The following is a 214,219-nucleotide window of genomic DNA, read 5'->3' as shown; positions in this document are numbered from 1 at the left end:
GGAGACCTAGTAACTCCTGTAGCCAACCATAGGCCAGGAACCTGCTACCACAAAAACCATACATTTCCTAGCATTTGCCTCTTATTTGCTCACTATGGAATCAGCACTAAAACCCTTTCAACAGGGATTGTTTACACCATGACATCAGACTTATGAATCTGACATTGATTTAGTGTTAGAGTAGGTATCATATTCAGTGTTATCCTGTGTAGTTTTTGGCATGCAGTAGGCTCCAAGCTGTTCCCTTACTTTATGCACAGGAGTCACAGAGGTTAGGGGGCCATTACGATTCACCCTACAATATTAACAGTAAAGGGCCTTTTGCATTAGTAACACATTTCCAATGCGTTCTTTGCATTTTTCTTGTCTTTGCAAGGTTTGCATGCACAAACGTGACACGGTTCCACCATATTGGTTTGATTGTAATGCCGGAGGACTTTATGAAATGAGATGCTTTTTGTGAGAAACCAAACTGAAATAACATGGGAGGACCTTGATAGTGGGGCCCCCTCCTAGCCAGCCCCAGTCAGGAACGGTGTGACACACGAGGGCATGCGCTCCCCTTTGGAAGTTTCCTTTAATAAAGGAGTACGCTGTTATTATTGCCTTGTGACCTTTAGTGAGCTCCAGTCTGAGAAGATTTGATTGAATTGCTGTCTGTTTTACTATAAATAGGGATGAAGAGGGTGGGCGGAGTCCTTGAGAGCCTTACTGAATTCTTGAAAGTTTCAAAAGGATTTTCATTGAAATATGATTTGAACTTGAATTTAATATTATAAAAGAGAAGTGTAATGTGAACGTGTGTTTGTTCATACAACATGCATGCTGAATTAACTACGGTGCACGATGGGGTTCTAGGAAAGGGGGTAAAGGGTTCCTGAGAAGCCCCAGAGAGAGAGAGAGAGTTGGAGGCAGGGGCCATCCTGTCTAGAGCAAGGAGCCTGATTCATCGGCCATGCTGAGCCAATTAACACGCAAGGGTACATCCCGAATGAATTAAAAACACCCTAATCGGATCAGAGTGAAAAACCAGGCCGCTTCCTCCCCAGCCCTGGACCAGATGGCACCCACACTCACATGTAGCATTGTAACAGCCCAGGCCCAAGTCGCAAGAGTGTGAAATTGGGTTAGCGCCTGAGTCTAACACTGGCCATGGGCAAGGGGAGCTCCCAATCTCATACTCCCTTGGCCTGGAGGAACAGGCCCCACATTACAAAATGTAGGGGCCCAATATTTAATTATCATCCCAACTGCCCCTCACATAGCCTGTCAGAAGGTCACAGTGAGTAGAGAGGGTCTGTATGTAGGCCTAGATCTGAGTGACAGCTCCACAGGATCCTGTCTGCCGCTCCTCTCTCTCTCTCTACCCCTGTCTGCCCTGTACATATCCCAGAAATGTCCCCTGATGTATCAGAGCTCACTCCCTCTCAGGCCCTACAGGCAGATTAGAGCTCTGCTGGATAGAATATCTGTCGCTCTGTATGACTGGATGGCTCTAGCTGGGTGGTAATGCCATGTAGAGGGTTGAGGCCTGGTCTCAGTAATGTCTCTGTGGGGTTTCTTAAGCTCTTTAGGATCTGCTTTCAACATTTGCAGGGAATCAAGGGTACGAAGATTGGACAACTGAAGTCAAAGTGACTACAAAAGGCATGGTTGTACATAGCATGACTATGTAATCGCGGGCATTGTTTTAAATGAGAAACATGGCTCTTAAATGGTTGTTTGGCTTGAAGTTGGCACCGGCCCTGGAGACCACAAAGGAAGAAAATGAGGAGCAGAAGCTGGAAGGGAAACCACGCTACCAAACATCCCAGCATGGCTTTCAATCCTACGCTGGGCTGTTCAGGGCAACCTGCTGCCAACCAACCCATCCGACCGTGGTGTTTCACCTCTGTCACATTAACACAAAGTCCTAAAGACTCCAAACCCATAACGAGATGCCATGAAACCACCCTACAAACACACAAACACACACACACACACACACACACACACACACACACACACACACACACACACACACACACACACACACACACACACACACACACACACACACACACACACACACACACACACACAAACAGACACAAACACACAAACACACACACACACACACACACACACATACACACACACACACACACACAGTATTTAAAGTAAGGCAGTGTAATAATTTGTTGAGAATTGGAACAAAGTTCCGGATCCTTTGCCAGGACTGTCGCCGCTATCAAACCTTTTGAGGTTTTGGGAACATGTTACATGTGGAATTGCAGGTTCACATGTAACATGTTCCCAAAACCTCAAAAAGTTTGATAGCAGCGACAGTCTGAACTGTATCGAAGGAACAAATTATAGTATGTCACCAGCAAAGACTGTGGGCATACTGTATGCATTTGTGGCTCCACCAGTGAAAGCCCTGGATAAGCAGGGCTGCTTTACACATGAACAGGTTTCTCTGCTGTTGAGGGCTAACCTCTGACAGCCAGTCTGGGACAATAACAGGGAACACCATGAGGCTAAGGATTCTTCTCATTGCCAGGCCTAACAGCCACAGGACTACCAGATCCTACATCCACATCCTAGCCCAGTGAGCTCTCCCCCTTTTCTCCCCACCTCCCCTGGATCTCCATCCATGCAGTGCCACAATGTCTTCCTCCCCTATCAATGTCAAAGCCAAATTACGCCAGAGCCGCGAGGACAGGTCAAACTAATTCAATCTCATCTGTCAGGAGAAATGATGGGCGAGGGGGATCCTAGGGAAGGCGAATGTGATAAAACATTTAAAACGCAAAGACGGGTTCCTTTTTTAAATTGAAGACAGCTGGGTGAGGCCTGGTTCCCACCTCCAGGGAATCTGATGGGATAGACGAGAATGTCAGAGGAAGGAAGACCTCATCAGGAGGCTCAGACTCTGCACATCACTGATAGCAGACCCATGTCATGTGACCTACAGACACATAGGTCTGTGGGAGGGGCTTTGAGGGTCAGTGCTGGCAGTCCTGACCTCTAACTGGACACTATTAATGGATCGAGTTATGCAGGATTTGTAAATGTATCAGACTAATACATGCCATTATTAAACACTGTTTTAGTGCAGTCAAAATTCTGTTCATCCTGTGTTTTATATCATATTGTACAACAGCTGACATAACTAACACTACAAAAGTGTAAAGAAAAATGTAATCAGTGTTATTTTCTGATAGTTTCTCGTTGAAGAAATACAATCTACACAGGACCTTCTAATCTGTAGATTTGCATGGGTGGGAGTTTCCATGGTGACATCACCATGCGGTAAATTGGTTAATAGACCAATAACAAAGAGAGTTCCAAACCTCTCTGGCATTAAAAAGCTAGTTTTCAGTTTCCCATCCCCACTCAGACCACTCCCAGACAGTCCTAGCAAAATTGTTGCTTGAGAAATGTTTTTTTGCATAGACATTTACAAATATCAGTCTATTACCCCCCATCCTGTGCAGGACAAACTACTGGCCCTTAGCCCCCCACCAGCCTGGGAGCCATGGGGAAGGTGTGGAGTGTGCCTTGGCAGGCCCTGGGTCTTGCTGGAGTATTTCCCATCTCCTGGACACAGGATCAGGTGTCGCCTTTTTCACAGCACCTTCTGGTTTTGCTTAACAGGAAATGAGGTCCATCAGAAGAACTCTGACCAAAACTGAGCCTGAATCAGGCCTGACAGGCAGAAATATTAGCCTGTGACTGCAGCCAATAATTGAGTGATAGGCTCACCCCTCAATCGTAATGAGGAGAATATGTGCTGGGAATGTGTTTGTCCTTCTCTTCTCCTTCTCCTTCTCCTGCCCTCTCCTCCCCTCTCTTCGCCCTCTTTTCTCCTTTATCCAATAAATCATTTCAAAGTTCTTCCCTAGGTGTCATTTCTGTAACCTCAAAGTAATGTTATGCACCGAGAGCTTTTCAAGACCTCTGCTTGAGAGTGTTTTAACCCCTGAAAATCATAGCTCTGCGTTGATGTCAAAGTCATGAGAAAGTAAGTCAGAGTACATGAGAGATAAATTATCACACCTCATTTTATTATTGTATGTAAAAATGATAATGGCTTGACCATACAAGAGCTCCACTGTCTTTTGGTCTATGCTTTTCCTCCATAAATGTGTTTCACAGGTTGTCCTGGTCTGATGGGGTCTGCTACTTCACTTTAACAGTTAAAAAGTCAAGGAGAGAATCCTGCCTTTACGTAGATCTACATGTCTCTAGTCATTGTACTGCTGAGAGGTTTTAAGAAGGATAGACCTACAGAATAAATCTAACACCCAGCATTCCTACATCAAATATCTGTGACATATGTAGGTTTCTGTTTGCTTTACAATAATCTACGCTCCCTGTGTGTGTGTGTGTGTGTGTGTGTGTGTGTGTGTGTGTGTGTGTGTGTGTGTGTGTGTGTGTGTGTGTGTGTGTGTGTGTGTGTGTGTGTGTGTGTGTGTGTGTGTGTGTGTGTGTGAAACAATTTACAGTACTCTGTGTGTATCTATGTGAGGTGGAGGGTGTGTGTGTGAGCAGGACCTGGTTTAGTTGTGGGCAAAGGGAGGGAGGGATCTCTCTCTCCCAGAGCCTTTGAGGTGCGGCTTCAAGTTACACATAGGTTACGGAAAAGGGCTCCAAAAGAAATTCTTGATGCAATAATTGTTCTGAGACTTGTTCTTATTAATATTTCTCTGACTCCAGCTTTTTTCAAGGTTTTTTTCATCCTCCTTTTTTCCTTAACCAAAATCAGTTGTTGTCTGTTGCTGCTGGAATGCCTGTCAGACTGGGCCCTGACCCTGGGCAGGCAGCAGTAATGATGGGAAGATGAAAGAGCCAGGCCCATTCCCAGGCTGCCCTGTTAGGGGGTGCAGGCCTGTGAAATGGGGAAATAATGGAGACCAGGTGTGCAGTGGGGGCCAGAGTCGCTCCTCAGTCCTCTGTCTGAGAGGGAGGCCACACTGCCTCTGCTTCATGAACACTGACGGGGAGCTCCCTCACAGACTCACACATACACTTGAAGTCGGAAGTTTACATACACTTAGGTTGGAGTCATTAAAACATGTTTTTCAAACACTCCACAAATTTTTTGTTAACAAACTATAGTTTTGGCATGTCGGTAAGAACATCTACTTTGTGCATGACACAATACTTTTTCCAACAATTGTTTACAGACAGATTATTTCACTCTATCACAATTCCAGTGGGTCAGAAGTTTACATACACTAAGTTGACTGTGCCTTTAAACAACTTGGAAAATTCCAGAAAATGATGTCATGACTTTAGAAGCTTCAGATAGGCTAATTGACATCATTTGAGTCAATTGGAGGTGTACCTGTGGATGTATTTCAAGGCCTACTTTCAAACTCAGTGCCTCTTTGCTTGACGTCATGGGAAAATCAAAAGAAAGCCAAGACCTCAGCGAAGACCTCAGAAATATAATTGTAGACCTCCAGAAGCCTTGTTCATCCTTGGGAGCAATTTCCAAACGCCTGAAAGTACCACGTTCATCTGTACAAACAATAGTACGCAAGTATAAACACCAACAAGCCGTCATACCTCTCAGGAAGGAGACGCGTTCTGTCTCCTAGAGATAAACATACTTTGGTGCGAAAAGTGCAAATCAATCCCAGAACAACAGCAAAGGACCTTGTGAAGATGCTGGAGGAAACAGGTAAAAAAGTATCTATATCCACAGTAAAATGAGTCCTATATCGACATAACCTGGAAGGCCACTCAACAACGAAGAAGCCACTGCTCCAAAACCGCCATAAAAAAGCCAGACTACGGTTTGCAACTGCACATGGGGACAAAGATAGTACTTTTTGGAGAAATGTCCTCTGATCTGATGAAACAAAAATTCAACTGTTTGGCCATAATGACCATCGTTATGTTTGGAGGAAAAAGGGGGAGACTTGCAAGCCAAAGAACACCATCCCAAACGCGAAGCACGGGGGTGGCAGCATCATGTTGTGTTGGTGCTTTGCTGCAGGATGGACTGGTGCACTTCACAAAATAGATGGCATCATGAAGCAGGAACATTATGTAGTTGTATTGAAGCAACATCTCTAGACATCAGTCAGGAAGTTAATGCTTGGTTGCAAATGGGTCTTCCAAATGTACAATGACACCAAGCATACTTCCAAAGATGTGACAAAATGGCTTAAGAACAACAAAGTCAAGGAATTGGAGTGGCCATCACAAAGCCCTGACCTCAATTCTATAGAAAATTTGTGGACAGAACTGAAAAGCGTGTGCGAGCAAGGAGGCCTACAAACCTGACTCAGTTACACCAGCTCTGTCAGAAGGAATGGGCCAAAATTCACCCATCTTTTTGTGGGAAGTTTGTGGAAGGCTACCCGAAACGTTTGACCCAAGTTAAACAATTTAAAGGCAATGCTACCAAATACGAATTGAGTGTATGTAAACTTCTGACCCAATGGGAATGTGATGAAAGAAATAAAAGCTGAAATAAATAATTCTCTCTACTATTATTCTGATATTTCACATTCTTAAAATAAAGTGGTGATCCTAACTGACCTAAAACAGGTTCAATTTGTACTTGGATTAAATGTCAGGAATTATGAAAAACAGAGTTTAAATGTATTTGGCACTGGCACACTGGCACACGCACACGCACGCGCACACGCGCACGCACACGCACACGCACACGCACACGCACACACACACACACACACACAGTATTTAAAGTAATGCAGTGTAGTAATTTGTTGTGTGTGTGTCCACCTGACCAGTGGACTACACGTTTTCGAATGTACAGTATAATCTATACATCATTGCTTAAGAAACATTAATACACTATTACATTCACATTGAAGGAATACGGTATCTGTAGATTTTGCCCCTGTCTGAGCATCTCTATCCGCTCCTTCCTCATGGTTGTAGGACCAGCCAGTCAAAGGGAATTATGACAAACCTTACAACAGATGATTCTCACCTCCTCAGTCCCCAGTGGTGTAATGCTGGTAGATATGCCTTTGTTTCTTCATTTGGAAGTAGGAAGCCTTGTCTAACTTAATAAGTGTTAAATCCAGCATGGAAATTATAAAAACTAGGAATTATGTCTTGTTAGGCGGGGGCTAATGCAATGAATTCAATCCACATCTGGTTTTGCAGTTATAATACTGGTGGGAAGCAATCTCCGATCTTTAGATTGCCTGGGAACACAGTGATTTTTGGTCAGAGTGCATGGATGTGCATGTGTGCGGGTGTGTGGGGTGTCGGTACCATAAAGAAGAGCATTTGCATTATCTTTCAATCAGAACAAGTTTACTTGTTGAGCGTTTACCCCTTGTAGCCATTGTTAATCTGAAGTAGTGAAGTTTTAAAGGGAAGGTCATGCGGATCGGCCGCAAAAGTGTTTCTAATCAGAGCAGACAGGCTTGCAAAGCTCCGCTGTAATTACAATCTAATTAGCAGGCAGCAGACAGAATCCGGCATGCCATTTAACATCAATAATTTAACCCTTCACAGGCGCTCTACAAAGAACATATACTCCACAGCCCAAAGAGAAGCAGATGCTAGAGTGAACACATTGGATATCCCCTACCTCCTTTTTTTCCATATAAGGTCAGTAAATGTCAATTGGTGAGAGTTAAAATTCCTAAAGAGGGACTCGTCTGAAAATGAGTCCTCATTAGGACCTCCTCCATAAGAGCCCAATCCATCTCAGATAAATATTACATTCTGATTATGTATAAATATCAGACTGATTAAGACCCTTATCACCATCAGTGGCTATAGTTTCCACCAGATTATCTCATAATTCATTCAAATAGGAGGGCAAATAGGCCCTTAAATTTAAGAGGGAGACAGTTTGATTATTCCAGGAGGAAAAGCACCAGTCAGTTTCTCAGTCATATGGACAAGGAGCTGACCGATACAGAAGTAATCAGTTCAGAAGAATATGGGAATATTGCAGAAGCAGATTTCTATTTGATTAATTTGGTCTGGTTATTGAAAGGCCTGTCGCTCAGGGTTGCTTATCTGGTGCGGTAAAATGGAATTCCACTTTTGCCTTGTCAGTTTTTATACCTTATAAATCAAATATTGGCATTGTGTTTACTGTAGAATTATAAAGAGGAGAGAAACATGGTTCTCCTCCAAATGAGAAAACATTTGAAATGATACAGAACAGTAGAAAATGAAAGGGGCTATTTGTTGGCAAGAGATGGGGGGGAAGAGAGTAGAAGGTAGAGAGAGAAAGAAGGTTAGGAGACAGAGGGAGAATGGAGAGAAGGGAGGTGGTGAGGTCTTGTCAGTAGGTGTCTCTCTGTTTTAATGAAAGATTACTGTCACCCTGCGAACAGACCCACTCTGAATAAGTCCACTGCACAGTATCATCTTGACATGAAATTGTTTACAGACATTTGGAGATATTCTTGCAAAAAGCACTTTGACAGGGGCAGCCATGCTGAGAGTTTGAACCCAGGCAAATAGGATTTCAGAGACAGATCCCTATTACTTTGTGAATAAGGTTGTTTGCAGTAGAAAAGTGAGCTATTCTGTTAGCCAATTGAGTGGCTGATATTACATTTTTTTCTTTGTTCCTCCCTTGCTCTTGGTGCACCTGACTGGCACTGATAGAATAAATATCGACTGGTGCAGGCAGATTAGGAGGTTGAGGTCTGTGGGTCTGGCTCTGTGCTGCCAGGAGTCAGGGCCTCCTCCCAGGCCCCTGTCTGTCCCAACGTCCCTGTCTGTCTGTCTGTCTGTCTCTCTGTCTCCTTGCTGGAGGAACACACCTTGGCCTTGTCTGCCCTTCCCATTACAGTCTCCATTCTGACTAATACTGTTGAGAGATATTTAAACACAACTCAAATAAGAAGCACATTGGTCCTCTCTCCTCCTCCCCATATGGGCTCAAACAATGAAAAGGCAAACACTCCTACACAAACGTATTCTCTTCTGACATGATGAGCGCGTGGTAAGTCAATCTTGCTCACACTCATCTGGAGATAATATTATAATGAGTAAATATATGTTTATTTCATGTAAAAAATAATGTAACCCTCTAAATGTGTCTCTGATCATAGTCCTTTTTTGTACAGAGAGTGAAAATCTCCTCAGAGCCAAAATGTTGTTTCACCGACATGAAGCACGTCCACCTATGTGATGAATTTATTGTTCTAGAATGTTAGTTGCAACACGGCTGTTATGTTTTTTAGCATGCTTCCTAGCAAGGCCTGTTATTGCTACTGCTTTGGCTTGCTTCATACCCAATGTATTATGGCCCTGCTGAGCAGCCAATCACCTTATTTGTAAGTGCACCTCTGAGTCACATGCACACCTCTCAGTCACATGCACACCACAGGAGGTTAGTGGCACCTTAATCGGGGAGGACAGGCTCATGGTAATGGCTGGAGCAGAATCAGTGAAATGGTATCAAATACATCAAACTTTGATGCCATTCCTTTCCCTCAGTTCCAGCCATTATTATGAGCCGTCCTCCCTTCAGCACCCTCCACTGATGCACACACATACTGTACATGCGTACACACACACATACTGTACATGCGTACACACACACATGCACAGTCACACACACATACTGTACATGCGTACACACACACATACTGTACATGCGTACACACACATACTGTACATGCGTACACACACACATAAGTACATGCGTACACACACACATGCACAGTCACACATACTGTACATGCGTACACACACACATACTGTACATGCGTACACACACATGCACAGTCACACACACATACTGTACATGCGTACACACACACATGCACAGTCACACACACATACATGCAGGAAAATCAAACCAAGGTTATTGCACATTAATTTAACTTTGGTACATGGCCACTGTTTGAAATTAATAAGGCCACCTTTTTAAATGCCGGGTTATCAGCTTCATAAAACAAATGCAGGGCAATTCCTCCCCCCTCCCTCCCTCCCCTCCTCCCTCCCTCCCCTCCTCCCTTGATATATGAATTTTTGACCAAATGTCCCCTCTTGACTACTGTAACGAGGTATGATGTATTGAGCTTTGGCTGTTGCCATGGAGACCCCATTCCCCTGTTACTTGTCATTAGAGCACAAACAAGCACTGGCATCTAATGTCATTCCAGTCAACATGAGGGAGAGCGATGAGAAAGGGAGAGAGTGTGTGTGTGCTGGGATCTCTCTCCCGCTCCTCAGTGAGAAAATGGCTGGCTGCGTATAATGTTTTGGTTCCATTCCCTTTCTGGTATGCTCAGAAGAATATATAGCAAGAGTGGAGTGTGTACCTCCTACCCTGTCTCCTTCTAACCTTTCAATGATTCAAGGTAGGACTGCAGATGAGTCAGGATGTCTTGAAATAATTGCCTGTTCCTGTGATTCTCTAGTCCTTTTCTTCCCTTTCTACACCGTCTCTTCCGTCTCTGCTTCTGAGGAACAATGGGGTCATTTTCTCTAGATGGTCGAGGAAATCAAGACGCACCTCTGGTATACAAACAAGAGGACATAGCCACAATTTAACATATGGTAGCAGACAATTCTGTATAAAACATTTTGAATCCTGAAGTGAAATGCAATAGAAGGATATTATCAACATTGAGAAAACCTACTGGTGTTTTTTCAGCACTGAGATTATTTTTGGCCGTGGACAGGTAATAATACTGTAGTTATAGTGCAGGTGGTGCAGTAGCTTTCAGATGCTCTCTTCTTTGCTTCAGGTTTAATCAGACACTGTTGTTCAGTCTGGTTGTCTTGGGGATGAAAGTATGTGCCGCGTTTTCAGATGTTCCCTTTCCCCTCATTTCCGTTTTAATCAGGCACTGCTTTCTAGTCCTGTTGTCTCGGGGTGAAAGTGTAGCAGCATTCCCCCCTGTCTTCTCTCTGAACATAATCTCTTCCTCACACAAAACATTCATCTACCTTATTTTCTCTCTGTGTTGCTACTTTATTTCTTCCAGGTGTTAAGGCCATGTCTCGCTCACAGGCAGATGTGTTAGGAAAAAATGGCCTTTGTTTGGAGTTGTGCTGTTTTTCAAAAGGAAATATTCTCTTGGCTCTGTTCTCTGAAGACTTGAATAGACAGAGAAAACTAGAAAGAAAATTAGGTGAGAGAAATTGAGTGAGAGAAACAGATATATAAATAGAGAGATACATTAACAGACAAGGTCAAATAATTTTGCCCTACAGCCAGGGCCATTGAAGCATCTATGTTAGTTTTGGACAGGAGATCTATGAAGTGGTTGTCTTGGAAACGTATGTACGGCAACGTCTATATGGTTTGAGTTTTGGCATTTGCTATAAGAACTTCCGCAATTGAAGACCATTATTACATGAATACAACACATGTCTATCTCAGGTTTCTGTTCACAGTGCTTCCACTGGCAGAAACAAACTATGTGACTTGTGTAGTACTGGTACAAACCACAAGCAACACAATCATAGATAATTATAATACTTTGCTTGGATTATAGAGACAATGTTACTGATGTATCAATTTGATCAACTGCATACCCAATAAATCACACTTCATCTGAATAATGTAAGGATTAATGACAGATTAAAAAACACATTAGGTCTGTGGGTATGGCAGAATTATCCTGTTTTGTGTGTGTGTCAAAATGAAAAGGACTCTCTTAAACCTTTCCCACATCTCCCCTCTGGACATTCTCCCTTTTCCTGTAAGGAACTAAACTGAGATCCCATGTACTTGCAATGAAAAGTGACAGGAAATTGACTAAAACATTGGAAATCAATGGAAAGTAAATGCGCTCCTTAAGTACAAGTGAACAGCGGAGAGCGGCCTTATGTCTACCCCTCTCTCTCCCTCTCTATCTCTTCCTTCCTCTCTCCTTTCTTACCTTTCTCTCCCTCTCTCACACACACACTACCTATCTCACTCCCTCCATCTCTGTCTCAGGCTGAGTCAATACCTGTACACAGTCGAGAAAAGATAGCTGATACGGCTTGTTAGTGGCTGGAGTGTGTATGTGTGTGTGTGTGTGTGTGCGTGTGTGTGTGTGTATGTGTGTGTGTGTGTGTGTGTGTGTGTGTGTGTGTGTGTGTGTGTGTGTGTGTGTGTGTGTGTGTGTGTGTGTGTGTGTGTGTGTGTGTGTGTGTGTGTGTGTGTGTGCGTGTGTGTGTGCGTCCAAATGGAGCAGTAAAGACAATCTATTCCCCAGTGCGGAGGCCAGGTCATTGTAAAGGATGCAGAGGAAGTGCCAAGGGAGTACTTCAGGCTGTGCTTGGCCATACGTTGCTCTGATTGGCTACTGTGATGATGGATAGGTCATGTAGGCCTACCAGCCATCTCCTTTAAAGATGCACTCCGGGATCAGCATAATACATTTCTAACATATTGCACTAATTGGATTCGTAACATATCACACGAATTGCAAAATTCATATGATATCATACAAATTACAAAATTTGTAACATATCACACAAAACGTAGTACACAACTGGATGATGTAGTACACAAAAATGGGGACACGTTTTGGCTCATGAGCACCACATTCAAAACTATTGGCTGAAATTATACAAAAGTTTGAGAGTGCATCTTTAAGGTTTACCTTAGAGGAGATGCTCAGTACAGGTAGCCAAAGAATCTGTCTGACAGAGAACGGGGCGTTACGGCCATGATGTGTTGGGTTAGTTCAGTTCAACCTTGGTCTCTGAACACTGGATCCCAGATGGTTAAGAGAATAGCAGTCCCTAATGCCATTTAACCCTTTCATCTGGGGACCTCCTAGCCTGAGGCACAGGGAGTATGCACTTGACATCTGCTCTGATGGGCTATTATTGTCGAGGCTCCTGGCAAATTTTGGGCTGGATAATTTATACAACCACTCAGATGAACCATCAAAACCGCAGATTTAATTGGATATAAAATAATGGTTCAGAATAGAATGTAACAAAACAGAAGGGAGTAGAATCTTATAGAATAATAAGGATCAAGGAAACCAGGGTGTTTTCAGCAGTGTACAATTGCAGTATACTTAAAATGACAATTTACAGCACAAAACATAATATAGCCTACAATTAAAAGTATACATCCAATGGTTTTGTTCAATCTGGGAGAGGAGCCCTAGAGCCTGATTGTGTTACTTTCCTCTCCCCTTCAGAAGGAAAGGGCCACATACAGATATCAATTATTTTCAAACGTATCATTTAGAGTTAGCAGCAAGGCACCTTTTGCAACAGAGAAGAAATATAACAAATAAGAGAGTGTGGGCAGGAAACAGGCATGTGGGCGTAGTTGTGAATGTGCCAAAGCGAAGGAAGCATACGTTGGAGGCAGAATCAAAACAATAAAGCTGATTTATACTTCTCTAAATGATGTTCCTGCAATCGAGTCAATTCTCTCCAAATCCATTTACCATGTTTGGAGAATGAGGCCCCGGGAGCGCTTTGATGATGTAATGCTCCATACAGGTTTAGAAGATTTTATTCTTAATCCAGACCTCCGTTGTCCCACAGGAGATCAATGGGGGTGGTGCCAGATCAATAGCATTACATACAAATCTGTGTCACTTTCCCACCAAACTGTGCTGGCACATGATCTATCTCCCTGCCAGCTGCCAAGCCGACTTCCACAGCAGGGCAAAGCAGGCTAGCTGACTCCAATAGACACTCACAAGGGTAAACACATACATACTTCTGTCTTAGTTAATGAGAGGGACAACCAGAAAACATTGAAGGAAAATAAAAGGTTTGCATACAAAATACAACATTAAATCATATTGCACATGAAATATGGAATACTTTGCTATACTTTTTTTTTTACAAATGTGTCTTGGGTATTACTTTCATGTTTTTTTTAAAGAGGAGTACATATGTTAATACTAGCTTTTTCACATGAAAGCTGTTATATATTATATATGAAGAAAGGTTAACAGTCTAAATATGTGGATTGTATAAAGAGAGAATGGGGATTGTGGGTAAAGAGCCCTGAGGAGTTGTGTTTTATGGTTCCTGGCTGTGGGACTATGTGTTTCCATGTTCACTGTGTAATGCCTGTGCTTTCATTACAGATAGAAGCATCATCTGGGGAAACCGTGGTTTAGGTGAAACAAAAATTAGAGAGAAGACCTTACTGTCAAAACAAGCGGAAGAGATACATATAAACAAGGATCTTTTTTTAAATAGGTCCCCTCTGTCATCTCCCTCATCTACCCCCCCCCCCCCCCCCACCCCCCCCATTCTGCACAGACTGGTATGAGTGTAACCATGCAGGGGTTAAATCCATTGCACCATAAAACAGGAGCTGTTCATAAAATGGAGGAATAAGAAGCAGAAATAATATTTCAAGTATGATTAGTTCATCCGCAGGGCACCTTGTGCGATTGAGAAAGGGGGTGAGAGGGGAGGGGGCATTGTGCACGGCGAGCAGTAAATTATATCTAGCCTTTGAATGATTCCTGCAGATCCTATTACGACAGTGAGGAGGGGGTGGAGGGGGTTGGAAGGGGTTGGGGGGGAGAAGGGGCAGTTGGGAGAGAGAGAAGCAGCAGAACGAATCGGATGAATTCTGTTTCCAGCTGTCTGAATGGGGGTGGGGGGAGGGGTTGGGGGGTGATGTGTGTTGGGGTCCAGCAGCAGCAGGGAGGTTGGCTAAGGGATGGGCAGGGAAGGGGTGAGACAATAAAATATGTATTTGTTCCCGATCCAAAAACACTGTCATGTTAACATACACTTACCAAAACACACACAAAATATATTTAGTCTTTTTTATTCACTCCATCTCTCCTCTTCCCACCAGCTCCCTTCAAAATGAGGAAAACAAAGTGCATGTATCCATCTTCTATCTCATTTGAACAGTCCTCCGCCCTCAGCTGCTGTGTACCCTGAATATTTGAGAGGCTCTTGTCTCCCATTCGTCATCTTGACTAGTGATATAGTAGCTGACACTAGCCGTTGCGTTAGTGTGCTGCTGCTGGAGATTGCCTTTGCAGGAGACATTCTGCATTTATTCACCCCACTCCTCTTTTTGGAGAGCAGTCACCCAAATATTGTGCATCATCAGTCCTTTTCCTCTCCAGGCGATTAAAACACACATAAGGAAAATCATCTCTGCAGCACTTTCCAATCGTATGGTGCTCTGTGAAAAGAATCTGTATACAGATAACAGAAGAGGCAATATAGTGCATTTATCTGGATGAACAATAATCATAGTTGAGATAACTCTAACAACATCTTTGGTTGAATCTAACTGCTGCAAAAGTGTGTATCGGTTACTAGTCCACCATTAGTTCTTACCAGTGGAGGGGAGGAAGGCATGTGATGACACAAAGTAAGACTAGCTATATTGTTATTTGATAAGCTGATCAGTTCAATTTAAGACTTATCACTCCAAACCTCAGCAACTCTATGTCAATAATAGCTTACATGTCTGTTTTTAACATGCTCATTACATGCTTGAAATGATGCAATTCAGGATGAAACAACTTTAGAATGCTATTCATTAACCATCAATCATGTCTAAAAATAATCCTACTCTCAGAGTGTGTTGAGCGGAGATCGTTTTATAGAAGAATTTACTGACACAACTGTTGACATCAGTCACTTGTTCCAGGAGCTCAACATTCTCTGGGTATGAGATATGTAAACAGGTGAGCTCTGATGAGATATGATCCTGTCAACCAGCATCACATTACAATACAGATGTAGGATCTTAATTTGAGTCACCTTGCTATAGCAGAAAAATAATCCTGCAGTAACAGGAAATGTGAATTATTATAGACATTTTTGTAGGGGAAAATCAAGCATTTCAGGAAAGTTCCCCCCGTCAACAAGATGATCAAATTAAGATCCTACATCTGTACATGTCATATGCCAGCTCCTAACCACACAAATCTGCCCAATGACAGCAATTCCCTAACCACTCGCCAATGTACAGAGGGCCTGAGAAGATTCCACTCAGGTTGGAGATCAAATATCACACAGTATCAATCCCCCACACTACTGTATATAACATGGGAAATAAAGGCTTTTCATATCAACATAAAACTTACAGTGTGACCCAGAATGAGAGTAGGGAATGGTAGCCATGTGTTTTTACTCATGTAAAATGTGTTAAATTACCTCATGCCTGTCCCTCTTGTCCAATGTCCCTGTTCTGTAAAAGCTGTTGTACTTATGCATTAGAATATTAATTAAGTCCCATTTGAACGCAACGTGTTGGGAGGGATACAAAATGGATGAGAGGGGCCGGACATTTAATGCAGAACATTAATAATAACAGGGGAGGAGCAGGGGGAAATTAAAATGAAGGAGTTCTGCACCCCACCTCCCACTTTAATTGCAAATTTGAATTTCCTATAATGGATTCTGACATCTCAAGTCACCAAAATCCATCATTCTGAAGGGTATTATTCCTCAATTAACCTGTCACCCCACCATGTCCCACGTCTTTCTGCGGGGCCTGTTGAAAAGAAATTAAGAATTTGAATTACCTTCAAATGTAAAGCAGATTGATAATTCACTCTCCCACACACACAGCCTTGTCTCTGCTCTCTGCTTCCTATTCTGACTGCAGCACAGTGCCCTGCTCAGGGAGAGGGCCCCTGGCTGGTGAGACCACAACTTTTCCATTCATTTGTAGTTCTAACATTTCAATTCATTCCTTGACCTTGACGATTGCATCTCCTTTTCTGCAGCGAGTAGTGCAGTACACCAACATTCTAATTTTAGCTGTGTTTTCTGCAACCTGAGCAGGTTATTCATGCTTTACTAACATAGTAGAGATGAAACACACATAATGTCATGAATAGGTCAGGATACAGAGTAATAAAAAAATTATTAATGATGGTAAGAATATAAAATTGTTGCCCTGATACAATATGCATGCTTTTCTTATATTCGGTGTGTTTCATATGCTAGGTATCACTATATTGCTGTTTTGTCTGAGGTGAACCCCTGCTATCTTTGCTCCAGATGTAGATTTAATGAATAAATCACAGGTTCCTGTTCATCAGTGTAATGAATAGTGTTTCTGCTATCCTGGGTGTCACTGGGATGGTTTTATAGTGTGGGCTAGGCCTAGGAAAGGTCTGCCCCCCAGTGAGCTCATAAGCTTGGCTTTCACCCTGGCTATGCGGTCGAGATCACTCCTACAATAAGCATATAGATTTTGAAATGGGGTTTCTTAGTATAAAAATATGTGTTAGGCCTATAGGATTCCTTTATAACCGCTGGAATATACACACACATTCTGTAAAATGTCTGCTTAGTATAAAAATATGTGTTAGGCCTATAGGATTCCTTTATAACCGCTGGAATATACACACACATTCTGTAAAATGTCTGCTTAGTATAAAAATATGTGTTAGGCCTATAGGATTCCTTTATAACCGCTGGAATATACACACACATTCTGTAAAATGTCTGCTTAGTATAAAAATATGTGTTAGGCCTATAGGATTCCTTTATAACCGCTGGAATATAAACACACATTCTGTAAAATGTCTGCTTAGTATAAAAATATGTGTTAGGCCTATAGGATTCCTTTATAACCGCTGGAATATACACACACATTCTGTAAAATGTCTGCTTAGTATAAAAATATGTGTTAGGCCTATAGGATTCCTTTATAACCGCTGGAATATACACACACATTCTGTAAAATGTCTGCTTAGTATAAAAATATGTGTTAGGCCTATAGGATTCCTTTATAACCGCTGGAATATAAACACACATTCTGTAAAATGTCTGCTTAGCTTTTGACCAGTAATTCTCTCGAATGTTCTATCCTGACATTATTGTAGCCTACATTACTACGATTGAACAAACTGCTGTATATAAATCATATTCATTCACTATTAAAATGTCTGATTAGTCAACATATCTATGCTACTAGATATTGTGTAGAGATGGCAACTTGTCATGTGTGGAGCTCCCCATCTCTTACCATGACTCTCTAAAACTTATTTCACTAAAACTCAAGTTGAAATGAAATGACAGGGGGAATAAAACAGAAGGGTATTATATGGTTGTCTATTTCTATTGGAGTAAATTGAAATCTTTAATTGTCCATCCTTTTTCCTTTTTCTAGGACATTGTGCTATTGGTTATTGTGTACCACAGTGGAAAGCATGTGCACCCAACATCCTTGAGAGAGCGAGAGAGCGAGAGAGAGAGAGAGATAGATAGATAGATAGAAAGAGAGAGAGAGAGATGGAGGACTGTGTACTTTCCCTCCTTCAATCTCCAGCTTTCATAACGAGCTTGACACACAAAAGGAGAAATTAATCAACAACCATTCAAATGCAACCTTGACATTACATGGTTTTCAACATTTTCAACCATTGCAGCAATTACTGTCTTTTATTAGAGTAAAGTGCCATTCACAAAGGGTTCGTGGTGGAACAAAGCCTGACAGCCAGTGTTTCCACACTGCGGATGCTTAGGAAGGTAAAGAGAGAGACGTCTTATTGACAACATCTTCTTTTGCTTTGGAGCATTCAAACCTTTGTCTGGCTGCTTTTCTTATCAGTGTGATGACAAGTTGTAACAATTATTTATTTCTCAATTAAATACAATGTCAATTTTTTCATCCTAATCAGTCAAATGCATTGTTTTCTTTCCACAATGTGGAATGAGATGTTTTACAAGACAAGAATATATTACATTCAAAGCACCACTATAATCAACTATCTTGAGTAATGTTCTGTATACAATAGTGCAAAAGTGTCACCAGTTAGGAGTGTAGGCTTGGTTCTTTTGTAAGGATGCCTCTTCAAAAGGACTTATTTGTCCTGTTTCTCGTTTGACAGTCTGAAATCGAGAGACTGCGTGATTAGAGACATATGAGTGATGTATTGAGAGGTTTGTGTGAGCTCCTACTAGATTCCACCAACCCCACATCCAAAGAAACAAGCAAAGGGCAGGTTTATGGGCTTCGGACAAGAGGAAAGTGTGTAGAGACATGGCAAATGATACCGAGCATAAAAATGAGCTGCAAAGATGGTCAGAAAAAAACTGACAAATTAAAAAGATAAGGCACCTGCCTTCTGGCGCAATACAAGACTAGCTGGCAGCCATGTAGCTGTTGATTCTTCTTTATTTTTGTAATCATTCAAATTTAATTAAAGGCTGGGGGAGAAAATGGCCTGAGCTGATGGTATAATGAGTTGCCAAGGGACATCTTTGTAATAATCTCAGTTTGTAACAAAGATGTTGCCAAGTCGTGGTTTGCTTGTGAGTCACTGGGCCTGCATGACCACATCCATTGCCCATAAAAATCCCACCGACCCTTAGGACTGCATTCCTTTTTACATAATTTTCAGATTTAACTGATTACTGTACTTCATTTTAGCTCTCAGCCCTAATCGACAACAGGAAATTCAGAAGAAAGTGAAATTACAACATTCGTCATTTGACGTCTCATTTATCTTTATAATAAATATCTTCATTTATTTATCATTTATCATTTATAGTTTTTAAATTGTGCAGGAGCTACCTGGAGCCAGGCTCCTACACCTTGGGTCAAAGAGAGAGCACTTACAGGTCCAAGGAGAAAAGTATGATAAAAAGTATGATAAACTAAGGTTAGGGTTTGGGTTGACATAAAGCTAGGGTTAGGGTTGAAATGTTTGCAAATTTCTTGAAAATGAAATACAGAAATATCTCATTTACTTAAGTATTCACATCTCTGTGTCAATACATGTTAGAATCACCTTCGGTAGTGATTACAGCTGTGAGTCTTTCTGGGTAAGTCTCTAAGAGCTTTGCACACCTGAATTGTACAATATTTGCACATTATTCTTTTTTTAAAATTCTGTCAAGTTGGTTGTCAATCATCGCTAGACAGACATATTTAAGCCCCGCTGAAGATTTTCAAGACAATTTAAGTCCAAACTGTAACTCGGCCACTCAGGAACATTCAATGTCGTCTTGGAAAGCAACTCCGGTGTACATTTGGCCTTGTGTTTTAGGTTATTGTCCTGCTGAAAGGGGAATTCATCTCCCAGTGTCTGGTGGAAAGCAGTGTCCTTCTTTGGACACTGTGCTGCTAACAAACCTCTGAATGAGTTTCAACGCCATACAACACTCCTTCCGTGGCCTCCAACTGCTCTTAAATGCAAGTAAAACTAAGTGCATGGTCTTCACCCGATTGCTGGCCGCACCCTCCCACACGACTAGCATCACTACCCTGGACGGTTCTGACTTAGAATACAAATACCTAGGTGTCTGGTTAGACTGTAAACTCTCCTTCCAGACTCACATTAAGCATCTACCATCCAAAATTAAATCTAGAATTGGCTTCCTATTTTGCAACAAAGCCTCATTCACTCATTCCGCCAAATATACCCTCGTAAAACTGACTATCCTACCGATCCTTGACATCGGCGATGTCATTTACAAAATAGCCCCCAACACTATACTCAGCAAACTGGATGTAGTCTATCACAGTGCCATCCGTTTTATCACCAAAGCCCCATAAACTACCCACCACTGCGACCTCTATGCTCTCGTTGGCTGGCCCTCCGCCGCCAAACCCACTGGCTCCAGGTCATCTATAAGTCTTTGCTAGGTGAAGCCCCACCTTATCTTAGCTCACTGGTCACCATAGCAACACCCACCCGTAGCACGGGTTCCAGCAGGTTTACTGCACTGGTCATCCCCAAAGCCAACACTTCCTTTGGCCGCCTCTCCTTCCAGTTCTCTGCTGCAAATGACTGGAACGAATTGCAAAAATCTCTGAAGCTGGAGTCTTATATCTCCCTCTCTAACTTTAAGCATCAACTGTCAGAGCAGCTTACCGATCACTGTACCTGTACACAGCCAATCTGTAAATAACACACCCAACTACCTCATCCCCATTATTACTTACCCTCTTGCTCTTTTGCACCCCAGTATCTCTACTTGCATATCATCATCTGCACATACAGTGCATTGCGAAAGTATTCGGCCCCCTTGAACTTTGCAACCTTTTGCCACATTTCAGGCTTCAAACATAAAGATGTAAAACTGTATTTTTTTGTGAAGAATCAACAACAAGTGGGACACAATCATGAAGTGGAACGACATTTATTGGATATTTCAAACTTTTTTAACAAATCAAAAACTGAAAAATTGGGCGTGCAAAATTATTCAGCCCCCTTAAGTTAATACTTTGTAGCGCCACCTTTTGCTGCGATTACAGCTGTAAGTCGCTTGGGGTATGTCTCTATCAGTTTTGCACATCGAGAGACTGACATTTTTTCCCATTCCTCCTTGCAAAACAGCTTGAGCTCAGTGAGGTTGGATGGAGAGCATTTGTGAACAGCAGTTTTCAGTTCTTTCCACAGATTCTCGATTGGATTCAGGTCTGGACTTTGACTTGGCCATTCTAACACCTGGATATGTTTATTTTTGAACCATTCCATTGTAGATTTTGCTTTATGTTTTGGATCATTGTCTTGTTGGAAGACAAATCTCCGTCCCAGTCTCAGGTCTTTTGCAGACTCCATCAGGTTTTCTTCCAGAATGGTCCTGTATTTGGCTCCATCCATCTTCCCATCAATTTTAACCATCTTCCCTGTCCCTGCTGAAGAAAAGCAGGCCCAAACCATGATGCTGCCACCACCATGTTTGACAGTGGGGATGGTGTGTTCAGGGTGATGAGCTGTGTTGCTTTTACGCCAAACATAACGTTTTGCATTGTTGCCAAAAAGTTCAATTTTGGTTTCATCTGACCAGAGCACCTTCTTCCACATGTTTGGTGTGTCTCCCAGGTGGCTTGTGACAAACTTTAAACGACACTTTTTATGGATATCTTTAAGAAATGGCTTTCTTCTTGCCACTCTTCCATAAAGGCCAGATTTGTGCAATATACGACTGATTGTTGTCCTATGGACAGAGTCTCCCACCTCAGCTGTAGATCTCTGCAGTTCATCCAGAGTGATCATGGGCCTCTTGGCTGCATCTCTGATCAGTCTTCTCCTTGTATGAGCTGAAAGTTTAGAGGGACGGCCAGGTCTTGGTAGATTTGCAGTGGTCTGATACTCCTTCCATTTCAATATTATCGCTTGCACAGTGCTCCTTGGGATGTTTAAAGCTTGGGAAATCTTTTTGTATCCAAATCCGGCTTTAAACTTCTTCACAACAGTATCTCGGACCTGCCTGGTGTGTTCCTTGTTCTTCATGATGCTCTGTGCGCTTTTAACGGACCTCTGAGACTATCACAGTGCAGGTGCATTTATACGGAGACTTGATTACACACAGGTGGATTGTATTTATCATCATTAGTAATTTAGGTCAACATTGGATCATTCAGAGATCCTCACTGAACTTCTGGAGAGAGTTTGCTGCACTGAAAGTAAAGGGGCTGAATAATTTTGCACGCCCAATTTTTCAGTTTTTGATTTGTTAAAAAAGTTTGAAATATCCAATAAATGTCGTTCCATTTCATGATTGTGTCCCACTTGTTGTTGATTCTTCACAAAAAAATACAGTTTTATATCTTTATGTTTGAAGCCTGAAATGTGGCAAAAGGTCGCAAAGTTCAAGGGGGCCGAATACTTTCGCAAGGCACTGTATATCACTCCAGTGTTAATGCTAAATTGTAATTATTTTGCCTCTATGACCTATGTATTGCCTACCTCCCTACTACTACATTTTCACACACTGTACATAGATCTGTCTATTTTTCTTTTCTATTGTGTTATTGACTGTACGTTTGTTTATGTGTAACTCTGTGTTGTTGTTTTTGTCGCACTGCTTTGCTTTATCTTGGCCAGGTCGCAGTTTTAAATGAGAACTTGTTCTCAACTGGCCCACCTGGTTAAATAAGGGTGAAATAAATAAAAAATATTGATACACTATCCAAAGTCTTCACCATGCTCAAAGGGATAACCTGTGTCTGTCGAATACTTATTGACTCAAGACATTTCAGCTTTTCATTTTTTATTAATTGGTAAAAAAAAATATCTAAAAACATAATTCCACTGACATTATGGGGTATTGTGTGTAGGCCAGTGACACAAAATCTGAATCTATGTCACACAACAGAATGTAGAAAAAGTCAAGGGGTGTGAATACTTTCTGAAGGCACTGTCTATAAAAAAAACATTTAAAAACTACAACTAAAGACGCACAAATGAGGCAATACAACTAAAGAATAATAATATGAGGGTGTGTGTAGAGTAGAGGTCGACCGATTATGATTTTCAACGCCGATACCGATACCGATTATTGGAGGACCAAAAAAAGGCGATACCGATTAATCAGATGATTTTTTTAAATTGTATATATTTGTACACAGCCAATATATATATATATATATATATATATATATATATATATATATATATATATATATATTTGTAATAATGACAATTACAACAATACTAAATGAACAACTAACACTTTTATTTAACTTAAAATATAATACATAAATAAATCTATTCAGTCTATCTATTTAGTCTCAAATAAATAATGAAACATGCTCAATTTGGTTTAAATAATGCAAAAACACAGTGTTGGAGAGGAAAGTAAAAGTGCAATATGTGCCATGTAAAAAAGCTAACGTTTAAGTTCCTTGCTCAGAACATGAGAACATAAGAAAGCTGGTGGTTCAATATTCCCAGTTCTTCTATTCCCAGTTAAGAAGTTAAAGGTTGTAGTTATAGGAATTATGACGCGTCGACTATTTATCTCTTTGCCATTTGTATTTCATATATCTTTGACTATTGGATGTTCTAATAGGCACTTTCGTATTGCCAGCCTAATCTCAGGAGTTGATAGGCTTGAAGTCATAAACATCCCTGTGAAGCAAGCATTGCTAAGAGCAACTGGCAAACGTAGTAAAGTTTGAATGAATGATTACGAGCCTGCTGCCGCCTACCACTGCTCAGTCAGACTGCTCAATCAAATCATAGACTTAATTATAATATAATAAAGACAGAAATACGAGCCATTGTCCATTAATATGGTCAAAACCGGAAACAATAATTTCAAAAACAAAACGTTTATTTTTTCAGTGAAATACGGAACCGTTCCGTATTTTATCGAATGGGCGGCAACCCTAAGTCTAAATATTACTGTTACATTGCACAGCCTTCAATGTTATGTCATAATTATGTTAATTTTTGGCAAATGAATTCGCAACGAGCCAGGAGGCCCAAAATGTTGCATATACCCTGTCTCTGCGTGCAATGAACGCAAGAGAAGTGACACAATTTCCCTAGTTAATATTGCCTGCTAACATTAATTTATTTGAACTAAATATGCAGGTAAAAAAATATATACATCTGTATATTGATTTTAAGAAAGGCATTGATGTTTATGGTTAGGTACATTCGTGCAACGCCCCAGTGGCATTAAATTGGTAATACCAAAAGCTTACATTGATTTGGAAGAGTTCCAGTGTTGTGTTGGAAAGTCATAGCCAGCTAGCTAACATAGCATCCCTCTGAGCAGGGTGTTTCAGTAGGCTAAACTAGCTAGCTGCATTTGCTAGCTAAGTAAGTGAAACTGAAAGTGAAAAAAATGAGGAAATCTCTCTCTCTCTCTATTTCCCTTTTGCTTCTCCTTCATTTTGGAAGAAATTAATTTGTTCAAAACAGTTCAACTACTCACCACATTTTATACACTGCAGTCCTAGCTAGCTGTAGCTTATGCTTTTAGTACTAGATTAATTCTCTGATCCTCTTTGGGCTGAGATCCAGCTAACGGGATCGATATGACAACAGCCAGTGAAAGTGCAGGGCGCCAAATTGAAAACAACAGAAATCCTATAAAATTCCTAATTAAAATTCCTCAAACATACAAGTATTTTACACCATTTTAAAGATACACTTCTTGTTAATCCCACCACAGTGTCTGATTTCAAAAAGGCTTTCACAATAGTTCCACAATAAATGTTTGTTTTGTTCGATAATGTATATCATTTATGTCCAAATACCTCCTTTTTGTTTGCGCGTTTAGCCCAGTAATCCAAATTCATGACGCGCGATCACTAGGTGCAGACGAAAAGTCAAAAAGTTCCGTTACAGTCCGTAGAAACATGTCAAACGATGTATAGAACCAATCTTTAGGATGTTTTTAACATACATTTGGAATAATGTTCCAACCGGAGAATTCCTTTGTCTTCAGAAATGCAATGGAACTCAAGCTAACTCTCACGTGAAAGCGCGTGGCAAGCTCGTGGCTCTCTGGCAGGCCTCTGACTCATTCCCCTCTCATTCGCCCCCACTTCACAGTAGAAGCATCAAACAAGGTTTTAAAGACTGTTGATATCTAGTGGAAGCCTTAGGAAGTGCATTTGACCCCATAGACACTGTACATTCGATAGGGAATGAGTTGAAAAACTACAAACCTCAGATTTCACACTTTCTGGTTGGATTTTTTTCTCAGGTTTTTGCCTGCCATATGAGTTCTGTTATACTCACAGACATCATTCAAACAGATTTAGAACGTTCAGAGTATTTTCTATCCAAATAATATGCTATATTAGCAACTGGGCCTGAGTAGTAGACAGTTTACTCTGGGCACCTTATTCATCCAAGCTACTCAATAATGCCCCCAGCCATAACAAGTTAATTGGGTGGACAACATATCAATTCATGCTGCAAGAGCTCTGATAGGCTGGAGGACGTCCTCCGAAAGTTGTCATAATTAATGTGTAAGTCTATGGAAGGGGGTGAGAACCATGAGCCTCCTAGGTTTTGTATTGAAGTCAATGTACACAGAGGAGTATGGAAGCTAGCTGTCCTCAGACTACACCATGGTGCTACTCTGCTGTTGAGGCTACTGTTGACATTCTTTGCAAAATAGTGTGTTATTTATTTTTACCCCTTTTTTCCCCCAATTAGTAGTTACAGTCTTGTCCCATCACTGCAACTCCCCTACGGACTCGGGAGAGGTGAAGGTCGAGAGCCATGCATCCTCCAAAACACGACCCTGCCAAGCCGCACTGCTTGTTGACACGCTGCTAGCTTAACCCGGAAGCCAGCTGCACCATTGTGTCGGAGGAAACACTGTCCAACTGTTGACCGAAGTCACCTTGCAGGTGCCCGGCCAGCCACAAGGAGTCGCAACAGCACGATGGGACAAGGTAATCCCAGCCGGCCAAACTCTGCCCTAATCCAGACAGCACTGGGAAGTTGTGAACCACCTCATGGGTCTCCCGGTCACGACACAGCCTGGGATTGAACCCGGGTCTGTAGTGATGCCTCAGGCACTGTGATGCAGTGCCTTAGACAAAAATAGAGTGTTTTAATAAATGATTTGGTTCCGTGATTATATTTAATAAACAGTGGGGCAAAAAAATATTTAGTCAGACACCAATTGTGCAAGTTCTCCCACTTAAAAAGATGAGAGAGGCCTGTAATTTTCATCATAGGTACACTTCAACTATGACAGACAAAATGAGAAAAAAATCCAGAAAATCACGTTGTAGGATTTTTTATGAATTTATTTGCAAATTATGGTGGAAAACAAATATTTGGTCAATAACAAAAGTTTATCTCAATACTTTGTTATATACCCTTTGTTGGCAATGACAGAGGTCAAACGTTTTCTGTAAGTCTTCACAAGGTTTTCACACACTGTTGCTGGTATTTTGGCCCATTCCTCCATGCAGATCTCTTCTAGAGCAATGATGTTTTGGGGCTGTTGCTGGGCAACACAGACTTTCAACTCCCTCCAAAGATTTTCTATGGGGTTGAGATCTGGAGACTGGCTAGGCCACTCCAGGACCTTGAAATTCTTACGAAGCCACTTCTTCGTTGCCCGGGCGGTGTGTTTGGGATCATTGTCATGTTGAAAGACCCAGCCACGTTTCATCTTCAATGCCCTTGCTGATGGAAGGGGGTTTTCACTCAAAATCTCACGATACATGGCCCCATTCATCCTTTCCTTTACACGGATCAGTCGTCCTGGTCCCTTTACAGAAAAACAGCCCCAAAGCATGATGTTTCCACCCCCATGCTTCACAGTAGGTATGGTGTTCTTTGGATGCAACTCAGCATTCTTTGTCCTCCAAACACGACGAGTTGAGTTTTTACCAAAAAGTTATATTTTGGTTTCATCTGACCATATGACATTCTCCCAATCTTCTTCTGGATCATCCAAATGCTCTCTAGCAAACTTCAGACGGGCCTGGACATGTACTGGCTTAAGCAGGGGGACACGTCTGGCACTGCAGAATTTGAGTCCCTGGCGGCGTAGTGTGTTACTGATGGTAGGTTTTGTTACTTTGGTCCCAGCTCTCTGCAGGTCATTCACTAGGTCCCCCCATGTGGTTCTGGGATTTTTGCTCACCGTTCTTGTGATCATTTTGACCCCACGGGGTGAGATCTTGCGTGGAGCCCCAGATCGAGGGAGATTATCAGTGGTCTTGTATGTCTTCCATTTCCTAATAATTGCTCCCACAGTTGATTTCTTCAAACCAAGCTGCTTACCTATTGCAGATTCAGTCTTCCCAGCCTGGTGCAGGTCTACAATTTTGTTTCTGGTGTCCTTCGACAGCTCTTTGGTCTTGGCCATAGTGGAGTTTGGAGTGTGACTGTTTGAGGTTGTGGACAGGTGTCTTTTATACTGATAACAAGGTGCCATTAATACAGGTAACGAGTGGAGGACAGAGGAGCCTCTTAAAGAAGAAGTTACAGGTCTGTGAGAGCCAGAAATCTTGCTTGTTTGTAGGTGACCAAATACTTATTTTCCACCATAATTTGCAAATAAATTCATTAAAAATCCTACAATGTGATTTCTGGATTTCTTTTTCTCATTTTGTCTGTCATAGTTGAAGTGTACTTATGATGAAAATTACAGGCCTCTCTCATCTTTTTAAGTGGGAGAACTTGTACACTTGGTGGCTGACTAAATACTTTTTTTGCCCCACTATAGTTTAATCTAAGAAGGATAACTTTTTTAATGTTTTAAAATTTACATTTTTATGAAATTCACTGAGGAGGATGGTCCTCCCTTCCTCCTCCGAGGAGCCTCCACTGACTGGGATGTGAACATTAAGCTACTGTTAGGATTAGGGTTGAACATAAGGCTAGGGTCAGGCCTACACTCTTAGAAAAAAAGAGTTCCAAAAGGGCTCTTCGGCTGTCCTCATAGGAGAACCATTTTTTGATTCCAGGTAGAACAATTTTGGGTTCCATGCAGAACCCTTTGTGGAAAGGGTTCTACATGGAACCCAAAATGGTTCTACTTAGAAACAAAGGGGTTCTACCTGGAACCATCAAGGGTTCTTCAAAGGGTTCTCCTATGGGGGCCACCAAATAACACTTTTAGGTTCTAGATAGCACCTTTTTTCCTAAGTGTGTAGCATAACACTAACCCTAATCTTGGCATAAACCAAATATGGCTCCTCCACATTTGAATTCCCATTGATGATATCCAAAATGAGAGACATGACGCTATTATCACCAAGAGCAGAGATGGCACAAGGCAACGTCACAAGGTAAACAACAGTACGTCAACCTAAAAACAGAGGACACTTTTAACTAAAGCTGTCAACACATAGACCTATTTGCATGCAGTGCTTCCACTAAAGTCCTGCTCAAGAATATTGACAAGACATTGCAATGTCAAAGGTGATTATTTCAAAACGTGAAAAATAAGGAAAGGCTTTTATTGAATCTCACAAATTTGCACAAATTCCAGCCTCTGAGGCATCAGCCTAATCCGAACTTGTTGTTACACAATCCACTAAACTCTGCAGGTGATTATGTTGCACAGCATTCAATAGTCTACTGTGAAATGATTAAAGCCTGTCTCTCCTGGACTGGTGATAATCAATCTAACCTTCATACATTGACTATTTATCCAACCAGAACATTTACTGCATATGCAGAAAATGAATAAGAACTGGAAATTGATAACTACAATCGTTAGTGGCATGATATGCACAGAATAGGGAGAACAACAAGGTGTGTGTAAAATATCCTTTGAGATTATCAGGAAAGGATGAATGTGATTTGCAAGCAGCTTTTTATTGGTTTGTGTTGCACTGCATTAGCAAAACAGAGATCTCACAGGCATGCAATATTGTCTTTGTGAATTAAACAGTTTCCTCTGGGCAAGCAGATTTTTAACAATTTGTCTAGTTCCCGTTGTGACGCAGGGTCTTATAAATGTTTATGAGGCTCAGAAGCTCTGCAGTTCACAGCACATTATAACAAATAATATTGTTAGCAATCAGTTTCAGTATCTCTTATTCATCATGCACCCTGATAGCCGTTTAAGGCCAGGGAGTTTAAGGCAGGAAACAAATATGCTCATAATAAACAGGAATAGAGAGAAGGCAATTTTCAAGTCAATAATCTAGTAATATAGCAATCATGCGGCTTTCAGCACGTTTTGCCTTATGATTCTCAACATGAACACATTCCAAGCTTACTGGGCATAGAGGAGCTGCATATAACTATCAATATATTCTGCCCATTACTTTCTATTCTTCATGAAACAAAGGACCTTTGGAAATTCAATTTCAATAAAGTGTCCTATATTTGCAAGGGAAAGAGGTTCCAAGGAGATGAAACCACTGTGCAGGCAGAATGTTATGAGAACATCAGACCACATGGGCTATTTTCAGTTGTAAGGGCCAGACATAAAAGGCAAAGTGTGATATCACTGACCATACTTGGAATAAGGTGCAAGTAAAACAATTATAATAACACACAATCTGGACATTCCATTTTCTGATCTGTACAGGTACAGTGGTAGCCTATAGAGAAATCTGGAATAGATAATAACTTAGTTTTTTGTTGATTTTAATATTGCATTTAGCATTATACATGTGTGACTGTCACTAAAACAAATAGTTCTACTTTAATTCATCACTGCCTAAAAAGGTTGTCACACTCAAACAATATTTGCATCTGCCAGTCCCAAACGACAAAGGACAACAAAGGGGCCAGTCCAACGGACAGTTATGCACGCTCGTCATAACCCAACCGCTAGTTAGCTGTGCAAGTTTCCATGGAAATCTGGGACTTTCACTCTCAAAACAAAATTGGTTCACGCCTCCTCGTGGCAATGTTTACACTGTGATTGGTTCTAAAGACAACGCGCTTCACAAAATCATTGCCCGATTGGCTAGTATCTCTTTTGGAAGTGGAACTGACAGGATGTGCAGGTGCAGAAGCGGGAGATGGGGGCTTCCAGGCGGGTAACGTTTTAATGTGGTGACAGCGGTTAAAAACGGAACATAATAAGTTTACCACTGCATTTATAATGCAAAGTAGAATGGAGACTTTCACTTGCTGAAAGTTGATTAAATCTGTGCAAGGCGCCTCATAAAGCCACTTGGCATATCCGAAACCGAATGAAATGATAAGCAGCCGGAGTGCAACAGGTAATGAAGACAACACAACCATGTTAGCTAGCCAGCTAACGGAATTAGCCACATAATGATATAGCTATAAGCTAACGTTACCTATTTGGCTGCCAACGTTAGGCGACTTCGTGGTCTTTCAAGAAGTTGATACTGCCTGTGGGTTTATAGCCATATCCTGGAAAACACTTTTGTCACTGTTTGTCAAAGTAGCTAGCTGGGTTGCTGCTACTATCTATCCATTTCACTCAGGAGATCTTGCTGAGGCTCGTGATGCAAAACACTGCCACAAAGATTTGTAATGAAGGTTGTGCCTCAGATAGGTGCGTGCTGTTTGCAGTTTGTGAAGTTAGCTAGTTCTAAATGTAATTTAAATGCTTTATCATTTGTTAACGAACTAAACATGTTATACAAACTTGTGGCTAAACCTCCCGTTAAAGATATATTTTATCTCTTTCTCACTCTCTTGCTCTCCTCTTGCTTTCTCTCTCCATCTCGATCTGGAGTTGGTTCAATCTAATCCAGAATATGACTTGGTCAGAAGTGAGATAAGAAAGATTGGGGGTGGTGTTGTGTAAACATCAATATGAATTAAATGGACAGCACCACCACTATCAAGATCATTCTCCAGGTCAAGGCTACTCTGCAGCAAGACATGATTTATTCTCATTTCCTTTTTTCATGACTTATTTTCATTTCCATGATTTCAGAAGATTTTGATGCAGCTCACTCACACATACCCACAAATAGAGTTGTTTTAAACCTCTGAGTTGTGGGCATTTTCATTTGTTCTTTCCCCAAATCTCACCTGCTCCTTTGGTGCACAGTTTCTCTTTATCTGCCATTGTTATAACTTATTAGTTGTCGGAGTGAAATGTGTTTTATAGGCCGCTCTTCAAAGAGAGGCTATGCTCCCTAGATTAATTACTGCTGTTAGAGAGAATGTAACAAGGCATTGTGGTCTGAAGCAAGGGACTCTGGGTAAGTTTTGCAGCACATAATTAAAAATGATGAAGTGAAAAACAAGGGCTTTACGCACCTGAGGATTCAGGTATGTTATTAAAGCCATTTATTGTGTGGGCTGCTGCACTTCTCGACAGTCACAGTCCCTATGAGAGGAGCTGACGAGCATCAGTGGCCAGCTCAGACACTGATGCCCGCACTGAAATCCCATCCCTGTTTTTTTTTACGGCGTCTCTCTCAACATGGTACTGTAGGCAATGTCACAATTTTCTGTTTTAGTTAAAGGTTTGTCATTGTGTCCATGCATCAATTGTGTTGATGGTAATATGTGTTTATTTGTGTTGATAGATTACCAGTCAGAAACTCCTGGTGGAATTCTGGAACCTTTACCACAAGCGCCTTCGACGCATTGACCAATCAGATCACAGCCGGGAGGAGGCTCTGCAGGTAAACTGGTAATGGCGGTGATGCTCCTTGGATGTTTGGATGTGCTGGGGCAAGTGTGTTATTTCCACTAATGAACCGATCTTGCAATGTGATGCATATGTGTGAGAATAAGCTAGAAAATGGTTAGGCCTACGTTATGATACAGACACTTAGTGACAGGCCTTTTATGGCAACTGTAACTGCTGGCCCTGCATGTGAAGTCTGAGGAGGGACAACAGACTGGGCCTGACAAGGGCAGGGAGGAAACTTGGTGTTTTAGAGACTTATAATGCTATTAGCCTAGTGCATGGCTGCTAAAAGGTATAGTGCCATAATGAAAGCATGACAGGTTGATCAATGTTGTTAAGAGAATTACCGTCTTTACATCAAAAAGCTTTTTGGGTTATTTTTTAACTATCCCATTAAGTGGCCTTTATTGAATATCTTTACATCTCGGGAAAATGTACCTTTTAGTCAATGCTCATCAGTAAAAGTGGAATAAAATATTTGTTATGACGTAAAAAGTAATTTCCCTACCTGTGCATGCTCTTAGTCCTTGTAAGTCTATTACTAATTCATTTTCCTTCTCCTCAACATTTAAAGATTTTCATATTCATCTCCACTAAAGAATGAGGAAAGTGATGAGGATGAGCCAATTCCGCTGCTCTCTCTCTCCCTCTTTGCATGTCATGTCAGTGGCTATGGGATGGGGTTGACTGTGTGGGTGGGGGGGTGGCTGCACACCTTGAGGACTGGGCTTGATGACGGCTGATGAAAGTTTTAGTGAGCCAAGCCTGTCTCTTTGACTCTAATCACCAGAGGAAAGCTCCTTCTCTCAGAAGTATCCTCTCCACGGTCGAAGCAATGGCGGAGTTTGGAAACAACACAGCCTCTCATTTCAACTGCATTTATCTTTGGTTTGGGGAAATCCTGTTTGATTCACCGCCTCTGACAGCCTCGGCTCTGGAAACACAAAACAAGCCTTTTAGAACTCTTGTCAAGGATTCAAAGAAGGACTAGTACAGTATATTAACATCTCTATTGCCTGTCCTGTAAAGCAGTGAGCTAAGAGTTTAATTAGATTACATAGCATACACTATCTAATTTACTTGATAATTACCATCAGAGGGGTATGTCATACTCATTTAGGTATTTTCAAAATGATCTCTATCCAGTTCTGTAAGTTCAAAAATGTTTAACTTATTCTGTAGTACGTACAGTGCATTCGGGAAAAGTATTCAGACCCCTTGACCTTTTCCACATTTTGTTACGTTACAGCCTTATTCTAAAATTGATTTAATTATGTTTTTCCCTCATCAATCTACACACAATACCCTATAATGAAAGTGAAAACAGGTTTATAGACATGAATGCACATTTATTAAAAATAAAAAACACAAAAACCTTATTTAACTAAGTATTCAGAGCCTTTGCTATGAGTCTTGAAATTGAGCTCAGATGCATTCTGTTTCCATTGATCATCCTTGAGATGTTTATACAACTTGATTGAGTCCACTTGTGGTAAATTCAATTGATTGGACATGATTTGGAAAGGCACACACCTGTCTATGTAAGGTCCCACAGTTGACAGTGCATGTCAGAGCAAAATCCAAGCCATTAGGTCGAAGGAACTGTCTGTAGAGCTCAGAGACAGTGTCGAGGCACAGACCTGGGGAAGGCTACCAAAAAATGTCTGTAGCATTGAAGGTCCCCAAGGACACTGGTCTCCATCATTCTTAAATGGAAGACGTTTGGAACCACCAAGACTCTTCCTAGAGCTGGCTGCCCGGCCAAACCTTCCAGAAGGACAACCATCTCTGCAGCACTCCACCAATCAGGCCTTTATGCTAGAGTGGCCAGACAGAAGCCACTCCTCAGTAAAACGCACATGACAGCATGCTTGGTGTTTGCCAAAAGGCACCTAAAGGACTCGCAGACCATGAGAAACAAGATTCTCTGGTCTGATGAAACCAATATTGAACTCTTTGGCCTGAATGCCAAGCGTCATGTCTGGAGGAAACCTGGCACCATCCCTACGGTGAAGCATGGTGGTGGCAGCATCATGCTGTGGGGATGTTTTTCAGTGGCAGGGACTGGTAGACTAGTCAGGATTGAGTGAAAGATGAATGGAGCAAAGTACAGAGAGAACCTTGAAAACCTGCTCAGGTCCTCAGACTGGGGCGAAGATTCACCTTCCAACAGGACAACGACCCTAAGCACACAGCCAAGACAAAGCAGGAGTGGCTTCGGGAGAAGTCTCTGCATGTCCTTGTGTGGCCCAACCAGAGCCTGGACTTGAACCCAATAGAACATCTCTGGAGAAACCTGAAAATAGCTGTGCAGCGGCACTCTCCATCCAACCTGACCGAGCTTGAGAGGATCCCCAAATACAAGTGTACCAAACTTGTATCGTCATACCCAAGAAGACTCAAGGGTGTAATCGCTGCCAAAGGTGCTTCAACAAATAACTGAGTAAAGGCTCTGAGTACTTATGTAAATGTGATATTTCCATAAAACTTTTTGTTAAATTAAAAAACCTGTTTTTGCTTTGTCGTTATGTGGTATTGTGTGTAGATTATTTAATCAATTTTAGAATGGATTTTAGAATAAGGCTGTAATATTTCCAAAATGTGGAAAAAGTCAAGGGGTCTGAATACTTTCTGAATGCTCTGTAAGCGTAGAGTAGACCCATGGCCTGTAAGGACCTTTATTGATGGCTTGTAGACTGTCCCCTGCTCTCTGCTCTCTGCCTCAGTACCAGTATGTGTGTAGAGGTGTCTCTTGGACCCCATATCTCCTTTCAGTCCCTGGTCTCAGTGGGCCATTTATCTGGCCATATTGAGAAGCCCCAACAGCCGTTGTTTCCAAGTGTCTGTTGTTTCCAAGTGACCATATTAGCCATCATTTAGGGAGTGTAAACAGTGGTCCACATTGTAAAAAATATTCCCTCCTCCCCCTTTCCTACCACAAAGATTTCAGCTACCATGCTTTTATAGAGTAACATCTCTTAACCTGACAGAGACTGAAGAGTCAAGCTGCTCCCCAGTGCATTGTGGGTACACAAGCATGTTGGCGATATGAGGTTTCTCTTTGACCAGTGGAAGGACAAGCCCAGGCTTGATCAATGTATTCTAACACTCCAAACCTCACAGCTAGTCCTAATCAGTATCTGCAGTGAATAACAGAGAGAAGCTATGTGAGGTCTTTGGCTTTACTGGACATTGTGTGATGTGACTTCTACCACATTTAAGAAAATAAATGATTGATTACTATCTCTCACAAGTGCAGTTATGATCCAGTGGTGTTGAGGGATGCCATCCCTTCAATATCTTCTCAAGGAAGATAGGGGCTTGGAGGGGGAGTGTGTAAGTGAAAGCGGTCATCCCCCTCTTCATAGGGGGATACACTCTAGACCAAAACTGTTACAGACCTATATCTATCCCATGCAAATTAATCCCCCAAAAACATTTCCCCTGCATTTCAGCCTTGCCACAAAAGGACCAGCTGACATCATGTCAGTGATTCTCTCGTTAACCCAGGTGTGAGTGTTGACGATGACAAGGCTGGAGATCACTTTGTCATGCTGATTGAGTTTGAATAACAGACTGGAAGCTTCAAAAGGAGGGTGGTGCTTGGAATCATTGTTCTTCCGCTGTCAACCATGGTTACCTGCAAGGAAACGTGCCATCATCATTGCTCTGCACAAAAAGGGCTTCACAGGCAAGGATATTGCTGCCAGTAAGATTGCATCAACCATTTATCGGATCATCAAGAACTTCAAGGAGAGTGGTTCAAATGTTGTGAAGAAGGCTTCAGGGCACCCAAGAAAGTCCAGCAAGTGCCAGGACCGTCTCCTAAAGTTGATTCAGCTGCGGGATCGTGGCACCACCAGTACAGAGCTTGCTCAGGAATGGCAGCAGGCAGGTGTGAGTGCACCTGCACGCACAGAGAGGCGAAGACTTTTGGAGTATGGCCTGGTGTCAAGAAGGGCAGCAAAGAAGCCGTTTCTTATCAGGAAAAACATCAGGGACAGACTGATATTCTGCAAGGGTACAGGGATTGGACTGCTGAGGACTGGGGTAAAGTCATTTTCTCAGATGAATTCCCTTTCCGATTGTTTGGGGCATCTGGAAAAAAGCTTGTCCGGAGAAGACAAGGTGAGCGCTACCATCAGTCCTGTGTCATGCCAACATAAAGCATCCTGAGACCATTCATGTGTGGGGTTGCTTCTCAGCCAAGGGAGTGGGCTCACACACAATTTTGCCTAAGAACACAGCCATGAATAAAGAATGGCACCAACACATCCTCCAAGAGCAACTTCTCCCAACCATCCAGGAACAGTTTGGTGGCGAACAATGCCTTTTCCGGCATGATGGAGCACCGTGCCATAAGTGGCTCGGGGAACAAAACATCGATATTTTTGGTCCATGGCCAGGAAACTCATCAGACCTTAATCCCATTGAGAACATTAAAAATATGATTTTGTTCTTAACTGACTTGCCTAGTTAAATAAAGGTAATAAATACAATTCCTGCATAATCAATGCTTGGAGTTTGTCAGAATTTGTGGGGTTTTGTTTGTCCACCCGCCTCTTGAGGATTGACCTGCTCCAGAGCCTTTCCGTTCACCTTCACACTCCTGGGCCAGACTACACTCAATCATATGACCCACTGAAGAGATGAGTCTTCAGTAAAGACTTAAAGGTTGAGACAGAGTCTGTGTCTCTCACATGGGTAGGCAGACCATTCCATAAAAATGGAACTCTATAGGAGAAAGCCCTACCTCCAGCTGTTTGCTTAGAAATTCTAGGGACAATTAGGACGCCTGTGTCTTGTAAAGCCCATGTAATGCTTTGTAGGTTAGCAGTAAAAGCTTAATCAGCCCTTGCCTTAACAGGAAGCCAGTGTAGGGAGGCTAGCACTGGAGTAATATGATCAAATATTTTTGTTCTAGTCAGGATTCTAGCAGGCGTATTTAGCACTAACTGAAGTTTATTTAGTGCTTTATCCGGGTAGCCGGAAAGTAGAGCCTTGCAGTAGTCTAACCTAGAAGTAACAAAAGCATGGATTCATTTTGCTGCATCATTTTTGGACAGAAAGTTTCTGATTTTTGCAATGTTACGTAGATGGAAAAAAGCTGTCCTTGAAACAGTCTTGATATGTTTGTCAAAAGAGAGATCAGGGTCCAGAGTAACGCAGAGGTCCTTCACAGTTTTATTTGAGACGACTGTACAACCAATCAAGATTAATTGTCAGATTAATTTGGGACTTCACCGTGTTTCATTGAAATGTACAGCTGTGTGTCATCCGCATAGCAGTGAAAGTTAACATTATTATGTTTTCGAATGACATCCCCAAGAGGTAAAATATATAGTGAAAACAATAAAAGCCTTGAAAAAAATCTATATGTCTTTGCTAGGTAAAGCCCTGCCTTATCTCAGCTCACTGGTCACCATAGCAACACCCACTCCAGCAGGTATATTTCACTGGTCACCCCCAAAGCCAACTCCACCTTTGGCTGCCTTTCCTTCCAGTTCTCTGCTGCCAATGACTGGAACGAATCGCAAAAATCACTGAAGCTGGAGACTCATATCTCCCTCACTAACTTTAAGCATCAGCTGACAGAGCAGCTTACACATCATTTTACCTGTACATAGCCCATCTGTAAATAACACACCCAACTACCACATCCCCATATTGTTATTTATTTTTCCTGCTCCTTTGCACCCCAGTATCTATTCTTGCACATTCATCTTCTGCACATCTATCACTCAAGTGTTTAATTGCTAAACTGTAATTATTTCGCCACTATAGCCTATTTTATTGCCATACCTCCCTAATCTTACTTCATTTACACACACTGTATGTAGACTTTTGTGTTATTGACTATACGTTTGTGTCGCATTGCTTTGCTTTATCTTGGCCAGGTCACAGTTGTCAATGAGAACTTGTTCTCAACTGGCCTACCTGGTTAAATAAAGGTTTTATATATATGTCTTATATATATGTATGTGTGTATATATATATATATATATATATATATATGACTGCTTTAGCAAAGGCCGCACTCTGTCAACCCACAGGGATCCTAATGCTTGATGCTTCTAACTATGAACTGTGTGTGTATGTGTGTGTGCTCCTTAGGAGACAGGAGATGTTGAGAGAAGGGTGCGATGAAGAACTGTCTGTTTGTGGTTGGCTGATGTGGCAGACGGCGTGCGTTGGGTGATACTTGATCTGATGTTAATGTGCTGCCATGTGTGAGGGAGGGAGGGAGGGAGGGAGTGAGTGTTTGACTGAGTGGAGAGAGGGAGAGAGGGGAGATGGGCAGATAATCCCGTCTGCCTGATGAGATTGAAGGCTGCGATTGATTGATCGCCTAATCATAGCAGGAAATGGGCCTGAAAATGAATGGGACACTGCCCTTGGCTTGCTGTGGACCTGGGCGGCTGGGTTGCAGGGGATGTTAGCTGCAGCAAGACATGGCCTTAATGTGCAAGGGAGCTGATTTCATTTGTGTCTGATATACAGTTATACGATCCTGGCTAAATGATCAAATAAAAAAAGGAAGAGGGGGAACATGGAAGGGGTGTAAATCAAGCTTTATTGCTGGAATATTACTTTTTCATGCCGTCTGAAATGGATGCTTTGAGAAAGGTGAAAGAATAAAAATCCAATATGAATTTGAATGTGGTGAGGCTGTGTGGTGGCCGAGATAGCCAGCCGCTGTCCTGGATGCAGCTGGGTGGCTGGCTATTGGTGTTATTGGATTATTATTTGTCATTATGAAGTTTGCATTATCTTCCTCATGGTCAGGATATTTGTTTTATAAAATTGCTCACAGCTGGGAGGCAGGATTATACACCTAAAATATAGCATTCGGTGTTCTCTCTATTTCCCTCTCTCTCTCTCTCTCTCTCTCTCTCTCTCTCTCTCTCTCTCTCTCTTATTTTCTCCCCCTCTTTCTCATCCCTCCTGCCCTACCTTTCCTCACACTCTCTCCCTTCTCCCCCTTGCCAGACGTTTCCTAACTCGCTCCCCCTCTCCATCCTCTTTTCCCTCTCACCTGCTCATTCTTTCAAACTGAGGGCAGAATTATTTAACAGAAAGGGGAACCTTTGATGTTGGCAGGACCCATGTTGGTACTCTCAAGGAACCTAATGCTGCTCCTCTCATCTATTAGTCACAGTAAGGACTCCCACATGCGTCTTTGGGGCTAGAGAATTAGCCCTCGAAGGGGGAGGGCCTTTCAATGTACGGTCCCAAGTTCACCGGGTGTGTGCTGCCAGTGCCCATCACCACGGGCTGATAGAGCTGGTGGGCTGGGCTTTGCATCAGGGCAGCATCAAACCCACCTGTTTGTGTTCTGTTTAAGTGAGGCGGGGCACTTGTCACTTCCACTTCACCTCCATCTCCACTCCTATAAAAGAGGCTTTGAAAAGCAAATACCCTTCAGTCTGATGGAGCATTTATCTCCATTTCTACCTGACGGCCGACAGAGCCATAATAATTCCTATGTGTCCATCCCGCACTAAATTATAATCTGGGTCCAAACTGTCTGGGTTGTTCTGCAGATAGTCGGCATGTTCCTGCATAGGAATTAGTGTCAGAGCATCCATGTGTCTGGGCTGTGAAGATGCCGTGCTAGATCAGAGGTGGCATATGACTAATAGTACCCCTGGTGTTAGCAGAGCTCTAATATGGGAGGGGGGTTGGATGTCATGTGACAGGTTTTTTCCCGAACACCCCCTACATGTCCTGCTTGATGATCAGAGGGGCTGGCTGTCAGAGAGGAGATGGGGGCGGGACAGGAAAGGACACAACAGCAAGCTAGAAGAGTTGGTTCTGTCTCCCTCAAATACCTACCTGACTTACCTACCTGATGCCTACCACTTTCAAACTTTCTCTGACCATCACTGCTTGTTTTTGCTGTGTTCATACAAAGTGGTGTTTGAGAATGTGCTGTGTTTTTCTGAATGGATTTTTAAAAATCCTAACTGGTCATTCCGTCCTCCCTCCATAACAGTGGTGGGTAGCAGCAATCCATTTCAGTGTTGATATTCCAATAAACACCTAACAAAGGTCATGTCTGCTGTGCCCCTCTTCTCTGTCTCCCTCTAGAGCAAGGTGGGTGTGCTGCAGTCGTTTGTGTGGGACCTGAGTGAGCAGAATGAGGTTCTGCTCCAGGCGCTGGAGGCTGAGGAGGCGGAGGACCGGGCGGTGGAGGGGAGAACAGTCAGCCTTCACAAAGAGCTGGAGGTGAGTGATCAATGGCATTGATCAGCTAGTCAATCCAGCAGTCTATATCCCTCTCTGTTTACACCCTCAGTGCGCTGCTGTGTTAAACTGAGCGTGCTCTAAGCAGCCACCCCAGGGACCCTCTAAAAGCCCGCCTCACGCCCGCCATTGATTGACATGTCGATTAGCCTGGAAGCTGTTGACAGTGGGCTTGTTAGCCATCTTAAGCATTAATGATGATGGGGAGTGTTGGCCGCTAAGTTCAGGGTTATACTCTGACTATGGGGAAAGTCACATTCACATTCATAACTGTATAGACTGCTGACTGTGTGTGTGTTATGGATTGTCAAGGCTCATAGAATAAGCCTGGAGCTAGGCCGTCAGTGGGCTTGCAGGTGAGTTCAGAACAAGATAGGGGAAACAACCTCATCTGAGTCTTTCACTGGGAACAGCTAATCAATTTAAGATTGATTTACTCTCAGGCCCATGTATTGTTGAACTTGTTCCTGCACTGAACGATTGTTAAGATTTCCCCCAAATGTTATTAACTGGGCTTTTCATGCAAAATCAGCCGTATTCACTGTAGCTGGGCCTCAGGGTCGACACTGGAGCTGCTAACCACATGGTCTTCATTACAGATGAAATTGTCATGGAGACATCTGTATCACAGCTTATTAATCAGGTTTCATGCCTCAAAAACCTTTGGTTTGAGCACCTTGGCATTTCTCCCGTGAACAGTATAATGAGAACGGCAATTTTGGTGAACAGAAAGTTGCTTTTGTAGAAATTGGTATCCCCCTCCATTTCCCTGTAGACTCTATCCTGCGCTGTAAAGGAAGCTGACAGTAATTGAGTAACGGTGAATTATGAACTAAGACAATAAGAAAAAGGATAAATGTGTTTGTATTGGATTGTTAAAATAAGCCCAGGCTGAGTTTGGGAAAGGGTGTGCCTGTTGGCCAAGTCAACGTTCTCTTTGTCTCTCTGTGTAGCTGACTGCCCCAGACCTTTCAGTCATTTCATATTCACAGGAATGGAATGTGGTTGACCTTCAACAGGCAGCATTAATTATGAAACCCAAAACTAATCTGCTCATTCATTATAGCAGCCCACTGAAGATAAGCGCGTAGAGCCTACATACACTGTTGTATATTATTTGAACATGCTGGAAAGAAACTCAATGCCATTACACAATACTGAATGTAGCACATACTGTGTTTGCCTGTTGGGTTTGAATTGGCAGTGCTTTCTAAAGCTAGAGCTTAATTGGTGCCAGGTTGTTCTTGGCATTGGAATGTTTTTTGTTTTTGCTCAGTTAGTCAACATTTCTCATGAATGTGTCTGTCATTTTGACTGGTTTTGAAGTGTGAATGCATGTATTGTGTTCCTCCTTTGTGAATCACTCACAGATCGGGTGTGTGTGTGTGTTGAAGCTAATCGTATGAAGTGTGTGCAGACACCACCACCACAAGCCCCAGCTCCAACCTCAAACCTGTTTCCCCTTTTATGCGTCATTTACGGCCTGTAAACAGTTTGTTTAAAGCAGTTTATAGATGATTTCTAAGAGTTCCCCCAGCTCCCCCAAATGTGTGTGGAGTTAAACAAACTCTTACCTTAATAGACAGCCAGTAATGGGGCTGCTAGGAGTCTAGGACCAGGCTGTGGGCTTGGGGGAGAGCTGGCTGATGGAAGTGGTTTGAGGTACGGTTAGAGCTTGTGCCACAACAAAACCACTAGCACTCCCCAAGCACAGAATAATTTTAACTGATGAGTTCCTCATCTGTTTTCACTGTGTTGTTTTGTCTCTTCCTTCATTCAGTCTTCTTTCTCTGCTTCCAGATAAAACCTAGCCCGTCTTGGTCAGCGCATTAAAAGTTGTGGCGCCTCTTTACAAGATTGGCTTTAATCTTTTGCCTCTTCCTTGTCACCTCGAAACGTGTGGAGCCTGATATGATAATGATGTGGACCTGTCCATGGTATTAGAGTTAAGCTGGCTGATTAGGCTGCCCATCGATCAGTCTATCACTCAGTACTCCGCTCCATGCTGGCCAGACCAGGGCAGCTGGCAGGGAAGAAACACACTGCTGCTCTGAAGGACAGGGGCCACACACACACACACACACACACACACACACACACACACACACACACACGTACACAACAAAAAAAAAACTTATTTTTTTCATGAAGATGGACAGCCTTGAAGTTGCAAACTCTTTTGCTTTCATGCTAGAAGAATAATATGCTTGTGGCAATCTTTCAAATCTATTGAAAGCTCAAACATAGATAAAAAATGTGTAATACAATGTAGGTACGGAGTACAGTGTCCAGTAGCCATTGTGCATCTTATGCTTTTTCACACATAAAGGTATGCTGGTACAGTAGACATCCATTAAAAAGGGTTTGTTATTGTCTTTAAGAGTAGTGTAAGTTTTTACACTGGAGACATTGACCCTTCTTGCATTTATCCCTCATAATGGGTTTTCAGTTGCACATAGCTTTGAGTTTCTTCCATCTCACACTCTTCAAGGCAAGAGGCTAGAGTTGCCCGAATACCGAAACTTTAGTACTTTTTCAATACTAACTCATGAAAAATGGTGTTGTTACTTTCAGTACTTCTGTCAAAATGTGTCTCACAGATCAACTATCAGCGGCAGCCAATATCCCGTTATAGCGGGAGGCGTGCACCCCGCCGTGCCTGTTCCACTTAGCCTGCACTGGCAGTCTGAGCTGGATCATGTTAGGTCCCCACTCATGCTGCACAGAAGTTAACACTTGAATAATGTGATAAAGCATGTAGAAATGTAGAAATTGTTCATTATTGTTCTCAAAACAATGTCCAAACAGGCTAGAACACTTTACAATGCAAGAAGGTGCCGGTAGCTTCAAGCTTTGTAGACTAGCTTTCCTTACTAGATAACAACTAAAGATAACATCAATTCACTACCCTAGCACTTTGTTTGTGATAATATGCGAATGACAACGCAAAATATGCTGATTTCAAAGCTGATTGCCACTAAAAACTTTATTCATTCACTTATTCGGTCTCTCATGTCTCTTGCAAAGATTATCTATTGCCTTTTGGCTCATGAATGAATGAGCCAAATGGTTAAAGAAACAGAGCACATTTTTATAAAATAATCAACTTCTATGCAAATGTTGTTAAGTACAAAACAATACGATTGTCTGTAGCCCCATGAAATTAGCCAAAACAAGTGCAATAACTCAATGCATGCACACATTCCTGTCGAATATCAATTCACCTATATTGTGGATAAGCCTAGGCTACATCTTGAATTACCCAGTTTATTCATAGAGATAAAATTATTACCATTATGTTATGTAGTTAGATTGCTAAAAACTCATTGATAGTATGTATAATTGATTCATTAATGCATACATGGCTGTAATGTAATGATATTGAACTCAAAAGTTAATGTGTCTGGATCAAGTTCTGTGATTCCTGGCTAATATGCCTTCTTTGTGCCGTGTTATAGTCTTGGTCTCGTTTTGGTATGGAGTATTGTTATACTAAACCTGGTAACGGTATCTAAGTCAATTCTAGTATCGTGACAACACTACAATGGGCTTTACAACAATGTTGTGAGTAGACAATGCAGAGAGCTGATGGAGAATGGACAAACTGTGCTGTTTTGCTTTGTTCTGCCAGCACAAATGCATGAATGGAATTAACCTAATTTAAATTTAGCCTTGACTCCCAATGTGTGAGTCAATTATACAACACATTAGGTAATGTAGACAATATATTTTCTCCACACCTTGTTGTTCTGTAGGATCTGTAAAGCCAAGGCCTGCTGTGTATCCTGTAGTGATGGGGGAAAAATCTATACAGTTGCAAATCGGGATATAATTTTTGACGATATATTGTATAGTTTTGACAGTATTGCAGCATTATATTTGTTTTCAGAATTTTTTTCTCATGTCTCTCTCCTTTCCCTCTGCAGCTGCAGGTGAGCAATATGTTTGGAACATCGAATTGCAATACATATCGAATTGTGAGAATCGCAGTACATATTGTATCGTGATAATGTCGTATCATGAGGTCCCTGGAAATTCCCAGCCCTAGTATCCTGAGAAGTTTGGTTCACTGGTTCACCTCCATGAGTGTTTCTTCTGTTTCTCACCTCTCTGTCAGAAATGAATGGATTGTGGCTGATGTTGCAAAGGTAGCGACAATGGAGAGAAAGCACCATGGCGACAAAAGGAGAGAAAAACTAGAGAAATTATTCAGGAGTGATACATACCTTGTCCTCCCTAACCTTTTGGAGAGAAAAACACTTAGACTTTAACCTCAAAGAAAAGGTTTTATGTGTGGAAACAATGGTGTGTGCATAGCTGCCAGGAGTGGCTGAGGGTGAGGCAATGAAAGGTAGTGTGAGGGAGAGAGGTGCATGAGGATGAGGAGGAAGGGAAGGATAGAGAAGGGCGAGGAAGGGTGAGAGAGAGAGACTTCAATTCAGGAACAGAGTCATTAAGGTTCACAGCTGAAGAAAAGGCCAATTAAAGTTGAGTGTAGACCTACGTCTGGAGAAAAGCAGCGTTTGCAGGCCTTTTATCGGACCAGTGGGATCTCTCCCCAGTACACCTTGGGAATCATATCAACTTCCTGCCTGCCAACAATCCCAGTATCAGTCAGTATGGACAAGATGTTTTAATTCATTTTTACCCTAGCTCATGGCAATGGTGCTTCAATACAGCCCCATTAAACTAGCATAGTGTAGCTTATTTTAAACATTTAAAATAAACGTGTATTTATCTTGTATGGTGACATTAGGCTGTCAATTGTTGTTTACCTTTCTTTGTTTTATCATTCTCGTTTTTATGGAGTAACACAGAGGTGTTGTTCCAATGTACTGGACATTAGGGCTGGAGATGGGAGTTGTAATGCTACTGGAATGTTATTGGTTAGATGTTACTCATTTGTTCATCTATCTTACCGTACAGTAATGGCTGCTGTGGCCTACTGCCTGTGGATGTTAGAGAAGCTGCAGGCCCAACCTAGTCCTCCTAATCAGCCCTGATAACAGGGAGAGAGTGAATAACCCAGGGCTCAGGAGAGCCACAGTGACAAAAAGCCATTGTAAAACAAAGTGAACAGAGGAAACGCTGCCAGAGTACCATCAGGCTATGTTTACTGAAACCCCTGAGCATCTATTCATCTGTTCATCCCAAACTCCCTCCTCTTCTCCCAGGCTTCAGCACAACTGGACCCAGCTGCTCCCTAGCTGTGTGTAGACTAGCCTAGACCAGCCCTGCCCAGTACCTGCTGACTGACTGACTGATCACAGGGCTGGGTAGGGCGGGTGAAGCAGGTTTGAGGGAGATCACTTTCGTTTTTCAGATGAGTTCATCTGATTCATCATACAGTACTTAGAATCCCCCAGAACTAGAGCATATTCATTCTGTTGAGGTAAACAGGATGTTGAGTTGTCCCTCACACGCTCTCTGTATTAATTAAACACACAGATGGATGTTGCAGCTAATTAGAGTAAAATGGGGCTCTGTGAGGGATGAAGTAGGATTTCCATAGGCTGTGATAGGTCTTGTCTGTGAAGAGCAGTTCAACTATGCGAGGTGGAGAGAGGTCAAGTAGTATGGTTGTTGATATCTTATGTTTGTGTTCTAAGACAAGGTGTTTGGGTATTTTATAAGTTATTGTAAGCAGCATGGAACATGAAGAGGCATTGGGACTGTCTACTACTCTCCATTGTGTGTGTGTGTGTGTTATGGATTGGTTGTGTGTGGGTTTTTGTGTGTGTGTGTGTGTGCAGATTATAGCAAATCAAATCAAATTTTATTTGTCACATACACATTGCTAGCAGATGTTAATGCGAGTGTAGCGAAATGCTTGTGCTTCTAGTTCCGACAATGCAGTAATAACCAACAAGTAATCTAACTAACAATTCCAAAACTACTGTCTTGTACACAGTGTAAGGGGATAAAGAATATGTACATAAGGATATATGAATGAGTGATGGTACAGAGCAGCATAGGCAAGATACAGTAGATGGTATCGAGTACAGTATGTACATATGAGATGAGTATGTAAACAAAGTGGCATAGTTAAAGTGGCTAGTGATACATGTATTACATAAGGATACAGTCGATGATATAGAGTACAGTATATACGTATGCATATGAGATGAATAATGTAGGGTAAGTAACATTATATAAGGTAGCATTGTTTAAAGTGGCTAGTGATATATTTACATAATTTCCCATCAATTCCCATTATTAAAGTGGCTGGAGTTGAGTCAGTGTCAGTGTGTTGGCCGCAGCCACTCAATGTTAGTGGTGGCTGTTTAACAGTCTGATGGCCTTGAGATAGAAGCTGTTTTTCAGTCTCTCGGTCCCAGCTTTGATGCACCTGTACTGACCTCGCCTTCTGGATGATAGCGGGGTGAACAGGCAGTGGCTCGGGTGGTTGATGTCCTTGATGATCTTTATGGCCTTTCTGTAACATCGGGTGGTGTAGGTGTCCTGGAGGGCAGGTAGTTTGCCCCCGGTGATGCGTTGTGCAGACCTCACTACCCTCTGGAGAGCCTTACGGTTGAGGGCGGAGCAGTTGCCGTACCAGGCGGTGATACAGCCCGCCAGGATGCTCTCGATTGTGCATCTGTAGAAGTTTGTGAGTGCTTTTGGTGACAAGCCGAATTTCTTCAGCCTCCTGAGGTTGAAGAGGCGCTGCTGCGCCTTCTTCACAATGCTGTCTGTGTGAGTGGACCAATTCAGTTTGTCTGTGATGTGTATGCCGAGGAACTTAAAACTTGCTACCCTCTCCACTACTGTTCCATCGATGTGGATAGGGGGGTGTTCCCTCTGCTGTTTCCTGAAGTCCACAATCATCTCCTTAGTTTTGTTGACGTTGAGTGTGAGGTTATTTTCCTGACACCACACTCCGAGGGCCCTCACCTCCATCCCTGTAGGCCGTCTCGTCGTTGTTGGTAATCAAGCCTACCACTGTTGTGTCGTCCGCAAACTTGATGATTGAGTTGGAGGCGTGCGTGGCCACGCAGTCGTGGGTGAACAGGTACAAGAGTACAAGAGAGGGCTCAGAACGCACCCTTGTGGGGCCCCAGTGTTGAGGATCAGCGGGGAGGAGATGTTGTTGCCTACCCTCACCACCTGGGGGCGGCCCGTCAGGAAGTCCAGTACCCAGTTGCACAGGGCGGGGTCGAGACCCAGGGTCTCGAGCTTGATGACGAGCTTGGAGGGTACTATGGTGTTGAATGCCGAGCTGTAGTCAATGAACAGCATTCTCACATAGGTATTCCTCTTGTCCAGATGGGTTAGGGCAGTGTGCAGTGTGGTTGAGATTGCATTGTCTGTGGACCTATTTGGGCGGTAAGCAAATTGGAGTGGGTCTAGGGTGTCAGGTAGGGTGGAGGTGATATGGTCCTTGACTAGTCTCTCAAAGCACTTCATGATGACGGAAGTGAGTGCTACGGGGCGGTAGTCGTTTAGCTCAGTTACCTTAGCTTTCTTGGGAACAGGAACAATGGTGGCCCTCTTGAAGCATGTGGGAACAGCAGACTGGTATAGGGATTGATTGAATATGTCCGTAAACACACCGGCCAGCTGGTCTGCGCATGCTCTGAGGGCGCGGCTGGGGATGCCGTCTGGGCCTGCAGCCTTGCGAGGGTTAACACGTTTAAATGTCTTACTCACCTCGGCTGCAGTGAAGGAGAGACCGCATGTTTTCGTTGCAGGCCGTGTCAGTGGCACTGTATTGTCCTCAAAGCGGGCAAAAAAGTTATTTAGTCTGCCTGGGAGCAAGACATCTTGGTCCGTGACTGGGCTGGATTTCTTCCTGTAGTCCGTGATTGACTGTAGACCCTGCCACATGCCTCTTGTGTCTGAGCCGTTGAATTGAGATTCTACTTTGTCTCTGTACTGACGCTTAGCTTGTTTGATAGCCTTGCGGAGGGAATAGCTGCACTGTTTGTATTCGGTCATGTTACCAGACACCTTGCCCTGATTAAAAGCAGTGGTTCGCGCTTTCAGTTTCACGCGAATGCTGCCATCAATCCACGGTTTCTGGTTAGGGAATGTTTTAATCGTTGCTATGGGAACGACATCTTCAACGCACGTTCTAATGAACTCGCACACCGAATCAGCGTATTCGTCAATATTGTTATCTGACGCAATACGAAACATGTCCCAGTCCACGTGATGGAAGCAGTCTTGGAGTATGGAATCAGATTGGTCGGACCAGCGTTGGACAGACCTCAGCGTGGGAGCCTCTTGTTTTAGTTTCTGTCTGTAGGCAGGGATCAACAAAATGGAGTCGTGGTCAGCTTTTCCGAAAGGGGGGCGGGGCAGGGCCTTATATGCGTCGCGGAAGTTAGAGTAACAATGATACAAGGTCTTTCCACCCCTGGTTGCGCAATCGATATGCTGATAAAATTTAGGGAGTCTTGTTTTCAGATTAGCCTTGTTAAAATCCCCAGCTACAATGAATGCAGCCTCCGGATAAATGGTTTCCAGTTTGCAAAGAGTTAAATAAAGTTTGTTCAGAGCCATCGATGTGTCTGCTTGGGGGGGGGGATATATACGGCTGTGATTATAATCGAAGAGAATTCTCTTGGTAGATAATGCGGTCTACATTTGATTGTGAGGAATTCTAAATCAGGTGAACAGAAGGATTTGAGTTCCTGTATGTTTCTTTCATCACACCATGTCACGTTAGCCATAAGGCATACGCCCCCGCCCCTCTTCTTACCAGAAAGATGTTTGTTTCTGTCTGCGCGATGCGTGGAGAAACCCGTTGGCTGCACCGCCTCGGATAGCGTCTCTCCAGTGAGCCACGTTTCCGTGAAGCAAAGAACGTTACAGTCTCTGATGTCCCTCTGGAATGCTACCCTTGCTCGGATTTCATCAATCTTGTTGTCAAGAGACTGGACATTGGCAAGAAGAATGCTAGGGAGTGGTACACGGTGTGCCCGTCTCCGGAGTCTGACCAGAAGACCGCCTCATTTCCCTCTTTTTCGGAGTCGTTTTTTTGGGTCGCTGCATGGGATCCACTCCGTTGTCCTGTTTGTAAGGCAGAACACAGGATCCGCGTCGCGAAAAACATATTCTTGGTCGTACTGATGGTGAGTTGACGCTGATCTTATGTTCAGTAGTTCTTCTCGACTGTATGTAATGAAACCTAAGATGACCTGGGGTACTAATGTAAGAAATAACACGTAAAAAAACAAAAAACTGCATAGTTTCCTAGGAACGCGAAGCGAGGCGGCCATCTCTGTCGGCGCCGGAAGTAGAAAAGCAGCAGTTGGCCCTACAGTGTCTCCTCTCGGGCCCAGCAGTTGTACCTGTGGTGACAGGAAAAGCAGTCAGGTCGGTCCTCTTCAGACCACCTGTGTTCAACACCCACGTACAAACGCATACACACACAAGGAATAACCAAAGGTCATCATGATAGAGAAGCCATACCTTGGCTTGGGCCTATTTTCCCATTTATTTTAGACATATTAGTCTTCATTTAGTTTCACTCTCATTCCATATGGAGAATATTCTGCTCTTGTTCACAGGAGCGCTGAGTTTTTGTAGACTACCCTGGGTATAAACGCATGGATTATCTTTTGAAAGGTAATTAGACTTTCTCACTAAGTAGACTTGGAGACGTTTTCAGACCTCTGCTCCGCCTATCAAAGAACACAGGAATCTACATTACACAGCATTTTGCACGTCCACGGAGATTTGTAAGACATTTTACTACCTACTGTAGTGAAAGAGAGAGCCACTCAGCAAGGAAGAAGCCACTGCTCCAATACCGACATAAATAAGCCAGACTACGGTTTGCAACTGCACATGGTGATGAAGATCGTACTTTTTGGAGAAATGTCCTCTGGTCTGATAAAACAAAAATAGAACTGTTTGGCCATAATGACCATTGTTATGTTTGGAGGAAAAGGGGAGAGGCTTGCAAGCCGAAGAACACCATCCCAACCATGAAGTACGGGGGTGGCAGCATCATGAGGTGAGGGTGCTTTGCTGCAGGAGGGACAGGTGCACTACACAAAATAGATAGCATCATGAGGGAGGAACATTATGTGGTTATATTGAAGCAACATTTCAAGACATCAGTCAGGCAGTTAAAGACTGGTCGCAAATGGGTCTTCCAAATGGACAATGACCCCAAGCATACTTCCAAAGTTGTGGCAAAATGGCTTAAGGACAACAAAGTCAAGGTATTCGAGTGGCCATCACAAAGCCCTGACCTCAATCCCATAGAAAATTTGTGGGCAGAACTGAAAAAGCATGTGTGAGCAAACCTGACTCAGTTACACCAGCTCTGTCAGGAGGAATGGGCCAAAATTGACCCAACTTATTGTGGGAAGCTTGTGGAAGGCTACCCAAAATGTTTGACCCAAGTTAAACAATTTAAAGGCAATGCTACCAAATACGAATTGAGTGCATGTAAACTTCTGACCCACTGGGAATGTGATGAAAGAAATAAAATCACTCTGTACTATTATTCTGACATTTCACATTCTTAAAATAAAGTGGTGATCCTAAATGACCTAAAAAAAATGAATTTTTACTAGGATTAAACGTCAGGAATTGTGAAAAATGTAGTTTAAATGTATTTGGCTAAGGTGTATGTAAACTTCCGACTTATACTGTAACAAGTGGCTACTTGATAAAGAAAAGCGCTAATAAATATTAAATTGGGAAACTGTTGAAATTATGTGTCATGAATAATCTGTGGTGGAGGTATGGAAAACTCTTGAGCGTATGCATGTCCACCATTTCCTCCTATATGCAAGTGTGGGTGTATCAGTGTCTGTAGAAAGCCTAGGGCAACTTAAGAGTTAGGACATTTCCACAGAGATCACATGGAAAAGATCCATCAGACAAAGATACTAATTGGTGTGTGTGTGTGTGTGTGTGTGTGTGTACGGACAGGCACAGGGATGTACACCTAGCCAGGCGTGAGAGCAGTGTTGTGCGGCAGAGTGCTGTAATTTCTTTGATCATTTTTAATGGCCGCTCTTTCATGTGGGGCTGCGGCTCACACACATCTCCCTGCAGGTGTCATCTCATTCCTTCAGTTGTGGGATTAGTATGCGGCAGGCAATAAAAAGCCGGGCCATTACATTGTGCACATACATAATCTCAACACACCAGGATCATTACCTTTTCAAAGGAGGATATCAGCTCAGGATTCAGAGAGAAAGAAAGAGAGAACAAGAGAAATGGAGAGGAACAAAAAAAGAGAGAGAGAGAGAGAGAGAGAGAGAGCTATCAATCAGCATTGGTGATAGGTAGTGTCAGTGTGCACAGTATGAGACAGGGTGAGTTCCTTCCAAAGCCATGTTGATATTACAGATGGGTAAACTGCTCGGTGTCTGAGAGGAACCTCTGTGGAATAATAACACACTCCTCAATCCACTGTGTGGAGATTCATACATAAATTATTCAGCCATTTCACCTTTCCCTCCATCTTGAATGTGTGTGGGTGACAACTGGAGCATGAGCTAATCTGATAAGATTCTGACAGGGAGACAGAGGCCTACCGCAACCCACCACCACAAAACTGAAACAGAATTAGTCAAACCAACAAAACCATCCATCGCCCCCGACTTCTGAAACTTACCGCAGCACATATGCTTTAGCAATACACAGTAAAACACATTCATACACTGAAATGTAATTCTTACAGTAGGCTCAAAGATGGCCGCTGTATGTCTTAGCTTGCTGTGGGTGTCCTAACAGGCCTTAGCCCTCCATCTCCTCCCATACAAGACCCAGTTTCCTTCGGTTACTGGAAAGCTGTCTATGAGGCATGAGGGAACGTTCCCTGTGAGCCCCTCACAAACACCCAAACCTGTGTAAGCCTAGCAGACAGGTAAGAGGTCTAACAGCAACTAAAAAGCCATTTTTATGACATGTGAAATCTGTACAGAGCAGTCAACTGTTTCATTATTCATAGTGCTCAGGAGGCCTTCCTTCTCTCTGCTTGTAGAGAAACACAGCCAGCTCCTTTTACCTCAGCAGGCTCGTTCAGCTCTATCCTCCGAGGCAGCCCACTGAAACCAGGTGTAATTTACACTCCATCTTTATCTATTTATTTGGATCTCTATAAACCCTGGTCTGTTATGACCATTGGGCAGAGGCAGAGCTTCTCTCCAGGCCTCAGAGTGTCTAGGAGGATAAGCAGGGTTGAACCTGTGAGGCCACAAGGGTTACAGTGAATAGAAAGGAAATGTCTTATCACTTTTTGCTACCTCTAAACATGATGCAATACAACAAAGATCCCAATGTAATGGTCTTCCTCAGATACACTACATCAGATATACCCTAGGGGTACGTCCAATGCCGTCAGGGGTAGGCCAAAAAATAAAATATATTCACATTTTCAAACAGTCCATTTATATTTTCCAACGGGGCTATACAGTTGGGTTTATTTCTCGACTGAATAGGCTCGTTTCACTGCCAAAAATAAAATCTAGTGTTCAGTGAAATAACAACACAATGTCAAATATAGGTGGCCTAGTCAAATAATTAACATCCAATCACATGAACCGTTGCTCTCTCGCGGGAATTCCACAAACGTAGCTGCTGCTCATGTTGGTCTCTGTACTTGTACTGATGGAGAAAAAAAACATGACAGGGAGACATAGTGGAGTGGTAACGCACGTGCAAGCAGTTGGGTACACTGCAGCATCCTCCGAGAGGCTCTTGCTGCCAAGGGAATGCCTGACAGCTTGAAAGACGTTTTGGACACTACACTGAAAATGGTTAACTTTATTAAAGCAACTAGCCTACCTGGTTAAATAAAGGTGAAATAAAATTTAAAAAATTTAACTTGTGTATATTTTCTGCACTATGCAATGATTAGGGCAGTGACCATGTAACCCTTTTACAACATGCAGAAGTGCGCTGGTTATCAAGGGGCAAAGTATTGACATGTTTTTTTTAATTGAGAAACGAGCTGAGTGTTCTTCATTGACCATCATTTTCCTTTCTCTGACCGCTTGCTTGATGACGAGTTTCTCAGACGACTGACCTATCAGGGTGATGTTTTTTCTCGCCTGATTGATCTGAATCTAGGATTACAGGGACTCTCCGCAACTATATTCAATGTGCAGGACAAAATTGAAGCTATGATTAAGAAGTTGGAGCTCTTCTCTGTCTGCATTAACAAGGACAACACAAAGGTCTTTCCATCATTCTATGATTTTTTTCTGTGCAAATGAACTCAAGCTTACGGACAATGTCAAATGTGATATAGCGAAGCACCTGAATGAGTTGGGTGCGCATATACGCAGGTACTTTCCCAAAACAGATGACACAAACAACTGGATTCATTATCCCATCCATGCCCTGCCTCCAGTCCACTTACCGATATCTGAACAAGAGAGCCTCATCGAAATTTCTGTGAAGGATGATTGGTCAGCACCGTGAGCAGGTGGGCTGAGGTTCTGGGAGGTGGAGGATGTGGGCAGGGAGGGCAGTGGGGCAGTCTCTAGCTAGCACCAGGGACGCTGTGCCCTTGTGTGCAAAGTTCTGTGAAAATTCTATTTAATCAGAAGCCACTGCCAGATTTCTCTGGCATGAATTTATTTGCAAATTATGGTGGAAAATAAGTAAGTATTTGGTCAATAACAAAAGTTTATCTCAATACTTTGTTATATACCCTTTGTTGGCAATGACAGAGGTCAAACGTTTTCTGTAAGTCTTCACAAGGTTTTCACACACTGTTGCTGGTATTTTGGCCCATTCCTCCATGCAGATCTCCTCTAGAGCAGTGATGTTTTGGGGCTGTTGCTGGGCAACACGGACTTTCAACTCCCTCCAAAGATTTTCTATGGGGTTGAGATCTGGAGACTGGCTAGGCCACTCCAAGAACTTGAAATGCTTCATACGAAGCCACTCCTTCGTTGCCCGGGCGGTGTGTTTGGGATCATTGTCATGCTGAAAGACCCAGCCACGTTTCATCTTCAATGCCCTTGCTGATGGAAGGAGGTTTTCATTCAAAATCTCACGATACATGGCCCCATTCATTCTTTCCTTTACACGGATCCGTCGTCCTGGTCCCTTTGCAGAAAAACAGCCCCAAAGCATGATGCTTCCACCCCCATGCTTCACAGTAGGTATGGTGTTCTTTGGATGCAACTCAGCATTCTTGGTCCTCCAAACACGACGAGTTGAGTTTTTACCAAAAAGTTATATTTTGGTTTCATCTGACCATATGACATTCTCCCAATCTTCTTCTGGATCATCCAAATGCTCTCTGGCAAACTTCAGACGGGCCTGGACATGTACTGGCTTAAGCAGGGGGACACGTCTGGCACTGCAGGATTTGAGTCTTTGGCGGCGTAGTGTGTGACTGATGGTAGGCTTTGTTACTTTGGTCCCAGCTCTCTGCAGGTCATTCACTAGGTCTCCCCGTGTGGTTCTGGGATTTTTGCTCACCGTTCTTGTGATCATTTTGACCCCACGGGGTGAGATCTTGCGTGGAGCCCCAGATCGAGGGAGATTATCAGTGGTCTTGTATGTCTTCTATTTCCTAATAATTGCTCCCACAGTTGATTTCTTCAAACCAAGCTGCTTACCTATTGCAGATTCAGTCGGCCCAGCCTGGTGCAGGTCTACAATTTTGTTTCTGGTGTCATTTGACAGCTCTTTTGGTCTTGGCCATAGTGGAGTTTGGAGTGTGACTGTTTGAGGTTGTGGACAGGTGTCTTTTATACTGATAACAAGTTCAAACAGGTGCCATTAATACAGGTAACGAGTGGAGGACAGAGGAGCCTCTTAAAGAAGAAGTTACAGGTCTGTGAGAGCCAGAAATCTTGCTTGTTTGTAGGTGACCAAATACTTATTTTCCACCATAATTTGCAAATAATTGTACCTAAGATGAAAATTACAGGCCTCTCTCATCTTTTTAAGTGGGAGAACTTGCACAATTGGTGGCTGACTAAATACTTTTTTGCCCCACTGTACCATTGTACCTGTTTCCTCAAGCATCTTCACATGGTCCTTTGCTGTTGTTCTGGGATTGATTTTATACTTTTTACACCAAAGTGCGTTTATCTCTAGGAGACAGAACGCGTGTCCTTCCTGAGCGTTACGACGGCTGCGTGGTCCCATGGTGTTTATACTTGCGGATTATTGTTTGAAACAGATGAACATGGTACCTTCAGGCGTTTTGGAAATTGCTCCCAAGGATGAACCAGACTTGTGGAGGTCTACAATTTTTTTTCTGATGTCTTGGCTGATTTTTCTTTTGATTTTCCCATAATGTCAAGCAAAGAAGCACTGAGTTTGAAGGTAGGCCTTGATATACATCCGCAGGTACACCTCCAATTGACTCAAATTATGTCAATTAGCCTATCAGAAGATTCTAAAGCCATGACATAATTTTCTGGAATTTTCCAAGTTGTTTAAAGGCACAGTCAACTTAGTGTCTGTAAACTTCTAACCCACTGGAATTGTGATAGAGTGAATTATAAGTGTAATAATCTGTCTTTAAACAGTTTTTGGAAAAATTGCTTGTTTCATGCACAAAGTAGATGTCCTAACTGACTTGCCAAAACTATATTTTGTTATCAAGAAATTTGTGGATTGGTTGAAAAACAAGTTTTAATGACTCCAACCTAAGTGTATGTACATTTCTGACTTCAACTGTATTTCAACATATGGTTTGAATCTTTATTCATCTGAATAGGTGTTTGTTTCTGTCATGATAATTGAATTGTGTTAAGATGTTATTGGAGCTGAATGAGTGAGGTAAGCCTATCCTTTTACAAAATACTAATGCTGGCTTATCTACTGCTGATATGAACTTCAGTGAATCTTCTTGTATAGAGTTGCTAGTCAGAGCCTGATATCATGTGTAGACTGTCAATGACACTCATGGGGCCTATAGGTCATAGCTGAGCTGTGTAGAGTCTATTCCTTCTCTTCATGTCTGGTTTCAGTCCATCTATCTTTCTTGTTCTCTCTCTCATTATCACTTTTTCATTGTACTACAGCAGTGTCTTTCTCTGTCACTGTATTTATCTGTCTCCTCCATTACCCCCCCTCCTCTCTTCCCCTCTCTCTCTCTGTCTATCTCCCTCTCCTCCTCTCTCCTCCTCTTTCTCTCTGTCTATCTCCCTCTCCTCCTCTCTCCTCCTCTCTCAACTGCTCCCTCCTCTCTCTGTCTTTCTCCCTCCTCTCCTCTCTCCTCCTCTTTCTCTCTGTCTATCTCCCTCTCCTCCTCTCTCACCTGCTCCCTCCTCTCTGTCTTTCTCCCTCTCCCCCTCTCTCTCTCTGTCTATCTACCTCTCCTCCTCTCTCACCTGCTCCCTCCTCTCTCTGTCTTTCTCCCTCTCCTCCTCTCTCCCCCTCCTCTCTGTCTTTCTCCCTCTCCTCCTCTCTCCCCCTCCTCTCTCTGTCTTTCTCCCTCTCCTCCTCTCTCCCCCTCTCTCTCTGTCTTTCTCCCTCTCCCCCTCTCTCTCTGTCTTTCTCCCTCTCCTCCTCTCTCCCCCTCTCTCTCTGTCTTTCTCCCTCTCCTTCTCTCTCCCTTTGTCTTTCTCCCTCTCCTCCTCTCTCCCCCTCCTCTCTCTGTCTATCTCCCTCTCCTCCTCTCTCCTCCTCTTTCTCTCTGTCTATCTCCCTCTCCTCCTCTCTCCTCCTCTCTCAACTGCTCCCTCCTCTCTCTGTCTTTCTCCCTCCTCTCCTCTCTCCTCCTCTTTCTCTCTGTCTATCTCCCTCTCCTCCTCTCTCACCTGCTCCCTCCTCTCTGTCTTTCTCCCTCTCCCCCTCTCTCTCTCTGTCTATCTACCTCTCCTCCTCTCTCACCTGCTCCCTCCTCTCTCTGTCTTTCTCCCTCTCCTCCTCTCTCCCCCTCCTCTCTGTCTTTCTCCCTCTCCTCCTCTCTCCCCCTCCTCTCTCTGTCTTTCTCCCTCTCCTCCTCTCTCCCCCTCTCTCTCTGTCTTTCTCCCTCTCCCCCTCTCTCTCTGTCTTTCTCCCTCTCCTCCTCTCTCCCCCTCTCTCTCTGTCTTTCTCCCTCTCCTTCTCTCTCCCTTTGTCTTTCTCCCTCTCCTCCTCTCTCCCCCTCCTCTCTCTGTCTTTCTCCCTCTCCTCCTCTCTCCCCCTCCTCTCTGTCTTTCTCCCTCTCCTCCTCTCTCCCCCTCTCTCTCTCTGTCTATCTCCCTCTCCTCCGCTCTCACTTGCTCCCTCCTCTCTGTCTTTCTCCCTCTCCCCCTCTCTCTCTCTGTCTATCTACCTCTCCTCCTCTCTCACCTGCTCCCTCCTCTCTCTGTCTTTCTCCCTCTCCTCCTCTCTCCCCCTCCTCTCTGTCTTTCTCCCTCTCCTCCTCTCTCCCCCTCCTCTCTCTGTCTTTCTCCCTCTCCTCCTCTCTCCCCCTCTCTCTCTGTCTTTCTCCCTCTCCCCCTCTCTCTCTGTCTTTCTCCCTCTCCTCCTCTCTCCCCCTCTCTCTCTGTCTTTCTCCCTCTCCTTCTCTCTCCCGTTGTCTTTCTCCCTCTCCTCCTCTCTCCCCCTCCTCTCTCTGTCTTTCTCCCTCTCCTCCTCTCTCCCCCTCCTCTCTGTCTTTCTCCCTCTCCTCCTCTCTCCCCCTCTCTCTCTCTGTCTATCTCCCTCTCCTCCGCTCTCACCTGCTCCCTCCTCTCTCTGTCTTTCTCCCTCTCCTCCTCTCTCCCCCTCTCTCTCTCTGTCTATCTCCCTCTCCTCCGCTCTCACCTGCTCCCTCCTCTCTCTGTCTATCTCCCTCTCCTCCTCTCTCCTCCTCTTTCTCTCTGTCTGTCCCTCTCTCCCAGGCAGATCTCTCTCCTCTGCAGCGTGTCCATTTTGTGTGGCTACACAGTGTGAACCAGGCAGCTGCTCTTATCAGTGGGCCCAGTGTGGAGAGAGAGATGACATTTTACTGCAGCCAGTCAACCGCTCCGCTCCTCATAACACGTTCACTCTCCCTCTCAGAGTAGAGACACGCTGATAAATGCAATTTAATTTCCTTTAGAGGCCCAGAATAATACCCCTTTGCTTTGTTAAATGGCCGCTCTGAAATGGCAACTGCTCCTTAATGTGGCGGCAGAGTCAACACATGCAGAAATGATGAGGACGGAACATTGATGACAAAGGAGAGTGGAGGAATGGAGAAATGGCTTTGGCCCGAGATGCAAAGCAGTTCTGAATTCTTCTCATTGTAAATGATTTTTGTAGCAAGCATATATTATTTGATTTATTTTCCGTCACGAACATAGAGCGCTCCGAAGCTTAGAAAGATGGTTATCATGGGGAGCCATTTTATTAAAGGATTCCTCACCACTCTTCTGCCCCCTCCCTCCCTCCCTCAGCGGTCCATTTTAGAGCCACGCGGCATGGTTTGGTGGGTAATTTCACTGCCTTTTCATGTGTCGGAGGGTGAGGAGGAGTCCTCCATTAGGTAGTGTCTTCTTGTGATGTATGCGCAGAAAAGCAATCTGATGTTTATTCATGACTTTCAAGGCAATGCCTCAGCTAAGCCTTCTGATTTCCTTTTAAGGAACAAAACTACATGAGATTGAGACTTCCGCTTAAAGGCACAGAGACCCATCTTAGACCCATCTTAGAGCCATCTTAGAGCCATCTTAGAGCCATCTTAGAGCCATCTTAGAGACATCTTGCAGCACTTCTCCCTTCCTCTCTGTCTCTCTCATCCATCCCTCATTTTTCCCCCCATCTTCTTTTAAATTCTCCCCCGATGTTATTTCTGTCAGCTTTAATTTACTTGACCCTCAGAAAAAAAAGATCACTTGGTTATTTCCCTGTTATTCCACCGGCTGGCTCCCCATCCGCCTCTGTACTTTGTTAAGGACTTGAAGAGATGAATTTGGAGAGTTTTCTTAGAAGGGCAGCATGTTAATGAAGCAGCACCACCATGAGACTAAATGGCCTTTTCTGGCCTTGCACACAAGGGCACAGCGTCCCTGGTGCTAGCTAGAGACTGCCCCACTGCCCTCCCTGCCCACTTCCTCCACCTCCCAGAACCTCAGCCCACCTGCTCACGGTGCTGACCAATCATCCTGTACAGCTCTGTAGTAAATCGCCAAGGCAAGCTAACGGCCGGTTGTTCACAATACATTTAGTCTCCAAACCCAAATGAGCAATAAAGTAACCATAATTTGAAAAGCTAGTCCCTATTTGTCTTGTAAATTACTTTTTAATGATAATCAAGCCGCATCCATCCATCATGCCAGCACACACCCATGCAGTTCTGTGATGGGACTCCTCCAATGACCAAATGGTGTCTATTTGTAATCCCAATGACCAAATTGCAACAAAGCATGGTGCCTTTACAACAGTACATGCATCATCGTTTATGGGGACATGTATACATATGTTTACAACATTGAAGCTTATGGAAAGCAGGGCGCTGGACTGACGTGTGTGTGTGTGTGTGCGCGTGCCTGCGCGTGCGTTAGATCCATGGCCTCAGCGCCAGGAGGGAGTAGCCACCTGTCACTACTAGCAGGGCTGCTGCATAGCTCCTAAATGGTGGCTCTTAGAAATGGGGGGTTGGATGGGGGGCCCTGGGATCCATTGTGCAGCTCAGACCCCACACAGGAACATATACAATAGAGGATATACAATAGAGAACTGGCTGCACTTGTTAAACACTAATGTTGAGCACTGTTTGTTTTGTGCAGGCCACACAGCATGTAGCCCAATGCTCACATGAACCATTGAAAGCCCCAAAGCACCCCAACGCCCCCCTTCTTCACCCCCCCTCCCATGTTTGTTGGGAGCAGCTTATGCTTATTAACATGAGCCCAGTTGTATTTTCGGGCTGACCATAGAGGTGCACTGGAGCATGAGTGACTCCCTTTTGGACTTAACATATGTAATGTTGCACTAATCAACACGCGGCCCGGCGTTGAGCCGTGCATATTCTAAACTGATATTATACATAATGGAAATGTGGCGACCGCTGCAAATGCCAAAGAGAGCAAGGGAGCAGGGAGAGAGGGAGAGAGCGAGGGAGCAGGGAGAGAGGAGGGAGCAGAGAGAGAGCGAGGGAGCAGAGAGAGAGCGAGGGAGCAGAGAGAGAGAGAGCGAGGGAGAAGAGAGAGAGAGCGAGGGAGCAGAGAGAGAGAGCGATAGAGCAGAGAGAAAGCGAGGGACCAGGGAGAGAGCGAGGGAGCAGGGAGAGAGGAGGGAGAGAGCGAAGGAGCAGGGAGAGAGCGAGGGACCAGGGAGAGAGGAGGGAGATCGAGGGAGCAGGGAGAGAGCGAATGAGCAGGGAGAGAGGAGGGAGAGAGCGAGGGAGCAGGGAGAGAGGAGGGAGCAGGGAGAGAGCGAGGGAGCAGGGAGAGAGAAGGGAGAGAGCGAAGGAGCAGGGAGAGAGCGAGGGACCAGGGAGAGAGGAGGGAGATCGAAGGAGCAGGGAGAGAGCGAGTGAGCAGGGAGAGAGGAGGGAGAGAGAGCGAGGGAGCAGGGAGAGAGCGAGGGAGCAGAGAGAGAGCGAGGGAGCAGAGAGAGAGCGAGGGAGCAGGGAGAGAGCGAGGGAGCAGGGATAGAGGAGGGATAGAGCGGGGGAGCAGGGAGAGAGCGAGGGAGCAGGGAGAGAGGAGAGGGAGCAGGGAGAGAGCAAGGGAGCATGGAGAGAGCGAGGGAGCAGGGAGAGGAGCGAGTGAGCAGAGAGAGAGGAGGATGAGAGCGAGGGAGCAGGGAGAGAGTGAGTGAGCAGGGAGAGAGGAGGGAGGGAGCAGGGAGAGAGGAGTGAGGGAGAGAGGAGGGAGAGCGAGAGCTGGCGTAACCGACTGATTGTGGGGCTGTCAAGTTGATTTGCATGAAAAAGGGTGGGCTAATTGCAACATTTAGCTGCAGCGTGGTGATAATACAGAACAGGATTACTGAAGGACACAGAGGGGCTTTTATTAACGCCAAGGATTTCCTGGGGTTTGGGAGAGACGCACCACCACCTTCTGTTTCTGTATGAGCCATTCACAGCTACCACTCACCTACTGTCTGGCAGCCGTGGCATATCCATCACAACACACACACACACACACACTGTCTGGCAGCCGTGGCATATCCATCACAACACACACACACACACTGCCTGAATCACCGTTTCAGCACCCGCTGCTCACCAGTCAAACAGCCACACCATATTTACGTGTCATTACATTGACCAGCTCTGCAGAGATGGAGAAAGTAAAGTTAACTGCAGTGAAGGGCTAAGGCTGCTGAAAAGTGTTGCATGGGGGGAGGAGGTGTTGGGGTTGCTAGAGCTGCCGAAGGCAAGCCTTCTCTTTCTTCTCTTTCTTTAATAATAAATGATGGATGTGTCAAATTAGAAAACAGTGCTGAGAAAATCCAATTCAGTGGCGAGCTTTGGAAGGAGGGCATAAAGAATAAGCAGTGGACTTCTGTATTAAAGGTCTTTGTTTTGCTTCAATGCTCACAAAGGGGCCGCTGGTGTATGATTTAACATGCCTGGTGAAAATGGGCTTTATTATGTACCATTAACAAATCAACTAGGCCCCACCCAGAGTGGATGTGGTGGGGCTCTCAACAAGTTGTCGGTGGCCTTTCCTCACTACGTATTGATTTATAGACCATACTCATCATCACATTGGGGTGGAGGAACATGATTTAGTGTGTGTGTGTGTGTGTCTGTGCTTGTGAGGGGACGGGCGTTAGGACGTGGATCAATGCTTGGTAAAGCCTGTGGATCTGGTCATTAACCATTTGTTATCTCTCTTCTTAACTCTTATCTTTCCACAGACTTCATTCCTGTTTATTTCTCTCATTCATCTCTCCACCCCCCTCAAGTTCAATTAGTTACCTCTCATTCTCCATCACCCACTTTGGTACCCACGATTACTCTCTCGTAAACCTCCACCCTTCATCCCTCTTTCTCCCCTCACTCCCCCATCTTTCGATCCTGTCTCCCACTCAGTCTCCCCTGCCTCCCCGATCCTCCTGGTCTGCTGGTCTTTGTGATATGCATGGTCTCTTTGTGATGGCAGGAATCTGGCTCTAATGAAGCCAGCATGACAAGAGAGCAGCAGCAGTCAACCAGGAGGATGTCTGGCCTTTCACTTGCTGAACAGAGGGATTGGCTAATATCCCTGTCCACCACATTTAAAAAAAGAATAGGAAAAATAGACATTCCTTTTTAATGAACCGTTTCCTCTAGGCAGGGACGCAAAGGAGGCAAATCCATAAAGTATGGAGAAATCCAAATGGAATAATAGCGGTGTTAGTTGTAAAAGACACATTTCCTCTGTTTGTTCTCGCTGTGATCGGCGTAATGCTCCAGATTGGCACTGAAAAAAAGGGTTCATGCTTTTGGCCTTTGGGACGAGGAATGAGGAGGTCTTCAAGGTCCTCTATGGCGTCTTTTGTGCCAATCATTTAAAAGACTGGACATGAGAGAGGAACAACTGCTGGAGTTACAGTCCAACTCCCCTAGCAAGGGGAGGGTTAGTAGCTAAGTTACTGCAGCTTCACCCAGCTATGCTACTCTCTTTATGAGTGCATATGAACATGATTCCCTGCAGTAGGAAGGACATTACTTGCACACACACACATGCACTCGCACCCACTCAGGTGTCAGGTAGGCTACACTGCCGTAAAAAGCAGTGTTTCCCAGTAAAGATGGCCATATATTTCACTGCGGCGTGAAAGTGTTATTCTAGGTCGGATTCACAAGTTCAACACGGCTGGTCTGTAGACTGCCACAGCTGTAGGGATTATGTGTGGTTTTTATCTTTGGTGTTTGGCTTTATATTGAGGAATTTTATATGCTTGTGATTTTTTTTTTCATTACAATGGCGAGTTTAAAAAGGTTTGGGTTGGATGGAGGACAGCTCAGAGTAGTACATGTTAGTTTTATTTGCGCTGTGGCCTTGTATGAATGATTCGAGCAGTGTTCAACTGGGCCTCGTGCGTATAGTGTTTAAACAGCTACAGATGCAGGTCTGTGTGCCTCAGAGAGCCTTTGTTTAAGTTGGCTACCTCTTTTGGGCAGTTTCTCTAACCTCAGCCGCGGGATTTGCCAAAAAAACGGAAGAAATGTCTCTTTCGATCCAATTAAGTCTGTCATTGCCCTTTAGCAGTAAACTGTGGAGGCAGCACATTTTTTTCTCAGCCAGCAGAGGTCATATTGCTATGCGTCTCCCAGCCTAAGTATTCTTATGAGCGGCCCTCTTGCCTTTTTCTCATCTCATGGGGAGTTCTCTGCCGACAGGGTTCTCCTGACAGGAACTGTACATTCTGTGCAACACATAACTTGGAGTGCTTCCCCGTGTCGGTTTGAGCGGCTGAGTAGGCAGGACTCCATTATTATTAGGTCTTATTAGATCAGGGCTGCAGTAGATCCATTAGGCCAGGGTTAGGCTCACCTCTGGGATGGACTCTGGCTGGCCAGCATGCAGCTCTGCACTGGGCCTCTGGCAGCTGTTGGGTGTCAATGACAGAGAGAATATGGTAGAATCAGCATTTCCATTGACTGAAACAGCCATGATGGGAGGATGTAGCCTAGGTGTGCCTATGAGCCAGGGCACACTAGTCAGGGGGGTGAGGTAGATTCTATTTGGCAGCTTTATACCAGAGAGAGCTCATAGACACCATAGAAAGAATCCATGGTAGAATCCATGGCAGGGGGTTGTGGTGGTTGTGGTGGTTGTAAAAGCTGTGGTGGAGGTGAGTTGGGGAGTCCGTAGTAGACAGTGGGATTAGTAGTGGTGGCTGAAGCTGTGATGATGAGTATGTATAGGAGGGAGACAGTAGTAGTGGTAGATGAGATTGTACAGTAGCAGCAGCAGCATGGGGACTACAGGCAGCCTGCTGCTGTAATGAGAGAGTGAGCTGTCAGAGACACGCGTGTAATGGCTCCCCTGCCAGCCGCCCGGTTCAGGCCCTATGGGATTCAGCACAGACACTCAGTTTCTCTCTCTCTCTCTCCCTTGCTCTCTCTCTTAGGCCTGATCAGAGACCATGTCAGGCCTCTCATATCCTCCCAGCTGCTGTCTTCTTAGCTCTCTCTCACACACACACACACACACACACACACACACACACACACACACACACACACACACACACACACACACACACACACACACACTATCTCTCTGTCACCTTCTCACTGGGCACACAGACAGAGGATGGACATTCAGGTAGTACATCTACCAGGCTCTCCTTTCTTCCTCCCCTTCAGTCAGCCTGTGTGTACTGTACACCTCCTCTCAGGGGAGTCTATTCCCAGTGAAGAGGGCAGGCAGCAGCTTCACATGGGGCCAGCCAGTATAGTCATGCTGTGATGTCACGGTGTCTATATTTATATCTCTCTCTGACAACCACTCTGCTGTAAGCACTGCTCTGCTGCTGTAGCACATCCATGGTCAGCTGACTACTACTGTACACCACCTCCTGCTAGTCCAAGATCATTTTCACTAGGCCTCCCTCCCAGTCACTCATTAAGACCAGATGGGGAGTTGAGATGTTGCTAAGGTATAGATAGTCTACTGTACGAGTTACAACTTCCAGTATGAATACTAGCTTGTACTGTATGATGGCCCAGTTCAGGGATATCTATTGCTCTCTGTTGATGTTGAGGATGCAACATGCATTTCAGGATAATTTTCCTACTGTTCTAGCAGAGGAATGGAGTCTGAATCAGACCCTCCCCAGCCTCATCTATAAATGCCCCCCTACGCAGCTCCACGGTTATGACAGTCATTTGGTCATTCTGCTAATAACATCCTCTACCCAACTTTAAAGGCGTATTATCATATTGTGCAGGATGATTGACAGTTGACCTTCACGCTAGTTTATATTAAGCCAGTGAGACAGTGCGGGTCACCTCGATCGCCTCAGTGACCCCGTATTAATACTAATCTGATAGAATTACCAGGAACCAATTAATGTGCAGGCCTGGACTGGGCAGCGGTTCAAGAGATAGTGTTAGCTCTCAGCTGGGCCTGAGCTGCAGCACACACACAGGGTTGCAGATTTAACAGTAGGCAGCGTTCCCCGTAGCCGCACGGCGTAGTGTGACAGGCCACAAGGTGAAGCGGTGCTGCTGAGGAAATGTTTAGGTGAGGTTCCAGTGCCCCTGTTTGGCCTAACGAACACTCATTAGTCAGAGAGAAAATGAGGGAGAAGAGAAGAGTGGTTAGTAAACCAGGAGTTCCGTTTAGCTGTGTGTATTAACACTACAGGCATGGTGGAGGAGGGTTGTCGAGGGCTCTTTGGGTTGTGCTGGAGAGCATCTGAGTGTATCAGTCTATTTGAGGTGCAGACACTCTCACTCAATAACATCAAGCATGCTTACCTGCTGTCTAATGCTCATGCTAATTTGCTTATTTTAATATCCACCGATTTCTCTTTCAGCCCCTGTGAATTACAGATGGCAGTGAATTACAGATGGCGACACAGTGACTCTGTCCCAATGATTCCCACAACGTATTCTGGGAAATCCAGGTCTAGGAGGCTAGAGGCTGTGGGTTGTTGTGGGGGGACTCCCCTGGATGTAAGGTAGACTGACCATGTACCATTTTACCCTGCTAAGGCCCACTGATCCCAACAACCTCTACAGCCATTATTAACAGTGTTGAACAAGGTTAGCCTGAAGAAGAGTGAGAGTCCTGAAGTAACAGTGTTGGGACAGAGCCTGATACCTGAGAAGGCCTGTCTGGTTGTGAATGGTCATCAGTCACTGGGAGGATATAGTCACATTGTCACTTCTTTAATGGTAGCACAGATACATGCAGCTGTATGTTTACTGTAGAGGCCTTGAGGCTGTAAACCTCTGTGGCTGGTGTCTGGGCTACACATGGTGACGAGCCCCACGGTGCAGGTCATCTGAAATGTGCTTTAGGTGTCAGTGTGTCAACCCTATTCACAATGGAACAATAGTGCACTGGATGGATTTAAACACATGATAGCTAGGCTATTTAGGGACTATGCCTGCCTACCCATGTCTCATATATAATAGTTATTTAATTAATTAATAAATTATTTATTAGGCTTTATTAAATCTGGTAGAGGAGGAGGAAACTACTCTTCATTATAGGTTAGGTCATCTGATAGTCGTATTTGAAGTGACCAGGCAGCAGTATGTCTCTCTGGTCACTTTGGCCACATCCCAGGTGAACACAGGCCATCTGCTAACTAAGTTATTTACCAATGATAGAATCTTCTCGACTTTTCATCTAAAGTTTGGTACAGTATATACAGTGGGGCAAACAAGTATTTAGTCAGCCACCAATTGTGCAAGTTCTCCCACGTAAAAAGATGAGAGAGGCCTGTCCTCCACTCATTACCTGTATTAATGGCACCTATTTGAACTTGTTATCAGTATAAAAGATACCTGTCCACAACCTCAAACAGTCACACTCCAAACTCCACTATGGCCAAGACCAAAGAGCTGTCAAAGGACACCAGAAACAAAATTGTAGACCTGCACCAGGCTGGGAAGACTGAATCTGCAATAGGTAAGCAGCTTGGTTTGAAGAAATCAACTGTGGGAGCAATTATTAGGAAATGGAAGACATACAAGACCACTGATAATCTCCCTCGATCTGGGGCTCCACGCAGGATCTAACCCCGTGGGGTCAAAATGATCACAAGAACGGTGAGCAAAAATCCCAGAACCACACGGGGGGACCTAGTGAATGACCTGCAGAGAGCTGGGACCAAAGTAACAAAGCCTACCATCAGTAACACACTACGCCGCCAGGGACTCAAATCCTGCAGTGCCAGACGTGTCCCCCTGCTTAAGCCAGTACTTGTCCAGGCCCGTCTGAAGTTTGCTAGAGAGCATTTGGATGATCCAGAAGAAGATTGGGAGAATGTCATATGGTCAGATGAAACCAAAATATAACTTTTTGGTAAAAACTCAACTCGTCGTGTTTGGAGGACAAAGAATGCTGAGTTGTATCCAAAGAATACCATACCTACTGTAAAGCATGGGGGTGGAAACATCATGCTTTGGGGCTTTTTCTGCAAAGGGACCAGGACGACTGATCCGTGTAAAGGAAAGAATGAATGGGGCCATGTATCGTGAGATTTTGAGTGAAAACCTCCTTCCATCAGCAAGGGCATTGAAGATGAAACGTGGCTGGGTCTTTCAGCATGACAATGATCCCAAACACACCGCCCGGGCAACGAAGGAGTGGCTTCGTAAGAAGCATTTCAAGTTCTTGGAGTGGCCTAGCCAGTCTCCAGATCTCAACCCCATAGAAAATCTTTGGAGGGAGTTGAAAGTCTGTGTTGCCCAGCAACAGCCCCAAAACATCACTGCTCTAGAGGAGATCTGCATGGAGGAATGGGCCAAAATAGCAGCAATAGTGTGTGAAAACCTTGTGAAGACTTACAGAAAACGTCATTGCCTCTGTCATTGCCAACAAAGGGTATATAACAAAGTATTGAGATACACTTTTGTTATTGACCAAATACTTATTTTCCACCATCATTTGCAAATAAATTCATTAAAAATCCTACAATGTGATTTTCTGGATTTTTTTTCTAATTTTGTCTGTCATAGTTGAAGTGTACCTATGATGAAAATTACAGGCCTCTCTCATCTTTTTAAGTGGGAGAACTTGCACAATTGGTGGCTGACTAAATACTTTTTTGCCCCACTGTACGTACCACTGAAACCAGGCTGTAGTGTCTCTGTCCCCGTCCCCATGCACTGTGCCATGCCTGGCCTCTCTGTGCTGCAGCAGGTGACTAATGACCAAGGGGCTCTGGGATAGGGGGACTGGCTGCTCTGCTCTGGAGGTACTTTTACAGCAAGATGACCTCCTCTCTCAAGGTCAAGTGGTGTTGGAGGGTAGAATGACTAAAAGCTCCTTAAACCCTGCCTGCCAGCCACTGGCACTACCCCATCATTCTGCACCCACCATGGTGACCACACTGGCTTGTTGTGCCAGGCTGTATGTGCCGTCCCCCTGTGTAAGAAGGCTTTTCTGTGTGACTGTCAGTCTTTCTCATGGGTTATTGTTACATATTTCATGGGGTCCCATGAGGCTGCTTGGTTTGTTTTGTTTGATGTTGTTTGCCAGGGAAACCAGTCTCATGAAATCTGGACCCTACCACCTCACTTTTTAAAAAAAACCTTTACTAGGCAAGTCAGTTAAGAACAAATTCTTATTTTACAATGATGACCTACCCCCACCAAACCCTCCCCTAACCCGGACGACACTGGGCCAATTGTGCGCCGTCCTATGGGACTCTCGATCACGGCCAGTTGTGATACAGCCCGGGATTAAACCAGGGTCTGTAATGACACCTCTAGCACTGAGATGCACTGGGTTTCCAGTGTGCCTCCCAAATTATGAAATGGAAGGACTAGTAAGGGGGGGGGGGGGGTTTGTAGGAGGAGGGTATGGGTGGGCGGGGGCAGGTCAATGCCAGTCAATCGGACACTGCGGTAGAAATCACCACCACTTGAGTTTTCTTTTCTTTTCAGATGGAACGCCATGGATATGCGTGATAATTACACATTTGGAAGTGAGGGCTATGTTTGTTCAGAGAAAGATAACATTCCCAGACTGTAACCAGAGAATGGCTGCTCTACACAGCCTACCACTATTACCCCCTTGCCGCACCGCGCCCTGCTGCATAATAAAGAGGCCCCTTATGCATATTAATATGAGCACTCTGCATAATGCCTACACCATGTGACACGCTCAGTAGCACACAGTCATCCTGTCGGTTCGGTTTTTACCTTGCCCACGTTTCATCACTATTTATATCCACATTCCTCCATACAGGGATCCCCTACCTCTTACCCATCAGCCCCACCCTCACCCATCTTAACTCCTCCGCCCCCAGCTGCCAGCCTCGTTCCCACACACTCCTCCCTCACACACACTCATGACTCCTTAAAACATACGGCGGAGGTGTGTGTGATGCCAAACGAGAACCTCGTTACCTCCCCTCCCTCTTGGCTGGCTGGTGGAAAGCTTTTGGAAGAACTACAGCGACATCTGCATGTGCTGCGGCTGCAGAGCGCCAGGCTGATACCCGCTATGCTGCGCCGGGCTTCTCCTGCCAGCCTGCTCCCCGCCGTACCGCCCCTCAGCCCACACTACCCCTCCGGCTCTCATTACTCAAATTACTAAACATGGCTAATTGTGCGGCGCGTGAAGCTCGCTTCATTTGAATATTCCTGCATATGGCCTGAGGGGATTTGCCTCGCAAGGGGACGGACCTAACCAGGAAGTCTGGAAATATGGGCATCCACAATTAGCCGAGCCAGGCGGGTGCTGCTCTCTCTGCACGGGGCTTATTTTACCTGGAGTTACGACGTTTCTTTTGAATTAAACAACGCAGCGACGATCAGATCCTCCTTTATTTGGGTTTAAAGGCCTCAACATTCTTTGTAACTTTAACTGGATTTATGCTAAAAAAATCTATATATATATTTTATTATTAGTTAAAAAAAAAAGATTATCATGCTGAAAATTGACAGGAGAGTGTGTGAAATAAAAATGAATACAAATAAACATCTTTAGCAAAGTCCCACGATTGGTTTTATGTTGAACTGAAACAGACAGTGGGGGGGAGACAGAAACGGTCCACAATCTGTACGCCTTAATTAATTGTGTGTGTGTGTATCTTGGGAGCCAACAATGCACCCCTTGTGTCCAATCACAAAAGGACAGTGCACCAGACAGAGGGGGGGAGTGGGAGGAGGGGACATTCTGGAATCAGAAACAATGGATTAATCGCCTGTAATGATTTAATACAGGCAATCAGAGTCCAGGCAAGCATATTAATTTGTGCATAAATTACACAACATTTATTTTTCAGACGGGGGGCATGTTTGGGCAGTTGGGTTGGTTTTGTCTTTTCCCAAGGACATGGTGAAGGGTTGCGACAGAATGCCTCCAGCGATTTCCCTGCTTATCTCTGTGCCCCGAGTCACCAGGTTTCAGCTCCCCTGGTCCCTGGTCCCACAACCCGACTCGCTGGCGCTGCCCGCCCGCTGCCAGCAGCAGCTGCCACCTTCCCAAGTAGAGAATGTTAAACCATTACAGCAGGTCAAATGTAATTAAGAGTAAAATGCCCGCTTCCTCGTCAACATGATTTTGTTGTATTAATGATATCCAGAGATCACAGAATACATATTTGCGATTTGTTCTCCACTAAATCGTCTGCGAAAAAAAGTGGGGAAAAAAATCCATTCCGTTAAAAGGTGCTGTAATTACAGGGATTACATTTTTTTTTCAAGTCGTCCTGTAATAATGTACTATAACCATAGATATCCACATAATTTACATACACACACACACATATACTGCATGTATGACGAGTCCTTGCTGCGCAGATTGGAAGACACTCAATTAATCCGACTTGGAAAGGTTGAGCGCGCCCACTTTTTTAATTAACGTTCAATTAAAACCAATTGGCAGGTTGCTGGAATAGCAGGCACACGGCTTTGAAGATTGCCATCGCATAATGAGTCGCTCTTTCCTTTTTTTACACTTTGGGCTCCTCCATTTCCACTCCCTCGCTCTCCGCTGCCAGTTGCCAATGTGCCTTAGCGATTTAATGATATGCAAATGAAATATGCATAAAACCATTCTGCTGAAGGATGATTAAGCACAGAGGACATTAGCCTGTGCCCGCCACAGTGTCTGTTGTCTCTTCTCCATTCCGCTTCGCCCGGCGCCAACGACAGACACCACTGGAACAAAGCTCAATACTAATTATAGGAGAACACTAATAATATCCAATTGAGAGAAATTAAATTCCAGGGAGGGTATATTCTCACTCCTGTTTTGTAAGATCCACATCCAGAGAAGTGAAGGCAAAGTCCCCAGAGCTGAGGACTGGAGCTGTAGAGAGCAGAGAGGAAAGGAGAGGAGGCAGAGACCAGGTTTTCCAGGATAGCACTTGAAGAGACTAGCATTGCCAAGCATTGCAGGAGCTTTTCTCTGCTTGTTTGCGAGTAGTGTTGCATTATTTGAATGCTGTCTTATTATAGAAGGAAGGAAAATATCCCCCCTTTCTCAATCTCTCCCTCTCTCTCAATTTCCCCCCTTTCTCTCTCCTGCTCTGCTGCGAGCTCTCTTTTTTTGGTAATCCATTTGTGTAATGAAGACGTGGCGCAATTAACATCCCCCTTGGAATTAAATAAAAGGCCGATCATCCAAACCTCATTAGCTCCGAAAGATGATAATATCCACACGCGTTCCGCCCGTGAAGGTTACGGGAAAAAACACAACAGAATTACGAATTAAACCGTTAATTGTGTGTATTTGGATCGCAGGTTTAAGCGACTGCGGCGTAGATGCCCAAAAAGATGCCACCATCCATACCAGCCTATCCTTACTGGTGGCAGCCTGGCTCTGACATCTTGGTGGTGTATGCCAAGGCAATGTATGAAGCACAAAGATCTTATAATCCCTCCCTTTGGATGGCTTCTTCAATTATTCATATTCCACAACCGTGCCCTGTTGTCCAACAAAAATCCAGCAAGAGGGAAAAAAAAGTTTGGGATATCCATTTGTGATGGCCAATGGCTGATGTTGATTTCTTCCTTGCTAATTGTTGTAATTATTCCGGTGCAATTAGTGAACTTAACGAAACCCTCCAACCTGTCTGTTTGCAGCGGCGCCGATCCTTGGCTCTGTGCCTGATGCCAGTGGACCTCGTGGGAACCACGGCAACGTTCTTCCGGTCCCCGTAAGTACCAAGACCCGTGAACCGAACCGGTTGGTACCCCTTCTGCATCGGTTCCTCATAGTTTACCCTTCCACGTTACACCAATAAAAACACAAAGGGTGGAGTTTTGTAGTTCCTTTGGTTGGTTGGCAAGGAGGGGGCAAACTAAAAAGCGTGGGTGAGGGGGTGACCAAAGTGTTCCCACGGCCCCCCTACCCCCGCCTGGCGGAGCTGCAGGCAGGCCGGCTGGGGTAGGGTATCTCCTCCCCTCCCCACCCCACCAGTGTGTGTGTCTGTGGCCGGGACTGCTGCTCCTGTCCCCCTGCCTCCTGTGCCCCTGCCCCCTCCACTGAGTTCCAGCATGTCTGTTGTCTGTGTGGCATCCCCCTCGCCTCAGTCTGGTTCCCATACTGGTGGATGCTGTATAGAGCCTACAGCCTGAGCCATTCATCTCCCTGGTGATTGCTGTGAATGTAGATAAATCTCACACACACACACACACACACACACACACACACACGCCTGCCTCTCTGGCATAGCTTAGCTTGCTGCTGAAGTAGATTTTCATGCTTTCTGTTTTTGCCTTTTCTTTTTTTCTTTTTTCAAGAAGTTGTTCCTGTCACGCATAAATCCCACACACCTGGAGGAAACCATGATGCGCGATAAGTTTTTCTCTCGCGAAAAACAAAAACTATTTAAACGAACGCAGAGAGAAAAGTAAATTAATTCCTGTCTGTCCGCTGATTATAATGTGTTGGCGGTTCATTAGTATGCGTCCTCATGTTTGCAGTTTTTTTCTTTTTGTGTGTGTGTCTTTGTAAACAGCTGCTGTTGAGACGTTGGCACAGTCCCTCAGGTCCTTTCTTCCTCCCTCCCCTCTTGTGGCTGGCAGGCAGGCAGGCGATTGGCAGAATGGCAGGGTCTGCGGCATGGAGGCAGGCAGCAGTGCCCATGGTAGACATTCCTCATCGCAGTGGCTGCCGGCCGGATTGATGAGAGCTGGATGAAAATGGTGTGTTAGAGGAGGAGGAGGGGGGTGGCGGGGTTGGCACAAAAACAGGCACCAGCTTCACACCCTCCCCTCCCCACAGAACAGCTTGAGCTTTTGTTTTGTCTTGTTTTCCCCCGCTTTGTTTTGTTTGTTATCTTTCCCCTTCCTTTCATTCCGTCCGTCGCGCTAATTAACAGAGCAAACTTTTGTTGTTCTAATTAGTCATTTGAAGCACTAGATGGTCTTTGTTTGCACTTGGCTTTCTTTATCTTTGCCAAGCGACCCGCGACGGATGCCCGATCGTGTTGATTTGCTCTTGATCGTTGTGTACCATCTCTCGCCCCCTTACATTTTTCCGCGACAGATGCCACCGCGTTCCCGCTGGTACACCTCTCGAAGATCGTGGGTATCGAATCACCGCGCTCCTCGGGCATCCTCAGAAGTGGTGACTTTCCCGCAAATCCGTAAACGCCACCTTCCATATGAAAAAGACATGGTGCCTTTTCATCTCCTGTGTTTTCCTAGGGTGCGCCGTGACTGTCGATGAGCAGGTTGGCATGGCGTACGCTGCCTGGCTGGTTGCCTGGCACAGGGGGTTGTGCTTGAGAAGGGAGAGCGAGAGAAAGAGCGAGAGAGAGAGTGAGGGGCGCTTCTTTTTGTCCCACCCCTCAGTAGTCTCTAGGACAACACCACAAGCTTAAAGTTTCTCTGTGTTGGTTGTTCTCGAATTTCCACTTACCCCACCAGTCCCTTGTGGCAGAGCCCATTTCCTTCATCTCCCCTTGTCCCTGGCTCCTTCGCCATCCCCCTAGCATCCTGCGCTGTGGGCCACCTATCGTCTTTTGTTTTTTGTTTTCAAACCGATACCTCCTCCCCCCACTCCTTGCCACCATGCTATGCCAAGCGCTCCATCCCAACCCCCAAGGTGTCCCCTGAAATTCCTCCAGGTGCACCGCTCTTCTCTTCCCATCGTCACAAGGCTCCTTTCTTCTGTAATCTGGGGCAGCAGATGTTCTCCTCTTCTCCTCTGCGGTGGCGTTGACTTGACATTGAGCCTTGTCTCCAGAACCCCATCCGCATCCGCACTCAAACTTCTACTATTTGTAAAACACCCACGCTCCCCCCAAAAAGTCCCTCCCCTGGCATGGCACTAGCTGCCAAATCAGGCGGGGGTCCTTCTGTCTCCCTGTCTACATCTAGCCACCTACCCCCGAGAGCGAACGCGAGTCCGCCCTGGCGCTACCACTGAATGGATGGCACTGTGCCAGCTTCTCTCTGCCATCATCTGCATTCGCTGCTTGTTTCTCTCACTCGCCCGCCCCCTCTCTTCTGTCTCTCCCTCTCTTACCCTCCCCTCGTTCTACTCTCTTAGCCCCGCACCCCCCGAGTCCCCCTTTTGTTCTATAGGCTTGACATTAATTAACATACGGGTTAATTGACTCTAAAAGCTGATGAATTGCTCTTTACATCTCCCATAGGCTGGCTAGCTGTGTGTCGCACCCTGCGCCCGCGCCCCCTTCTGCCTGGCACCGCCTGTGCCTCTACCTTGCCCTAGCTAGGCTCCACGTTGGCTGGCGCTAGTAGAGGAGCAGAGAGATAGCCAGCCCTGCAGCCAGCAGCTCTGGTGTAGTGTAGTGTTATAGACGTGAGTGAGCAGTGCCCCTACCCCACTGTACGCTGGGAAGGATCTCAGGCTGCTTATTGGACTATAGCTGATCGCAGTTGACGTTTTGCTGTCTGATCCCACCGCAGGATGTTGCAATGGCATTTTGTTATAAATAATCAAAGTCCTCCTGCAACCACCTCCCACCCATTTTTCTATCTACCCTTCTCCTCCCCTTTTCACCCTCCCTCTCTCTCTCCACCCTCTCCGTCCCTTTCTCTCTTTCTGTCTCTAAACTAACACACTTTCACACCAGCAGATACCAACTCTCCTGTCCTGTCTTGCCTTTCCACTCTTTTCTATGACCATCTGTTTAGCTTTTTCCCATTTTTTTAAAAGAACTTCTAGGATTAAATGGATAACGAATCAAAGTTGTAAATAAATTGCCATGTTTTTGGTCATTTTTCTAATAGCGCTCCTTATGTACCTTGCGGTAATTATCTTTTCTCTCTTGTCATTAGCGGTTTCGGGGAGCCTCGCTGAGAATTAGCCTGAATTAGCTATGTCTGTCATATTTGATTAGGTAATTATCTTGGCCACACCGTTTTCTGTCTTTTATTTTTTCTGGTCGTTCCGAACGGAACTGATGAGGTTAAAAACGAGAGACGGCAGGTTTTAATTATTAAATAATATGCCCCCCTCCCTCTGAAAGGGGTCTGCCAAGTGCCGTTAATTAACCAAGCTGCTGCTCGCATTAAAAGTCAAGGTAGAACAGACTCATTAAGACACAGCAATGTGTAGATAAATCACACACACACACACACACACACACACACACACACACACACACACACACACACACACACACACACACACACACACACACACACACACACACACACACACACACACACACACACACACATAACCAGGTTACCAGGTGCCTCAGGATAGAAGCTAGCTGTAATCTATAATTTCCCTCTTTCTCCCTGCCTGTGTTTAGATTTGATATGGGTCTGGTCATAAGCTGTTTAATTGCTGATGTTCTTAGTGTTGACTCTTTCCCTGTTTTCTGTCTTTTGGTGGGGCAGTGAGATCCCTCGCAGCGGCTCCGTCTGGCGCTGGCGTTTTGGGGAGGCTGCGATAGGATGGTGAGACGGGGTGCTGGCACACCACTCCACAGGGCTGAATCACGCTATTCTCTCCTCTTTCACAACCTTTCGTTTTTTTCATCATTATTAAGTAAAAAGGAGCATGAGAAAACTGAGGCAACAAGAGGAATCCATTATGCAAATGCCCTGTTATTTGCATAATGTCTTACGCCAGGAATATGCAAATTAAGCGTATAATTTATGAGCGCTTGCGTCTGTCTCAGTGTTCCCATAACTTACAGAGAGGATCATTTTTGTTCTACACCCTCTCTTCTCCCCTCCTCTCCAGACTGGCACAGACACACACAGTCTCACACACACCATACCCATACAAACAAGCACACACTCTATTCTCACAAAAGGGTTGGTGGCTGTGTGTACCATGGCTGGGTGGGAAACAACTTGTCTGGCAGACTGATGGGGGATAAGGAGGCAGGCTAAGGAAGGGGAGGGGAGGGTTGGTGTGATGGAAGACGTGGTGAGAGGGGCACATAAACCCCCTTTACAAAGGAACAGTAGCAGAAGCACATTTTCTATAATAAATTAAGGGACACTAATGCAGGGCCGGGTAAGGGGAGCCCCTGTGCTTTTTGACTTTTGTTTTGTCTTTGCGAGAGAATATGGTCCTGCCTCTTCTTGCTTTTCTTTGATGCCCGCTTTTGGAGATTTCTGCCCGTCACAGGAGCTGGTAGCTAATCCTCATCTGGAGGGTTTCCTCAGGAGTCAGTCTGAAGAAGGCAGAACAGCATCCGCCGGGATGGAGAGGAGAGGAGAGGGAGAGACAGGCTGCATCTGTAGGCATATGTGTGGGCTCCCTCCACACAGCCTCCAGTACCCGAGGCTGCAACATGTCAACCCAGCCCAGCCAAGTCCTCCTCACCTCAGCGCTGCTACAACCCGGACCAGAACTAGGAGAAAAAACAGAGTTATCCATGTTGTCTGATCCGAACCCAACAGTTTTGTTTTATTTGAGCCTTTCCTCCTCAGGCTTCTGTCTCTGTTTTTTTCCTCACCCCGGGTTATTGTAATCACCGTCCTGTTTTGCATACTTGATCTGTGGCTAATGTCTGAAGTGACAATACCACATTGTTGAAGAGACAGAAAGCCACAGATGACATGCGTTGGAGAAAAACACGCCCATTTCTGCATTACAGTATAGTGTGGAGTTTGGCGGAGAGAGACAAACTTTGGACGGTCGCGCTGTTTTTGAGAAAAACATTCCTCCTCAGGGCCCCCAGACCTCTCTTTTTTTTCTCCTTCATATTTTTCTGTCCTCGTCTTCTTGCTGGCGCCTTGGTGGCTTTTCCTCTCTTTGTATGTGTCCCTCACACGGATGGTTGGATGGCGGCTGGGGAGGCTGTGTGTATGTGTGCCAGGACAGAACCCCCCATTACACACAGGACCAGTGTGCCCGCCTCCCACTGAGCCCAGGGGCATCTGCTGCCTACTCCTCTCTGCTTTCCTGGTAGCAGCTAAGCATTTTACAGTTCAGAGATGGTGCGGGCACCGCAGTGTGTGTGTCTGTGTCTCTGTGTGTGTGTCTGTGAGTGTGTGTCTCTGCGTGTCTGTGTGTGTGTGTCTGTGAGTGTGTGATGGCTTTCTGGTATACAGCTCAAATACACACTCACACAGGGTGTGTCACCTTGACTCCAGGCAGTGCAGGATTCTCTATTGCAGTGATCAGATCTCAGTATGGGAAGGACAGAAGACTCTTCCGTGGGAATATTGGCTTTGCTTCTCTGTATCCGTGCTGTGTGTGCCCATGGCTCGGGCTTGGACTGTCACTCGCTAGGCTATACTGTACTTACAGCCTTCGGATCCTGCTACAGCCACTGTTAATTAGAGCGCCGTGGTCATTTCTGATTCACATTCTTTTGTTTTGTGTATATTGGCGCAGTGTAATTGGAAAGATTTTCTGTGTGTGTACGTATGTGTTTTTTTGCAATCGCAATTATATCAGGAATTAGCGTTTAACTGCTGGTTTAATTATGCCGCTCTTTCATTATTCACATGCATGATAATGAGATTCTCAATGAAATGTTGAATATTCACACCAACGCACGTGTTCTGAATATCAGCTGCAGGTCATCAAGAGCAATGTATAACAAATGGCATTTGCAGTGTTTGTTTTTTTCATTACATTTCCCAAGTGTTCATGAAGTGAAATCGCAAAGTGCAATTGAGACTAATTGACAAAGCAAACTAGTATTAGTCATTGGCTAAATTAGCAATGTCAAATATAACTAGGTCTGTGTTTTTTATATTCATTTCCCACTCATTTTCTCTAACGAGACCAGCAATTGTTCATTCACAGTTTAGTTGCCCTGTTTTTTAAAATCTGTCACAGAGTCACATTGCTCATTATTTTATGTGGCACATTACTTTCACCTTGCCCCTGTCAGTGAAATTGTTGCTCTTGTTTTTATTTGTGTGTTAAACTGAAGTGAGGAGCTATTCTGGCATAATTGGGAAAGGAGATTTAAAGCCCTGAAAATACCTCCACACTTCTTGTGCTCTCATCAAACAGGAATAGCATTTCATTTCATTCTCTGAAAAAGCCAAAGAAAAGCAATTTAAAATCTGATTTAACTTTGGTTTGAAGTTCTATTGGAGGTCTGTACAGGACAGCTGAGCGGCCTGCCATTGCCACTTGTATATATCCACAGACTGAAATAAAAAAACTCAGGGCATTTGGGAAAGCAAAGAAAACTGCATTTAAAGGGAAATGGGAGAGACCGAAACGGAAAGACATGACATTGGGCTTCCAAAAGGATACTTTGTTTCGGAAATAGGCCCACCTTTGCTTTAGATTCAAACTGTGTGTTTGGAGGTCTTGATCACCAAGTTTCTCAACTATTTCATAAGCACACTTGATACGAATATCAATGCACGAATGGACCAACGAGACTCAAAATAATGTATGATTGCAGTTTGCTTAGGTTTTGTGCTTGCAAGTATATTAAAATGTATGTAGTTCTGTCCTTGAGCTGTTGTCTATTAATGTTCTGTATTATGTCATGTTTCGTGTTTTTGTGTGGACCCCTGGAAGGGTAGCTACTGCTTTTGCAACAGAACTTGTCCCGATTGGTGTTTTTAAATCATCGATGAAGGATTTTGAGGCTGATTCCCTGACCTGTCAATGTTTTTAATTTGCTGTTTTAGGATTTTGTGATACTCCTGTGAATTCTATGTTTTTTTACTGCCTGTAGTTTTTAATGTTGTCTGTCTGTAATTGTGTAATGACTTGGTGCTGCCTACCTTGGCCAGGATGCTCTTGAAAAAGAGATTTCAAATCTCAATGAGCCCTTCCTGGTTAAATAAAGGTTAAATAAAATAAAAAGAATAAGTATACAAATAAAATCCTAAACCCTAGTAACTGCATAATACAAACAGCAGATGTTTACTTTGGCTTGTTGAATAGACACTTCCTGTTGAAACCCCAAAATAGTTTTGGGCTGTAATTCTATCCCGAACAATGTAGTAGATAATATCACAGTATCCTAACCAGCAGTATTGTGATGCAGCATATCAATGTATACAGCATTTAGACTCCCACAATTCCAATAAGGTGTAGGCCTAATTAACTGTGAATGGTTCAGTGGTGTTCATCATGTTTTCAAGTTACTTACGTGCACAATGTTGTATCAAAGAGGTGTGTTCTAAAAAATAAATGACCAAAGCATTATTTACCACGATGGCTTTTGTTTTCCTTGTGATATGGATGTGTCTTTGAGCACTTTGCCAGTACAAAGACACATAAATGGCCTCTTCTGGTGACTCATTTAGGCAGGATGACATTATATGTCAGTCTCAATACCTCTTTCATAGTGTTGACTATGCAAGAGGTTGTAATTAGTGTTTCGTTAGCGGGGCTCAGTGCCTGTACTACTGCAGTAGCGGCAGTTTAAATGAACATGCTAATGAATATATGAATATAGCTCCTCGTAAGATGAGTAGAGCCATTGAGCACTTCAGAAGTGCTCAATAGAGTGTTATACCATCAGTTCATTTGTTGAGTTAATTAGATTTCTCTTCAGTATAGAAGCCATGTTATTCGATCCCCTCAGTCAGTCAGCATTGTATCTCTGGCCTCTAGTTATGTGAATGGAACAATAATGAGTGTCTTGGCTACAAGTGGGTGTTCAGGCCGGTGATGCTCTTTGTTAAGGTGTCTGATGAATGTTTGAACATACATGAGTTTCAAGAGCTTAATACTGTGTAAGTGCATGACATAGACTGATCAGGTGAATCCAGGTGAAAGCTATGATTCCTTATTGATGTCACTTGTTAAATCCACTTCATTCATTCAGTGTAGATGAAGGAGAGGAGACAGGTTAAAGGATTTTTAAGCCTTGAGACAATTGAGACATGGATTGTGTGGCATTCAGAGGGTGAATGGGCAAGTCAAAATATTTAAGTGCCTTTGAACAGGGCATGGTAGTAGGAGCCAGGCGCACCGGTTTGTGTCAAGAACTGCAATGCTGCTGGGTTTTTCACACTCAAAAGTTTCCTGTGTGTATCAAGAATGGTCCACCACCCAAAGGACATCCAGCCAATTTGACACGACTGGGGGAATCCCTGTGGAATGCTTTTGACAACTTGTAGAGCAATGCCCCGACGAATTGAGGCTGTTCTGATTGCAAGAGAGGGGGGGTGCAACTCAATATTAGGAAGTTGTTCCTAATGTTTGGTATAGCCAGTGCATATTTCATTGTGTAAGAGCTCAGTCTCTCAGCAGACATAAACAGAATGTTCTTCTCCCTGTCACATTCTCAATCTCCTTTCTGCTCTTCCTATGACTGTCTTGTTTCTGAACTTCTCCTTGTTGTTTTCTTAAGAATATGCCATAATACATTTCCCCTGTGATTGTGAATAAGTGGTTGACTTACTGAAACCTTTGTAGGGTGGAATTAGCCTTCCATTTTAGCAATCACCATTTTGTATTTCTTGGAAAACAGAAGTAACATTGGTTCTATTATAAAACACCTGTACTCAAATACATGGCACAATGTAATTACATAGGCTATTCCCTTATAGATATTCCATAATAGATATGTAATGTCAAGTGTTGCATGGTGAGTGTTCAACAAGGATAAACCTGTCTCTAGAAATGGGGAAAAGAGACAGGCGCTGGGTGATTGAAGGGAAAATGGAGACGCTGTTGGAAGAGACACTCCAGTGTGGATCTCTTTTAATGGAGGCGTATGAATGGGAAATGCGGCTAGATTGCTGCCCTATTGAAAAGCCCCTTCACATTCATTGCGCCCTTTGACACTGCGGTACGTATCAGATGCCGAGCGTTTATTTCAAAACAACATGTTCTCTCATAAAAGTGGCAATCTTGCTCTAGCGGCATGAAGGTTTTAGCGCACTGAGTAACAGCACCTGAAATCACACAGACACAAATGGGCCCATCCATGAATGATGGAGGCAGTCCAAGTAAAAGCACACTGCACAAAGACAGCCAGGCTGCACTCTCTCTCTAATGATATAATTTCCCTTCCTCCATTCCTGGTAAACAACCACCACTCTCATCTGCTGTATAGGACTCTTTGATGGGGAATACAATAGTCTTTGCTGTTGTATCATGGTGGGATCATCCAGATCCGTTCCATGTCCATGGGTACGTTGTGTTTCAGTGGTCCTAGCCTGGTTTATAGAGTTAATATAAATGCCTGGCTAGGAACCAGCCAGACTACCATTAACCTGAGCAGCACTGTGTGTGGAGGCCTGTGGAACAGCAGCCATGTGTTCCAGTATTTCGCCATGGGCTTCACAGGGACTCTTTAGTCTGGCCTTGCCCAGCCCTGATAAAGCCCACACTTATCACACATGATTGAGTTGTTTACCTATTTGAGGCACGCCCTCTCATCATGTGTCTTATCCCTGACTGATGTGTTCTCGTTCTCTCTCCTTTCCCACCACTCTCCCTCTCTCTCTCCCTTTCTCTTGCTTTCTCTCTCTCCCTCTCTCTCTTGACTTTATATTTATATACATGTGTATGTATAAACCATCACTGTAAAACGACAATACCCTGTCATCATTCTTCCAGCCACCCGGATGCTTGATGTAGGAGGTTGATATGCTGATAGGATCCGAGGCCTTGGCGAGTTCCATTTTTAATTTGAAGCAGCCAGTCAGACACTCTTAGTCACTGTACTTGATAAGGGCACTGTGGCATGGTTCGGCTTGGCTGGGTAAAGGACTCCTACAGGTCCCCGGTTAACATGGTGAACAAAAGCCCAGAGTGAATATCCCACCCCACCTCATTCAGCTCTGTAGTCGGACCTGCTGCTGTGAATGGATGAGGTTATAGAGTGATGGCTGTACTATGCATCCCTGGTTTCACTCTACAGTCCTCTTAACCCTTCCTCTTAGCCAGGAAGCTAGCAAAGTTCCATCTGGTTTTTCAAGGTTTAAGGACACATTTACAGGCAAGGGAAAACTGTTTTTTTTTGTACACCTTAGCCAAATACATTTAAACTCAGTTTTTCACAATTCCTGACGTTTTTCCATTGGCGTTTATCACCCCGTTTATCACCCCATGTTTGATGATTGATATTTTTTTGAATCTCAAGATCAGTTTTTCTCTAAAACTAACATGGGGTGATAAACGGGGTGATAAACGCCAATGGAAAAACGTCAGGAATTGTGAAAAACTGAGTTTAAATGTATTTGGCTAAGGTGTATGTAAACTTCCGACTTCAACTATATATGACCACATCAGTGCATTAGTTACAATAATATTCCATTTAAAGTACAGTAATTTGTTACTGTAAAACTCTAAAACTAACAAATTACTGTACTTTAAATGGAATATTATTGTAACTAATGCACTGATGTGGTCATATATAGTTGAAGTCGGAAGTTTACATACACCTTAGCCAAATACATTTAAACTCAGTTTTTCACAATTCCTGACGTTTTTCCATTGGCGTTTATCACCCCGTTTATCACCCCATGTTTGATGATTGATATTTTTTAGAATCTCAAGATCAGTTTTTCTCTAAAGCTATCCAATACCCTTTCAACGTCTATCTGAATCTCGTCAGTTGTCAGGGCCCATAATTCAGGTAGAACACTGAATTTAACAAATGTTTCTATTTCTAAGCCATTTTTAGATTAGGTCCACTCAACAAAGTTATGTTTTCAACAAATTTCACGCAAGCGGGCTGGGGAGGAGCATGGGACGGAAGCAGTCTTTCCCCAATGAAAGCAGTGTGCAGCCAAGCCTGATATCAAGCAATAATGACACACACAGTTACAATGTTTATTTTTTTTCTATAACTGGATTAAATCTCCCATCCAAATGTTTTGAATGAGATTATATATACAGTATATATATACACTGAGTGTACCAAACATTAGGAACACCTGCACTTTCCATGACAGACTGAACAGGTGAAAGCTATGATCCCTTATTGATGTCACCTATTAAATACATTTCAATTAGTGTAGTTGAAGAGGAGAAGACGGGTTAAAGAAGGATTTTTAAGCCTTGAGACAATTGAGACATGGATTGTGTATGTGTGCCATAAATGAGAACTTGTTCCCAACTTGCCTACCCGGTTAAATAAAGGTGAAATAAAAAATAAATAAAATAAAAAGAGGTGAATGGGAAAGTAAAATATTAATATCCCTTTGAGCATGGTGTAGTTATTAATTACACTTTGGAGGGTGTATCAATGCACCCAGTCACTACAAAGATACAGGTGTCCTTCCTAACTCATTTGCCGGAGAGGAAGGAAACTGCTCAGGGATTTCATCATGAGTCCTATGGTGATTTTTAAACAGTTACAGAGTTTAATGGTTGTGATATGAAAACACTGAGGATGTATCAATGACATTGTAGTTACTCCACAATACTAACCTAAATGACAGAGTGAAAAGGAGGCCTGTACAGAATAAAAATATTCCAAAACATGCATCCTGTTTGCAACAAGACACTTAAGTAATACTGCAAAAACTTTTTGTCCTGAATACAATGCATTATGTTTGGGGCAATCCACTGAGTACCACTTTCATATTTTCAAGCTTGGTGGTGGCTGCATCATGTCATGGGTATGCTTGTAATCGTTAAGGACTAGAGAGTTTTTTTTAGGATAAAAATAAATGAAATAGAGCTAAGCACAGACAAAATCCTAGATGAAAACCTTGTTCGGACACTGGGAGACAAATTCACCTTTCAGCAGGACAATAGCCTAAAACACAAGGCCAAATCTACACAGAAGTTGCTTACCAAGATGACATTGGATGTGGGGCCTAGTTACCGCTTTGACTTAAATCGGCTTGAAAATCTATGGCAAGACATGAAAATGGCTGTCTAGCAATGATCAACAATCAACTTAACAGAGCTTGAAGAATTTTAAAAAGAATAATGGGCAAGTATTGTATAATCCTGGGGCCCCGTTTATTAATGTTGCGTAAAAACAATTCTAAAATACTACATAAGAACGGAATTGATATTTATCACACAATCCTACAAGCGTCATACGCACACCGTTAGGAGATAACCATTGATAAATACCAGTTGTTCTCAGCCTCAGTGCTTGTGCACAACCTTGGCTATTTGCATCTCAAAACACCCCTATTTAATCATATGTGGTCAAAATCAAGTCTTGAAAGCCTGTGGGGATTATACAACGCTGTACCATGAAATACAACGGCGCAACCAAAAAAAGCTATGAAAAAACAGACATTCTGAGACTGAAATAGAGGTGCTAGTGTGAGAGGTTGGCTCACTCAAGTGTGGCTTGACCAGTAGAAATGTAAAACATAGCTACAAAGACAGGACCATTAGGACAATTCAAATTGCTTTAGCAATGGCAAATATACTTCAAATGAGAAGGCAACACTCACCAATAAGCCATCCATGCGATGGTATATGGAAATTATGTTACAGTTTGTTTTGCTGATGATTGCATCCAAAACGTTGGCTCATCAAGGGATCTGAGATGCCGATTGGCAAGCTCCCGCTGAAAAAAACAGAGGGTGGATAGCACTTGGATGTACAACGGAATGGCATGTGTTTCCCTTTCTTAAGCAGGTCTTCAATCTTCCCAAAAATCCTATATGATCGGTTTTGGGGAAAGATGTCTAATGAGCCAATCTGTAATTTCTGCAAAAAAGTCCCACCTGTCCGTAAAAACTCTGTGAAATGCAGCATGTGCCAAATCTTCCAACAGACTAAGGTCAGCCATCTCTCACTCCATTTCCCATTGTCTTTTATAGTATTTCAACAATTGTTTCATATTTATTTGCCTCTAATTTAACAAATTACTGTACTTTAAATGGAATATTATTGTAACTAATGCACTGATGTGGTCATATATAGTTGAAGTCGGAAGTTTACATACACCTTAGCCAAATACATTTAAACTCAGTTTTTCACAATTCCTGACGTTTAATCCCAGTAAAAAGTCCCTGTCTTAGGTCAGTTAGGATCACACTTTATTTCAAGAATGTGAAATGTCAGAATAATAGTGTAGAGAATTATTTATTTCAGCTTTTATTTCTTTCATCACATTCCCATTTGGTCAGAAGTTTACATACACTCAATTAGTATTTGGTAGCATTGCCCTTAAATTGTTTAACTTGGGTCAAACGTTTTGGGTAGCCTTCCACAAGCTTCCCACAATAAGTTGGGGGAATTTTGGCCCATTCCTCCTGACAGAGTTGGTGTAACTGAGTCAGGTTTGTAGGCCTCCTTGCTCGCACACGCTTTTTCAGTTCTGCCCACAAGTTTTCTATGGGATTGAGGTCAGGGCTTTGTGATGGCCACTCCAATACCTTTGTTGTCATTAAGCCATTTTGCCACAACTTTGGAAGTATGCTTGGGGTCATTGTTCATTTGGAAGACCCATTTGCGACCAGGCTTTAACTTTCTGACTGATGTCTTGAGATAGTTGCAAACCATAGTCTGGCTTTTTTATGGCGGTTTTGGAGCAGTGGCTTCTTCCTTGCTGAGCAGCCTTTCATGTTATGTCGATATAGGACTTGTTTTACTGTGTATATAGATACTTTTGTACCCGTTTCCTCCAGCATCTTCACAAGGTCCTTTGCTGTTGTTCTGGAATTGATTTGCACTTTTTGCACCAAAGTACGTTCATCTCTAGGAGACAGAACGCGTCTCCGTCCTGAGTGGTATGACGGCTGCGTGGTCCCATGGTGTTTATACTTGCATACTATTGTTTATACAGATGAACGTGGTACCTTCAGGCGTTTGGAAATTGCTCCCAAGGATGAACAAGACTTGTGGAGGTCTACCTTTTTTTCCCCCATGATGTCAATCAAAGAGGTACTGAGTTTGAAGGTAGGCCTTGAAATACATCCACAGGTACACCTCCAATTGACTCAAATGATGTAAATTAGCCTATCAGAAGCTTCTAAAGCATGACATCATTTTCTGGAATTTTCCAAGCTGTTTAACGGCACAGTCAACTTAGTGTCTGTAAACTTCTGACCCACTGGAATTGTGATACAGTGAATATAAGTTAAATTTAAGTGAAATAATCTGTCTGTAAACAATTGTTGGAAAAATTACTTGTGTCATGCACAAAGTAGATGTCCTAACCGACTTGCCCATACTATAGTTTGTTAACAAGAAATTTGTGGAGTGGTTGAAAAACGAGTTTTAATGACTTCAACTGTGTGAAAGGCCTATAGCCTGTCAAGATATGTTGCATGCATTCACAATTGAAATACAATGAAATAGAAAAATTATTTCATTAATGTAAGAATGTAAAGAAAGGAACATGCAGTATATTATCCCCATTCACTATGTTACGCTTGACAACAGTTGGCACTGTGCGTACGCATAGTCATGGCTGTACATTTACGCACACTTTCAAGCCAACGTTCATATTGATAAATCTCACACTTTGCATGGAAATGATCCTACGCATGGTTTACGTACAGATTTGTGCCTACAAATGATTGATAAATGAGGCCCCAGGTGTACAACGCTCTTAGAGACTAAACCCAAAAGACTCACAGCTGTAATCAATAAATGATCAAACATTTCTAAAAATATATTTTCACTTTGTCATTGTGGGGTATTGTGTGTAGATAGATGGGTGAGAAACAAATATATTGAATCCATTTTGAATTCAGGCTGTAACACGACAAAATGTGGAATAAGTCATGGGGTATGAATACTTTCTGAAGGCACTGTATACACCAGTTGTGTATTATGGAGACAGAGTTCATGCCCACTATTCATGCAGTCAGATTGACCGAAGAAAGGCCAATGATATTTTCCACCAAATTTGACATAGATGTACCCCATCTCTCTTTGTGTGCGTGTGTGTGTGTTTGGGTCTTATCCTTGACTGCATTGGACCCCTCTCGGAGCAGAGTACATATCCCAGACCACCCACACTCTCACGCTTGACGAACCAGAGACAAAAAGTGCCAGGGGGTGAACACGTCCACTGGCTGCATTTTGCATGCACCACCTACCTGAGTAGAGTGGTTTGATACCCACACACGCACATCTCTAATGAGTGTGGGCCTGAAACACACACCATCCCTGGGGGAGCCCGGCACTCTGTTATGTTAACTATTGCATGCAATCCCCACTAAAGTAGTGTAAGCAGAAAGTTGAATTATTCACACTGAGTAATTAAGAGTGTCTTGTACTTCCTCCATAATTCATTGGCGTTAAAGGCCTGGTGTGTTTTTGTGTGGTAAACAGAGCTGGCGTATGATGTGGCGAGAGATGAGGCAACATGACGGTTGTGCCCAGAATGGCCATGTTCTCTCATTTAGCCTGCGGGCAGCTAGGGTGACAGAGGGGGGTGTGGGAGGAGGGGGTGGAGGTTAGGGTTAGTCTGCTTCACCTGGTCTGGTAACTTACCCCTCCCCCACCTCTGTCCTAACTCCCACCCCTATGGCCATTTCATGAGAGGACCTATGCAATAACTATGTCCCCATCTGAATTTAAAATGGATTACATTTAGATTTTTTCCTCACTGGCCTACACACAATACCCATAATGTCAAAGAGGAATTATGTTTATTTTTATTTAAAAACATTTATAAAAATGAAAATCTGAAATATCTTGAGTCAAAAAGTTGTCTAAAGTTGTCTTGTTATGGCAAGCATAAATAGGTTCAGGAGTAAAAATGTGCTTAACAATTCACATAAGTTGCATGGACTCACTCTGTGTTCAATAATAGTGTTTAACATTATTTTTGAATGACTACCTCACCTCTATACCTCACATATACAAGTTCAAATTCAATACAACACATTACTGAGTACCACTCTGCATATTTTCAAGCATAGTGGTGGCTGTATCATGTTATGGGTATGCTGGTAAACATTAAAGACTGGAGAGTTTTTCAGGATAAAAATACATGGAATGGGGCACAGCAAAATCCTAGTGGAAAACCTGGTTCAGTCTGATCCACCAGACTCTGGGAGATTAAGTCACCTTTCAGCAGGACAGTAACCTAAAATTGCCAAATCTACAGTGTAGTGGCTTACCAAGACGACCGTGAATGTTCCTGATGGGCCAAGTTGGGGCGGCAGGGTAGCCTAGTGGTTAGAGCATTGGACTAGTAAAATAAAGGTAAAAAAAAGGCTTAAAAGACTTAAATCTTAAATCTACTTGAAAACGGCAAGACCTGAAAATGGTTGTCGACCAATGGTCAATAACCAATTTGACAGAGCTTGAAGAATTTTGAAAAGATTAATAGGCAAATGTTGCACAATCCAGGTGTGGAAAGCTCTTACGCAGAAAGACTCACTGCTGTAATCGCTGTCAAAGGTGCTTCTACAAAGTTTTGACTCAGGGTATCAGGTATGAAGGTAAGACCCAGATGCAGACACGATGAATTAACAATGGTTTAATAATCCAACAAGGCAGACAATAGACAGGTCAAGGCAGGCAGGGGTCAGTAAACCAGAGGTGGGGCAACGGTTCCGGACGGCAGGCAGGCTCAGGGTCAGGCAGGCGGGTTCAGAGTCAGGACAGGCAAGGGTCAAAACTAGGAGGGCGAGAAAAGAGAGACTTGGAAAAGCATGAGCTAAGAACAAAAACCCTGGTTGAAAACTGGCAACAGACAAACAGAGAACACAGGTATAAATACACAGGAGATAATGGGGAAGATGGGCAACACCAACAACAAACAGATCAGGGTGTGACACAGGGGTGTGAATGCTTTTGGAAATTAGATATTTCTGTATTTCATTTTCAATACATTTAGAAACATTTCTAAAAACATGTTTTCACTGTCATTATGTGGTATTGTCTGTAGATGGGTGAAAAAAACAGCTAAATTCAGGCTGTAACACAACAACATGTGGAATAAGTCAAGGGGTATGAATACTTTCTAAAGGCACTGTATTATGTTGAGTACATTCTCTAAACATAATGTCAATTTAATGTTCTGAGAAGGTTACAAGCCAAGCATGCATTATTTCCATTGTACAACGTATCGAATAGACTTCAGTTAGATGATACATGAGCCTGTTTTATTCGATTAGACAAGGCAGGGAAATATTCATATATATGATCTTCATCTTGCATAACTTCTAGTGATTAGACCATGATGGTGTTCGTTATAGAATTTGCAAAAGGGTCCTGGTAATTTGGATAAAAGTCTTCATTGGCGTGTGATAGATTGACTGGGCTCAGAGTTTAGACGGAAGGCGGCAGACGATGGCAAGGCTTTAGAGAGGCTATTGATTGTACATACTTACAAACGCTCCCACCCAAACTAAGAGGAGGGCTTAAAAGTGCAAGGCAAATTAGTCACGGCTTGTCAATCATTTACACTAAGGTGTATGCTGAGGGATTGGCTGCTTCAACTCGACTGCTCCTTTTAATGGAAAAGAGAAAAGGCTGAATTCAGAGGAATCTTTATAGATCTGTCTTTTTACTACAACCCCCTCCATTCAGAGACAAATGGGATTAGCTCAACTAATTGAACTTCTGGATCTGAGCACTATGTCATCAGTCTCTAAGTGGTTATTGGACCAGAATGAGGTAAGGGACATTCTTTGTTGTGAGATTCTTCAACTGTACAACACACATACCAACACGTACACATACCGTGTAATATGCTCGGCTGTGGCTAGAACTAGTGAGAAACTGCCCTTTTGGAGAAAGCTCAGAGAATATTATCAGTAACATTTCTCTGTGTAACTGCTTATGTCTACTGGAGAGACAAGCAGAGAGCTGCAGTACGTGGGAGCTCTCAGTGCTCTGATTCCATCTGTCAGGTTCCTGAACCGCCGGCCCACAAGGCCTCCCCCTCCCCCACACAGCCCACTGCTCTATACAACACAAGAAGTCATCCCAGAGCCGTTTAAAAGGTCAGCAGGACTACACTACAGCCTGCTTTGACATTTGATTGGCAGAGGTAAATATCTTCGAGTGGTTGAGATGGGCCGAGTCCTCGTGCACTGCTTCAAAGAGCAATGTGAATGGGAGATACGCTGGGTTGCTTCCTCCGGGTGAACTCCTATTCACTGGGTCTTTTAACAGGGCTTTACTGAAGCTGTATAGACCTTTTGGGTTATTATTAGTCTCTCACTACAGACTACCATTCATTGTCTCTGACAGCATCCTGTTTTGATATGCAGATATATGCTGGCCGGTCAAATTGCTAGTTATGTTTATGTGGACGTGGACAACCTTGAGAGGTTTGTGTGTACGTCCGTTTGTGCGAATAGTTTAAATTATTCATCCGGTGTGGGTGTGTATTGTGTTGTGACCTCAACAAGGACAGGAGGGCACAATGGTGGGTCATCTGGACCCTGCCAACTGCCAGTCCCTTCCCCTCCGCCTCTCCAGCCCGCTCCCTCTGGCCACCGCCTTGTGTGCAGCGTGCTCTGGCGGCTAAAGGCGCTCGTTAAAGGCCATAACTTATCTCACGTTTGAAGCTAATGGGAGGAATACTGGCCGCAGTGAAAAATAAATGACATTTCTCCCCCCTCTCTCTCCCTGCCCTCCTAACCTGCAGCGTAATATAGCAGCGGTGAGGGTATGCATTACAGATCTGAGGCCTTAGAATTTATCTGTGCTGCACTACGCTGACTGATGCATTTGAAAATAATGTACTGGAGCCGGAGCATTACAGGGACCCCGTAACTAATGGAGAGCTCTCGCCCCGTGGCCGCCACTGTATATCATTCAGCTGTACTACCTCATCAAGCCCCGGCCCTGCACACAGTGCAATATATCCCCTCTCCGTCCTTCCTTCTTTCTCTCTCTTTAATTGTCATTTCTCTCATGATGCCCTCTTACTAATTAATACAGAAGCCTACCTTCATAATGTGCTGTCGTTGCTGTCGGTGAACGAGGAGCCGTATTAACCGTTCAGATTGATGCACCAAAGTCTACTCTGAACGCCATCATTGTGTTTCCTCCATAATAACTGAGATGTTTTGAGGCCTAGTTACCGAGTCATTTTCATTTGACCAATCAGATATCAGAGCATAAGACATACTGTATCTGCAGTATTAAAACAAGTTTCACATTTTTGTCACCTGCACTAGTTCAGTGAAATGCCTTTCTTGTTTGCTCTTTCCCGACAATGCGATAGTCAATGTCAGTAGTACTATAATTTTTTTAAAATAAAAAAGTGAAGTAGAACAAAAACACACAATAAATATAAATAAGAGACCACAAGAAAGTAAGTAAGCTATATACAGGGTCGGTTCCAGGGTCAGTGCCAATACCATATTTACAATGTGCAGGTGACTAGGAAACAGGATATATGATAAATGTACAGTGGCAAGGGCTGTTCTCTATAATGGTTGAAAATGCAAAAACATTTGAAAGATTGGTGGAGTGGGCCAGATCAGAGTAGATAAACAGGTTGAATATGCAGGTTGAATCACTTTATCTTTTAGGCCCCCTATTTCCTCTCACTCGTTTCACCTCCCTTTTCACAGCTCAGTTTTATTTAATGGTGTTTATGTTTAATAGCTGTATAAGACAGTAGCCGCTCACTGCCCTTTTCCAGCCAAATCAAGGTAAAGAAAGAGGGAAAGGCCAAATGAATTCCATCCAGCGAGAGGTCAGAGAGACAGACAGAGAGTACATAGCAATGTCTTTCCCCCAGTAGGCAGGGGGAGATACGATGCTAATAAGATCATAAGAGAAGAGGAGAGCCGGACCCCCGGGACGACCATAAAGAGTTTCAGTATATTTAAAAAAAAGATAACACCCTGAAAAAATGATGATGTCTGCTTTGAAATGCATTAATAATCAGGAGTGGACTGTTTTGTTCTAGGATATGAAATAGGATTGAAATCCCCTAGTCTTGGGGAGGGCAGGACTGGGCGAGAGAGGGGGGTAGTGGTGGGGAGTTGGGGGCCTTAGAGAGATTTAGAGAAAGGCAGAGGGTGGAATAAGAAGTGTGTTGTTGTGAGCGAGGTTCAGGAGGCCTCTTCCTTCCTGCTCTCTTTCCGTCTTACTTTCCGTCCAGGTGCACAGGGCAGGGGGAAGAGAAGACAGGAAGAGGCTTTCATTATTTCTGGTTTCTGTTTTCTCTTAATGGAATGTTCTGGATGGTAGTGGGTATTTGAACCATCAGTGTGTTTCCCATGTTCCTCTCTCTGTGATCACGCCTGTTCTAAATCAAAAATGCCTCTGACTCACTCTTAGGAAGAGAGGAGGAATATGAGGAATATTTGAACAGTTATGGCCTATGTTAGAGCATGATGAAAAAGACTTCAAATGCTTTGTCTTTCTCTGCCCTTCTATCCTAATCGGAAATTCATAGAATCCTAATGAAATGAAACCTGTAGGAAGTGTGCCATTTCCCTTCTTATATAATCAGAACATTTTGGTGCTGAGTTTATAATACAGTAGAATCCTTAAGTGGAGGAAATCTGTATTATTAAATTGTAATATAATTATAATACTTTGTAATTGGAAAATGCGTTGCGGTGTATAATAAAAGACTGTGTGGTGGTCAAGTGCAGTCTCAAGCAGATTCTCCGCCCCATTGATGTATGAAGGTCAGGCGTCAGCATTCCCGCTGCCTAATCTCTCTGTATATACATACAGGCAACGGCTCTGGGCTGTTTCCATACTGAAGACCTGGCCCACTGTCTACCATAGGGGAAATACCTGTTTGTCATCACAAATACTTAATTCACTTCAATTAATTTTAGTAACTCGGCTGTAACTTTGGTAAGGTATTACTAATTAGATGATCCTTATTGGATTGTTTATTTGGTTTCGGTCCTAATCAATGCATTTTTATTCACTTTCATTTCATTTTGGCACATCGTCAAGTGTTCCAGATATCTGTAGGACTAGTACTTTATATGGAGACGGCCCGAGGTCCCTATAGTTGGTTGGTTGGATTGACTGAGTGATTGATGTAAATAATAGATTGCCTCATCCATCCTCCAGTAGTTGTGAGGATCCAGGGAGAGAGCTCCAGGGCTCGGCCATGTGTTGATGTCACTGAGAGGCAAGCAGGCAGGATGCCCGGACAAACTGGGATTTCATTGTGACTGAGCATGTGCGGCAGGCTGGCGGTTTCAGTGTTGTGACAGGCCAGGCTGAGGCAGGCGGGTGGCCAGCCCAGGGGAAGCGGTCGATCAGGTCGGTCAGACCTATTTTCTGACTGACTTCCTCTGTGAGGGGGAGATGGGCCGTGTGAGGTGCAACTGACCAGGACAGAGAAGGTGACCCTGAGGAGGGAGTATAGGTACTGTAGGCAGAGCAGCAGGTCAGAACTGAGCCACTGACCAGGACAGAGAAGGTGACCCTGAGGAGGGAGTATAGGTACTGTAGGCAGAGCAGCAGGTCAGAACTGAGCCACTGACCAGGACAGAGAAGGTGACCCTGAGGAGGGAGTATAGGTACTGTAGGCAGAGCAGCAGGTCAGAACTGAGCCACTGACCAGGACAGAGAAGGTGACCCTGAGGAGGGAGTATAGGCACTGTAGGCAGAGCAGCAGGTCAGAACTGAGCCACTGACCAGGACAGAGAAGGTGGCCCTGGGGAGGGAGTATAGGCACTGTAGGCAGAGCAGCAGGTCAGAACTGAGCCACTGACCAGGACAGAGAAGGTGACCCTGAGGAGGGAGTATAGGTACTGTAGGCAGAGCAGCAGGTCAGAACTGAGCCACTGACCAGGACAGAGAAGGTGACCCTGAGGAGGGAGTATAGGCACTGTAGGCAGAGCAGCAGGTCAGAACTGAGCCACTGACCAGTATGTCCACCTAGAGGGAGATGGAGCTTCTCGTAAGCCCATCGTCACTCTGTGTTTGACTCTGTCTGGACACAGGCCTGGTTCTGTTTCAACCCCACACTGAAACCTCTTCAGCAGCAGCCCAATGGTTGAACTTCAGTTAGTATGGCTCTAAAGCACTCTTCACTGGGCTGACAACCTGGCACTCTCACTAAGCAAACAGTAGATGGGCTCTGCTCTACTCTTCTCTTCCCTGCCTGAATAGTCCTCTCTCATGGCAGTGTGATCCAGCCAGCCAGGCCCACCTAAAGCGCTGTAATGGCTGTGTGTGAAACGGGTTTGCTGGGAATGGTTTTAAACAGTGGAGAGCTCTGAAGAGGCCGGCGGTCGGAAAGATATCACCTAACAGCCTGCCGTTAAAAGGTTGACTGTGCCGTGCTGGAATGGAGGTGTCCTATAGTCGGCCCAATTTCAGCTAATCAACCACGCCTGATTGTTTGCTGAAGTGCAAATTTGGGGTGGACATTCATTAGCCCTCCACTGGAGGTTTTATACCATGATTTCTTTTATTTTGGTCTTTTTCAACTGTTTTTTTGTATTTTTTACATGGGCCATCATTTATAATTTCCCCAAGCTACTGAACCTCATCTACTCTGGCTTAATTTAGACTCCCAACATCAGAGTGCATATCCTATTTTTTGGGGACGCTTACAAATAACATGGAGCATCTCAATGTGAAAGCATTATCCAAATTGCAATTGGTAAATGTTGCGCTATATTTATTTTTGTACCTCATCTGCAACAGCCTCAGTACCCAGACACAGACTCTGTCTGCCCCCCCTCCCCCCTGGCCTGTGCTTTGATGTGGGTTATCAGTGAGCCCCATCGCCCCCGCCACCCTCCCAGCCCCTCCGTGTCAGCACCTTTTGATGTAGCCTATGTGCACTTCCAAATATCATTTTTAATAAGGAGTCATTATCATTTAGATTTCTTGCTGAATGAGAAGAGTGACCTCTGGTATTTATCTGGTGGGGGGCGTACTATGTGCATTCTGGGAAGACTGGGTGGAAGCCACTTATATGGGGAGCTGTATACGGTGGCAGTCATTCACATCTCTTATGTGTCTGGTAATCAGAATATCTTCTCTAGCAGTTCCCTGAGCAAGTCAGTTTGTGTCTAAGCACTCTGGTCTGCATACTAGTAGTTAAAAAAATAAGTAGTTATTTAGAATGTACTGTAGATGTAGCTTGTTAGAGATGCACGTGTGTACGTATGTGTGTAGTGGTGGGGAGACTTATTATGAAGCTCACCTTCCCTGAATAATGGCATTACAGAGCAGAGTTTGGGGGACTGGCCGTGGCTGTGTAAGGCAGGGAGGGTAGCAGCTGCGCCCTCACACACAAGGCTCCTCTAATTTGGCAGAGCTCACCATGGACTCCCTCCACCTCGTTGAAGGAGAGTCTCAAGAACTAATATCATCCTGTTTTTATCAGGCAGTGAGCGAGCAGAGAGAAGTCCCAGGGCCCTGACAGGACAAAGAGCCTCTCCACACGCCTCCCTCTTTAATATCTTTCTGTGGACCAGGTCGCAATTAGCATGTTAATGAAGGGATCTGAAACCTCTAAAGATCAAGACAATAGGAGTCCTTTCTGGGCGCCTGAAGATAACAAATAACCTTTAACGGAAATTACCAGATGAAATGTACAGCGTTTATCGTGTGAAATACTCATTTTTAAGAGTAATCTACGAAACGCTGGCGTTAATCTATTTCTTTATGCTTTTGAGCCCCATGCCTGCCTCTAGCTTATTTTGGTTAATTACATTGAGGACACTTTATGCTTGTCTCTTTTAAAAACGTCTTGCGGTTATCTGCGTTTTCTCCCTGCCCTACTTGATGTTGGTGCATGCTGGCTAAGCTGCGAGAGGATCATTTAGGAGCCCTGGTGCTGCAGCTTTGTCACAGTGGTGAGAGATCAAAGAGACCCCTAATGCTCAGATTCAGGAAGAAGAATACCAAATCACACTGGTCTCCTGGGCAGGCCTGGTGTTGGTAGCATTGGGTCAAACTCAAGATAATGAGGAGTGTGTTACAGCCCCTTTAAAACCACACAGATTTTCACACATGTCCATGATACAGTGGGAACCTGCTGGACTGGGCTGATCCTGTGTAGGTGTAGAGGGTTAGTATTAGTACAGGTGGTAATGTAATAATATATGCCATTTAGCAGACGCTTTTATTCAAAGCGACTTAGTCATGCGTGCAGACATTTTACATATGGGTGGTCCTGGGAATCGAACCCACCATTTTGGTGTTGCAAGCGCCATGCTCTACCAACAGAGCTCCAGAGGTGGTAGAGGCAACAACAAGGCCTTGATGCAACGGTCCAATGTGAACAAATAAATGGGTTGAAAGGCAACCCCTGGCAGAGGGCAGTGAGTGTCAGATGGGGTTGAGAGAGGCAACACTGCTGGGTTCAAAGCACTAGTGTGAAGATGACACTGGAAGGACTGTCCTCTACAGAGAACCCCTCATTCACTGTTCAGTCAGACCAGTTAAGTAGAGGCTTCCTGGAAACACACGAGTGTGTGTGCGCGCACACACACACACACACGCACACACACACACGCACACACACACAAACACACACACACACACACACACACACACACACACACACACACACACACACACACACACACACACACACACACACACATCAGCCAGGCCCAGGCGATACCCTGCAGCGTCAGCAGCACCCTAGCTCTCCGCATAAACTGCCCCAGGCCACATATCCAGACAGACAGACACGGCAGACAGGCCCAGCCTCTCTCTACTTCTCTCATCTATCACTCACCTCTCCATCTCCTCCTCCTCTCCTCTCCTCTCCTCTCCTCTCCTCTCCTCTCCTCTCCTCTCCTCTCCTCTCCTCTCCTCTCCTCTCCTCTCCTCTCCTCTCATCTCCTCTCCTCCTCATAATTTCTCCTTCTCTCCTCCTCCTCTCCTCCTCCCCATCTCTTCTCCTCCTCCCCATCTCCTCTCCTCCTCCCCATCTCCTCTCCTCTTCCTAATCTCCTCTCCTCCTCCTCCCAATCTCCTCTCCTCCTCCTCCCATCTCCTCTCCTCCTCCCTATCTCCTCCTCCTTCCCATCTCCTCCTCCTCCTTCTCCCCATAATTTCTCCTCCTCCCATCTCCTCTCCTTCTCCCTATCTCTTCTACTCCTCCCCATCTCTTCTTCTCCTCCTCCCTATATCCTCTCCTCCTCCACATCTCCTCTCCTCCTCCCCATCTTCTCTCCTCCCCATCTCCTCTCCTCCTCCTCCACATCTCCTCTCCTCCTCCGCATCTTCTCTCCTCCACATCTCCCCTCCCCTCCTCCTCCTCCTCCTCCTCCTCCTCCTCTCTTCTCCTCTCCACTCCCCCTATCTCCTCTCCTCCTCATCATTTCTCCTTCTCCCCATCTCCTCTCCTCCTCCTCCACATCTCCTCTCCTCCTCCCCATCTCTCCTCCTCCTCCCCATCTTCTCTCCTCCCATCTCGTCTCCTCCTCCCCATCTCCTCTCCTCTTCCCAATCTCCTCTCCCCCTCCTCCCATCTCGTCTCCTCCTCCCTATCTCCTCTCCTCCTCCCCATCTTCTCTCCTCCCCATCTCATCTCCTCCTCATCTCCTCTCCTCCTCCTCCCCATCTCCTCATCTCCTCTCTTCCTCCCCATCTCCTCTCCTCCTCACAATGTCCTCTCCTCCCCATCTCCTCTCCTCTCCTCCCCATCTTCTCTCCTACTCCTCCCCATCTCCTCTCTTCCTCCCTATCTCCTCTCCTCCTCTCCCTCTCCTCTATCTCTTCCTGTTTCTTCCTGTTTCTTACGACTAGCTCAGTGTTTTCCTCTTTATTCTATCTCCTCCTCCTCCTTCTCCCCATCATTTCTCCTCCTCCCATCTCCTCTCCTCCCCCCTATATCCTCTCCTCCTCCCCATCTTCTCTCCTCCCCATCTCATCTCCTCCTCATCTCCTCTCCTCCTCCTCCCCATCTCCTCATCTCCTCTCTTCCTCCCATCTCCTCTCCTCCTCACAATGTCCTCTCCTCCCCATCTCCTCTCCTCTCCTCCCCATCTTCTCTCCTACTCCTCCCCATCTCCTCTCTTCCTCCCTATCTCCTCTCCTCCTCTCCCTCTCCTCTATCTCTTCCTGTTTCTTACGACTAGCTCAGTGTTTTCCTCTTTATTCTCTCTGTCAGTCCCATGCCAGTTGAATGGATTTCTAATATCTGTGCATGGACATGGTTGTGTGTGTGACTCTGTGCTTATAAGAAATAACCTTTGGTAACCTTGTTCATATCAATCACGGTACATAATGTAGTTATTATACAAAATGTACATTGTATGCGTGCGTGAGAGGTGTTTGTACACCCACATTTCCATGGAACTGAATTCTCCAGATATCTTCCCAGTTTAGCCCTGGCAGGTAAGACCTCACACAGATGTCAGGCGAGGTAAAGCTGGCCCTGTAATATTGCTAGGAGGCGGGAATAAAACGGTGTGAATTATCTGTCAAAGCATCAGCCCAGTGAGCTGTGTGGCCAGTTCATTAAACTGCTGACAGTACCATTAATATTAGTGTGCCTTTAAAACCTCAGCATCAAATCAGAACCACCCAGGGAGATGTGAGGTGGTTCAGCTTTTAGAGGGGAGTGATCTGAATTCTAATGGGCTGTAGGAGGATAGGTGGTGGAGGTCTATAATAAAGTCTCTTTTAAAACCTGTTTTTGGAAATGGGAATTATATGGCACTGCTGACATTATAGAAAGCAAACCTTAGAAAACTGGTGAGATGGACATGTCATGAATGAATGTTTATCATCATGCCAAGCATTAGGCTAAAATGTCCCTGATGCATAACTTCTTGCCCAATTATGATTTTGAAGAAAAATAACTCCTGGACGTTCCATCACATTTAGACACTGTGTGCATTTGGTAGTTGCCACATAATATTTTTTCTGTATTACAAATTTCCAGTAAACTAAAAGATGATACCCTCGTAGTGTGCATTCTCTTGCAGTAACCTGCACCAAAAGATAGCTTACTCTTGTTTGCTTTTACTTTTCATATTTGGTGCGAGAACTTACCAGCAAACTTTTAGGACATGGAGTTTACCAAGACGGTATGCTGCGCCTATACAGAACGAAATGCATTTTTCGTGTGGAAAACAGGACAGAAATGTGTTGCTTTGATGTTAGCCATAAAACCATTAAAAAACGTTTTTTTAAGGATGAATACTTTGGATGTACACAGAGTGGTGTGACAGTTGTAGAGAGCCCTCACCGTTGCTGTCCAGCAGTGCCTGGTCCACGCATTTACCATGTATCCTCCCACCACTCTGTCTACCAGAGTAGCTTTTATTCTCCTCAGAGGAGGGAGAGATGCCTCTTGTTCTCTTTACGACACATTTTTAATACTGTTCCTCCGACTACATTTGTAGAGAGCAAATGCTTTGATGAAATATGGGACAAACACTATACACATCATGTTTTTCATTTGTAGTAGTATAGCCTTGAAATGGACTCTGCAACATATCATTTATCTGATATAGTCCTGTACTTGCTTTTGGACTGTCTAAAAAAAAACTGCCCGTTGATTTCAAAATAATTCTTCCAACCAGTATCTTGGTGAATTTACATGAAATTAAAGTCCTGACATCCATTTGATAAGCAACTGAGGGGTATATAATTGGGACATCCAGGGAAAATGACATCTTAATTATATTCGCTGACACTTACCATGCTGTGTCAATTGGCTGGTAATAAAGAACAGGACATGCATGTTATCTGTGTAACATTGTCTGATTACAAATCTGTCTGTTGGGTAACTTGGGTTAATTGAGTTTATGAAATTAGAAGTTTTGTTCATGAATTAAAATGTTGCCTTTCTTACATCTTGAAGTTCTCAACACTGTCAGTTGTATTGTATAGTAAGCATGGTGTATAGCAGGATTTGATGCATGTATTGTGTTGAGGTCAGTTTCATCTTCCAAAGCCTATTGAATTTTGACACATTTGCTTCTGGGTGACTGACCTTGCTTTCGCCTACACTGTGACTCTCAATAGCAGAGGCTAATTTGGCTATGGGAAATGGATTGAAAACTAACCCAGCAACAAGCAGCAGTGGAGCTAAGCTTTTCTGGGAAATTGATATGTACTGTATCTTCTGTCACAAAAATGTCATCTTGTACCTGAAATTGGCACATCTCCTTTGAGATGTGCCTCTCTTGATAGTTCGACATGTGAGTGCAAACTGTATTGTATTTGGTGTTTTACTGTAATAGACGACTATGATGTTCAGTTGCTCCTGGGGACTTTCAATAGGCTTTGTGTTTTAGTTTAGTGCAGCAGACTTCCAATAATATGTAAATGCATCCCTGTTTCTTTCCTTCCCTCCTTGAAATAACCACTTATCTGACATGTTCTGACATGACTTGGTTGGCAAAAATAATAGCGGAATCCTTGCTTTCCCCTAACCTACTGTGTGAAATTGGTGATTACTTCAAGAAAGCTGGATGGATGGAAGGAAAGAAGGAGGAAAGGAAGGAGGTAAACATATATCAAATCAGGCCTGTGTTTATTTGTATCAGGTGGAGGAGCGTGAAGCCCAGGTCCAGGAGCTGCAGGACACCATCACAGATCTGCACCAGGAGATGACCAGGAAGGACCAGGACAAGCTGACACAGCTGCTGACCAGGTACTGACCAGGTAGGGCTGGGGAACTATTACCACCCAGACAGGTCTAGTTCTGTCAATTCTGTTGGTAAACACTTGTCCACTTCTGGTCAAGATCAAATAGAACTAGTAAATCAAAATGTTAACCTCATTTAATTTGAACACTATTGACAGAGTATGCAATTTCTTCATCAGCATAATGAAACCTACATTGGTCTAATCTACAGTGTATGACACAGTTGTACTTGTAACCCATTGGTGTGGTACAGTGAATGATGTGCTGTGTGGTTGTCTTGATGGCAGGTCAGGAGCATTGAGGAGACCACAGGCCAGCTGAGACAGGAGGTGGCTGTTAGAGTGGGCATCAGCAGCGCTACTCTGTCTGGGGATGTGAGTACAGCAGGGAAAGTGGGTTAAAGCACAGTGTTCATGCATATACTGTACATGTATATGTTCCACAGGACATGATCTACTACCTGACCTACGTTTTATATAGGCTGTAAGGTCTAACAATGCATCAGTGAACATATAATGAACTTGGATCCACTCTGGGCTTTTCCAGTCTTAAATATTCATCCAAATGTCATTTTTCTGTGCAAACAAATGCATTACTAGGTGATAGAAAATGATAGAAATGTAAGCTAGTCCTATAAAGTTCCAGTTATATTGTGTTCATTTTCTCTATTCTAAGACTCATTAACATTTCATCAGTCATCCTGTTGTTATTAACATTCCTGTACAAGCCTACGCATTCACACATAAATCACATTAGACCCTCATTTCCAGATGAATGCGTACGTACATGGTGACTCAGTCTCTCACACGGTCTGTCTGTATGGTTTGTCTGTCTGTATGGTCTGTCTGTATGGTTTGTCTGTCTGTATGGTCTGTCTGTATGGTTTGTCTGTCTGTATGGTCTGTCTGTGTGGTCTGTCTGTGTGGTCTGTCTGTATGATCTGTTTGTGTGGTCTGTGTGTATGGTCTGTCTGTATGGTCTGTCTGTATTATGTCATGGGTTGGAGATCATGATTGCCCAGTAGAGCTGGAGATCTTTGAGACCAGTGTTTGTTGAGAGGGGCTCTAATGATGGCACATGTGGGTACTGATGGCCCCAATGTGGGAGCCAGAGCCAGCCTGAATAGTAGCTCTGTCCCCCTCTCTCCACCTAACTCTTGACGTCTCCACACATCTGGCAGGCAGCCCAGAGACCATGATGGGAGTCAATTAACTCTAATGAATTGTAATATTGTGCAATTTTAATCAGGCTGTAATTCTGTATAATAACCTTAACATTTCTGGACGGGATTGGATTGCAATTACGTGTGCAGCAGCAGAAGGAGGCAGAGAGTTTAGGTAGGGAACTATGCAGGTCCCTGGAAAGAGGGCTTTTTAGAGTTCCTTTTGTTTGCGTTTAATATGGAAATTGTGCGAAAATAATGAGACAACTTCTCCTCATTGCTTATTGAATTTGGGAGGTCAGGTACAATGAGTTTTGTGTAATTATGGACATAGCCTCAGAGATGGTAGGTAGATTGGCCTATTAGTCCTGTCTGGGATGATTTCTTTTCTCTCTGGTGGATTTTGACCTTCAAATCATCCAAATGCTAGTTAGAACCTTTCTGATTGGTTGAATTGGCTTGCTGATTAGTCAGGCTTCCCTGGTGGGCTCACTGACTGGTATCCTGTTTGGCTGCGTGGGGGTGGAGGAGGAAACAGCCTCATAGCCAGATGGTAGAGAATAGAGGGAACCGTAGAAAACATATGTAAATGAGAGAAATGATCCTGTCATGTATTTGGTGTTTTAGTGAAACAGCATTGTCTTTGTGTAAGAGTGGATGTCTTTGGTGCTGAAACAGAATATTCTAACACTGAAGGAATCTATGGGTCCTGACCCTGTCCTCCATCTCTGCTACCTTTTCCTCTCTTCTCTTCACCTCTCATCCCTTTTCCTTCTCTCTTTCCCTCTCTCAATGTGGAGGAAATGCATTGGAAAGGAGAGCCAAAGTCACACAACATTAGTTTGGTAGTGGCTGCCGCTGCAGAAAGTCATTACTCTTCCTTGACAGTATCATAGAGAACGGTGGAGCTGGGTCGCGCCTAGCCCCTCGCTCTCCCTCGCCATGCGCCACTCGCAGGAAATTGCCTCATACTTCAGCGGGCAGGAAGGTGACACGTCGGCGACACCCACGCATGTGTCACTTTCAGGGCCCAGGACCTGGGTGGGAGCGGGCTCCGGTGCCACAGACAAGTGCTGCCTGGGGAGCAGTAAAGGAGAGCTGCCCAAGGGAGGCTGGTTGAGCTGGGGTCTGGACACGCAGGTAACCACGCTGGATTTAGAGGAGGGGCAGAGGAGGGGTAGAACTAGTTACCATAAATGAGGTCTTAACCTCCCTAACTTTCTTTGACCACTAGTTTTTGACCTGATTGAACTCATCTACTGCACAAAAGGACTGGGTGGAAATGGAGAGTTGTGGCATTGAGCTAGCCAGTTCTAGAGGGCGTTGCAGTAGATGGGATATTTGCAGCGCCCGCTGTCTCTTATTTGATGAATTTTGACTCCTACAAAGAGGATAGTTAGGTGCCCCACTAGGGGGATGGACGGAGGGATGCAGCAGGACCCAGGGAAAGTGCTAGGTGGTGGGCTTCTCTGTGGCTGGTTTCAGCCTGCAGTCTGGAGCATAAGGGCTGTTCTGTCCACAGCCACCCGTATGGGGAGCAGTAATGAAAGGAGAGGTTAAGGAGGAGAGTGAAGTGGTCTCACTCGACAATAAATCCTATGTAGTAGGGGATGCTATGGGACCCCACTCCTAGAACACAGTAGGGGCGTTGAAAAGGGACAGGCGTACGCACATTTACCCAGACACACACGCTCACACACACACGCTCACACACACACACACACGCTCACACACACACGCTCACACATGCTATGCCTGTTAAGAACTGTTGTGCCTCGTCTATGATAGAGATTGAGCTATTGAAAATATGGGCTAATGTTTTGTGGAGCGCATTCCCTGAAAAAGACGAGGAATCTCAGTTCTCACTCAAGACATTAGGTCCTTTGTGTCATACGTTTGACTAAAATGTTGTTTATGAGTTGATTTGACTATTATTTGAAAATGTAGACATCATTTGAACAAAACTAAAGCCTTTATCAGTTCTGAAGCCACAGGCACTGATGCAGGTGTGGTATACGTACCAGCTGCTGGGTTGGCCATTGCTTTCAGATGAGACATGTACATTGTGCTGTTTGAGAGGGAATAGAACGCTTTATGCTGTTCCATCTCCTCCCGACACTACACCCCATCCCTGTGCAGACCTCTCCAGAGGACCAATGTTTATTGCCATTCTAAAGCAGGCTTTGTTGTGATTGTGTGTGCTCTCCGTCCCCTTCTCCTTGTTTCCACTCTTCTTTCATTTTGTGCAGGGCTGGGGGGATTGCTCTGTGCTGCGGCTCTGTGATTAGAGAGAGGGAGAGGCAGAGTGCTTCTCAGCAGGAATCTGTTTTATATTCATCAAAAGAGCTGCCTTTGATTTGCTCCCTCTGACGTGTGACAGCGGCGCGGCTGCAGCACCACACAGCCGCCGAGGAAATCGTGCACTTATCACCCCTCCCTCCTCCCCTGTTCTCCTCACCCTCCTTTACCAGCAGTACCCACCACCCTACTCCCCCGCAGCCCAACCTTCGGGCCTCCTGGCCGTCTTATTCATTTCTCTATTGTTGTTAATATTGATAGAGAGAGAGCTCTAAGTATGGATGATGGGTGGTGATGAGAAGCTCATCAAGGCCCTGTCTGTCTGCATAGGACGAAGTCCATTTCCATGGGAGGGAAAACAGGCTGTTGTTGATTACAGAACAGTATTGAATAAGTTGTTTTCCCTGTTGATTGCAGTATATGAATGTGACCATTCAGTCACTGCTGCCTACATAGAATTACAATTCCATTACGGTTGCCTTCTTTGTCTTGCTGACGTCCAGTGGCCACCCTGTTGTACAGACTCCCTCATTATCCAGGGTGGGATATGATATGACATCTAGGTTGGAGAAAAGGCCAGGTAATGTCCTGGGATGGTGGAGGCTCAGGTTAACCCAGATAAAGTCCTGTTCTGTAGCCTGGAGGAGCATCTCTCACCCTGTCTCTATGACCTTCAGCTCTGTGTCAGTGGTAGCTCAGACGAGGCTGCTGTAGTTTCCTATGTGTTTACACAGGAGCCCATCCTATTACCGCCCTCAACTAGCAGATCAGTCAATTCTGCACAGTTTCTGATGGCTCAGACTAAAATCACATACTCACGCACACACTCACACACTAGCTCTTCTCTCCAAACACTGCCCCCCTCTGCACCACGCCTGGGCCCGAGCAGGACACACACTCCTGTGTTTGAACAGGGCCCCTCTGTGCCGCAGAGACCAGCTTGGTTATTAACGGTGTCAATTATTAAAGCAATTTCCAACTCTGCAAACAGTGGCAGGGAGAGGTGAGCAGACGCAGGAACGTGTGAGTGTGAGATCCATGGGGAGGGAGGGACAGACTGAGGCCATTTGCCTGCTGCTTTGTCCCTGCAGTGGCCCAGCTAACAAGGTCACATACACCCAAGGTTAGCTTGGAGGGAGGGGAACATGCTTGGGTAATATTTCACCTTCTCCTTGGTTCCATAAGCATCTTATGCACACCACACACACACACACACACATGGACACACGCATACTTGCAAACACACTCGCTTCCCAGTAACTGGAAATTGAAAGGTGTCCAATTGACGTTGTGCCTGTACAACAGCAGAATGAAATGCAAACTGAAGCAGTGTTCTTTGATGCTCACTGATCTCTCCTTGCCGTTTGACGATCCCCCATACTTCACGGCTCATGTCGCATTTGATAGTGATGCCGCCATGTTATAGTTGATATACTGTACTGTATACACACGGTTAAATGCTTGCCACAGTCTCGGGGTCCTCAGGAGAGTGGGATAGCTGCATATTGTGGCTGACATCAAATCTAATTTTCGTAAACATTTTCAAAAACAACAACTGAAATGCTTACTTACGGGTCCTTCCCAACAATGCAGAATATAATAAAGAATTCTTATAATAATAGAAAAAAATAATAACACAAGGAATAAATACACATTGAGCAATGATAGCTTGGCTATATGCACAGGTTACCAGTACTGAGTCCATCTGCAGGGGTACGAGGAAATTGAGGCAGGTATGTACATATAGGTAGGGGTAAAGTGACTAGGAAACAGGATAGATAATAGACAGTAGCAGCAGCATATGTCATGAGTGTGGAAGTGTGGACGTGTGTGTTTGTGTGCTGAAAGTGTGCCTGTGTGTACTTGTTATGTGTGAGTGAGTGTGTGTGTATGTGTTGGAGTGTCAGTGTAAGTATGTGTGAGTGTGTGGGTAGAGTCCAGTGTGTGTGCATAATGTCAAAAAGGGTCAATGCAGATAGTCCTGGTATCTATTTGGTGAACTATTTAGCAGTCTCGTGGCTTGGGGTTGGAAGCAGTTCTGGAGCCTTCTGGAGCGTCCCGGTACTGTTTGCCGTGTGGTAGCAGAGAGAACAGTCTATGACTTGGGTGACTGGTGTCTTTGAGAATGTTTAGGGCCTTCCTCTGACACTGGTATAGAGATCCTGGATGGTAGGGAGTTTGGCTCCAGTGATGTACTTGGCTGTACACACTAGCCTCTGTAGCGCCTTGTGGTCTGATGCCAAGCAGTTTCCATACCAAGCGGTGATGCAGCCAGCCAAGATGGTCTCAGTGGTGCAGCTGTAGAACTTTTTAGACTCTATGGGCCCATGCCCATGCGCTGCCACTGTTTGCGTTGTCGTGCCCTCTTCATGACTATGTTGGTGTGTTTGGACCAGGATAGGTCCTTAGTGATGTGGACACCAAGGAACTTGAAGCTCTCAACCCGCTCCACTACAGCCCTGTCGATGTGAATGGGGGCGTGTTCGGCCCTCCGTTTCCTGTTGTCCACGATAAGCTCCTTTGTCTTGCCCACGTTGAGGGAGATGTTATTGTCCTGGCACCACACTGCCAGGTCTCTGAGCTCCTGGTAATCGTTGTTGGTAATCAGACCCACCACCGTTGTGTCATTGGCAAACTTGGTTACATTATTTTATCTCCTCTTCTCCTGTGTTGTGTTTGAGTCAAGCCTCGCTCCTGAAAACAAAGACTACTGTAGGTCCTTTAGTAATAGCTCTCACATCTTGTTGCTCCGAGGGCCGATGCGGACAGACAGACAGACAAAGTAGGACTACAAAGTAATACAATGGGAGATACAGTGTAGGCTTATGCCACCTCACACATGTAGAGCTTTCCGTGTTTAGATAACTACTAGGAGGGAATGTTAGTGTCAGGCTGCACAGCTCACAGCTCCAGGGAGAAGGTAGTTGGATGGCAGTTTGAATGGAATTTCATAGGAGCATAATGACCGTCTGATGGCCCTCCTGTCTGGGTCTTGTCAGGCTGTTCAAGGTGACCGCTCCAGACCCCACTGTCTGTCTCTGCGTCTCTCTGTCTACATGCATGATGATGCATTTGATCCGAACCCATCTCCCTAATGGTCTCTGTGAGCTGCCAGCATTCCACAGAGCACTCAAGAAGGCCTTGTCCCTGTCATTTCAGATGTTCACCTGCCCCACTAAGCATAGGTAGCCAATCGCCCCTCGTTCGCCCGCTGCTCTTGACAGAAAGAAAGAGGGAGATGAGAGCGGCGTAGAGAGAGAGAAAGGGAGAATTAAACCCTGCAATGCTGCACTTTGTGTCAGAGAGGGAACATCTTCCTTCTGCTCCACTGTAATCTCTGAAGACGTGCCATGGTGTGTCAGTGTTAAGTTGATACCAAGCTTTGGCCTACTGTGGACCTCTACTGCTGAAGCTCTACTGTAGGGCCTAAACCCCATAATCCAGCTCAAAGTCAGATGCTAGGGTTAGTTATGTGACTATGTGCTGGAGATTGACTGGCTCTTTTCTGAGAGGCGTTTTCTCTCTCCTCTTTCCTCCTCTGTTGTTCCCCCACGTTCCTGAGGCTGGCTCGTTGGCCCTGCAGGACCCCCCACAAGGCTCTGGGTGATTCCAGCGTTTATCCTCCCGCCCCTCCATGTCTTTCACCGGGGAGAAAGCAGGAAACGGGGATAGCAGCAGCTCATCCTCAGGGCTCCAATGTCTGCTGCCACATAGGCCCTGTGGCCTTCTGCATATTTATATGGAAACATTGACTGGCTATTTCTGTAGCTGATCTAACAGCAACCATCCTGTCTGGCTCTCTGTATATTATGTAGCTTTGTGTAATATATAAAGAGCCATACACAGTGCATTCGGAAAGTATTCAGACCCCTTCCCTTTTTCCACATTTTGTTACTTTACAGCCTTATTCTAAAATGAATTTTTAATTCCATTTTAGAATAAGGCTATAAAAATCGAAATTGAGCTCAGGTGCATCCTGTTTCCATTGATCATCCTGTTTCTACAACTTGATTGGATTCCACCTGTGTTAAATTCAATTGATTGGAAATTATTTGGAAAGGCACACACCTGTCTACATAAGGTCCCACAGTTGACAGTGCATGTCAAAGCAAAAACCATGCCATGAGGTCGAAGGAATTGTCCGTAGAGCTCAGAGACAGGATTGTGTCGTGGCACAGATCTGGGGAAGGGTAAAAAAAAAATCTGCAGCAGAGAAGGTCCCCAAGGACACAGTGGCCTCCATCATTCATAAATTGAAGAAGTTTGGAACCACCAAGACTCTTCCTAGAGCTGAGCAATCGGGGGAGAAGGGCCTTGGTCAGGGAGGTGACCAAGAACCCGATGGTCACTCTGACAGAGCTCCAGAGTTCCTCTGTGGAGATGGGAGAACCGTACAGAAGGACACCCATCTCTGCAGCGCTCCACCAATCAGGCCTTTATGGTAGAGTGGCCAGACGGAAGCCACTCCTCAGTAAAAGGCACATGCCTGTTTGCTTGAAGGACGGATATTTTATTTGCAAATGAAGAGACTCAGAGTCCCTATCCATCTGCTAGCCCAGCCATTTTCTCTCCACAGCTTTCCTTCCTCCATCTCCTGCTGCACCACCTTTGTCTGTGAGTCTCGTCTTCACTATAGGACATAGCCTCTTATCAGTGTTACTACAGCAAAGCAAATCACGTTGAGAGAGAGATGCTAGTAGCTCATTTTGTTTGTTTTCTTTTTAAGGGCATATTGTTTTATTTATGGTGATTTTCTGTATTATTAAGAGAAGAGTTGTGAATCGCTGTCGCGCCATTGGTTTATCATTGTGAGTATGCTTCGATGTTGTCTGCTCTCCCTCCCTGGCCCTGTGAAGTCAGACGTTTTGATAGGGCTCTTGACACAGCAGCACTTGGCAGCAGACTCCCTTTGTTCTCGCAGGGATAGGTGCCGAAGGCATTCCAAAGCAATAAACAGGAAAAGCTATCAAATTCAGTATTTCTCAGCAGATGACAAAACAGACATGTATTTGTGCACTTGGCATGCAGCGAGATCCCTCCTGGATAAACATGCAATATTAGCGTTAATGTATGGGAGCATTATCTAGCAGACACCACACCAGGCCTAATCTTATCAGTGACACCAACACATATCAGGTAAGAACTCTTAATTTAGCAGAATTTAACAGATTGTGATAAGTCCCTGGGAAGGAAGAAATTCCCTACATGGAAACACCTGTCCCTGCCTTAGAGTGGCTTTAGGGGAGCCAGCCAACTGGAAGCAATTATTTGCTGGTGGTCAGCATTTGCGCTATCTGCTGGGATTAGCTGAGCGACTGCTGATCTGGGAGCTGGTCGAGCGTGATGTGGTTACACCTGACTGGGCACTCTGGGCTGAGCTGAGATAGGCTTGGCTAAAATCAACTGGCATGGCATGGGATGGGATGGGCTGAGCCAGGCTGGGTTGGGCTAGACTTGGCTGGGTTGCTTGGGCTGCACCTCTTTGAGCTCAGGAGCCTGCCTGTGCCTGCTACGTTCCACATCACAAACAGAGTCTCAGGCTAGGTGGAGCGTTTGAGGTGAGCCTCTTTATAATGGAGATATACTCACTGGTGATAGTAAGAGATGATAAGCACTATTTAACCTGGGCGGTATTGTATGGGGTGGAAATGTGTTCATGTGTGACTACAAACTAATGTATTTTTGTGTGTGTAATTATTTACAGATTTGGGTAAATGTGAGGGTTCTGAGTGTGTGTGTATGTGGTGTGGTGAGTGTGTGTCTGGCTGGCTGCGTCCATCTGAGGGGTCTGGCTGTGGACGTGATTGTGTTTTGATGAGGTCTCAGTGGTGCGCCCCTCTCTGGTCTTGTTGAGATGCTTGGTGCCTTGCATTCCCATCGCTTTCCCAATTTGACAGCTGATGGGATCACAGATGGAATGTGTGCCAGTGTGAAATGCCCGTGATATACATAACAGCCTAATTTATCTTCTCCACCCCTCTCTTTTCAGCAATTCCCCCCTCCTGCCTGCGCATCCCTCTCTCTCCTTCCTACCCCATTCCCTCCTCTCTCCCTCTCTTTCTCTCTCTATCAATCTTTTCCCCTCTCCCCCACTCTCTCTCCCCCTCTCCGTCTGTCTGTCTGTCTGTCTGTCTGTCTGTCTGTCTGTCTGTCTCTCTCTCTCTCTCTCTGTCTGTCTCTCTCTCTGTCTGTCTCTCTCTCTGTCTGTCTCGCTCTCTGTCTGTCTGTCTCTCTCTCTCTGTCTCTCTCTCTCTCTCTCTCTCTCTGTCTCTCTCTCTCTCTCTCTCTCTCTGTCTCTCTCTCTCTGTCTGTCTGTCTGTCTGTCTCTCTCTCTCTCTCTCTCTCTCTCTCTCTGTCTCTCTCTCTCTGTCTGTCTGTCTCTCTCTCTCTCTCTCTCTCTCTCTCTCCCAGTCCTTTACTCTCTCAGAGTTCAGGTGCCCTCACGGTCCTTTAGCAGGGTTAACAGGCAGTGCCAACTCCAGCCATCCCCTGAAGGCAGTTTGTCAAACCTTTAAGTCTCTATAACCACCCACCACACTGGTCCTGGACCAGCTCATATGTACCCATGTGGAGAATAGTGGGTTAGCCAGTGTGGAGAATAGTGGGTTAGCCAGTGTGAGAAGCCAGTAAGAACACACACTCTTACACACAGTTCATCATTGCTCTAAAATGGCTACTGTGTCCAGTGCTAAGCACCAATACACACCACTAATCCCTCTATTTTCTGGTGCCTGCTTCAGAGAGAGAGAAGGGGGAGGTAAATAGAGAGAGCAGGAGAAAGAGAGTAGAGTGAGCAAGAAAAGGGAGAGAGGGAGCAGGAGAAAGAGAGTAGAGTGAGCGAGAGAGGGAGCAGGAGAAAGACAGTAGAGTGAGCGAGAGAAGGGAGAGAGAGAGCAGGAGAAAGACAGTAGAGTGAGCGAGAGAAGGGAGAGAGAGAGCAGGAGAAAGAGAGTTGAGTGAGCGAGAGAAGGGAGAGAGGGAGCAGGAGAAAGAGAGTAGAGTGAGCGAGAGAAGGGAGAGAGAGAGCAGGAGAAAGAGAGTTGAGTGAGCGAGAGAAGGGAGAGAGGGAGCAGGAGAAAGAGAGTTGAGTGAGCGAGAGAAGGGAGAGAGGGAGCAGGAGAAAGAGAGTTGAGTGAGCGAGAGAAGGGAGAGAGGGAGCAGGAGAAAGAGAGTTGAGTGAGCGAGAGAAGGGAGAGAGGGAGCAGGAGAAAGAGAGTTGAGTGAGCGAGAGAAGGGAGAGAGGGAGCAGGAGAAAGAGAGTTGAGTGAGCGAGAGAAGGGAGAGAGAGAGCAGGAGAAAGAGAGTTGAGTGAGCGAGAGAAGGGAGAGAGGGAGCAGGAGAAAGAGAGTTGAGTGAGCGAGAGAAGGGAGAGAGGGAGCAGGAGAAAGAGAGTAGAGTGAGCAGGAGAAGGGATAGAGGGAGCAGGAGAAAGAGAGTAGAGTGAGCGGAAGAATGGAGAGAGGGAGCAGGAGAAAGAGAGTAGAGTGAGCAGGAGAAGGGATAGAGGGAGCAGGAGAAAGAGAGTAGAGTGAGCGGAAGAATGGAGAGAGGGAGCAGGAGAAAGAGAGTAGAGTGAGCGGGAGAAGGGATAGAGGGAGCAGGAGAAAGAGAGTAGAGTGAGCAGAAGAAGGGAGAGAGGGAGCAGGAGAAAGAGAGTAGTGGGAACGAGAGAAGGGAGAAAGGGAGCAGGTGATTGAGACGAGCCATTGAATCAGACATGGCTCTGTGGTGTAGAACTGTTATATTGGGATTATTTGTAGACGATCTCCTCTCTCCTGTATCAGTGTGGGAAGTTTGATTTACTATCAGAGATGGTTTCATACTGATGGAGGGTGTTGGAAGAATTATTTTTTTTTGAAATTGTGGAACAAACAGCTGACTGAAGACGGGACAAAACCAAAATAAAAAAATATGATTTTTTAAATAATCTAACAAAAACCAAACTGACCTCAAAAATCAGTAATCGCTCAGCTCTATCAGACAGTGCAGTGCAGATAGCTGAGTTGAATCAACAGATCACATCACATATTTTAGCACATATTTTGCTTCCTGCTTTGCTCCTTTGGGTACACTCACAATGGCCGCCAGTCCACCCATTATGCCATCATTGACTTGAATGGGGATGCCCGTTCTATTCATTCTATTTCTACGGCAGCACATGCAGTCAGAAGCGAAGGAGAGGAGAAAATGTGCGTCCCAACTGTGCCATTCAAACGTTAATTACGTTGACCACGTTCATTTGGCTGGCGAATTACCGTCATCCAAAATTCCATGACCATCACAGCCCTAGTGTGAGTGCATGAGTATATGTGTGTGCCGTAGACTACAGCGATGTGCATGGGGAGTAATGGATATAAAGTACCTCATAGAGATTGCTCCCTAATCTGATTCCTCCTGAAGCTGTGGGCTTGCCATGATTTGTTTGGCTGTTCTGGGCTCCATATGCACATCATGCAGAGTGGGCTTGATTTGCAGCGCTCCAGAATGATCCCACTTGGCATTACAGAGAGAGAGACAGAGATATTTGTATACTAGAGAGTGCAGAGAGCGTGCCGGGGAGGCTGGTAAAGAAGCACCCTTCAGTCCAGTGGGTGGGGCTGATCCATCTCGCTCTGAATTGTGCACTTTGAGGGACATTTCTCGTAACGTGCCACTCGCTCATCCTTAACACCAGCAGCCCGCTGGGAACTTTCCAAAAAACTGTCCGATGCACCACAGCAGTGACACACGGCCCAGCACTCGGCACGCCACCTCCACGGCACGCCGCTCCTCGCCATGCCAACCCCCATGATGCATCATTCACCGCCGGGCCCATTTACATCCATTTATCTGACTGCGTCAACATGGGTACAGTGTGGGAACAGTTGTGTTTATCTACTCCTCATATATCATCATACTGTATGCTGTAGGGATTTATATTCATCAGCTTCTGTTTTCGAGAGTGTAACTGTTATGCTATTATTATTGCATTGGAAATGCACTCTGTGGTAAGAATTCCCTCAGTCCAGGATGATTTTAATCTGGTAAACAATATAATCATATGATTTGGAAAAATGAAGGGGGGAAACCTGAATTGCAAGATAATATATCAAATGGTTTTAATGTGATTACATTGTGAGTGTAGCCTGTCTTTATCTAAAAGCTTCAAGAACCAAACAAAAGGAAAATGGTGTGATTGTATGCTCTTTTAAGCAGTCCTTTGTTTCAAAAAGTAATCATAAAAATAGGACTCAAGTCAATTACACATATTATCTCCCAGTTGAAATGACGGTCCCTTTGCAGACTATATCTCCAGTCACATTACATAATGTCGATTATATATTGAATGTCACCTATTTTCTCTACCTTATTGACGGGCACCTGCTAAACTGCCTGACAACATTCACATTAATACCATATTTTCTGTATAAAAATTCCTAAATATATTTATCAGCTTAAAACATGGTATTTAGATGGTATTTAAACAATCTAATTATAGGAAGGTCCATTAATCACTGTGTATTGTTTATGCACTGTCAATGCAAATTCATTGAGGAGAATGTGGGCTTTAGTATTATGTATGTTGGCATAAACTGCTTTTCCCTGAGCAAACCAATGCTGTTATATTATTCATCAGCCAGACACTGTACCAAATATCCCTGCAGCAAAATGGAGGTGCGGCAGCCGCAGCAGCAGGCAGGCAGGAGACACTTAGTCACATGGACAGAGCAGGAGCAATAGCAGCTCCTCCAATTCAGCTGGGAATTGACTCTGGGTGACAATGGAATTCATTTCCAAAGGCTGTGTGTGTGTGTGTGTGTGTGTGTGTGTGTGTGTGTGTGTGTGTGTGTGTGTGTGTGTGTGTGTGTGTGTGTGTGTGTGTGTGTGTGTGTGTGTGTGTGTGTGTCTGTGTCTGTGTCTGTGTCTGTGTCTGTGTGTGTGTCTGGTGACAGGGCTGTGGTAATGAGTCTCGGCAGCAGCCCGCTTTAGTATTAAAGGCACAACTCCCTTCCTCTACAGGCAGTAAAGTAATGCTGGGACGCAGTGAAATGTTTACAGCGCTGTGATTGGCTCCTGCAGCCAGGCCGTGGAGGATATTACTGCAGCTCGCAGCTAATCACTTATCCCTGCCCACCAATCAGGACTTTGCCCCCTCCACCTCCACAACAACGCTCCTAAAGCACCGCATCACAAGGACACTTTTAATGCCTTCCCACTACGCTTAGAATGATTAGCCCTATTTAAGCATTTTTCCATTATTCATTATTTGCATCAGGAACTCATAAACACGCCGGGTTCTGATTCAGGCTGTAGCTTTTGACACTGTTGAAGGTTGGCTGAGGTGAGAAGTTTGCCTGGAGCTCTGGGAGGAAGGTTCCAGAGGGGTTTAGGAGGGACAGTGGGGTCATAGGGAGGGAGCCAGAAGGTGTGAAACCTGAATAATAAAACCAACTTAACAGAGTTACACAGTCACAGCCCTGCATACATCACCTCAATGACAAAATAGGATTTATTCACCATTCAAGTGGGAAGATTATCTTTGGCACAAGCTATCAACTTGAGTTTTTTTTGCAAGAATGCAAGTATGGCTGTTGGAGTGTAAAGTGACTTTTAGTTTTTTTTCTCCTTTTTATCAGGGCTTGGTTATGCTTGTGGTTGGTGACTCCCCATGTTATTACGAACCAGTAGTGAGTGCCAGTTTATCCTAAGCCAGTGCAGCTGGTGGGGCCTGATTTGAACTCCATTCTGATTCTGGTGGGGATTGCCGTCACACACAATCATCACATTGGATTAAAAGTTGTTGTGATTTTAAGTACTCAACTCCCTTGCCAAAATCAATAAAGCAAGTCAATAGCTGGACCCAGCGCTCCGTTCCTGCTTCCCATCACCAAAGCTGTGCTACGCTGCTATGGAAGCCTGCCTTTCCTTCCTCCACAGTCACACACCCTACCAAACACAAGTTCTCAAACCCACTAAGGCCCCATCTCATTTGGACTTTTCATTATCTCTCCTTAGTTGAGTCTATATCAGATTGTTGAGATACGCTGTAGTGTCCGTTACCATCCTTGATAAGAGTTAGTTTGGCCAATGTCTTGTCCTTTTTGTACAATGTAGTTTGACGTATGTAGGCTACTCTGTGTTCTGTTAAGTCCATGTCCCTTACTGACCATTGTCTCTCACAATAGCCTAAGAACTCTCTGCTTCTACAAAAGACAATACCACCGTATGATTATTGTCTTAAGAAGAAATTCTGGTAATTGTAACAATACAGTTACTGTACAGTTAGGTTACAGTTCAGTTAGGTTACAATACAATTAGGTTACAATACAGTTAGGGTACAGTTCAGTTAGGTTACAGTTCAGTTAGGTTACAGTTCAGTTAGGTTACAGTTCAGTTAGGTTACAATACAGTTAGGTTACAGTTCAGTTAGGTTACAGTTCAGTTAGGTTACAGTTCAGTTAGGTTACAGTTCAGTTAGGTTACAATACAGTTAGGTTACAGTTCAGTTAGGTTACAGTTCAGTTAGGTTACAGTTCAGTTAGGTTACAATACAGTTAGGTTACAGTTCAGTTAGGTTACAGTTCAGTTAGGTTACAGTACAGTTAGGTTACAGTTCAGTTAGGTTACAATACAGTTAGGTTACAATACAATTAGGTTACAATACAGTTACTGTACAGTTAGGTTACAGTTCAGTTAGGTTACAATACAGTTACTGTACAGTTAGGTTACAGTTCAGTTAGGTTACAATACAGTTACTGTACAGTTAGGTTACAATACAGTTAGGTTACAATACAGTTAGGTTACAGTTCAGTTAGGTTACAATACAGTTACTGTACAGTTAGGTTACAGTTCAGTTAGGTTACAATACAGTTAGGTTACAATGCAGTTAGGTTACAGTTCAGTTAGGTTACAATACAGTTAGGTTACAATACAATTAGGTTACAATACAGTTACTGTACAGTTAGGTTACAATACAGTTAGGTTACAATACAGTTAGGGTACAGTTCAGTTAGGTTAGAGTTCAGTTAGGTTAGAGTTCAGTTAGGTTACAATACAGTTAGGTTACAATACAGTTAGGATACAATACAGTTAGGGTACAGTTAGGTTAGAGTTCAGTTCAGTTAGAGTTCAGGTTACAAAACAGTTAGGTTACAATACAGTTAGGATACAGTTCAGTTAGGTTATAATACAGTTAGGTTACAGTTCAGTTAGGTTGCAGTTCAGTTAGGTTACAATACAGTTAGGTTACAATACAGTTGGGTTACAGTTCAGTTAGGTTACAATGCAGTTAGGTTACAATACAGTTGGGTTACAGTTCAGTTAGGTTACAATACAGTTAGGTTACAATACAGTTAGGTTACAGTTCAGTTAGGTTACAATACAGTTAGGTTACAGTTCAGTTAGGTTACAATACAGTTAGGTGCAATACAGTTAGGTTACAATACAGTTAGGTGCAATACAGTTAGGTTACAATTCAGTTAGGTTACAATACAGTTAGGTTACAATGCAGTTAGGTTACAATACAGTTAGGTTACAATACAGTTAGGTTACAGTTCAGTTGGGTTACAGTTCAGTTAGGTTACAATACAGTTAGATTACAATACAGTTAGGTTACAGTTCAGTTGGGTTACAGTTCAGTTAGGTTACAATACAGTTAGGTTGCAATACAGTTAGGTTACAGTTCAGTTAGGTTACAATACAGTTAGGTTACAGTTCAGTTAGGTTACAATACAGTTAGGTTACAGTTCAGTTAGGTTACAGTACAGTTAGGTTACAGTTCAGTTAGGTTACAATACAGTTAGGTTAGTATTCAGTTAGGTTACAGTTCAGTTAGGTTACAATACTGTTATATTACAATAACGTTAGGTTACACTTCATGCCTAGGCCTTCTTGGCTAGGCCTTCTTGGCTAGGCCTTCTTGGCTAGGTCTTCATGCCTAGGCCTTCTTGCCTAGGCCTTCTTGGCTAGGTCTTCATGCCTAGGCCTTCTTGGCTAGGCCTTCTTGGCTAGGCCTTCTTGGCTAGGTCTTCATGCCTAGGCCTTCTTGCCTAGGCCTTCTTGGCTAGGCCTTCATGCCTAGGCCTTCTTGGCTAGGCCTTCTTGGCTAGGCCTTCTTGGCCAGGCCTTCTTGGCTAGGCCTTCTTGGCTAGGCCTTCATGCCTAGGCCTTCTTGGCTAGGCCTTCTTGGCTAGGCCTTCTTGGCTAGGCCTTCTTGGCTTACTTTTTATATCAAGAAGATATTCTGCTAATTGTAACAATACAGTTATTGTCTTGTACTGATATAATACAATACAATAGTGTAGGTGTGAGTTTAACAATACAGAAACTATTGATGTTAATTGGTTTATTTTTTTGAAACCTCTGGGCCAGGCCACCATTGTGAACGAGAACATGTTATTGACTTTTTCTTATTAAAGAATGACAAAAAAAAATTCACCTCAAACTATGCCTCTTCCAAGGAATGGACATAAAATGGATGCCTTCCAGGTCCAGTCTTGAAAGGTGTCGCACATTCCATTTCCCCTTGACAACATTTATTTTATCCTGCCACGCCAGAGGTGCAAGAGATGAAGCTAAGCAGAGATGAGTGCTTTGTACCTATCAGTACTACATGTTTTATTTATGCTTATATGTTTTAAAACTCTTAACCACTAATCGAGCAGATTTTTAATTGCAATCCAAGGAGAGTCGTGATAGTTTCAGCTGGAGATAACCTGCTGCTGTGCTTCTGAAAAGATGGCTGTTTTTAGAGGATCCAATCTACACCAACAATAGCAAGGCACTCTTTGTGTGTGTGTGTGTGAGCGTACATGGCTCTGTGTGTGTGTGCATGTATGTGTGTCCTCGTAGCTGCGTCTGTTTTGGTGTGTGGGTGGTGAGTGATAACACAGTTTACAACTAGATGCAGGGAGCATTCTGTGAACAAACAGAATGATTCGATTCTGGGAAAACACATGTATTAGTGAGTGTTCACTTCAGCTTGCTGAGGACGTGGGTGGTGGAGCTGCAGAGGACACAATCACATGTTGTTGACCATGATTTCATTGTGTTCTTGTTGTTGGTTTCTTATATTTTTAAATAACTTTTACATTTTTAAGTAGTAGTCTCAAATCCTCCTAACAGTGGGCTCTCGTAGTGAAGGCCTACTTGACTTACGCTTCTGGCACACCCTCTGGCCTTGCGCGCACGCACACACACACACACACACACACACATTCATAGTGGAGATGAGGATGAGGGGAAAGAAATAAGCTGCAGCACTGCATAAGACAGGTGTCAGCGTGTCCTCTTCGCCGGCCATAAAAGTTAATTAAAGAAAAGGAATTTTTATTATGCTGTGCTGCTTGCTGGAGCACGGCTGCTGCTTAATAATAGCCTCTCCTGGAGCTGCTGTCAAGAGGAGCAGCAAAGCAGAATAATGGCACTGTGTGTGTGTGTGAGTGTGAGTGTGATTGTGTGTGTTCATCTGTTCATGTGCCAGAGGGATTCATTCTGTGTTGGTCGGAATGTTTTGTTACATTACAGTGATGATATTCTATTATATATTCTATATTCTATTCTATTGTACATAGTCCTTCTATTCCTACAAAGACCACTCAATATTTCATTGTTTTATTTGTGAGGAGGTTGAGCCACACCTAATGACATCTGAGAACATAGATTTCTGAGGACTTGGATTTCCGAGGACTTGGATTTCACCTACCTTAGTCTTGTGATTCCACCATGGCTCGATAAAGACCTGACTCTCTAGAAAGTCGAGTCCCCATGTGGCAAGAGAATACCTCAGAATACTGCAGTGCACTGGATGTCTACATAGCCTGACTCTATATGGAATATATCAGGGTTTATATAGTAGTCCTTATTTGTAGTCCCTTCCTGCCACTGCTTTAATGGTATTTGTTTTGCTCTGCTCTGAGAGTATTTTGGGAATCTCAGTGGGGAGTTTGGGTTTTAGGAGGATTGGGTGATTTGGATCAATGTGGCTAATTTTTCTTCTTGCATACAGCGATGCCCTCTTTTTTTGGCACATTTGAAAGAGAAACGTGGGCATATCAAACGCTCTCAAACAAACGCACGCACCTAAGAATGCACTCACTCACACACACACAAACAAGAAATCAAACGCATGCACACTAACAAACACACTCTGTACATTAGGATATGCAGTACCTAGCAACTTCCAGCTTTAGCATTATATCCATACAATATAATACATTAAGGAAATACTGTTTAAGAGCCTACATGCAGCACAGTATAAAGTGGTGGATTTGATCTCTAGGTTTATGTCTAATTTCAGCTTTAATTACTAGAACGACTCAGCAGTAAATTAAGTGGCGGAGGATGAGTTGAGAAAGGGAGGGAGGGGGCGGAGGACAAGGGAAAGGGAGGGGGGAGGATAGACGGGGGAGTGGGAGGGGAGCAGTGCGGTTGTAAAGGATGCATTAAGCAATTAAAGTTAGGGCGCAAAAGAATGAAGTGATGCAATGAGTTTTGCAGTAATTGCCTTCGCTATGACTGGTGATCACAGGGGAGCAGGGCAGAGGGGGGGGGGGGGGGGGGGGGGGCGGCAACAATATTCTGTACATCAGTATCTTCTCCTGAAAGTCCTTCATACTCACTCACAATCAAGGGCATACTTTACACATGTGATACACACACGTATGCATTGCATATATACAGTGGGGCAAAAAAGTATTTAGTCAGCCACCAATTGTGCAAGTTCTCCCACTTAAAAAGATGAGAGATGCCTGTAATTTTCATCATAGGTACACTTCAACTATGACAGACAAAATTAGAAAATTAATCTAATGAATTTATTTGCAAATTATGGTGGAAAATAAGTATTTGGTCAATAACAAAAGTTTATCTCAATACTTTGTTATATACCCTTTGTTGGCAATGACAGAGGTCAAACGTTTTCTGTAAGTCTTCCACCATAATTTGCAAATAAGTTCATTAAAAATCCTACAATGTGATTTTCTGGATTTTTTTTCTCATTTTGTCTGTCATAGTTGAAGTGTACCTATGATGAAAATTACAGGCCTCTCTCATCTTTTCAAGTGGGATAACTTGCACAATTGGTGGCTGACTAAATACTTGTTTTGCCCCACTGTATAAACACCCACACACACATTCTAAATTGCACAGGTCCAAAGCAGAAGGATAAAAATAGTATGCTTGGCTTTACATTTGCGTTGATTAATTCATATGTGCAATCATTCTCTCTATCTCTGTCTCTGTCTCTGTCTCTTTCACCACCACAGAAACGTATAGACACCACCATCTGCACACATATGCGTGTATAATTATGCATGCATCAATATTTGATAAAGAACACATGAGTTAGCACCCTGCAGTATTTGTGATCTTGAATGGTGGGATTATGTTAACAGTGCTCACACAAGCTCATCTATGATTTATCTGGTGCCAGAGCCCAAGCCAGCACTTTTTCACACTTTAAAGCATTTGTCTCGCCTGTCTGTGGGAGATAAGACAGTGGATATACTTGGGATGGGACGGAGGACAGGAAAGCAGGGGGAGAGAGAGCGAGGACTGGACAGAGACAGTGCCGATGGAAGGAGAGGTGTAACCTTTTGTTTGTAACTGGGGTGAGTGTGGGGTGTGTGCCGAGCCCTCCTTCCTCCTCTCTTTCTCTATCTCTCTCTCCATCTCTCTCCTCTGCGTTTTAGAGGGACGTCTGGCTCCCGCTAGCCGCTCCCTGCAGGCCCTGATTAATGCTAATTTATGCAGCCTCCTCTTGCACAAAGCAGGGCTGGGAGGGGCCCTCTCCCCTGATTACCAGCAGAAAGAGAGGGAGGAGGTGGGGGAGGGGGTGACGTGGACAGACACCTCATTTCATTTAATACTTTGGAGCATGCGGTGGCGGGGTGCGCCAGAGAAGGAGGGAGATAATCAAGAGCCCTGGCCCTTATAAATGTGCGCTGAGATGACACAGAAGAGATTGGATTTGGAAACGAGGAGCAAAGAAGAGCAAAGCCGAGCGAAACACGATTGATTGATTCCATTCAAGTGATCACACCCGCTGATAAGGAATGAGTTATTTTTCTTTTTTTAAGTAGGAAAGAAAACCTGATGAGTTTTTTCAAATTTAATACAGTGATTGCGAATTAAGTGTTTTCATAGCTCGGCCTATCCCTTGTTCAGTGATTTTTTACAGTCACACACTAAATATGCATCATGAATTGCTGTTTCATATAGCAGAATCTGCTTTTAAAAAAACTACAAACAGCAGCAATATGGTTGCCAACACATCCAAACATTCCAAACTCAATTCCATAAATAAAAAACTGCTTCTGTAGGTATTTTAGGCCCAGACTTCACAGAGATAGATAATATCTATGTCTCCCAGCGGCTCCAGTTCAGTAATGCAGCTCTGTGAAGTAAAGTGATACCTAGAAACCCCCCTGGTTCCCTGAAGACCTGCTCTGGCCATCCCTGAGCTGGTGCTGGTGCACCTCACGAGGCTCTGCTCTCTCTCTCTTTCTGCTGAAGGTTGAAATGCCGTCCACGCTGTGACGAATGGCAGGAAATCGGGAGGCGGCCATGACTGGCAGATTATGAGATCCCTCTGTCTACATGACTTAGCCTCTTAATCGTTAAACATGATTAAAGCAAACAAACGCAGCATTATTAGATTAGTCAGAAGGACATGGAGTCTTTGGCACTGATTATCTATTCCTTTTTAATGAAATGCTGCTCGGAATTAACATTGCTTTGGCTAATTTGATTTAGCACTGCCCCGAGAAATGCCAGACAGCTCTGATTCAACTGCAGACTGTTTGAGATCCTTGTCAGGAGCTTAAGACCAAACAGCGATGCAAGATCAACGTTTCCAGCATTTTAGAAAGTTCAAGAGGCTGATTGAGTTACAGGCGCTGTATTCTAAATGACAGAAGGCTTCGGATGAGCTAGTCAGAGATAGTAGAGAGAGAGAGAAACTAGACAAAGGGTAGAGGAAGTAGATATGGGGGACAGGAAGTAGAGATGGGATATACAGTTGAAGTCGGAAGTTTACACACACTTAGGTTGGGGTCATTAAAACTTGTTTTTCAACCAGTCCACAAATGTCTTGTTAACAAACTAGAGTTTTGGGAAGTTGGTTAGGACATCTACTTTGTGCATGACACAAGTAATTTTTCCAACAATTGTTTACAGACAGATTATTTCACTTATAATTCACCATATCACAATTCCAGTGGGTTAAACAGGTTGGAAAATTCCAGAAAATTATGTCATGGCTTTAGAATCTTCTGATAGGCTAATTGACATCATTTGAGTCAATTGGAGGTGTACCTGTGGATGTATTTCAAGGCCTGCCTTCAAACTCTGTGCCTCTTTGCTTGACATCATGGGAAAATCCAAAGAAATCAGCCAATAATTGTTTTTGTAAACCTCCACAAGTCTGGTTCATCCTTGGGAGCAATTTCCAAACACCAGAAGGTACCACGTTCATCTGTACAAACAATAGTACGCAAGTATAAACACCATGGGACCACGCAGCCGTCATACCGCTCAGGAAGGAGACGTGTTCTGTCTCATAGAGATGAACGTACTTTGGTGCGAAAAGTGCAAATCAATCCCAGAACAACAGCAAAGGACCTTGTGAAGATGCTGGAGGAAACGGGTACAAAGGTATCTATATCCACAGTAAAATGAGTCCTATATCGACACAACCTGAAAGGCCGCTTAGCATAGAAGAAGCCACTGCTCCAAAACTGCCATAGAAAAGCTAGACTACGGTTTGCAACTGCACATGGGGACAAAGATCTTACTTTTTGGAGAAATGTCCTCTGGTCTGACAAAATAGATGCCATCACGAGGCGGAAAATTATGTTGATATATTGAAGCAACACCTCAAGACATCAGTCAGGAAGTTCAAGCTTGGTAGCAAATGGGTCTTCCAAATAGACAATGACTCCAAGCATACTTCCAAAGTTGTGGCAATGGTATTGGTATGGTATTGGAGTGGCCATCACAAAGCCCTGACCTCAATCCTATAGTTAATTTGTGGGCAGAACTGAAAAGGCGTGTGCGAGCAAGGAGGCCTACAAACCTGACTCAGTTACACCAGCTCTGTCAGGAGAAATGGGCCAACATTCACCCAACTTATTGTGGGAAACTAGTGGAAGGCTACCCAAAACATTTGACCCAAGTTAAACAATTTAAAGGCAATGGTACCAAATACTAATTGAGTGTATGTAAACTTCTGACCCACTGGGAATGTGATGAAAGAAATAAAAGCTGAAATAAATAATTCTCTCCACTATTATTCTGACATTTCACATTCTTAAAATAAAGTGGTGACAGGGACAGGGACAGGGACTTTTTACTAGGATTAAATGTCAGGAATTGTGAAAAACTGAGTTTAAATGTATTTGGCTAAGCTGTATGTTAACTTCCAACTTCAACTGTAGAACCTAGAGATGGGGTGGAGAAAGTAGAGATGGGATAGAGAAACTAGAGATGGAGTGGAGACATTAGAGATAGGATAGAGAAAGTAGAGATGGGATAGAGAAACTAGAGATGGGGTGGAGGAAATAAAGATGGGATAGAGAAACTAGAGATGGGATAGAGAAACTAGAGATGGGATAGAGAAACTAGAGATGGAGTGGAGAAAGTAGAGATGGGATAGAGAAACTAGAGATGGGGTGGATAAAGTAGAGATGGGATATAGAAAGTAGAGATGGGGTGGAGAAAGTAGAGATGGGGTGGAGAAGCTAGAGATGGGGTGGAGAAACTAGAGATGGGGTGGAGAAACTAGAGATAGGGTGGAGAAAGTAGAGATAGGATAGAGAAAGTAGAGATAGGATAGAGAAAGTAGAGATAGGATAGAGAAACTAGAGATGGAGTGGAAGAAGTAGAGATTGGATAGAGAAAGTAGAGATAGGGTGGAGAAAGTAGAGATGGGGTAGAGAAACTAGAGATGGGGTGGAGACATTTAAGATAGGATAGAGAAAGTAGAGATGGGATAGATAAACTAGAGATGGGGTGGAGAAAGTAGAGATGGGATATAGAAAGTAGAGATGGGGTGGAGAAACTAGAGATGGGGTGGAGAAAGTAGAGATAGGGTGGAGAAAGTAGAGATAGGATAGAGAAAGTAGAGATAGGATGGAGAAACTAGAGATGGAGTGGAAGAAGTAGAGCTTGGATAGAGAAAGTAGAGATGGGGTGGAGAAAGTAGAGATGGGGTAGAGAAACTAGAGATGGGGTGGAGACATTTAAGATAGGATAGAGAAAGTAGAGATGGGATAGAGAAACTAGAGATGGGGTGGAGAAAGTAGAGATGGGATATAGAAAGTAGAGATGGGGTGGAGAAACTAGAGATGGGCTGGAGAAAGTAGATATGGGATATAGAAAGTAGAGATGGGGTGGAGAAGCTAGAGATGGGGTGGAGAAACTAGGGATGGGGTGGAGAAACTAGAGATAGGGTGGAGAAAGTAGAGATAGGATAAAGAAACTAGAGATGGGGTGGAAGAAGTAGAGATTGGATAGAGAAAGTAGAGATAGGGTGGAGAAAGTAGAGATGGGGTGGAGAAACTAGAGATGGGGTGGAGAAACTAGAGATGAGGTGCAGAAACTAGAGATGGGGTGGAGAAACTAGAGCTGGGGTGGAGGAAGTACAGATGGGGTGGAGGAAGTAGAGATTGGATAGAGAACCTAGAGATGTGGTGGAGGAAGTAGAGAAGGGATAGAGAAACTAGAGATGGGATAGAGAAACTAGAGATGTGGTGGAGACATTAAAGATAGAATAGAGAAAGATGGGATAGAGAAACTAGAGATGGAGTGGAGAAACTAGAGATGGGATAGAGAAAGTAGAGATGGGGTGGAGGAAGTAGAGATGGGATAGAGAAAGTAGAGATAGGGTGGAGAAAGTAGAGATGGGGTGGAGAAACTAGAGATGGGGTGGAGAAACTAGAGATGGGGTGGAGGAAGTACAGATGGGGTGGAGGAAGTAGAGATGGGGTGGAGAAACTAGAGATGGGGTGGAGAAACTAGAGATGAGGTGCAGAAACTAGAGATGGGGTGGAGAAACTAGAGCTGGGGTGGAGGAAGTACAGATGGGGTGGAGGAAGTAGAGATTGGATAGAGAACCTAGAGATGTGGTGGAGGAAGTAGAGAAGGGATAGAGAAACTAGAGATGGGATAGAGAAACTAGAGATGTGGTGGAGACATTAAAGATAGAATAGAGAAAGATGGGATAGAGAAACTAGAGATGGAGTGGAGAAACTAGAGATGGGATAGAGAAACTAGAGATGGGGTGGAGGAAGTACAGATGGGGTGGAGGAAGTAGAGATGGGATAGAGAAAGTAGAGATGGGGTGGAGAAAGTAGAGATATGGTGGAGGAAGTAGAGATGGGATAGAGAAACTAGAGATTGGGTGGAGGAAGTAGAGATGGGACAGATTTAGTTTAAATGAGAGTTAGTAAACATGAGTAGTGTACCTGTAGCAGGAAGGATAAGAAACTGAAACAGCAGGTAATCAGCTCAGCAAATCCAATGTATGTAATTTGGATGTGTGTGTCTGTTTATGTTGTTGTGTATTTGCGTGTGTGTGCATAATGCTCATCTGTAGTCCAGCAGAAGAGGAGCTCTGAGGTCCTGCTGGTGTGTAATTGGCAGCGGGTGCTGCATTGTTGTTCAGGATAATCCTGTCAGCATAATCCTCCTTTGTGGGGTTCATTAATTGCACTTAACATTGCATTCAATTTAGCTGATTCAGGGCCTGCCTTTGAGCCAGCCTCAGCCCCTCTCCCACATAAAGCCTCTGTTACTTCAAAGGTTAAAGGGACTGGCCTAAGCGTGTTTTCAGATGTTTTATTTAAATTTACAGTGCTTTTTATCTGTGAGTTTTACAGCAGTATGGCCACATTGTTTCTGTGGTAAAATGAATTGAACAGGCAGGCAGCCTCTCGGTCGGAGCAGCTGCTGCAGACATTTGTGTTTGAGGGATGTAGTGTTTTAATGGCCTGGGTATACACACACGTGGCAGATCATTTTCTATTCCACTCCATTCACAATAGAGGAAGTAAAAACACTTTTTTACAGAAACCCATTCCCGGCTCTTGCATTCTATTTGGATAAAGCGTGTTTCTACTTGGGTTCCTGCTCCTCCAGTATTCCTCTGTATTGTGGAGAGAGAACCACTCAGGCAGCCGAGTCTAGCCCAGCGTGGGATAGAAACACTGTTCTCTCACGCAGCCCTGCCTCTGAATCACCCTCCTGCACACTACAGCCTTTTTTATTTTCCTGAATGAAACTTTAAGAAATCCATTTATGGCGGCCTTCGCAGCCTTGGCTGTCAGACACACGGCCGCTTAAAACCAGAGGTCAGCCCCAGACTTGTTTAATAGCTACTCAGAGCACCTAAGCGAGTGTGTGTCTGCCCCGACTCGCAATAAATACTCACTGGATGGGTCCAGGTTTACCTTTCCCCACCGGGCCCTTTAAAGGGACACCTCTTACTTTCTGGCCCATCTTCTTCCTCCCCTCTCCCTCCCCAGTGAGCCTCTACCCAAGTCGGATGGAATAGTTGAGGTGGTGGACTGGGAAGCTGTTGCACATGTTTGGGTAATATGAAGTCTTGGGGAAAGGGAAGACTGTTGGTTTATATTGGTCAGTATTTGGTTGTATGTCCTTCCTGTATGGAGGAGCATCAGCAACTCTCCTCTCTGTGGACATGACAGCTGCTGGAGACCCATGAATACATTTATAAATGTACGATTGTCCTGCATGTATTACTGCCCAAGTGGAGAATGATGAGCAGTACTGTGGACTCCTCACCCAGGCCACCCCCAGAAAGGCAGGGAGAATAAGAAGGAGGGAGACTGGGAGAGATCGAGAGAAAGATTGAGAAGGAGTGAGGGTAGTGAGAGAGACAGATAGAGGGAGAGAAGGGGAGAGGCGGAGAGGGGTCGTCAGAGAGTGACGCAGAGGAATGAGATGTATAGAGACAGAGAGAGGGGTAGACGGAGAGGACAGTGGGGGAGACAGAGAGGAGTGCAGTGAGACAGACAGAGAGGACTGAGATAGATATAGACAGAGGCGGGGGGGGGGGGGGGGGGGGGGGGGGGGGGGTAAAGAGCTCTCCCCTCCACCTGTGAGCTGAGGCAGTAAAGGGCCTCTCTCAGGCAGAGCAGCCCCATCACTCTCTGCCAGACGAGGGGCTTGTTCTGTGTAGAGTGCCACCAGGGACCGCTGGGCTGCGGCTATAAACTTAATGAAGTTTGACTGAACTCATCAGCTTCTGAGAGCTAGAATCTCAGAGACTAGGAAACCAGATGCGGGGGGGGGGGCTGAAATTTTTGTTGGAAGAGGCTCACTAAGAGGTCATTACTGTAGTACAGGAAGTGTCTATGGATGCGGGAGGTGGACAGGGGCGGCACATCTGCTTTGCCCCCCACAACCCACGCCTGACCCTGATGGCACACACACCTGGGGTGGCAGGTAAACTAGTGTTTAAGAGAGGGTTGGGCCAGTAACCGAAAGGTCACTGGTTTGAATCCCCAAGCCGGCTAGGTGATCTGTCTATGTGCCCTTGAGCTAGGCACTTAACCCTTAACCCCCCCGTAAAACAACACATTTCAGTGCACCTATCTGGTGTATGTGACAATAAAACATATATATATATTTTTTACACACTTGCGATCCAGCTCGGCCCAGATGAGACAGAGATGCTGTTGTTGTCTCTTGCAGGAGAACCTGAAAAATACATTTTAACTAGCCTATGGCTTTTTGTCAATTACATTTCCTCATCTCCTACATCCTCTCTCCTCCATCCTCTCTCGCCTCTTTTTGACAAAGGTCAAAGGTAATCGAGGAGAGTCAGTGAGGAAAGTGAACGTGGATTGAAATGCGTTTGTGTGAAATGAGATGGTTCTTCTCCACTCATGCGTCAATAGGCAAATGACGTTGACAGGGGTGGATAAATGTGTAAAGTGATCAAAACAAATTGAGTTAGTTGTGCAATACATTTTATAAATAAAACAATAAGTAGCATATTGTTTTTAAAGCTGATTCAAAGGAAGGTGGTGTGGCAGATTACAAAACTCTTCCGCGGTTGGATACACGAGTATCCTCTGATAAAAGGTGGCTATCGAGGAGTCACACAGACATCCATGAGATTATTGATATGAGTATTCGTCTGGTTTGTTCCTGTGTGTCTGTTTCTCATCTATGCTTTAATTCAGCTCTTTGAGGCATATCCGTCTCTCTCTTTTTTCTTCTCTTTACCCCGTCTCTGCCTGGTGGCAGGAGGGAACTTGCCATGCATTTCACGTCCAACTCAGAGTGTGTTGCTATGGTGGTTGCTAGGGATTTAGCCTAGAGTGACGTGAAAAGCCTGAATATTAAAGGTGTCCTTCTGATGCAGTGCTGTTTGAAGCTGTGAGGAATGAGCAATCACTTCTGAGAGACTATTTTGTCTCTCTCTTTGGAATATCAGGATTGATTTTCAAACAAACACCAAAGGGTGGACTGGATAAAAGCACTTTGCCACAGGAAGAAAAAGAGAAACAACACACTGACTACCTTTTCAGTATGATTGGTTGTTCATTAATTCCCTCATTTCCACATGTCTATGCATCTCTAACATCATGCTGCTCATACTAAACAGTGTGTACCATCTCATCTGTGTGAAAGCAGCCAGTTGTGTATAAATGACCAAGGACAGCAGATTCTCCACGTACTTGTAAAATAGCAGAGGTCCTAATGTGCTTTCCTCACATCTAATGCACTGAGTCTCTGAAGGCGACGGCCCGTGATTGTGTGCTAGCTGAGAGAATGTCCTTGGTAGTTGGAGGTTAGGATATAATTGAGGATGTAGAAGTGGAGGCTGAGAACCGGGTGGGGTGGTAGGGGTGCATTGTAAAGGGTTAAAGGGTTAAAGGCTCTCAGCATTAGTTAACTGGGCTCCACACTGTAGACGCTAATGTGGTGGCAAACGTCTCCGGCATGGAGAGCAGATCAGGTGTCTCCATCACGATCCCCGCCAGCTTTCATGAATTCAACTTAACCTTTGTCTTCACAATGAAGGAATGCTCACAAAATACATGTTTCCCGGTTGCTCATGGTCTGACTGGAGGGTGGGTTTTCCAGCACCAGGCAGTACTCTCTGTCTCTGTTTAACTGTCGTCTTTCTCAGCCATCAACTGGCTGTCCAAACCACTCTGTCTGTCTGTCTGTCTGTCTGTCTGTCTGTCTGTCTGTCTCTCTGTCTTTCTGTCTCTCTGTCTGTCTGTCTGTCTGTCTGTCTGTCTGTCATGTACTACTGAGTGTCTGTCAGTCCTGATATGGTAGGACTGGTGTTGTGCCGTATTGCTTAATAATGAGGGGTGTGGAATATGGCCAATATACCACGGCTAAGGGCTGTTCTTAGGCACAACGCAACGCGGAGTGCCTGGATACAGCCCTTAGCCGTGGTATATTGACCATATACCACAAAATCCAGAGGTGCCTTATTGCTATTATAAACTGGTTACCAATGTATTTAGAGCAGTACAAATAATTTGTCGTCATACCTGTGGTATACGGTCTGATATACCATGACTTTCAGCATTCAGGGATTGAACAACCCAAGTCACAACAACCATATTCTGTTTATTATTTTCCAGGGGAGTACTACTGACCCGACAGGATCCAGTCCAGTCCCACATCTTACAGAACAGAGGGGCAGAGAACTGCTGAAGACTGAGGTAGTCACACCCATCAAGTCAATAGCTACTGTCATGTAGCAATAATCACCCATTTTTTATTTCCCAGTGTCCCCCAAACACGACCAAAATGCAATGTACACAATGAAGTAATCTAGTCTTTCCATTGTACTGATGTTGTCAAATAATTTGTTGATCGGAAACCAGACCCTTAACTATTGATGAATTACTAGTAATGTTATTGTGGTGCGTGCCATGGTGTCTCTGGGATTGTGTGTGTGTATTGAGTATGTGTCTCTGGGATTGTGTGTGTGTTTGAGTATGTGTCTCTGGGATTGTGTGTGTGTTTGAGTATGTGTCTCTAGGATTGTGTGTGTGTTTTGAGTATGTGTCTCTGGGATTGTGTGTGTGTTTGAGTATGTGTCTCTGGGATTGTGTGTGTGTTTGAGTATGTGTCTCTGGGATTGTGTGTGTGTTTGAGTATGTGTCTCTGGGATTGTGTGTGTGTTTGAGTATGTGTCTCTGGGATTGTGTGTGTGTTTTGAGTATGTGTCTCTGGGATTGTGTGTGTGTTTTGAGTATGTGTCTCTGGGATTGTGTGTGTGTTTGAGTATGTGTCTCTGGGATTGTGTGTGTTTGAGTATGTGTCTCTGTGATTTTGTGTGTGTAGCTGTGTGTGACTGCATGGGGTCCAGGCTTATTTAGCAGGCAAATCAATAGCAGGCTAAATGGTAATGACCAGTCCCCAACTCAGAGCTCAAGGCCTGGGGAGAGAAGGACCTGCCCTACCCTGTCCGTCGCCCTCCACCTTCCTCAATCCCACCCTCCCCTCCCAGTCTGCAGCCACAGCAGCCGTCACACAACCTCAGGCAGCCTAGTTAGCCCTGGATAAAAAGAGCTAGAACCTGCGATCAATAGTGTTAGTCTTGTCTGTCTAATTGCTCATTGGTTGACATTGGCGCCAGGCTATATGTAAGTGCATGTTCTGTAGTGATCGTCTGGCATTTGCCTCTCTGTCCCACCTCACGCCTAGTGTTGGGTTCACACTCTGCCCCTCTCTCCTCTCCTCTCTGTTCACCCACGTTCGGCATGGGAAAACCTGACCCGTTGGGCTGGCTGCACCCCAGTTATCATGTCGGGACGCAACCATCCAGAGGCTCCGGTGAGATGTGCTGCTCTCCCACCAGGCCCGCGACTCCCAGTCTGCTCAGGTAAATATCCAGCTAGGATTAATGACCAGCACCAAGATTAGCCAGTCATTTGCAGCGCCAGCTATTCCAATCAGCGGCAGGAAATCAGATGGGCTCGTTTTGGCATTCTGAACAGTTTATTATGTGATCCTACGCAGACGTATATGGCCAGAAAGCCGGCTGTGGAGAGGGCACTATTGATTGGGCTCATTGTGAATTACGTGAATAGATAAATGCGTGAGAGTGCATATATATAACGGTATTACTCATTCAGGTCTAAATGGAAAATATTAAAGATTTCTGCTTGAATAAATATGAAATATGTCTCTATCAGCACCGTCTAACTAGGGCATCCGCAGCGTTGGTTATTTGACATGATAATTAGGAAAGCGTGTTTCTCTTTCCCTCTGATGTGATGATAGTGCTCCTCTGTCTGGGATTTAAATGTGCTATTGATCAGTGTGAGGCTCGGGAGCTCAAATCAAAACGGTGCTACAGCCCCGCGCACTTGCATACATTCCTACCTTTTGTTTTTACTTCTTGTTAAAACAGATATTTAAACTTCACCCCCCCCAAAAAATATACTGTTATCTGTTATCCGCTTAACATACGAAGCGCATTTGCCTTCCTACTCTCGGTTTTTCTCCAGTTGTAGTGTGCTAATGTCATGATTTAAATGAAGTATTGATCAGTTTAGGAGGGGAGAATAGAGAGAGGGAGCGATTGTGAGGGAAAGAAAGCAAGAGCAGGGTTATCGGCGTGGATCGCACACAGAAAGAGAGAGCTAAAGGGATGAGCCAGGTTTTCGGTGGGATTCCGTGGAAACGATTCCTATATCAGTGCTACTTTCTAATTGAGGAATAAGCAGCAGTCACCTCATCAGGCTTTCCAAGAGGGAGATGGTGGAGGCAGCCATGATGCTTTTCAACAGAGAAAGAAGGGGAGAAACGCCCGCGAGGGTCCTGTTCTGGGTGGATTTGTGGATTATCTCTCAGCCTGTTTGCAGATGTTTGATTAATGGGTCGTCCTGGGACTCGTCTGGGACTCCATCTTGTCTGTTTTCCTTTCCTCCTCCTCCTCTCGCTGCTGCTGCTGTTGTGATGAGCTACCACCATCACATACACAGAAACAAGACTATGTCTCTGTCTCTGACCAACTGGACCAGTACCTGCATGGGTCTTTCCTTTCCCTCCTCTCTCTTGTTCTATCCCACTCTACCTACTCTTCCTCCTCCCTCCCTCCCTCCCTCCCTCCATCCCTCCCTCCCTCCCTCCCTCCCTTCTCCCTCTCTCTCTCTCATATGATTTAGCAGGTGACTGTGTTGTGTTAATTAAAGATAGTTTATTAGAGTTAGTGCTGTGTTGGCGTGCCGGGCCAGCCCACTGGCCAGGCTTCTGCAGGTGTCAGACCGGGATCAGTGGGATCCCTCACTGGTCCAGAAGTTTGTTTGGTTACATGTTGATGGTAAAAACACCAGACACAAAAAAAAGGTGAAAAAAGGGTTATTCGGCTGTCCCCATAGGAAAAGCCATTTTTCAGGTAGAACCCTCTGTGGAAAATATTATTTATGGAACCAAAAAGGGTTCTATCTGGAACCAAAAAGGGTTCTTCAAAGGGTTCTCCTATGGGGACAGCCGAAAAAACATATTAGGTGGTAGATAGAAAACAAGGTGCTAAGACTGTATGGTTTCTCAGGAATCCTGTCCTGTGATTATTACAATGATTTAAAATGTTGTTTTTAGTTGTTCTGCTGTTCTAAGTTGTTTTACATTCTATGATCAATTCTACTGTTGCTCGTATTATAATGATTATTTCCTTTTTCTTTGTTTAATGACACTTCAGCAGTTGGTTGTCATTGCATTAACTGCATAGGAGTAACATTGTAGTATTTAAACACACATGTAGTCTGTTATCGTGTGTGTTGACACTCACTGACGCAAACCTCCGCTTCTACGGGATTATACCGTTGAAATTGAAAAGGTATTTGATTAGTTAAGATCAGACTAGATTAGTTCCATGGTGATTATTCCACACTTTATTGACCCATCATTGATCCGTTGTTATTGTTCAGAATAAGAACTGGACAATCTCTCACCATCAGTACTCGTTTTGGGTTTGAACAATGCATAAATGGCAGCCATTTCAATACGGCAGGGTGTATTCGTCAGATTTTTTGCGCTTATTTAATTCATCCAGACGCTTTCTTACTCCGAGGCAAGCGAATCTCAGGGCTGGTGTTGGGAGAGCAGTCCTGGGACTCAGGGTGTCTGGACTTGGGCAGCTGGTGGGTCTGATCTGGGATCCATGATGTAGCCCTGTCTCAGATAGACAAGCAGGCAGGCAGAGCCAAGACGAAAGGAGAGGCTCTTTGTACTGGATTGATTTTCTCCTCCTCTGCCGCCCTGCCTTCTTTTGTGGTTCGATAGCTGGATGTCCATGGGCAGAGGATCTCTCAGCTGCAGACGGAGCTACAGGAGAGCCAACTGGAGCTCCAGAGGGGACACAGCCGAAGAGAGCAGCAGCAGAGGGACCTGCAGACCCAGACACAGCAGGCAGAGGAGCTCCACACTCAGGTAGAGAACTCACCGCCAGTCTCAGGCTTCTCAGGCCTCCTCTCCCTGTTAGCTCTTGTTCAGCCTGGATGCTTTGTGTCTACAGTTCTTTGAACGTGTGTGTTCGGTGTCTGTTCACTAGTGCACGGTCTAGAACCAACCAATTTACCCCCAGGAATCTAATCCAAATGTGCTTGAAAAATGTAGACTAACTCATCATACAGGTTGTGTCCACTTTTGTGTCTTTATCATTTAAATGTGGTTTGTATAGAAAGCATCATAAGCACATGTTACCGAATGTAAAGTAGCCTGGTATTCATATTGATGAATTGTATTTAGCTAAACTGTGAAAGTGCGTCATCTTATAGAGGAGCTTATCCGTTGACCATAAAATAACTCATCCTTTAGAAACTTGAAGATTTCTCACTTTCTAGCAAAACTATATAGTCAGGGTACGTAGGCCTAGGTTAAATCTGCACAATGATCCAATAGCAGCATAATGGGCGATAATCCTCCATGTTGATGGAGGCACAACATCCTGTCTTATGGACCAAAGTGCCATAGCGGGACAGCCCTGTATTGGTTCCATTAGTACAGTTATGCTTTCTGATGCTGGGTCGTGGCTTGGGAACATGTGCTGAGCAGCTGGCCCTGTCTGTGTCTGTGTCTGCCTCTGGCCCAGTCCACCTCTCTCCTGTCTAACTGGCAGAGGCCAGGAAACATGATTCAGGGCAGGATGACTATGTTGTTTACTACAGAAAACTGGGGGGACAGACAGACATGTTGAAAAATAGACACCCATAAATATACAGTAGTTTATACAGTAGTTAGATACTTTTTTTAGCCCTTTTTCTCCCCAATTTTGTGATATCCAATTGGTAGTTACAGTCTTGTCCCATCGCTGCAACTCCCGTACGGACTCGGGAGAGGCGAAGGTCAAGAGCCGTGCGTCCTCCGAAACACAACAGAGCCAAGCCGCACTGCTTCTCCTGGATAAAACTGCAAACCAATCAGATTCAGAGCTAATGCTGTCTGTCAGCGCCTGTGTCACCTGTCGCTAGGTATCTAGGCAGACTCTCTGCCTTGAGCTGGAGGGATCCACAGCAGCTATCTGCTCTACATGCCTGATAAAAGATCTCATTCTCACTTGTCACTCTATCAATGACTGCACCATTCCCTGAGCTCTCTGCCTTTATCTCCCCCTTCTATCTATATAGAATTAAAGGAACGAGTCAGTTTCTTTTCCTTCATAGCATAATTATATTGTGTAGCCTCCTGTAACTGTACAGTCATTGCTAGATCTGATGGTTACATCAGAAATGTCCAATTAATGGATGCTGTGTATTAAGATCCAAGTGCTCTGGACACCAATTGGGCATAATGCTAAAGTTACCACCAGCCTATTTCCTCCATGTGCTATCAGTGTCCATTAATGATGAACTAATCAACTGTCTTGTCCTATCCTGTCCTAACTCCCTATGTGTTTCATTCCAGCCCCTCCATAGTCATTATCACCGCTGTGTCACCCACCTTTAATTTAAAGGCCATTTTCTACTCTCTATAATGACGTGTCTCTGTCCTTTTTCCTTAGATTGAGTAGATTTGAATGTGGTGACTCTGGTCCCTGTCTAAATTAGTCATACAAGCTTCTGCCTAACCTGAAAGAAGTTCACTCATAGGCGGCGCTCGAGTTCAGTTTGGGGAAACACATTTTGACCATAAAAATGCAAACAGATCAATAAAAATGACGTTGTCTGATCCATATAATAGGCCTATGAGAAGGGGAGACGCCAATACAAAATGACGTCCATCCAAACTGGGGGAGGGAATAACAAACTTTCAGGTGGCACCGAGCCAGCAATGATAAAGAGTGAATATGCACACTCACCACGGGGATATGGTCGATGCTCTCCGCTGGTGCCAATGAGATAGGCTACTGTTCGCTCAATGACAATATAAGGGCACAGGGCGAGGCCCAGATGCAGACACGGGAGGCAGATGGTTTGAGTCTATGATATTTATTAGTATCCAAGTGGCAGGCAAGAGAATGGAGTCCAGGAGGTACAGAGTGGCTCGAGGTCAGAGCACGCAATATGGTCAGGCAGGCGGGTCAAGGCAGGCAAGGGTCAAAACCGGGAGGACTGGCAAAAACAGAGAAACGGAACAAGCAGGCCCGCAGAGTAACGCGCTGGTTGACTTGACAAAACCACACGGACTGCACAGACAGACAGAAAACACAGGTATAAATACCCAGGGGATAATGGGGAAGATGGGTGACACCTGGAGGAGGTGGAGACAAGCACAAGGACAGGTGAAACAGATCAGGGTGTGACAGACAATTTAGATAACTAAAAGACAGATTAGAGTATTTTCATTGTCTTCTCTTTACAGCAATATCCATTTGCTTTCCAAACTATGTTTTCCCGCAATTGTATTTTGAAATATTGCGATATGCCTGGCTGGGCTTCTCTACTTTTCAATGACAGTCTCAACTCAACAGTCATCTATTTGGAATTGAACGCGCGTTGCCCAAATTGCGGGCACTTCCGACTGTATGAAATGCGATTTAAAGAATCGAATGATCCCCTGTGGTCAAATTGCGCTTTCTGGTGTAGTAGCCTATTTATTTCTGTGTAGACAGGAGTAGGCTAATTAGGCTATATAATGACACTAACAATTTACTTTCGCCACGTATGATTTCACTCTTGCAGTTTCTACAGAAGCTTGGGTAACAGCTGTGTTACTGTAAGAAATAATGAAATGCTGTATTGAATAGAAATTGAATAGTGTGGATATATATTTACCGTATTCCAGTGTTTGTTCAGAGAAAAGTAGACCTCGTTTACGCTGCAGTACTGTAGTATTCCTCCCTCTCTGACATCATGTCTCTTTTGTCTCCCTAGCTGGCTGAGGTCAAAGGGCGTCTTGTGCAGGTGGAGGGAGAAAATGAGGCGCTCATGGGATATAAGCGGGAGCAGAGAGCCGAGGTCAGACTGGGTGCCTGTCGTGGTTCACAGTGACTGGAGTCCACCACTAACACAATACTCCAGCGGAAACACTTTCATAACCCAAAGTCCATCACCAGCAACAATACACGCTGATTCACACCCGGATTCATATTGTCCGCCGGAACAGAAATCTCTCCATAAACTATGTCCATCTCTGTTGACAATGGAGACCTTGATGCTCACATTCACATTACTGTATACTCTGGAGTCTCTGCCTGTTATAATGTCTCTGTAAGAGACATTATTACCATTGAGAGTCTGCTCATATCCATGCCTACATAATGTGAGTGTGCACATGTGTGTGTGTGTGTGTGTGTGTGTGTGTGAGTGTGTGTGTGTGTGTGTGTGTGTGTGTGTGTGTGTGTACATGCGATTGTGTCTTTCCATGGTCTCTTCCTCTCAGAGACCCACTCCTTCTCCATTAACCTGGGCAGACAGACAGACAGAGATTCCCACTCGGGAAACTGTGCTCTCCCCTGGGACTAGGGGAATATGGATGAGTTAAACATAGACATGGCTCAGGGGCTGGGTGGATTTGGGCTCTGTTAGTGCTGGGAATGAGGATGTATAATGAGAGGGAAATGAGAGCCACTCTTACCTGATTGCCATGGATTTCCCTCCAGTATTAGTGAGGAGTCACAATGAGAAGGGCCAGCCTACTGTCCCACTGGGAGAAGATGGAGCTGTGACCCAATGTTGCAATAACCTTACAGTAATGTGTGTGTGTGTGTGTGTGTGTGTGTGTGTGTGTGTGTGTGTGTGTGTGTGTGTGTGTGTGTGTGTGTGTGTGTGTGTGTGTGTGTGTGTGTGTGTGTGTGTGTCTGTGTGTGTGTGTGTGTGTGTGTGTGTGTGTGTGTGTGTGTGTGTGGACCCTGCAGGTGGAAAGACTGGCAGCAGTGGTGTGTTCTCTGCAGAGCTCTGCCAGGGTCAGAGAGGACACAGTGTGCGCAGGCCGAGCAGAGGTGTGTGGACCTGGAGTGGGAGCTGACAGAGACCCCTCCCCAGAGACCAAGGGAAGCCTGGGTGAGACCACCATGCTATGAATCACCATCAACCCAGCTGTACAGATAGAAACATACAGACACACGGGCACTACCACTCTATAAGATAATGTCATGTTGACCTGACTGTTATGCTCAGTGAGCCTACTTCAGTTCTAGTCTTACCATCTCACCCACAGTAAGATACTTGATGTCAGTGCTTATTGGGTATACTGGATTACTCCTAGAGTACATGCCATTGTAAAGGCAGCTACGCTCATGTTGAAGAAGCTGGAATTGTGTTTGCCGTGGCTCAGAACCTTGTTCAAAAGCCTCCCGCTGATCCAGCTTCTCCATGTGAGGTGGTGGAAGTCCGGCACATTTCCTCTAGTGCTCAGCATACGGCCAGAGCCTTTATCTGAACACAATTAGTCATTTTCCCAGGCCTCTGCACTCTGCAGGCTCTTCCACTGTAATTTCTCTGCATGTCCCTGTAACCTTTAGTAGTGGGGTTTGAGTCCACTGTGAGCCCCAGCTCCTCTGCCCAGGCATCCATTACAGCTCTCCAGGACAGCAGCATTAATCCACCTGATGCCATGCCAGCCGTGCTCCTCACATGGAAATTAAGCTGCCTCACTGCTGCTGTATTACTATTCACAGGAGGCTATGGAAGTCTGTCTGTATGTCTGTCTGTCTGTCTGTCTGTCTGTCTGCCTGCCTGCCTGCCTGTGTTATTTGTCTGCTTTCTCTCCATGTCACCTTTGTTGATTTTGTCTCTCTTGTCTCCGTCTCTGTGCTCTCTGCTTTAATGACGCATATATCCTATCTTCAGTCACTGCTTAATCCCAGCAGTGCTGGCCCAGGAACAGATTACTGCTCCCAGACATGAGAGAAGTAAAGAGCAGGGAGGGAGAGAAAGAGAGTTAGAGACGCCTCAATGAGACGATCCACAGGGAGACAGAGGGGTCCAGCACATGTATGTGGAAGTGTAAATGCCCACAACCCTGTCCCAGACAGAAAATTATTTTTAAAACTCCATCCACTGCTTTTGTTCATCCTCATTTGCTATGATGGACTCTGTGTACAGCCAGAGAACCATGTCCAGGTTCACACCAACAGTCCCTCAGAGTATGCAGTGGGTTTCAGAATGGACTTTTTCCATGTTAGGATGAATCACTTTAATCAATGCCCTCTCTATCAATGTCTATCTCACCTCTAGCTCCTTTATGAGCTCAAACTGCATGTTTTTGACCTCCTCTCTTTTCCTCCCTCTCCCCCTCTCTCTCTTCCTCCCTCTCCCCCCTCTCTCTCCAGGCTGAGGAGCAGACCCAGAAGTTCCAGGCCACGGTGTCCAGTCTGAAGAGCCAGCATGGCTGTGTTAGTCAGCAGGTACGCAGGTATGTGACCGCCCCAATCCTAACCCTTTCCCCCTTGATTCCTCACCCCCTACCCATACCCCATACCCCATCCCTACCACACCCTGCTGTTACAATCCCTAATCCCTACCACATGCTGCTGTTACCATCCCTATCACACCCTGCTGTTAACATACCTAATCACTACCACATGCTGCTGTTACCATCCCTATCACACCCTGCTGTTAAAATACCTAATCCCTACCACATGCTGCTGTTACCATCCCTATCACACCCTGCTGTTAACATACCTAATCCCTACCACATGCTGCTGTTACCATCCCTATCACACCCTGCTGTTAAAATACCTAATCCCTACCACATGCTGCTGTTACCATCCCTATCACACCCTGCTGTTAAAATACCTAATCCCTACCACATGCTGCTGTTACCATCCCTATCACACCCTGCTGTTAAAATACCTAATCCCTACCACATGCTGCTGTTACCATCCCTATCACACCCTGCTGTTACCATCCCTATCACACCCTGCTGTTAAAATACCTAATCACTACCACATGCTGCTGTTACCATCCCTATCACACCCTGCTGTTACCATCCCTATCACACCCTGCTGTTAAAATACCTAATCCCTACCACATGCTGCTGTTACCATCCCTATCACACCCTGCTGTTACCATCCCTATCACACCCTACTGTTAAAATACCTAATCACTACCACATGCTGCTGTTACCATCCCTATCACACCCTGCTGTTAAAATACCTAATCCCTACCACATGCTGCTGTTACCATCCCTATCACACCCTGCTGTTAAAATACCTAATCCCTACCACATGCTGCTGTTACCATCCATATCACACCCTGCTGTTAAAATACCTAATCCCTACCACATGCTGCTGTTACCATCCATATCACACCCTGCTGTTACCATCCCTACCACATGCTGCTGTTACCATCCATATCACACCCTGCTGTTAAAATACCTAATCCCTACCACATGCTGCTGTTACCATCCATATCACACCCTGCTGTTAAAATACCTAATCCCTACCACATGCTGCTGTTACCATCCCTATCACACCCTGCTGTTAAAATACCTAATCACTACCACATGCTGCTGTTACCATCCCTATCACACCCTGCTGTTAAAATACCTAATCACTACCACATGCTGCTGTTACCATCCCTACCACATGCTGCTGTTACCATCCCTATCACACCCTGCTGTTAAAATACCTAATCCCTACCACATGCTGCTGTTACCATCCATATCACACCCTGCTGTTAACATACCTAATCCCTACCACATGCTGCTGTTACCATCCCTATCACACCCTGCTGTTAAAATACCTAATCCCTACCACATGCTGCTGTTACCATCCCTATCACACCCTGCTGTTAACATACCTAATCCCTACCACATGCTGCTGTTACCATCCCTATCACACCCTGCTGTTAAAATACCTAATCCCTACCACATGCTGCTGTTACCATCCCTATCACACCCTGCTGTTAACATACCTAATCACTACCACATGCTGCTGTTACCATCCCTATCACACCCTGCTGTTAAAATACCTAATCCCTACCACATGCTGCTGTTACCATCCCTATCACACCCTGCTGTTAAAATACCTAATCCCTACCACATGCTGCTGTTACCATCCCTATCACACCCTGCTGTTACCATCCCTATCACACCCTGCTGTTAAAATACCTAATCCCTACCACATGCTGCTGTTACCATCCCTATCACACCCTGCTGTTACCATCCCTATCACACCCTGCTGTTAAAATACCTAATCACTACCACACGCTGCTGTTAAAATCCCTACCACACCCTTCTGTTAAAATACCTAATCACTACCACATGCTGCTGTTACCATCCCTACCACACCCTACTGTTACCATCCCTACCACACCCTGCTGTTACCATCCCTACCTCACCATGCTGTTACCATCCATAACTCACCCTGTTGTTACATCCCTACCACACCCTGCGGTTACCATCCCTACCACACCCTGCTGTTACCATCCCTACCTCACCCTGTTGTTACCAGCCCTACCTCACCCGGTTGTTACCATCCCTACCACACCCTGCTGTTACCATCCCTACCTCACCCTGTTGTTACCAGCCCTACCTCACCCTATTGTTACCAGCCCTACCTCACCAGGCTGTTACCATCCCTACCACACCCTGCTGTTAAAATACCTAATCCCTACCACACCCTGCTGTTACCATCCCTACCACACCCTGCTGTTACCTCCCTATCACACCCTGATGTTACCATCCCTATCACACCCTGCTGTTACCATCCCTACCACACCCTGCTGTTACCATCCCTACCACACCCTACTGTTACCATCCCTGTCACACCCTGCTGTTACCATCCCTACCACACCCTGTTGTTACCTGCCCTAATCCCTACCACACCCTGCTGATACCAACCCTACCTCATCTCGCTGTTACCAGCCCTACTACACGCTGCTGTTACCAGCCCTACCACACCCTGCTGTTACCATCCCTACCACACCCTGCGGTTACCATCCCTACCTCACCATGCTGTTACCATCCCTACCTCACCCTGCTGTTACCATCCCTACCACACCCTGCTGTTACCATCCCTACCACACCCTGCTGTTACCATCCCTACCACACCCTGCTGTTACCATCCCTACCACACCCTGCTGTTACCATCCCTACCACACCCTACTGTTAAAATACCTAATCCCTACCACACCCTACTGTTACCATCCCTACCACACCCTGCTGTTACCATCCCTACCACACCCTGCTGTTACCATCCCTACCACACCCTGCTGTTACCATCCCTTCCACACCCTGCTGTTACCATCCCTACCACACCCTGCTGTTACCATCCCTTCCACACCCTGCTGTTACCATCCCTACCACACCCTGCTGTTACCATCCCTTCCACACCCTGCTGTTACCATCCCTACCACACCCTGCTGTTACCATCCCTACCACACCCTGCTGTTACCATCCCTACCACACCCTGCTGTTACCATCCCTACCACACCCTGCTGTTACCATCCCTACCACACCCTGCTGTTACCATCCCTTCCACACCCTGCTGTTACCATCCCTACCACACCCTGCTGTTACCATCCCTTCCACACCCTGCTGTTACCATCCCTTCCACACAGTGCTGTTACCATCCCTACCACACCCTGCTGTTACCATCCCTACCACACCCTGCTGTTACCATCCCTACCACACCCTGCTGTTACCATCCCTTCCACACCCTGCTGTTACCATCCCTACCACACCCTGCTGTTACCATCCCTTCCACACCCTGCTGTTACCATCCCTACCACACCCTGCTGTTACCATCCCTACCACACCCTGCTGTTACCATCCCTACCACACCCTGCTGTTACCATCCCTACCACACCCTGCTGTTACCATCCCTACCACACCCTTTGTGTTGCCTTTTTCCGTTCTCACTGTTTCTCAACAAATAAGTCATTTATTGAGGATTTTTGTCTTATGAAACATGTCTTTTCTTATATAACATTAATACCTTGTGAAACATGTCTTTGTTTGATCTCTCTCTCACACTATGTGTTGTCTATCACACACACACATCCCCAGCTCAGCTTGTTTCAGACTCCATGCGGCTTGTTATGTATTTCACAGACTGTGAAACATGAAGGATCAGCTGCCATTTAGGACCTATCTGTCTGTCTGTCTCCCTCTCACACACACAGTGTGCACGCACCTACACACAACACACACACACTCTCTGTTGGCGCTGTCCAGGCCTGTGGAGATTACAGGAGCACGGGGTCTGAGTGAGTGAGCCCCTTCCTCAGCCCGGCTGCCCTGGGGGTTAATTAACACTCCAGCCCCATCCTGCTCCACCAGCCCCATCCTGCTCCACCAGCTCCATCCTGCCCCAGCAGCCCCATCCTGCTCCAGCAGCTCCATCCTGCCCCAGCAGCTCTATCCTGCCCCAGCAGCTCCATCCTTCCCCAGCAGTCCTATCCTGCCCAAGCAGCTCCATCCTGCCCCAGCAGCTCCATCCTTCCCCAGCAGCTCCATCCTGCCCCAGCAGCTCTATCCTGCCCCAGCAGCTCCATCCTGCCCCAGCAGCTCCATCCTGCCCCAGCAGCTCCATTCTGCCCCAGCAGCTCCATCCTGCCCCAGCAGCTCTATCCTGCTCCAGCAGCTCCAGGTGTAAATAATTGGGAGTTGTGCGAACCCAAATGGTCTCCTCTGTAACTGGCCTGGTTGCTGAACCTGCCTGCTGGCATCACGCGGGCCCCTCCCAGGTTAGATGACTGTTAGGGCCAGGCGGACAGCGAATGATTGCTAATAAAACATTTGATTGAGAGGAGAACAGAGTGAGAACCATAAACATCCTGGATTCTGCCCTTTCATTTTGCCATCTCCAGAGAATTGGTTTTGCTGTGCCGCAGAGCGACTCACACACAAGCAGTTAGTTGTCTTCCCTAGGACTGGAATTTAATTTAGTGCGTGTGCGTGTGTACGAGCTCATGTGCATGTGGGTACGGGTGTAATGCGGTGTGCGTATTTTATACTTTCCTATTTTATAGAAATGAGCCAGGGTTTTTCTAGGTTTGAAATCTCCCGTCCCTATAGGTGCAGCAGTGCTGCTACAGATAAGGAGAGAAAACAGTCATTTCATACTGCAGTGGGGAAATTACCATAGAGTTACCAAGATGTCCACTGCAGAGCTGTGAATGCACTGCTGAGCCCTCTGCAATCTCCCCTCATTCTTGCTCTTTGTGTTACAAGTTTGTGAGGCAGGTCTGTAGTGATGAGCTATTGTACAGGCTAGTGTTTAGCTACTGTGTTTGACTACAGGATGTGGCTCTTCTACAGTCATTTACCAGCATGTTGTGGGCTCTTTATGTTAGAGATATTGTATGGCGGTTATTGACAGTGTCTTGGTAGGGCACATACTGTATGGCTGGTTGCTGTTGCTGAGTGAACCTGAGAGGCTGTTATGATTACTGGAATGTAGTTCTACTACAGTAGTCTGCATGGATGCATGGGATTGATGGGTCTTGTTGGTGTGTGTTGCCAGTGTGTTGGACAAATGTGCATTCCTGGTGTGTGTTTAAGGTGCTCTATGATTGCTGGGTTGGGTATATAGCTTGATACAGTATAAGACCACTATGTTTAATGCTGGTGTATGTTGGTTCTGTGCAGGGTGTATAAAATGCATAATGGGTGTGTTGGTGTAGTTGAGCGTCTGAGGGGGTTGGATACCATCAGTGTGGTGGGGTGTTGGTGTGGTTGGGTGTAACACCGGTGTATTGGGGTGTGTGGGGTATATACTCTAATAACCATGTATTGGGGAGTGGGGCTGGGGTAGGATGAAAGGGTTAGAAGCGTATATCAGACTCCAGCCCAGGCAGAACTAATAAAAGGCCAACCATGTTGGAGCTCCTCTGCTTCTGGCAACAGCGCTGCTTTTTACTGCCGCTCTGACAGCAAGATAAAGTGCTCATCCAATTAGAAAAATATTTGGTCACCTACCTACCAATGGAGCTTGGGCTTTTATTTTTCAAGCCATTTGATCCGGAATCCTTGCTATTTTTATTGTATGTTTTCCTATCATTGTGTATATACATTTGATTGCGCAGCCATGGAATGTTGATGAACCATTTACCATGTAGTAATGTAGTGAATGTTGTCTGTCTCAGTGTGGTTTCTAATGAAGGGTGGGGCTGGAGGCACTGCTACATAGTGTAGGTCTGTGTATAGTATGGTGGTGTGTGGGTTTACATTCTGTTAGGTTTTTGTGTTGGTGTCGGCTATGTTTGGGCTGAGAGGATTTTAGTCATCTCTGTCATTTGTCCATTTCCTGTGCAGGACTCTGTACATGTATACATCGCCATCTCTGCTTAAGAATACTGATGTATTTTTTCCAGTGCATTAAAATTAAATTCTCTCTTGTTGTAAAAAGAGGCACATGTTAAAAATAATTGGATGTGGGAGAGAACAAAGGGCTGCCTCTCGTTCCCTCCCTGCACACCCCAGCTAGGCGTTAATACCAAGCCAGCCGCATTGTTCTGCCGTCTGCAGCCATCCCCCCAGCCAGACACTCAGCGCTGGAGAAGTCACTTTTAATGTCTGATAATCAAGGTGAATTTTCAAAAAGCTGCCATTTTCAAACGATGGTGTATATATTACATGGAGATGGAATTTGAGGAGGGGAGGGGCTCTGCTGGGAGAGAGGCAGAGCCTCGGCCATGCACAGTGGAAGAGAGACACCTAATGGCCACGGCATGGACTGCAGGCAGGTTGTGCTCTGTTGGCAATCAATGGAGGAAGGTGGTTGTCAGTTCACTGTCAGTCATGTGTTGTTGTGCTGTGTAATTTGCTTTGTCTGTGGTAGAGTATGTGTGTTCCACAAGTTCAGGTTGAACAATAGCTTTCAGCGATTCCTATTTTCTCAATGAGCCATTCACTAGGAATGTCCTTGTGTCCTCCAAACATTCATGTACATTTTACTCATATACAGACAGAGTATATAGAGATCTATTATTAAAGATAGTATGTCCACGTATATGTGTGTTCATCCGCTCTTCTCAGTAATTGTGGTGGAGCGTTGCAGGGGAGACCGAGGCAGCCGAGATAGGAGTAGGGGGGCTCTATTTCTCCGGCGTGGTGCAGGGGCTCATCTTCCCCCGCCCCCTCTCCCTTCTTTCTTCCCCACGCCGATCTAAGGTAGGATTATTTCTCCTCCGCTCTGCCGCACCATATATCCCAGGTCCACAGTTCCCCCTCGCCGCTGTCATTTTTCACGCTGTGTTTTCGGGTGCAGCATTGCGCGGTGGCACTGTGCCTATGCAATATGTTAAGGAGGTGAATATATGCAGCGTGTAGAATGTAATAAGTGTACATTTATTTTCTGCGGTGGTGATTTACTGGTGTTTCCGGTGCTTGGGAAAAAGAGGGCAGCAGTGTATCTTAATGAACATGACTGCTGCGAATGCACTCACCTCTGAGGCTTTTTTACACACCGGAGACACAATATTATCCAGTTGATAGAGAGGGTTTGGATGTTTTTTATGATGTGTATAAATGAAATGCCCCGATTCCAGCATGGTGTTTTTTTTGTTTACAGATGGTGATGTTCGGTGTTGGCTTGGTTAAATACCAGTCTAATGGCACCTTGTCTGGCAGTGAGGCGGAGTTTAGTATATTTAGGATAGCTGTGGAGCTCGGACCCTGCCATTCTGATTGCCCATCCTGGTCCACCTGTGTTCCTACACCCCCTATAGAGCCCCCTGTGTTTTTAACCTGCACACACACACTGACACACACACACAATCCCCCTCCCATCTCCAGTCCTGTCCCCCTGAGTGAGATCTGATGGAGCCATGCAAAGAGGTTTAAAATAAAAACACTAACACAAACACACATGGTTGATGGAAGCCTGAAATGGACATTATACTCTGAGGGGAAGTAGATCTAATCCCATGAAACAGTAGGCTTTAAATCTATTCTGTGCTCGGAGCCTTGTGGCGCAAACCTCCCTCTGTGAGACCACCACTGAATAGAACAAAACAAATCAAACAATGTTTTTTCAGAAGTAAATGCTAGTGTAGAAGCTTTTGGTCCAGTGTGTCTGATGCTGTTCATTGATTAGCTCAGCTATGTGGGTTTGTTTTAACATTTCTGGCCTCAAAAGACTGACTTAATGCACCCCGGAAGAAAAAAAATGGAGGCAGCCTCCTCTCTGCTCTTTCATGAGGACAACGTCTCAGGCGTGCCCCGCTCTTTCAGTGTGTCTGTGTGTGCGCGCAAAAGCCTCTTCTTGTACACTGTCAAAAGCATGAAGTGTTTTTCAATGGGACACTGTTGTTGGTGGCTGAGCTCTATGTCTCTCCCATTCTAGTAGTATTTAGATTTCATATGTGCGTTATACTCCTCATCTCTTCCCCATTCTCCCGTTGGTCTTTGTGAAGTGGGAAGATTTTCCATTGTTAATTTGCTCCTTTCTCTCCCCTTTTCTATGCTGGTCTCAGAACAATTTTTTCTCTCTGAGTAGACTATGTACGACAATGTATTCTGATATTTGCTACAACTCCATGGCTTGTTTTCTATAGGATTCTTTTCTCATACTGGCTTTGTGTTGGTGTTTGAAGTTGTGTTTTAGTGTTGTGCCTGAGTGTTTGTCTCGTGGTCGTCGTGGGTTTCTGTGGTTTAGCAGAGACACTGTGAGACAGACGTGGACCCATGACACAAACCACTACAGGCATTGTGTACATCAGAGTGACCTTCCGGACCAGGCTGGAGTTCACATACAAGCTTTTTCTTCTGAAAGTACAGAAGCTATTAGATGTAATCGCGATGTTGTTGTCTTTTATATTTCCTATCTGCTAGAATTCATTGATAGTTTGATAATGCAGGGGTTCACTGAGTGCAAGAACTCTAACCATATGATAAGATATTGGCAACGTGTTTGAAGGCTGGTGGTTTTATTTGGTACATGAGTGTATTATTTGTTCCTGGCACTGTTATGTTTCATTGCTTGGTTAGAGGGCATGCTTCCAAAGTGTTGTTCTCAGCTGTAGTGGAGAGTAAAGAACGGGGAATGAGGAGAGGACTGGGGCCGGGGGCTCTCTGATGGAGGGAGGAGTGTGGAGAGATGAAGATAGGGAGCGTTGTTTTGCCAGGCCAGTGTGGCAGAGCTGTTATGTCTGGCCCTGTGTCAGCCTGGGCAGTGTGCCCACGTGGAGGCAGTGTGTAGCCAGCGCTGTGCCACAGACAGAGAGGCATAGAGACAGAGGGAGAGGCTGGTAAGAGGACTGACTGACTGTCAGGGGAGTCTGTGTTGAAGTGACACTCCCCCCTGGGGTGTGATGGGTGGGCAGGACCAGCGTGAGAGAGAGAGAGAGAGACTCACATATCTATTGGGTGAAATACCATAGTGTGCCATCACAGCAGCAAGATATGTGACCTGTTGCCACTCGAAAAGACTAACCAGTGCAGAACAAACACCATTGTAAATACAACCCTAATTTATTTTCACTTTTGTACTTTAACTATTTGCACATACAGTGGGGCAAAAAAGTATTTAGTCAGCCACCAATTGTGCAAGTTCTCCCACTTAAAAATATGAGAGAGGCCTGTAATTTTCATCATAGGTACACTTCAACTATGCCAAATGAGAAGGAAAAAAATCAGGAAAATCACATTGTAGGATTTTTTATTTATTTATTTGCAAATTATGGTGGAAATAAGTATTTGGTCAATAACAAAAGTTTATCTCAATACTTTGTTATATACCCTTTGTTGGCAATGACAGAGGTCAAACGTTTTCTGTAAGTCTTCACAAGGTTTTCACACACTGTTGCTGCTATTTTGGCCCATTCCTCCATGCAGATCTCCTCTAGAGCAGTGATGTTTTGGGGCTGTTGCTGGGCAACACAGACTTTCAACTCCCTCCAAAGATGTTCTATGGGGTTGAGATCTGGAGACTGGCTAGGCCACTCCAGGACCTTCCTTGAAATGCTTCTTACGAAGCCACACCTTCGTTGCCCGGGTGGTGTGTTTGGGATCATTGTCATGCTGAAAGACCCAGCCACGTTTCATCTTCAATGCCCTTGCTGATGGAAGGAGGTTTTCACTCAAAATCTCACGATACATGGCCCCATTTATTCTTTCCTTTACACGGATCAGTTGTCCTGGTCCCTTTGCAGAAAAACAGCCCCAAAGCATGATGTTTCCACCCCCATGCTTCACAGTAGGTATGGTGTTCTTTGGATGCAACTCAGCATTCTTTCTCCTCCAAACACGACGAGTTGAGTTTTTACCAAAAAGTACTATTTTGGTTTCATCCGACCATATGACATTCTCCCAATCTTCTTCTGGATCATCCAAATGCTCCCTAGCAAACTTCAGACGGGCCTGGACATGTACTGGCTTAAGCAGGGGGACACGTCTGGCACTGCAGGATTTGAGTCCCTGGCGGCGTAGTGTGTTACTGATGGTAGGCTTTGTTACTTTGGTCCCAGCTCTCTGCAGGTCATTCACTAGGTCCTCCCGTGTGGTTCTGGGATTTTTGCTCACCGCTCTTGTGATAATTTTGACCCCACGGGGTGAGATCTTGCGTGGAGCCCCAGATCGAGGGAGATTATCAGTGGTCTTGTATGTCTTCCATTTCCTAATAATTGCTCCCACAGTTGATTTCTTCAAACCAAGCTGCTTACCTATTGCAGATTCAGTCTTCCCAGCCTGGTGCAGGTCTACAATTATGTTTCTGGTGTCATTTGACAGCTCTTTGGTCTTGGCCATAGTGGAGTTTGGAGTGTGACTGTTTGAGGTTGTGGACAGGTGTCTTTTATACTGATAAAAAGTTCAAACAGGTGCCATTAATACAGGTAACGAGTGGAGGACAGAGGAGCCTCTTAAAGAAGAAGTTACAGGTCTGTGAGAGCCAGAAATCTTGCTTGTTTGTAGGTGACCAAATACTTATTTTCCACCATAATTTGCAAATAAATTCATTAAAAATCCTACAATGTGATTTTCTGGATATTTTTTTCTCATTTTCTCTGTCATAGTTGAAGTGTACCTATGATGAAAAATACAGGCCTCTCTCATCTTTTTAAGTCGGAGAACTTGCACAATTGGTGGCTGACTAAATACTTTTTTGCCCCACTGTAATATGACATTTGAAATGTCTTTATTCTTCTGGAACTTTTGTGAGTGTAGTGGCTATTTCACTTGCTTTGGCAATGTAAACATATGTTTCCCATGCCATTAATGCCTTTAAATTGAATTGCATTGAGAGGAGAGAGAAATGGCTGATGTTGGATAGTGCCATGTCATTATGTGCCTTAGCGACTCCATGGACATCATTGCCTATTTAGTGTCTGTGCATTTTCCGTTAATCTCCAATGCATGGAACATATGCAGACTGTAGTGGACAATGGGGATTTTGAGCAATTAATGCTATTTATGCAGTCGTTTATAGTCTCAAATAATACTGCTGCTAGTCTGTTCAGAGGTTGTTGTTTTTCATTCACTCAGTTGTTTCTCCTTTCTCAGTGTCAATGCTTGAATAAACAGATGCTTCATGGATAAAATGCTATCTCCCTGGTATGTGTGCATTTAAATAGTGTTTGCTTTTCAAAACCCTATCCCTCCTTTCCCCCTCTTTTCCCTCTCCGTTTCCCTCTCCCCCTCTCCACTCCTCTTTGTATCCTTAAAATATTCTGCACATCCCGCAGCAGTTCCGCATCGCAGATATCCCTAATATAATCTATGTGTCTGAATACTAATTTATACCGTCAGGATAAAATAAATAGTCTACAGTTAATCATGGGGAGCCGGCTCCTGGCCTGGCCCAATGATTTATGAAGTGCGCGTAGGCATTCTGCTACACATTTTTCTTAATTTATTTTAATCTGTCTTTCAATACATTTTGCTGGAAACGTCTTAATGATGTCAGAGGTCTGTGTCAATGACCCTGGCTTAGGGAGCAGTGCTCTGGTGGGGGAGAGGTAGAGGTGGGGGGGGTCCAGCCTGACAAGGGCACTTTCAGGCACACCCCTTCACCCCTCCCTCCCACCTCCCCTCTCCACACACCACCTCGGTTTCATTTGCAGCCTTGATGTCTGTCTGTGTGGTTGTCTGTGCTTCCATTTGTCTTTCTGTCTGTATGCCTTGCTGTCTGTGTGTCTATGTGTCTGTCTGTTTCTCCTATCAGCATTTCTCCTATCTTTCCTGTCATGACTGTGTGTCCATGTGTTTTCTGTGGGGGCTCCTGTTCCACTAGACTGCTCTCTTGTTTATGTAGCTCTCTGGTCCTATGTGAGCAGTAAGATACAGTAACGTAGCAGTACGGTTCTGGGTAATCCATACCTCTGTGTGGTCAGAGCTGTTAGCCAGGCCAGGGGCTGGGGGGTGGGTGGTTGGTGATGCTGGGCATGGTCCACCAGGGGAGAGAGAGCCCCTAGCTCTCTCTCAGACAGCAAAACACTTCACATGATTAGATGCATTTTCTCCACCCTTTCTTCTCCTCTCAAATGAAAGCCGATGCCTCCTCTACTTGTTATGCGCTGTCGACCTCCGTCAATTAGCGCGGAGCGTGCCCGACGTGACGCTCGGAGAGCCCTGGTAGGGAGCAGGCGGGCAGGCGCTGGGCCTCCGCCCTAACCACGTCCGTCCGTCTGCCAGGTTCCCAGGCAGACAGAGGCAGCACACAGCTCGTCAGAGCAGGGCCCCATTAGGGACATCCACACATCTCTCTGCATCAGGATGCTCTCATTTACCTCCTCCAGATCCTACCATTCATCTCCTCTGAAAAAAAAGATCTCCCATCAAGCGGCCAAGCATGGCTGGCTGCAGTGGCTATCCTGAAAGAGGAAAAAGAATGATTTAATTTCGTCTCCTTTTTGTCTCAGTGGCCTACTCACTTTGTTCATACACACATCATTACACACAGAGGCCTGGTTTTCATCTCGCGGCCAGGCAGGCTGAGGCTGAGATCAGGGCTCTAAGTTAGCCATGCGGCCGCAACCAGGCCATCGCTGCAGATCAATACCTGTGGTCAGGACGGAGCACGCCGTGCTTTGCTGTGCTACGCCTCCTAAATAGGCCCTGCAGGTCCCACTATAAAACACCTCACAGGCCAGCCTGGCGGACCCATAAATCCATACAGTTTTTTTTTCTTTCTATTGGAGCGAGCCAAGAGTAGCAGGGCTGGGTTAGGATAGGGTGGTCCATGAACAGAGGTCTAGAGGTTAGGGAGTATGACTCTAGGGTGGTTCCAGCTGTTAATCTGTATCCTTAGAGACCTATAATCAATAAGCATTAGCCAGGGAAAGGACAGGTTGGGATTTGTGTTGTGTCTTTTGAAAATAAACATACACTCTTTGATTTGGGCCAGAACAAGCACACTTGTTTGGTTATTGTGTTGAGATCGCTAGTCTGGAGTGTTTTACTGTGAACTGGGTTACAGGGCTGGATGGTGCTAGTATCAAATCAAATCAAAGTTTATTTGTCACGTGCGCAGAATACAACAGGTGTAGTAGACCTTACAGTGAAATGCTTACTTACAGGCTCTAACCAATAGTGCAAAAAAAGGTGCTAGGGCAATGCTGGGCTACAGCAAGGCTGGATTGTGCTAGTATGCTGGACTACAGCAGGGATGGATTGTGCTAGTATGCTGGACTACAGCAGGGCTGGATTGTGCTAGTATGCTGGACTACAGCAGGGCTGGATTGTGCTAGTATGCTGGACTACAGCAGGGCTGGATTGTGCTAGTATGCTGGACTACAGCAGGGCTGGATTGTGCTAGTATGCTGGGCTACAGCAGGGCTGGATTGTGCTAGTATGCTGGGCTACAGCAGGGCTGGATGGTGCTAGTATGCTGGGCTACAGCAGGGCTGGATTGTGCCAGTATGCTGGACTACAGCAGGGCTGGATGGTGCTAGTATGCTGGGCTACAGCAGGGCTGGATGGTGCTAATATGCTGGGCTACAGCAGGGCTGGATGGTGCTAGTATGCTGGGCTACAGCAGGGCTGGATTGTGCCAGTATGCTGGGCTACAGCAGGGTTGGATTGTGCTAGTATGCTGGGCTACAGCAGGGCTGGATGGTGCTAGTATGCTGGGCTACAGCAGGGCTGGATTGTGCCAGTATGCTGGGCTACAGCAGGGTTGGATTGTGCTAGTATGCTGGGCTACAGCAGGGCTGGATGGTGCTAGTATGCTGGGCTACAGCAGGGCTGGATGGTGCTAGTATGCTGGGCTACAGCAGGGTTGGAGTGAGTAAGATGTGTTCCAGATGAGAGCCTGGGGACCTGCCAGAGACAGAGAGAGACAGAAGGCTGATTCTCCTCATCTCTCTCCTTCAACCCCCCAGGCTGTGTGTGTGTGAGTGCCTCTGTCTCTGTTGGCCTGCTCCATGCATTAACCAAACAGATAGCCACCAACTTTAATTACCTTTGCTTCCACTTACTCACCCCTGATGCCCTCAAACTCCATCCACCGTTCTTGCCTCCGTCGCTTGTGCAAATGAAAGAGGAATAGGGGAGAGAAAGAAGAGAAGCATAATTACGTATTTTAGTGGAGTGCGGCAGAATGCCTTTTGCCAAATGACTCTAATTCCAAATAGTTAACAAGATTTTTCTTTTTAATAGAGCCGAATCCGTGTGACAGCAAATAGCTTTCCCATTTGCAGCCCTTAATGGCTTTTCATACTTTGCACTTCCAATAAGCAGTAAACTCGGAAATTAATATTGCACGCTGTGTTATGATGCAAATGGGAGCGAGATAGGAGAGCGGTACCTTCATGCAGAAAGCTCTGATTAGATCCATAATTGCTTCAGTGGGATGAAAGCATTTCTCCCGTTCGTTTGAATTTGTTTTTTTTATATATATGTATATTTTAAGCCTCGCGATTCGCTCCGGCGTCAGAATCGACAGAATTGTTTTGTTATGTTGTTGTTTTGCGTTTTTAAGTCAATGCTAATCAGTGGTAATTGTGGTTGGAAGAAAAACACTCCTCCACAAAGTCTTTGTCTATATGGAAGATTGTTTATGTGACCTTTCACTGTATTCACTATGTATTGGTGTATATTTTCTGTACTGTGTTCAGATCTGTAGAATATGGTTTAAGATCCTAAAGGTAGATTCTATCCTTGGAGCGTCCCACTAAAACACCTCTATTTCATCTGATCATACTGTAAATGGACATTTAGCTGCTTTATGGGTCACCCAGTTACAATGTCTTTGAACCAACCAGCCACCTCTTTCCAGGAAAACACATGAGGCGCAATATTTGATATATTTGTGCAAGGTGTCTCATAATTAACATCTGATCCAAGTCATTTAGTTTCCAATTCCATTTTACACGTCCTCAAATATTAAGCCTGGTCTGTGCATAACGTATTGACATCCACGGGGTTGTCATGTTAATGGAACATATACATTTATTATATGGCTTGACCCTGATCAAAAATTCAACTCCTAACGGCACCCTTAGGCACCTGGCTCTCATCCTTGCTCTTTCACAAGCCACTTCAATCTGTCTCTGTCATATTCAACATCTCGCCCTCCTCAACCCTGTTGACTCACTGCATATCACTGTAGCAGGCTGTCCTGTACCGCAGACATATGTGTTTGTCTGTTCATGAGCGTATACATTCCACCTGCTCATATTGTCTGATTTACTGCATTCCCAGCCCAGCTATGTTATAACACTGTCATATGCTTTAAATGCAGATTATCCCTTAAGACTGTAAATACGCCACAGCACAGCGGCCTGCCCCGATGCCTGACTCTAGCCAGCCCAGCCCACAGAGCCTGTCTTTGGGGAGAGAAGAGCGTCCTGCCTGCTTGGAGCCCCAGCCCCAGACATACAGCCACACTGACCTTTGGACAGAAATAGCTAATAAATGGGCCTCCGATTGCTGCCAGCTATTGAGGTTAAGTGTCCTTTGGTCTGCGGGGCTTCAATGTAGCGCTGTGCAGCCGAGGCTGGCTGGGTCACGTGACCAACGCGCACGCCCACACACACACGCACATCTGATTCCCTCTCGCCGGCAGTGTCGTCATGGCAACGCTTCATTTATTTTTCAGCGTGTTCCTATTTCACCTGTCACTTCGATAATTGCCACAGAATTTTCCAGCGCATCACGGAAGAAATTACGATGATGATAATAATAAGACAATATTTATGAGCCAAATGACTGACAGACAAGTGTAGAGAGATGAAGAAATGTAGAAAGGTTTCATTAGGATAGAATATTAATGCAGGGACAAGGCCTTTTTGGGACTGATAAAGCTTGTTCCCTTTTGTCTCACGGGCTTTAGCTCATTGCCTGTGTGACTGGCAGCGGAGTCTGAATTTCCATTGTTTTAATTGGGTCACCCTCTCCTCCATGTCGCCTCTCTGGTGAGCATCTCTCTGCTTAATCAGTTCTACAAGACTGTCTCGCTAGCCGAAACGTCCTAAACATCCTGTGACCCTCACAACTATTGATGTTATGCTTTTAGAAGTATTGATAAGACCAGCAAACGTAATGTCCTTTGTCACGGTGCTGTGTTCATTATTGGCCTGAGAGAGAGAGAGAGAGAGAGCTGGTCTCATTCTCACTGTATAGCTTGAAATTGACAGCAAGCTGTGAAAGCCAGCAAGCTGTGAAAGCCAGAAAGCTGTGAAAGCCAGCTACTGAAGTGAATAAGAATGATGCATTTCTTTAATTGGCTGTGGTAGCATTTGTTTACTGAGGTTATTGACAAGATGTTGGATATGTTCTATGTGCATAATTAAAGTGGGGTGGGGATATTAGTGTGCTTGTTGTGTTAGGTGCATTGAGTGCATTCTGGACTTGGTCGATATGTGTCATATTATCACGTCCTGCTGCTTTGAATGATTCTCATAATGCACTAGCATATAAAACATATTTTCTCATCAAAGTGTTCCAGACCTCATTTGAGATTTTAAAGTCAATATCTACTTTCAAAATCTTGTAACTCAAATGAGTCTGTGTTTGTAACGATAACAAATGCCCTATCCTGTCGGGGTATTTTAGGATTAGAACATAAAAATGTGAAATGATTCTTGCTTGCTTTGCTTGATAAAACAAAGACACGAAAGCAAGCGTCCATGTTGGATTTATATGTGTGCTTTGGGGGAATGTCAGTGGAATTAATTGATTTGCCCATATTTGTCAGAAAAGAGTAAGCGCCTAACCCCAGCTTGCATTATTAAAGCTAATACCACAGTGGTTTCGGCAAGTCCTCTGCCGTGAATCAAAGTCTGACACGGACTGATGATGTATGGATATATTATTCCGAGCGTTGCATGGGGCTCTGAGCAGGGCTCTTGCCCCCCATCCCATCCTGCATCAGCAGCCCCACCCCACCCCCCTGGAGGGTACCTGTGTTTTCAAAGTAAAGACCACTTAGAGAATAGCCCGGGGCATCTGCATACTGGAGTGTCCTGTGTTACACATTAGAAGCCTGTGTCCAGGTCAGCAACATAAACACTCTCAACAGCCTCTGTCTCCCCCTCCGCCCCGGATACCTCAAAGACAGAGAGGGGAAACAGCTCACACAGACAGGCCACAGTGTGGATCAGATGGTCTTTAGGGACGTGACCACGTTAATGACCACTCTCTGAGAACCTCCTCAGCTCAATCCTGAGGTGAGCTTTCATAGACAATATGGAGAAAATGCCTAGATTAAATTAAATTGCCATTACATATTTAAAAAGCATTCAATAGCTTTTTTCTAGAGAATGAGGAGATATTCAGTCCAATTCAAAGCATTGTGACTTTTACCTGCCTAGCTTAGCACAGTAACCCCTTCTTACTTATGTAGCCTGTCCCAGCAGACAAACACCCAGTACGTCTCAGAACACGGCAGCATGTCTGCTAACAAATACACTACTTAATGAGCTTCATCTAGTGGAAATTGAAAAGCACTTGTGGAAATAATGAACACTTAAACGCTGAGAGGATGGGTGAGGGGCGGAGGGAGAAGAAGATGGGGCGCGCTTTTTGACATGTGGCATCAAAGACAGCATAGACTAAACGGGGGCGTATGAGAAGGAGCTGGGACTGTGCAGTGTACAGGGTGCACTGGGCTGACATCTTGGGGGTGAACAGCAGACACAACAGGCAGTAAACATCTCCCCCATGGGTGAGGCCTCGGCAGAGGGTGAGACGGGGTTAACGATCAGACGTCTCGTTCAATCCCCCCGGTGGAGTAAATGGGTTTTGATCAGGCGCCAGGAAGGAGCAGAATAAGCTGCTTTCATAGGCAGGCTTTACCATTTGTCAAGACCAACAGTTTTAATATTTAAAAAAACAATCCTATTACCGAACAAAAATAGAGCAAGGATACCGGGAAACCTGCAATATAAATGTTTAATGGCAGTTTCTGCATATAGCTTTTGTATCTACATATATAGCTTGGTTGGTTGTTGAGGGAAAAACAAGGAGTATTGCTTCACTGCTCCTTTGTGTGGATGCAGACAGAGAGAGCTGGAATTGAATGGCTGGGAAGGACATTAGAATGTCTTTACTGCCTTTCTCATTTCTGTATCTCCCCACCTGCCGAGATGGAGGTGTGAGGAATAGCATCATTAAGGTAATGTGCCTGGGAAGGCAATGAGTTGAGATCTAACGTGGGCAGGTTCCTCGGCTCAGCCACCAGAAGCTTTAAATGCCCAATCTACAGTGACCTTTACCGCAGAGCGAGGAGAGAGCTTTGGAACTCACACACAAACACACACACAGCCCACCAGACATATTGAGCAACGCATATAATGTACACATTTAACATATAGATTATTGTGTTAAATGGCTTCTAAATGATGACTGTTTTATTTGTTTGGAGATAAAGACCCGTCCAGTGTGGATATGAGTGTGTAATTTGAGGTTTGTGTCTGTCTGGGATCAGTTAGTCTGGAGTGTTGCAGCCTCCACAGCGTCACCAAACTCCAGGTTGTCTGTCAGCTGAGATGCAGAGCGGAGCCCTTTCATGTCACCGGCATTCTCTTGACAGAGTGGCAGAATGAGAGCAATTATAATACACTTAGTGAGTGTGTGTTCCAGTATCAGATGGACCGCTGGACCAGACCAGCAGCACAGAGGCACCGGTATGCCTCTGTTGCTGTAACCCTCTTCCATCAGCAGCACCCCCGCCAGAGAGAAGACCATGAGGGGGGTTTAGTCAACCCCTGTCTTAGTGTCCAAGCACAGCCAAGCCAATCATTCCTCAGCCCCCTTCGCCCCCCCGTCCTGCAGCGAGAGAGTCAACAGCCCTCCTTAAACACTCTCGTTCTCTTTTAATGTGTCGTTTCACTGTGTTTGTAGGCAATCAGGAGTGACCAGGGGTTATTTTCTTGTTTGGTCGTCCAATGTGTGTTTTGTTTGGGCTGAGGTCTTGCTGATGAATTTCACATTTTCCAGGGTGGTTGACCAATGAGTGGTGTGGGTCTAGGGGAATGTGGCCGGTGGTGTTTTTCTTTAATAAGTCTAGAGGTGAGGGGAACACACCATGTGATCAGTCATCCTGTCAGGATGCTCGACTCTGATTAGCCCAGTACTCTGGCTGACATATCTGACCTGCCACACTCCACGATGTCAAACGACTGACTCCGGTTCACCTAATGACTATTTTTAAGTTAGCCAAAAAGTCATCTTTTGTGACCTATCGTGAATCAAGTTTGTTTATCGGATTCATCTCTTACGAAAAGAAGAAAAACATCCATCTCTTTGTTGTGGCATTTTCAGAGTTTTCAGTAGATAAGGTCACAGACGTACTAAAATACAGATCATCAAAATATATCGCCCTCCATGATTTCACTGGCCCGTCTGATTAGCTCTGGGAACCCTTTTGTTACACCTGTCCTACAACTCTTCTAGCAGCATTTTATTAGTCCTAGTTGCTCCAGGCTCCCTGGCTTTGAAGCCTCTCTATAGCTCCCCCACTACCCCCATGTCCCTATGTCCCCTGTTCCCCTTGTCCTGTCAGGTGTGTGTCTGAGGCAGCCTAGTGCTGTTGGTGGCACTCTCCCCTTTGGGCCTCCGTCAGAGACTTCAGAATAGATCTTTATTTACAGCACAGAAGTTGGAAACAGCTGGTCAATCCATTTAGCCTAAGGCCACTGATTTGTTCGTATTTACTACAACACCCAAAGAAAAGCCGGGTTTTTTCCCCTCTCTCTTTCCTATTGATCCGGCGCTTAGGAAATCTGCTCTGCTGTCTAAACACTATTGATCCCTCCCTCTCGACGGCAGGCTACCCGCACCAGTGTATAAAGGGACTGGATGAATTGAAATTTCATTTCCGACAACTTGTTCCTGTTATTTCTACCTGTTTTTTGAGGGAGGGGAACATGCGCTGGCGAGACGATAGGTGGTTGGCAGAGGGAGGAGCAGTGGGGCGAGGCTCGCTATGTCATACTAGACCGCACCGTAATGTACAACCATAAACAGGCCAGCCACACACACAGGCCCCAGCCAGGAATGAATTCCTTGTTGAATAAGTTCCCAGTGATCATTATGGGCTAATAGGGCCTGCCGTAGGCCAGCATGCCCGGCTCTCTCTCAGGCCTCTCAGCAGCCAGCTGAATGGAGAGTCACAGCTACATCACAGAGCCAGCCAACACCCACAGAGAGAGCTGGACCTCAGCGCCAACATCCAGACCTCTCAATCATATGGATCGTATGGAGTTTTATAGCCAAATGAAGAGTCTTGTGAGGAACTACCCAACATGTTCTCTACAGGCTTTATATGATTCATCTAGTCTGATGAGCTGCTTGTTGTCAAGCCTTTAGTTTAGCAGGATGCTGTTGGTTGTGGTTTCAACCAGGATGTGTGACCATACCTTACCTCCCATGAGCAAAAGTTGTCTGTACAGTGTGTGTGTGTGTGTGTGATTGACATTATTCTTCTTTCTATGTCCTTTAGCTGCAGGACAGGAGTGCTGAGGTGCAGAGGCTCCAGAGGTCATTGGCTGAGCTACATGGACGAGAGATGAGGTGGGAGAGAGAGACATCCGCCCTGCAGGGCCAGCCGGGCCTTGCCAGAGAGGAGCTCCACAGCGCCATCCTCAGGGTGAGCCCCGAACTGCATCCTGCCCTTCCGCAGCGATCCCCATTGTGTTCCACTCAGACGATTAGCACTGAGATATAGTGGTACATAAAAGGGGAGGCCCTGTTTTAATTAACATAAATATTAGTATAATGACGTGAAGCCATCCCACGTTCCATTTCAGGCTCTTAGTGTTAATACCTATTTTAATACATTATCATTACCGCCATCATAATTCTTATTATGGTAACTGTAATTATTCGATTTATGACAGAATTATTATTTTGTTCCCTGCAGCCATTTCCTCCCCGTAAAACCACATTTTCCCTTGTGTATGGCGCTCTCGGTCTCCCCCCTCAAAAATATTGAACGGGCACTGATAAAGATAAACACACAAACACCCCAGCCTGTTGGCTCCCGCCCCTGTAAAACACTCAATCTGAATTGCATATCCGCCTGGCGACCAGGCTTGTCATAAGCCGTATTAAGAAAAATGGTCACACGGTTTGACATAAATTGGAAAATGACATTTGGAAAGCGGCCGCTGCTGTGGAAATTAGAGATATTAAAATTATAAATCAGTGTCTGGATGTGCAAGGGGGTGTTGAGGAGAGGCTGAGTGTTCTCTTTCTCTCCAATGTCCCTCTCTCTCTCTTGCCTCTCTTTCTCTCTCTCTCTCTCTCTCTCTCTCTCTCTCTCTCTCTCTCTCTCTCTCTCTCTCTCTCTCTCTCTCTCTCTCTCTCTCTGTGTCTGTCTGTGTTTCTCTCGCGTCTCATTCTTTCTCTGGGGACAGCAGAGGGGGCCTGGTCCTACAGGGACAGAGGCCTGGAGAAAGTGCTCCTCTCTGGCTCAGCGACCCTCTCTCTGCTCCGTAGGGACAAACACTCCCTCTCATTTGGCAGTGAAAGTAGAGGATATTGTCTGTGCTGGCGTAGTGTCCTGTCAGCTGATTTAGCAGCTCTCACGCTCTAACCTGCTAATGGATCATTTCAGAGGTGTGATATGCATAATGCAAAGATATCCGCTGACACCTTTAAAAACAGACACTTCCCTCTCCCATGTGTGCCTCACCTCTGCCCTCCGGGTGTGTGCGTGTGTGTGTGGGCATTTGTGTGTTTTGAGCAGAGGCAGGCACAGCAGCAGAAGGAAGAGCTGTTTGGTGAGCTGCAGAGGGAGGTGGACAGACTGAAGAATGGGAGACAGGAGATGCAAAAAAAGGTAATTGAGTGCTTTGTCTATTGACAGCATCAGTAACACACCTCACACACACACACACACACACACACACACAGAGCTTACAAGAAAGGCATTTCACTGTACTTGTGCATGTGACATTAAAACATAAATCTTGAAAAACACACACGCTGTCTATAACAACCTTCCTTTGCTCAATGAAGAACAGTAACCCCACTCATATAAACATGTGTGTACCTTCAAGTACCTTCAACTGCTCAATAAGTTGTGATTCTTTATACTGCCTGACTGGACTGCACATCCCTTCCTTTCACTGAGCTCAAAGAGAGGCTCCACAAAAGACTGCAACTGCTGTGGGGCTATGTGCCTTGACACTGCCGACCCTGAGCTATTGAGGGAAAAAAATATGTCTGCTTTAAGATGAGGCTCAACTGTGCTACCTTCAAGGCATGGGTTAAAGCTCTTTTCATTCCAAGTGCAGGGAGAAAACATTACCTATTTGTGTCCTTGGGGCAGGAATGTTGCATTCAGATACAGGGTATTTGTGTTGCGAGAGAAGAGGTCAAGAGTGATGTCATCCTCCTTGGATCTGAAAGAAGAGAGGTCACCTCTATAAGAGCAATCCCACCCAGACTGGGTTCATGTGCCATTCTCTGCCCTCCGACTCTCAAGATGTTCACACTCAGATTGAACTATCACTTAAGAAGTTTCTGAAGATTTCATTTCCATCAGGCAAGTCTTTCCTTGCTCAATATCTGCTGTTTACCATAAAGCGCTCTCTAAGGCCTCCACTCAGTACGGCTTAATTTCCCTAACTGCCAGAGTTCCAGTACAGCTGAATGTCACCTCCCTGCCAGGGGCCACTGTTAATAAAGCCCGGGGGCCCCAGGGGTCTGAGGTACCTGCGTCAGCCTCTCCCGTCCCGGTAGTCAGGTCTATCGCTGTCGCTTCCCACTCTTCTCCTACACACACCCTCGCCCCTGCCATCCCCCCCCCCCCCCCCCCTCCCTCGTTACCGCCCTTCCTCGCCCACGGGCCCCTCTAGCCCCTGCCCTCCCTCGTTCCCGCCCTCCCTCGCCCACTGGCCCCTCTAGCCCCTGCCCTCCCTCGTTCCCGGCCTTCCTCGCCCCCGCAATGCCTCGCCCCTGCCCTCCCTCGTTCCCTGCATTACCGCTCCCAAACTGCCCAGCCACAGCACCCCTTCAATATTTCAGCACTTTCTACTCCTGCCGTAAGTTTTTGCTGTTCTCTCTTAATATTTAAATATTTAAAGAGGTATTCCTGAAGAGGTCAAAGAAAGAAAGGAGAGGCACTTTGTTTTATTAAGATTTCAGATGCTTTTCACTCCAGGTCTATTGAGGAGAGAGAGGGGGGTAAGGGGTACAACCACTCAGTAGGACTAGATAACAGCATTAGTTATTCATCTGGACTGGCCTAGACCTGTTGTTGAATGCCAGGAGACTTAGCACTATTGAGAATGTGAACGCTATTAAAGTCCCAGTACAGTCAAAATTCAGTTTTTTGTTTCATGTTGTGCAACAGTTGATGAAATTAACACTGTAAATGTGTGAAAACTCTGTAAATGTGATCATTGTTATTTCCTCATTCTGGTTGGAAATACAATCTACACAATACCTTCTAATCTCCAGGTTTTGCATGGGTGGAGTTTTGGCTTTCTTGGTGACATCACCAGGTGGTAAATTAGTTAATAGGTCAATAACAAGGAGTTCCAAACCTCTCTGCCAATAACAGCTAGTTTTCAGTTCCCCCTCCCCACTCAGACCACTCCCAGACAGTCCTAGCAAAATTCTTGCTTGAGAAATTGTTTTTGGGTAAAAAGCTATTTTTGTTTCTTTTTGATCATTTTAATGGAAAACTATTACAGTAAGGTACTTAATTGTTATTCAGAGCTGATTTGATATTGATATAAATTGGCTGCATTGGGCCTTTAATAATGTGCTTGTTACAGTGCCTTGCGAAAGTATTCGGCCCCCTTGAACTTTGCGACCTTTTGCCACATTTCAGGCTTCAAACATAAAGATATAAAACTGATTTTTTTTGTGAAGAATCGGCACCAAGTGGGACACAATCATGAAGTGGAACGACATTTATTGGATATTTCAAACTTTTTTAACAAATCAAAAACTGAAAAATTGGGCGTGCAAAATTATTCAGCCCCCTTAAGTTAATACTTTGTAGCGCCACCTTTTGCTGCGATTACAGCTGTAAGTCGCTTGGGGTATGTCTCTATCAGTTTTGCACATCGAGAGACTGACATTTTTTCCCATTCCTCCTTGCAAAACAACTCGAGCTCAGTGAGGTTGGATGGAGAGCATTTGTGAACAGCAGTTTTCAGTTCTTTCCACAGATTCTCGATTGGATTCAGGTCTGGACTTTGACTTGGCCATTCTAACACCTGGATATGTTTATTTTTGAACCATTCCATTGTAGATTTTGCTTTATGTTTTGGATCATTGTCTTGTTGGAAGACAAATCTCCGTCCCAGTCTCAGGTCTTTTGCAGACTCCATCAGGTTTTCTTCCAGAATGGTCCTGTATTTGGCTCCATCCATCTTCCCATCAATTTTAACCATCTTCCCTGTCCCTGCTGAAGAAAAGCAGGCCCAAACCATGATGCTGCCACCACCATGTTTGACAGTGGGCATGGTGTGTTCAGGGTGATGAGCTGTGTTGCTTTTACGGCAAACATAACGTTTTGCATTGTTGCCAAAAAGTTCAATTTTGGTTTCATCTGACCAGAGCACCTTCTTCCACATGTTTGGTGTGTCTCCCAGGTGGCTTGTGGCAAACTTTAAACAACACTTTTTATGGATATCTTTAAGAAATGTCTTTCTTCTTGCCACTCTTCCATAAAGGCCAGATTTGTGCAATATACGACTGATTGTTGCCCTATGGACAGAGTCTCCCACCTCAGCTGTAGATCTCTGCAGTTCATCCAGAGTGATCATGGGCCTCTTGGCTGCATCTCTGATCAGTCTTCTCCTTGTATGAGCTGAAAGTTTAGAGGGACGGCCAGGTCTTGGTAGATTTGCAGTGGTCTGATACTCCTTCCATTTCAATATTATCGCTTGCACAGTGCTCCTTGGGATGTTTAAAGCTTGGGAAATATTTTTGTATCCAAATCCGGCTTTAAAATTCTTCACAACAGTATCTCGGACCTGCCTGGTGTGTTCCTTGTTCTTCATGATGCTCTCTGCGCTTTTAACGGACCTCTGAGACTATCACAGTGCAGGTGCATTTATACGGAGACTTGATTACACACAGGTGGATTGTATTTATCATCATTAGTCATTTAGGTCAACATTGGATCATTCAGAGATCCTCACTGAACTTCTGGAGAGAGTTTGCTGCACTGAAAGTAAAGGGGCTGAATAATTTTGCACGCCCAATTTTTCAGTTTTTGATTTGTTAAAAAAGTTTTAAATATCCAATACATGTCTTTCCACTTCATGATTGTGTCCCACTTGTTGTTGATTCTTCACAAAAAAATACAGTTTTATATCTTTATGTTTGAAGCCTGAAATGTGGCAAAAGGTCGCAAAGTTCAAGGGGGCCGAATACTTTCGCAAGGCACTGTATAACAGCCCTTCTGTGTAACCTCCCACTCTATGTACTTAACATGTTGTCTGTGTTTCTCCTCAGCTTTGTGGTAGAGAAGAGGAGCTGAAGAGGCTGAGAGACGAGCAGCATCAGCTCAAGGACAAGGTCTGTGGCTCTGGGCTCTGGGCTCTGGGCTCTGGGCTCTGGCTGACACCTTTGTGCTTCCCCCGAACAGGATGACACACAATGCTGCTTAACAAACCCTCTCCTCTCACACTGCTGTGTTGTGAGGTTCCTGACTGACTGACACAGAGTGGGCATCTTCTAACGCCTGCTTTCAACCCTTCAACTTCACATTCGCCTCTTAAGCAGTGGGAGCCGACGTGTAATGAGGCTTTTGGTCGGCCCTTAAAGGCCAAAGAGTGGGTCAGGAGCGTTCCCAGGGATTGGTGTGGTGTGTGTGTGTCTGCGTGTATGCACAAGTCTACTGGGCATGGCCTTGGCAGCCCACACTAATGAGGGCTCTGACAGGCACCTGTCCCAGTCAATAGAGCCACAGGGAGGTAGTGGGTGAAAGTGGGACAGAGCAGAGGGAAGACCTGGGACAGAGCAGAGGGAAGACCTGGGACAGAGCAGAGGGAAGACCTGTGACAGAGCAGAGGGAAGACCTGGGACAGAGCAGAGGGAAGACCTGGGACAGAGCAGAGAGAAGACCTGGGACAGAGCAGAGTGAAGACCTGGGACAGAGCAGAGAGAAGACCTGGGACAGAGCAGAGGGAAGACCTGGGACAGAGCAGAGGGAAGACCTGGGACAGAGCAGAGGGAAGACCTGGGACAGAGCAGAGGGAAGACCTGGGACAGAGCAGAGGGAAGACCTGGGACAGAGCAGAGGGAAGACCTGGGACAGAGCAGAGGGAAGACCTGGGACAGAGCAGAGGGAAGACCTGGGACAGAAGGAGTGATAATCTGTAGAGGGAGAGAGGGAACAAGAGAGAAATAGAAAAGGGTCAGACGGGCGTTTTAGGTGGTCTGCAGGTCTGCGCTAGATCCCTGTGTGAGGTGAGTAACCCCGGACGAGTGTCGAGCGCTGGGCCTGCGTGTTTTTACAGCGCGGCCTCACTGTGCTCTGGGACCGCAATAAACCACGGCCTTCAAAGCACAGCCAAGCTCCACTAACTGCTGAGTGCTTCTCTGGTGGTTGGACAAGATTACTCTCAAAACAAAGTGCAGACAGGTTGATTGATAGAAGGGTCTGTAGAGGTGCGCGCCACAGTGTTTATTCACACCCCGCTAACACTCGTTTGTTTCATTCGCATGGACTTTTATGTGCTGATCCTGTTACTGTGTGAGTTTGTCAGTTCATAAAGAATAGTCCTGCTCTTTCAGTGGGTTTTAGTGGAAACTCACTAGGGCTGTTATAGATGTGTTGTTTTAACATCCTGGGAACTAGCTGTGACAGGAGGGACAGTCTGCTCTGTGCCACAGCAGTCACTGTGATGACGAGCGTCGGACGTGTTTACATGAGTGTCTGTACTATGTCCTTGACCGTTAATGTGTGTGTTCTGAGTGTTTGTGAGTTGTGTTACTAGATGTCTCCTGACTGATATGAATGACTGAAGATGTCTATTTGGTGATATAACTGACTGGGACTGTGTGTCTATGTGCAGGTGAGGGAGAGTGATGTGCAGGCTGTGTGGCTGCAGAGCCAGGCAGACGGGGTGGGTCAGGAGCTGTGGGAGGAGAGTGCCCAGCGGGACAGGGAGCTGTGGGAGGAGAGTGCCCAGCGGGACAGGGAGCTGTGGGAGGAGAGTGCCCAGCGGGACAGGGAGCTGTGGGAGGAGAGTGCCCAGCGGGACAGGGAGCTGTGGGAGGAGAGTGCCCAGCAGGACAGGGAGCTGTGGGAGGAGAGTGCCCAGCGGGACAGGGAGCTGTGGGAGGAGAGTGCCCAGCGGGACAGGGAGCTGTGGGAGGAGAGTGCCCAGCAGGACAGGGAGCTGTGGGAGGAGAGTGCCCAGCGGGACAGGGAGCTGTGGGAGGAGAGTGCCCAGCGAGACAGGGAGCTGTGGGAGGAGAGTGCCCAGCGGGACAGGGAGCTGTGGGAGGAGAGTGCCCAGCGGGACAGGGAGCTGTGGGAGGAGAGTGCCCAGCGGGACAGGGAGCTGTGGGAGGAGAGTGCCCAGCGGGACAGGGAGCTGTGGGAGGAGAGTGCCCAGCGGGACAGGGAGCTGTGGGAGGAGAGTGCCCAGCAGGACAGGGAGCTGTGGGAGGAGAGTGCCCAGCAGAACAGGGAGCTGTGGGAGGAGAGTGCCCAGCGGGACAGGGAGCTGTGGGAGGAGAGTGCCCAGCGGGACAGGGAGCTGTGGGAGGAGAGTGCCCAGCGGGACAGGGAGCTGTGGGAGGAGAGTGCCCAGCGGGACAGGGAGCTGTGGGAGGAGAGTGCCCAGCAGGACAGGGAGCTGTGGGAGGAGAGTGCCCAGCGGGACAGGGAGCTGTGGGAGGAGAGTGCCCAGCGGGACAGGGAGCTGTGGGAGGAGAGTGCCCAGCAGGACAGGGAGCTGTGGGAGGAGAGTGCCCAGCGGGACAGGGAGCTGTGGGAGGAGAGTGCCCAGCGAGACAGGGAGCTGTGGGAGGAGAGTGCCCAGCGGGACAGGGAGCTGTGGGAGGAGAGTGCCCAGCGGGACAGGGAGCTGTGGGAGGAGAGTGCCCAGCGGGACAGGGAGCTGTGGGAGGAGAGTGCCCAGCAGGACAGGGAGCTGTGGGAGGAGAGTGCCCAGCGGGACAGGGAGCTGTGGGAGGAGAGTGCCCAGCAGGACAGGGAGCTGTGGGAGGAGAGTGCCCAGCAGAACAGGGAGCTGTGGGAGGAGAGTGCCCAGCGGGACAGGGAGCTGTGGGAGGAGAGTGCCCAGCGGGACAGGGAGCTGTGGGAGGAGAGTGCCCAGCAGGACAGGGAGCTGTGGGAGGAGAGTGCCCAGCAGGACAGGGAGCTGTGGGAGGAGAGTGCCCAGCAGGACAGGGAGCTGTGGGAGGAGAGTGCCCAGCGGGACAGGGAGCTGTGGGAGGAGAGTGCCCAGCAGGACAGGGAGCTGTGGGAGGAGAGTGCCCAGCGGGACAGGGAGCTGTGGGAGGAGAGTGCCCAGCGGGACAGGGAGCTGTGGGAGGAGAGTGCCCAGCGGGACAGGGAGCTGTGGGAGGAGAGTGCCCAGCGGGACAGGGAGCTGTGGGAGGAGAGTGCCCAGCAGGACAGGGAGCTGTGGGAGGAGAGTGCCCAGCAGAACAGGGAGCTGTGGGAGGAGAGTGCCCAGCGGGACAGGGAGCTGTGGGAGGAGAGTGCCCAGCGGGACAGGGAGCTGTGGGAGGAGAGTGCCCAGCAGGACAGGGAGCTGTGGGAGGAGAGTGCCCAGCAGGACAGGGAGCTGTGGGAGGAGAGTGCCCAGCGGGACAGGGAGCTGTGGGAGGAGAGTGCCCAGCGGGACAGGGAGCTGTGGGAGGAGAGTGCCCAGCAGGACAGGGAGCTGTGGGAGGAGAGTGCCCAGCAGAACAGGGAGCTGTGGGAGGAGAGTGCCCAGCGGGACAGGGAGCTGTGGGAGGAGAGTGCCCAGCGGGACAGGGAGCTGTGGGAGGAGAGTGCCCAGCAGGACAGGGAGCTGTGGGAGGAGAGTGCCCAGCAGGACAGGGAGCTGTGGGAGGAGAGTGCCCAGCAGGACAGGGAGCTGTGGGAGGAGAGTGCCCAGCGGGACAGGGAGCTGTGGGAGGAGAGTGCCCAGCAGGACAGGGAGCTGTGGGAGGAGAGTGCCCAGCAGGACAGGGAGCTGTGGGAGGAGAGTGCCCAGCAGGACAGGGAGCTGTGGGAGGAGAGTGCCCAGCAGGACAGGGAGCTGTGGGAGGAGAGTGCCCAGCGGGACAGGGAGCTGTGGGAGGAGAGTGCCCAGCAGGACAGGGAGCTGTGGGAGGAGAGTGCCCAGCGGGACAGGGAGCTGTGGGAGGAGAGTGCCCAGCAGGACAGGGAGCTGTGGGAGGAGAGTGCCCAGCAGGACAGGGAGCTGTGGGAGGAGAGTGCCCAGCAGGACAGGGAGCTGTGGGAGGAGAGTGCCCAGCGGGAGAGGGAGCTGTGGGAGGAGAGTGCCCAGCGGGACAGGGAGCTGTGGGAGGAGAGTGCCCAGCAGGACAGGGAGCTGTGGGAGGAGAGTGCCCAGCAGGACAGGGAGCTGTGGGAGGAGAGTGCCCAGCGGGACAGGGAGCTGTGGGAGGAGAGTGCCCAGCGGGACAGGGAGCTGTGGGAGGAGAGTGCCCAGCAGGACAGGGAGCTGTGGGAGGAGAGTGCCCAGCGGGACAGGGAGCTGTGGGAGGAGAGTGCCCAGCGGGACAGGGAGCTGTGGGAGGAGAGTGCCCAGCGGGACAGGGAGCTGTGGGAGGAGAGTGCCCAGCGGGACAGGGAGCTGTGGGAGGAGAGTGCCCAGCGGGACAGGGAGCTGTGGGAGGAGAGTGCCCAGCGAGACAGGGAGCTGTGGGAGGAGAGTGCCCAGCAGGACAGGGAGCTGTGGGAGTGGAGGGACCGCTACCATGCTGTCTCAGAGGGACTGAGGCTGAGGGAGGCTGGGCTTGAGGAGGTGCAGAGGGCCAGGGACACGGCCATCAGAAGCCTGAGACTACAGGAGGAGAAGACCCACAGTCTGGGGGCCCAGAGGCAGGAGCTGCAGCACAGCCTGGAGGGCCTACAGGACAGGTGAGTGGCTGGGGCTGGGGAGGTACAGGGAGCAGGGTTGAGGGTGTGTGGGGGGGTCGAGGGACGGGTAGGAAGAAGAGGGGAGAGGTGGAAGGGAGTCTAGGCCTGGGGAGGTGGAAGGGTTCTAGGAGCTGTGGGGGTCGGAAGGAGGGAGCAGGGTTGGTGTGGCTGCAGTGTGTGTGTAGTGAGGGCCCGGTCAGGCTCCATCACATCAGGTCACTGGGGTCTAATTAAGCTGAGCTCCACGTTAGGCTGCAATCTGCAGACATGTACAAGAAATTAGATTTGTTTCCCACTCCTCGCTTTCAAGTGCACGGCCGTGTTAAAATGCATATGACCCCTGTGGTTTTAATTACCATTTTGTGCTTAGCAGGCAGGTTAATGACGCTCCTTAATGGGCTCTGTGGAAATTAGCCTCACAGAGAGGAGAAAGGATATATATTTTCTTTACTGATGTGTTTCTTTCTTGTCCTTTTATTGTTTCTTGTGATAAAAGGGACATTATAACTCAGTTAACTACCTCTGTTAGGAATAACTCCTGTAGGTCAACTGAAAATCACTCAGCCATAACCCTATCACAATCAGAATGTTCTATGTGGAAATAAGGCTCCTCTGTTTCAGAGTGAGGCCTGTGCTCATTGGAAGGCACAGCACTCTGTGAAAGCATGTGTGTTGAACCTCAGACTGACCTTGTGGTTCTCAGTCTGATCATACTCCTGTGTCTGTCTGTCTGTCTGTCTGTCTGTCTGTCTGTCTGTCTGTCTGTCTGTCTGTCTGTCTGTCTGTCAGTCTGATCATACTCCTGTGTCTGTCTGTCTGTCTGTCTGTCTGTCTGTCTGTCTGTCTGTCTGTCTGTCTGTCTGTCTGTCTGTCTGTCTGCTCATACTCCTGTGTCTGTCTGTCTGTCTGTCTGTCTGTCTGTCTGTCTGTCTGTCTGTCTGTCTGCCTGCTCATACTCCTGTGTCTGTCTGTCTGTCTGTCTGTCTGTCTGTCTGTCTGTCTGTCTGATCATACTCCTGTGTCTGTCGGTCTGTCTGTCTGTCTGTCTGTCTGTCTGTCTGTCTGTCTGTCTGTCTGTCTGTCTGTCTGTCTGTCTGTCTGTCTGTCTTTCTGATCATACTCCTGTGTCTGTCTGTCTGTCTGTCTGCTCATACTCCTGTGTCTGTCTGTCTGTCTGCCTGCGTTGGGGTTGGAATCCTCAGCCACTCTTTAGATACCCCAGTCTACAGCCAGCCCTCTCCTCCCCAGCCCACTCACCCATTCCACATGTTTCCAGTATCAGTGTTGTTGTTAATTGCCTCATCCCAGTCAGCCTCTCTCTGTCTCTCATGCGTATGATTACTCACGACAAAATAACACTATCACTATAGCCGTGTGTTTTCATTACTCGGGTACCAATGTGGAGTCTGATCATATTTTAACAGATTTGGGCAACAAAAACAGAGAGAGAAAGCTGCTTTATCAATAATTATGTGTAATCCACAACAATTTCACAGAAGCTCAATAACAGCAGCAGAACTGTTATAAATTCTGTATAAATTCTCCAATTTGCAGTGGAATGGAGGGATGTAGCTAGCAGAAAAACTCATTTCCCTAAAACAGGAAAAATTGTCTTGCTTATCTAGGACATGTTTTTTGTCCAAATGGGAAACTAACTGGACAGAACGTCTATATATATATTGTGTTCTTTTCTAATGTACAATTGTGAGTGTTGCTACCATTAAATGGTTTGTTGGACTTTTACCTCTTTATGTGTTATTATGTGTGTCTATAGGATGGAACTAAAACCATCACGCTCTTTGTCATTGTTTTCCTGTATCCCAGTAAGACGGAACATAGAGAACAACAGTAAATATTTTTGATTTGAACTTTTTTGCTCCTTGCTGAATGCAAATGATGCCTGTGATTTGAACAGGAAAGTGCTTTCCACATAGCTATTACTGTACAATCAGCATGTTCTCTGTCCTGTCCTTGATGTGTTCTTCAGTGTGTTACGTTCCCTCCTGTCCCGCAGCTTGCCCAGAAGGAGGAGATAGTCGTGGCTCTCAGAGTGAAGCTGCAGGACCATGAAGAAGACGCCCGTGTTCTCCGCCAACAACTGCTCTCCTCCCAAGATGCACTGTAGCAAGTTACTGCCGAGCTGAGGTCATGTAAAAGAGAGAGGGAAAGCAGGTAAGAAAATACGTTTCATTTGACCCATTAAGAGCCATGTGTTGACATGTTTATGACAATGGAATGACACGTGCCACAGACTGGCTGAGATCAGAGCTGATCTGGTCCAACTACAGCAGCAGTATACCACCTGCTATGCCCAGGTACTTGAACCTTGATAGAAAGTCACTCGTACATAATATTCTAAAATAGTCTATAGATTTATCCATATACTGTACCTCTGCTAGTCTCTTTTATTAGCTTCTCTTCTGTTAGACCCATACTATTTCTCTGTCTGTGTGTAGCTGGTCCAGGAGGAGGCTGGGGTGGGCAGGCTGAGGGAGGAGCTGCGTGAGGTGGGGGAAACAGAGGGAAAGACTGGCTTCTCAGGTGACAGAGAACCAGGACCTGAGCCATGATCTGGACCTGAGCCATGACCTGGACCTGGACCTGAGCCATGACCTGGACCTGCTCACTGAGAAACACAAGGCTGCACAGCACAAGGTACTGGCCTTAACATCACTCAACATCTCTACTCCATCTCTCCTCCATCTGTCTCCTCTCCCTCATCTAACCAACCCTTGTTTTGATGCCCCTTAGCTGGTCAGCTCACAAACAGGCAATCAGAAATGCCATGGCCTTGTATCAGGATGTTTCATAATGGATGTCGAATACAAAATGTCTTTATCCAGGAACACCTGAAATCAGCTCAGGATGAGGTGAGGCCTGAGATCTAACGCATCTCTTTTGAATTAGTCAACAAGGACAAGGACGTGGTTGTACAGACCTGCCTAGTCCCTACAGCCTTCGAAGACGAGTCCTAGTGCTGTCGGTATATGGAGAGGCTAGTTCAACTCAAATCCAGCAGAATTCCCAGGGGCACAGACCCCCCCCCCCCCCCCCCCCAGTATATCACTGAGAAGAAAGCTCAAGGACATGGTGACCTTGTTAGTGTCCAGCCAGCCCTGTACCATGGGACTTAGAAAAGACACCTGACTGTGTCCCATGTACCCTCTGTGTTATTTCAGAGTTTTCTTCTTGAAGGAGAACTTGTGGAGGATCTGTCAATGGCCGTACGCTGTGTTGTGCTGGTTTATTTATTCCTCTCTCTCTGACTGGTCAGATATTTGTTTGCCAGAGTGTCCTTGTGTTATAAATGGGACAGGCCTGTCACTTCAATGCTGAGAGGATGTTTTGACTTCCTTGAAAGATTTTTATTTATTTAATTTTGGGTTGGAGGAGAGCGGTGAATAATGCATTGGGAACCTGCTACATCTACTGTTTTTATCATTAGCATGCAGCCCAAGTTATCTGCAGAATACTTATGAGTGCCAGTGAAATGTTTGTGATGTTATTTATTTATGTTGCCCTCTCAATTATTCATTTGTTTATTTATTCATGGCAGAACTAACTGCAATTGGAAAATTCATTTTTGCTGAAGGGCACATGCCCCCCCCCCCCCACCCCCTACATAAAGGGAAGGGGGGACATCAGGCTTATTAGTAATTGCTTTACTTGGCGTTTCCTGAGACTCACAGGGAGATGTCATTTAATCTGAGCAGACGGGTGAAGAGAGGGACTGGGGTAGAGAGAGAACGAGAGAGAGAGAGAGATGGGATGGGTCGGGTTGAGAGGTGGGGTGGGGATGGGAGAGGAGGGGTGGAGAGGGGGTTGAGTTTATCATTCTTTTAGCCTACTACCTCCGAAACTTGCTGCTGGAGGGGGCGATGGTTAGGGGGGAAACAGGGTAATATCCACATATATTACAGGGAATCAGATTCCACTTCTCCAGACAACAAGCTCTACAGGTCTGACTACAAGCAGAATAGAGGAGAACACAGTGGTTTTGTGGTTGTCTCTGGTTGTCTCCATGCTCCCCTTCCTTCTCTTCTTGTCTGCTCACAGCACCGGTTTCTTTAATTATATGGACTGGGATTTTGTTCAATTTCACACTTGCGCCCACACATGCAGCAATTGTTTCCTGATAAGGGATAATGTTTCACTGAACATTAAATAATATGTATGTTGTGTGTGTCTATCTGTCTGTGTGTCTGTCTGTGTGTCTGTGTGTGTGTGCGTGTGCGTGTGTGTGTGTGTGTGTGTGTAGCTGTCAGTGCAGGCTCAGCAGGAGCAGGCCCTTGGAGAGGAGATGCAGAAACTGCAGAAGGAGGTGAGCTGTCTCCAGGGCAGCCTGAGTCAGAGAGAGGAGGACATGGAGGCACAACTACAGACAACTGGCCAGCTACAGCAGGAGAGGGTCAGTCTGCTCACACAGGTCAGCTATACACACACACACACACACACACACACATCCTTAGTGACACTCATGTTTTTTATGCAACATTGTGTACAGTAGCTACTGAAATTATGATCTTTATAATGATGGGCTTTATTATATAGCTGCAGAAACTATACAATATATATACACACACCTTAATCTATATAAACTATACAATATGTATACACCATAATCTATATAAACTATACAATATGTATGCACACACCTTAATCTATATAAACTATACAATATGTATACACCATAATCTATATAAACTATACAATATGTATGCACACACCTTAATCTATATAAACTATACAATATGTATACACACACCTTAATCTATATAAACTATACAATATGTATACACCATAATCTATATAAACTATACAATATATATATACACACACCTTAATCTATATAAACTATACAATATGTATACACACACCTTAATCTATATAAACTATACAATATGTATACACCATCATCTATATAAACTATACAATATGTATGCACACACCTTAATCTATATAAACTATACAATATGTATACACACACCTTAATCTATATAAACTATACAATATGTATACACACACCTTAATCTATATAAACTATACAATATGTATACACCATAATCTATATAAACTATACAATATGTATGCACACACCTTAATCTATATAAACTATACAATATGTATACACACACCTTAATCTATATAAACTATACAATATGTATACACCATAATCTATATAAACTATACAATATGTATGCACACACCTTAATCTATATAAACTATACAATATGTATACACACACCTTAATCTATATAAACTATACAATATGCACACACCTTAATCTATATAAACTATACAATATATATACACACACCTTAATCTATATAAACTATACAATATGTACACACCATAATCTACATACACTTGGCACTCACACGTTTCTACACCACCTCAGGGCATGTACAGTATGCAGTCACACATATCACGGAAATTTACATAGACTTAGGTTGGAGTCATTAAAACTTGTTTTTCAACCACTCCACAAATGTCTTGTTAATAAACGATAGTTCTGGCAAGTCGGTTAGGACATCTACTTTGTGCATGACACAAGTCATTTTTCCAACAATTGTTTACAGACAGATCAATTCAATAATAATTTACCAGATCACAATTCCAGTGGGTCAGAAGTTTACATACACTAAGTTGACTATGCTTTTCAACAGCTTGGAAAATTCCAGAAAATCATGTCAGAGGCTTCTGATAGTCTAATTGATATAATTTGAGTCAACTGGAGGTGTACCTGTGGATGTATTTCAAGGCCTACCTTCAAACTCAGTGCTTCTTTGCTTGACATCATGGGAAAATCAAAAGAAATCAGCCAAGACCTCAGAAAAAAAATGGTAGACCTCCACAAGTCTGGTTCATCCTTGGGAGCAATTTCCAAACGCCTGAAGGTACCACGTTCATCTGTACAAACAATAGTACGCAAGTATAAACACCATGGGACCATGCAGCCATCATTCCGCTCAGGAAGGAGACGCGTTCTGTCTCCTAGAGATGAACGTACTTTGGTGCGAAAATGCAAATTAATCCCAGAACAACAGCAAAGGACCTTGTGAAGATGCTGGTAGAAACAGGTTCAAAAATATCTATATCCACAGTAAAATGAGTCCTATATCGACATAACCTGAAAGGCCGCTCAGCAAGGAAGAAGCCACTGCTCTAAAACCACCATAAAAAAAAGTCAGACTACGGTTTTCAACTGCACATGTGGACAAGGATCATACTTTTTGGAGAAATGACTCTGGTCTGATGAAACAAAAATAGAACTGTTTGGCCATAATGAACATTGTTATGTTTGGAGGAAAAAGGGGGAGGCTTGCAAGCCGAAGAACACCATCCCAACATGTTGTGGGGGTGCTTCGCTTCAGGAGGGAACTCCACAAAATAGATGGCATCATGAGGCAGGATTATTATGTGGATATATTGAAGCAACATCTCAAGACATCAGTCAGGAAGTTAAAGCTTGGTCGCAAATGGGTCTTCCAAATGAACAATGACCCCAAGCATACTTCCAAAGTTGTGGCAAAATGGCTTAAGGACAACAAAGTCAAGGTATTGGTGTGACCATCACAAAGCAATGACCTCAATCCTTCTGACTTCAACTGTACATACAGTATGTCTAACCTTCTCATCCCTCCTATCACAGTTTGTCTAACCCTCTCATCCCTCCTATTACAGTATGTCTAACCCTCTCATCCCTCCTATTACAGTATGTCTAACCTTCTCATCCCTCCTATTACAGTATGTTTAACCCTCTCATCCCTCCATATTACAGCATGTCTAACCCTCTCATCCCTCCTATTACAGTATGTCTTACCCTCTCATCCCTCCTATTACAATATGTCTAACCCTCATCCCTCCTATCCCTCTCATCCCTCCATATTACAGCATGTCTAACCCTCTCATCCCCATATAGGGTTGTAAAATCCTGGTAACTTTACCAAAACTTCCAGGTTTTAAAGAAATGCCGTTTGTAGAGTTGCAAGCTTGATGTAATCATAGCATGCTAGGAATATGGGGGGCTATATACAAAAAGTACTATAATTTCTAAAACAGTTCACCCGATATGGATGGAAATCCATAAGTGCTGGAGTACAATGCCAAAACAACTAAAAATGTCACTGTCCCAATACTTATGGAGGTCACTGTATACACAGACTATGAGAAATGACCCATGGTGTGGCTGTGTGCAGTAATGTGTGCTGTTGAGGAGAAGCAGCAGAGACAAAGGAGTGGGCAGTCAGCGATCCCTCTCTCTTTCTCTCCATGCCAACAACAAACACACAGCACAGCACACAGCCGTGGAATTCCAATTAGTATCATTTAATTAGAAGTGGGCAGCCTCTTGGCACAGTTCCTTCATTTATTTGAATCTTGTTTATGCACCTTGATTGTTTCACAATATAGATTTATTTTAATTAGCTAAGATTGATTCAATTGCATTGATTCTGTATCCTTATTCAAATGAAATCCCCATCCCTCCTCCTCCCCCCGCTGTGGTATTTTTCATAATTAATGGTACAGTGTGGGACTAGGGCAGGGGGTTGTAATAGTGACAGCTTTGACCATTTTGTAATCAAGGCAAGGTTTATCGTTATTCAATGCCTGTGCTGTCACGTTGTGACGTGAAAGGCGTTTTTTGAGTTTGTGGACCTGGTGACAGAGCTCCTGCTGCATGTCTGCCTGCCATTCTGTTCTGCCACAGTCACAAGATAAGATGGTCAGACTGTTCTTTTGTCTTTAGCGGAGAGTTCAGCCTCTGTCCACTCTACAGACAGACAGCCCCTGAAAGCACTGACCTTGGGCGGGGGGCCCAGTGTGTGTGTGTGTGTGTGTGTCGAAGCGGCCATGGTTAACACCCAACGCCTCCTTCTCAACCCAGAGCTCTTTTAATTTTGATTGATGACTCCGTTTATCTTCTGCATAACAACCCTCCACCCCCACCCCCCCCCACTGTCCATTTTCCCAGCTCCCGCTACCTTCCACACACACCCAGTAAGAAAATTATATTAGAAACAAAATGAGATTTGAAATGTTATGTCTGACAAGCGACTTGATGAAAGGGTTTTATTGCAGGGCCTGATCCATGGAAATGTTATGCTAATAATACTGCTAGCCAAGCGATCTAGTTGGAAATTAATCAGTGGTTGAGCTGCGAGAGAGGGTGAGGGAGAGGGAGAGAGGCTGCTCTATAAACACCCTCCCCCCCCTTCCCTCACCTCCTCTCTCCCTCTCTATAGCTATGAATCTAATCAAAAATAGCCATGGGGTGTTGTCTGTGTGATGAGGTTGGGAGAGAAATAGGGAGTTAGAAAATTACACTGCAGCTTAGCACTGATTGATGCAGTAATGTATGCAGCAGGCCAGGCAGGCAGGCAGGCAGTATTATGGATTAGTCTCTCTCTCTCTCTCTCTCTTGCCTCTCTCTCTCTCTCTCGCTCTCTCTCTCTCTTTCTCTCTCTCTCTCTCTTGCCTCTCTCTCTCTCTCTCTCTCACTATTATTATTATTATATTTATCCTCTTCATCTGTCCTCTTTTGTCTGCATGTATCTTTTACCTCCACATTTGTGTGTCTACACGGTTTGTGATGTCACAGACTGCCTCAGTCCATCCTGTCACTTCCTCCCTCCCTCCTTTCCTGGGAGACATCAATGGAGTCTCTAATGGAGTCATCAGATTTAACTCATTTAAAAGAACACAATTAGCACTGGGGTCTTAATGATGTTTGTAAGTTAAATGCAAACTAATGTTTCTCTCTTCCTCTCTCTCTCTCTCTTACTCCTAGCTTAGAAGTCAGTAAGAACGAAGGAGTAGATGAATCACAGAAGTGTTTTGTGGGTGTGGGTGCGTGTCTCCCAGCCATGTTACAAGTCTGGGATTTATTATTTTTACCCTGAGAGCCATCTGTTACACTGCTCCTTATTTTTGTAATGTATCATCAGCCAGGGGAAAACTAATATTATCCCATCTGGGATATTGTACTCTGGAGTGTAGTAATGTAATGTAGAGCTGGTGTCATTAAAGTGCCTCGGTGGAGCTGCAGGGAGAGGAAGGAAGGCTGAAAGAGTGTACTGGATCATATCTGTCTGTTCTTTCTGTGTGTGTCCTACACCCCTCATGTGTATATACACACACACACACATATATACACACATACGCACACACACATATATACACACACACACACACACACATATGTACACACACATACATACAGTGGGGCAAAAGAGTATTTAGTCAGCCACCAATTGTGCAAGTTCTCCCACTTAAAAAGATGAGAGAGGCCTGTAATTTTCATCATAGGTACACTTCAACTATAACAGACAAAATGAGGGAAAATTCCCCTGCATGGAGGAATGGGCCAAAATACCAGCAACAGTGTGTGAAAACCTTGTGAAGACTACAGCAAACGTTTGACCTCTGTCATTGCCAACAAAGGGTATATAACAAAGTATTGAGATAAACTTTGTTAGTAGTGTGTTACTGATGGTAGGCTTTGTTACTTTGGTCCCAGCTCTCTGCAGGTCATTCACTAGGTCTCCCGTGTGATTCTGGGATTTTTGCTCACCGTTCTTGTGATCATTTTGACCCCACGGGGTGAAATCTTGCGTGGAGCCCCATATTGAGGGAGATTATCAGTGGTCTTGTATGTCTTCTATTTCCTAATAATTGCTCCCACAGTTGATTTCTTCAAACCAAGCTGCTTACCTATTGCAGATTCAGTCTTCCCAGCCTGGTGCAGGTCTACAATTTTGTTTCTGGTGTCCTTTGACAGCTCTTTGGTCTTGGCCATAGTGGAGTTTGGAGTGTGACTGTTTGAGGTTGTGGACAGGTGTCTTTTATACCGATAACAAGTTCAAACAGGTGCCATTAATACAGGTAACGAGTGGAGGACAGATGAGCCTCTTAAAGAAGAATTTACAGGTCTATGAGAGCCAGAAATCTTGCTTGTTTGTAGGTGACCAAATACCTATTTTCCACCATAATTTGCAAATAAATTCATTAAAAATCCTACAATGTGATTTTCTGGAGAAAAACAATCTCATTTTGTCTGTCATAGTTGATGTGTTCCTATGATGAAAATTACAGGCCTCTCTCATCTTTTTAAGTGGGAGAACTTGCATAATTGGTGGCTGACTAAATACTTTTTTGCCTCACTGTACATACATACAAACAAACAAACAAACATACACACATACATACATATACACACACACATACAAACACATACACACGCATACACACACAAACATACACATACACATACACAAACATTCTCCCTACACACTCCCTCACTGACACTCCCTTCTATCTCCAGCGGGACAACCAGCAGGGGGCAGTGTGTGTTCTGCGCGGGGAGCTGCAGCGGTGGCAGGCGGAGGTCCGGTCTCAGCAGGAGAGCAGTGAGGAGGTGTCGGGCCTGAGGGCTGAGCTACAGGAGACCCAGGGCAGGCTGCAGCAGTGTAGAGCAACCATGAAGCACCTCCGCTCTGACCTGGAGCACGGCCAGAGACAGACCAGGTAGGCAGAGGAGGAGGTGGGTGGGAGGAGTGAGAGGAGTACAGTACACAGAAAGACAGGAACATGGATTTCTCTTCACTTCAATAAGCAGTGAAGTTCCCTCAGTACTGTTCCTGTTGCAGGTGTATGTAAGCCATTATACAGGCATATTGAAGTAGACTACAGTGTTCTGAGAATGTGTTGTCTAGGCTGAGGGCTGTGCTACAGGATGCTGAGAGCAGAGCAGTGGACACAGAGACAAGGCTGCAGACCCTGACCAGGTCCCTGGAGCTGTACAGGGTCAAGTACCAGGCCTGCCTCACCAAGATCTCCCAGCAGGACAGCACTCTACAGGCCCAGGACGAGGACCTGAAGGAAGCCAGGGCTCAGGTCAGCTCCACGCCATCTTCACCCTGCAGGAAAACTAAGAGCTGATACTGGAGCTTTTTCTAGTTTTTCCAGAGCTTCTATTTGCTAGAGGTTCTGTCTGCTAGAGCTTCTGTCTGCTAGAGGTTCTATCTGCTAGAGGTTCTATCTGCTAGAAGATGTTTCTAAGATAGTTGGCGTTAAAGTTACTTAAATAAATACATTTAATAAATTCATTAAAAATCCTACAATGTGATTTTCTGGATTGTTTTCCCTCATTTTGTCTGTCATAGTTGAAGTGTACCTATGATGAAAATTACAGGCCTCTCTCATCTTTTTAAGTGGGAGAACTTGCACAATTGGTGGCTGACTAAATACTTTTTTGCCCCACTGTAGGTAGGGAACATTGAACACCAGCCTCCCGGGTGGCGCAGTGGTTAAGGGCGCTGTACTGCAGCGCCAGCTGTGCCATCAGAGTCCCTGGGTTCGCGCCCAGGCTCTGTCGTAACCGGCCGCGACCGGGAGGTCCGTGGGGCGACGCACAATTGGCCTAGTGTCGCCCGGGTTAGGGAGGGCTTGGTCGGTAGGGGTGTCCTTGTCTCATCGCGCACCAGCGACTCCTGTGGCGGGCTGGGCGCAGTGCGCGCTAGCCAAGGTGGCCAGGTGTTTCCTCCGGTGCATTGGTGCGGCTGGCTTCCGGGTTGGATGCGCACTGTGTTAAGAAGCAGTGCGGCTTGGTTGTGTTGTGTATCGGAGGACGCATGACTTTCAACCTTCGTCTCTCCCGAGCCCGTACGGGAGTTGTAGCGATGAGACAAGATAGTAGCTACTAAACAATTGGATACCACGAAATTGGGGAGAAAAAGGGGTAAAATTCAAAAAAAAAAAAAAAGGGAACATTGAACAGAACAAGGCTGTCATTAACTCCATTTAGACTAAAATGCAGATAGAACCTTCTAGCTCTCCAATTGTTGTGTTTTTCATCTCTGCTGCTTATACCCTTGCTGCCAGGAGTTGCATACATCACTAGGCCTGATTTATGAGTGTTAATAGCATGCCTTTTTTATGTATATGTGTGTTTGTGTGCCTGCCTGCGTGTCCCTGTGTGTCTGTGTCCCAGGTGGTGGAGCGGGACGAGCATGTGCTGCGTCTGTGTGCCCAGGCGGTGGTGTTGCAGGGGGGAGCTGAAGGCCCACAGTGCCCAGCTGGAGAGCGGGGATGGTGCCCTGAGCCAGCACCTCCGAGACACCCAGAGAGACCTGGAGTCCAGCCGCAAACACAGCCAGGAGTGTGAGATGGTCATCAGCACTATGAGAGACAGCACCGCCGCACTGAGACGACAGGTCGGACAGTCAGTCAGTCAGTCAGAACAGTTAGGTCAGTCAGTCAGGCCGATCCTCATCTACAGGGATGTAGCTTCCCAATGACAGACTCGTCCACAGACACAGACAAACCCGGTCACGCTGTGCTAATCACTCCCTTTCCACTACAAACATAGATTAACATACTAGTCCACTCAGTGGTTTCCCTCTACACAGTCAGGCCCGCTCGTCCTGCTCACTACCCCTGCTACCTAGAACAGTGCCAGTCATGTGGTGAAGTCAAAGCCAGTCAAGTAGTACTAGCACTGTAGTATACCCAACTGGCCTCTCAGGTGAGTGAAGCTACATGCAGGTCAGTTGTCGTGCCACACCTCTGTAGGTAAGGCTCCATCTCTGCTGCTGATCTGTAAACGGGTGGAGTCAGACAGGGTACAACACACTGGGAGTCGGAGGCCTGGGGACCTCTGGAAGTGTTTTCACTGATTCCTATTGATCGGCTTCATGGCCCCATACAGGAGGAAACACAATGAGAAAACACAGGCAGTGTGAGCTCCCTGGACAGCACAGAGCACAGCACACAGCACAGAGCACCACCATTAATGTCTGGCAGAAGGAAGCAGAGAGGAGGGGAAGACTGGATTACATGGGCAGAGCAGTAGAGAGGAAGGATTGATGTTTGGACTTGTTTGGGTGTGTGTGGTTGTGTGCATGCATGTGTGTGTGAGACACGGGGTGGTTGACAGCTCCATGCACGGAAGAAGCAAAGTGGAAAATCATGCTGGGGATGCGATATGTGGCTGAAATAATAGCAGCCGTGCCCAGTGGAGCTCAGCGTTTATGTGGTGTGGGGGTGGCTTGAGATGCAGTTGGGCGTTTACCTCCTTCTGTGAGCCAACAATGGAGGCGCCGTTCCCATCACTTTCAGCTCTTACCCCCACACCCCACCACCTGGGTCCCTAACAACACCCCCTCCCACACAGCAGAGCTCCATTGGTAACACAGAGGCTCTCAATCACACACACAGTATTGATCTCTCCCATCCTCAGCTGGGTCCTTAGTGCACACAGCGCGACACACCACCCGCTCGGTTCAGACTTTTAAGTGATCACTTCCTGCCAAGTTATTTTTTCACACCAATGTTTCTTTACCTCTTTCCTAAGTTTACATTTGTTGTCTGGAAACTGGGGTGTGTGTATGTCTGTGTGAGAGAGGGAGGTAGAGAGAGGGAGAGAGAGTCTGATTTCATTTAATGAGCCGATCGCTCTGAGTCTGCTGTGAGATATCAATACAACCAGCTGATTTCACCACCTCTCATTCCATCTTCATCCTGCCTGTAACGGGCCCTGGCTTTATGAACACTACAGACACGAGGTAGTGAAGGCTGTCTGGAAAACATAGACAAAAAATAACAACAGTGGGTAATGAGAGGAACACCATATTCAGATAGATATATTAGTCTCATAAACTTAGAGGCCATTTGGAAGTGTTTTATAAGTGCAGCAGCACAAAGTAATCCTGACAAACCACCGACACCCAATAGGACATTTTGACTGTGTGTGTGTGCGTGTGTGTGTGTGTGTGCCCCTCAGACAGGCCAACTCATCTGTGAGAAGCAGAATGTGCTCCAGTCACGAGCCATCAGGCCCAGCACAGCATGCAGACGGGGGAGACTGAGGGGAAACATTCTGTTTGCCTGTCTCTGTTTCATTAGTGTGAACTCACCCAGCACCTCAGCCCCAAACTTAGTCTCATAGTGACCCCTGGCCTGCCTCACCCACAGTCAGACAGGAGGACCCCATGCAGTCTGCCCTTCAACCATAGTCTCACAGAGCTCCAGCCAGTCCTTCTGTCTCTACCTCGCAACACTCAACTACACAACACAGGAAGGAAATGGGAGGAGAGACCTACTAAAGTCAACCGCATGACAGTGGTTCTGTACCGGTCTGTCAACAGATATATCTGTGCGCTATGTTTGTACCTGTGTGCCTCTCTCAGGTGGAGGAACAGGAGGAGAGTGTGGTGAAGAGCCAAGCTGATTTCTCTGTCTACAGAGCCAGTCACATCCGCTCTGACTCAGACTACGACTCCCAGCTCTGCCGCATCCAGGAACTACAACAGGTACAGTAGGGGCAGAACACTTCACCTCTTCATGCTGGAGTCCTGCTAACACAACCTGTCACTGTGGCCAGTGAAATCACAGTGACCAGAGAAAGTCATTGTCTTTAAAACTTCACTCATCAACTATAGTTAGAAGTTTGGTCCTGCTGTATGTTCAGTAAGTTCACTGTAGTTCTGTGTATTCCAACACTGGCTTTAAACTGACCCTAGACAGGAAGTCAGAGCAGCCATCGCCAGACAGACCCTGACCCACACCAACCAAGGTCCATAACGGCCACGGTGACTAATTGTTTGTTATGTCAGCATGCGTATGCCCGTTTGCCTTTAATGGAGTGTAGTGGGGCGATCCATCAGGCTGTCAAACAGGCCCAGTGTCAGCTGGAGTGGCTGGCGTGTCAGAGAAGCGCCCGCGCTGCGCTGACGTGATTTACTGCCCTACTCCCAACGCACGCAGCCACCGCTCCCTGCTCCACTCCGACTCAGCCCAGATTGATTACCCAGCCCGGCTGGCCCACGATGCCCGCCATCTTCTGGCAACCTTTTAGCTGCGTTTTATAGATGGTTAGAGCACCTCGTTTGACTATTTATACATCTGTAAGTGGCCATGAAATCTAGATTTGTCTTGACGGGTGTCAGCGTCAGGGGGTAGTGAAAGCAGAGCCTGGTGACAACTCGTTATTTTAATGGTCTGAGATGAAGGGGGAAGATGGCAGGATCTTCCCTCCTCAACATGGCTGAATTATACTTTTATTATTTTCACTTAATGTTTACGTACATATTTCACTCAAAGCTGTTGGCTTGTATTTTCTCCACCACGTTTGATAGGGTCTGAGAGCAGTGGGGAGATGGCTGACACACATACACACACACACTACCGGAGGAAGAGTGACAGTGACATGTTGACCTGTCAGCTGCCTGCGCTCACACACACACACACACAACTTATCTTAGGTAAATATGTCATGGCAGCCACACAGTGCAGTTGTCTGGTTAATTGAATAGTTAAAACATCAGTAGGTCTGTGCAGATTGGATGTGACACCTGTCAGATAGGTGCTCCCCTAACACAGGATGCTTCCTCCACACACTGATACTCATGCCATCATGGTGGAAATGCCAAATTAGGGGCAGGCGCTTCACTGAACGCGCTAGAGCAGGTGTGGAGATGTCCTGGGGGGTGGAGGAGGGGGGAGGCATTGCTATGCTGGGTCTCTCAGGTGAGGATGTGGAAAGCCTTGGGCTTCGGTCCTCCCCTTCCCCTCAGGCATAGTCATAGGTGTGTGACAGGTGTATGTGTGTCCGTGTGTGTGTGTGTCTAGGCATTCTCCCAGACCGTGGAGCAGTGTGCCCAGGGTAGCCAGGACCTCAGTGAGTGCCAGTCAGAGGTTCCTCAGCTGAGAGAGGAGGTGTCCAGACTCACCCAGCTCAATGACAACACTGTGGCAGGTGTGGTGGGCATGACACAACTCAACCAATAACTTTGTGTTTATGATAGAACACATAAAGGGTTAATTTTTTACTGCATAGTGTGTGTAGTTGTGTGTGCCTCCGTGTGTGTGCATCCATGTGTGTGTGCTGCAGAGGTGCTGCGACTGCAAGAGGCTGGGAGGCAGCTCCAGGCAGAGGCCAGGATGGAGGGCCAGCGCAGGCTGGAGGAGGTGGGAGCTCAAGAGCAGAGGGCTGCCAGGCTGGAGCAGGACCTGCAGGCCGCCCACAGACAGTGTGCCAAGAGACAGCAGGTACACACTGCGGCACGATGCCAGGCCAGGCCCCATCACCTCCAACATGCCTGGAGGATAGGATAGAAAGACCTTACGTACACCTACTCACTCAGAACTTCAGGAAGTGTAAAACACACACACACATAAATAGAACTCTCTGGATAAGAGGATACACACACAGGAGTATACACTACCTTTCAAAAGTTTGGGGTCACTTAGAACTGTCCTTGTTTTTGAAAGAAAAGCTGCTTTTTTGTCCATTAAAATAACATCAAATTGATCAGAAAAACAGTGTAGTCCTGGTTAATGTTGTAAATGACTACTGTAGCTGGAAACGGCTGATTTTTTAAATGGAATATCTACATAGGCGTACAGAGGCCCATTATCAGCAACCATCACTCCTGTGTTCCAATGGCACGTTGTGTTCCCTAATCCAAGTTTTTCATTTTAAAAGGCTAATTGATCATTAGAAAACCCTTTTGCAATTATGTTATCACGGCTGAAACTGTTGTCCTGATTAAAGAAGCAATAAAACTGGCCTTCTTTAGACTAGTTGAGTATCTGGAGCATCAGCATTTGTGGGTTCGATTACAGGCTCAAAATGGCCAGAAACAAAGGACTTTCTTCTGAAACTCGTCAGCCTATTCTTGTTCTGAGAAATGAAGGTTATTCCATGCAAGAAATTGCCAAGAAACTGAAGATCTCGTACAATGCTGTGTACTACTCCCTTCACAGAACAGGGCAAACTGGCTCTAACCAGAATAGAAAGAGGAGTGGGAGGCCCCGGTGCACAACTGAGCAAGAGGACAAGTACATTAGAGTGTCTAGTTTGAGAAACAGACGCCTCACAAGTCCTCAACTGGCAGCTTCATTAAATAGTACCCGCAAAACACCAGTCTCAACGTCAACAGTGAAGAGGCGACCCCGGGATTCTGGCCTTCTAGGCAGAGTTGCAAAGAAAAAGTAATATCTCAGACTAGCCAATAAAAAGAAAAGATTAAGATGGGCCAAAGAACACAGACACCTGACAGAGATATGGCTTTTTCTTTGCAACTCTGTCTAGAAGGCCAGCATTCCGGGGTCGCCTCTTCACTATTGACGTTGAGACTGGTGTTTCTAAGTGGCCCCAAACTTTTTAACGGTAGTGTATGTTCACACACACGTACACTCACACTTTGACTGAGCCTTCCCTCTTTTCCCTCCCAGGCAGTGCAGATGCGGGATAACCTCCTGAGGCGTTCGAAGGCTGACCTGCTGGAGGCCCGGGAGACTCTGAGGAGTCGGGCTGTGGAGGTGGAGCGGTAGGCAGCTGCAGCCAGGGGCCTGGACGCTGACGTCTAGAGGGGCAGGAGGGAAGGACAGCAGAGAGAGGCAGAGTGTGGCTCTCTCAGGACCCAGCTGGGAGGAACTAAAGGAGGCCCAAGGATGCTGCAGGGACATGGGTAGGAGGATTACACAGTCCTGGGGGGTGGGCTGGGAGACTGGTGTCTATAAAGCTGGACTCGTGTGTAGTCAGGTACCTTTGTAGCTCTCTCTCTCTCCCTATTTCTCTGTCTTGCTCTGTCTCTCTTTGTCTGACTGTTTGTCTCTCTCTCTCTCCTTCCCCCTTCCTTGATGGAGAAGAGGTTCTAAAAAACAGTTGAAAGCAGTAGAGGCATGAGGAAGAAGGAATGAGAGTAATGCTGATGGAAGGAGGGAAGGGGAGAAAGAGGAGAGTGACATGGTTGTAGTGGCAGCAGCAGCAGTGCAGCCTCTAGGGCTGACTTTAATGATCAGTATGAGACAGTCACCTGTTTACGTCCTGCCTGCCCCAGAAGCCTCAGCAGCTAGCCAGCAATGAAACAGACCATCAATTCACAGCCTGGGGCCTTTTGTCTGACACACACACTCACACATGCATACTAACATATGCATATGCACTCAGAGGGACCACCAGCAGCATCGGGCACAGGAACACCTGGCAGAGCGCGTGGCAAAGGTGGTGAGGGCAGAGCAGGCCCAGAGGAAGCTACAGGCAGAGCTACGCACCTTAAAGGAGAGACTCCGCACCACAGAACATGACCTGCAGGGCTACAGATACTCTACAGGGCTTTGAGTTCCCTAAAGCACTCTGACTGTCTGTCTCTATCTGGCTCCAAGTAGAGGTCTGCGCATGACTGATTTATTCATGCCATTCCCACCTGCACCCGCAGCTTTTCATACCACACCTACTTGCTCCCGCTGGCTTTCTGTCTAACTCCCACCCGCTCCCGCAAGAACTGATCCCCAACCGCGGCCCCGCAATGTTATTTTAGGCGTATGTGATGCAGCGAGCTTGCTAGCCATGGTCCTAGCAATTTTGTGCTCTATTGTCAATATCATAATGCCCAAAAATAACCTACGAAATAAGTAACATTTCCAGAGAGTCTCACATTCTCCATTATATTAGGCTATCTATATTACTGGGCTATATCAGCAAATAGGCTAGACTTAGTTTGAAGAGAGCGGAGTTGGAGAGAGAACGGACACTTGCATTTTCTCTTGAGCTACGTTTAATAGCCTACCTTTTAGAAGCGGGACGATTTTCAGACGGTGACAAAATAATATGGGTGATTCATATTTATTACTAGGCAGTGTAGTAAACTATAGCCTAATTATATTTATGAAGCTAATTTCCTTGGAAAGAGAACTGCCCCGTGCTTCTCCACCTATGCATAGGCTACAGCCTACTCTATTAAATTGAGACCAAACGCGCACTTGATCTCACACTTCCAACTAGGAAAGGTATGGCTACTGAACTTGAAGCAGCAAGAATGATGACAGCTGACACTTGCACTTTCTCTTGAGCTACGTCCTAAAAGGTATAGCTATATCCTATATGCAAAGGATATAGCTATACCTTTTAGGAGCAGTACGATTTGTAGGCAGATACAAATAAACGAGTAATCAATATTTATTGAAAAAGAAAAGGGCAGAATGCTCACCATGGTATTTGCGCGTTTTGCCTTTTCCTTTTCAATGATCACATTTTTGGATTGCACCTCGACTCACTTTGGTTGAGCTCCCTCCGCTTCTTGCCATTATTGTCAATATTTACTTACAGACGCTTGTAGTAAACTACAGCCTAATCATATTTAAGTTAATTTCCTTGGAAAGATTTGGCCACAGGAAGAAATATCCTGGACCGTGACTCACTGATCTCTGTCGGGACATTCTGCCCTCCACCGCCAAGCACACAGCATGACTTCATGTCATGAACCCTGTCTTTAACCACAATCCTTCACATTTCACTGAGCCATTAGTTCAACAGTGACTTGAGTATTTGCTGATTGCCATGAGTCTGTAAGACTGTCTTATTCCCATTTAGATCCAAACTGAACCTTTTGGCCAGTAAGGCCACAGTGTCTTTATGACTCAGACAAGCCTCTCAAACAATCACTCAAAATAATGCCTGTGAAGAAAATGTGATCTGATGAAAATCTGATGTTAAATGTGTTTAAAAACCCACTGTGCCTCACACACACTCTCAACCTTGTCTGTATCTTAGTGGCTGATAGAAAGAGAGAAAAGTGTTTTGGCTTTGTGACCCTTGGCACGCTGCCTCCCCCGCTCTCCCCCTCCTCCCCCCTGTCCATCTGGGCTGTGTGTGCTCCGGCCGCTCGATAGGCGGATCATTCCAGGTCGGGGCCCTCTTGTGAAATCATATGTTTAACTGGCCAGGAGAAGAGAGATGGGAGCGTCTTAACCAACACCTTGCCAAAGGTCTCCTGTTCAGTCAGCCGTCCTGCCGCTTGGAGTGCGCCCGCCGCCTGCCAATAGGCATTAGGGAGGATTTAGTAATTAAGTGATAGGCTGAGGACTAAATTGGGTGTTTGTGGGCTGGCGAGCCACCCAGAGGTCCCCACAGCCATGCAGATAGGGGATTCTAATTGCCAGGGATATTGATCAGCCTGGCGAGGGGGGGATGCAGGGGATTCACAAGCCATCGATTTGCTGTTACTGCGGCCGCCTTGTCAATGGGAGAGGGAGGTGAGCACTGAGAAGCTCCCCCCCCCCCCCCCCCCCCACACACACACACACTCTCAAACACTCACTCACTCGGGGTATGTCCCTCCCTGGGCAGGCGAGGGCTTTCACGCTTTACTGTGGTCTGAGTTAATGTCTCAGGGAGAGAGGGCGCAAACTGGGATTTGATTAGCTGCTTCACCTGACGGTAAACAGGCCATGGCCACCCCTCACACACACAGCTCTGATCCCATCACTCACGCCCCAGCGCCCCATCAGCCCAACGCTCACCCCACTACACCATGCCACACCGCAAAGCACCGCACAGCCAAAATTAGTGCAACGGCCTCTCATTAAATGTTCAGGCTGGCAGACACAAACACACACGCATTACTCTCAAATGAGCACATTTTTCGCATTACATCACAAGATAAATGAAATTCCCTTTGATTTTGAAAATGTAGACGAGTGAAAACAAAGTTTACAGCATGTGGGGGGTAGCGTTGGCAGAGAGAGGTATCAAACATGCCAGTTTGAAAGTAGTGGTCGTTTAAAGACTGGGAGCCCCTGACTGATGGTGTGTCTGTGGCCGTGTGCATGCATCAGGACCCAGGTGGAGAGGCTGAAGAAGGAGGCAGGGGAGAGCAGGCAGGCCCAGCTCAGTGCTCAGCAGGAGGCCAACACACACCAGCAGAGGGCTCAGCAGCTAGAGGCAGAGCTGACCAACACCAAGGACACACTCAGGACTCTACAGCAACAGATAAGACCTAACAATAACACACACAACAAACCAACCAACAAGTTCCCCGTCGGGGGTACACCCCCCCCAAAAAAACTGTCAATTTTTATTACTCGCCAAAAATACAATTAAACCATCTAGGTGTTCAGCGAAATAACAACACAATGTCAAATACAGGTAGCCTAGTCAAATAATTAACATCCAATCACATTAACTGTTACTCTCTCGTGGGAATTTCACTAGCAGTCCGTATGTAGCCAAACGTAACTGCTGCTCATGTTGGTCTCTGTACTGATGGAGCAAAAACCATGACAGAGAGACATAGTGGAGTGGTAACGACCGTGCAAGCAGTTGCTCCCGACGCCACTTGGGTACACTGCAGCATCCACCGAGAGGCTCTTGCTGCCAAGGGAATGCCTGACAGCTTGAAAGACGTTTTGGACACTACAGTGAAAATGGTTAACTTTATTAAAGCAAGGCCCCTGAACTCTCGTGTATTTTCTGCACTGTGCAATGATATGGGCAGCGACCATGTAACTCTTGTACAACATACAGAAGTGCGCTGGTTATCAAGGGGCAAAGTATTGACAAGTTTTTTTGAACTGAGAGACAAGCTTATAGTGTTCTTTATTGACCATCATTTTCCTTTCTCTGACCGCTTGCTTGATGACGAGTTTCTCAGACGACTGACCTATCAGGGTGATGTTTTTTCTTGCCTGAATGATCTGAATCTAGGATTACAGGGACTCTCCGCAACTATCACATCATCATCTGCTCATTTATCACTCCAGTGTTAATCTGCTAAATTGTAATTATTCGCTACTACCTATTTATTGCCTACCTCCTCATGCCCTTTGCACACACTGTATATAGACTTTCTTTTTTCTACTGTGTCATTGACTTGTTTATTGTGTTATTGGCTTGTTTATGGTTTACTCCATGTGTAACTGTGTTGTTGTCTGTGTCACACTGCTTTGCTTTATCTTGGCCAGGTCGCAGTTGTAAATGAGAATGTGTTCTCAACTAGCCTACCTGGTTAAATAAAGGTGAAATAAAAATGTAATTAAAAAACTATATTCAATGTGCGGGACAAAATTGAGGCTATGATTAAGAAGTTGGAGCTCTTCTCTGTCTGCATAACAAGGACAACACACAGGTCTTTCTATCATTGTAATATTATTTTGTGTGCAAATGAACTCAAGCTTACGGACAATGTCAAATGTAATATAGCAAAGCACCTGAGTGAGTTGGGTGTGCAATTACGCAGGTACTTTCCCAAAACGGGTGACACAAACAACTGGATTCGTTATCCCTTCTATGCCCTGCCTCAAGTCCACTTACCGATATCTGAACAAGAGAGCCTCATCGAAATTGCAACAAGCAGTTCTGTGAAAATGTTATTTAATCAGAACCCACTGCCAGATTTCTGGATTGGGCTGCGCTCAGAGTATCCTGCCTTGGAAAATCGCACTGTTAAGACACTGATGCCCTTTGCAACCACGTACCTATTTGAGAGAGCCCTCACTAGCATGAAAACTAAATACATGCACAGACTGTGTGTGGAAAATGATTTAAGACCGAGACAATACAACTCTCTTCAATACAACCCAACATTGCAGAGTTATGTGCATCCTTTCAAGCACACCCTTCTCATTAACCTGTGGTGAGTTATTCACAATTTTCGATGAACAAATAAGGTTTTATATGTAAGATGGTTAAATAAAGAGCTAAATTATTGATTGTTATTATATTATTATTTGTGCCCTGGTCCTATAAGAGCTCTTTGTCACTTCCCACAAGTCGGGTTGTGACAAACTCACACTCATTCTTATGTTTAATAAATATATTGTATAGTGTGCATGTGTGGCAGGCTTAAAATGATGGCAAAAAACAACATTTGAGAGTGGTGCTAGAGGGGGTACTCAGAAGGAGGTTGAATGTTTGAAGGGGTACGGGACTAAAAAGTTTAGGAACCACTGCACTAGAGGAACAGTCTTTTAACGCCACTTCGATACCAAAGTGAATTAGTCGTATCAGGTTAAGAGACTGATTTGGAAAATCCTCTCCTAACCTGCCATAAAAATCACTTTGTATCGAAGTGGCGTGAAAAGAGGGTGTTGCATTACACTAGATCAATATATTGATTTGGGATAGCTAATGGCCCAGTAGCCTTGCACTTGACTTTTCCTACTAGCAGTGACTTTGCTGATAACTTCTTTATTGAGAATTGTTTTGTTTTCCATTTTAATAATTTTATACGAATGATTTTTTATTTAAAAAATGTACCCCCTTTTTCTCCCCAATTTTTATCTTGTGTCATCGCTGCAACTCCCCAACGGGCTCGGGAGGTGAAGGTCGAGTAATGCGTCTTCCGAAACATGACCCGCTAAACCGCGCTTCCTAACACCCGCCTGCTTCACCCGGAAGCTAGCTGCACCAATGTGTCTGTAGAAACTTAGAGCTATTTATCACTTGTCAGAAATGTCCAGATCAACTAGCCCATGTCAGCTAACATTTTTTTTTTTTTTTTTTTTTGCCGATATGTATTGTTGTAATTCTTACAAAAAACAAATAATTAGAATTGCAAGAAAATATGCTTTGCAAAATGCAAAATTTACACCCCATTACAAAATGTGTAGAATTTAATGAAATAAGCTTTGTCACACCCTGATCTGTTTCACCTGTCCTCGTTATTGTCTCCACCCCCTCCAGGTGTCGCTTGTTTTCCCCAGTGTATTTATCCCTGTGTTTCCTGTCTCTCTGGGCCAGTGTATTTATCCCTGTGTTTCCTGTCTCTCTGGGCCAGTGTATTTATCCCTGTGTTTCCTGTCTCTCTGGGCCAGTGTATTTATCCCTGTGTTTCCTGTCTCTCTGGGCCAGTGTATTTATCCCTGTGTTTCCTGTCTCTCTGGGCCAGTGTATTTATCCCTGTGTTTCCTGTCTCTCTGGGCCAGTGTATTTATCCCTGTGTTTCTTGTCTCTCTGTGCCAGTTTGTCTTGTATGTCCAAGCCTACGAGCAGTTTTCCCAGTTTCCTGCTTGGCCTTTTTCCCCTTTTGCTAGTCCTCCCGGTTCTGACCCTTGCTTGTTTTCTGGACTCCATGCCCGCCTGCTTGACCATTCTGCCTGCCCTGACCTCGAGCTTGCCTGCCCTTCGGTACCTCCTGAGCTCTGAACTGGTTTTGAACCATTCTCTTGCCTAAACCCTTTGGATTTATTAAACATCTTAAACTCCAACCATCTGCCTCCTGTTTCTGCATCTGGGTCTCGCCTTGTGTCATGATACTTTACACCTGCAAAGTTCTCTCCACCAACAAGAGGGGTGTGAATCGTTTGTCATGAACAGTGCTTGTGCCCCTAGAAATAGACGTTGCGCGTGCGTAGGGGGGGAGCGGGATGTTCCCCAATGCTGGAAGGGGGGCCCCCGAGTGAAAGCGTTTGGGAACCCCTGTGCTAAATGACTAAAATGTAAATGTAGCCTAACCTCAGAATATTGCCTGTAAACGTGTGGTCGGTTGGTTGACTGTGGTTGTCTCTGTGTTCCAGCTGCAGGAGCAGGCTGATGCCAGCCAGGCACTGCGGGCAGAGCTGTCCCAGGAGCAGGCCAGGCAGCAGTAGCTGCAGGAGAGGAACCAGGGGGCCAGGGAGAGAGAGGGTCGACTGGAGTCAGAGAGAAACCAGCTCAGAACCAGCATGGAAGCAGCTCACAGCTCACAGAGTCAAACACTATAATTAATCAATAAGGCACCTCGGGGGTTTGTGGAATATGGCCAATATACCACGGCTAAGGGCTGTTCTTATGCACGTCGCAACGCAGAATGCCTGGATACAGCCCTTAGCCGTGGTATATTGGCCATAAACCACAAACCCCAGAGGTGCCTCATTGCTATTATAAACTGGTTACCAATATAATTAAATGTTTTGCTATACCCGTGGTATACGGTCTGATATACCACTGCTGTCAGACAATCTCCATTCAGGCTTGAACCAACCAGTTTATAATGTATATAAAACTAGCACTCAACTAGACATGTGCAGTCAACAACTCAGCACTCAACCAGGTGCTTTCACACACATACTAATGTATCCAAAAGCTAGTGCTCAACTACAAATATGCGGTCAATAAATTCACACATATTGCAAATGCATGTCACACTCACACAACCAACAAATGTTAATTATACTGTAGTGTTTTGTCTGTTGATTTATGACTAAAGGCAATATTCCAACACAAATAATTTAGTGTCAGTGAACGTCATGAATTTAACCTGTGCTTGCTGACAGTTAAAAGTTTCAAGAGGCATTTTTTGGCTTTACATGTTGTTTTTCCATTCATCAGGAGAGCATCTTCTCCTCACATAGTGTCTGACTGAAGCCTGGCTACACTCATCTACAATCCACTCAGATTCCCCCTCCAGCCATGCTCGCAAATTGAATTAGTTTCCGTCTCTGAATTTGTGTTTCAAAAATAGTAATTATTTTTTAACCCCAAAGGAAGCAAGAGAAACGAGTCAGATCTGCACACGTCATGAATTTTGTGAAATAATAGTTTTCCACCAGCCAAAGGGATACAAGCCTGAAGCGCGGCAATTTACCAACTGTTCAGCTGCTAGGAAATTAAATTGAAGCACATAATTCATATCTTTAGAAAGTTAAATCAATCTGATCAAAAAGTTTCCCACTCAATTACGGCCTGAAATTAATCTCCTTAATCCCAATTTTAAATCTGTCATGCATATAAGTGCAGATCTCTCATCTATCTGCCCATCCATGTGACTTAATCCTGGAACAGAGAGCTAAAATGGCGCTGCGATTGTCAGATTTAGTCCCATCTATCTTTGAGCCTGATATACACACAGTGGCACACACACCTGATGGGAGCTCTGATAGGGGTGTGTCTGCTGTCTGTCCTACAGTTGAGGGAGCGGGAGAGGACTGTGGGGTGCCTGCAGGAGCGTGTGGTAGAGCTGCAGAGCACCACCCAGAGGCTGCAGGAGGAACAGACAGCCTGCCAGGCTCAGCTGCGGCAGTGAAGGAGGGAGCTGGAGAGCAGGGAGGGCCAGAGACACAGCCAAGAGGTCAGAGGTCACAATCACATACTGTCCATATGTTGAGTGTATTTTGTGTGTAGTTTGGGGCCCATGTTCCATGTGTGTGTTCTCTCCAGATGAGCGTCTTTCAGGAGACGGTGTGCAGGCTGAGGGAGTGTGTAGAGGAGGCCCAGGCCAGCAGCAAGCAGGGGACCAGTGACACAGCAGCAGCACAACACAGCCTCAGAGAGCTGAGACTGGAGCTGGCCTCCACCCAGGCTTCCCATAGAGAGAGCATGGAGCTGGTGCGTGCCCTGCTTACACACAGGTACTCTGTCAGGCATGTATTGAAAATACTGACGTTAAAACAATGACATTAACTCTCAACTTGTTTTAGGTTAATGACAGTGGAGGAAATAATGTGTAGTGGGACTAACAATGTATATTTTGTGTGGATGTTTGTTTTGTGGTGTGCGGCTGTGGTGTGGTGGTACTGGTCAGCTGGCTGAGCAGAGTGGTGAGGCTGCAGGTCTACGTAGTGAGCTGTCCCGCCTGCAGCAGAGGAGCTCCCAGCTGTCAGAGGAGAGAGGGGGCCAGGAGGAGAGGACCAGGCAGCTGGCTGCAGAGCTCCACAGACTACGTACTACCAGCAGACACTGGACGAGGTGAGAGAGAAGGATCTACACGTCAACATTTCCATTCATCGTCATGGCAATTAACCAATAACCATTCATTTCATTGTCAATATCCAATAACCACTGATCTGGTTCTAGATCTGACACTGCCAACTGCCAACCATTAGGTCATGGACCAGATAGCCTCACATTAAATCCTAGACTGTTACAGCCTGTGGCCGACCACTACACCATCACATGATTAGAAGTGTGATGGCTCAATCTTTCAACCTTATGTGTTGTATAATAGGAAAGGGGGTTATCTAGTGTAATATATACCCAGGGCTGGAAATGAACACTATGCCTGGTCATTAGTGTGGAGCACACAGCCCCTCTGAAGTAGAGACTTAACCTCCACAGGTCGCGCTGTACACTAATTGACCACTACAGGAGAGAGCAGGTTCTGTTGTAGAGAAAAGAGGTGTGACTTGTAGCAGTGCCCTTTCTGTGTGTGCGGGGCTATATTCCTAAAGCTGATTGGATAATGAGACCTCTCTCTCAGACCCCCGTAGATTCTGCATGTACAACACACACACACACAGTTGAAGTCGGTTTACATACACCTTAGCCAAATACATTTAAACTCAGTTTTTCACAATTCCTGACATTTAATCCAAGTAAAAATTCCCAGTCTTAGGTTAGTTAGGATCACTTTATTTTAAGAATGTGAAATGTCAGAATAATAGTAGAGAGAATTATGTATTTCAGCGTTGATTTCTTTCATCACATTCCCAGTGGGAATTAGTATTTGGTAGCATTGCCTTTAAATTGTTTAACTTGAGTCAAACGTTTCGGGTACCCTTCCACAAGCTTCCCACAATAAGTTGGGCGAATTTTGGCCCATTCCTCCTGACAGAGTTGGTGTAACTGAGTCAGGTTTGTAGACCTCCTTGCTCGCACACACTTTTTCTGTTCTGCCCACAAATGTTCTGTAAGATTGAGGTCAGGGCTTTGTGATGGCCACTCCAATACCTTGACTTTGTTGTCCTTAAGCCATTTTGCCACAACTTTGGAAGTATGCTTGGGGTCATTTGGAAGACCCAAGCTTTAACTTCTTGACTGATGTCTTTAGCTGTTGCTTCAATATACCCACATAATTTTCCTTCCTCAAGATGCCATCTATTTTGTGAAGTGCACCAGTCCCTCCTGCAGCAAAGCACCCCTACAACATGATGCTGCCACCCCCGTGCTTCACGGTTGGGATGGTGTTCTTCGGCTTGCAAGCATCCCCCTTTGTCCTCCAAACATAACAATGGTCATTATGGCCAAACAGTTCTATTTTTGTTTCATCAGACCAGAGGACATTTCTCCAAAAAGTACGATCTTTGTCCCCATGTGCAGTTGCAGAACGTAGTCTGTTTTTTTTATGGCGTTTTTGGAGCACTTTTCTTCCTTCTTTTCTTCCTTGCTGAGCGGCCTTTCAGGTTATGTCGATATAGGACTCGTTTTACTGTGGATATAGATACTTTTGTACCTGTTTCCTCCAGCATCTTCACAAGGTCCTTTGCTGTTGTTCTGGGATTGATTTGCACTTTTTGCACCAAAGTACGTTCATCTCCATGAGACTTGGAAAATTCCAGAAAATCATGACATGGCTTTAGAGGCTTCTGATAGGCTTATTGACATAATTTGAGTCAATTGGAGGTGTACCTGTGGATGTATTTCAAGGCCTACTTCAGTGCCTCTATGCTTGACATCATGGGAAAATCAAAAGAAATCAGCCAAGATCTCCGATTTTTTTTAGACCTCCACAAGTCTGGTTCATCCTTGGGAGCAATTTCCAAATGCCTGAAGGTACCACGTTCATCTGTACAAACAATAGTATGCAAGTATAAACACCATGGGAGCACTCAGCTGTCATACAAATCGCGTACTATCGATTTGTATGACAGCTTAGTGGTCCCATGGTGTTTATACTTGCATACTATTGTTTGTACAGATGAACGTGGTACCTTCAGGCGTTTGGAAATTGCTTGAACCAGACTTGTGGAGGTCTAAAAAAAAATTATCTGAGGTCTTGGCTGATTTCTTTTGATTTTCCCATGATGTCAAGCATAGAGGCACTGAGGTAGGCCTTGAAATACATCCACAGGTACACCTCCAATTGACTCAAATGATGTCAATTAGCCTATCAGAAGCCTCTAAAGCCATGTCATGATTTTCTGGAATTTTCCAAGCTGTTTAAAGGCACAGTCAACTTACTGCATGTAAACTTCTGACCCACTGGAATTGTGATCTAGTGAATTATAAGTGAAATAATCTGTCTGTAAACAATTGTTGGAAAAATTACTTGTGTCATGCACAAAGTAGATGTCCTAACCGACTTGCCAGAACTATAGTTTGTTTACAAGAAATGTGTGGAGTGACTCCAACCTAAGTGTATGTAAACCTCTGACTTCAACTGTACATACAGAAAGAGTTTGCAAAGACGCAAACATTTAAACACACAGTTTTGCTTAGAGGAACTTATAATACACATAATAGTCAGTTTAACAGTTTAACTGAGATACTCATACAGTACAGAAATGTAGTAACAGGTTTTCAAGTGAAAATGTCTGAGGCTTTATGGTTCAAATAGTCTAAGCATTGTGTTTGTATTGTGACAAATCCGAAGCACTTTGTTTGTGTACACAGGCACATAAGAGCTGTGTGTGCTTGCTCTGCAGTGCCAAACCTCTACAATGTGTTTGTATGTGTGTTTAGCCGAGGGCACATCTCTGTGGCTCATCGCTGTGGTCTCACGTCATCCTCCTTAAGTGCTGTCAATGTTGCATGGTAACAGCGGCGCTCTGCCCTCTTAATTGGTTTAGGAAGAGCATCCTTGTCATTTTGCGGTCAGCAAACTCCGCCAGAGAAAATGAAGTGTGAGTTGCACCCCGCACAACCCATCCCACAAAAAAATAAAATGATTATGTGCAGCTGTGTGTGTGTGTTTGTCAGTTTTTACTTTCCACTTTTAGAAATAATTGCTGGTTGCTCGGTGGGATCAGAGGAAGGGTATAATGATTGTCTCTGGCTGTGTGGTATGGCTGGGTTCTGGGGAGGGCTGGGGGAGAGCAACTCATTTCACACACCTAAATGTGAGTGTGTGTGAATGTGTTAACATTAGTGTGTTTGTACAGCATGTAACTTGTTTGTGGTGTCTATGTGCTTGATGTGTATCTACATACTGTACGTGTGTGTGTGTAAACGGCTGTCCTTTTGCACGGATTAGCAGGTGAACGCAGCAAGAGGATGACCAGACTGGGGTTGCGATACTGTCACACAGGGGTTAGGGGGAATACAGAGCTGCAGTACTGCAGTTTGGAGCCTCCAGTCCCCACACACACACCACTTTAATTGCCTTTGCTTCTTTCATTACATGTATTGCCTCTCCTCTGCATTGCCTGCTCCCTGGGCTTGTGGAAAGGTCATTGTAGTGGGGATGTGAACACTGCACAGCCTCCGTGTGTCCCAGCCAAGCAGGCAGAGGATAGGGCGGGGGATGTGAACACTGCACAGCCTCCGTGTGTCCCAGCCAAGCAGGCAGAGGATAGGGCGGGGGATGTGAACACTGCACAGCCTCCGTGTGTCCCAGCCAAGCAGGCAGAGGATAGGGCGGGGGATGTGAACACTGCACAGCCTCCATGTGTCCCAGCCAAGCAGGCAGAGGATAGGGCAGGGGATGTGAACACTGCATAGCCTCCGTGTGTCCCAGCCAAGCAGGCAGAGGATAGGGCGGGGGATGGGAACACTGCACAGCCTCCGTGTGTCCTAGCCAAGCAGGCAGAGGATAGGGTGGGGGATGTGGCTAGGGAGGACTGGTTACTGCTGTCCTTCACATTGTTCCTATAAAGAAAAACGTGTATTTTATGGTGACCAGTTCTTTGATGTAGTGGCTCAACATGTACATGCATGTTAGCATACGCAAGCATTGTTAAGAGTGATTTAGAGTCAGATGAATGTGACTATGACAGGACAATGTTACTAGAAGGAGATGTTTATGGAGGAGTTCACTACAATGTAATTAACTAATGAACTATCGTTTCCCAGTTTCCTACCTGGGAAGGGTTATAGGAAACCCTCATGAATATACATTGCATGTTGCTGTGATTCATTGTTCACCATTCATTTAAAAGGTTCATCAGTTTTCTGAAATGAGAACAAAAATGATATTAGGAAATGCCAATGACAGGTATCATCCCTCTCCCACCTAGACTCGGTCCTGTGAGGGCAGGCTGGCAGAGCTGAGTGCCTAGCTGGGGAGGTCTCAGTGCTGGGGCCAGGAGAAGCTGGTAGCCCTGGAGAAGGTGGTGTTGATTAAGGTGGAGATGGCTTCTCTCAGGGAGAACTACCATGCCAAGGTGGCCCAGGTCAGACACACACTTACACAATGGGTTCTGGGGACATTCTGGTAGGGTTTATGACTAAGGATAGGAGGTTTTGCTGACCATGTGACCTGATCAGGAAAAACTCTGGGCCCTTATAATAGCCGGAAGCCTTACTGCCTAACTGTGTAACTAGGCCCAAAGTTTTCCTGATCAATTGATGTGCTCATGAAAACCTCTTGGCTCTAGTTATGACACATATCCTCACACTTTGCACTGGCACAGAAAGGCCAAACAGCATAGTTAGTAATCACCTCTCAATGAAAAATGAGCTGTATAGCCATTACAATGTGCAGCAGGGGTTTGTTCATGTGTCTCTGTTCAGGTGGAGGCCTTACACTCACAGCACGATTCCATGGAGCACAAGTACAGCACAGCAGCTAATGAGGTAGTGAACCCTTAAAATCTCCAGATATGTCAGATAGACACTGTTAGAGTTGTAGACTCTCATTACACTCTCTCTCTCTCCCCCCCCCCCCCATATCGTGTTGCGCCAGTCTCTGGGTAATGCTCGTTCAGACAGTTCTCTTCTACACAGGGAGAGTGAGCTGGTGGTAACCAACGTCAACCAGTGGGTGAAGGAGCAGAAGGAAGAGCATACCTAACTCCACACACACACTGATGCCCAGTCACATTCTACTCTACATTCACAAAGCAGCATTAACCCTGTCTTAACCCCGTCGACAGGCAAGGGTCTGCAGGAGGAGAAGAAGAGGCTGAAGGCTGAGCTGGAAGAGAGCATGATTGAAGCCGAGAGTTTCAGGGTACGTACCATACACAGTTACACACACTGGATAACACTGTTAGACCTCCACACATTTACAACCCTGATATACTATAATATAACAACACCAATTGAAGAGCATTGTTCCTTTCTATTGAGTAATGTCACTTGTTTTTGTATCAGACCTCTCAAGCCAGTATGAGTGGCCAGCGCAGTGCCCTGACCAGACCTCCCGTCCAGCTGCTCCACACAGAGTGAGTACTGTACTACTGGCACTGACCTGAGACACTGGATCTGTGGGCTTGGCAACTTCCCAGTTCTCCAGGAACAAGCTGCAGCAGGTCCATACGAGGCAAATGACTACATGTCCTCTAACTCTTCACTAGTTTCTTTGCTGGGGCTCTAGAGACAGCATCAGTGACAAAGCAGTGACTTCCCGGACTGAGTGAATTCCTCTCTGTGTGTTTCTAGAGTAGAGCTGAGACATGGGTCAATAGCAACAATCACCAACACATCTCAGACAGTATTGGTTAAGAGCGGGAGCCCGTCTATAACTCATAAGAGCTATTGGCAGCCATGTTGATTTCTGTTGTTCTGGGATTAGCATCTGTGTTTCTGGGGGCTAATGGTCCGTGTCGTCCGGCTGTGAAATCAGTGGCCTGAGAGCCTCTGAGAAGCCTGCAGATTGGTGTTTCAAATCCCCACCCCCCTCTAATGCAGCACAGCCTGTCTCAGCCACTCTCTCCATCTCCCAGAGTAGAACAGTTTCGCTGTTCCCGAGTTCCCCCTCCTCACCCTGGGTGACCCCCACTGCAGTCTCCCCACGCCTGGGCCCAGACGCCACCGGCCCTTCCTGCCCCACAGGACCACTGCAGCTTGTTAACACCGAAGATACATTTGTGCAGTCAGGCAGGAAATCCTAGAGGTGGTAATCAAAGGCCTGGTGCTCTGACACTGAGGACTGGAGGAGGGCTTAGAGATGACCTCTAGTCTGGCCTCCAATCATGGCCGATCATCCCAACAGACGGACGGACAGACAGAGCCATCCAAGGACACGGTCTCCTCTCCTCTGGGCCAGACATGTCTTAGTCGTGTCTGTTTTCAGACACTCAGACAGACGTCACCCACACATTGCCATGGTACCGACTATATCTTTTTAAAATTGAACTTGCATTTTATATGTGATGCTGAGAAAAGGTGATTTATTGGTGAAATTGTGTTCCATATGGTTGTTTGACAGTTGAAGCCTTCTCATTTTGCGCTGCCTATACCGCCTCGCTTTAAAGTAAGCCAGTCCTGTGCTCACTGGCATTTCCCTGTAATGCGTTCCCGTCTGATTTCCTTCTAAATTGAAATGCGGTAAAGTTAGGACTGATTGGAGGGATTACTTTTGGTGAGTGTGAGATAGGAGGGAGAGAGAAAGAGACTAGACTGGTTGTGAACCCAATCAGAGCCCTGTGTTGACTGTGCTGATTAGAGGCTTGTAGTGAGTGGGATCCATTCTATCCCATCATTCCCTGTTTGCTCTGATAACGGAACCTCAACACTCATCATGTCCCTAACCTCATCCTCATGCTGTCACTTACAGCACACCACACTGATCTCTCTCAAACGTCTTATGCAAGGTGGGTAATGTACCAAAAGACCCTTTAGAACTTTAAACCTGCTTTGAAATAATAGTTGGCATGCTTTGGAAAAAAATCACTGGTTGGCTGAGTGTTAAAAAACATAAAAAGTTGCAATATGTAGTTGAGGAACACTGAGGCATTGAGGATGGACATTGCTCTGGAGAGAGTACCGTACGCTAATAAGTGTGTTCGTGCGTTGTGCGTGTTACCTTGCCTGATACCAATGGAGGGCAGATGCAAACTCAGCCCATAAAGGCCCACTGGATGGCTGCGACTTCACTCAGCTAATGTTCCAGGACATCCAGGAAGCCTGTAGGGAGCTGGGAGAACACAGAGGAGCGCTAAAAAGCAGCCAGAGAGAGAGTAAATACAAATAAATAGATAAATAAGTGAATGGCATGAGAGGAGCAGAGGGAACAGTCGTCCATTCTCGTGTACGCACCGCGTTTGTTTATTTATGGTGTCTGAGGGCCTGAGCAGGGCTGATGGGGGGAGGAGGAGGGTGCTGGGGGAGGACACTGGGCCTCTCCTTCCTTACGCATGCCTGGCTCTGCTCCCCAGCTTTCATTAAGTGTCATTACCAGGGCTTTCAGCGCTAGAGCCAAGCTGAGACCTGACATCCACTCCATAGATATGTGTGCATATGGATGGACTGCTGATCCTTCTTATCCGCCACTGAGGAGGGAGAATTAGGCCAGGGAGAGGAGAGGAGAGGAGAGGAGAGGAGGATGCAGCCATATCTGACTTTAATGGCCAGAATATAGCTGTTACTTAAATGGAGGACAGTATGTCATGAATATGCCATACGGGGCATTTAAAGTGTTTGTACACTGGTGATTGTAAGGGCTATGCACACTGCAGTGTGTTGTAGATCAGGATGACTAGGATGCATATCGATACAGTTACATATCAGGATATTCTAGTTGACTGTACCTGCACCAAAACACCAGTATTTTTCCTTCATATTTTTAATGTGGGAGCCAAAACAAATTCAGCACTTTTTATTTCCATGAATGATCAAAACTCGTTTTCTTATAACTCTTGTCACTGCAGCAGACATATGGTGAGCAATATGATTGGAACATCAAATCATAAGAAAATCACAAATACCGAATCACAACACATATAGAATCGCAGTATATATCGTAATCGGCACCTAAGTATCACAATAATATTGTGTTGTGAGATGCCGGGCCATTCCCAGCCCTAATGGCCAGTAGCAGAAATAAAGGCATGCAGCTGATGTGAGATGTGCATTTCCTTCTACGCAAGGTGTTCATTATCAATGTCCCTTTCCAGTTCACTTCCTGTTAGAAGGCCGGCTGATTGATGGCTTGTACTGTTTATTTGGATATCAGCGAATGAAATATTCATGTCGTACGCTTTCCCAAGCAGAAGTTATCTAGATGCAGCGTAAATGGTACTTGGGATTAGATTTTCACAGCAGATTGCTGTTATTACAGGAGAAAAAGGTGAAAAGAGACTGTGTGAGCAGTCGTTTTCCTGGGAGGCAATCTATTTCTCTTCCACTCAGAGCACCGGAGCGCTGGACCAGGCTCTTAATGCGCGGGAGAGAAAGTGCTTTGGTCTGCAACCTTTCACACCTTCACCTCCCCTTCATGTGATTGAATAGTTAATAACTTTGACTTTCCTTTGAAAGCCTGTGACGTGGCTCCTACTGAACAGCCTGTTGTCTGGCTGACACACCTGCCTATTGCTCTGTCTGTCTGACTGACTGACTGACTGCCTGCCTACATGTCTACTTGGCCCAGATGCCAGATTGTCTGATAGCCCACCTCTCTCTTCTACAAGCCCTCTCACTTTCAAGCCTGTCCCTCACCTGAATTACCACCTAGCTTATCTGTCTTTCTTAAAGGAGCCTGTACATTATCAGAATTTTGATGGAAAGGGGTTTGGATTGCTTACTCTTCCTTCCTCCCTCAAGACACACACACACACACACACACACACACACACACACACACAGGGAGCTCATTAGCGCACCCCGTGTTCACAGCTCCAGCAGAATGTAACCTTGCCTAATTGTGCGCCATGCTAATTTGTTCTCCCTGCATGATGTGGCGATTGCTTATTTATTCTCCTCAGGGCTCCTCTCTCACATTAAAATTATTGACTTATTTCATTCACTGCACATTTGCCAAGCTTTATTTGATAAGCTCATTTCCCTTGGTGCCCAAAATCCCCCCTGTTCCCATGTTTTAAAAGTTCTAATGTTCCCAATGCAGATTATTATTCATACTTGTGATTGTTTCTTCGTCTAATTATCTGTGTTGGAATAATTTTGCATCTGTAAGCCTGTTTATCCCGGCGGACTGAAACGGCACAAAAGGGCACACATTAACGATGCGTCTGGAATAGCCGAGGAGCCAGTTGTGTACACAAAGCTGGCAGACGCGGTCAACAAGAAGCTTAACAGGGATTGGTACATCGTGGAAGGTTTACCAAAATAAGCAGACTGAATTTGCATTTGGTTAGAGGGCTGTTGACGAACAGAGCCATCAACATTTGGTCCATCAGGTAATGAGACAGGCTCTGTTTTGATGTGGATATATGCAGCGAGGTGGAGCTAAACTAGTTGTAGTCAATAGAGGTCATGGTTAAGGTGGGTAGTGCAGATCCATTCCACTCTGACCCATTGACCACCATCAGCCCTCTCCTCCCCTACAGTGGGGAGACCCTCCCTGCCTCACACCAAGAGGGGAGTTCTAGAGAGACTCAGCAGTTTAGAGAACAGAGCCAGTACCAGAGCAGAGACAAGCTAGCAGCAGGAGACCTGTTCAGTAGTGTACCGGTAGGTTAATACACTGAAATGGACATCAACTCACCAACAGAGGACACAGTGGGATAGTATTAGGTAGGGGAATGATTGGCAGTATTTCTGCAGTGGGAGGTGAATGATACCTCATGAGTAATGTATTAACAGTAATTATATGGATAATATTAATGATGACAAATATGCAAACTTAAGGTCCATGGTGATGCCAACATACCAATAGTAACACTGAGCTCTGAGGCTGACTATTGAAGGTATCTTATTTGAATAATCTCTTTCTGTCTGCCTCTGCTCTGTCTCAGATCTGCTCTGACTGCGACAGGAGCCTTGAGTGGCCAGAGAGACAACCTGTGGAGGAGGAGCTCTGGCTGCCAACCTGCATCTGCGCTAGCCCCAGACTCAGCCTGTGTCTGCCTGGCAGGGAGGGGGGCCACGTTTGCTGCTGAGGTGGCCAGAAGAGTGGCCCTTAGGACCCTGGAGCGCAGACCCCTGCCATGTGGCCACCACCGCTGGAGCAGACCCACTCTCTCAGCTGGGACAAGCCACGCCCTACACATCTCAGGGAGGGACACTGGTGGGGGCTAGTATGAACCAGTGAGAAGGGAAGTACAGGTAGTTATGACTCAAGAGAATACAGCACACAAATATTTATGATTTTGTAGCTTGATAGATATGAATAAATTATTGTATTATATTTAAGATTATTTAATGACAATACTAAACTTGAATAATTTAATTTCTTTGGTATTTTCAGTATATATTTTTTCAAAATCGAATCTTTGTGGCACAATATTGTAATAATAATAATAAAATTGTAATCTCTTACCATTACTCCTTCAGCCAGTTCTACATTATGATTGTCTACTTATTCACAACAGATTCTGTTGAACACAGATTCTGTGTTGTGAATAAGTAGACAATTACAATCTTACCTGTACAGTTGCTGGGTCCTTCCACCAGTTTGGTGCCTTTTTAGAAGTGTAACTTGTGATTTCACAAAATGTCCTAAAGAGCACATGTTCAACTTCATAAAAAACACGTTGCCATTCCAATAGGTTAAATAAAAAAATACTATAGTTAGTGCCTATTAAGTGCTAAATAAAGTATCAGGGTTGACGGTATCAGGGTTGACGATCTCGTTTTAAATCAGCCATAAATCCTCTCGTGACAGGGGGAATGGAAGCTTGTGTGCAACAGGGAGTGGCGATTGAAACCCGTTAGTTTTCTATCACAAAACAGAAAATGGCCCAACAAGTTTTTACACTATGATTTGACTATTTGATGTTCAATGTTTCTTTTGAAAAATACATTTTAAATTAATAGTTTCACCATATTAAAACTAGAGGGTTGACCTTAAAATGAGGGACAGATGTGAATGAATCACTAATCAAATGAAATAAAACAAATAATCTTCAGAACTGACTTAAAATAACTAGGGATGTACAATGGAGAAATGTTTGGATTACATGGGATGAAGTCTTCCTAGAAGTGACACAGGGTTGGCAGAGGGACATGTCAAAATGCTGAATTTAGCAAGCCTTTATTCATATTAAAAATCAGATTAATTGAATTCTCCATGCCGTCTATATTAAAGGGCACTTCATTGAGTAGAACAGGCTTTTAAAATTAATATTGGCGCACAATTTCTACTTAATATCAAAAGGCACTCTTTGTGGAACGACCCATCTGACAAATATTTGTATCTATCCATTCAGGGTTTTGATTTACATTTTTATAGAAACCTAGAAAGAATTAGAAAAAAGTGTCCAGCCTTTTATTGTGGTATGAGAAATAGTCCTGTTTATTTCTGAGGTTGTCAAATGATTAATTGATGTCTAGATCAAAGTACTAAAAATGTATTGGGGGGGATTTCATGGTTTCAGTCACCTAGAGCAATACATCCTTGAGTTCATGTAAGTCCTAATGAATTGTGTAGGCAGAGAAGTCAAATAAAAGTCTGGTAAAGGCATCTAAACCCATAACAAGTGTCCCTTTGTTCTAGCACTACTCTATTCATCATGAGTCAGCTGTGTGAATCCAGGCATTGCTGTAGCTTTGAGAGCAACTCTGAGTTCCATGCCCACCAGCTTTCAATAACTGGGGATGTCGGAGCTTGACAGTAGAAAGTATTTTTTCTGACTAGAAGAAAATAAGAGCCCTAAGCAATAGTAGATGAGCTGTTAGTAAGCACACAGTCCACTGGGAGAGAGACATGGCAGCACACTATACATAGTGCAGTGGTGAAGGCGAAACAAAAGCGAAATGTAATACTATTGTTTCCAGATATTAATGATATCCAAACTATAGTGCCCCCCAATTACAGTAATAAACCATGCCCATCATTGTAATGATCCACACCAGCATGCAGGGTGAACTTTAGAGGAGGTGTGTTCACAGGGAAGGTTTGTGTCCTAAAGAGGCCCTAGTCAGCCAATGGGATCGAGCAGTGGCTGTTGTTCACTGGCTGCCTGCTAGGATTAATCCCAGCCTTACAGGAAGACACCATCTTTTTCTGCCTTGGTCAGATCAATAGGCAACATTCTCTCCAGCACAGCAGTCAATACCCAACACTTAAGGTGTCTGTGGAAACTAAAGAATGCCAATAATTGTTATTAATGCCTAGGATTTCCCCAAGTACTGCATTTATAGGGTAATTCCAGTCTAACAGACATTCAACCAACATCACACACACAACACCAATGCCCTCCGGAGACGTAGTGTATACATTAAGAAACCTATACACAAATACAAAGATGGAAAAAAAATCTACAAAATGGAAGTGCATCCTTTTTTCAAGTAAGTATTGTGTTTGTAACCTGATTTATAAATGGTATTGCTCTTTTGAGTCCGATACTATAATGGTACTGAGTAGTGAGCTACTGCACCATGCTCTGGGTAAAACCTTGGCCCATTCAGGCCTTATGGAGAAATTGGTCACACTGAAATTCAATCATTTGTCCACGGTGCTAGTTTATTCAGTATGCCTGATGTACCTTTGGTATATTAATCAATACGGCCTGAGATGTGATATATAAGGCACAAGTGGGTGTGGTATATGGCCAATATACCATGGCTAAGAGATGTTCTTAGACACAACGCAATGCGGAGTGCCTGGATACAGCCCTGGGTGGTTCGAGCCCTGAATGCTGATTGGCTGACAGCGGTGGTATATCAGACCGTATACTACGGGAAGGACAAAACATTTATTTTTTACTGCTCTAATTACATTGGTAACCAGTTTATAATAGCAATAAGGCACCTCTGGGGTTTGTAGTATATCGCCAATATACCACGGAAAAGGGCTGTATCCAGGCACTCCGCAATGCATTGTGCGTTAGAACAGCCCTTAGCCATGGTATATTGGCCATATACCACAAACCCAGAGATTCTTTATTGCTGTTATAAACCAGTTAACAAGTAGTTTTGCGTTATACCTGTGGCATGTCGGATATATGCTCCGATGGAATTCTGTTTTAGCCAATCAGCATCCAGGACCCAAACTGCCTGGTTTATAATGGCATTTAATAAAATGTTGAACATTGTGTGTGTGTGTCTTTAATAGCAGGTGTTATTCCGGCCACGTGCTGAGGAATGGATTTGTGTTGATTGTGGAGTGTTATGAAACATGATGACAGACATTAAAGAAATAGCACATTGTAATGCCTTTCTCCTTGCCTCTAAGATCAAGAGGATTTTTTCTGAGAGCCAAAGAAAGGCATTGATTATTTTGTCTGATTGCTCAAGGATCATAATTATACCTCTGCCACTTTGAAGCTGCTCTGTCAGGAAGATAAAAAAAAATAGAATTCTAGGCATTGCCTGCCATATGAATAAGATCGCATTACATACATTAAAATATGTCAATATGACCTTTCTCCCATCAACCCTACCTCCTGAAGTCCTTTTTTCATCTACTGTCTGTTAAGATTCCAGGAAGTAACAAAGAATACAACTTAAAAATTGACTTTGCCATGAGTATCTACTCCAGCATGGACGTGGGCTGTCCTGTATGGATTTTGGAATTCCATCCAATTGTGTGTTAATTCATTCTGAAAGCACAGGGTCAGAGTTCATAGGTTTTAAATGTAAGCCATCGTCATTTCACAAGGCCTAAATACATACTGTACGTAGGTGTTACAAGGACAAGATCTCCCATTGGGTGGGCTGCAGCAGAAAGAGTAGGACCGCTTCAGGGAGAGGGGCCCTCGGAATTGCTTTTATTTCACTATTTCACTCAAGCACCACCACTCCACACGACACAACAGCCGCTCTAGCAGTGGAAAGTGAAGGACAGTAAACTCCAAGCATACATTCCCTACCTCCTCTTTCCATTGAAAACTACAAGTGAGGGAGGCGGGGGGGGTGTTCTAAATTCAATCAAGCGAAGGCCGTCCCCGGCAGGCAGGGACACAGAGAGAGCGAGGGGACGGATGAGGGAAAACTCAACTTAAGTTTCCACTGGGCCTGCTGGGCTCCTAATGCGGCCTTGGATGTAATTGGGTCCCAGAAGGCTGTTCATTATCGTGGCTGTTCATTATTGAGGCAACAAAACGGGTGGAAAGGAAATAAATGCCTCGCTCCACTCTGTGCCCTCCGCTCTGTCCCAGCGCCATTGTGGGATTGGAGTTAATTAAAAGAGCAGTTGATGCCACTGTTTTCCTCATCAATCTCACTTGTGCTCTTATTACGTTTGTAATGACAGTGGGGCTTGTCCTGGTCTGCCACACAGCAGGGCAGAGGGGGAAGAGAGTGGGTACGAGGTATGAGGGACAGATATTTCAACAAATCTCTCAGCGGTCAACAACATCTGTTGAGGATGTAGGTGGGGGGTGGGTGTAGATACTACAGCGCTGTGAGAGGACGACAGACCTCTTCTTCATTCAGTGGTGTTGAGGACCAGTCTTTACCCCCTAATCCTGCAACTCCCTTGAAGGCCATTTTAATTCCTTTCATCATTACACAGTCTTTCCCTGGAAACTTCTGGCAATCTCTGGTAAATAATGCTGGAAATTTCTGTGGCATGGTGTTGCTGGACCTCCAGAAAGCCTTAGATACAGTAGACCACCCTATTCTACTCTACAAGCTAATGGCCCTAGGTTTTAACAGCATGGCAGTAGACTGGCTCAGATCGTATCTTTCAGGAAGGTATCAGAGGGTTGATGTCAATAGCACTTTTGTCTATTGCCAGGTTAATCAGCTGTGGAGTTCCACAAGGGAGTGTTTTAGGGCCCCTCTTCCTGTTATATATCAACTATATGAAATCATCTTGTTCCTGTCAGCTTTTTTGTATGCAAACAATTTAGCTATTTTGGTCTCACACAAAGACAAGAGTATGGTAGCAACTAGGGAGCCAGCTTTTGCAGAACTGGAGGGAATCAGTAACTAGCTGTCAAATAACAAATTGTCTATCAATTTGGGGGGAAACTGAGTCAATTTCATTGTCTCTAGATTAGGCTAGGAAGATCACCACGCTTCAGAGTCATGGTTGGTGACAGCTAAGAACTGTGTTAGGTACTTAGGCTGTGAACTTGACAGGCTTTTGACCAAGGAGGGCAGTGGACAGAACGTTATTGCCAAGGTGAACCAGAAAGTCACATTTCTTGCCAGAAAAGCCACATTTCTGGATAAGGGTACCTTGAAAGTACTTTCAACAGCATTAGTGCAGCCTCACTATGATTATGCTTGTACTACTGGCACAGTAGCTCCCCAAAGGTTTTACAAACGAACTGCAAACGGGACAGAATAAAATGGTACGGGTGATACTGAATCTTAGCTCTCAGGTTGGCCATTCTCAACTCAGAGAACTCCAGTGGCTAACACTTGATAAAAAGGAATTGTTGGGATTGACTCACACAATCCTGTATGGCACAGTCCCCGGTATCTAAAAAGCTATTTTACTTCAGTGAGGGACTCACACTCTTATGCCATGAGGCAGTGCCACAGACTTTGTGCCATATTTTTAACTTTTGTTTATTTAGTAAACATTTTCTTAACTCTATTTCTTGAACTGCATTGTTGGTTAAGGGCTTGTAAGTAAGCATTTCACAGAAAGGTCTACACCTGTTGTATTTGGCTCATGTGACAAATAAAATGTGATGTTATTTTAAGACCTGTACTGGGGAAAACATGTTTTTATATATATATATGGCATTGGTAGAGTGGAACAAAATCCCGGCTGCGATGAAAACAGTTTCTGACAGTCATAGGTTCAAACACCCCTGCAGGGCTTGGTTAATAATGTAAACCACCCTGCTCTATTGGAGGGATTCTCTATGCGTGTATATTTGCCTTTTTGTCTACACTGAGTGTACAAAACATTAGGAATTCATGCTCTTTCCAGGACATGGACTGACCAGGTGAATCCAGGTGAAAGCTATGATCCCTTATTGATGTCACTTGTTAAATCCACTTCAATCAGTGTAGATGAAGGAGAGGAGACGGGTTAAAGAAGGATTTTTAAGCCTTGAGACAATTGAGAAATGGGTTGTATTTAAGTGCCTTTGAACGGGGTATGGTAGTAGTAGTTGTGATTGAATTGAATGTTGGGGTGTACAGTATGTATTTTGCTGGGTGTTAAATGTTTATGTATTTTAAATTGGCAAATCCATTTTTTTAAATGGTGACTGCTGACACTAACACACAAGGACTATTTCAAAATGTCAGCCTATAGCCCAGATTTGTCTCATTAAAGTTGGTGGAGTCCATTATAGCCTCCCTCTCCTTCATTAGCCTACTCTCAATCAAGCAGACTTGGGGAATTGAGAGGTTGAAGGAAATGTTCACAATTATCTGCATTTGCATAAGGGTTACTGGGAGAGAGAACTAAATTGACCAAGTAGAAATTAAAATTCAAGAGGGAGGCTGCCTCCACACAGCACAGGGGAATAGGCAGCAAGTTGTTGCACACCACTCAAGAAGGAATAATTCACAACAAAGCATCTATTTTTCATCTAGTCCTCCAAATGGTTGCCAAGGAGAATATAAGGTTTCAACTAGAAAACAAGGACATCAAGACATGTCACCAGAAACACGATGATGACACTGGCACATCATTAAGGCTGTTTGTTTCATACTGGGTATGACCTCAAGAGGATTTACATATGGCTTCAGACTCAAGAGAGATGCGAGACACATCTACTTAGCTCCTCTCTTTACACTCAACATCTCACAGCTGAGAAAATCCAAAGCACTGGAATCAGTCATGTAGAGCTGTTGCTGCATTATGGGAGGAATTCAGACCTGAGTTACGTGCACGTAAATGGAACTTATTTCCCTTTTTATGCACTCTCTGGAGACACATATTCTGACCTTGGGGAAACGCATGTGCCAGACAGGTATTTGTTTGGGGTGTCAGAGGTGTGTCTACTCTAACAGTAGTGGTGTGTGGGTAAAATCACCAGGGAAGCCAAGCCAGGGGGAAAAAAAGGCATATTTTAACCTGTGTTGTGATAATTGTGTTGTTTGCTCTATAACCTGTTAGTTCATATGCCTTGACACCATGATATATAGGCCTAAGGCAGAGACAATAAGAAGACACAGTGGCAGGATAAATTCAACCACACCTTTGTTTCATCACAAAACCCGAGAGCAACATCTGTCTAGTGAAGTCCACAGAACATATTGCATGTAACAAACAGTTACATGACCTACAGCATGGTTAAGACAGTTCATGTTTCCAACATTTTTGGACTACTGAACAACTATTGATTTAGAACCATGGAGAGCTGCCTCCACTTTTATTCCAGCACAATTTCAACAGCAAATTAAATCAAACATGGTTAGCAGGTGTTATTGCGAGTGTAGCTAAATGCTTATGCTTCTAGATCCAACAGTGCAGCAGTATCTAACAGGTAATATCTAACAATTCCACAACAAAACCTAATACACACAATCTAGTAAAGAAATGAGATGAGAATATATAAGTATCAAATATATAGATTAGCAGTGACAGAGCAGCTAAGATGCAATAGACAGTAAAGAATAGATAGTGAAGGATACAGTATATACATATGAGATGAGTAATGCGAGATATGTAAACATTATTAAAGTGACTAGTGTTCCATTTATTAAAGTGGCCAATGATATCAAGTCTGTAGGTAGGCAGCCACCTCTCTGTTGCTGTTTAACAATCACCTATGCTTAGTCTAATACAGTGACAACTAAAAGATACCAAAAATGATTTAGTCCAATTAACGTAAGCTAAATATGATGTGGCTGTCCATGGTACTGATGTGTGTGTGTGTAAGTAAATTCTATATTTTTTTACTCACCCTACTTAGAGAAATGCCAATGCCATCCAGGTTGCCTAAGCAGTCTATGACTCTGTCATATACACTTTTAGTTTTTGTTGTCCTACCTAGGCTACCTGGCTAAAATGCTTGCTCGCTAGCTTAGATTCCTTTTATGGGCAACGATGAGCCGTGTCCAGCTAGTGAACATTAGCCTAACGTTACTACATCTAGCTGCATGTTTAACTTCCATCCTCTCAAGCCAGGAGCAAATGTATGAATTTATGGTTGGATCAGAATCACTGTTATAATCATTGGCCAGTACAGAGAATTAAGTTTAAATAAGTCCAAATCCCTATCTCCATCCATGGCTAATTTAGAAAAGGGACCATTTTAGCTAGCTAGCTAGCCACTGGAGGACAATGACACAAGGAGATGGAACAATTCAAGTCTTGTTAATGACGTTTGGCTTCTAATGTGATGTGATTGGTGTGAAGACAAATCAAAACTGGCTTCCGTTAAGACTTTTTTGGGGGCGCCAGGACCATTCACAGCTGAGCTCACTCTGTTTAGCTCAACGCTGATGAACTATTATTTAATTTACAAAAATATCAAGAGGCCAAATGCTCGCTAGCTTCCCTTGCATTCAATGCTACAAGTGGCAACAATGTCATACTCTTTTTTAAAATACTTCTACCCCTTTTCTCCCCAATTTCATGGTATCCAATTGGTAGTTACATTCTTGTCTCATCACTGCAACTCCCGTACGGACTCGGGAGAGGCGAAGGTCGACAGCCATGCGTCCCCCGAAACACGACTCAACCAAACCGTACTGCTTCTTGACACTTAACCCGGATGTGTCAGATGAAACACCGTACACCTGGTGACCGTGCATGCGCCCAGCCAGCCACAGGAGTCACTAGAGCGCGGCCAAACCCTCCCCATGGGTCTCCCGGCCGAGGCCGGCTGCGACAGAGCCTGGACTCGAACCAGAATCTCTAGTGGCACAGCTAGCAACTGCAGTGCTTTAGATCACTGCGCCACTCGAGAGGCCCTGTCATACTCTTTTTGACCAGACAGCATAGATGGGATACACATACAGAGATAGAGGAGAGCTACTCTTTTTGACCAGACAGCATAGATGGGATACACATACAGAGATAGAAGAGAGCTACTCTTTTTGACCAGACAGCATAGATGGGATACACATACAGAGATAGAGGAGAGCTGTTTCGTTCGCTTGGATGCTTTCTCCAGTGAGATACATTCAGCCTCTTGTGAATTGAAGGAATTTTATGAATAACAGAGACAAAATAAATAGTATTTGGTATATATTTTTTCCTTGGTAATTTTTTTGCATGGCTTCCCTTGGGATCTATGAATACACACCACTGAGTGTCTACAGATATGCCGTATTCTGACCTTGACTTAATTCTCTCATAATACTACCACTTTTACCCGCAAGGAAACCATGAATAAGGTCGCGCGAACCTCTCGGTTCGAAAAAAGTAACACCTTTCTCCATGCACTGTCATTTATAAATCGATAAGAGCTATTAATAAGTGCTAAGTAAATGAGTCATTTGAGCCGTTTGGAGAAAGGGATTTTAAATA

At 45.2% G+C, this 214,219-nt stretch overlaps 2 protein-coding genes across 16 annotated transcripts; both read left to right on the top strand.

Annotated features, from left to right (window-relative positions):
* Positions 1–2,875: 2,875 nt before the first annotated feature.
* LOC110526396 (uncharacterized) lies at positions 2,876–186,534 on the top strand. Its single transcript, XM_090239453.1, is given in 39 exon segments — positions 2,876–2,986; positions 31,562–31,660; positions 39,760–39,897; positions 71,471–71,544; positions 72,416–72,528; positions 72,879–72,978; positions 75,209–75,268; positions 89,498–89,590; positions 100,068–100,161; positions 100,443–100,529; positions 129,226–129,306; positions 130,392–130,475; positions 132,881–133,027; positions 135,910–135,993; positions 136,893–137,037; positions 137,499–137,638; positions 138,082–138,129; positions 138,309–138,391; positions 142,262–142,571; positions 158,808–158,954; positions 160,056–160,148; positions 163,787–163,849; positions 165,352–165,460; positions 168,257–168,407; positions 170,182–170,230; positions 170,422–170,528; positions 170,659–170,722; positions 170,928–171,062; positions 172,666–172,833; positions 178,732–178,934; positions 179,123–179,303; positions 180,400–180,456; positions 180,458–180,622; positions 182,597–182,719; positions 184,038–184,164; positions 184,300–184,457; positions 185,646–185,839; positions 185,841–185,955; positions 186,364–186,534. Coding segments are annotated over 39 exon segments (4,671 nt in total).
* A 6,173-nt stretch (positions 186,535–192,707) lies between these two features.
* Positions 192,708–206,353, top strand: LOC110526397 (uncharacterized). 15 transcript variants are annotated; one of them, XM_090238653.1, is made up of 9 exons: positions 192,971–194,239; positions 194,329–194,496; positions 194,693–194,856; positions 199,062–199,217; positions 199,558–199,620; positions 199,771–199,803; positions 199,920–199,996; positions 200,140–200,210; positions 204,681–206,353. In XM_090238653.1, the coding sequence occupies exons 7-9, from the start codon at positions 199,973–199,975 to the stop codon at positions 204,961–204,963; spliced, it is 378 nt and encodes a 125-aa protein (XP_090094779.1). In that variant the 5' UTR covers positions 192,971–194,239; positions 194,329–194,496; positions 194,693–194,856; positions 199,062–199,217; positions 199,558–199,620; positions 199,771–199,803; positions 199,920–199,972; the 3' UTR covers positions 204,964–206,353. The 15 variants fall into 12 exon arrangements, with proteins under 15 accessions (XP_090094773.1, XP_090094779.1, XP_090094784.1 ...); XM_090238647.1 differs by lacking the exon at positions 199,771–199,803 and adding an exon at positions 192,708–192,879 and having other exon boundaries at positions 194,078–194,239; positions 194,329–194,519; XM_090238650.1 differs by having other exon boundaries at positions 192,994–194,239; positions 194,329–194,519.
* Positions 206,354–214,219: the final 7,866 nt, after the last annotated feature.

This window comes from Oncorhynchus mykiss, chromosome 6 (assembly GCF_057628025.1).
Source record: "Oncorhynchus mykiss isolate SJ-2025 chromosome 6, ASM5762802v1, whole genome shotgun sequence".
Taxonomy (NCBI): domain Eukaryota; kingdom Metazoa; phylum Chordata; class Actinopteri; order Salmoniformes; family Salmonidae; genus Oncorhynchus; species Oncorhynchus mykiss.
Note: the sequence above shows the minus strand (reverse complement) of the source record. Positions and strands in the feature narration are given on the sequence as shown.

Excerpts from the sequence above, each read along its gene's own strand:
- LOC110526397 (XM_090238647.1), top strand. The coding sequence starts at position 199,973 with ATGATTGAAGCCGAGAGTTTCAGG. Across the intron at positions 199,997-200,139 it reads TTGAAGCCGAGAGTTTCAGG|ACCTCTCAAGCCAGTATGAG; the intron begins GTACGTACCATA and ends TTTTTGTATCAG. Across the intron at positions 200,211-204,680 it reads GTCCAGCTGCTCCACACAGA|ATCTGCTCTGACTGCGACAG; the intron begins GTGAGTACTGTA and ends GCTCTGTCTCAG.